This window comes from Mesoplodon mirus, assembly GCF_964341445.2.
Source record: "Mesoplodon mirus genome assembly, chromosome: 12".
Taxonomy (NCBI): domain Eukaryota; kingdom Metazoa; phylum Chordata; class Mammalia; order Artiodactyla; family Ziphiidae; genus Mesoplodon; species Mesoplodon mirus.
Genome location: NC_138988.1, coordinates 40,087,107 through 40,294,579, shown reverse-complemented (window position 1 = coordinate 40,294,579; position 207,473 = coordinate 40,087,107). Strand labels below are relative to the sequence as shown.

General features: G+C 43.7%; 3 protein-coding genes across 18 annotated transcripts; 1 reads left to right on the top strand and 2 right to left on the bottom strand.

The window, feature by feature from the left end:
* The first annotated feature begins 5,490 nt into the window (after positions 1–5,490).
* On the top strand, positions 5,491–35,844 carry DHX30 (DExH-box helicase 30). 5 transcript variants are annotated; one of them, XM_082637958.1, is made up of 25 exons: positions 5,515–5,581; positions 5,944–6,090; positions 7,442–7,536; positions 8,210–8,316; positions 9,380–9,434; positions 14,062–14,157; positions 15,273–15,301; positions 21,216–21,346; positions 21,977–22,087; positions 27,645–27,946; positions 28,417–28,537; positions 29,283–29,432; positions 31,434–31,586; positions 31,893–32,729; positions 32,912–32,987; positions 33,073–33,177; positions 33,438–33,613; positions 33,811–34,017; positions 34,101–34,182; positions 34,253–34,446; positions 34,568–34,727; positions 34,842–34,999; positions 35,092–35,195; positions 35,273–35,412; positions 35,518–35,844. In XM_082637958.1, exons 4-25 carry the CDS (start codon positions 8,292–8,294, stop codon positions 35,769–35,771), a joined length of 3,666 nt encoding a protein of 1,221 aa, XP_082494084.1. In that variant the 5' UTR covers positions 5,515–5,581; positions 5,944–6,090; positions 7,442–7,536; positions 8,210–8,291; the 3' UTR covers positions 35,772–35,844. The 5 variants fall into 5 exon arrangements, with proteins under 5 accessions (XP_082494083.1, XP_082494086.1, XP_082494085.1 ...); XM_082637957.1 differs by lacking the exon at positions 5,944–6,090 and having other exon boundaries at positions 5,491–5,581; XM_082637960.1 differs by lacking the exons at positions 5,944–6,090; positions 15,273–15,301 and having other exon boundaries at positions 5,491–5,581.
* Positions 35,845–36,303: 459 nt separating this feature from the next.
* MAP4 (microtubule associated protein 4) lies at positions 36,304–206,971 on the bottom strand. Of its 12 annotated transcripts, none has more exons than XM_082637950.1 (20): positions 206,741–206,960; positions 145,605–145,846; positions 128,659–128,727; positions 94,898–95,020; positions 87,548–87,661; positions 84,397–84,531; positions 82,577–83,608; positions 81,755–81,874; positions 76,772–80,134; positions 55,285–55,391; positions 54,268–54,483; positions 50,810–51,014; positions 50,176–50,235; positions 49,763–50,055; positions 48,194–48,307; positions 46,302–46,394; positions 42,391–42,472; positions 40,792–40,904; positions 38,719–38,908; positions 36,304–38,594 (listed from the first exon to the last, which is right to left on the bottom strand). In XM_082637950.1, the coding sequence occupies exons 2-20, from the start codon at positions 145,825–145,827 to the stop codon at positions 38,587–38,589; spliced, it is 6,660 nt and encodes a 2,219-aa protein (XP_082494076.1). In that variant the 5' UTR covers positions 145,828–145,846; positions 206,741–206,960; the 3' UTR covers positions 36,304–38,586. The 12 variants fall into 12 exon arrangements, with proteins under 12 accessions (XP_082494076.1, XP_082494074.1, XP_082494075.1 ...); XM_082637948.1 differs by having other exon boundaries at positions 50,810–51,011; positions 81,755–81,877; positions 206,741–206,958; XM_082637949.1 differs by having other exon boundaries at positions 36,304–38,494; positions 81,755–81,877; positions 206,741–206,955.
* LOC309813271 (uncharacterized protein) lies at positions 62,460–65,879 on the bottom strand. Its single transcript, XM_082637980.1, has one exon. The coding sequence runs from the start codon at positions 65,520–65,522 to the stop codon at positions 63,891–63,893; it is 1,632 nt and encodes a 543-aa protein (XP_082494106.1). The 5' UTR covers positions 65,523–65,879; the 3' UTR covers positions 62,460–63,890.
* Positions 206,972–207,473: the final 502 nt, after the last annotated feature.

The window sequence follows — 207,473 nt, the reverse complement described above, 5'->3', positions numbered from 1 at the left end:
ACTGGTAGCTACCCTATTACTATTCCACTGATGATGGCAGAAGACACAAGCCCCCGGGTCAGACACAAAGGATGTTAATCACAGCAAAAGCAGTTGCCAGACATTCATATTGGTTTGCAACAGTTCTCCTGCCGCAAGTTTCCTGGGTGCGACACAAAGGGCTGACCACCTTTGTCTGCTCACATAATGGATTTCATTACCAGAGAGGAACACTGAGCTTGGTAGATTCAGTTTTTATAGCAAGTGGAAGCTAAGTCTGCCCTTTGTCATGGGGGAGATAATACTTCTTCCCTCAAGGTTGCTTGCTGAAAACACAATCCTGAGAAATAGCCCAGGTAAAGAGCAGTCAGGGCCTTGCACTCTTGATATACCCAACAAGAACTTGCAGGGGTGCTCAGGGTCCATGGCAGATTGCCTCACCTAACACACACTATCTCTTTACTTGTGTATGTTTGAAATTATTCATAATAGAAAGTAAATTTTAAAAAAGAAATGTACAGGGCTTCCCTGGTGGCGCAGTGGTTGAGAGTCCGCCTGCCGATGCAGGGAACACGGGTTCGTGCCCCGGTCCGGGAAGATCCCACATGCCGCGGAGCGGCTGGGCCCGTGAGCCATGGCCGCTGAGCCTGCGCGTCCGGAGCCTGTGCTCTGCAACGGGAGAGGCCACAACAGTGAGAGGCCTGCGTACCGCAAAAAAAATAAAAAAAAAAAAAAAAAAAAAAGAAATGTACATCTGAGTTGAATATATGTGAAAAGGTATGCACAGCTGCCAGCATAGGTGTGTTAACAGCTACCATTGTAACCACATTTCTTTCTCAGAAGCCCTACATATTCCAAATACTTCATTTCTACTTTTTATTATCATGAAAGGAATGCATACTTTTGGCTCCCCAAAAGCAAACCACATAGAAGAGTATTAACTGAAAACTGAGAGAATCTGACCTAGCTGTACAGTTAAGAATTCTGATATATCCTTTCAGAAATGTCCTGTGCTTACATAAGCATACATATAAACATGTTTTTTTTTTTAAAAATGCCACTTGGTGGAATCTAAAGAAATGGTACAAATCAACTTATTTGCAAAACGGAAACAGAGTCACAGATGTAGAGAGCAGACTTACGGTTGCCAAGGGGGAAAGTGGCGGGGAGGGATGAATTGGGATATTGACATATACAAACTACTATATAATATAAAATAGATAACTAATAAGAACCTACTGTATAGCACAGGGAACTCAACATTCTGTAATGACCTATAATGGGAAAATAATCTAAAAAGGAGTAGATATGTGTATGTGTATAGCTGATTCACTGTGCTGCACAGCAGAAACTGACACAGCATTGTAAATCAACTATACTCCAATAAAAATTGATAAAAAGATAAAAATTAAAAATGCACTTGAGGACTTCCCTGGTGGTGCAGTGTTAAGAATCCACCTGCCAATGCAGGAGACACGGGTTTGAGCCCTGGTCTGGGAAGATCCCACATGCCGCGGAGCAACTAAGTCCATGCGCCACAACTACTAAGCCTACGCTCTAGAGCCCGCGCGCCTAGAGCCCATGCTCCACCACAAGAGAAGCCACTGCGATGAGAAGCCCGAGCACTGCATCGAAGAGTAGTCCTCACTCACTGCAACTAGAGAAAGCCCAAGCACAGCAACAAAGACCCAACGCAGCCAAAAAAAAAAAAAAAAAAGTACTTGGAATCGTAAACGTACTGGTTATAGCAGTTGCTTTTTTTACTTGACATTTCCTGTATATTTTCCATGTCTGTACACTAGATCTAACTCATCCTTTTAAACTGTTGCTTCCTCCTTCATTTAATTAATTTTATTATGGACTGAATTGTGTCCATATGTTGAAATTTATATGTTGAATACCTAACCTTCAATGTGACTGTGTTTGGAGATGGGGCCTTTAGGGAGGTAACTGAGGTTAAATGAGGTCCTCAGATTGGGGCCCTAATATGATAGGACTGGTGTCCTTACATGAGGAAGCAACACCGGAGACCTCTCTCTCTCCAAGCAACCACAGAAGAAAAGCCATGTGAGGACACTGTCTACAGGTTGTGAGTAGAGGTCTCACCAGAAACCAACTCTGATGGCACATTGATCTTGGACTCATAGCCTCCAGAACTATGAGAAAACAAATTTCTGTTGTTTAAGTCACCCAGTCTTTGGTACTTTGCTCCGAAAGCCCAAGCAGACTAATACAGATGTATTTTTTTTGGGGGGGGTCGTGCCGCACAGCATGTGGGATCTTAGTTCCCCAACCAAGGATTGAACCTGCTCCCCCTGCATTGGAAGTGTGGAGTCTTAACCACTGTACCACCAGGGAAGTCCCAGATATATTCTATTTCGTTCAATTAGTCTCCTAATAAGAGATGTGTAGGGTTTTTTTAAACATTAAGTATAAGGCACCAATGATTTTCTCACACATTCATGATGATGGTTAGATACACTCTTGGAACTGAAATGGGTCAAAGGGCATGCACATCTTAAATCTGATACTGCCAAACCACCCTTTAAAAAAGTACTACCAATTTCTGTCCCCCCAATAGGAGTGCTTGTTTCCCTAAACTGGAACCAGCCTCCCAGGTGAAAGTGCTCACTCATTCAACACTTATTCAGTACTTATTTCTGAATAGGACCAGGCACTGTGCAATGTGCTTAGGACACAGTAGTGAACAAAGCATTAAGTTCTTGCTCTCAAGGATCTGTATTCTAGGGAGAAACAGTTGGTAAGTAAGAATACACACATAAATCCATAGGCGGTCTGGGAAGCTGTCTCTGAGATAACATCTGAGCAGAGACCCAGATGGAGACAGAAAACAAATCTTACCAATACTTGAAGAAAGAATGCTAAGAGTGTTTCATGGTTTTAATTGTCTTTTAAAAATAAGCAAAGTTGGGGGACTTCCCTGGTGGTTCGGTGGTTAAGACTCCACGCTTCCAGTGCAGGAGCGTGTTCTATCCCTGTTCGGGGAACTATGATCCCACACGCCACGCAGAGTGGACCAAAAAAAAAAAAAAAAAAAAAAAAAACCGCAAAGTTGGGAGTTCCCTGGTGGGCTAGTGCTTAGGATTTGGCGCTTTCACTGCCATGGCCCAGGTTCAGTCCACGGTCGGGAAACTGAGATCCTGCAAGCATGAGAGGTGCGGCCAAAAAGAAAAAAAAGCAAAGTTGCAATTCTATTCCTCCGTATACACCAAACGAATTGAAAACAAACAGGTATTCAAATACTTGTACGCCAATGTTCACAGCAGCACTATTCTCAATAGGGCTACCACACACGGAAGAATAAACTGCTAATAGAAGCTCAAAGTAGCGCCTTGAAGAATGAGTAGGAAACATCAGAAGAAGTGGAGGTTTCTAGACAGAGATGTTAGCAAAGAATGAAATCTAGGGACTGGACAGGGATGAGAAAAATAAGGCAGTGTTAAAGTAATGACTAGAAAATAAGAGATAAAATATATGGGAGGGAAGGGAAAAGATAGACACTAACTGGCACTCACTTTGATATAAAATGGATCATTCTATCAGCCTCACCAGATACAGCCATTCATTAAGAGTCCAAGGTTCAAGAATAAGAAAAGACCTTCAGGGACAAAACTAAAAACATAAAATGTGCAAGAAGGAAAAAGTTTAGAATGTTCTACTTGTGCCTCTTGCAGTGCCGCCTCTAGCTTTTGATTTAAGACTTATTTGCACGCTTTTCTCATCCTCTCTTGCAGATTAGAATTTCCTTTGGAGCAGAGACCACGTCTTTATCATTTAACATTCACAACAGCACTTCAAACACAATCTGAATAAAGCTGAATCTATTATCTCCAACTTAATCATATTAACAGTGCATAATCCCTCCAGTCACTCGGGTACAAAGTCAGGTCTCCACACACCCGTGGCCAGGGACCAGCCTGGAGCTCTACAATCACCCTCTCCTTATCTTTCTTGTCTTTTTCTCTGCTGAGCACAGTTCAAGCCCTCATTACACTCATCTAATTAGTATCCTAGCTAACATTTTCCCAGCCAACTCTACCCTCACACTTCCAGAATAACGTCCCTAAAATACTGTATTTTACTCTCATACTTAGAACAATGAAAATGTCTTACAACAAATAATTGATTAAAAATAAAGTCAAAATCCTAGCGTAGCATTCCTGACTCTGCTTTTTCTGCTCTATCTCCTCTAAAGAACATTCACATACCTAGCCCTCTCTTCACACTGAACTACCGAATAGTTTTAGGATTTGCCCTTTGTTCCACCTGCATGCCTTTGCTCACATGGTTCTCTCTGCCCCTGGAATACTTTATACTTCCTCCCCAGCATTTATAACTTTCTTTTTGCTTTACGCAGGTTTTCATCTTCTCTACTAGGCCCTAAGCCCCTTGGGGGCAGGGTCTTTGCATTCTCCACACCTGCCTATCAACTGCTATATATCAATATTCTTGCAGGGATCATCCCCACATGTCATAGCACCACGCCCTGCTCAAAATAGAGAATAATTATTTAAATGAATGATGGTCCATGCTCACCTCCCTCACCCTTCTGTCCAACGCAGAGAGAAAGTAAATAACAAATACTTGTTGAATTTAATTGTTTGGACAAAAATGAAGGGATATGGCCACATCTTAAAAGCATATTCTAGGTCTTTCCAGCTGTAAAATCCTGACCCAGCTTCCGAGGTATCCCCCACCGAGATGTCTCCTTTTGAAATTGGATTCCACTGAACGCACACAGGAGCCTCACCTGGAGGACTGCTGCATATAACGGGGATAAGGCCCTTTCTCACTTCTGAGACGTAAGGGCGGAGGGGGAGGGGGCGGGACCTTCAGACCCGCCCAGCAGCACTCCGAGCTGCAAGTGCCACCTTGTCCTTTCCCTAGCGTTGTACCGTTTACAACGCGCCATCACGTAGATTTCATCCTCGTAACAATCTCGTGAGGCAGAAATTCTCATCTCCCTAAAGAAACAAAATCAGAGATGGAGAAGAGAAGAGGCGTGGCAACGAGCCGCGGCGAGGAAGGCGGGTGGAAGCCCGGAGCGCGAGCTGGATTTCGTTCCTGGCTCAGCCCTGATCCGGCCTGCTCACTCGCAGCGGGAGGAGCAGGTCAGGCGCGCAGAGGACCCGAAGGCCCTGCCGCTCTCACACTCCGGATGCTAACCCTCTGCGAGAACCCAGACACTCAGACTCGCTCTCTCGGCACCCCCCAGGGCCCCCCGCGCGCCCGCCCCCTTCGCGACCCTGCCGGAAGTCCCGCCTCGCCCGCCGCGGCCGTCCCCCATTGGGCTACGCGCCGGGGTCTCGCCGCCGGTTGGCTGCTCGGCGGCGTGAGCCCTGGGCGGCCACTGCAGGCCCCAGGCGAGGGACCACATCGAGAGCCGCAGAGACGCGAGGTCCAGCGCGGGAGGCGGGGCTGGGGGCGCGGGGCGGGGAGTGCCGCCGGCCGGCGGGACTTCCGCCACGGGACCCGGAAGGAGCCGCGCTGCCGCTGGTGGGAGTTGTAGTCCGGCCGTGGTTGGGGGGGCCCTTGGCTCATGCGCGGTGCACCGAGGCTTGTTTCACATCTGTAACAACAGGTGAATTGGGCTTTTGATTCTCCCTTTTCGTGCCCCATTGAGGAGCTTACCGCGGCCGTGGGTGGTCAGCGCGAGGAGGGGTCCGGGTCCGACCGCCGGCTTGGCGGAGAGTGGGGCGGAGAAGCGGGCGGGCCGGAGGAGCAGGCCGGGCATCCGAGGCCTGCCCGGGAAGCCGGCCGGGCCGAGCCGTGAGCAACCAGGCCTCGGCCTGCCGTTGCCATGGAGCCGGGGCGGGGGCGGGGGCCAGACCGGTCCGCCAGGGCGGGCCTCGTAGCCAGGGGCACCGCGGGGGCCGCGGGAGAGGCCGCTTCATTGGCGCAACGACGCCTCCGTCTCAGGGGATGCTCTGTTTCCCGAGGCAGGGCCTGGAGGAAGCCCCCGGAGTGCCCTGGGACCTTTGTCTGCCCCCGTGCCGCCTGGACCGTTCTTCCACAAAGAGGCCTGGTGCATTCTGGCCCCCCTGGTTTGCCCCCTTTTGCACCGACCTTGTCACTGGGGGAGGCCAAGGGGTGAGGTGTTCTTTGTTTGCTGGTGGTGACTTGCCCCATTTCGCAGGGGAAGACCTAATGCATGTTGGGTCCTTTGTTTGCAGTGAACTGGAGTCCCAGGGGTCCTCAGAGCCCCTGAGCCAGGAGTATGGCGTTAGCATGCTGTCTAATTAGTCCTCGTGTAGCAACACTGGTCACCTTAATTGTGATTTTGCAAGGCAGAGGTTGTCCACTTTGCAACCCCCATCCACAGGGGCTTGTCATACGCTGTAGCAAGTGGACTGCAGATGGCTACTTGCAGATTCTCAACCTGTTTTTGGTTGCAACTTACTGGCCAGAGCGAAATGAGACTTTGATGGTTTCCCTTGCAGTTTCTTTAAAGGCGGTAATCCCGCCGTCATTGTGGGTCTTGACTACATTTTATAATTTACACTTAACTCTTGAAGTTTCCAGGAGGGAGAATTTTTTTTCTTGATGTAGTATTTGGGATTTATATAGTGGTCTTTATTTATGTAGCTGTTTTAGGTGCAGGAAGTACATCCTTTGCTGCATTTTCTTCCTATGTAGGTTGTCCCTTTACCCAAAAGATACTTACTCTCAAAGTGTTTTAATTTATGGAATCGTGGTCCAGAGTTTATCAAAGTTCTTTCCTCTTTCAGGCTTTGAAGATGTCAGTATGAAATATTCTTTCAAAGAATGAATAGGCAACAGCATGATATCATGGAAACAGCATGATATCATGGAAATAAGTGGTATGGTATAAGCATGGAAAACTCTGGAGCTCAGTACCTTAACTGCAGGTTTGCATTCTGCCCTGAGGCAGTTATAGCATCTTGGGCAAGTTGTGTAAACTTCTCTGGGAAAATCTGCCTCAATTTCCTTCTCTGGGAAGGATATTTCCTACCTCACTGGGTAGTTGCATAGGTTAAGTGAGATAAAGTCTGTGGAAGTACTTTGTAAACTATAAAAATGGTACTTAGCATTTAATTTTGTTATTTTCCCAATCTGGAAGAGCTTCTTTATCTACCTTAGATCGATTCATATGATAGTCAGATGGGAGTAGAACTCAAAACTGAAGTAAGTTTTGCTCTGGGCGTGGAGAAAATGCTTTGGGGACTACACATCCCTCTTTACCATGACATATCTTTCTTGGTATCTTACAGGTGTGGATGTAGGGCAGCTCACAATGTGATGGGTATAGAGTGCGTCATGGCAGGTCCTGAAGTGAGGCCAAAGTGTACTGTGTGTGTTTCATGCCACTAACATAACTTGTCCTTGTTGTCAGAGTTAGTAGATGAATTTCAGTGGTCCGGAGCAACTTTCTTTCCCTGCGGGGGCCATCACTTTAGTGACCCAGCATTGTACTTCCCAGGAGGAGGCCCAGCCTCGTGATGAGGAATAGCAAAGAGAGAATTCAGCTCCAGTTCAAAAGCCCACAAAATCTGAGACTGTCACTGCTCTTGTAAGGTAAGTTGATCTAGCCATGCACACAAAGCAGTGGTGGGTCTCATGCCCAGCCACACTGTAAAGCAAAAGGCATGTATTGAATCCATTTGTGACTGTCTTGGAAGAAGGGCATTTTAAATTATACCCTCTCTCTGTCCTTGAATCATCTCATAGTGATTCTGTCTGGAGTTAGGTTTCATTATGCAAGAAATCTTGACATAATATTATTTAACTTATCTCTAGATTATTTTAGAGAAACTCTAAACCATAAAGGTTTCTAACATAATACTGTATAACCAGGAAGGCGGTTTTCTTTTAGATCTCTATGAAATTTTCTAGAGCTCTGTAAAATATCTCTAAAAGATCCTATCTTGAATCTCATAGTATATTTTTTAAGACTGATCCATGAAAAGATAGTGCTATATGAGCCTTGGTTGGCATGGAGAGGATCAGGGGCTTTTTAAAAAAGCAAAACCAAGAGTCTGTTTACGAGCAAATGAACTTAAAACTTCTTAGGAAGAAAGTATTGTTTCTTAAAAAATAATCGCTTAGATGTTTTAGATTTTATAATATTCAGAGTTTCTTTAAAATTAGAATCTCAAATTACACTCCTTTTCTTTTAATTTGGATAGAAGGAGTCTATAGAATGTAACTTATTAAAGTAAATTGTATTATTGTTGATATTGTATTGAAGTTTTCTCTCTGAGCTACCATATCCTATCGGCTGAAATTTCCGGCATCCCTGGGGGAGAGGAGGCCATCAGGGCAGACCTGCTATGGACCTGAAAGATTCGTCCCCAGGTCAGCCCTCCACCCCCACCTCCCCATGATTTGAGAATGAGAGGGAATAGCAGTCAGGAACAGGAGTTTAGGCCCCATTAGACTCGTAGTAATGTTGGACATCATCATGATTTGCTAAAATGTTGTGTAGATGTTTTTAAACTAATGCCACATAAGATTACTGCACCAACCCAAGAGTACTACAGTATTAGAAACATCTGTAGGGACTTCCCTGGTGGTCCAGTGGTTAAGACTCCGTGCTTCCACTGCAGGGAGCATGGGTTCAATCCTTGGTCGGGTAACTAAGATCCTGCATGCCGCATGGGGCAGCCAAAACAAAACAAAACATACAGACGAACAAAAAAATCTGTAAGTGTGAGTTGGAGTGTTTTTTAAAACAAAATTGTTAAACCAGAGGTGTTACTTATTTGTGTGTGTGTGTGTGTGTGTGTGTGTGTGTTTAAGTCTCAAGGTATATTCCTCAGTTAAATGTACTAATGAGCAAAATGCAGCAAAATTTTTGGCCAGCAGTTGAACCTTAACTTAATATTTGTTATTTCATAGAGACTCCGCCATGAAAAGCTTTTTATTTTGAATCACTCTACAGTTACTCTTTGATACTCTCAGTCAAGTCCCATTCCTAGGGGCTTGACTAGGTTTTATGAAAGCCCAGTACACCAGTTTGTTCATAAGGCAATCATCAGTCCCATTTCCTGACGCCACATGAAAAAAGGGGTCCATGTAGGATTTCATTTCTTCCTACACGTCCCAGGATAACTGCAAGTATTGTGATGAGGTGGAAATATATGTCTCTCACGATGGAATGCATCCCTTTCTGTTTAGCAGGGATCAGGGAGTTTAGGACAGAGAAAAGAAGAAAGCTCTCAATTAGAAACAGAGACGTAATTACTTTGTAGTGGAGATGGCCCTTCCATCCTTAAGACTGGGAGCAGTTGGGGCTCATTAGTGAAGAGCTTCATTTTTCTTGTCTTCTGGACAGTGCTGTCTGTGTTATTGAAATCTTCTCTGTGGGTTCCTGGACCATGAATATTAACCATTGTCTCTCGGCCCTCCTTCTTCTTAGGATTCCAGCTTTCCCTCCTGGCCAGAAATGTTCAGCCTGGACTCATTCAGAAAAGGTAAGAATGTAATTGTGCTTGTGGCCTCAGGCCCTTCCTCCCTGTGACAGGCAGCTATGAAGGCTGTGGAAGTCCCTCACCGGTGTGTAGTCCTTGGACGCCCCTCTTTGGATGACTTTCCAAAGTCCTTTCTTAGCCTTCCTCTTGCGTGGTGTTTATAACCCTTGCCACCCCTTGTCTAGGCCTTTGTGTACATTAGCCACCCCTCTCCCTGAATACCCTCTCCTGCATATTCGCTGCTTATTGAAATCCTACTATTTTTCTGGGCCAGTGTTTTACACCATTTCCTCCGTGAGCCATTCTTGATTCTGTCAACCAAAGACCATTTCTCTTCTCTCTGATTTCCTCAGCACCACATCTGTACTTTCTCGTGCTTAGTCTATCTGAATTACTCATTGCATCACTATATTAGAAGCTCCCCACAGCCGGGGCCTGTTGTGCTCTTCTATCATCCATGGTACCTGGCATAGCATTTTGCACACGATAGAGCTCAGTAAAAGCTGGTGGAAATGGATTGAGTCATTGTTTTATATTAGTGGTTAGAGAAATTGTGGCAAGTCTTGAAATCAGTACCCTCCAGCAGCTGAGGTGAGAGGATTGCGTAAGCAGTAGCAGAATTGAGACATGGCAGGGCGAGAGGGTAGCATTCAAGGGCTGCTTACAGGAAGAGATATAGGTGGTGAAGACTTGAAGGGGCCAGATCCCAAGGGCATTGTATATCTTAGATAGGAGCAGGACTTTTCTTCTTTAAGGGAATAAAGAGTAAAAGGCCTGTGTCACCTGTATTGAAGCTGACTGTGAGCCTCCTAAGCTGGGCACATTTTACAAATAAATGAGGACCATAACAGGCCATCCTGTTATGGTTCTGACGGATGGTCATATGGCCACAGTTATGGTCATAACTGCTGATGAAAAAGATCCTCCCAGTTGTGTCTCCTCTCCAACTTATGTTCGTAGAGGCCTGGAAAACCTTGGCCAGATGGTGCCCTGTGTAACCCACTGAATGGGGCCAGAAGGAGGCTGGATGTTCCAGGTCTCAGAGCAGCCTCTTCCTGTCTCCTTGTTTGTCTTCAGCCCCTCGATCTGTTTACATATTGCATGAAAAAATTAATCTGTCATCCTCGTTGTATTGGTTAACTGTGTCTGAAAAGGGAAACATTGAACTTGAGTTTAGTGTGGATAGCACATTTTGAGCTGAAAATTAAGTACATTTAATTGCTCTGTGTTTATCTCCTCCTCAGTGGGCTTTGTTGTCCACCCAGTTGTAAAAGGATGAAGACAGGTTCTCTCCTGGTGGGAGAGTCTGAATTAACAGTACTGATTTCATAAAGAGATGGAGAGCCCAATAAAATCACAGTCCTCCTCTTCCCTGTGATAGGGAAATGGTATCAGATGAGAGAGTTTTCGGGGCAAAGTTCCTTTCTAGCATTTGTGATTTTGCTTTCTAGGCTGGAAATTGATTTCTTCAAGAGGTTTTCCTTCAGGGGTGACACTGTCAGCACTCAGCTTAGTGGGAGGCAGCAGGACCTCCCTGAGCCAAAGACGCCTGGTTCACATCTCACTTCTGCCTCTCGCTGGCCGAGGAGGCTTGGGTGGTGCCTGAGCCTCGCTGTGCATCCTTCCTTACTATTTAAGTGGGCATAGGGTTGTTCCAAGGATCAGATGAGTTACTATGTGTAAAGAGCTTATAACAGGGCCTGACACCTGGTAAATTCACAAATCCATGGTATTAAGTAGCTTCAGGACATAATAATCGGACAGAGTCTGATTTGGGACCTCACTTTCCACACAGGTAAATGTTTTGTGTTTCTACCAAGAACCGTTTTATGCTTGAAGGTCTCCGGGAAAACCATTAATCAGAAAGGGTTGCTGATTTGAATATTTTCCTTCAGGCAAACCTGTCTTTTCATGGCTGTAAGGCTGAATGCCTTCTCCTGTCTTATGAATGCTGGTCTCATTTGTGGTTTGCATCATGACCTTGGCAATTGGTCATGGGTGGCCTTGTGACACTTTATTGTTGTATAGGACTTCTTTATCTCTTATGGAGTTTTTATGTATTTCTTTGTTCCTCATGGTGAAATTATGAGCTCCCTAGGGCATTGTGAATCTTGAGAGAAAATTTAACATGGTATAAAGCTTGATTCAGACTGGCTAGGGTTCGAATCTGGTCCCCACTAACACTAACAAGGTGTTAACTTACCTGTTTCCCAGCCCCTGTCTTCAGGGGTATAGTGAAGTTTAGAGATGATATAGGAAAAGCACTTGGCTGTAGTCTGTCCCCAGCCCTTAGCCATGGGTTGGCAGGCCTTTAATAAATGATAGGAGGTTGATCTGTTTGGGGTACAGCCCTGTAGCCCATGTTTTTCTGGAGAGTGACAGCCTGGCCTCAACATGCACTGTGCTGTGTGGCTGCAAAATTGAGCACCTGCCGTGTACAAGCTACTAGGGTAGAGATAGTTGTGTTTCAGAGATGCTTTCTGGCACTCAGGGCTTTACGGTCTTAATGGAATGGGCCATTTGATGGTTCTGAAGGTAATGGCCCTAGCAATTCCCTGCAGCGTTGTGGACGGTGGCCCACTGGGTCTTGGGGCTACCATCTTTCCTATTATGTAGTTAAACAGAGCTGCCAACGCCTCCCAACTAGAACACTTGGGTGCCTGGTAAGTTACCTGTTATTGCCTTCGCCAGCATCTTAACACAGGTTTCTTGTCTCTCAGCTGTAATGCCATCAGAATCAGGCCACAAAGAGCGAGCTGAGTCTTTTACAGTCAGCACAAAACTTTGAAAAATACTGTATCAACCACAAGAATGTGCAGTTTTTCTCCAGCTCCAGTGGTCAGAAGCGGGCTCAGTGATGTTGTTGTGGAATTGTAACAACCTTCCCCCAGTTACTGAAAATGCTTAATGAAATAAAATAATCATCAAATCATTTATTCTCTCATTTTTCAAGCCAGCATCCTTGGATATGACTGAAGACCTTCCTCAAACAGGAAAGGAGAGGTTGAGCTGGTCCTTTACAACCTTAGCTTCAAGGCAAAGCTGGAATTAGTTCCAAGATAACCTTGATCTTAGGCACTTTGTTCCAGAAGTAGCAACATTTCTGCTGTAACGGTACATACGTTTTCTGCAGAATCACACACCTGCAATGTTTTAAGAGGGCTTATGAGAAAAGTAGAGTTGAGGCTGTACACCTGCAACTTTATGACCAGAAGATGACAAAAACAGTCATTGGTACCTGGGAAGGAGCTTTGGACCACCAAAGCAGGCAGCTCAGTGTGATGCTACAAATGTACATTGAGCCTTCTAATGAGAATGGAGCTGGCAGTTGCTGAGACACGCAGGTGGAGGTGGAGCTCTGAGCCCGTGGGGCAGCCATTAATGAGTGTGTGCCGCTGGGAATGTGGGGGAAGGGGACCTGAGTGCAAGTACCTGCTTTCCCCTAACATTTTATTATGAAAAAATTTCAGAAATACTGAAATGTTGAAGAAGTTGTATAGTGACCACCCATGTATCTACCACCTCGATTCCCTACAGGCACTTGATTTTAATTTTTACAAAACACAGCTGAAGGGGCTTTTTCTTTTCCTGCTGAAAATTTTCATTCCACTCCTGCTTTTTAGTTCCCTTGCCTTAGAAAAATCAGATTTGAACCAAGGGTTCTTATGTTTACTGATATTGTTCCCCCATTTACCAATTGTACATGAGCTAATTTGCATTATAGAAAAGGGCATCATTTTAGCACTACAGGCTGTTGCTCAAGTGTGTAGAGTGTGTATGACTGTCTCTCCCTGCTCCTCTCCTGCCCCATTTATTATACCAAAACGTGGGGCAGAGAGAGCAGAGAGCTCTTGCACCTTTTCCCCCAGACCAGTGATTATCTGATGTTTTCACCATTTCAGTGCTTTTAAAGACTTTAAACCTTCCTTAGTCATACATTTCCACCTTCCCATGGAACACTCAGTGAGTGTCTTAATTTTAGTTCATGTATATCAAAATTTTGGAACTCCTTAAAAATGTACTTTATGTACCCACTGATGGGTAGTATTTAGTCTCCAAATGAATGGAAATATTTGGAATAGTAAATCATTAACTTTTAGAAAGAAGGAGAAGGCTGGTAAGGGTGGATCTGATACTGGCTCTTGGGGAGGACACCAGCAGTCAATTAGTCCCTCTCTCACCAGTTCTTAGAGGGAGAGAATAATTTGAGATCTGATGGCTTATCTGGGGAACCCATAGCAGATACAGGGGTAGCTTACGTAAGTGGAGGAAAGATAAGTGGAAGAACCCCAGTGATGTGCATGGCACCATGAGACTGTAGAGAAGCACATGGGATGGGCGTTACACTCATGGAGGGTGGCTAAAAGAACAGGGAGAGTTTGAGGGCTTTTTTGAGAGCCAAGAAGGGATCTGTACGAGGCTGTCACGTATCATGTCTGTATAAGACAATGCCTTCTTTCTGTGTGGCATTGGTGGCACTGTTTCTCAGAACCTGTGACTGGCTCCAGATATGGTCCAGCAGCTCTGCTGCCCAGAGCTCCTCACGAGTGCTCTGGGATGAGTCAATCCAGGTGTTTGTAACTGTGAGGGGTGAGAACATGTCGCCCTGATGCCCTTTCTCTTTCCCCAGATCGGGCCCAGCACAGGCAGCGTCAGTGCAAACTTCCCCCACCACGTCTTCCACCCATGTGTGTCAACCCTGCCCCTGGAGGGACCATTTCTCGAGGTAAGGGAGGAGCCATGCCTCCATCACCAGGTTGGTCCAGGGACTCTGGGGAGGCGGGTGGCAGCAGGACCCCGGGTGCCAGGGCCATAGGCCTCTGGAAAGTGGATGAGGAGTAGTGGGGTTAGCAGAGCTCTCGGAGCCCTCAGGGAGACATCATTTGGAAAGGTCTGGGTTAGTTCATGATGCTTGGCCACTTGGCTTAGACCCTTCAGTCTTGTCGGGCCTCCTGGTGTGACCAGGAATAAAGCCTAGGCTCAGTCTGGGTGTCTGGCACCAGTGTGGAGAATCAGAGGGCTTGGACCTTCTAGGCAGTCTCTGGCTCAGGTGCCTCAGAAAGTTCAGGGCGCTTGCAGCAGGGCCAGAACAGAGAGCCCGACTCGGCCTAGTGCCCTCCATCTTGGAGGCTTTGGGGATGCCCGACAAATCACTTCCCTATCTCCCCCAGCACCTCAAAGCACTTTACTGACATTAGAATCTGTCTCTCAGTCCATTTGGCAAGGTAGGCTCTCCTTTTGATTGGGGAGAATGTCAGAGCTCCCCGACAGGTGACAGCTGACCTCAGATCCCACTGGTACCCAGGGATGGGGCCAGTAATAGGACCCAGGGAAGCATCTCTGCTCGTGAGTGTCTCTTCTCTTCCCTCAAACTTAGATCTTTTCCAGGTCTGCTAAGACCAGTGCTCCTGGCGGCCTCTTGTCCTGACAGCTGCTCTTCCCAACTCCATTGGCCACCTGTTCACACGCCTCCCTCAGTTTTTTAGTGGAAGAACACTATTATAGTTCATAGAGTCTTTCCCTTATTTGGAGACAGCATGTCCACTTTAGGCTCTGTCTGTAAAGTGCTTTGAAGGTCACGAGCTCAGGAAGGGTGCGGGGAACACACAGCACCTCAGTTTCTGCAGCACACACTGCTGCCGTGTTCCCATGTGCTTTCTACATGCACTGCCCTCCTGCCGCAGTGGCCCTGACTGTAGACAGCAGTATAGAAATAAGTACTTCTGGCCCCTGTGACCATTTGACTTAGGTATTAAAGAAATGCCAGCCCCTACCGTTGCCAAAACAAGAGTTGATTGCCCTTTTTTCTTTCTTTCTTAAAATGCCCTGTAACTCGAAAAGGCTGAACGTTAACATTTCCAACATGGCAGGTGAGTGGCTCTGAGAGTGTCAGATGTGCTTTGGCTAAGCTTAAAGATGGTTAGTTGGGATTAACCAGGCAGCATGGCTAGGCAGTGCCTCCTTGAGCACATGCAGAGGAGAAGGCCGCTGCTCTTGGAAGGGGCAGCTGCTCCCTGTGGGGCAGCCCAACAGGCCTGCACTGTCTTCCCCAGAGGAAGACAGACACCCGTCTCCCCCTGCCCCCCAGCCTGATTGTCTCCTTACAGCTCCACCTCCAGAAGGTATCTGGGTATATGCATCTTTGCCTTCTCTTTCTTTTTTAAGCTATAAAGCGTTCTTGCCTCTGTTCCTTTATCACAGAAGCAACAATCTCTTAGTCCACGTGACTCTTGGACCTTTCTGCCATGCTTTCTGATTCCCTGCAGGCTTTGCTGGTACCTCTGTCCAGAAGAAGGAAATGCAGGGCAGAAACAATGTCTCCGGTGTTCAAATAGGAAAACAATGCTCAGAAAATAGTGGCCACTTAAATAGGTTACAGTGCCCATCAGAGTCAGATTTGGAATTGGAAAAAAATATCACCTCCTTTCCCAATCTACCCTTCCCTCTACGGCCAACCTCTTACCAAGGCCACATTCCAAAGTAAAGGGTGAATAAATTAAGAAACTTGCCCCCAACCGTCCCCTGCGAATCTTCCCCACCCATGCAGATCTGAGATGTAGAGCAGCTAGAAAGCAACATGGGATAACACGCCTTCTGGCAGGATTCTGGGGACCACAGGACTGGTCCTGTCCATTCCCTGATATAGACGTATCACCTCCTGGTGTGGTGGTTTACCTCAAGGGACCTTGGGGCTATACATACATGGATGGGAGAGCCGTGAGAATGTGTCGGGTGGTCAGGGTGGCCACCCAGCCCCTGCAGGTCCCCTTACCTTTCTTTTTCTTTTTTCTTTCTTTTTTTTTGTTCCCCTTACCTTTCTCGTTGCCAACCAGGTGGACCATTTCTTGCCATTTTGACCATCCATAAAATATCTAACTATGATTAAGTTGACAGAACTTTGGCTGAGACGTCTGGTTTTTTCAGCTGTCAGTGGTCCCTCTCACTTTCCCTCCAGAAGTTCTCTGGTCTGCCCAAAGTCCATACTGTCTTGGGCTTCCTCCTGTTGCTTTTTCCTGGGGCCTCCAAAGTTTAGAATACTATAACATCCTCCTGTGTATTCAGAAGATCCTTTAACCTTAATTCCGTGCTTCTAGATGTCATTGTTTAGCACTTTGAGTACCAGACATTGTTCTTGATCCAGAAGTGATGGTGAGATCTCTGAGCCAGTAAACCCTTCCTTTTTTCAGAACTTCCCTTCTTTTTCACAGGCAGAGGAGTCAACTTTCTCTCCCCAAAGAATGGAGAGTGGAAGAGAAAGCTTAATGTTGGTGGAAAGGAACCAGGGGCATGCCTGAGCCTCTTTAACTTTCTTCAAGGTCCTCTAAAGCAGGAGTCAGCAAGCTTTCTTTAAGGATCGGAGAGTACACATTCCAGGCTATGCAGGCCATATGGTTTCCCTTGCAGCTACTTAACTCTGCCATTATAGCATGAAAGCAGTAATAGATAATACAGAAACAAGTGAGCAGGGCTATGTTCCAATAAAACTTTATTTTTAAAAACAGGCAGTGGGTGGGTTTGGTCTTCAGGCTACACTTTGGCCACCCCTGCTCTAGACCAATGGGGAGATCACAGAACCAGAATGGTTTCAAGAGCTGGTCTAAGAGTTGCCCTCATTTTACAAAAGGCAATGAGGTTTGCGGAGGTGAAATATATGCTCAAGGTGACACCAGCTGTTAGAACCCAGATGAAGTAAATGAAATAGGAAAAGGGGACAAAGAGCGCCCAGAGAACCAACTAGTTGGTTGGCATCACCTGACCTTTTTTTTTATACATAAAATCTCAAATATCTGTTTGAAATATGTTTTCTAAAATAGAGAAAATAGTATAGTAAATCCCTATGTACCTATCACCTGGCTTGAACAATGAACAGCTCATGGACAATCTTACTTTGTGTGTATCTTTCCACTTTGGCCCCTTTGGAAGCAAATCCATGAAATCATAGCATTTCAGGCTTAGCCTAAGTGGCTGTCAGAGCAGAGTGATATTCTGAGGGCTTCCTGAAACACCAAGAGAGACCCAGGCCCTGCTTTCCAGATGAGGTTTCGGCTGTTGCCTCCTTCAGCTTTCAGACGCCATAATTTTCCAAATTTGGCCTCAGCTACTGCTGCCACTCCCAAGCTTGCTAAGTTTCTGGATTCTTTTGAGGGAATTTGGGCTGCTAACAATCCTTGAAAAGTACTCCTGAAGCTGGGTGGATGCCTTAGGTTTTGGCAAATTAAAGTGCCACTTGGCCAAATTCAAAGCCTTTGTAAATCATGTTCTGCCCCAAGGGTTTTGCCATCCCTATATGGATGATCTGGGTAGGGGTGTTTGACATGGATGGTGATGTCCCTTTGTGACGTCAGACCATTGCTGCCAGGGCCACCTTCCCTTTTTTGCCCTTTCCTGGTTAAAAACCCACTGAGGAGGGAATGGAGGAGCAGGAGTTGAAGCTGCCCCATTTTGCTCTGGGTCTGCTTCTAAGGGACCTGTCCCCTGTTGTCTCAGATCTCAGAGGCGTCTCTGTCAGAGCACTCTGCAAAGCCCCCGTCCAAACATTCCGATTTTATATTAACCACAGCCATACCAAATGAGTAGAGCAAGTTTGTCCTAATTTCCCCCAGTGATAAAATGGCCCAAGGTTCACAGCTGGCACGTGGTAGACTTGGGTCTAAGCCCAAGTGTTATGACTCAAATCCCATGTTCTTGCCATAGGCCAGCAGTTCTGTGTGTGATCCCAGACCAGCAACCTCAGTATTATCTGGAAACTTGTTAAAAATGCAGATCTTGGGCCCTATTCCAGACCTAATGAGTAAGAAACTCTGGGGGGGCGGGGGGGCTCCCAGTAATGTTTTAATAAGCTCTTCAGGGGATCATCGGAATCACATCTAGAATTATAAAACAAACAACAAACAGCCCCCCACTGCCAGCTGCACCCCAACTGCACTGCCAACCTCTGACCAAGGCCTCCTTCCAAGGGATTGAGACCTTGAGGCCCTTGCTGTCACCGCCGCTGCCCCAACATGCAGATCCAGTCTGATTCCCACCTGACCCAAAACCCTGCTCCTCAGTGCCAGAAGAGGAAGAGGAATGAGCCTGGCCAGAACCCAGGTGTAGTAGTTTGGAAGCAGAATCCCATCTGGCTTTCAAACAAGCATGGAACAGCAGCTTCAGACTTTCACTGCAGGAACAGCTCAATTCTTGGGCACAGTGTCCAAGTTGGGTACGTTACATCTTTGACTCCAGCTCTGGAGAGTAAACCTGGTTTGTTTATGTTCAAGAGGTCTTCCCTGTCCTGGCTCCAGATTCTTCACCAGGTTTACTTTGTAAGCCATTAAATGAGGTGGCTGTGCCCCAGCTTAGCAATGATCGTACGCTCTGCTGGCTGGGAGTGCAGACCAATTTGCAAAGGCATGTGGGAGGTATTTATCCGCAATGGGTAGGACCTAGAGGGAACTTCAAGTTCATTTCCTTGGATGGACATTAAGCTAAGGCCTGTACTATTTCCCAAGAAACCCCACTCTCTCTTCCTGCCTCAGCTTCAGATGACGAGTCTGTGGTTTGGATTTACTGGGGGAGTGATTTCGGCAGGGTTCCAGCCCTGGTCTGGTCGGCCCACCGGTTGACTGGAGCGTGCAGCGCTGGAGGCCCTGGGCTGCGTGGGGCGGGAGCCATCTCGGCTCGGTCCCGGGTCCGCCCGTCCGGCAGGGGGAGCGCGGCGCCCGGGCCGCTCGCTCCTGTCCTTCTATCCTGTCCCTGCCGGGCTCCGGAGTCGCGGGGGCGGGCGGGAGCGAGATGGCGGCCGCCAGGAGACTCATGGCGCTGGCCGCCGGCGTCTCTCCGCGCCTGCGGCCGCTGGCTCCCTACACCCCCGGGCGACAGGGACGCCCGCGCGGCCTCTCGACAGGCTGCATCCACCCCGACCGCACGAAGGCGGCCGCTGAGGCTGAGGCGGGGGCGGCCCCCGACGGGCCTGGGGAAGGCGACGGAAGCATGGTGAACGGTGAGGGCAGAGGCAGCCAGGCTGCGACGCCCTTGACCTCGGGGGATAACAGAGCTAGGGGCGCGGGCTGGGGTCGGGCCCTCTCTTGTATGGCTGAGACCGCCATTCAGTGGCGGGCTGGAGCCCTGCTGTTGTAAAGCTCAGTGTGGCTCAGGCCCAAATGGTCCCCAAGCGCGGAGGTTCTGGGACTGGAGCGCTTGCACTTTGCAACAATAGGTGATAGGTGCGTACCACAAGGGAGTTGGGGAAAACAGGTAAACGTCCAGTTCCTGCCAGGTCGGTGGCAAGGGTTAGAGCATCAAGGTTAAGCACATCCTCGCTGTTGTGAGAAAGGCAAAGAGCTCAAAATACACCTGAGACTTCAGAATCTCGAATAGAGACAGAATGATTGCTCTAGTGGACCCCAGCGCGGTGCCTTCTGAAGGGTGCAGGAAATGAAACTGGTAAGAGCATCCCTGCCCATCAAGGATGGACAGAGAGAGCCAGCCTCTGCCCTATAGAGCTGGAGGGGGTACCAGGGCACGTCTGCTGTTATATGTGTGTCTAGTGGGCTACTTAAAGTTGGGTCGTCCTGTGGGATGGAACCCCTTTGAGGCTACTTACATACTGTTTCTCGACTACTCGATTCTCAGTTGCTTTACAAGTTAACATTTAGAGGGAGACAGGGCCAGGCAGACTCCTCCCTCTTGGCCAGTTGACACAGGAGTCTGCTCCAAGGAAGTAGCCTCAACCCAGGCAGCAGAGCTACAGCAGAACTCCTGGAGGAGCTTTTTCAAAAAACAGACTTGCCTAACATCATTGCCATTCTCAAGTGCCCTGTGGGGATCAGGGTGGGCAGTGCTGTGAAGAAGCTCCCCAGGTGACTTACGATTGATGCATGCAGGTGCACAGGTGCATATATGTACCCCCTACAAAATTACTTTTTGGAGCTGAATTATAATGCTAGAGACTGGGGGTGGAGAATGAAAAGGCTTCCCATCCCTTCTGCTGGTCTCTGACTCTGCATCTCTTGAAGGTCCACTCTGGTGCTTTGGGCCTCTTCCTTTAGTTTTCAGCCACTCTCAGCAGGCTTCTTCATGGTCTAAGTCCTGTGTTTGGCACAAGCTGCTTCTAGGTGGACACCTCACCCATTTGTGCTCTGGGATTAATCCAAAGTGCAATCAACTTCTCACGGTGTTTGATGCATCCTGCCTCCACTTGGTTCACTGCAGTGAACTCCCGGGAGGAATAGCTCATGCCCATGTCTAAGCTAAGGAGGTCTCTAATCAGTGTCCCTACACATAATCTGGCTCTTGGGTGGCCTTTTGCATGGTGTTGAGGTAGAGTTGAGGACTGGGGCCTGGTATTCAGACTCTGCAGCCAATCCTCCCTGTTGTGTGTCTGTTATTTTAGGAGGGCCCTTGCATTGTCTTGATCTCCACTGTGTGTGTGTGGTTGATTTTGTTTTTTGTTTAGTGCGTTCTTTCAGACATCAGATTGGGGGGGGTTGTTGCCATGTAGGCTTCTGTAGCTGATGTGTTAAGTCTGGAGCTTGGGTGGGGAAGAGGATCCTGGCTGGTTCCCCTCTGTGGTGTGGGGGGCGTTGGCCCTTCTCTTTCAGGAGATGATCGTGCATTGGCTCTAGCCCCACTGTCCCCTGTAAACCCTGAAGTCATTCTCCCTCCTTTTTAAGATGCTCCTGGGTGGTTTGGGATCATGAGCCAACATCCTCAGTATCCAGTCCAGGGTTGTCCTGATACACACCCCATGGAGTTTTTAGAAGAAAAAGCACAACTATAATGCTTTTGTTCTTATTCTCTTAGCTTCTAGGGACCTATTAAAAGAGTTTCCACAGCCCAAAAATCTTCTCAACAGTGTGATTGGAAGAGCCCTTGGCATCTCACATGCAAAAGACAAATTGGTCTACGTGCACACAAATGGACCAAAGAAAAAGGTAACTCTGCTGGTGGCAAGGAGACATGTTGGTCTGATTCTCTGGAAGGAGACTGGCTGCTCCTTTCTCAGATTTCTTGTCAGGGAGGCCATAGAGTGGGTTTTCTGAATTGAGAATGGTCAGCAGAGAATCTCAGAGCAAAGCTAAGTCTGGAGAAGAGCCTGGTTTAGGGAAGGGGAACACGGGCAAGTGAAGTGAGATGTTCTTATCTTGTGTAAGATAGGCCTCTATACTGGGCCCTGGATTTGGTCCCTTCCAACTAACTGGAACTGTAGAGGGTTAGAGTTGATGATAATTCCTGCTCCTAGAGCCGTGTAGGTCCTGGGACCCACAGGAAGCATGCAGGCAAACCATTCTGAATGAAAAATTTTAAGGATAAAGATGGGTCCCACCTTGCCCTCTGGCTAGAACATGGCACTTTGAAGAAGCAAAACAGCTTGAGGTGGGACAGTGGCTTGAGGGTGGGGGAGTCTGAGCCTTCCAAGGAGTTAATGATGGGATTGGGGTTCTGTCTTGCACTCAGGCCTGCTGCCGTGAGGTCTCCAGCTTTGCTGTTGATTCTCCATGTGGTTTGTTATACCTCTGTAGTCTAGAGATGCAGCGGTCCTGATTCTCTCTTCTCTTCCTCAGAAAGTCACCCTCCACATAAAGTGGCCCAAGAGCGTGGAGGTAGAAGGCTATGGCAGCAAGAAGATCGACGCTGAGAGGCAGGCTGCGGCTGCGGCCTGCCAGCTGTTCAAGGTGACCCTCCCCTAGTGAAAACCATGCAAACCTCCCTCCTGAGAGCTTCCTGAAGTGAGGTCTTTCTGGTGTCAGCTGCACCTAGGTTTAGGTTGGCAGGGTGTTCAACCACTCACCTGTCCTAAGCCCTTCCCACCTTGTGGTTCCTTTTTTGCTTCAGCCAGTGATGGAATAGATTAATATTATTTTCTTGCCACTGTAGTTATCTACTTTCTGTGGTTTCAAAAACCACAGAGAAGAACCCCTTTATGGAGAACACTCCCTCTGTACAGCACCATGGTGAGACTTCTATTTTGGTTTCTGTTTTTCTTTCCCTGTTATTTCATGTATTTAGGTTTTTCCTTGTAGCCACATAGTCCTCTCTTACTTACAACGGAAGAATAATAGTCACTTCTCTCACTTCCCAGTGGTTGGACGTGGGTTGCTTTCAGTTCTTGATTGCGCAGCATTTCCTAGACCTTCATTGTTGTTCCCAGCCTTTCTTTCCATCCCTAATTGGCTCCCTTCATGGCTGTGCCAACCTTGAATCTTCCTCACATTCCTAGGTCTTTGCTCTTGACAAGGACAAAGCTGTATTCCTTCAGCTTCTCTCCCGCTCATGGTCTGCAGACCTTCATTGTCACTGCTCCTCCTGGGTCTGAGGAGGCAAGGTTCCTCTTCCTGTCCTGGTCTCCCACACGACCCTTCTCTTTTCTCTGTCCTCTCTGTCTCCTCCATCTTGTCTCCCACGCTTTTATTTAATTTTCAGATCTTTCCTCATCTGATTCTTTTCTGTAAGCATCAAAAATTCTTCAGTGTTGGGGAATTCCCTGGCGGTGCAGTGGTTAGGATGCCACACTTTCACTGCCGAGGGCACAGGTTCGATCCTTGGTTGGGGGAACTAGGATCCCGCAAGCGGTGTGGCACAGCCAAAAAAAATTCTTCAGTGTTCTAACCCCTTCCACAGGCCCTGCTTCCCTGCACACAGCTCTCCGTGCTTGTGGTTTGCATTCTTTCCACTCCAGCATCATAGCCCATGCCATGGTTGCTGGTTCCCTTCACATCCTCATAGTGCCTGGTGATTGTTGGCTGACTGGGGCAGCTTTGCCAGGCTCACCAGCCTCTCCTCAGTCCTTGCTCTGCTTGAATGGTCTGTGGCTTTGGCACTGCGGGGCATCTTTTCCTCAGCCCCTGGGTTATACCTGCTTTCCTTGTCTCTGGGTCACTCCAGGCTTCTCTTCCTCTCCCACTCTCTATAAACATCTCCTTTTTCTGTACTCCTTCTGCCTGGGGAAATCTTCTCTCTCAGAAATTCAACCATCCTTTCTGTGTTGAATGTCTTGGAAACCGCCATCTCCCTTAGAGCACCTCTACCTCAGGGGTTCTCAATTTCAGGGGGATTTTGCCCTCCAGGGGACATTTGGTAACGTCTAGAGACATTTTTGGCGGCCACAAGGAGAAGAATGCTACCTGGTGTGACGCAAGGGATGCTGCTAAACGTCCCACGATGCACAGGCCAGCCCCTCACAACAAAGAATTACCTGGTCCAAAATGTCTCTAGTGCCGAGGGTGAGGATGCTTTTCTGCCTGGATGTAGAAGGCACTTTAAATCAAGACCATGTGCAGCAAGTTGTGATCACATTCCTCCCCAGCCCGTTCTCTGTTCTCTATCTATGCTCATAGCCTTTTTTGTTTGTATGTTTGTTTAATTGTGGTAAAATACACAAAATATAAAATTTAACATCTTAGCCACTTTTAAGTGTACAGTTCAGTAGTATTAAGTGCAGCCACGTTGTTGAGCACCCAGTCTCTAGAACTTCTTCATCTTGGAAAACTGAATCTCTATACCCAGTAAACAACTCCCCATCCTCCCTTCCCCCCCAGCCCCTGGCAACCACCATTCTACTTTCTATTTCTGCGAATTTGACTACTTGTCAAATAAGTGAAATCACACAGTGTCCTTTTGTGACTGGTTTGTCACTTAGCATAACGTCCTCAAGGTTCATTCATGTTGTAGCAAGTGTCAAGAGTTTCTCTCTTTGTAAAGGCCGATAATATTCAATTGTATGTATATATCACATTTTGTTTATCCATTCATCCATTGATGGACTCTTGGGTCCACTTTTTGGCCATTGTGAAATAAGGCTGCAGTGAAAAAATAACTCTTCAAGACCCTGCTTTTAATCCCCAGAATTGGAATTACTAGATCATATGGTAATTCTATTCTTAATTTTTTGAGGAATTGCCACACTGTTTCCATAGTGTACTATTATACATTCCCACCAACAGTGCACAAGTGTTCTAATTTCTCCACAGCCTCACTAACACTTGTTATTTTCTTTCATTTTATTTATTTATTTTATAGTAGTCATCCTAATGGGTATGAGGTGGTATCTCATTGTGGTTTTGATTTGCATTTCCCTAATGATTAGTGATGTTGAGCATCTTTTCTTGTGCTTATTGGCCATTTATGTATCTTCTTTGTAGAAATGTCTTTTTAAGTCCTTTGCCCATTTTTTAGTCAAATCTTTTTGTTGTTGAGTTATGGGAGTTCTTTATATATTCTGGAGTGTGTAGCCCATTCATTGCTCAATATTTGTACTCAAATTTGTTCAGCTTTTTTCCTCCCAAACTAGATGTGTTTCTTAAGCATTGCCCTCAGGCTTGTTGTGAGGTGCTGGCAGCACAGAGGTGACTGAAGGTGCTCTTGGGGCAGCCACAGCCCAGAGAGGAAGCACCCACATGAGGGGAGAGGTGCACCTCAGCCTCCTGAATAAAGCAGGCTATTCTTGAAGAGTGAGTAGAAGTTTTCCAGGGACAGGGGTGGAGAGGGCACTCCAGATAGAGGGCACAGAGGCATGGAACCAGGGTGCACGCGAGCAACTAGAGCATTGTGAACGTGGGTCTGAGTGCTTGGCGATGGTGCGAACAGGTGGGCAGGAGCCAGAACATCAAGCCCTTAGGGGTGTCAGGTAGGAGTCTTGATTGATCCTGTGGATGCTATGTCTGCTGACTGGTGGTAATTGGTGGAATGACACAGCTGAGTTTGCCTTTAGGAATAGTCCCCAAAAGCAGTGGGGTCAGGCAAGACCAGAGATGGGGGCACAGGATAGGTGAGAATGCCAGCAGCAGCGGTGCAGGAGCTTTCTTCTGGGGATATTAAAGAGCTGGAAAAGACAGTGACTGGTCAGATGGAGGAGGAAGGAAGAGTGGGTTGGTGGGGAAGCATGAGCCAGCACGGGGAGCCCTGGAAGGGAAGCGGGTTGGGTGGGTGTTCATCATCAGGAACACCTCATGGCCTTGGGGGGCGGGTGTGAGTGGGAGGCAGGGAGGTAAAGCATGCTGGCGTCCTGGGGAAGGCCAAGGGGGAGGGTGCTGTATGTGTTTTCTGTATAATCAGATCGTCCTTGTAAGCAGGCGGTGACATGACGCAGAAGCGTGGAGGCTGAGCCTTGGGCCAGGCACCCGTACTGCCCTGCCCTGAGTGACTGTGCTTTCATGCGTGTGGATGTGTGTGGCGTGCCCTTTTCACATTCTCTGTCACAGAATCCTACTGTTCTCATGCATCTGTGCTTCCACACAGATTTGACAATTTGTCAAGTGCCCAAAAAGTCTGTCCAGACTTTGATTGGAGTTATGTTACATGGGTTAATTTAGGAGGCTTTTGTCTCTTTACGCAAAAAAGTTTCATCATCAGGAATTCCCATACTTTGTGTCCTTTTACCAAGTTTTATACTTTTAAAGAATATGTAAATCTATTCCTTTAAGTTCATTTTAGGTAGGCTATGGTTATTGTTGCTGTTGTGAATAGAATTTTCCTGATTACATTTTTTTTTTTTTTTAGATTTTTTTGATGTGGACCATTTTTAATGTCTTTATTGAATTTGTTACAATATTGCTTCTGTTTTATGTTTTGGTTTTTTGGCTGTGAGGCATGTGGGATCTTAGCTCCCCGACCAGGGATCAAACCCACATCCCCTGCATTGGAAGGCGAAGTCTTAACCACTGGACCTCCAGGGAAGTCCCTTCCTGATTACTTTTTTTTTTTTTTTAACATCTTTATTGGAGTATAATTGCTTTACAACGTTGTGTTAGTTTCTGCTGTATAACAAAGTGAATCAGCTATATGTATACATATATCCCCGTATCTCCTCCCTCTTGTGTTTCCCTTCCACCCTCCCTATCCCACCACTCTAGGTGGACACAAAGCGCTGAGCTGATCTCCCTGTGCTATGTGGCTGCTTCCCACTAGCTACCTGATTACATTTTAAATTTTAGTTGGTTCAAAAAAAAAAAATTACAGTTGGTTCTTTCAGAAATCTGAGGAGAGAGTTGTTGTTGTTTTTTAAAGATTTAATTTTATTTATTTTTGGCTGTGTTGTGTCTTCGTTGCTGCACACGGGCTTTCTCTAGTTGTGATGAGCAGGGGCTACTCTTTGTTGCAGTGCATGGGCTTCTTGTGGTGGGTTCTCTTGTTGCGGAGCACGGGCTCTAGGTGTGCGGGCTTCAGTAGTTGTAGCACATGGGCTCAGTAGTTGTGGGTCTTGGGCTCTAGAGCGCCGGCTCAGTAGTTGTGGCTCATGGGCTTATTTGCTCCGCGGCATGTAGGATCTTCCCAGACCAGGGATCGAACCCGTGTCCCCTGCATTGGCAGGCGGATTCTTAACCACTGAGCCACCAGGGAAGTCCCTGAGGACAGAGTTTTAAGAAGCGAGTGGTCACTCCTCAGCTTGTTACAAGTCAGGTGTGGCTGAAGCCGCACTGTGGAGCGGTGCCTGGATTCTGGCACCTGCCGTCCACTGTCACATGGCTGTAATGTCTGAAACCCTCTTGATGCGCCTGGCTTACCCATGTTGTCTTTACCACTCCCAACTTGAATTTCTTGACCTTGTGCTCTATTCACGTGCTACTCCTGTTCTAGCTTCTTGCTTATTTTTTTGTTCTTTAGACTCTGTTTTTCTGCATTTTTCTCCTGCCTCTTAGATTCTAAGCTTCTTGAGGGCAGAGACCAGGTCTCATCCCTCCTGATGGTGCCCGGGGTGGCAAACATGTTGCTTTGTACATGCTAGAGACTCGGCAAATGTCTTATTTGATTTTCTCTAGAAAAGAATGAAACTGTAATATATTTTAAAATAATATTTTTGTATAATTGGCTTTAAAAACGTTTGGTGTGATTTCTAGAGTATGTTCCCAGCATAGGATTCTTGTGTCAGAGGTATATCTGTTTTATGGTGTAGACGACATATTTCCTAATTGCTACACTCACTGAAGCTTTCTAGATCACTTTGTGAATGCATCTGCTTCTTGTTGCCCTGTGGGGTTTTTCTTTGTTTTGTTTTGTTTCTTTGGTCTTTTGTCTTAATAGCTGTAAGAATTTACCTTGTCATTTTCATCTGTTGAAGCTAGACATGTTAAGTGCTCTCTCTGTGCCCAGTTCTGGACTAGGGCCTGAGGTGAGTAGACAGGTGAAAAAGCATGGCTCCCACACATGAGGGACTTATGGTGTAACTGGGCAGGTTCCGAGCAGCCTGAGGTGTGAGGGTGGTATGGGCCCTCACGACGCCCCTTTTCTCCCCAGGGCTGGGGTCTGCTGGGTCCCCGGAATGAGCTGTTTGATGCAGCCAAATACCGCGTGCTAGCTGAGCGCTTTGGCTCTCCGGCTGACAGCTGGTGGCGCCCAGAACCCACCATGCCACCTACTTCCTGGCGGCAGCTGAATCCTGAGAGCATCCGGCCAGGGGGACCTGGGGGCCTATCCCGCTCCTTGGGCCGGGAGGAAGAGGAGGATGAGGAGGAAGAGCTAGAAGAGGGGACCATTGATGTCACTGAATTTCTGTCTATGGCCCAGCAGGACTCCCACACCCCACTCAGGGATTCGAGGTACAGCCAGGGGCAGGGAATACAGGGGAAGCTGGCTGCACCTTGACATGGGGTGGGGCGTGTTCCCAGGGAGTCTTCTCTGAGATGGGAGGGCCCCTGCCCCACATCTCAGTCCGTGTCTCTGTTATTCATTGGTACATCTACCTGTTCTTGGGGAAAGCCACTTGTGGCCATGTACTGTATGGCTGGGCTTTTGTGAAGCAGCAGCACGGACCCTCTCTCCAGCTCACACTTGGGTCCTTCAGAGGCCCAGTAACTACTCTGCCTGCCCCCTGCCCCTACCCTCCTATCTGTTTGGGGGAACTGAGGGAGTGCCAGGTGTGCTTTGTGTCTGTGAGAGGATCACAGGCCAAGTGGAAATGCCCCAGCTTCCTGCAACTATGCAGCATCCTAGCCCCTGGGTCTCAGAGCAGGTGAAATTGGCCCAGGAAGAGAGAGTGTTTTTTCACCTAAACTTTCGGTCCTCCCAGGGGGGGTTCCTTTGAAATGACAGATGACGACAGTGCTATTAGGGCTCTGACCCAGTTTCCGCTTCCCAAGAACCTTCTGGCCAAGGTGATTCAGATAGCGACATCGTCCTCCACAGCCAAGGTGAGCTGGGTCTCCTATAAGTATGTGTGACTGGGGAGCTGGCTTGGTCAAGTCTGGTTTTCCTCCAGACCAGGTGGGAGGGAGACTACAGGTGTATGGGAGGGCCGAAGATGCCCATTTTCCAAGCCCAGCCTGGGCCAGCTGGGGGAACTCCGGGTCCTTGGAGGGTTGAAGCAGCAGGGACAGATTGGAAGTCAGAACACTGGAGCACAGGGAGGGGGCTGGGGACTGTAGGAGTGGAAGACCTATATCTGTTCAAGGGTTGCAGGCAGGAAAGGAGGGTTTGGCGAGGGGGTGGCTGACTTGCTGAGGTTTTCATCTTTGTTGTCAGGCTGAGGGGCTTTGGTTAAGCACAGCTTCTCTCCAGGTACAAGGCCTTTTTGATCCCCCGGATGTGCTTGGTTCTTAGCTTGTGTTGACAGCTTCAACCCGCAGCTACCATCACACCTGTTTGCTTTGAAAGTGCTGAGAGGACAGTGGGCTAGGAGGGCAGGTAGTGGCATTGCCCAGATGCCGTTTCCTGCAGTGAAATCGTGGTACCACAAGAGAAGCAAGGCCAGGATCTGGGAGCTGCAGCCCCACAGAGCTGGCTTCTGCCTGTCCAGTGGCACTTCTTTTGTGGCTGATGCTTGGTACCTGCTCAGATGGGGGTTAAATCCATCTCTGTATCCCTTGGCATTCTGAGAACTCCTGGATGTTTTCATTCCCTGCCTTTTTGTAACCATCTCTCTTGCCCTTTGTGTAGAACCTCATGCAGTTCCATACTGTGGGCACCAAGACCAAGCTGTCCACCCTCACCCTACTCTGGCCCTGTCCCATGACCTTTGTCGCCAAAGGGCGTCGCAAAGCAGAGGCAGAGAATAAGGCGGCAGCCCTGGCTTGTAAGAAACTGAAGGTGAGTGCAAGGTCCTTAGTGTGATGCATGAGATGCCTTGGAGCTCACTGCTACCCTTGGCAAATGGTCCACTTTTCCAGGAAATGAAATCTACCACTGCCAGGCTTTTGGCCTGGGCACATAAGTATCTGGTGTCCCAGCCTTGCTTGTCAGGCTGTGGGGTGCTGTTTCCAGGGCTTCTCGACAGTCCCTGTGGAGGTGCTTTGCCCATGAGCTCAGCCGTTTCAGCACTGTTGGCTGGAACCTGGGTGAAGCCAGGAGGAGACATGCTCATCATTCTGAATGGTATGGAGCTGGAGAAATGATGTCTCTGTTGAGGGACAGACTTGGTATCTAGAAAGATCTTGATAACTTGGGCTTTGTGGCCAAAACAAACCATGCGACGTTCATCTAGGATGAATATTGAAGGGATCAACATCCAGGTGAAGGCAGTGGGGCTTACAGCTAGCAGTCATTTTGAAGTGGCTTTGGAGGTCAGCTGATAGCCCAGTTGTGGGAGTTACCTGAACCCGTGGGGGTCTGGTTTGCAGAATAAGAGAGGAAGGAGCCCCTGTTTACTCTGAATGGTCGGATATACCTTTGGTGTACATTTGGCTCTGGGAACTGAATTTTAGATAGAGCTGATAGTGAGGGGTAACAAGATCCTGGAGAACTGAAGAGGGATGGGCTCAGGTAAGTGGTGAGAGGGAATGGATGTGTCATTACCTGTGGCTCAAGAGGACAGAACTAGGGCTAACTGGGAGAACTTTGAGGAAGCCTGAATTTTAATTTGATAGACAAAAACAGTGATGAACTTGTTCCCAAGAACTCTTGTTTTAGGAGGGTATTTCCACTGTCCTGGGAGCATTTAATTCAAATTTGTGAAAACTAACGCTGGAATAAGATTGCACCTGTCACCATTGTTCAATCTGCTAAAGTCTGCATTTGCCCCCAAAAAATCACTTTTCGTTGACTGATTTTATGAAGCCACCGTTACAGCTTGAAACTGAAAAATAAATGCATTGACAAAAAACAAAAACAAACAGACAAAAAAGTGATGAGAAGAAGACCCTCAGCATGTTAGAGGCCTGTCTCAGGAAGGAGCAAGCTTCTAGGTGGCGGCAGTGTTCTGAGAGCAGCTGACTGCCCCCGGTCAGAGAGGCTGTAGGTAAATTCTCACAGTCCCAGGAAAGGACAGAGGCCTCCCCTGCAGCAAGGTGGCCCTGTTGGCACCTCTTCTGTTCTGGCACGAGGAGGCGGGGGAGGGGGATTGGTCCCCTGTGCAGGTAGACTTCTTAAAGGAGGGAGTGTTTGCTCTGGGTTTTGGAGGGTGTGCGGAATCCGGACATGACAGACTATAGGGGAAAATGACTGGTTTTCCACATTTGCCCAATGTGTTGGAATGCTTTGTCTTATTTCTGGTGGGGTGGCTTTGGGCATATAGGGAAATAAAACAGAGTTTCCCTTCCAGTGGTTTATTTTATCAAGTTGCATAAGTAGGTATTTCTGGGAACTTCCACGTACGTTTGTACGGTGGACTGGGTGTCATGCAGAGACAGGTGGAGGTGTGGCAGCTGGACGTGAAATGTGTCAGGGATGGCTGGGGTGGGCGGGCAGTGAAGGCACAGGAGCCTGCGACTGGGTTCCGGGGTGGCTCAGGGCCTGGCCTGCCTGTCTCAGGTGGGGATTCATGGAGGTGAGCCTGGGCTGCTGTGGGGACTCCGGCTGCTCGGGAGAGGATTCTTTGTGGCGCCCGTCTGCATGGGTTGGGGCTGTAACACTCAGACACGCCAGGTCTGGTTTTGCTTGAATCATTTTTAACATTTTTTTTTTTTTTTTTTTTTTGGTGGAGACCTAACATTTTCCTGGTTCCTAATTTCTCCCTCTTGCACCATATCGGCCCAAACCCAAAAATGTCTTAGAAAAGAGGTTGCCCTGCACGACTTCTCTCAAGCTTCTGAGCAGGTCTGGGTCAGTTCTGGAGAGATAGGCATAGACCAGCCGCCCGTGTCCCCTCTGCAGAGCCTGGGCCTGGTGGACCGGAACAACGAGCCGCTCACCCACGCCATGTATAACCTGGCCTCCTTGCGCGAGCTGGGTGAGACCCAGCGCCGGCCGTGTACCATCCAGGTGCCTGAACCCATCCTCCGCAAGATAGAGACCTTCCTGAACCACGTAAGAGAATCCCCACATTCCTCCTCACCTGCCCGCCTTCATCTACCCAGACCAAAAGCTTTCATCTGCAGCAGGTGGTAGTGACTCCCCGCTTTCCCCACTGGGGATGGAGCCTGGGCGCACCCTTGCCCTGAGCAGTCCTGTCTTGCCCACGAGGGTCCCAGGGCAGTTGAGGACTGAGTCCGGCCCAGCGGGTGGGCCATAGCTTCTGGCCAAGGTGAATTATGTGGAGGGGCTGGCTGGCTGTGGGTAAATGAGAAGAAGGTATTTCTCTTCACCATTTTGTTTGCCTCTCCCGTTCCCCAGTACCCCATGGACAGTTCATGGATCTCCCCAGAGCTCCGGCTGCAGAGTGATGACATCTTGCCCTTGGGCAAGGACTCGGGGCCGCTGGGTGACCCTATCACAGGCAAGCCCTACGTGCCCCTGTCAGAAACAGAGGAGCTGCGTCTGAGCCAGAGCCTGCTGGAGCTGTGGCGGCGGCGAGGGCCGGTCTGGCAGGAGGCCCCCCAGCTCCCTGTGGACCCTCATCGGGACACCATCCTCAGTGCCATTGAGCAGCACCCGGTGGTGGTCATCGCCGGGGACACGGGCTGTGGGAAGACCACGCGCATCCCCCAGCTGCTGCTGGAGCGCTACGTGACCGAGGGCCGAGGTGCTCGCTGCAACGTGATCATCACTCAGCCGCGCCGCATCTCGGCTGTGTCCGTGGCACAGCGGGTCAGCCATGAACTGGGCCCCTCCCTGCGCCGGAACGTGGGCTTCCAGGTGCGGTTGGAAAGCAAGCCTCCAGCCCGAGGCGGGGCTCTGCTCTTCTGTACAGTGGGCATCCTGCTACGGAAGCTGCAGAGCAACCCCAGCCTGGAGGGTGTGAGCCACGTCATCGTGGACGAGGTGCATGAGCGGGACGTGAACACGGACTTCCTGCTGATTCTGCTCAAGGGCCTGCAGCGGCTCAACCCGGCCCTGCGGCTGGTGCTCATGAGTGCCACAGGCGATAATGAGCGTTTCTCCCGCTACTTTGGTGGCTGCCCTGTCATCAAGGTGCCCGGCTTCATGTACCCTGTCAAGGAGCACTACCTGGAGGATATCCTGGCCAAGCTGGGCAAGCACCAGTACCCACACCGGCATCGGCACCACGAGGTGAGGGGATACGCCCGCCCCGTCCTGCCCACAGCTCCTGGGCTTTTCTCCATGGATTCCCCTCCTCCTTCCCAAGCCTTGGTTTCCTTGCTAGAAATGGGAATGATCAGGCCTGCTTGACAAGGGTGTGGTGAGGGTTGGAGGTCCCGGGGCTGTGACTGGCCTCTCTTCCCCCACCCCAGTCTGAGGATGAATGCGCTCTCGATTTGGACCTCGTGACTGATCTGGTGCTGCACATCGATGCCCGCGGGGAACCAGGTGGGTGCTTTCTCCTCTGCCCCGTGCCCACCCTGCTCTCCATCTGCCGGGAACCACCAGCTCATGCCTGCGGGGCCTTTCGCAGGTGGGATCCTCTGCTTCCTGCCTGGGTGGCAGGAGATCAAAGGAGTGCAGCAACGCCTCCAGGAGGCCCTGGGCATGCATGAGAGCAAGTACCTCATCCTGCCAGGTGAGAGCATGTGTGCAAGGATGGTGGCCCCTGACACCAGGCTTGCCCTCTGTCCTGGGGAGTGACTCACCTGGGCTCAGGGCCTTGGGTTTCTTAATAGGCTGCACTACTTTTTTGCTGGCTCTGTGACCTCTACTGGGCATATTACTGATCTGGACTTCAGTTTCATCAAAATAGGGTCAAAATCCTTGCCTGCCCTCATACGGGGAGGTTTTGGCCGGAGCAGTGCCCGTAACCAGTGTGTTCTTGCTGCCTGCCAGTGCACTCCAACATCCCCATGATGGACCAGAAGGCCATATTCCAGCAGCCTCCCGTTGGGGTGCGCAAGATTGTCTTGGCCACCAACATTGCTGAGACCTCCATCACAATCAATGACATTGTGCACGTGGTGGACAGCGGTCTGCACAAGGAGGAACGCTACGACCTGAAGACCAAGGTGGCACCCATCTCCTGGCCCCGCCCCAGCCCAGATCTACCCTGGGCCTGTGTGTCTGGAGAAGGCCACACCTGTGGGATCTCAGTGTCCCTGCTGTGGGGGGCAGTTGAGGAGCTGAGTGAGGTGAAGGCCAGGCGCAGGGGAGCATGAAGGAAGGCGTGTGGTCTGTGTGGCTGCTCACCTGCCCCCTCCCCCAGGTGTCCTGCCTGGAGACCGTGTGGGTGTCACGAGCCAACGTGATCCAGCGCCGGGGCCGGGCGGGCCGCTGCCAGTCAGGCTTTGCCTATCACCTTTTCCCACGGAGCCGGCTGGAGAAGATGGCCCCTTTCCAGGTGCCGGAGATCCTGCGCACGCCCCTTGAGAACCTGGTGCTGCAAGCCAAGATCCACATGCCAGAGAAAACGGTGCGGCGGCGGTGGGCGGGGTGGGCCCTGGGAACGTGCAGGTGGGGTGCGGGCTAACAGGCTCTGCCTCGTTGGTGCTGTAGGCAGTGGAGTTCCTCTCCAAGGCCGTGGACAGCCCAAACATCAAGGCGGTGGACGAGGCCGTGATCTTGCTCCAGGAGATCGGTGAGTGGTGCCGGGCTGGGCCGGGCTGCGGACTGGCTGTCAGGGGCGGGACTGACAGCTGAGCTTGCAGGGGTGCTGGACCAGCGGGAGTACCTGACCACTCTGGGGCAGCGCCTGGCCCACATCTCCACTGACCCACGGCTGGCCAAGGCCATAGTGTTGGCTGCCATCTTCCGTTGCCTGCACCCGCTGCTAGTGGTCGTTTCCTGCCTCACCCGGGACCCCTTCAGCAGCAGCCTGCAGAACCGGGCGGAGGTGGACAAGGTCAGACCCAGTGCCTTTGCGTGGTCCTCTGCTCTCCCTTCCGGCCCTCCGCTCCCTTCGGTCCCGAGGTGGCTTCCTCTGGTCCCTGCCCCCTGACCCTGGCACCCTCCTCCCCTCCCAGGTGAAGGCACTGTTGAGCCACGACAGTGGCAGTGACCACCTGGCGTTCGTGCGGGCTGTGTCCGGCTGGGAGGAGGTGCTGCGCTGGCAGGACCGCAGCTCTCGTGAGAACTACCTGGAGGAAAACCTGCTCTATGCGCCCAGCCTGCGCTTCATCCACGGTCAGCGGGTTCCGAGCTGCCCTGAGCCCCTCCACCCTTCCCATTCGCACTGGGCCGGTGCACCGTGAGCTGTGAACCAGGGGCTCTAGGTTCACCCTGACTTTGCCTCCCCAGGACTCATCAAGCAGTTCTCAGAGAACATTTATGAGGCTTTCCTGGTGGGGAAGCCCTCGGACTGCACCCTGGCCTCTGCCCAGTGCAACCAGTACAGTGAGGAGGAGGAGCTGGTGAAGGGTGTGCTGATGGCGGGTCTCTACCCCAACCTCATCCAGGTGCTGCCCCGGGGAGGGGGCCCCAGGCCACGACCTCTCCTTCCATCCCAGCTCCTTGCTCATCCCACCCACTTTCTCCTTCATCGTTGCAGGTGAGGCAGGGCAAGGTGACCCGGCAGGGCAAGTTCAAGCCCAACAGTGTCACGTATAGGACCAAATCCGGCAACATCTTGCTGCACAAGTCGACCATTAACAGGTGGAGGAACCGTCAGGCTGGGGCGGGGCAGCTCGGGTGGTTCAGCAGGGGGCCTCACCCAGCTCTTCGTTCCCTAGGGAGGCCACACGGCTACGGAGCCGATGGCTGACGTATTTCATGGCTGTCAAGTCCAACGGCAGCGTCTTTGTCCGGGACTCCTCCCAGGTGCACCCACTAGCTGTGCTGCTACTGACCGACGGGGACGTCCACATCCGTGGTGGGTACCTGCACACCTCCCGCCCCACCGCTCCTCCTGCTGCTCTGTCTCCTCAGGGGTCCGGCCTCACTCACCCGGGCTCCCCGCGTCTCTCCCTTCCTCCAGATGATGGGCGCCGGGCCACCATCTCCCTTAGTGACAGCGACCTGCTGCGGCTGGAGGGCGACTCACGCACCGTGCGGCTGCTGCGGGAGCTGCGCCGGGCCCTGGGCCGCATGGTGGAGCGGAGCCTGCGCAGCGAGCTGGCTGCACTGCCGCCCTGCGTGCAGGAGGAGCACGGGCAGCTGCTTGCGCTGCTGGCGGAGCTGCTGCGCGGGCCCTGTGGCAGCTTTGACGTGCGCAAGACAGCTGACGACTAAGCCCTGTCTCCGCTGGGGCCATGTACAGAGTGCAAATGTTTATTTAAAATAAAGTTCTATTTATCCCTTGTGAGCATCGCTATCCGCTGGGGCTCCCCAAACCAAGAGGAAGAGTGAAGGCTCAGAAGGGAGGGCCCCAAAGTCTTAGGAGAGCAAGGGGCTTAGAACCCAGCCCTCAGGAGCTTGAACCACTCATGCGGGTTCTTGGCTTGTGCTGCTTGGCCCAGTCTGGTTGTCTTTGTCATAGCCGCGGTGGGAGGCAGTGTCCTTGTGTGTGCGGCAGGGCCCGCAGCGTGGATCCTCTCTGGCTGGCTGCCACCTGCTAACCCAGGCAAACGGGGGAGGGAGAAGTTCCACAAGCAGCCTTAACCTTTGGTCACAGCCACAGATTCACAGACGAGGGGCTGAGGTCAAGACTGCACGCTGCACCCCAGTCCCTCGATGCGAGGGGACAAGCTGGGGGCTGTGGGGGCCTCGGATGCTGAAGACGTAGACAACCAGGATGTATACAGAAGACAGGGCCTGCGTGGTGGGGACATACGAGCTTTATTTGTTCTGGAAATCGTAACAACAATCACAGATCAACATGGTTAACGGCTGAACCATAAGCAAATGGGGAAGTACAGAAACGTTCCAGCCCCAACGGCTGCAGAATAGAACACAGCACACACGGCCTCCGGTCCCACCTGTCAGGGCGGCCTTCTCAGCTTCTCTGGCTTGTGGGACCCTTCAAGGGAGCTGTGACCAAACCACCTTTCAGAACACCGACCACTCCAGCGCCCCCTAGAGTGCTCTCCGCCGGGGTCACCTCTCCCACCCCCACCTTTTGGCCAACGGAGTAAAAGGACCGAGAGCTTGTTGTCCACCCCAGCATCAACACAGGTGCAGGTACCTTTAGGCCCAGCACTGTCACCCCACTGCATCTGGCACCCCACCTCCCACTGCTCCTCCCAGTTTCATCTCACCCTTTCTTGCAGACAAAACACGGATGCCCTGATGTCCCTGGCACCGTTGAAGCACTGTGTGGACAGTCTCTGGCCCTGGGAGCGCTTTTTCCACAAGACCCCTGCAATTTCTCGGTATGTGCTTGGGGAGCTGGTGTCGAACCTCCCTGGAGAAAATGCTACCTCAGAAAGGGAGAGCACCTGCCCAGCCCAGACACCCTCCCTCTACATGGACTTCGAATCTGATCCTAGGTCAACAGCTCCCACCTTCTCAGTGCCAAGGGATGCCAGAGGAGGAGGTGGGGAGTGTGAGGGGCCAAGTCTGCACTGCAGAAAATGCTCTTCCAGAGGAGAAGCCTTGGAGACTCCCAGGCCATTTCACTACAAACTGTTACGTTTTAATCCTTTATTAGAAACCATGCAAACTTTAATACAAAAAATACAAGTGCAATAAGAATCTTCGTGTCAATACAATTCCCGGGACTTATCATTGCAGCCATCCCAAGACCAGGCCTAACCAGGACACACCCCTTAGGCTGGCCTCGCCTCTCCTCTCTCCCCTCTCCAGTCAGGCCGTAAGGGAGCCTGGATGGCCCATCTCATGTACTTATTTTTAAATTTCCAGACTTGATTCCCCACTATCCACATGAGTTCTGAACACATCGGGCTCCCTGGCAACTGAGGGCTCGAGTGTCCTAGGTTGGAGGCTAGGACGAATTTGACCTCCATGGCCCTTTCCAGCCCGACCTTGTCTCCCACCAGATCCCAGGGAATGAGACAGACATAGATGCCAAAACCAGCCTCTTGGTTAGAAAAGGAAAGCAGCATACACACAAAATGCCAGAACCACCAGTCCACACTCTGACCAGCCCCTAGCGGTCCCTGCCTGCCCTCTAGCCCACAGCCCCCCACTGCGCCTGCCCTGCCCACACCACCTCCGGGGCCGGGGGCCCCCGAGCTGCCCAAGCCAGGGCAGCCTCCAATGCCTCACCTCCCGGTTGGAGGCGTCAGGATCTCCCCTCCCTGTTTCCTTTAACACCTACCAACGACTTTCATTCAGACATGGCTTCAACCTGCAAAACTACTCCACCGGTTTTCAGGTTATTAAAAAAAAAAAAGAAAAAGATACAGTGTGACAGCAGCTAGGTAGGTGTGGGGAGCAGCGGGGACAGGCAGCACCGCCCCTGACCGACGTGGGGGAGGGCAGCAAGAGGTGCCTGGCGCCACCTGCGAGGTGGGCACCACTGGGGTCAAAGGAAGAGGCAGTGGCTTAGCAGGCTCTAGGGTACGCAGTCAGCACCCAGCCATCACGTGGACATCCACTTCCACTCCTCCCTCCAGATGGACCAGCGAAGAGGGAGGGTATGTCAGTTTCTCTTGGGTTTGGTCCAAAAAACCCAAACAAACGAAGAGGAGGTTGGACTCCGGCTCCCCCCACCCAGATCCCGGGAGGTCCTGAACTAGCCTCCCCACCCCACTTTCCACCCAACCTTCTCCGCGGAGCAGCGGCGCAACGGTGAGGACAGGGAGCCAAGCAGGGAGCCGGGCCTGGGGCTGGGAGTGGAGGGAGCGTGGGGACGGGGCTGCTGCCACCCCGGGCAAGTGAGGCCGGAGGGAGGGGGGGGAGGGGCCTAGAGGGCAGCCCCGGAGAGGGAGCTAGGGGCCCAGGTGCCTGAGCTGGGGCCACCAGGGAAGTGGAGGGGGGCGGGAGACAATGTCGGCCCCGTGGTCGGTGCGGGCCCTGGCGTTTGCCCGGAACGTCAGCCTGTAGGTCTCAATCTGCAGTGACACAGGAGGAGGGAAGGGAGAGGGTGACGGAGGAGACAAGAGGGGGAACACGGGGGACGGAAGACGAGACCAGAATGTCATCATTAGATGCCTGGAAAATAAAAGGTTGCTTCGTTAAAATTCAGGCCACACTCCGGTCAGAAAACAAAGGAGTTTCAATCTGTAGCCAGTGGCAGGGCCCCTGGCTGGCCCTGAGGCCGAGCCCAGCCACTTACTTGTCTCCTGGATCTGGCTGTCCAAGGTCTGGGCCTCCCTTTGGTCACCACCCCCTGCCAGGGTGGTGTGGCCACTGAGGCCAGTGGCTGAAGTGGGGGCGCCAGCTTCGGGCGCTGCCTCAGGGACGGCCAGCTCCTCCCCAGCTGGGGGGCCCGGACACGGAGGGGCCTCGCTGCCACCGCCCTCAGTCTACAAATGAAACAGTGGGGGAGACAGTGCAGGGTCAGTCGGGGAGGGCGTGGGATGGTGATGGTGGTGGGTTTCACACACAGTCCCCACCCCCACTGCTGCGGCTCCCCATTGGCTCAAGGTACAGTCACCTGGGAGTCTAGACCAGGTGCCCCCCCACCCCCCGCCACCGCCAGACCAACTTCTGGCCTGGGTGGCAGGGTGCTGGGTAAGAACTCAGGCTCTGGGGCAGTACAGCAGTGCAGCCTGGCTAGTGACACGCTCTGAGAGCCTCCTCTGGGAGACGAAAGGCTTCGTGAAGCCTCTGACATGAGAGGTGAAAGGTGCCTGGCTTCTCAACAAGGCTGATGCCAGATCAAAACACTTATGACAGCAGATGGTTAGCAAAAAAACTAAGGAATGATCTCAAATTGTGGGTCTGGAGCCACTAGGGCTAGGGAGCTCCGGGAGCCTGAACCAGTTCCTGAGGGGTGCAGGCCGCCACCTCAGACCTAACGGATCCCAGGGCACTCCCTGCACGTGCGAGTGTTCGGAGAGGTTTTCTCGGCCATTCCTGGGGCAGCGCTGCCCGTGTATCCATCATTCATGCGCCCCTGACACAGGCCTCCTCTGTGCTGGGCACCTTTCTGGGGCCTGGGGACACAGGAGGGAAGAAGGTGTCCAAGGAGGTGTGAGGGAGACTGTGGGGGCCTGGCGAGGAAGACCTTGTGGTGGCCGTGGACACCCAGTGTGAGTCCAGAGCACAAGAGGGAGGGCTGCTGGGAGGCACTGGCGAGCTGGCACACCCGTACCGGGAACGCCCAAAGGCGACAACAGGAGAAATCAGAGCAGTGAAAGAAATGGGCCTCTGTGTTAGAAAAATAGTTCCAGAAGTGATAAGAAAGGGAGGTGATGTGAGTAAAGAAAAGACTTGCGGTCAGAAAGGCCCAGGCGTGAGCCCTGGTCTGCGTGCGCCCGTGTGTGGCCGACGGGCCGGGGACAAGTGACTATACCCAAGTTAATGCCCCGGGGGTGCTGACCAGAGAACGGCCCCCCACAAGGTGTGGAGCATGTCCTGAGAGGCTGCGACAGAGGGAGCTAGTCCGGGCTAGAATGGAGCACTGAGGGGGGCGGGACAAAGTGCGGGCTGGGATGGAGCCACGCTGCGGTCAGATGCAGGGGGAAGGCCCGGAGCACTGCCCACGTCCCCTCTCCCTCGCCCACCCCTCCCTGAGCAGCTGCAGCCACCCTCAGGCTTGGAAGCCGGCAAGGCGCTGCCCCCACGGCCCCCGCTACCCGATGACACTGAACAAAGGACAGACAGCATCTTGGCAGACAAAAGGTCTCACGGTACTGTGGAAGGAGCTCGGAGGGAAGAGGGGGAGGGGAGGGAGGAGAGGCCCAACCAGGATGGGAAGCCCGCCGCCCAAGTGCGCACAGGCCTCCAGAGGGGGTGGATGCCGGGCCTGCCTTCACAGGCAGCTAAAAATGCGCCATCCCGCTCCCAGGCCTGGAACAGAGCCTGACACAGAGCAGGTACCGAACACTCCCGTCTCAGGAGGTGCTGCGAGAACCGTACCATACAGAACCCGGCCTTGTGGGGACCTGAACTCCAGCCCTGTCCCTCTGAACATGGCTGAGATGGGCTCAAAAAGGCAGGCCACGGCTCTCAGGAGAACATTCCGTCTCCAGCTGGACAGGTGAGAGGTGACCGGGCTGGGGCCTCTTCACCTCTCCTGCCTTGCTCAGGACTGATGACAGACGATGGAAACAGCAATGGTGTGGGTGAAACATGACCCCTGAAGAGACTGAGGGGCGGTGACAGGTGCCCACCTGCTGGGACCCAGACTCCAGCCGCACAACCCCACCCCCCAGCTGTGTCCCCACCAGGACCCACTCACTACCTTCACGGCACCTCCTGCAGGCAGGTGGCCCACGTTATCAAGGGACCCCACCTTCGCCTGGGCCTTCTCCTTGAAGTTCAGCTTCTGACTTTCAATCTTGACATCTCCTCCACCTGGAATGAAACAGAAATGGGTCACTGTGGGTGGCAGAGAAATACCCCTACAGGCAAAGCCAGGAGGCTGGCCAAGGACTGGGATGTGCCCAGTATAGAAATAGGGAAAAAGTGACCTGCTCTGAGGACAAAGGAAGAGGCACAGTGAACACATGCTTTCAGCCTCATAAACACCCTGTTGGTCAGGGTCAGGATCCTGGAATCCTGGTGTTCCAGCTGCCAGCACTGATACTGGAGGAGAGGAGTGACTTGCCCAAAGTCACCAGTGAGCCAGTGACTCACAGGATGGAGTATGGTCTAGGTGAGCAGTTTAACTGAATCTCACTGTCATGAAAAGAAGGGAAGGCAAGAGACGGGAGCAGAGGGGAGGCAGTCTGTACACAGGCAACATTCAGAGCTCAGCCAGAGTGAAGCCACGGGATCAAGGACAAAAGCACTGTCACTGGCCAACCGGGCCCTCAGCTTGGCTTTCCCTTGAGCCCTTCTTCATTCTCCCATCTCCTCTTGGCTCATATCACCGACCTCAACACCTAGCTTCCTGCCAAATTCTCCAGGTATCCTACCGACTGGATTTCTGGCCCCTTGCAAAAACTGGACCTCAAGTCACTCAGTGTCACTAGGGAAGGAGGTATCTCACAAGAGTGGATTTTCCAGATAGAAGGAAAAATGAAGGGTAGTTAAGGGCCAAAGTGTTTTGATCCTTTTAAACAGAACACCTTCTAAAATGGATGACACTTTTTGCTGAGAGGGAAGGGAGTTTCCTTTGCCTTCGCCTTAACTGGCCCGTGGCGTGGAGACTGATCTCTGAGACACCAGACCTGTCAGCCAGTGTGCCTGCCGCTACAGATACGGCCCTGCCCCAAATCTGCTGCTGACCCAGGGTCCAGGACACACGAGGCCCTTAGGGTACAGCCGAGGCAAGAACGCAGGCCCTGCTCAGACAACGTTGCCAGCGGCTCACAGGCCTCCGCGGGGGTGCCAGGCCACCTGTGCTGCTGGCAGGAGAGTCTTCATTGCTGTAGTGGCAAGATCCACATGTGCAGGCCAAGGCGGCATTACTGAATGGCTCCCTATCTCCTGCTGGAGCTGGTGGTGGATGCTTCACTGCTCGGGAATACCCTTTGCTCCTGAGGCTGACAGGCAAGGCCCGGCCACCACTCTCCAGAGCTCCTTCAGCACCAGCTCCTGAACGCTTGCCTGGGAGGCCGAGAAGAGTTCTTAGCCCATAGCGCACCTTTCCCCTAGGCCTAGGTCAACAGTGCCATATGCACACGGCAGGTCCTCAAGATGCTGCTGGTGCAAATGGCAAACCTTACACACTGTTCCTCCTCCAACTAAAAGGTTAGTGCCCAGAATACCCCCTCCCTGACAGGGACTGAGGACTACGTTGTTTCTACTGCTGTGCCCTGGGTGTGTGGCTCCAGGAATCTTCATGGAAGGACAGAGACATAGGGGTGAAACCTGGGACAAGGGAGGCACCACTCACCAGGCTTGTGCTTAATGTTAGCCTTGGACCCACACTTGGAGGAGACCTTAGAGATGTCCACCTTCTTGTTCTGAATCTGAACCTGAGGAGAAAAACACATAAAAAAATGACTGCCTCAGAGAGAGAGGGTGTACTGCCAGGTCCAAACCCATGCTCTCTTTATAGTCTCCAAACCCGAGGTCAGAGGCCACCTTCTCCAAAGCCTTCCCTGGCTCTAACCTCACTCCATCTCTTCTTCATACCACCTCTTGGAGGGACCTCACCATCAGCTGTACACTAATCACTTCATGTGCTCAATCATCATCTATAGCGTACCTACTACCATCAAAACAGCAGCCTCTACTCTGGCTCATCTTTCCAACAAGGCTGCAATTCTCCCTAAACAGGAGCTTGGGGAAATGCACTTTTCCCAGCCACAGATCTGGCAGCTGCTAAAGCAAGCCACCACGTGTCCTCGGCAACGGTGACAGGCTCATCTTGCGCCATCCCTGAGATGACCTGTGAGGAGTCAACAGAGGTCCCTCTCCACGGCTGGGCTCTCGCCAGGGTGTGTAGCCCACACACCTGCTGACAGTGTGCCCCAGATGAACGTAGTCCTCAAAAAAAGAATAGTTGATGAGGGGAAGTTCCGCTTTATAGATGTATTCCAGCCAATAAATGAAGAAGGGACAGCAGAATTAGAGTCTCACCACAGTGCACCTTCACTGAACTCATGGTTTTGGGCATCAACAGCTGCCAGCATCACGAGGAGCGAGGCGACGAGAAGAGTGAGACATTATGTTTCCTGACAGAAACACCACCACTGCTTATGAACGTCTTGCAAAAATGTGGGGGAAAAAATCAAGTCTGAATCAATCTAAAGAAAACTGTGGGACTAACGAACATGTTAAGTGAAACCATGGGGACATCCTCAGCAGAATCCAAATTCTAGGACAAACCACTCGGTTTACTCTTGAAAAATATTACCGTGAAAAAAGAAAAAATGAACAGGGAACTTGTAGAGTAAGAGAAACCTAAGATCATAAGATGCAAATCAACAAATCACAACTTACGGACCTTACTTGTTTCCTGATTAAGCAAACCTGTTTAACATGCTATGGGATTTTATATTATATACATATGTATATTAGAGTTCTTATCTTTTAAAGTTACATATTAGAATATTTGCAGATAAAAGATATAGCTAGAACTGGCTTCAAAATAACTGGGGTGGGCATTTATAGATAAGACTGGCCACAGAGATAATAAATGAAGCTGGGTAAAAAAGTACATCCAGTTCATGTTACCATTTTTTCTACTTTTGTATATGTTTGAAAATTTCTATAATTAAAAGTTTTAGGGACTTCCCTGGTGGCACAGTGGTTAAGAATCCGCCTGTCAATGCAGGGGACACGGGTTTGAGCCCTGGGCCGGAAGATCCCACATGCCGTGGAGCAACTAAGCCCATGCACCACAACTACTGAGCCTGCGCTCTAGAGCCCGTGAGCCACAACTACTGAAGCCTGCGTGGCCTAGAGCCCACGCACCACAACGAAGAGTAGCCCCCGCTCGCCGCAACTAGAGAAAGCCCGCGTGCAGCAACGAAGACCCAAGTCAGCCATAAATAAATAAATAGATAAATATATATATATACATATATATATATATATATATAGTTTTAAAAAACTTAATTGCATCTCACTAAGTTAACAAAGCCTCTGAGACAAGCTCTGCCTTCCCAGGCTGGTACATAGAAGAGCCACAATCCGCTTCCAAAAGCCAAAAGATACCCCCAACCCGCTCCCCTAGCCACCGGCCTCCACTGACGGCTTCGGCTTTAGGGAGCCACGTGCTGCTGCTGTGGCCTAGGACGTGTGTTTCTCGTGCTAGCCCCAAAGTCGCCCGCAGTGACGCCTGGCAGCCAGCACCAGCCTGTTCACCACTAACCAGGCATTCCCGCACCTCGCTCCAGCCGTGTGCTCACGTGATCTGCCCCTGGCCTGCAGGCCACTGCAGGTGTCAATACTGCTACTGAAGTGACACTGCCAACAGGTCTCAGAATCCATTAACATACACACCCCTCCTTGCAAGGGTGAAATGGAACTAAAACTGCTGCAACATTTAAACTGGGATCAGCCACAGAAGTAGCTGCTATGTTCTCACCCGATGTCCTCTCAGTTCTCAACAAGAGGCATGTTTATGTGTACGTGGGAACATGTGGGGAGTACTGACCAGTATCCTGTTCCAAGCCACGAATCCCTGTGGTAACCCCAGAATTTCTCTCTGGGGGGAAGGGGGGCCCTGTGGGGGAATGGGGTTAGACACGTACGGCTGGTGGCCACCCTTCTTATACACAGGTATATTTATGGTGGCTTTATGGAGGGGCTGATGGAAGGCACGACAGCGCCTTAGTCCAGGCTGTTTACCCTCATCTTCCCACTGGAAACACTGTCACAGGCATTTTCCTAATGCTCTGCTGTTTAAGGAAACCTCCTAAAATGAAAACTCTTTTAAAAAGTATATTCCCTCACCAAAAAAATCTTGTTTGAAGTCATGTGTAGGCAGTGTGGGAAGACCATACTAGGTGACGGATAAACGAGGACTATTTTCAGAGCTCTGACATACACCACACAACATATAGAAATGCATTTGTGTCACACACACACACACACGCACGCAACCCAATTCCCTCAGAATCCCTGTTCACCTTCTGTTTACATCTAGGCCAAAGCCTGAGAGGAAAAGGTAGGGCCAGTGCCTACCTGTGCCCTTCACGGGTTAGATCTTTCTCACCTTAACCAGACACTGCCTTTAAAAGCTTCACCCACCTCTGCCTTTCCACACTGGGATGGCTGATCTCTGGCCAACTTCCAAGTTGGCCAAGAACCGGCCACCCAAGTGCCAAGGATGCAGTTTCTGCCCACGCCAGGAAGAGCCAGTGGTGGGGAGATGACCAGGAAGGATGTGCAGTAGGGGAGTTGTGCGGGGGGAAGAAAGAGGGGTTCTATGTTTGCACCCTCACAGCAGAACTGCAGGGTCAGGCCCTCTGTAAGCCATGGGCAGGACGACATGACCACCGAGGGGGCGGGGGGACAGAGCCTAAAAATGAAGAGGGTAAGCAGAGCGGGACTTAATCCAGGTCAGGAAAGAGAGAAGGAACCGAATGAACCCAAGGGAGACCAGGACAGGGCAGCTCTCTCCCTCTTGGGGTGGGAGAGAAGCGAGGGGAGAGGCGGTGAGGGCAGGGCTCTGTCACAGGGACGTGGCAAATGCAAGTGTGTTCTCCACATGCCAGATGACAGTGGTGACCTACCCCATCTCTCCCTAGACCAGGACCTCCCTATGAGCTCCAGTCACCCGTGTCCCTAGCGCAGATCTTAAGGGTGGCACAGAGTAGCAGCATGATAAACAGGATGTCTGGATGGGAGAGGGAAAGAGCCAAAAAGAAAAGGAAATAGGAGGGAGGGGTTGGAAAAGGGAAAGAGTGGGGGAAGGAGAGCAGAAAGAAAAGAGGGGGGAAGGAAGCAGGGAGAGGAGAGGAGAAAGAGCAGAGTCACAGAGATGAAGGGAGGGCACAGGATGGGTGGGAGCACGTGGAACACAAACTCCCTGCTCTACAACAGCAAGGACTCAAGGATGGGCTCCGGACAAGTCCAGACACCTGTCTCCAGGTGAGGACCACTGCATCCCCAACAGCGGACTCGAGACAGACCGCGTCCCTCAGACCAGGTCTCTGAACTCCTAAGGCCTCCCACCCACAGGGGCAAAAGATGCCAAGTGGGTGTCACCCAGCTGTCGCTTAGGGCTCACCAGAAACACTCAGTCTGAACACATTTGAGCATCGGGTCCCCCCGACTCCGCTCGCCCGCCAGCGCGGGGCGGCCCTCTTTCCAGGGTGCCTCAGACGCCAGCGGCCCCGAGCGCATACTTACATTACCACCTCCAGGGACATGCTTAATATTGTCCTTGGAACCACACTTGGACTGAATATGGCTGTAGCTCACTTTTTTGGAGACTATCTGGACCTGGAGTGTTAGAGAACAGAAAAAACAACACAAAGGGAGAGGGCTGGTTAGAACCGACACGGGGCAGGCAGTGAGTACACACGTGACCACGATGAGCGGCAGGGAGTGCTGTTAAAACCCCACCTTCAGCAGAACAGCTGTGGAAAAGCACAGGCCAAGGAACTGGAAGGAGCAGGAAAGAGTGAAAACACGAACAAACAACACAAGGACAGAAGATGTCGCCAGAGCGCTACATGGGCATCCTCACTGCTCCTGGGGGCCGGCTGCAGTTCGCAGGGTGCAGACAGCAGTGGCCCCAATGCCCACTCAGCCACGGCCCACCCCCAGCCTGCTCTCTCCCCGAAGCTCCTCTCTGCAAGGGTCCTGCTCATCCGGACCTGTCCTCACCCAAGGACGGCACTTCCCTTAAATCTGGGGCCTGGAATCCCTGCAGCCAGACCTGCTCTAGGAAGCAAAGGCTGTGTGGAGAAGCCCGGGGCTGCTGGCTCACGGCCCAGATCTGACCCTGATGGGAAGGAAGGGACCAGAGGCTGCTGGACCTGCTATGCAGAAGCCTGGGCACCAGGGGGCACAGGCCGAAGCCACACTTCCACGCAGAGCCCACTTGTCTCAGGACTCAAGAAAGCACAGTGCAATTGAGGTTTAAGTCTAGTCTTCTTTTTGATTCCAGGGTAAAACCCCTTCCACAATCCTCCAGATGTCCAATCCTGTGCCCTGTTTCATATGTGAAGAGACTAGGCTCTGGGCAGGGCTGCAGTGAGGCACAATCTGGGGGGAGGGGCACCTGCACACTGTGTTGCATATAAACGGATCCCCCTGGAACGGAGCAACACAAAGGCTCAGGATCCAAGATCTGGGACAAAGAATTCTTTTTGAGCCTTCTCAAGAAGGAATAGTTGCCAGCATCCTTCCTTCCTTTTCTTAGAGCACTTCACAAATGATGTTGCCCCCAAACTGAAGGGTTCTCCCCAGAGTAATCTACCCTGAGAAACTCCAACTGTTCTTGCCCTCTTTACAATATCAATGATGAACAACTGGTGAGCAAACCACTTTCCTAATGAACCAGAGACCTACAGGACCTCTAGAAGCTCTCAGGAACCATGGTGCAGCCTTCCCCACCTGCCAACCATACAAAGTCCTTGCCCTGGCCACCTACCTGCCACAGATAAGGGCAGAAGGTTCCCAGGGCAAGAGGAGGGCCCTGGCTCCAGGGTGTGGAGACAAGGGGAAAGAACCTAGCGTTTCCCTGCTGCATCCAGGTGACGGAGCAATCCCTATGCTGAGTGGGTTTTCGCTGGGAATCAGCATCCTAACTTTCAGTACAGAGGTCCTTGGAGAACCAGGACAAATGAAGCTATCTCCACACCCAGAGGTGTTGAGAGGGGCCTTCAGTTGAACTTGAAGCACAGGGGCTCCAGGGTTCCTATTGCTGGAAGGTTACCAGTGCCATGTCTTACCGAGGAAGAAGCTGGGTACTCTGTGTGTGTTTGTGTACATAATGGGTGTGTTTCAGATCAAGATCAGAGTGAAGGAAGTGACTGAAAGTGTTTGGATCCATTTTATCCAGCTAAATAAATATTCCCTAAAGGGCTAGTGGGCTCCTAGCTCTGTTAACTCTCAGGTTAATAGAGAATATTTTGTGATGCCTGAGTCATCAAACACAGAGGAAGGAACACAGGGAGAAGTAGAAACTAGTTAAGGATAGGAAAAAAGTGCAATAGAAGGGAAAGTGACTGAGGCTGGAAGAAACAGTTGACCAGCTTTTACCTTCAAGAGGTAAAAGTCTAAATAAAACTCACTTTCCCAGCAGGCGGTTTCTGTGCACTGCCAATTGGGCCGGCTGCTTTAGTGACTGCGTTAGGTTCAGGCTTTCGAGCTGGAGCAGCTGCCTCTGTTTTTTTCTCTACTTTGGCCTAGATGGAGATAAAGGGAGGGCAAATTTCAAACCAAGAGGACAAGAGCCCAGATACTAAGAAGGGAAGAAGGCTGAAGGGGGCTCGCATCCAGGCCAGGCCACCATGCAGAAGCAGGTCACCCTTGCTCCTAGAAAAAAACCACCGATTTGCCAGGGCAGACCAGGCTGGAGGGAGAGGGGCTACAGACCAGACTTGAGACACGAGGAAGAGTTCAAGACACCATTCGTGGAGAAGAGGCAAGAAGGAGGCTAAGTGAGCGATTCTCTTCTGAGTGTGTACTGGGGTTTTCAAATCACAATGTCCCACCCCCCTGCCCCATGTTCTGATAATGCCCCAAGCAAGCTGCCATGGTCACAGGGAGCCACTACTCATGATGGGAAGTGCCACACCCTCAGGTACGTTGGAACAGAAAATACTTTCATCACCAGACTGAGTTACTCAACTCTTCACCAAGACCTGCTGCAACTTTTGCACCATGAAAACATAAGAAGAGCATATGGGCTGGGTGGGGAACGGGCAGGCCATCAGCACCACAGCCCCAGATGCCTGGCTGGGTATGTTAGAGCCTAATCTCTTGTCAAAAGCAACTCTTGGGCCCTTATCCCAGTTTTCCATCAGTGTCTTTCAACAGCACCAGGATTCTGCTTCGTTTTGGACCCTCTTCAATTTTTTAGCAGCTCTGGATTGACGTATCCTATCCTGGGGGGCGGGGGGAGGCGCACGCTGGTGGTGGTGGTTTAAGTGCTAGAGAATGAGGCAGGAGGTGAGAAGGTTGCTGCTCCCGGGACTTCGAACTTGGACTTTTGCCACCACCTTTTCACACATAAAATCCCCGTGGTTGCTAATAGTTAACAAATAATTCTGGGGTGGATGCACCCAGAAAGTCCTTAAAGTGAAGCGCTGTGGCCAGCCATGCTTCTCCATCTCAACACTCTATCAAGGTCCTTTGTTTAGGAAAGCCAGGGGCTTGCAGCAAGTCACCCTGGCCACAAGAGGACACTAGTCCTCGTTCAGACAGACTCTCCACCCAAGACACAGCTTAGAGAACAAAGAGGCGGTCCATCTTCTTTCTGCCTATCCTGCTGTTCACAGTGCAGGGGTAAGAAACAGAACAAACCAGGTTCCCGCCCAGTGTCTCTCACCTGTTCAAGGCTCAGAGGCCTCCTCTGTTTGTTTTGTAAAGCAGAACACTTTTTCCTCCAAAAATGTAAGCCTAAACCCCAAAATGCAGAACAGGAGAGGAGAAGAGAAAGCTCAGAGCCACCTGCTTGCTGCTGCTGGGAGGCGGAGCCCAGGATGAAATTCCCTGACACTGAATGCAACGTCCTGACTGCTCCCTGCATGGTGGGCCCCTTGAGCCGATGCAAGGACATGCCTGGGAACGGTGCTTAGATGTGGCAGGGGAAGAAGCAGGGGCCAGCCTGCCGAGGACCCCAAGCTCCCTGGACTCACCCGGCCTCCTCCAGGCTGATGCTTGATGTTTTCCGTGGAGCCAACCTTGGAACGGACATTCTTCAGATCAGGGGCAGAAGCATTGGTAGCCACGCGGCCCAGCCTTGGGGCAGAGGAGCTGGGCTTGGCTGACGTGGGCTTCTTGTCCACGGAAGGAGTCCCAGAGGGCCGGGGAGGCGTGGCTGTGGGCTTGACGCGGCTGGGAGTCACCCCTGCTGGGGGTGCCACCCCAGGGACGGTGGCGCTTTTCTTCATGGAACTGGTGGAGGTGCTCTTTGGGCGACTCACGTCAGCTGCAAAGGTGGGAGTGAGAGATAACAGATGTGCAGGGGAGACAGCAAAGGGAGCCTTAAAGCCATGGAAGAGGTGGGGGTTTAAATATGGGATCCATGAAGCGGCGGATGGGGTCTTACCTGGTGCAGACTTCGTAGCTATCTTCTTGATGTCTGCAGGTTTCCCCTCAGTCTTGACCGCTGCACAAATGTATACTTTTTAACATCACGATTAACAAAATAACCTACTGAATGGCTCATCCAAAACTGAGGTTCATGCATTCATTCAACGATTACTAAACTGTCTGAGCCAGGGGCTGTGCTAGTATCTGAGAACAAACTAATAAATCAGACAGCCAAGTAAAGACCACGCCCTGATGGAGCGTCCATGGTCAAGCACTGTGTCGTACTTTTTTCTGCAGTCTTGACAATGCCTTCCCTTCTACGTGGCCTTTCTCTGAATGGCCTATTTCTTATCATGAAAGTCCACGAACACAACGTGCTGGGTGCTGTGGCGTTACTAAGAAAGGAATAGTAAATTCTACCTTGGAATTCATGAGTATCCCCTTCACTCAGGATTTTTCTGGATACACATACTTACTAACCTCACATGGAGATCGAGGCTATCACTTTTCAACAGACCTCATTAAGGACTGGTGCACAAGCAGGTCTGCACAGCTGTCTGTGATGCCGGCTGGCGCTATGGCTGGAGCAAAAAGCCAAGGCCCCACCCTCCTCCCCACTGGTTCCCGTGGGAGGGAAGCGCAGTACTCACCAGTGGGCCTCTTGGGCAGGGGTGTAGAGGGGCTCCTACTGCTTGGCCCAGCTGAGGCAAGAGTGGCAGCTGCTGTGGCTTTTGGAACAGTCTGGGTGCTCTTGGAGCCAGGCCTACTGGCCAGGGCAGAAGACAACTTGGATGGCGAGGCTGGCTTGGATGGTGAGGCCCGCTTCTCAGGAATCTTTGCCTCTGCAACAGGCTGCTAATAGGAAAGTGGGAATAAGAGCTGCAGGTCAGCAATAGGCCGAGGAAGTCACGCCAAAGGATGGTTCCATATAAGCTTATGCCAGAAAGCAGGGGTACTGTGGGTTTGGCAGCCACTGATAGGAAATATATGTGGCTATATGATCAAAGTCCTCCACACAACATGAGAAATGGCCATGTAGGGTGCCGTGTGATTGGGGATCAGGAAACAGGGAGTCAAACCACCTGAATCCAACCTGAACCAGTGAGAATGAACAGCCCTGAAAATACCCCACACCACAAAGTATGTCTGCCTCAGGATCCACTGCATTAAATACCTATGTATTTAAGGTATTAATATTTGACCAGAGATCAAACAAATACATAAAACAAAAAATTTAAAATGTTCCGTCAAATTCAGCCATTCTTTTGGCTAAGATGCACCCAGTGAATTCCGAACAGGATGGAGCTGCAGCTGGAAACTGCGTTGGCCAAATCAGTCAGGTCTAAGCTCCAGCCCCAGGCAGGCCCCCAACTCACAGTGTGATCTTGGGCAAATCACTGAGCCTCTCTGGGTTTTATTTCCTCATCTGGACAAAGGAGGCTGGAACAAAGGATCGCTACGGACCAGCCTTGATAATAAGTGATGTTAGGGATGGGAGGATGAGGATTCTGTAAGAGCACAGGGACAGTGAGAAGCGGCAGTGGAGGGTGCAGGCCTGACCAACAGGGGGAATGAGGAGGCCAATGCCACAGTTCTGACTGAAAGCAAAAGGGAAAAGCCTCTCAAGTGCAGACACAGGCCATCTGGGTCACTCTAGCTCCTCTTCCATGGAGGCTGGGCATGTAGTCACTATCAAGGAAGGGAAGGAATCAATACAGCCTGGTTTCTACAGGAATAGGCAATGAACAGACTGTTTTGATAAGCAAATATACCATGTTACTCAAGAGAGTAAGCCAAACAACAGACAAAGGGGATCCAGCTCTTATACTCCAAGAGAAATGGCCACACAGAGGGTAGTATGTTGGTGGCGACAAGCAAGATACTGCTTAAACGGAAAATCAGCTAAGGAGGTTCTCAGAAATTAAGGGCTGGCAGCCATTTAAATAAAATCTAACCCTGCAAATGCAGGGTAGTGACCATTCCTACAAACGAAGGGCCCAAGCATGGTGTTAAAGAGCCCTAAGGTTGGAATCAGGGGAAGTGGTCCAGCTACCAGCTCTGTCTTGAGCATGTCGTGGGATTCCGTGCAGAGGGACTCCTGCTCTGTTTACTCTAAAATGTAAAGACTAAACCAGATGCTCTCTGGGGTCTCCTTCAAATTTTCAATACTATGAGTCAGAATAATCAGGTGGGGTCTTATATTTTGCTAGTAAGAGTAATAATAATAAAATAAGTTAGAAAAAAGTTGCTCGAGATAGAAATCTCTAAAGGATGTGATGTTCTTTAGACATCAGGCTTTTGGCCTCAGCAGGTTGCAGAACCAGCCTGTTCTCAGAGTTGGAGTCACTCTCCTGTTTTCTCAATTATATTTTCTCCTCTGCCAGAATCACAGATCTTGTTTTTTCTGAATAGTTTTTTCCCCTTTGTTTGCTCCTATAAATCTTTCTACCAAATAAGGAAAAAAACAAATTTCATTAGGCTTTAGTTTTATCCATCTCTCAAAATGTTTCCATCTGTTTCTTATCTAAAAGATAAACAACGGTAATCATTATGAGGCACATCACCTCTTCAGGTCAGCAGTATCTCAAAATGCTGTCTAAAAGCTGCATGGCAAAAAGACAGGAAACAAGAGTGTGGATAGAGGCCTTGCGCACCAGTGTTGGAGTTAGACCCAAGTTCAAATACGGGCTCTGCCGCTTATTAGCACTGGACTACAGAAATGTTATTTAACTGAGCTCTGAAATGAGGATACTAAAATCCACATTATGGGTTGTTGAGAGAGAGAATTAAAAGAGTTAATGTCTATAAAGAAACCACTACAGTATGCTTCATTTTTGTTATTATTACAGAGTGAACTTCACTAGACAGTACCCCCTCCTTCCCATGGCCTCCTCTGTCTCCCCCAGGATTTGTGTCAGGGAGGAGCTGCTGCCACGGCTCCAGCCACCTTCCCTCTGCCCTCTTATTCAAATAAGTTGTTTTCTAAACATCAAGAAAAGCAGTGTCAACTGGGTAAATGAGGATCAGAAAGCTTTATGAGATTTTATAATTCCTAGTCTATACTAGGATTTCTCAGTTTCTTGGCCAGGGTTTCAACCTAGTCTATAATTCCTAGGTTCCACCAGTTTGCTTTACAAGATTAAATGAAAACACTGACATTTCAACATGGTAAACTATTCCTCATCATGATTTTAAAGAGTAATATCGGGGGCTTCCCTGGTGGCGCAGTGGTTGAGGGTCCGCCTGCCAATGCAGGGGACGCGGGTTTGTGCCCCGGTCCAGGAGGATCCCACGTGCCGCAGAGCGGCTGGGCCCGTGAGCCATGGCCGCTGAGCCTGCGCTTCGCAGCGGGAGAGGCCGCAGCGGTGAGAGGCCCGTGTACCGCAAAAAAAAAAAAAAAAAAGAGTAATATCAGGCTGACCTAAAAGGCCCTTCTCAAAGAAAACAAGATGTTAGAAAAGGAAGTCACAGATTCCACCCACCCTCTCCTCCAAGAACAAACCTGTGAAGCTACTGCTGTTCCAAACTGACCCGTTTCTAAGCAATAACGTGTGGGTGACCCGGAAAACTGAAAAACTGCAGAAGGAGCCCAGTGAGAGGTAGCCTAATGCCAAAAGCAAAGTAAGTTACCACCTGATGCTGGAATCTGCTGGAAGATAAGCTGGGAGAGCTAATCACGAATCAACTAATGGAGGAAATTCACTTCTGCGGGATGATTAAGAAGAAAGACAAAGAATTGAATTTGACTGGGAATTTGACGGCGGAATTACACCAAAAATGAGTATATGATTGGCATGTGGAGTGGGGAAACTGGTTAATCAGTATGTAAACAGACGAAGAGTGAGGAGGAGCTGGGAGAAAGGAGGAGCCAGAGCAGAGGCAAGAGTGCCTCCAGCCAGGGCAGAAAAGGCACAAAGGAAAACAGGCCACCGAATTTCATGTCGGCATCAAGAGCTCCCAAAATGATCTGAGTTACCCTTCCCCCTTTGCCCTCTCCTTTCCCCTAGTTCCACCAGCCTGCTTCCATGTCTGGAAGCAACAGAGCCTGACTACCTGACACTCGGAGGGGAAAACTTTTCCCTGGCACGGTGCTCAGGTGACTACTTACCTTGGGCTTCCCGTCTTTTGAAGGTAAGGTGGAAGGCCTGGCAGTGGCAGCAGCTGGGCGTTTGGGTGGGGCAGCCGGTGCTGAGCCTGAAGCAAGGCTCATGGGTTTTTTATTCGACCCACCAAAGGTGGTGGGAGCTGGCTGCTTAGGGAGAGAAGTGGGCTGTGTTTTGGCTTTCGATGTTGAAGTCTTTGCAGGTTGAGTGGTGGCCAAAGGCTTTAAGTTGATTTGTTGGTTTTTTTTTAAAGGCCAACATCAAACACACAGACAAGAATAAAAACAAATTTAAAAAAAAGTATAAATTGCACAATTCAAAGTAAAATTATAAGCAATGAGGATAGATGCAACTGAAAATTAGCACTCCTTTCTTCTGAGCTCAGTAAATAGTGGAAAGATGCCAGGATGCAGATAAAGAAAACTGGGAATTGTTTCTTAATGACAGTGTCACAAATTCCAGCAGTTTGGCACCTGAAGATTTAAATTCAGTCATAACTTTAAACAATTAACTAACTTTTGAAGCCTGCAATAATTCTGTGAAGAAAGTCACCAGCAGGTGATTAGGCTATTTAGTATCTGCACCTCTATGAGGCAATATCAACGTCCTGTTTTAAGCCCACACTAAAATGTGGTATTTGTACTTTGCAATAAGTACCAATAAATGTCTGGAGCTATGATCCACCTTAAAAATCTGTGCTCCTTTTTCATTAACAGAGACTTCAGAATGGATTTCTGAATAATTCTGTAATTCCCTTTTTTATTGTTGTTAAGGGAAGCAGAAACAACATCTACAGAACAGATATTCAAGATAATACGGTCAAAAGCAAAGATTTAAAGGTTTGAGTTAGGCCACCATGGTAAAATGGGAATATAAAATATTTTCTAAGCATGTCCAAACTTGAGGAAGGACTCATAATAGCTCAGAAAAAAGAAATTTCATTTGCATGACTCAAGCAATAATAAGCAGAAGATAGTTTTTAAAAATCACAGTGGAAGACAACCCACCATTCTGGCACCTACCTTTGTTTTCTTCTCTGGGCTTGGTGGGAGCTCCTTGTTTGGAGGGGCGGTGATGTCATTTCCGGTCACACTCCCAGTAAGCCGTCCTTCTTCTAGTTTGGCTATTCCTAAAGGGGGAAAAGTTATGCTAAGCAAATGTTTTTCACACCCATTGCGAAAACACAAGTCTTTGCAGAGACACACCACTAACTAGCACTTCATTCTGAGAAAATCCAGAGCTATGCTGCTGAAAGTGGACAAGACTCCCAAGTCCCCCTCACTGTGACAAAGGACAGTTTTAGACTCCAGGGATTCAAGCAGCCTGTCCCTGTGGAAAAGCAACTTAACTAGGATTTGCACAAATGCTCAGTGGAAGGAAATGGCCCTTGAAGTTTCATTTCCCTTCCCTGGAGACTGGCAAAGGGGTTCTGTCACCCAACCACTAACTCCCAGAGCACATAGGGGACAAAAACCACTTCTACTAGAGTTTATCTCTTGGAATAAAGGTTGCTGAGAGATGGGATAAGAGCCAGAAGATCATCCAATGTCCTCCCCTTCCTTCCTTTCCCTGTAAAGCACCACTTTATGGAGGATGTGAGAGGAACTTGATCTGGTTCTAGCAGTGACCCAGATTTCCAACAAGGCCGAGGAGACCCATGAAATCAGATCCAGGGCCAGAAATAAAGTCTACAGCCTAAGGCTACGCCCAGCAGCACCACTGTGGGGAGGTGACTCCAGATTTCAATAGGGCTATATCAGAAAGCATTAAAATACCATGAAATTTATAACCTGGGTGTGGAGAACACCTTTCTAACTGGCACAAAATCTAGAAGCCACAAAAGATAAGTTGGACTACAGAAAAGTAAAAAGCTTCCACGTGCCCCAGAAAACAATACGAAAAGTCAAAAGGCAAATGATAAACAGGAAAAAAGTATTGAACCTCACATCAAAGACACAGAGCTTATTACATAAACTACTCCTACAAATCAACCAACTCCTATAAAGGCCAAAAAGAAAATGAACAGGAAAAATGGCTGAAAGAATATGAACACTGTTTACAGAAAAAGAAATACAAATCACTTTTGAAAATATGAAAAGATACCATTTCTAACCTAACATATTGTCAAAAAGTCCTAAAATCTCAAAGTAGCTGCTGGGGATAATGTGAGGACATACGCTGCTGGAAGTGTGTGAAATGGTACAAATCAGATGCAGGGCAGTCTAGCAGTATCTCCGAAAATTACAAGTACAAATAAATTCTAATCCAGAATTACAACTTCTGGAAATTTATCTTAGAGATATATTCACATACCTGCAAAATAGCAAATGTGTATGGTCTTTCACCAGAGCATTGTTCCTAAAAGCAAAGGACTGAACCCAGAAGTCTGTTAACTGAAAACTGGTTAAAGCATATGGCAGAAGTATCAATGTTATCTCTGAATTTGAAAAAATAAACCATGACTGATAGGGAACGATCTCTACTCAGTGAAAAGAAAAGGCACAGAACAGTAGGTATAACATGAAACCATTGTCTAGAAGACAATACACTTCTATTGCAAATATACTTGTACGTGCATTTTTAAAAAGTCTTTGGAAGAACGATGATGAAACAAAACAATGGTGACTTAATTTTGGGATGGGGTGGAGGACCAGGCACAAAACTAGGGAGCGTTAGGAGGCTTTATTTTAAAACTTTTTGTTTTGAAGTAAAGATTCACAGGAAGTTACAAAGAAATGTACTGGGAGGTTCTGTGTACCCTTTACCCAGTCTCCCCCAATGACACCCTGCATAAAACTATAGTACACCGGGAAACTGATATTGGTACAATCTAGAGAGCTTATCAGACTTTTCCAGTTTTACATACATTCGTGTGTGTGTGTGTGTGCGTATGTAAGCAGTTCTATGCCATTTTATCACGTGTAGCTTTATGTAACCACTACTAAGAATCAAAACACATTAATTGTTCCATCACCACAGAGCTCCCTCATGTTACCCTTTTTTTTTTTTATAGCCACCCCACTCCCTCTGCCTTTCCAATCCCTTAATCTCTGGCAGCTATTAATCTGCTTGCCATCTCTAAAATATTATTTCAAGAATATTATATAAGTGGAATCACACAGCGTCCTACTTTTTGTAGCTGGCCTCTTTCACCCAGCAACACGCTTCTGAGGTGCATCTGTGTTGTACATGAGAAGTCCATGGCGTGGCTGTACCACAGGTTAACCGTTCACCTACTGTAGGACATTTTGGTTGTTTCTGGCTGTTTGCTATTATAAGTAAAGCTGCTACGAATATTTATTACAGGATTTTGAATAAAATAGGTTCATTGTTACTAAATGGAAATGCAATTAATTGTTTCTTACATGTTGATAGTGTATCCTGTGACACTGATAAACTCACTAATTAGTTCTAGGGGTTGTGAGGGTAGATTCCTTGGAATTTTCTCCATAAACAATCATATCATCTACAAACACAGCCAGATTTTTTTCTTCCTTTCCAATCTATATGCCTTGTATTTCCTTCTCTTGCTTTACTGTGCTAACCAGGACCTCCAGTACTATGTTAAATAAGAGTGATGACAGCAAGTATCCTTACCTTGTTCCCAACTTTAGGGTGAAAACATGTAGTCTTTCATTATTAACTATGATGTCAGCTGTAGGTTTTTTGTAGATGCTCCTTCTCAAGTTGAAGAGGTTCTCCCTCTATTCTTTGATGACAGTTTATCATAAATGGGTGTTGGATTTTGTTGAATGAATTTTATGTGTTTATGATTTTTCTTCTTTAGACTTTTGATATGGATTACACTGACTGGTTTTTGATTATTGAACCAGCCTTGCATACCTGGAATAAACTCCACTTGGCTGTTGTGTATAATCATCTTAATATACTGCTGGGTGTGATTTGTTAGTACTTTGTTAAAAATTGTTGCATCTAAGTTCATGGGAGATATCAGTCTGTAGTTTGTTCGGTACTGTCTTTGCCTGATTTTGGTTATCAGGATAATACAGACATCATATAATGAGTTAGGAAGTGCTCCTTCCTCTTATATTTTCTGGCAAAGAACGTGTAAAATTGGTGTTAATTATTCTTTAAATGTATGGTAAAATTCTCCACTGAAACCATCAGAAGCTTTTTAATTAAAAATTCAATTTCCTGGGCTTCCCTGGTGGCGCAGTGGTTGAGAGTCCGCCTGCCGATGCAGGGGACACGGGTTCGTGCCCCAGTCCGGGAAGATCCCACGTGCCGTGGAACGGCTGGGTCCGTGAGCCATGGTCACTGAGCCTGCACGTCCGGAGCCTGTGCTCCACAATGGGAGAGGCCACAACGAGAGGCCCGCGTACCGAAAAACAAACAAAAAAAAAAGAAAAAAGAAAAAAAAGACACATGTACCCAAATGTTCACTGCAGCTCTATTCACAACAGCCAGGACATGGAAGCATCCTAAATGTCCACTGACAGATGAACGGATAAAGAAGATGTGGTACATACATCACACACTGTGGTACATATATACCACATCCATATATGGCTGGAATATTACTCAGCCATAAAAAGGAATGAAACTGGCTCATTTGTAGAGATGTGGATGGACCTAGAGTCTGTCATACAGAGTGAAGTAAGTCCGAAAGAGAAAAACAAATATTGTATATTAACGCATATACGTGGTATCTAGAAAAATGGTACAGATGAACGTATTTGTGGGGCAGGAATAGAGAACGGGAGGGTGGGATGAACTGGGAGATTAGGATGGACATATATACACTACCATGTGTAAAACAGATAGCTAGTGGGAACCTGCTGTATAGCACAGGGAGCTCAGCTCGGTGCCCTGTAATGACCTGGATGGGTAGGAAGGGTGGGGCGGGGGGTGTTGGGAGGGAGGTCCAAAAGGGAGGGGATATATGTATACATATAGCTGATTCACTTTGTTGTACAGCAGAAACTAACACAACATTGTAAAGCAATTATACTCTAATTAAAAAAAAAAGAATATTCTGCTGTTGTTAGGTGGAATTTCTATAAATGTCAATTGGATGCTGTTGTTTGATGTTACTGTTAAATTCTTCTTTACCTTTACCAATATTCTGTCCAGTAGTTCTATCAATTGCTTAGAGTGGGATGTAGAAGCCCCCAACTACAACTGTGGATTTGTCTATTTCTCCTTTCAGCTCTACCAGTTTTTATTCATTGTATTTTGTGTGTGTGTGTGTGTGTGTGTGTGTGTGTGTATGTGCTGCGTTGGGTCTTCGTTGTGGTGCGCAGGCTTCTCATTGCAGTGGCTTCTCTTGTTGTGGGGCATGGGCTCTAGGGTGCACGGGCTTCAGTAGTTGCAGTAGGCGGGCTCAGTAGTTGTGGCTCACAGACTCTAGAGCACAGGCTCAGTAGTTGTGGCACATGGGCTTAGTTGCTCCACGGCATGTGGGATCTTCCGGGACCAGGGCTCGAACCCATGTCCCCTGCATTGGCAGACAGATTCTTAACCACTGCACCACCAGGGAAGCCCATAACTTCTATTTCTTTGCTGAAATTTTCTAGTTCCATTTATTTCAAGAGAATTCATAACTTCTTGAAATAATTTTATGATGGATTTTAAGAAGGGATTTTAAAATCCTTTTTGTATATTAGCAGGTAATCACTGTTTAAATTTAGTGTGCAGGTAGTTTCAATAACAATTTAGTTCCCAGGGCCCTTGTAGTGCAATACAGGCCTGCTGTGTTTTTCTGCTTCCATGAGGCTGTCACTCAATCCCTGTTGGTATTGCCTGCAAGGGCTCAAGGCACTTCCGTGGGACAGATGGTTTCACTGGGTGGGGGATGAGTGATGCTGGACCCATGGAATGCAGACTTTCTCCTGGCCTGATTTCTGGCTGCCTGATGCTGGTGGACTTCCTGTTTTGAAGCCACTGGGAGCAGGAAGCACCTAACTGGCCTGATGATGGAGGAAAGAGTGTAGCAGGAAACCTACCCACCTTTCCTTCTGCTACTGGGTAGAAGGCTGGTGCCGCTGGTGCTGCCACCTAGTGGGGACGGGATGAGCTTCCCTGCCACTGTGGGTGGATCAGGCCTGCAACTGCTGCCAGGTGTGAAGTGCACAACAGGTAGGCCCTGATGACCTCTGCTGACACTGTACGTGCAAGAAGATTGAGTCCACCAACACTGCTGGATATGGGGAGGGAAATAGGGCTTCCCCGTTCCTGGTCTTTGGTCAAAAGAGAGCAGGTTTTTCTTTCTTTCTTTTTGCCTTTTCTTCTTCTTTTTATCTATGCTTGTTGGTGATTCCAGGTTGTAGACACTCTGCAGTGCCCAGACCAGGACACATGGAAGATTAAAAAGAAAAGCCAGGGAACTCACTGCCCTGTCCTTCCTCAAGGCCTGAGCCCTATCCAGCCTGCCCTCTCCCTTCTACCTTTCAGATTCCTTTTCTGATTATCTGGCGCATTCTTTCCAGAGTATCTAGCTGTATTTAGAAGAGAGGAACAGGAAACAGTGAATCAATGTCACCTTCCCTTGGAAGGAGATTTTCTAATGTATAGCATCTTGTACTTTTTGATGCTTGAAACCATATGCATTTCTAGTTGAAAACGGAATTTTTTTAGTTCTAAAAATATGAAGAAAGAAAACCACCCCCACCTTGCAAGGTATTGGTAACGCCTCTGTTCTACAGCAAGCTGAAAGAATATCTCACCAAATGTCTGACTTGCTGCCACTGGCCACTGGCCTCAGACCACCATGAACATTTTTCAATAAGCACAGGATTTTTCAGCAAACAACATGAACACTTCATGAAGTCTCACTGCTTATGATATAAACATGCAACATCTCAACCTGCACAAGTTAAGTGTCACCCAGTGAAAAACGCCTGACCACCACATAAGAAGAAACCACAGTCTTCCTCCCAGATAGTGCTTCTCACCATGACCCTCCTCCTTTGCTTCCGGGGTATATACCAGCCAACTGCTAGAGACCACCACCCAAATATCCCTACAGTTGCACAGAAGAATGTTCAAAAAGAACACAAAACTGCTCCCTTCTGTTGCATCTTTCCATTATTTGTACTACTACTCGCTGGAAAACCCAGGCTCAAAATCACAGCATCATTTTCAACTCCCCCCCCCGCCCCCCACCCCCTCTCACCTTCCACACCCAGTTTTCAAGTCCAGTTGATTTCGCTTCTGGTATACTTCCCCTATCATGTCCTCAGTAGTTCACCTTTTACTACTACATGAATCCAACTGTCATCATGGGATTTTTTTGCCTTCAATCCTCTGTCTTCCAGTTTATCTTTTCTACTGAGAACAGGTGAATCTTCTCAAGGCCAAATTTGGGCCACTTTATTTATTGTCATAGGCAGTCAGGACAGTTTTTTGAACATGGGAGTAAGGTTTAAACAACTCAGGGAACAACTAAGCTTGGGTTCCAAACAACTTTCTAGATTTGTTATCCCATTATTTCTTGCCACAGATGTACAGATGGCTTTGGCATATTTGCTCAACCCATATCCTTCTCCAGAGGAGCCCCAGATGAAGTGGGCAGCTCAAAATGGCCAAGACTGGTGAAGAAGGCTTTGGTTCCTGGCACACAGGTGACTTGACCAAGCTGAGACAATAAGATATATTTACTCATTCTTTCCCTAAAAGAAAGAAAATATGAAAACTATAGCCAAGCAACCTTGGGTTCCTGAGATATAAAGTAGGGCACAGAACCCAAAACCATGGCAACCAATGTCCTGTACAGACCAGAGACACAAAAGAAGCAAAAAGTAGGAGACGGCAGAGAACAGTTTCCAGAAGGGAAGAGAATGGAACACATGTTCAGGGCAAAGCAGAGGTCCTAAGTGAGACACACAATGGCTGTAGCTGGGCTACACTTCCTGCAATAGGATTCCCTGAGATTGTCAACAAATAGCTTTTTATAAATTTGAGTTCCTATGAGCGTGTTTCTGTTCTTTGAAACTAAATAATAATTAAGAGAAGCCCCACAAATACTCGTCATTGTTCTTTTACCTAATATGAGCTGTCTGAGCTTCATACCTTTGCCTGGAAGGCTTTCCCTCCACGTTGTTAGGCTTCCAAGGCCACCTCCTCCCAAAAGTTTTCATGATTCACAATCCTCTCATACAACCCCCACCCCCGACCCCTGCCACCCCAACTAGATCACAAGTCGCTCGAGGGTAAGGACAATATCCAGGGCCTAGGTAGTGGCATATGATAGGTATGGTGAACAACGAATCCTTATATTGCTTTATCTACATAGAGTTTAGCAGTCAGCATTCAAACATTTATTAGGTGAACAGATCAGTGAGGTTTGTCAGTCATCTGACATTTTTTTCCTACCGGCGTGAACTTCTCTTAGTGTGAACTAGGACAAACTTGTTCTGAAATAAACAAAAATCTTCACTCATTACCACCTAGAAGGTATACGGCACTGAACTGGGCACCTGGGGATCAAGCAAAAAAAGATGAGACAGTCCTATCCAGGAGGCCCTTACAGTTCCGCTACAGTTAGAAGGAAGCGACAGCATAGAACACCTGAGTCTTACCATCTTGGAGTCATAAGAAATCATGGAGGAAATATGATGCTTTATTGCCCACCTCTATTTAAAAAAACAAACAAACAAACAAAACCACGTCACACACCTGCCAGTCTTCAAGGGTCCTTTCTACTTACCCTTACCCCTAGAAAATACCACTTCTAATATTAAGAAAAAATGAGTAAAACATTTTTGTAAATATGTACTGAGAGGTATAAATACTAGAGGAAACGGTTCCTAGGAAGAGAGGCTATTTTTATAACAAACAAAACACATATTGTAAATCTCCATTAACTAGCTTGTGAATCACGGTCCTTTGTGCACAAACTGGACTCAGGAAAACAAGCTTTTGTAAGACCACCAACAATAGGACCCGTGGAGGGCTGGGGGTGGGGAAGAGAAGAAAGGGCCAGGAAAAAAGACAAAGCGGCAGCCGCAAGGACCGCAACATTTAGCTGTTTATTAACCACAAGTCTCTCCACTGTCCACTTTCCCCTTCTCCCCACAAATCCTCCTAACACACATACACAGAGAGAAAACTAGAAGCAAGACCGGGTCAAACATGAAGAACAGGAAAAGAATATTAAATAGCCAGCTTTAAAAGGCTCTTTTTCAGCTTGAACAAAAGCAAAACGTTCTCAAAAGCAAAACGGAAAACAGAGCTTGCACCCAGACTGCGCTACTTAATGAGAGGAGGTTAGTGCTGATAAAGCCATTGTGAATCCACAGTGACAGATTTTCAAGCAAGGAAATCAATCAGTTGTGATTGGATGATTTAGGGCTCGGGAATCATCTGGTTCAAACCAACAGGGAGCTGAGGGGTGGGAGGATGGGGGGAGGGATGGGCAGGGTGACATGAGGTCAAGTAAGGGGCTCTATGTCTTATGCCCACCCCTCTCTGACGGGATTCGGCCCACGCCCTCAGTCCACACCATCTGTCACACCAAGAGACGTGCAGGTTGACCCAGCTAGAGTCACTTTGTGCACTCTCTCGCTTCACTCTCCCCAACCTTCCGATGCAAGGGAATTCAGCTTTCCCTGGGTAGTCAGAGGCTCCAAGCAGGAACGAGCCGCCTAACGCTCCTGCCGGTAATCTGTCACTTTGGTTCCTTCCTTGCTGTCTGCTTGTTCCCCATGGAGGCAAAATTTAGAAACATACCATCACGTGGGGTCTCTTCACACAGGAACGATGGAGTGCTCTGGGTTGTGGTGACCTCAATTTCCTTCTTCCCTGCCAGAACTGTCTGTCCTGGCCGTTTCTCACCTCCCCGGCAGACTTGGAAGCATGAATCCGCTCTAGTTTCACTAGTATCTTCTTGTCCTTTTTCCTTGCTGCTTACTTCAGGAATCTGCTCCAGCTTACCATGGAGATAGAACCCAGCAGTGCCCAGTTCCCTCTTCCCAGAGCTGCCGCTGCTGTTGTTGAAGTGGGTCAGTTCTTCTCTCCTCTTGGCCACTGGTTCCTCGCAGTTGAGAGGAGGTATCTCTTCAGTAGACAGAATGGGCAGTTCTCCAGGGTTCAGTTTGTGGCTGGCTGTCTGTTCCTCAGCCACCGTCATGGAGCGCCTGATGGCAGGAGCCCCCAGTTTTTTGGGTGTGGGACTCAGCACTGGGCTACTGGTGAGGGGTAGCAGGCCAGAAGAAAGCTCTTCTTGGGCGGGAAGTTCAGGATACTTATCTGCAAGGTTGACAGCTGGGGGGACTGAGAGATGAGAGCACTCAGACAGGGCCCGGCGCATTGCCTTTTTCTGCTGGGGGTCTTGGTCAAGCAAAGCGGCCCTCTCAGTAGAACTCAATTTCTCCAACTCCTTATCATGGTCTTTGATATGAGAGCTGGCATTCACATAGTCCGGGGTGTACTCGACCCTAGTGATTGGTGGAATGGCAGCGGGTGAGTGCGCAACAGTGGGGGCTGGGTGGGCTACAGCCACCGCTAGGGAGGACTCATATTCGAGCTGCCCAGAGCTATCACTCACCACCCCAATCACCCGGCAGCCAGCAGGGATGTCATTCTCCTTTCCTGGAGTTCCGTCCCTTGAGTGCTGAGGGTCTTGAGCCACTGACACTGGATGGAAGTTGGGGTTCGCAACACTGGTTTCCTGCTCCTTAACACACTGGGTGGGCATGTCAGCAGCCCCAGGGAAATCCAGATCTGGCTGGCTCTCTGTCTCCGGCACATTCTTCCCTGCCACCGTCCCCGGAACTATAGTGGCTTTGTTTTTGTCTGGCCCCTCTCTGGGTCCCAGATGTAACTCGGCCGTCTTCTGGTGCACCGAGTTCCCCTCCAAGGGATGGCAGCTGTCTGCAATCACATACCTGCTCGCAAGGTGACCCGAGGTGGCTTGATACTCCTTGTCCTGTGCTTCAATGCCGAGCTCTTTGTCTAGCTTCCCCTCAAAGAAGCAGTGCTTATTCTGCTCCAGGAAGCTGGCATTCTTCACAAGCCCGTCTTTCAGCTGCCCGTCCATGCTGACATTCAGCCCGATCTCATTCAGCTTGCCCTCTGTCCTCTGCCACTCAAACCCAGCTTGGCTCATTTCTTTTGTGGAATCCACCCAGCACTGTGTAGGCTGGCCCTGACAGAGCTGGCCGGGAGTGGCAGTGCGTGAGGCTGGCTGCCTGTGTGAGAGCGACATCGCCTCTTCCACGGCTCTCCCCGCCGCTCCTGGAGCTCTAACACCACCTATGATCACAGAGCTGGCAGTGACATCACACCAAGTCCCCAGCATTCATGACTAAACCTGTCTATCACCCAACACTCCTCTCTCCTCAAGCAGTTGGATGATAAATATATTTACTAGTGTGAAAGGAACGAAGGAAGAAGGAAGGAATGAATGAAAAAGAAAGAGAAAGCAAGGAACCTGCTCCTTTCTGCACAATCGAATGCCACTGTTAAACTGAAAATGTAATTTCCTGTTAACTGGCACTCTGTTTAGATCTGCAATTTAAAACACGGGATGGTGCTAATCTGGGTACTGAGGATAGTAATGATGCCGGCTTTCACCGTGTGTACCCACACACTCGCTTATGTGACACTATGCCCACACTTCCACTGTCACCTACTCAAAAAACTGTTTTAAAAATAAGACTCATTTGCCAATCCTAAGCCATAACCCTTAAAGAACAAAGACTCCAAAAAATTGCTCAAAATTTCACTTAAAAAAAGGAAACTTAGGGGCTTCCCTGGTGGCGCAGTGGTTGAGAGTCCGCCTGCTGATGCAGGGGACGTGGGTTCGTGCCCCGGTCCGGGAAGATCCCACATGCCGCGGAGCGGCTGGGCCCGTGAGCCATGGCCACTGAGCCTGCGTGTCCGGAGCCTGTGCTCCGCAACGGGAGAGGCCACAACAGTGAGAGGCCCGCGTACTGCAAAAAAAAAAAAAAAAAAAAAAAAAAAAAAGGAAACTTAATGTAATGTCAAAATTGGAGGCATTCATTTCTCAGAGGAAGAGTAGTTTTGCTGTCATAACAACTTATCAAATTCACTTGAAAACTGACATGAGTGAGTCCCCAAAGCCCAGTGAGAGCTCCATCTTGTAGCTCTGCATTGTGCAAGCATCTAATAAGCGGTTCATTTAAAGGTTTCAGTGATCAGCACTTTGGGGACATGTATCCAAGTTGTAAGACACTTGTGTGACAATACATGCTCGTACTTTTACTCCTGCCCCGATCCCTCTTAGTTTCTTGGACAAGATGTGTCTCTCCCTCCTGCACCAGCCCTGCCTGCTCTTTCCAGCCTGCTGATCACTTAGTTGCCACGGGAACACACTGCAGCAGTTCATCTTCCTCCGAACTCTAGGACTTAGGGACCTTGGCTATCTGTGGCTTAGGGTTTTAGCCGCCCACCAGAGCCCACTGCCCCCATTTAATTCAGCATAGTCCTTTGCTGCCCTGAGCTTTGAGTTTACAAACTGTACTTTCAGGATTGAGGGACCCACGAGAGAAAATTCTTGAAAAAAAAGTTACACTGAAAGGATAGGAAAAACTCTGCCTTGGACAAAGCTGATTTTTGTTGCCTAGCCTGTAAGTCACTAATTGAAGTAACATAGGATATTGTGAAATAGTCTATCAAGAATACAAGAGGTGGACTTCCCTGGTGGCACAGTGGTTAAGAATCCGCCTGCCAATGCAGGGGACACAGGTTCGAGCCCTGGTCCAGGAAGATCCCACATGCCGCGGAGCAACTAAGCCCATGTGCCACAATTACTGAGCCCGCGAGCCACAACTACTGAAGCCCACGTGCCTAGAGCCCGTGCTCCGCAACAAGAGAAGCCATTGGAATGAGAAGCCCACACACCTTGCCACAACTAGAGAAAGTCTGCGTGCAGCAATGAAGACCCAATGCAGCCAAAAAAAAAAAAAAAAAAGTGAAGAGATTACCAAGGCCCAGCCCAAGACAGCTTCCTTAACTGGAGCCTCTGTCCCCATTACTCAACTTCTCTACTTGCTATTCATACCCTTCACATAATTTTCTCAATTCCCAACTAGAGCGCAAGAACCAACCCTAATATGTTTCCTGCATTAGCATCAGTACCTAACACAGAGCTATGTTCATGGTCAGGAGTGGCAGTGTTGCAATGATGGAAAAAATGTGAACTTAACCTCTGTCCTGAACATTAAATGAACTCGTATACACCTCTCCTTCCCCTTGACCTTAAGTAGCTTAGCAGCAATACATGCGAAAGCACAATAAAGGTTCATTAGCAAGAAACTAGGGTCACCTTACTCTACAGCAAAGCTCTCACCAAGGAAAAGCAAGGAAGGATGTATAATAAAATGAAAAATGAAGGTGGTGCCAGGAGGGTCATGATTCTAATTAGTAACGGGAAAAAATAAGAGATGAGTCTTGGGTATATAAAGGCTTGGTGATAAAACATGGTCAAATTCTGGCTTTCAAAGAATGAGGAAGATGTGTCTTATTCCTTAGCAATTGTCTGCTACTATTTTCCATTCTCAAGTGGACTTACATTTATGTTGGTGTCCTGTTACAGTGCTCAGTGCTGTGAGCATCCCTTCACTGCTGCTTCTGAGTGGGCAAGCAGGTCCCCCAGCTTCACTAAGAAAACGTGGAGATCCAGAGGCTTTTACAGAGGGGAGGGGACAGAGTGGCTTATAGTTTGATTACACTATTGTTTTGCAACACGTACCAAGGAAGAGATCACACGGAACAAGAATTAATGTGTTTATTTCTCTCCCAATGAGGTGACTGCTACCTGGATGGCAAACAATGAGAAAAATCTAGTACAGCATAATTAGTAAAACCTGAGGATGACCCTGTCAGTGCCCTAGTCCAATTCAGAATTACAAACACAATCTCACTCAGGAATGCACATTCACCCATGGGAGAGAGCTGCATCAAGGAACTCAATCCCCCCCCCCCCAGTCACTGTGATATTTTATCAAGTTGGCGGATGAGGAACTTACATGAAGTCTTAGAAAGCTGAGCGTGCCCAGGTAAAAAGAAATGTACTTAAGAACCTGAAGACTTAAATTCTAGGCTCAGCTGCCACTAGAATTCCTTGCCTCTGGGTTCTGCTTCTACTCATTCAGAACTCACAGAAATGTCACCTCCTCTGTAAAGTCTCCTAGACCCCCAACTCCTGAACTGAATCCTTAATGTTTACACAGAACTGTACTTGTTCTCCTTCTTCTTAGGATTTGGAAACTACACCATAATCTTTTCTGTATGTGCCTTTCCTGGAAGCTTCTAGAAGGCAGGAATAAGACCTGTCCACCTCTGCTATGCAGGTGCCCAGCACAGTGCTTGATACAGTGCTTAAGTAGGCTCTCAAAAAAGTTCTGCTCAAGGAGGAATGGACGGATTCCTTTCACGGACTTCTATCATTTGACCTGATCTCTCCCATCGTTAAACTCATGTAGACAGGTGCCAATTTGGAATGTCCTTTGGGCTGAAGGTTTTTAAGTTCCATTCTGTCTGAGTCTGAGGAAAGTGTATGGACTCCCATGTGTCCGGTCAGAAGGCGACCTCTCTTTTATCAGACTGTATAACAACTTGTCAAGCTTCCAAGGGCTCTGGCACAGCTTGCAGGTCTCTGATCTCAGCATATGCACTGGCAGATGTTTCTGTTTTTGCCTTGTGCCTTGAGCTAGTACTCAACCTGTTCAGGGCCTTGGTTTTGATACCTCCACAACTGGTTTCTCTGCATTCTTTCACTTACCAAGGCAACAAAACTACTTTCCAGATTGACCAAATGTTCCCTGTTACTGTCTCCAGGAAACAATTTCTAATAAATTATCATTACAATGAAAGTCGGTAAGTCTACTGATTACAATGATGGATGACACTCTACTAATAAAAGCTGAAGACTGTGAAGCTGCAATCTAGTTTCTTACCTGGAAGAAAATGATGTTTGTTTATATATAAATATACATGTATGCAAAAACATTTCAAAACCGTATTCTACTAAATCTTAGAAAAATTTTTAAGTACATGTTTAACTCAAGAAAATCGTGATTCTTCCTGATTAACTTTCAAAAGTTGGGAGGCAGACAGAATGAAAAAACTGAAGCTAGTAATCTGATTTACGTGACCCTTGATAAAGGTAATTCATTTACCAGGACCCACAAAATGGAGGCCGCCCCAGTGGCTTGGCCCACAAATCTAAATCTAAGTCAGCCTGTACTTCACTGTCAAGGAAAGCACCTCACTGTCAAGGAAACCTAAAACACACCAAACAATCCTACGACTCAGCTTCAGTTAGCTCACCTTACCCTAAAAAATTGGACCTGTTAGCCTTATAAGGAAACCCCAGGCCTCCTAGCCAGTCATGCCCTATTTCTCCCAGTTGCCGCTTATAACGCTCTATAAAACTCGCTCTTGGGCCTCCCTGGTGGCGCAGTGGTTGAGAGTCCGCCTGCCGATGCAGGGGATACGGGTTCGTGCCCCGGTCTGGGAGGATCCCATATGCCGCGGAGCGGCTGGGCCCGTGAGCCATGGCCGCTGGGCCTGCGCATCCGGAGCCTGTGCTCCGCAACGGGAGAGGCCACAACAGTGAGAGGCCCGCATATCGCAAAAAGAAAAAAAAAAAAAAAAAAAAAAAAAAACTCGCTCTTGCCCAGAATCCCTCGGTAAGAGCGGTCCACTGTTGTCTGCTGTACTCCCCTAATCCATGGATTGTTCTCCCTTAAGTAAAGGACATCACACTCATTACTAAATTGCATTATTTTTGTCATTTAACAGGCAAAAGCATTAAAATGCTTACAGATGAAAAGTCCCCCAAGAAGTACAACTTGGAAATTCCAGGCCTTTTGAGCACTGAACCTAGCATAGCCTCCCTGAAAAAGATAAGAGATTCATGCAAGGAAACTAGGTAAAAGCCCAACTCCCTCCACCAATTACCTCCAGTGTAAAGTTTAAGATCCTCTGCTCATGGAGGTACACACGACTCTCAGGACCCTTGAAGAGCTTACCTTCTTTTCTCCCCAATCTTGTCTCAGAATGTTTCTCCCTGCTCCCCACATGATGTATATACCAGTCACACCCAAATGTTTGCTAGTCCTCAAATATTCCATGCACTTGCACTTCACTATGCCTCTATGCAGTCTATCCCCTAGAATGCCTTACCCTGCTTATCAGCTCTTCAAACTTCCAGACCCATCAAATGTCACCTCCTCCAGTAAGCTTTCTTTTGCTCTCCTAAGAGGACTTACTTTCTGCTCTGTATTCCCATGGCATATAGCTCATCCTTCTATTATAGAACTTCTCTCACTAGAGTAAAATAATCTGTTTATGTGTTTATCTCCCCACTTTGGAATCCTTGAGGAGTAAAAGCTGTGGCTTCTTGATTGACCCTTAGAATGTGGGAATAATGTTACCTGGTGTTTGCTGAATGAATTAATGAACTAAATATTAAAAAATCCAAATCATGTTGAGTGTTCACTATCTGCAGAGCAATAGAAAATGTTTATATGACAATCAGCTTTTTGTCTAAACTTATACAAATTACATCATTGTTGAACAGTTTAAAAACTAGCAATTTCAATCTGCTTATAGCTGAGATGACCTACTCAATGTCACAGGTGAAAATAAGCATGGACGTCCCCTCTACTGTCCACTTCATATTTTAAAGGAGTAAAAATTTCTGCAACACCAAAAGTAAGAAGCAAGTTGCTTTTGCTTTTCATTTGCTTTCTTTTTTTTTTTTTTTTTTTTTTGTGGTACGCGGGCCTCTCACTGTTGTGGCCTCTCTCGTTGCAGAGCACAGGCTCCGGACGCACAGGCCCAGCGGCCATGGCTCACGGGCCCAGCCGCTCCGCGGCACGTGGGATCTTCCCGGACCGGGGCACGAACCCGTGTCCCCTGCATCGGCAGGGGGACTCTCAACCACTGCACCACCAGGCAAGCCCCATTTGCTTTCTTAATCTTCCAGTGCTGTCAGCCAGAAGGTAAAAGTGAGGGAGTGTGAGGGGAAGAAATTCCTTTTAAAGCAGAACAACCAATATTTGCTGGACTTGTTTCACAGAACATTTAGATGCTCTGGCTCAAATAAGGTGAACAGTAGCACAGAACTGTTTGAGGGTTAAGAGTTTAAGAGAGTGCTGAGCATATAGTAAGTTTCAATAAACAATAACTGTTTTTAGTTATTGAACATATAGAATCTCCCAATAAATTTCATTAATATACAGCTAGTAAGAAGAAAACAAGCCAGAGAATGAGAGGGTAAGTGGGAAGAAAGCGATTAGGAAACTTCACAAATGGCACTACATTTAAGATGTGGCGCAGTGGGTAAGAATCCGCCTGCCAATGCAGAGGACACGGGTTTGAGCCCTGGTCCGGGAAGATCCCACATGCCACGGAACAACTAAGCCCAAACACCATAGCTACGGAGCCTGCGCTCTAGTGCCCACGCGCCTAGAGCCCGAGCTCCACAACAAGAGAAGCCACCGCAATGAGAAGCCCACACACCGCAACGAAGAGTAGCCCCTGCCCGCGTGCAGCAACGAAGACCCAACGCAGCCAAAAATAAATAAATAAATAAATAAATTAAAAAAAAAAAAAGATATTACCAAATGGGCACTTCTCCAGTTGTAAGACTGTAGTGAGCTCTAAGATTACAAATGATTTTTTCATCTGCTGAGCATATTTTATTTATGTACAAGGGCCTTGAAACTGTTAGGATTTGAGGTTTATAAATTACTCCAAGTTTCACACCAAAAGAATTTCCCACCATAAACTGACATTCCCAGCTGCTGGAAGACTGTTGATGGGCTCAAGAAAACTGAAGAAAAAGAAATGAAGCCAGATAAAAGGGAGAAATGGCTCTCACTATGGCAAAGGGAAGGGCCTATCTATGGAGACCCATGATAACTGTCCCTCTCACAGAACAACATGCCAAGTGCACTGCCACTCACAGCTCTCCTTGGCTTCCTTCCATGGGAGCGACTACTGTGGAGCCATCGCATATACCAGAGTCCAGTAAGGATCGCCCTTTCAACCTTGCTCTTCCCTGCACAAAACACACGGTCCCAAAAGAAGTCCTTTTCGGACAAGTTGAGCTCAGATTTCCTGAAGTATCTCAATGTTCCCTACTTAGAACAATATGCATAATATGTGAAGAAACCTTCTGCTAAAGTTTCCCTAAACTTTAGACATGAAAAAATAACAGGAGAGGAATCATTAAGCTGGAAGAGACTTTAGCAGTATATTCACTTTCCCTACTTCCAAAGAAGATAAGCGTAGCAAAAGGTAACTCAATTATAATTTAAAAACTGTCATTAGACATCATATACAGTAAAGCTCTATGCTGGGTGGTAGGGAGAACACAGGAATAAATCAAACACAGTCTCTGCCTAGAGAATAAAATGCTAGACAGACTTAAAAGACCTAGATTCTAATCCTAAATTAGCCTCTGATTAGCTTTCTTTTCTTTTTTTTTTTTTTTTTTTGGCGGTACGCGGGCCTCTCACTGTTGTGGCCTCTCCCATTGCGGGGCACAGGCTCTGGACGCGCAGGCTCAGCGGCCATGGCTCACAGGCCCATCCGCTCCGCAGCATGTGGGATCTTCCCAGACCGGGGCACGAACCCATGTCCCCTGCACCGGTAGGCGGACTCTCAACCACTGCGCCACCAGGGAAGCCCCATCTTTTTTTTTTTTTTTTTTCTTTTTGCGGTATGCGGGCCTCTCACTGTTGTGGCCTCCCCCGTTGCGGAGCACAGGCTCCGGATGCGCAGGCCCAGCGGCCATGGCTCACGGGCCCAGCCGCTCCGCGGCATATGGGATCCTCCCAGACCGGGGCACGAACCCGTATCCCCTGCATCGGCAGGCGGACTCTCAACCACTGCGCCACCAGGGAGGCCCCCATCTTTTTATTTTTAAGAACCTAAAACTTCTGGAAGGTTCCTCTGAGGCAAGAATGAGGAAAGCATGGGCCTTAGAGTCAGAAAGACTTGGGTTTAAATTCTATTTCTGCCACTTCACTATCAGTGTGACCTCAACATGGAGAGCCTCCATTTCCTCACATGTAAAATGGAGAGAATCCTTCAAAGTACTGGTGTGTGTGTGTGTGTGTGTGCATGTGCGTGTGTGTGTACACGACTATCCACCTACCTATCTACAGACAACTAGACACTTAGTATTCACTCAATAGGTGGCAGATGCTATTATTTTTATGGACACCACTAATAATATCTTTACTGTCCAAACACTGAAAACCATGGGTAACACCATCCGACCACAGGAGAGTTAACATGAATGATTCGAAGTGAGGGACAAAAATAAAGTTTACCAAGGCCAGGTCTATTACCAGTCATGCATGAAACATCAGAGCCCATATGAACCCATAAGGGGTTACCCTGCCTAGTTCCCTATCACAAATCCAGGCACTCCCCACTGCACTCAGTCCCCTGCCTCAGAGCCCAGGCTTGCCTAAAGCTCTGCATCTGCACATTCGCCTGCTTTCTGAACATCTCTGAATAAGCATTATTAGAAACATACAAGATCTTGGGAATTCCCTGGCAGTCCAGTGGTTATGACTCCGCACTTTCACTCCCGAGGGTGGGGGTTCAATCCCTAGTCAGGGAACTAAGACCCCACAAGCCGTGAGGCCAAAGAAAAGAGAAGAAACATACAAGATCTGCACAAAGAAAACACCAGCGAGGGACTAAGACACGTAAGCCTGAACACGTGATGTTACTGAATATGGCATGTATTACATGTTGGACAGAAAAACTCAACATACGCAACAACTCTCCCTAGGGTAATCTATACATTTAATGTGATTTCAAGAACAAGACTGACTGGATTTTCCCCCCACAAACCTATGAGCCAATTGTCAAGTTCATATGAAATAATAAACAAGCAAGAATAGTCAGGAAAACTCTGAAAAATAGGGTGACATGTGGGGCTAGACCTATTAGATATTAAAATATATTATTAAGTCACACTGTGTTACTTAGAGCATGACAAAGGCGGCATTTCAGAGGGAGACAGAATATACAAATATAGTGAGACAACCAAGTAATCGTATCTCATATTTCATAAACAAAATATACACACACACACACACAGAAACAAATTAGCAAATTCTAGACTGATCAAAGATTAAAAATGTGAAAATTTTAAAATATTTTTATAAACTCAGAGCAGGGATGGCTTTTATAAACTGGATAATAAAGGAAGTCATTTAAGAAGTAAAACACAAAATACATTTATACCAAGTAATAATTTTTTACCTATTAGATTGGCACACCTTAACAAAAAAGAAAAACCACACTAGTAGGAGAAAGTACAGGGGAACAGGTACTGGTCTACGCTCAGGGTGGGAGTATAGTTCTGGTGCATCTCTGTGCCCTTATGAGGAACAATTTGGCAACACCTACCAAAAAGATAAACATATATTCTTCAAATCAGAGGTTCTAACCCAGAGCCCCATTTTATTATACAGATGTATTTGTATAAGTATGTACGTACGTAAGTATGACATTCTGTATATACAAGATTAGTTTACGCACCTTGTTTCTAATAGAAAAAAAAGGAAAACACCTCCACATCCATCAATAAAGAAGTGGTAAAATACATTAGGGTATCTCCATACAATGAAATACTATACAGCTATTTAAAAAGACTGAGGCCCCTTTCTTTGTACTGATTTGTAAAGAGCTCTAAAATAATTAGGCTTACAAATCAAGGTACACATCAGTATGCATGATATGTCTCACTTTTATAAAATCAGGAAATATATGTATCATTGATTCTTTATGCGTAAATTGTCTGGAAGGACTGTAAGACATTGTTAACACTGGTTGCTTGTGGAGAGGGAAACTTGGATGGGGGTTAACAGAGGGAGGCAGACTTACATTTTACTGCATATCCTGTTCTACCATGTGAATGTATTAACCTATTCAAAAGTTAATTTTTGAAAATCTTAATTTTACCTACCAAAATAAAAAAAGTATAGATTGTTTTTAGGGAAGGGGTGTGATAGAATTTAGAGAAGATATTTTGTCCAAGATACATCACTCCCTCCTCAGCCACTCTACAAGGTTACTCCTAACACATGTTGCTGAGGGTGGCCTGGTCAAGGTAGGAGCCCAAAAGTTCTACAGCACCTGGCTTGCCTCCTCAAGAATCAGAATAAATCCTCTTCCTACATTTTTCAGTAATACTGAGCTAAAAGAGATGCCTAAGTTTCAGAAAACTTACATGTTATCCTTTAATTACCACTGAAACCAAAGAACTGGTCTAGAACCTAAAACTAATGAACTGGAGAGAGGGCTGGGAATCTCTAATGAAAGCTGGAAAGCACCTTACATACAACATCATTTTCTGCCTTGGCAACAGGGTAGCTAATGGAAGATAAAAACCGAAAAGATCAGAATGTCTTATGCAAATAATAGCTTCTAGCATTCTCTATTCACACGACACACGTTCCTTACTGGGTACATATTCATGCATAGCACAAGCTTTACCCAAAACAAGTCCATACCATGCAGAACACCATCTCATGATGAAGCCTCTCCAAAAGCCTAACTGGCTACACCAAGGCCAACCAGTGTTTTTTCATTTCTGGAGTTAGTAGCTGCATCATGCAAGCTGGGAAACAGTGATTAAGTAATAGCATCATTTTTAGGCTGTGAACAACCTCAAAGGCCATGATTAGATGTATACTTTTCAGGGGAAAAAAAAACCTTAACATTTCTAAATCTTAAAGGAATCATCATCTTCTCAGTCTCCTCTCAATTACTTCACTGATTAGAGGCAAAAAGGGCAAAATTATGAGGAATCCTATATGGGCAAGTTTTACAGACTTGCCCATGGATATGGACTATGTTCCATGGACACAGGCTATGCCCAAACTCTAACCCCTGTGAAACCGTGGGCCAATGGCTGTAAGCAACAAACTGGTAAAAGATAGAGCTGCATCACTGAGAGATCATTTCCCACTTCTAGAAACACAAATAAAGTCTGTGCCTACCAATCTGGGTGGAGGCTACCATAAGGGCTTCATTTTCATTCAATCCAAAAGCAATTTGGATATTTAGTCCCACCAGCACAAGTTACCTATGTATACTGGAAAAGAAAAATCCCCCCCCACACACAGCTGGACATGAAATGTTTTCTTTCCTCTTGTGAATCCTTATACAAAATAATGATATGATTAAAATTTGGCTGTAAACTTTACACATAGGAGGCACACTTTTTTTTTTTTAATTTAAGAATATTGTGGATGGTGATAGGCTTTCTGCTAAACAATTTATTGTTTGAAATTCAACTTCCCCTGAAAGTCAAGGTTCAGTGCTGGGTAAAAAGGCATGCAACCAAGTCACCAGCCTCCCAAGCTGGACACAAGGCATGCCTTTGCTGCAGAAAACACATAATTAGCAGTTACAGGTCTTCATGCCAACAAACCAATGGTTAACAAGAATGATTAGAGTCTGGATGGAACCAAGCACAAGCTCTTTGCCTTTCTGATGCTGACCAAAAGCCACAAGCACACACATTTCCCCACGGCAGGTTCATACCACTGGACTTGAGTTGCTTGGATCGCTCTCGTTCCTGGACTGTAGATTTTGGTAAAAGTGGAGTGAGTCCTCGGGACTTGGTGGGTCTCATGTAGCCTTTCATGGGTTCTGCTGCTCTGCTTTTATCTTCCTTCTTCCCTTGTCCCAGTGCCTTTGGTTCAGATTTTTCTGTCATTTTCTCAGGTGTCTCCAAGATCTTGTCTTTGGGTTCTGGGAGTTGAAGAGCCCTGGAAGCAGTCACTACTAACTCATCTACCACCCTTGAAGGAGTCACTTCAACTTTGCCATCTAAGACACCTGACTGGAGTTCTGGTGGTGCCAAGGAAACACATGCCATTTCTCTGATTTCAGAATCCAGACTGATTTCTTCCAATTTATCCTTTTCACTTTCTGGAGGCAAAAGAGTCGTATCTACCTCCTTATTCAAACTATCTGGGCCCTGGGAATCTCTATTTTCAGCACGTTGGTCCTCACAGAAACTGGGCTTTTGTGCTTTGTCTCCCATTAGGTCAAGAATTGGAACTGGAGCAGAACCTTCCTCAGACTCTTTCTGTTTGTTTACTGGACATGTTGGAAAATTACTGCTATCTGCACATGCTTCTAGGACTCTGACCCCACCTGCCAGGCTTTGATCTTCTATGAGCACGCCAGAAAGAAGGTGCCCCTCTGCTGGCTCTGTGGTTTCCTCTACTGAGTGCTTTGATGCACCACTGGGCACTGACTCAGATTCTCCTATCACATGCCCTTTGTCTACCCCTGCTTCATTTTTCATGGGACCAGCAAGCTCACCTTTATTCTGAAGACAGCTAACTCCATGGTTGTTAAGTGTTTCTATGGCTGCTGTCAGAGTTAGGGCAACTCCTCCTGTGCTCATAGAGGGCACAACAGCACAGGGAGCCTTGGGTCTTTCTTCATCTGGGACTCCAACTTTGCTGCAATTATCTACCTCTAATAATTTGGAAATCTGGGCTGGAGCTGTCTCTTGCCCACTTTCTGCCAAGGTGTCTGGAAATGAATCACTTTCCTTTACTACTTGAAAAGTAGAAGGGGGCAGTTTTTCACAGGCTGCTGACTCCTGAGCCTCTAGGGGGACTGTCTTATTCATCAACCCTGGTGGTGTTCTAGGGCAGGTAAATGTAATATTTCTATTTTCATCCACATAGCCCATTCCTTCAATTCTGTGGTCCCCTATGGTTTCCATGGGAACATGTATTTTTGTTGCATCTATCTTATTCTCCAGAATGTGCTTCTCAGGGAAACTATTTTTAATCTTTTTGCTTTTTCCATCATTACTCCTTTTATTTGGTTTGTCAGCAACTGCAGTATGTCCCTTGGCCACACCTGTCTTATTCTCCTCAGATGGTACTGAAGGAACAAATCCTGCCCCCTGGATTTGGTCTTGGCAGCTCACATCTGTCACCTTGGTAGCTGGTTCAGTAACAGCAAAATCCTTGCCTGTGTTTGTTTTGTTCCTGCCAAGAGCCCCAAGCTTAGAAGAATTAACCTCAACATTTCTACCCTTTTGGTCAACTCCTTCCACTGTGGGTGTATCTGATATACGTGAGAACAAAGGGTCATGATTTATGGGGAAAGTAAGTTCTAATTCTCTGTTTTGATGGGGAGTACTACCAATACCCCCACCCTTCCCTACAAAAGGTGGGTTGAGGATTTCTTCCTTTCTCTCCATTCTAGCAGGCTGTGTGGAATAACTATTTTTAAACTTTTTGTTTTTGTCTTCCCTGCCTCTTTTTGTAGGCTTTTCAGAAATCCAAGGAGCTGCCTCATGATCCATCCAAGGACATTTTTCCTCCTCGCTCTGGTTGCCGACACGCATGTCTATGGCTACAGTTCCTCTTTCTGTTCTAGCACCGGAAGTCTGAATCATGCCTGACCCATCTCCCAAAGGAATCAACGCCTGCAAGGTGCCTGCCACCCTCAGGTCAGTCATCTCCTTAGGGTCCCGCATCACCACTGCCTCAGTGAGCTCAGCCACGGTCCCTGGTTGCTCTGAAGAACCCAGCCCCAGCTCCTCGCTTTTATCCATTCTTTCCGTTTTAGGCGCTGGCTCACTTGGCACAAGAACAGCTCTGCTGTCCTTCTGGCTGTCCGCAAGCAACAGCAGCTCAGACCTTGCTCTCACCTTCCCAGAACTTGCTCTCATCTTCCCAGAACTTCCCTTTCCCTTCCTGCTTTTGCCATCACCTGCCATTCTCTTAAATGGTTCATTCCCTAGTCCAGGAACCTGAGCTAACACCATGTCCTGCGGCTGCTCAGAAGCAAAGATGCTGTTCTCCTGTCTTTCCTTGGGAATACTTTCCTTTTTTAGTTCTTTAACCTCTTCAGCTCCCTCAGAAAACTCTTTCTGTTTGTCATTCTGCAGTTTAGTCATTTTACTTTCATCATTCCCTTCTTTTAGACTACTTACTAATGGATTACCTGCTGTCAAAGTGGGTATGGAATTAGGCAGTTCTTTTGCTGCTTTGGGTTTTGAAACTCCACCCACAGCCTCTTGGTCCAAGACAGGAGAGGAACCCTCTTTGGGTCTGATCTCCAAAGGAATTTCTACTTTGTGTGAAAAAACTTCTGTCAGGGGTCCTTTCAGATTGAGGGAGCCTACTGTCTGGTTTTTATCCACAGGAGTCTTGAGGTGGGGTGCGGGCTGTGGTTTGCACTCATCTTGCTGCAGCAATTTCTTGTCTTGGCTCTGTGGTGCTGACTTGTTACCTCTCACCTCTGCCTCTACTCTCAGTTTGGGCTGAGAATTTACTGCAGTTTTCGGGGGTTCTTCCAAAGGACACAAAGGAATGCTGAGACCCTGTGAAACAAAGTTCTCAGCTACCAGTTTGGCTGCTCTGGAGTCAATTTCACATCCCTTTTTCAAGTTTTCTCTGGATACCAGTCCATGTTCTGTGCCCACAGTGGTAGGTTGGCTGGGGGGAACACCTGACTTTTGTGGGTCAGTGGCAAAGGGATGACCTTTAGGCTCATCTGCATTGTCATCATCCCAAGGTCCCCCAGCCCGGGGCTGAGAGTATCTCTTTTGCTTTGGTTTCTTCTTTTTTTTCTTCATCATCATTGGTGTTCTTTCTATATCCCAGGACTCCCTGCCAAGATCCCTCTGGGGTTCAAGGAAGTCACCATGAATAGTTTTCCTCTGGTTCCCAGGCTCACCACAGGAAGACGAACCAGAAACCCAACCCAACTCAGACAAAGGGCAGGGGCCCAGCCCAGGATCAAGAGTCTTCCGTGGAGAAGAGCCTCCCAGCAGCTCAGGAGGGACCCTGGTAAGCCTGGGCCGGGCGGGCCGGGCGGACCTGCGATCACTGGGTCTGCACGCTTTTTTGGCTTGTGTGGGAAGGGTACCTGCAATACATGAAGTTGGCCAAAATTCCAAACAGAAAACCCCTTGTTATTGTTTCTTTAAGAAAGTGTCCATTTAGTGACTCATTTAAGTAGTCTATTTTCACCAACCCACATACCAATTCATTTAGGAAAACAGTTTTTTTCCAAAACATTTCTCACTCTTAACTGGGATTAGTAAATATTTAACAAAAATCAAAGATCATCATCTTGGGTAAAGACTTTTTTTTTACAAAATGTATTTACAAAATATTCGAAACTTGATAAAAGAAATTCAAACAGAGATCTTCTAATCTGTATAATAAGCACCTACTGCCTATAAATCTCCTCTGATACTTATTTATATTTGTTATTATTTTTAATAAGTACATAATTCCCAGGATAGTAACAAGATGGTAAGCTCCTCTTTTTGGTGACATTGATTAATTGATTGAGTATGATTTTACAATTCTAAGAGTCTGTCACCAATATTATACTAATTACTTATCAGTATTATACCGATTGCTTGTTAAACAGACCAGAAGGACAGAATTATACTTCTTTTAAAAAAAAAAGAAAGAAAAAAAGAAAAGATACTGAATTAGTATTTTGTCCAGAGAAAAAGTCACATTATTTCAGAACCAGAGCCTCCTACTTTGAAACACAAATGTACTAGATTTCAATGTTCTGTTGCTAAAGGTACTTCCCAAAAGACAGAGATATATACATAATGCCAAGTATAGGATAATGAATTAAAACAATTAGGATGAGCACCCTTGGAAAAGTTTCAGGAAGTCAATTAGTCCAACCTCCTGCCTCTAAGTCAATGAATGCAGTATGGATCCAAGATCCTGGAAAGAGACCCGGTGAGAGCAGGTCTAGGACAACCCTTGTCAAGTTTGATGCAATAAATGACCTCACAGAATATTAAAATACTTAAATAGTGACTTCTGTCCTTATCTTTATCCCTCCAATGTCCTCCAAATCCTACCCTTTACTTAATACCTCAGGCCAATTATTTTTTTTCCTGAAAAATTGCTAGGCTTTAGCAACCCACAGCATTTATAACATTTAACTTGGCAATTAATCAGCAGCTATTTGGTGCCATTTCTAATACTATTTAATTCAATTATTATATAAATCTTTGGTTTCAGAGTTCACGCCTGGGAACTTCTCTCACTATGCAGGCTAGAAAAGGACCAGGACCCAGGCCTAAGTACCTGTGTGCCTTAGCATGGTGTATACACAATAAGGACTTGAGAAATCTTTAATGATATGTTGAGTCACTAAAACAATATTTTAAAAATCATACATTTATTTAGCTCCCACTTGGTTCTAGACAGTGTTCAAAGCAGTAGAGATTCCAAGTGTAGTAAATCTTGGTCCCTGCCCTCAAGTTCACGATCTCACCACAATCACAGAAAAGGAGGCAGAGAATCACTAGGTTGATAATCACATGCACGTGCTTCTGGCTTACCATCAAAAATGTATAAAGCTCACTGAAATCTGTTTAAGAAAGACAGCTGACTTCGTAAACGGTCCTGCTGATCACCACCTTATAACCAGGAACAATGTCTTCCACCACCTCCCCATCTTTCCCAGTTTAAGCGTTTTCAAACAGGCCACCTGGTTTTCCTGACATACCTGAGGTCTCTGAAGGAAGTTCAGAAGGTTGACTACTGAACGGTTTCTTTTGCTCTAGTTCCTCTGGCACAGAATCCTCATCTGTTGGCAAGTTGTGCTTTTGGCCCATGGCTGTGACTGCTTCTAAAGGTAAAAGCAAAAACCACACAGGTTTCAGAGAAGCACCATTTCAGCTACTTCTCCACCTTCCAGAAATTGGAAACGGACACAGTTTTTGAGGAATGAGGGATGCTCCTATGAGGGCAGGAGAGAAATGGAGTGGCATTTGGAAGGGGGAGTTGGGAGGGTTGGGTTTTTTTTTTTAAAAGAAGGGAAAAATAACAAATGTTTTTATGGTGGTGGGAATGATCCAATGTAAAGGGGGAAAAACATGGTGAGAGGCAAGAAAAGAGAATGGCCAGGGCAATGTGTGTAAGCAGACAAGAGAAGACGGGATCTAGTGCAAGACAAAGATGCTGCCCCTCATGACTAGGAGCAGGGACTGTTTGCTGATGGCAACAGGAGGGAAGGCAGAGTCTATGGATAAAGATACAAGTAGTTAGGTAGATGAGAGAGTGGAAGTTTGTGAATGTTCTCTTTTATTGCTTCAATCATCTATAAGAAAAACAGGAAGATGAGCACAGAACAAGGATGGAGAAGGTGTTGGCGGTTGGAGGAGGGTAAAGGTGAGAAAGAACTGTTTAGGGGAGCAGTAATGTGTATAGACTTGCGAAGTACAGTGTGACTGACTGTCTTTATTTTACCTGGCATGACGTTTGTCCCTTACCCTTCTGGAGATTACACCCTTGTAGACAAATACTGCAAGTAAGTGTAAGCCCATACCTGCTGAAATCATGAGAGGAGGTACAGCTGACTGTCCTTCATCCTGGAGAGATTTTAACTGGGAATCTTCACTTGTTTCTTCCTGTGTCCGTGCAGTTTCCACGTCCTTAACAGGAACTGGTGCCACCTCTGCTTCTGAGGATGCTGCAACATCCTTGGCTGGAGCCACATTGTTGGCCAGGGTCACCTCCGTTTGTAGGGGTAGAGCCACATTCTTGCCCAGGGCCATCTCTGTTTCTGGAGATGAAACCACGTCCTTGCCCAGGGCCACCTCTGTTTCTTGAGGTGGAGCCACGTCCTTGCTCAGGGCCATCTCTACTTCTGGGGGTGGAGCCATGTCCTTGACTGGGGTGACTTCTGTTTCTGGAGGTGCAGCCATGTCCTTGACTAGGGCCACCTCTGTTTCTGGGGATAGTACCATATCCCCAGTCAGGGCCACCTCTGTTTCTGAGGACAGGGCTACCTCCTTGGCTGAGGATATTTCTGTGGATGACACAACGTCCTCATCCAGTGGCGCCTCTATTTCTGAAAGTGATTCTACACCCTTGGGTGGGGCCACCTCTCGGTCTGTAGGTGGTATCATGCCCTCAGCTGGGGCCAAATCCATTTTTACAGGTGGTGTCCTCTCTGTTTCTTTGAACAGTAGTATGTCCTTGGCTGGGGTTACCTCTGTTTCTGTGGGCAGTATCATGTCCTTGGCCAAAGACACATTTGTTTCTGTGGGCAATACATCGTCCTTAACTGGGGTTGCCTCTGTTTCTAGGGGTAGTACCACGTCCTTTACTAAGGCCATATCTGGTTCGATGGATGATTCCATGTCCTTGGCCAGGGCCACATCTGGTTCGGTAGGTGGTTCCGTGTCTTTAGCCAATGCCACCTCTGTTTCTGTGGCTGGCGCCACATCCTTGGCCAGGACCATCTCTGACTCTCGAGATGGTGCCATGTTAGCAGGCTTCAGTCCCATCATCATTTCCAATGCTTTTGCTGGTGCTCTCTCTTCTGCTGATGCCATTTCTACCTCCTCAGCAGGCTCTAAGGGAAATAAATTGGACATTTAGGATCCATCATTGTCTGCTCATAGCTCTTCATTCAAAACTTACTTTCTTAGGGCATGAGAGTATCTGGCTTTTGTGACCATAACATCCTAAACATAACTAAAAAGCTGTCCACTTAATGCATTTGTGCCTACTCTTCGACAGTCCTGATACTTAGAAGAATAGAATACTGGCAGAACAAAGAGTGGAGGAGGAAAGGCAAAGGAGAGAAAAAAACACAGGTCCAAAAAACCAACACAGGTACACAATTAGTGTCAGGAAGGGAACCTGTGGGATATCAAGAAAACTCCCCAGGGCCTCCCTGGTGGCGCAGTGGTTGAGAGTCCGCCTGCCGATGCAGGGGATACGGGTTCGTGCCCCGGTCTGGGAGGATCCCATATGCCGCGGAGCGGCTGGGCCCGTGAGCCGTGGCCGCTGAGCCTGTGCGTCCGGAGCCTGTGCTCTGCAGCGGGAGAGGCCACAACAGTGAGAGGCCCGCGTACAGCAAAAAAAAAAAAAAAAAAAAAAAGAAAACTCCCCAGAGTTCTAAATCTGCCCTGAATTACAGAGGGATTGTCTTTGCCCATTGGCCCTAAGTGTTATATTTCAACTACAACTTAATTCCTCCAGCTTTGAAATCAGTAATTTAAGTTTAGAAACATCTGTGACAGTTGTGAAAATTTTACCTACCTATACTGCTGCACAAGGCTCAAAAATGTCTGATGCTTTATATTGATTATTGATACTGTAACTATTAAGTGATAAACAGGGATCCTAATAATGTACCTGCTGTAGGCTGCAGAGGCTGTGTAATGGCCTCAGGGGAAATGAAGGATTCTGAACGTGGAGGGTTTGGAGCTTCCACAGACCACCCCTGAGGAACAACAGCTGCAGGAGCAAATGTGTCACAGGGAAACACACCTAATATTGAAACACAAATACATTTTTCAGACTCAGTCAACATTGGGGAAAAAAGACATTTGATATTTAAAACCAGCTTTATATATTGCCATAAAGACATAGGCCAGGGCTTCCCTGGTGGCGCAGTGGTTGAGGGTCCGCCTGCCGATGCGGGGGACACAGATTCGTGCCCCATTCCGGGAGGATCCCACATGCCGCGGAGTGGCTGGGCCCGTGAGCCATGGCCGCTGAGCCTGCGCATCTGGAGCCTGTGCTCCGCAGCGGGAGAGGCCACGGCAGTGAGAGGCCCGCGTACTGCAAAAAAAAAAAAAAAAAAAAAAAAAGACATAGGCCAAAAGGACCAACGAGAAACAAAGCAAGAAAGTTTTGAAGTAAAAACCGCTGACATTCTCCAGGTTTTGGCTAATTGTTAGGCTGTTGCGCTGCTGATTGACATTGACTGGCCACCTTCTACAATGTTTTACAAAGATTCAGAAACACCAAAGAATAGGGAGGGTGGGAGGGAGACGCAAGAGGGAGGAGATATGGGGATATATGTATTTGTATAGCTGATTCACTTTGTTATAAAGCAGAAATTAACACACCATTGTAAAGCAATTATACTCCAATAAAGATATTTTAAAAATAAATAAATAAAAAATAGCAAAGGATGAGCTCTTGCTCCTACATCACAACTGATAGAATGTAACATACAGTAAGGGACAGTGAATCAGTTTCCTCATCTGTACAGTGAGATTAACATACAACCCTTTCCAACATTAGAAGACACTTTTGTGAAAATGCTTTGTAAATTATTAAGAACTAGACAGATGTAAAAGCATTATTATTATGCTGTCCTCTGCCAGACCTAATATCACATGGGATTTAGTATCGCCTGGTCCTTGCCATCAAGATTATTACAATTTAGTAGAGAGGCAAGACAGACATATATCAAATAAGGTAAACTGTGTAGTATGGACTAAATGCTATAAGAATTTCAAAAGAACCATGAGACCAGCACAGTCACAGAAGGCTTCAGAGAAGAAGCAAGAGCAGGAAGAGAGGAGAGAGTAGTCAATTTCAAGGATGGAGAGCTCACTGAGCAAAGAAAAGAACGAGGATGCCAACAGGACAAGAATGTTTCTGGGACTATGAGATTAGTCTGATTCAAACAGATCTTGTATACCAGAGAGGGAAAATGGGATTAGAACAAACAGTAGAAGAAAGAATCCAGAAAACCAGAGAATTTAAAGAAAAAAAAGTGTGGGGGGGGTACTGTCTTAAGGTCTTAAACATAAAAATGAGACAATGAATACAAAACAGGGAGTCAGATGATCAGGTATATTCAGATTTAATTTTAAAGGGGAGCAGGAAGTCTGATAGGTGACTACTGAGGTGGTCTAGGTATGAAGTGATAGGGGCTTGCACTGGGGTAAAGCAGAGGGAGCACAAAGGAAGAGAAGAAAGATGCTGTAAAGAAAGAAGTCAATGCAACTAAGTGACTGCCTAGGTAGTGAGCTGAAAAAACAGGAGTCAAAACCAAAATCAAATCAGGAGACTAGATGGATAGCATCAAAGTCAACTCATTTAACATCCCTCTTGCAAGAGATCATCAGGCCAAAGAAAAGCATAAGTGAAACATATAACTACTAGCCAGGATCTTTACAAATACAAAATTATACGCATTATTTGAAGTGGGACTTACTGATGATGGGTACTGAAGGAAACCAGAACATGTTACCCCAAAATATGCCCCTTTGACATAAAAATTTTGAGCTGAAGGCAATTAAGCAAACAGCAAATTGAGAAAAAGCTCCTCCCTTTTTGCCTAAAGGCAGGACATAAATTTTCCTTTCACTGGCAAGAGACACTTATCAGGCCAGACATGGCACCAAAGGAATATGCAAACAAACCTGACTCCATTAGTTCCCTCCCATATACTTACCTTCCCGAAGTATGACTCTTGGAAGTATAAAATTGCTTTCCTTTATCCTGTCATTTCTCTACAAATTTAATATTCTTTGTTGAGGATGCTACACAAACTGAATTTCTTTCTTTTATTAAATAAATTTATTTATTTTGTTTTTTTATTTATATATTTTTGACTGTGTTGGGTCTTCGTTGCTGCACACGGACTTTCTCTAGTTGCAGCGAGCAGGGGCTACTCTTCGTTGAGGTGCGCCGGCTTTTCCTTGTGAAGCATGAGCTTCTAGGCCCGTGGGCTTCAGTAGTTGTGGCACACGGGCTCAGTAGTTGTGGCTCGCAGGCTCTAGAGCGCAGGGCAGTGATTCTGGCGCAAGGGCTTAGCTCCTCTGCAGCATGTGGGATCTTCCCAGACCAGGGCTCGAACCCATGTCCCCTGCATTGGCAGGCGGATTCTCAACCACTGTGCCACCAGGGAAGTCCCAAACTGAATTTCTAAGCTACACCTTTGAGTTACTTTCCTCCCATGTGATGTATGTTGCATGCGTTAATAAACTATTTGTTTTTTTTCTTATTAACCTGTCTATAGAGTCTCAACTGAAAACCAAAGATGGGTAGAAGTAAAGTTTTGCCTGCCCTACAGTACCTTGGCCATATTCATGTCAAGTTATACAAAACCAGGAATGAGGAAACTACTAATTGATAACTAAGATCTGTTTAACGTTTAGTTTACCATGTATCAGAAACTATGCGAAGTACTTTTACATAAATTTTATCTCATCAACACCACATCTTTAAGGTAAGAACAAGTGGTGGCCCCATTTTATAAAGAAACCAAAGTTTAGGGAGGACATAACTTGCGGAAGGCCATGAACTAATAAAAATGTGGAGACAGAACCTGGCCCTAGGATATAGGATTCAAGATCCCATGAGAGGAGGTGAGCTGACCCTGAGCAGCCCAACTGTGAATTCTCTGTGACTAATCTAGAAGGAGCCTTGTCAGAGCCAGAGCCCCTAAACATGACTTTGCCTAGTGATTCACTTCAAAGGTGATGGGTGAAAAGCCAAATTAATTGATGGAGTTAAGAAATAAATCCAGCTGGAGAAGTCATACCATAACTGTCTTTCAGGGGATCATTTTGTTCTGCAGATGCTGAAGCACTGGTTGTTCCACTGGGGAGAAAGAGCAAATCTTCCAGGCTGTCATCATGGTGCATCTTAAAGGGATCTGGAATAAAGAAGGAATTTAAAACTCATTCCCAATGAACACAACTAGAAAGATTATCATTCCTTATTATCCTCTGATGAATACTGATTAGCTACATGTGTGTCATCAACAGTGAGTTAAATATGTTGAGATAATATGTGATTGAATGTGGTGGGGAATCAAATATTCATTAATTCATTTGTGACAGGTTAAAAATACATAATCTCATATTCTCTAAGATTTAATTATCTAAATCAGACAGCCAACAAATACATAAAACTAAAACTACAACTAATGCTCGAGTCTATAATATATTAGGAGATGAGAGTACAAATATAATTAAACTTTCAATATGTATTTACAGAGCAGACATTCATTTTAGGTTATTAAAAAAAAAAAAAACACAGAACAAGTAAAAGAGACATTTTCACCTCCTGTGGAGAGCATGAAGAAAACTGCATTTCAAAAGCTGTCTGAGGGCTTCCCTGGTGGCGCAGTGGTTGAGAGTCCGCCTGCCGATGCAGGGGACGCGGGTTCATACCCCGGTCCGGGAAGATCCCACATGCCGCGGAGCGGCTGGGCCCGTGAGCCATGGCCGCTGAGCCTGTGCGTCCGGAGCCTGCGCTCCGCAACGGGAGAGGCCACAACAGTGAGAGGCCCGCGTACCGCAAAAAAAGAAAACAAAAAAAAACACCTGTCTGAATGAGACAAGGTGAACTGCTGGCACCTGGAAAGAATGAACTCTAGACTCAGGAGTTGGCATGAGTAAAGGCACTGAAAACATCAGGTAAACTCTGTACCTTCTTACATGAAAAAAGAGCAAAGCCATTCAGGCCAAGCAAGAATTCTGCTCTCCAAGGAGGCCATCTTGAAATGCAACACACATCTGAATTAGCCTGAAAGCTTATAAAAACCCGCTGCTGGGCCCTAAGGATCTGCATTTCTAACTAGTTCCTCAGGGAATGCTAATTCCCTTTAGGCACTTCCATTGTCAGAGGCAGCTGCACTGAAGTCCAGGCTTTAAGTGAATGTTCATTCCTGTGGCTCTGAGGCAGCTGCCCCTCCCTCTTCTAGTAAGGGATTTCAGGCTTAGGGGAGAGCGTGGCACTGCAGAATATGAACGAGCAGAAAGGAAACTGAGAAACTGCTGGGGCTGGAGGAGGCCCCAGTGCTGCTGCTTCAGAACAGCAGAGGAGCTAGAATCTAGACAGATTAGAAAGCTTCATTCTCCCCAGTCTTAACTTGGTTTGGGGTACCTGCTGCTTGCTCTGCCTCTCACACTTCCGCTGAAGGAAAACAGGACACTTAAACCAGCAATGAGAACAACTGTGGTATGGTTCGCACATTAGGAGGGGAAGAATGCTACATCACATGTAAAAATCAAAGATTTCTACAAAGTTCTGTGATTTATTCATTACTATTTTACTAGGTGCATATGATATGGCAGACCCTGTGTGCTCTAAAAACCCAAAGATGTACAAGATCAGGGTTGAAAACATTTAGGAGATGGATATACTTTAGTTCAAGTCAAGGAAGGTCTTCACTTGACAAATACTTAATCTGAGCACTAAAGAACTGAGTGGTTGCGGGACAGAGGAAGACCTTTTCTTTCTCTACCTACATACATTCCCTCTCTTAGTGATCTCATCCATCTCACAGTTTAAGATTCCATCTATAAGATGATGACACTCAAATTTGTATCTCCAGTCATCTCTACCTCCCCCTTTATTTCCTGACTTCTGTATCAAACTGCCAACACTTAATGTATAAAATAAAGCCAAAATGTAACCTGTTTCCCAAATCACTCCTCCTACAGTCTTCCCATCTCTGATGGCATTCTATCTTTTTGGTCCAAAACCCTGGAGTCATCCTTGATTTCTCTCTTTCATACACCACATCCAAGTCGTCAGGAAATCCAGCTGACTTGACCTTCAAAATGTCCCCCAGGGGGCTTCCCTGGTGGCGCAGTGGATAAGAATCTGCCTGCCAATGCAGGGGACACAGGTTCGAGCCCTGGTCCAGGAAGATCCTACATGCCACGGAGCAACTAAGCCCGTGAGCCACAACTACTGAGCCTGCGCTCTAGAGCCCACGAGCCACAACTACTGAGCCCGCATGCCACAACTACTGAAGCCTGAGCTCCGCAACGAGAAGCCACCGCAATGAGAAGCCCACACACCGCAACAAAGAGTAGCCCCCGCTCGCCGCAACTAGAGAAAGCCCGTGTGCGGCAACGAAGACCCAACACAGCCAAAAAATAAATAAATAAAATGAAAAAAAAAAGTCTCCCAGAATCTGTTTCTTCCCCACCTCCACTACAGTTTCTCACAAGGCTGCAGTGAAGGCACTGTCCAGGGCTGCGATCATCTGGAGACTTGACTGGGGCTGGAGAACCTGCCTACATGATGATGGCTTACTTACATGGCTGTTAACTGGAGGCTTCTGTTCCTCCCCACGTGTGACTCTCCACGTGTGCCTCTCCACAGCAGCAGCTATCGCCAGGGTGAGTAAACCCAGTGTGACCAAGACAGAAACTGTAGTGTCTTTTGTAATCTAATCTTAGAAATGGCATACCATTATTTCTGCCATCTATTCTATTGGTCACATAGCCCAAGCATGGTACAATGTGGAAGGTGACTACACAAGGGTGTGAATACTAGGAGGTGGGGATCACTGGAGCCATCGCCCTGAATTAGTAATTAAAAACTACTCACAAAGAAACGCCCTGGCTGAGATGGCTTCCCTGATGAAATCTACCAAACATTTAAAGAAGCATGAAAATCAGTTCTTCACAAACACTTCCAAAAATATGAGAGGAGGATACTTCCCAACTCATTGTATGAGACCAATATAAAACTAGACAAAGACATCTCAAGAAAGTAAAACTACTGACCAGTATCTTTTCTGAACATGGATGGAAAAAATCCTCAACAAATGTTTACATATGTGCCAGCATATAAAACTCATTATATACCATGACCAAATGGGATCCATCTCAGGAATGCAACATTGGTTTAACATCCAAAAATCAATTAATGGAATACATACATAACAACAGAATTAAAAAATAAAACCACATGATCATCAATAGATGCAGAAAAATCACTTGGCAAAATCCAACACCCTTTCACGATAAATCAAACACTCAACAAATTAGGAATAGAAGGCATTTTCCTTAATCTCATGAACGACATCAACAAGAACCGCACAGCTAAGACCATGCTTAATGGTAAAAGACTGGATGTTTTTCCCTAACTAAGACCAGGAACAAACAAGGAAGTCTGCTCTTGACACTTTATTTAACATTGTACTGAAGGTTCTAGTCAGGACAATTAAGCAAGGACAAGAAAAAAAAGGCAGCCTGATTAGAAAGGAAGAAGTAAAACTTTATTGTAGAGGACATGATCTTATATGCAGAAAATCCTATGGAATCAACTAAAATACCATTAGAATTAATGAGTTCAGCAAGGTTGGAAGATACAAGATCAATATACAAAAACCAATTCAGATTCAGAACAATCTGAAAATGAAATTAAGAAAACAATTTCATTCATAAGAATAAAGAAGAATAAAATATTAGGAATAAATTTTACAAAAGGGAGTATAAAACTTACACTCTGAAAACTACAAAAATATTGCTGAGGGCCTCCCTGGTGGCGCAGTGGTTGAGAGTCCGCCTGCCGATGCAGGGGATACGGGTTCGTGCCCTGGTCTGGGAGGATCCCATATGCCGCGGAGCGGCTGGGCCCGTGAGCCATGGCCGCTGGGCCTGCGCGTCTGGAGCCTGTGCTCCGCAGCGGGAGAGGCCACAGCAGTGAGAGGCCCGCGTACGGAAAAAAAAAAAAAAAAAAAAAAAATATTGCTGAAAGGAGTAAGATATAAACACATGGAAAAACATTCTAAGTTTAAGGATTAGAAGACTTAATATTGTTGAGATGGCAAAACTCCCCAGATTGATCTACAGATTTAACACAATTCCTATCAAAAATCCCAGCTGATTTATTTTTCTTTTAATTAATTAATGTTTATTTATTTTTGGCTGCATTGGGTCTTCGTTGCTGCATACGGGTTTTCTCTAGTTGCGGCGAGCGGGGTCTACTCTTTGCAGTGGTGCACAGGCTTCTCATTGTGGTGGCTTCTCTTTTGCAGAGCACAGGCTCTAGGTGTGTGGGATTCAGTAGTTGTGGCACAACGGCTCAGTAGTTGTGGCTCACGGGCTCCAGAGCGCAGGCTCAATAATTGTGGTGCACAGGCTTAGTCCTCCATGGCATGTGGGATCTTCCCAGACCAGGTATCGAACCCATGTCCCCTGAATTGCCAGACAGATTCTTAACCACTGCACCACAGAGAAGTCCCCCAGCTGATTTCTTTACAGAAATTCACAAGCTGACTCTAAAATTAATATGGAATTGCAAAGGATACAAAATAGCCAAAACAATCATCAAAAAGAAGACCAAAGTAGGTAGACTCGGGCTTCCCTGGTGGCGCAGTGGTTGAGAGTTCGCCTGCCAGTGCAGGGGATGCGGGTTCGTGCCCCGGTCTGGGAGGATCCCACATGCCACGGAGCGGCTGGGCCCATGAGCCATGGCCACTGAGCCTGTGTGTCTGGAGCCTGTGCTTCACAACGGGAGAGGCCACAACAGTGAGAAGCCCGTGTACCGCAAAAAAAAAAAAAAAGTAGGTAGACTCATACTACCCAATTGCAAAACTTACCACAAAGCCAACAGTAACCCTGACAGTGTAGTACTGGCATAAGGACAGACATACAGAACAATGGAACAAAACTAAGAGCTGAGAAACAAAACTGTATATCTATGGTCAACAAATTTTCAACAAGGATGCCAAGACAATTCAATGAGGAAAGAATAGACTTTTCAAAAAATGGAGCTGGGACAACTGGATATCCACATGAAGAACAATGAATCTGGACCCCTACACCTTTCACCATACACAAAAATTAACCCACAGTGGATCAAAGACCTCAATATAAGAGCTAAAACTATATAAAATTTTTAGAAGAAAACATAAGGATAAATCTTCATGACATCAGATTTGGCGATGGAATCTTAGATATGACACCAAAGCTTGAGCAACAAAAGAAAAACTAGATAAACTGGACATCATCAAAATTAAAAACTGGGCTTCCCTGCTGGCTCAGTGGTTGAGAATCCGCCTGCCGATGCAGGGGACATGGGTTGGAGCCCTGGTCCGGGAGAATCCCATGTCCCGCGGAGCAGCTGAGCCCATGCGCCACAACTACTGAGCCCACGTGCCACACCTACTGAGGCCCGTGTGCCTGGAGCCCGTGCTCCGCAATGGGAGAAGCCACCGCAATGAGAGGCCTCCGCACCGCAGCGAGGAGCAGCCCCCGCTTGCCGCAGCTGGAGAAGGCCCATGTGCAGCAACAAAGACCCAACGCAGCCAAAAATAAATGAATTTAATTAATTATTTAAAACTTTTGTGCTCCAAGGACACTACCAAGAAAATCAGAAGACAACCCACAAAATGGGAGAAAATATTTGCAAATCATAAATCTGATAAGCATCTAGTATGTGGAATATATAAAGAATTCTTACAGCACAACAAAAAGATCAACCAATTAGAAAATGGTCAAAGGATCTGAATACACATTTCTCCAAGGAAGATATACAAATAGCCAATAAGCACATGAAAAGATAAAAAGATAATCAACATCATCAGCCATTAGGAAAATGCAAATCAAAATCACCACAAGATACCATTTCACACCCATTAGGTTAGCTACAGTTGTTTAAAAAGGGAAAACAAGTGTTGTCAAGGATGTAGTGATTACAAACCTCATACGTTACTGGTGGGAATATAAAATGTTGCAGTTGCTTTGGAAAACAGCTTGGCAATTCCTTAAATGATTAAACAGAGTTACCATATGATCAGCAATTCCAATCCAGGTTACATTCCTTCATCTACACAAAATCTTGTACACAAATGCTTTAGAAAGCATTATTTACAATAGTTTGAAAAAAAAGGGGGAGACCAACCCAAATGTCCGTCAACTGATGAATAAACAAAATGCAGTGTATCCATACAAAATATTACATGCCCATTTAAAGAATGAAGTTCTAATCCATGCCAAAAAAAGCATGTACCTTGAAAACACTGGGCCAAATGAAAAAAGCCAGTCACAAAAGACCACATATTAACATGATGATTCCATTCATACAAAATGTCCTGAATAGGTAAATTTATAGAGACAGAAAGTAGATTTAGTGGTTGCTTAGGGCTGGGGTGGATAAGGAGATGGGGGTGAAATCTAAGGAGTACTGAGTTTCTTTATGAGGTGACAAAAAATATTCTAAAATGGACTCTGGTGATGGGTGTACATATATGTAAATATACTAAAATCCACTCAATTGTACATTTTAAATAGGTGAATTGTATGGTATGTGGATTACATCTCATTAAAGCTTGCTTCAAAAATTACGTATATCTGGGACAGCCAATGACTGGAGAGTGGTACAGAACATCAAGCACTAGATCATCTGGAACCAGTTATGGGCACCTTGTAAGTTAGATAGCAAAAAAGAAACCATATATAAGTGGAAACAAATAACTTGAGCTCTCAATCTGATTAACTCTGGCGTGGAGGTATCGACTACTGCTTTGAGGTGCTTCTGCAGTCCATCCCTCCCACCACTTCCAGCTCTAGGCAACTACAGGTAGGCTTTTTTTGTCTCTATAAATTAGTTTGAACTTTATACAAATTGGGTGTAAGTTTTAGTTTTCTTTTTTTTTGTCAAATGGGGATAATATATACTTGGCAGAGTTCGGTAGGAAACGCAGATAACGTGTATATTGAGGCTCTAGTACTGTGCCTGGCACAGAACAGGCATTTGACAAATGGTGGCATTAGTGCTATAATAATTCCTTTTGGAAGAACTAAGGTGCTGAGGTACTGTTGATCGTTTAGTCCTCAATGAATATGAATTTCAGCTTTTTACTCAAAACAGGTTTTGAAGGGGAGAAAACAAAGGGGTACCTGCCTCAGAAGAAGGGATAAATAGAGAGGAGAAAGGGTCAACTAAATGTTCAGGGGAAATAATTATACCTTGGTTGTGCTTTACAAGCTATATTTAGGCTGAAATGTTTTATCTCATTTACTGGTGGGAATATAAAATGTTGCAGTTGCTTTGGAAAACAGCTTGAACAGTGGTGATTGTGGCTTTTCCATGTTTATGTCATAGTTCACATTCAGCAGTCACAAGCAAGCCTTGCACTTACCAGTCTGGATAGGATTCACCACTTGCTCGGGTTCAAAGCAAAAGTTTGTATTTTCTGGCCAGTTCTGGCTGTTCTGATATCCCTGGTAGGCCATTTTCTCTTCAAGGAATTCAGTTGGAGACCCTTCAAATAGAAACAGGAAACAAAAGTTATAAGGTACCACTGTTGACATCTGATTATTTTTGGCTTTTGTAAATAATGCTGCTATGAACATTCAAGTACAGGTTTTTGTGTGGACATACGTTTTCAATTCTATTGGGTATATATGCTCAGCAGTTGAACTGCTAGGTGATACAGCAATTCTATGTTTAACATTTTGAGGATCTGCCAAACTTTTCCATAAATGTATATAAATGGCTGTACCAGTTTATAATCTCACCAGTAATGTCTGAGGGCTTCAATTTCTCCACATCTTCACTAACACCTACTATTATCTTTTTTTATTTTAGCCATTCTAGATATGGGTGTGAAGTGGTATCTCATCATGGTTTTGATTTGCATTTCCCGGATGACTAATGATGTTATGTATTATTTCATGTGCTTATCTAAGGTCACTTTTATGTTTTTCTTTCCCCAAAGAAAGGTTTATTCAAATAATTTACCCAATTTTAAATTAAGCTACTTGGTTTTTTTATTATTGAAATGTAAGATTCACTTTCTTGATGATGTCCTTGGAACACAAAAGTTTTTAATTTCAACGAAGTCCAGTTTATCTACTTTTTCGGTCATCTGTGCTTTCGGTGTCGTATCTAAGAAACCATTGACTAATCTAAGGTTACAAAGATTTATGCCCATGTTTTCTTGTAAGAGGTCTTATAGTTTTACCTCTTACATATACGTATATGATCCATTTTGGGTTAATTTTTTATATGGTGTTAGGTAGGGGTCTTAACTTCACTCCTTTGCATGCAGCTATCCAGTTTTCCCAGCACCATTTCTTGAAAAGACTGTGCTTCCCCCATTAACTTATCTTGGCACCCTTGCTGAAAAATGTAAGAGTTTACATCTAGACTTTGCCAGTTTCTTAAACTGTTAAACTTAGACTTATCACATGACCCAGCAATTCCACTCCTAGGTGTCTACCCGAGAGAAATGAAAACAAATATCTATACAAAGACAATATATGAATGTTCACAGCCATGTTATTCATAATAGCTAAAGACTGGAAACAAACACAAAATTCATCGGCTGATGAATGGATCAACAAAATATGGTACATATATTGGAATATTATTCAGCTGTAAATGGGAATGAAATACTGATAAACACCTCAACATGGATGGATAAACTTCACAAGCATTAATAAGCTAAGTGAGAAAAGCACGACATGAAAGACTATATGCTGTATGATTCTGTTTATATGAGTTTTCTAGAAAAGATGACTATAAAGATAAGAAGCAAATCAGTGGTTGCCTAGACTGTAAATAGAGATGGGGACTGAGTGTAAATGGACTCAAGATAACTTTAAGGGTGGTAAAAAAAATTTTTGAAAAATGGGATTGTGGTGATGAATGCATAGCTCTGTAAATTTACAATGGGTGAATTTTATAGTATGTAAATTATATCTCAATAAAGTGGTTAAAAAAAAATCTAGGACTCCCAGGTATGTGCCTTTAGCATATACTTCCCTTGTTGGGGGCTATGAATTTTTGTGGAGAAGGGTATGGAAGTGAGTGAGGAAAGAACTTTTGAAAGGCTGAATAGCTACAGTACGAACACGGTTGAAGCTTCCCTACTGCTCTGCTTCTGGAAAAAAGACTAGGACTTTAAAAAGATGTACCTGGGAGAAGGAGAAGGCTCAGCCACAGGGTACTTCAAAAAGATCCACATACCTGCTGCTAGTCTCAAGACAAACTTCGAGGGTAAGTGGCAGAACTGTCCCTCCTTTATTACTAGCTAACTCATCAGGTTGCCTTGAAGTGCAAATTTTCCCCTTCATGATTGTCCTTTATTTTCATGTTTCATAGAATCACCTAAATCTGATTTCAACTACATGAAGCGTTTGAGGAAAGAGGAGGAAGAGGAATGAAAAAAATTTTTTATCCTAGATTACATTCCCTGAAATGTTCCTTCAGGAACACATCCCAAGAGAATGTTAGATATCTGAGGCTATTTTTTTTTCTCTAAACATTTTTACTTAAGCATAATAAATCTGTGGACTTTAAGTTATCTTCCATGCCTGCAAGAATGGAAGGGGGATAATATACTGTATTTTTACTTAAGATATTTCAATTATAATTTTATAATTAAAACTCTTATGTAAGTGAAATGCCTAATCTCTGAGAAACTTATCTGCTGAAGGTAGACTGTACATGACAAAGCCTCCCAAGTTCCACCTGGCAAAGAGAGCTTCTGGCAGTTGTTCTTCCCTGAAGGTTCCAGGCCTCCAGACCTGCATACAACTAAGAAACTTCTGCTATAAGTTATAAGAGAAGGAAGCAAATCAATTCTTCAGGAGAGACTTTTTCTAAAATTTAGGCAGTATCTGTCATGAATATCTTTTTAAGATGGAAACTGATCATCATAATCATCTTTCATCAATAACAGTTTACAATGGATGTAGAGGATGTTCCACACATAGCTATTCCCTAGGTCAACTATCAATAAATGACAAAGGTACAGAAGTAAATACACCATTAGTTATGGTACAACCTGGGGACAGGGATTAGAGAAAAGCTCAGCAATACAGCTCAGCTATGGCATCTACCAGAAGGGACTTAAAACATCCTGCAATGTGGCCCTGGCAAACTCATGTCTAAGACCTCCAGAGGTTGAAATGCAACCTCTCCATCCCCTCAAAGCACTCCCTCCCTCCCCTTTTTGGTCTCTCCCCAGGATTCTTTCTCTTTTCTGTCCCTCCTTTGGCTTTAAGAGAGCCAAATTTAAATGGCATTTCAACACAAGGAAGTTCTCCATAGCTGACTATAGTCCAACTGGGTTAACTGTGTGATTTAATATTCGTAGTAGCTTATATGTACTCATCATTATTTCAGCAGATATATATATAGGTCCAGTTTGATATCTGCCACATTCTGATTTTTAGATGGTGCTGGAGAAAAAGTCGCAAGGCTGATGGAAACAAAAGACGTAAAATCCTCAGGAGAGCAATAAGACAGCAAGAACCAATCAACTGGTAATTACGCAGCTCTGAATTAACAGCACCAAGAAATATGAAATATTAAAAAAAAACAGAGATTGAGGTTCTTCACTTCAGTTTTCCCCAGGCAAACTTCCCACCTTTTCAATACTTTTTGATCTCTTTCCCTATCTGCTGTACACTGCTGGTGTACATGATTTGGGTTATTTACAGGGAGTTCAAAAAAAGAAATAGAAAAACAAGAAGCACCAATAAGAATTATTTTACTCTGAATTATTAATTGACAGATAGATTTCTTATGAACAGTATTAGTGGTCATAATTTGCATATTACTAACAAAAAAACAAATCTGTGACTGCTTCTATTTCATGTCCTTGGCTCTTTCCTTATCCGTCCCCCCTCCCCTGCCCTAGCGGCAACCTTAGAATTTTAGAGAAGAAGGCACCTAGGAGATCACCTAGTCCAAGCCCCTGAAGTTTAAACCATATCTCATTCAATTATCTATTTAAGCACCTGCTATATGCCAGTCACTGTTCTAGGTATTAGTGATACAGCAGCAAACCAAACGGTGAAAGGTCCTGCTCTCACAGACACTGATCACTATCATCACCATTACACCATGACTTGGGCACTATGGAAACCGAGCAGCAAGTATTAGTCTAGCTGAGGGTTTAAGATTACCCAACAATGCAAACCTCTGCAAGCCTCAGTTTTCACATCTGGTACCTGCCTTACTTACTTCATAAGGCTGAGGGAGGATATGTGAAAGTGCTTAGAAAACTATGAAGAACATGATAGTCCCACAACTATAATGGGTCATATAGGATAAGTGTCTACAATAACATGTATTAAGTGTTGCTACTGGAGTTTAAAGGTCACATAATATGGTCATGGGATGATCTGGAATATTTTCCACAGGAGATTAGAATTTAACTGGACCTGGAAGGATAGTTAGGAGGTTATAATTAAATGGAGCTGGGAGACTGAGAAAGAGACAAAGTGGAGAAGATATCCAGCAGAGGAAAATATGAGTTAAGACCACGGGCAAGAATGGGAAAGTAAGGAGCACACTAATTTGGCTGGAACACACTTACTGGGGGCAGCAGTTCTCCATAGAGGGCAGCTAGAGAATAGCTAGGGTGTCAAATGCCAAACAGAGTGGCATCCAAGAGTTGTCTGCCTATATCCCATCTAAAGGGAACCACCTCAGTCCCTTCCAGGTGATCCTGGTATGGCTGTCCATCGTGGTACTTTGCTTTCCTGGCCAAACGAGTATACTTGTGATTCAGGCAGTCCCAAAGTCCTTTGGGGAAATCTGATATACAGACATTTTAGAACTTGAGCCATAAGGCTACACTACACCTGGGCTGCCAGTAATCATTCTTCCCACCTTGAAAGAATCTGCCTGAGAATGAAGCCAAAGAGGGGGCAGGGACGACAGAGGGAGAGAAGGAAGAATGGAAAAGAGGGAGGAAGAGAGGTAGAGGAAGAGAGAAAAAAAGGGGGAGGTGAGAAAAGCACGAGAGAAGAAAGAGACTTTTGAGCCAAATATGTTATTCTAAAAACTTTACATGTTTAAAAAAACCAAAAAACTAGCTGTAGGCAGCCAACAAAGATGAAAATGCAATGCCCAGTTCCTTTAATTGAGGAAAAGTCTAAAAAGTAAAAAATATGTATTTTGCCTAGAGCTGTCTAAAGGTTTCTTCACATGCTAGAAATCTAAATCAGAAAGAAATATGATATTAAAGAAAGAAAACTGGACTGCAAATCAGGAGATCTAGATTCCAGTCCTGGCTCTCCCACTTAACTTTGGGTGTGACCTTGAGACTTTTAGAACCACAAACCATTCATCTATAGTAAAACACCAAACCAAACCAAACCAAATCCACAAAAAAAACATGAAACACAATAGGGTTGTGCTATATATATAATTTTCTTTTTCTTTTTTTTTTTTTTTGCTGTACGCAGGCCTCTCACTGTTGTGGCCTCTCCCATTGTGGAGCACAGGCTCCAGATGCGCAGGCTCAGCGGGCATGGCTCACGGGCCCAGCCGCTCCACGGCATGTGGGATCTTCCCGGACCGGGGCACGAACCTGTGAAGCCCTATAATTTTTAAAATGCATTTTAATTCTAAAATTAAATTTTAAGACCTTTGATTTATCTATTCATTTTTATATCCCCCCAAAACCTGGCAAGATACAATTTGCGCAAAAGTACTCAGCAGGAAGTACTGGTCATTTGCTTAAGCCAGAAAAATTACAATGAATCAAAGAACAAACCACAGTGTCACTGGGAAGGTTCACAAGCATATGGAGGAGGGAAGAAGAAAAAGTGGTAAAAACTTGGATAAATAAAGGGGAAGGGGGGGAGGGATAAATTAGGAGGTTGGGATTAACATATACACACTACTGTATAGCACAGGGAGCTATACTTAGTATTTTGTAATAAACTATAAGGGAAAAGAATCTGAAAAAGAATATATATCCGTGTGTGTGTGTGTGTGTGTGTGTGTGTATATATATATATATATATATACACACACACACACATATATATATACATACACACAGACACACATATATACACATATGTATAAACTGAATCACTGTGCTGTACACTGGAAAGTAACACAACACTGTAAATCAACTATACTTCAATTAAAAAAAAGAAAAGAAGATTGTCGGTTGGATTTCTACCAGGTCCCTGGTGTTCTAATAGAATATGCGCTTAATAATTCTCTTTGGAAACAAAAACGTGGAGAAATAAATAGCTCTTAAAATTAGTAAAAGTGGGACTTCCCTGGTGGCACAGTGGTTGGGAGTCTGCCTGCCGGTGCGGGGGACGTGGGTTCGAGCCCTGGTCCGGGAGGATCCCACATGCCGTGGAGCAACTGGGCCCATGCGCCACAGCGGCTGAGCCTGTGCTCTAGAGCCTGAGAGCCACAACTGCTGAGCCCACGTGCCACGACTGCTGAAGCCCGTGCACATGGAGCCCAGTGTTCCGCAGCGGGAGAGGCCACTGCAATGAGAGGCCCGTGCACCGCAACGAGAGGCCTGCACACCTCAACAAAGAGTAGTGCCGCGGCTGGAGTGAGCCCGTGCGCAGCAACGGGGGCCCAGTGCAGCCATAAATAAATAAATAAATTTATTTTTAAAAAATTGGTAAAAGTGCTGTGGATAAGAATCCACATGCCAACGCAGGGGACACGGGTTCGATCCCTGGTCCGAGAAGATCCCACATGCCGCGGAGCAACTAAGCCCGTGCGCCACAGCTACTGAGTCTGCGCTCTACTGCCTGCGAGCCACAACTACTGAGCCCACGTGCCACAACTACTGAAGCCCACATGCCTAGAGCTCATGCTCCGCAACAAGAGACGCCAATGCAATGAGAAGCCCACGTGCCACAACAAAGAGTAGCCCTCGCTCACCACAACTAGAGAAAGTCTGTGCGCAGCAGTGAAGACCCAACGCAGCCACAAATAAATAAAAAAATATATTTATTTTTAAAACTTTAAAAAAATTAGTAAAAATATTTAAAAAACAGTAATATTTCATAGGATTAATTTATCTCAGTTCTAAAATAAACTTTAAAAGGCTGTGATTCTCCTTACATTTCTTAACCTTTTGGAGAAAAGTAGTTTTTAATCAGAGAAGTGGGTACATTTTGCCCGCACATTCTGGAGAAGGAACATGCAACTCTGGTTATCTCCCCTCCACATTGGTGCCGCAGCACAGCTTAGAGAGGCTCTCCTGGGAGCAGCATTCAGAACAGCCCCTGGCCAACAGTGTTATTAAACAGCATGTTTGACAGAGGCTCACTCCCACATCTTCATTCAGTGTTACTGACCTAGATTTCCCTCTTAAAACTCAAGCAAAAGCAGGAAAACTCCCTTGCAGGAACAACAGCCTTCAGAATAAATGTGGTGGTTTTTTTTTTTAGCATAATTGCAATCTACTCAGAGAGTCTATTTCAGTAAAAGAATGAAAAATGAAATTCAAAAAAGAAGCAATTTACTTAATGCACTGGAAACAACCCTAGATACCCTGGTTCTCCTATAAATGTAGAATGGGAAAAAATAGTGGCCAGTTTCTATTTCTGTGAATTGGAAGCATTTAACAGAACGGGCAAATGGCTAAATATTTAAGAAGTATCAATTAATCAAGTAGTAATATCTGTATATATATCAAAGCCAGAATAATTCTATCAGGTAACACCCATGCCAAGTCTAAGACAGACCAAGAGATCTTAATATTTAAGAGAATATAAAAAGTTCATTGATATGGTTTCAGATTCTACATTGCAAATAACCTTTAAGAAACTACCACTTGTCCAGTTTTGATGTCAAATCAAAGAATATCCACAGTTATCGGAAAAAAAACTATCAAAATACCCTTTCTCTTAGCTTACATATATAAGTGAAATGGATTTTCTTCATATACTTCAACTCAAACAACATATTGTGACAGATTGAATGCAGCTGTCTTCTATTAAACCAGACAGTTCACCAGAACTAAACTTTTTAAAAGAAGTATACTTACTAAACTTTTTAAAAGAAGTATACTTATTGAACTTACTAAACTTTTACTAAAGTTTTACTTACTAACTTTAAGTTAGTAAACTTTTACTAAACTTTTTTTTAAGAAGTATACTTATTAAAAACATTGGGGGGGAATGTTAACATTACGTATAATGAATTTATTGTTATTTTAACGAATACTTTTTTAAAGTCTCTCAGTTGTAATATCTAATTTGAAAAATATTGATAGATATAACCCATATAAACAAAAGCTCTTTGGGGTCCTTAAAAATTCTGTAAATAGCTTTACTGAGGTACAATTAACATACAATAAGCTCCACATATTTAAACTGTATATTTTGATTAATCTTGACTATGTATGCCATCACCACAAGAGAGAGAACCTATTCGTCACCCTCCAAAGTTTCCCAATTTTTAAGAGTGAAAAGTGGTCTTGATAACAAAAAGTTTGAGAGCTGATGCCTTAAGAGTATTTAGAGACATTGTCCCTCTGGAGAATTCTGCTATTTACTTGGAGAGTCAAGTAAAAAGATAAAGAAGCAAAAAAGAGCATAGATTGGGGCAGCAGATTAAGGTTCTAGTCCAGCTCTTTGGAGAGACCTTAGTTATTAACTCATTTAATTACTTCAAACCTCAATGTTCTCACCCACATCATCAAAACATTGCACCAATATCTGGTATCTAAGCTCCCTTCCACTTATAAAAGTCTATTATATTAGTCCACACCTCTCCATACTACACTGTAGGCTTATGTATTACCACTATCATTCTTCTAGCCCCCTCCCCCAACACCTCCCCTCTCTCCCCCTGGAGTCAAGAAGTCAAAGACAAAGTTCAGGCTTCACTATGTTCTGTGATAGAAATTTAGCCATCTTAGAAATGAGAAAATAATACAATATCTCACTAAGGGCTAAACTGTACGATGGAGATGTTTAAAGTACACACGTAAAGAGAAGTAAGAAAATTAATGCTGGCAAGAGGGCTTCACAGATAAGACAGGAGGCAATCTTTGAACGTGATATTTTCAATTATTGTTGACACTATAATACATGTGAGAATGCCTTAGATTATTATTACAAATATAAAACAAAATTGGCCAGGGAAATAACGTGTATATCCATACACACATTGATTGTAGAAAGACAAAGCAGTTGTGGCAAAATGCTATTGATTGGTGAATCTGGAAAAACACACAAAAGTTCTTTGTTTTATTTGTTCTTTTCTTTCGTTTGTCTGTATATTTGCAGTTATTTCAAAATAAAAATTTAAGTACTTCTATTTTCTAAAAATAGAAAAAAAAGTGACAGAAGAAAGCTAACTCCTTTCTCAGATTTTCCACCAACTCTACTTTCTTTAATAGATTTAAATGCTCATATCCAACTATATTAGGATGTCTTTCTCCTTTGTACTAAACAGGCAAAAAGCTCACCAACCTTCCTGATTTGAATAATATTTGACCATCCCTAAAATGGCCGGAGACTTTTTTTAAAGACTTCCAGAGCTCTAACAATATTTGAAAACAATGAAGCATTGAAGGTCTCAAGCAGGAAAGAGATGATGACTTTGAGTTAACAGTTTCTTTTCGGTTTGCTGTAAAACAAACCAGCATGCTTGTCTTGGAAATGTCATAAAAAAAAAAAAAAACCACAGTATGCTCGTTTTGCTTAAACAAGAAATCCTGCAGGATGCTCCCCAGAGTGGGCTCAGGTGAAGGATGCCACCATGAGGCCACAATACACCTTAAGTTAGCAATAGTTTAGCTATAAACACTACATTGTTTTCAGCTGTTCCTTTTACCTCCCATGACACTCGACTATCATACTGAATGTACACTGTTCCTATAAAAACATGTATCTCTACACAACTTCCTTTCTTGTTCTCCAAAGAGGTTGTTACATATACTCTCTTCTCCAGCATTTTCCATCCCAACATATAAACTCTTACTTTATAGAAAATAATATTCTTCCACTGCCCTGTCCTCTATTGAAAACTTACCTACATGAGTCCACCATTACTCCTTTCCTTCCTATTTATGAGAGGTATAATCTTCCACCTTTTTTTTAATAATAAAAAAAACCCCTGCCCAACTAGAGAATATAAGAAATGCATTCTTATATTCTCCTTTCCAAGGACAGCATTTATGCAAGTATGCCCTTCATACTGTCCCTTGCCATTCAGTCCTCCAGCCCCCTAGACTTGCTTTTTAATCTCTATTCTCCTCCTCTGGTTATAAGCACAATTAAATCTCAAGCATCTTTAAAACATAAACAAAATCCAAACTGTGTTAAAGAAAAAAAATCCCTATAGAAGAATCTATGGATTAAAAGAACTTTAGATTCTAATTCTAACAAACCAGTTATTAAAAAACAAACAAGTGAGATAACTGGGGGAAATACTGGTGAATTGAATACTGACTGGACATCTGATATTATGAATTGGGGTGTGTGTGTGAATGGGTAATTATGTTTTAAAAAGGAATCAATTTTGAGAGATACAGACAGGTATAAAGATAGGATAATATGATGCCTGGAATTTGCTTCCAAAAAACATCTAGGGTTGGGTGAGGGACAGATTGCCCATCTGTTTGAAAAGTTGAACAACCAACTAAAGAGTCTCTGCCTCTAGTCTGACGCTCCTCTTCTTAGCATAAAACATGTTCATATTAGTCCCTGGTTTAAAACCCTTTAATGTTTCCCCATAACCTAGAGATTACAGAGAAAATTTATCACATAAGATCCTATATAAGCCAGTCTTAATGTTTCAGTGTCGTTCCCAGCTAACCATACTATTCCTTACCCACATTCCTCTACTCTTTCACATGAGCTGCTCTATCCATCTAGAATACTTTACTTTGCTCCCCCATACTGTCTGCCTGCCCTAAGCTTACTCATCCTCCCAGGGTCACCCTCTAGGAAACATCTGCGTGTACCACTCCTCTTAAACACAGGGACTTCTTTCCTCAGTGTTTGCATGGCAGCCTGTGCTTACACGTAAACACGTGATATAAGACATTGCTCAATGGCTCTCTGGCTGGCCAACTGAGAGCAAGGAGTGTGTCTTCCCATTCAGTATTCCCAGCCCCATATGCTGTGCCTGACACCTAGATGGTGCCCAATAAATGGTTGTTGAATGAACAAATGACTGCAATTTGGAGGGGAAAAGATTAATCTGGACATAAAAATACTGGTAACTCTGGTGGGCTTTTCTTAGAGATACAACCTGCAAATTAAGATTCTACTTTTTGCAATACCTTTGTTCCATTTAATTTTATTCACATTATATTTTTTGCTGAATACTAAAATATAATCAGTATATAATTTACTTTTTCTAAATGTTCAGGGCTATTAAACAATAGAAATTTATGTTAAACTAAATCAGCCTATTCAAAGACTTAAGTCTGCCTGGTCAGAGCAGATTAATACACTTGAGAGTAAAAACAGTACAATTAATAATTATGTCAGGGCAACAGACATCATAAACCATGACTGTTGTGTACCTGTGACATGATAGACAGCTATCCTAAGTAGAGAGAGATAAAAACTAGGCTCTTTCTTCAGACAAAATAGGAATTAAAATATTCCCTCAAAATAGCAATAACTCATAATAAGCCCCATTTCTATTTCCACATTCTGCTAAACAGGGTATATAAATGGAAGTATTTAAATTATTTTGGTTTAAAGCCAGAAAACATTTTACAAGTAGCCATAATCAAAATTCAACTGTGGTAGAAATCACATGTGAACATTAAACTGCATTCATGTCCACAGTCCATATTTCACTGACTTCTACTCATCCTGCCAATTTGTTCCAGACAATTATGGATACTTGACATTCCAGCTCTAAACTGAGAATGAAAAAACACTTTCCCAAGTAGGGCAAATTATTCATGGATATTTAACATTCTCATTATAGAATATGATCTGGAACACTACAACACACACGAATCAAGAAGGAAATTATCTTTTTTTTTTTTCCTGTACGCGGGCCTCTCACTGTTGTGGCCTCTCCCGTTGCAGAGCACAGGCTCCGGACGCACAGGCTCAGCGGCCATGGCTCACGGGCCCAGCCGCTCCGCGGCATGTGGGATCTTCCCGGACCGGGGCACGAACCCGTGTCCCCTGCATGGGCAGGCGGACTCTCAACCACTGCGCCACCAGGGAAGCCCAAGAAGGAAATTAATGTCCAAACAATTTACTCTCACTGTTTCTGGTTCCCTCAGATTCAAAAAGATTTCTTCACACTCGGATAACAAGTCTGTCAGCAGTGTGGGGTCTTGGAAGGGTTTGGTTTCCCACGACTTTTGTACCCCTTCCTCCTCCGGACATAGAGCTAACATGTAGTGAGACCTTCTATTGGGGCAGCACAGAGAGGCAGCCAGCTAGGTGCAGGATGAGGTGTCAATCCCCCTCCTCTCCACACACAACCGGAGGCACGTTTCTTTCCTACTCTGCCTAACTACCATACGATGAGGTGTCAATCCCCCTCCTCTCCACACACAACCGGAGGCACGTTTCTTTCCTACTCTGCCTAACTACCATACAACGACAAAGACAAGGGAGGCAAGGCCAAATAATCTGCCAGAATCCTCCTAGACCCAACACACCTCTGTTTCTTTGGTTTACTAATGCCTGATAAAAGGATTATCACGGCAGGCACCTGATGCGGTAGCTTCCTCTCTGCTCTGAAAAAAAATGCAACGAAAACTCACTTCTGTGCCCTCAGGTTGTAACTGTGGCCCATTCTTCTAAAGAAGGGTGTGTTAACAGTGCATGCAAACACACACCAAATCTTCAGAAGAGGGGTCCATCAGTGCCCTAGCAGGTGATCAATTTTCTTTAAGCCAAATGAAGGTATCCTTTAACTCAGCCATTCAGAATTTCACATTTAACAATTTCAATTGGTGGACCAGGTCAAATTACAGTTTTTCTTTAAGTGGAATGACTCAAACGTAACAAAGATACCAACAATCTAATGTTATCTTGAGCTGTACTCGTTTATTCCTTCAACAACCATTTAAGTATCCATACTATGTTCCATGTTCCAGGGATAAAGCAATGAATAAAATGTGCCTGGTTCCAATGTGTTTTCTTCTCTTTTTGTTCCCGCGGTGCTCTGCTGCTGTGTGGGACACCGAATGGTGCTCACCCCCACGAGTTTCAGTGTCACCCCACAGGTGACCTTGCGTTAGTTCAGCTGTCACCCTGGCCAACTCCTAGTGAGTTTCCTAGAGAGTTTTGTTGGTACCCCAGCAAGGGGTAGTCCTCAGCCTGTGGCATCTCAGGAACTTCTCCACACTCCAGTGGACTTCAAAGATGTCTGAATCTCAGCCTTGGGTGGGCTCTCTTTTACATATATCCCTTTCTTATATACCCTGCCTCAGTTCCCATATCTGCTATTCCTCTATTCTTCAGAGTTCTCTTTACCCTTTAGTGGGTAATCTCTATGTGTTAGTAATTCTTCATATTAACTTTCCCTTGTTCAAATTACTATGTTTCTGTTTCCTGACTGGACCCAACACAGAATTGGTACCAAAAGCAGGGTGATTCCAGAAGACAGACTTACAGACATGGGATGTGGGGACTGATTTTTGTCACACCTTTGGGTTTAAATGCAATGCTAACAAGCACCTTACCAATGGGAAACAGGATGCTAAGTAATCCATGGCACACAGTGGCAATACAATTAGTTGAGCTATCAACTGTGATTGTGTTGAAGTGTAAACTAAAGCAAGTACCTGGGGAGCCCGCCCAACCAGCTGTTGTACTTGAACGTTATGGTGGTAACAATGACTACAATAACTGTCGTATGGCTAGATCCTACTGCACACACTGAGTGCTCACAGAAAGAAAATGACAAACTCAGGTCTCTCAAGCCCTGAGAGTTAGCCTGAAAACCAGACAGTGTATATCACAGCCCCAAAGAATCTCTTATTTCCTGTAGCCACAGGTCTAAAATTGTTAACAATAATTTTTTTTTTCATTACAAAATTTGTTGAACTCACAGTCTCACCAAGTTTCTCATGTGAAATTAGGACACTGACTGGAAAAGAATGGAATAATGACACTTGGAATGGAGACAACTAGTTATAGCTAGATGAAATTTATCACCTTGATGCCCCAAGTCACTCTGGGCCACACCAGAGAAGGAGCTGGCCCTTTGGTGCCTCGGATACTAGCCTTCCTGATTAAAATCCCTGAGAAAACTTCACCCGGGGCAGATACTTTCAAAGAGGACGCTCATTTCCCTCCTCGCCCACCACTACCACCCTCTGTTGCCGGAGACCCATAACCAGGTCAAATCTCAGCATGCTCTAGGGCAGGGTTTGGTAAGCTACAGTCCATGGGCCAAATCCACCCAGCCACCTGTTTTTGTACAGCCCACAACCCAAGACTTTAAACTAGTTTTAGGTTCACAGCAAAACTGAACAGAAGGTACACAGATTTCCCAAATACCCCCTGTACCACCATCCACCCCCCTGCATCAACATCCACACCACTGTGGTACACTTTGTTGCAATCAATGAACCTACACTAACATCATTATCACCCGAAGTCCATAGGGTTATTACATTTTTTAATGGTTTAAAAAATTAAAAGAGGAAAGAAAATTTGTGAAATTCACATTTCAGTGTCCACAAACAAATGGACACAGACACACTCGTTTGCTTACGTACTGTCTAGGGCCGCTTTGGTGCTACAGCAGCAGAGTTGAGTATTTGTGACAGAGAACAAATGCCAACCCAGGTCTAGGGAAACAGGTACACACTATGATCCTGAAGGAAATAGCTTGCACAGCAAAAAAAGACTCTGGTAATAATATATTGGCAGAAACCTGGGGAACATGTGTAGAAATAGATTCTAAGGACATTTGACCAAGGAGGGTAGAATATAATTCTATATTGGGCCTACTTTATTGATACAGGTTCACCTACTAGATATTCCAAATTTAATTAACTTATGCAGCTAGAAGTGGCTCTAACAGCTCACTCAGTTGGCTGACTAAAATTTGGACTCAACAGTGACCTACGTTTAATGAGAGAGATGCCAAAGTTTCCACGGCAGAGAATCCAAAGGCTTAGGAAGATGGAAATGTTCAATAGATTTTTCATCTGTGATCTAAGTTGCACAAGAATTCCCAGAAGGCACTGAGAAATACATTAGTCAGGGGGACCATCTGCATCCTTGAAAAGCTCTGTGGGTGTTCTCCTGTGTAGTATGTACCTGGTTCCCCTAGACCTGGGTTGGCAAACTTTATCTGTAAAGGGCCAGATGTAAGTATTTATGCTTTGCAGGCCATACAGGCGCTGTCACAACCCCCAGGTATGACCATGGGGGATGTCATCACTGAAGTGGATTCTCTGATTCCAATAGGGATCATGGGATCCTAGAATAGCAGAGGCCAAGTGGCAGCACTTACTTGCCAAAGACAAGGTGGGTACATCTGCCATAAAAGGCAGCAGGGCTGTATTAGTAATCAGAATGCCTTGGCCCACCAGGAGCTTTAGTGGTAGTTAATTGATTTCAGTGTTCCATAGGGAGCCTGCTAAAAAGTTTTTTCCTGTTGTATATAGATCGATCTGTATAACAGGAAAAAACTTTACCCCTGGTAGTAAAAACTGTTCTTGATAAGTCAGGATCAAGATCTCTCATCCAGTTTCCAGACCCAAGTCAATTCACAAACCCAGGACCCCTTAAGGAAGGATCCTGCATTGTTCCCACAAGTGCATACTGTGAATCCTGCCTCTACGCTTCCCCAAAGGCCACTTATAAGAGTGACTATTGATTAGGGAAAAGGAAATACCCGGACCTTTTAGGGATAACTAATTCCTGAGGTTCCAAAGTGCCACTGTGGCCAACCAGTCAAAGTGAGGGCTTATGGTAGTCAGGTAACAGATGGAGTGCTTAACTCAAGTCCAACTCACAGTGGACCCAATTGTTCCATGGACCCATTTTACGGTTATTTCCTTAGTTCCTAGATGAATAATTGAGAACAGACATAATTGACAAGGGTCTTTAAAATAGGGAGAGCTGAGTGGGAATCCCCCAGAACATCCCCTCCCTACTAAGATATTAAACCAGAAGCAATACTCTGTACCTAGGAGATTTAACGAGATTAATGTCACTATCACAGACCTGAAAGAAACAAAGGTGGGTGATATCTACCACATTCCCATTTAACTCATCAGTTTGGCCAGTGCAGGAGTTGGATGGATCTTGGAGAATGACTATGGATAATCCTAAACTAATCAGATTTTTCCATCTGGCAGCTGATACACCAGCACCTTTACTGGAGTAAATTAACATGGTCCCGGCACTTGGCACACTGCTACTGACCCGGCTAGTGTCTTTTGTTTCTATACTCATTTGCAAGGACCACCAGAAGCACTTTGCTTTTACCTGCCCTTTATATGCCTCTGAGTCTTGCCTCGGGCCTACCTCAGTTCTCCTATAATATAGCCCACAGTGATGCTGAACAAAAAATATCACACAGGCCCACTATATATTGGCACTATGCTAATTGGGTCTGATTAGTAGGACACAGCAAATATATGATCCAGTAGGTCCAATGACAGTTGAAGTGTCCACGGCAAATAGGGATGCTGAATGGGGCGTCTAGCAAGCAAAAATAACAGAATTCGAGAGCCCAAACCTCTACATTTTGGGAGAAAATCTATATTCTGCAGACAACTATTCACCTTAAAAAAAAAAAAAAGCTTCATGCTTGCTATTGGGCCTTGCTAGAGACTAAATGCCTAACCATGGGGCATAATGTGATCACACGACCATGAGCTACTCATCATGAACTAGATGTTGTCTAACTCATGCAACCATAATGGTGGGCATGTGCAGTACCAACCCATCATCAGGAGGAAACATGTAAGAGACCAAATTCAAGCAGGTCCAAAGATATGAGTAAGTTACCTAAGCAGGTGGCTCAGCCTCCCTCAACTCTGACTCCTGTTGCAAAGCCCCCTCTCCCTTAACCCATGCCAAGAGCCTCCTAAGAGTTCCATATGACCAGCTGAATGGGGAAGTCTGGTTTACACATGGATCTGCACAATATGCTGGTACAGATGCAGCACTACAGCCCCACTTAAAGGTAACCCTGAAGGACAGTGTAGAGAGAAAACCCTCCAAGCGGGTGGAACTTTGAGCAGCACATCTGGTTGCCCCTCTGCCTGCAGTGAGAGATGGTCAGAGCACAGATTTACATTGTTTATACTAACGTATTTGTGCCCCAAGTGACTAATCATTAAAGGGCACTCATTGTAAAGGAAGCCCTTAATAACCAGGTTGACAGAATGACATGCTCTATGGATATCAGTCAGCCTCTTGCCCCAGCCACCAGTGCTTCCTCAATGGTAGGGAGAGAGGCTATGTATTGGATCAACAACATGGACTTCCCCTAAACCAGGCTGACCTGGCTAAAGTTACTGCCAGGTGTGTCTAATCTGCCAATAGCACAGACCCGAACTCAGCCTCCTATAGGGTACCATTCCCAGGGAGACCAGCTAGTTGATTACACTAAACTTATATCATGGGGGGGGACTGTGGGAGCAGTTAGGGAGGGGCAGAGATTTGTCCTCAGTGGACTAGACATGTATTCTGGATATAGATTTGCCTTCTCTGCCTACCTTGCTTCTGCCAATGCTCATAAAATGCCTGATCCACCATCATAACATTTCACACAGCACTGCTTTCAATCAATAAAGTCATTTCACAACAAATTGAAAAAAAAAAAAAGGACTCAAGCCCATGGAATTAACTGGTATTGTCACACCCCATCACCCAGGACGGCTGGCCTAACTAAAAGATAGAATAATCACCTACTGAAGACTCAGTTACAGTTTCAGCTGGGAGACAACACCCTAAAAGAATGGGGTAATGCTTTGCATCAGAGACCCTTATAGAGTGCTGTCTCCCCAACAGCCATAATATGTGGGTCTGAGAATCAAGAGGAATAGTACTATATCCAATAACCCACTCATCGAATTTTCACTTCAACTCCTGGCAACTTTGAGTTCTGTTAGTTTGAAGGTCTTAGTCCCCAAGGAGGAAATATACCTACCAGCATATATAACGGTTCAACCAAATTAGAAAATGAGACTCCTACATGGCCATTTGGGACTCCTTATTCCACTGAACCAACAGGCAGAAAAAAGAGGGTTACTTTACTGGCTGGAATGATTGAGCCTCATTATCAAGGGAAAACTGGGTTGCTGCAACACAATAAAAGCAAGGAGGACTATGTCTGGAACCCAAGGGATTCTCTGAGGTACCTCTTAATACTTCCATGCCAATAATAAAGGTTCATGGAAAACTAGGGCAACTAAAAAAAGGGCCAGACTACTGAAGAAATGAAAATTTGAAATTCTGGATCATTTCACCAGGTAAAGAATTTCTACCAGCTGAGGTTCTGGCTGAGGGCAAAGGGAAACATAAAATGGGTAGCTGAAGAAAGAACTCACAGATATCAATTCTGGTCTCGTGACTAATTACAGAAATGAGAACTCTGATGGCTTTGTATATTTTCTCTTTGTTATATTCTGTTTATTTGTACATTCTAACCATTTTCTTCTTTTCTTCCTTCTTCCCATTATTATAAGTTGTCAAAGGTTAACTTTTCAATCAGTCTCTTGACAAAAGAATATTCAGTGGAACTGTGATTTGAGGAGTGATTAATATATCCAGCAATGAATACCATGACTACTGGTACTGAGCATCTCATTTTGGGGAAAGGATGAAAGCTGCTTCATCATATGAGAGACAGCTATATCTTGTTAGATGCAAACAAAAGAGTTGTTCTGTTGATATGTGAAAGCTCAAACATATGTAGACAAGTACATATGGATGCTAAGTAGCCAAAGGGGTAGATTGTGCCAGTTATCAATTTATTGCTTCTCAGCTCCAAATTGCCCCTTCACTACCCTGCTTGTGATAATGGAGCTGGACCCTGTAAACATCTCTCCTTTGCCAGTTGGCATGATACTAAGGTTACTACAAGGTGATGGAGGCAGGGGCTTCTCTTCCTGCTTCCAGCGTGCTTTTCCATCTTCTTGCTCCTGTGGTGCTCTGCTGGTATGCAGAACACCCAGTGGTACTCATCCCAACATGTTTTAGTGGGCACTCCTGTGAGCATCTTCTCAGGCAAGTTCTGCCAGTGCCCCAAGCTGGCTTCCTGGTGATTCAGCAGCACCTCCATGTACGGTTTCCTGTTTGCCAACCTTGGTCTACATCTCCTCAGCAAACATCCAGTGAAGATATCCAAGATAAGAAGCTGGCTTTGGAGGAGGAGGGTATTCTTCCAAATTTTTCTTTCCTTTGTACTCTGCCTCAGTCCTGGGGTAGTAACTGCTCCCCTAGGTAGTAACTGCTCCCCTGCCATTCTTGGATTCTTTAGAGTTCTCTCTACCCCTCAGTAGTTAATTCCCTGTTCAAACTACTGTGTGGTTTCTGTCTCCTGACTAGGCCCTGATTGATACAGATACTGAGAATTAAATCAGCAAGAGGGCTAAAAGAGTAAAAAGTTCTCATCACAAGGGGAAAAAAAAAAAACTTTGTAACTAAGTGTGGTGATGGATATTAACTAGACTTTTTGTGGCGATCATTTCACAACATGTACAAATACCAAATCATTATGTTGGACACCTGAAACTAACAGTGTTTTATGTCAATTATACCTCAATAATAAATAAATAAATAAATAACCAACCCGTGAGATGACTTAAATCCACATTATAGGAAAAAATGGGGAAAAGAATGAGCGACGTTTAATGCAAAGAAAAGAAATCATAGGGCACATGCTAAGCTCTAGTTAAAAGGCTGTCGTGTGCGTGAGAGAACACACTGCATCTTTGCTGCTCACGACCAACAACTACAGCAGCTGCAACGGCAGACTAGCTCTTTATTTTACACGGAAAAGCAAAGACCAGAAATATCAACGTTTACTGAACAGAGAGCAGAACTCTTCAGTGAAGACCTCTAAGAAGTCTAATGTCAATACCTAAATTTGTAATTTACACATCTTTGCATCTTCTCGGCTCATTTCAAGTTGTTGTAATCCCCACTGGAGGATCAGCTGTCCCAGGTTTTTGCAGTAACAAAGTCCTAAATTAATTTTCTCACAAGGAACAAAACAAAGGCTCTTCCTTCAGTTTGCCTGGAATCCTTTAAAGTTTCACCTTCAATTCTGTCCTCTAGAAATAGAGAATCTCCAAAGACAAAGGACACCAAACGCGCTCTAGTTACATCCAAGTAAAATACTGTTATACACTCATTTAAATAGGAAAAGGGGCTGACGGCCGAAGAATGATTTACTGGCAGAACTATATACTAGGTTGAACGCGTAAGAACTTTCTATGTGGACATTAATCATTATCCCAATATCATTTTACATTTATTAACCCCTTCAACCAGGTTACAAAGCACTGAAAATATTTTCTGTCCCTTAACACAAACAATTCTTTTATTACTCGTTCTCATTTTATAGAGGAAGAACTTTGGGCTTAAAGAGGGCAAATAACTTGCCTAAGAGACCAAAGCTAGCAGGTGGTAGATCTAGGCCTGTTCTTTACACAGCTTTCTCAAATTTAAACAAACCACTAAGGGGATTTATTTCCAGAAAGACATGTACCAATAACCTGTCAAAAATTATTGCAATTATATCTGACCTTGCTCTCAACGTTCTTTGCCTACATGAGGCCTGAAACAAACAGAAAGAACCACCTACTCAGAGAAAAATGCTGGTGAAGAGAAAGGAAGAAAACATAATCAAACTGCTCAGGCAACTTCACAATATACAAAAATGTAAGCTAGATAACCTGTTTATACACAAGACAGCAAGGTGGCCCACTCCTCTTCAACGTTAAACAAAACAGCTGTTATGGTCTAGGACAAAAGTTTGTAATTTTCTCAATAGCGCAGAAAGATCATAGCGCAAGTCTTTATTACTTTAAAAAGTTGTTTTGTTTTGTTTTTTTTTTACCTCAGTGACAATGTTATAGCCATGAAAATGTATTAGGTAAAGAGGGAGATGGAAAACCATAACAGACTTAACATTGTCAGGGACACGAGAGTAACATCAGAGCAAATGGGCTGAATGGCACATGCTCAGGCTCTGCCACGGGAGAGGGGAAAGGATATGTCTGTTTCAAGGACAAATGTAAAATTCCCTGCCACGTCTCTTAAATGCTACAGAAACACAGCAAGGGATCTATGGGCCAAAGTCTTTTTTTTTTTTTAAATAAATTTATTTACTTATTTATTTGTTTGTTTTATTTTTGGCTGCATTGGGTCTTTGTTGCTGTGCGCGGGCTTTCTCTAGTTGTGGCGAGCGGGGGCTACTCTTCGTTGCGGTGCGCGGGCTTCTCATTGTGGAGGCTTCTCTTGTTGCAGAGCACAGGCTCTAGGCGCACGGGCTTCAGTAGTTGTGGCACACAGGCTCAGTAGTTGTGGCTCGCGGGCTCTAGAGCACAAGCTCAGTAGTTGTGGTGCACGGGCTTAGTTGCTCCACGGCATGTGGGATCTTCCCGGACCAGGGATCGAACTCGTGTCCCCTGCATTGGCAGGCGGATTCTCAACCACTGAGCCACCAGGGAAGCCCTGGGCCAAAGTCTTGATATGCTTTAGAATGACCCAGAAATCCCCTCCTTCACTGCTAGAGGGGCTCTGCCGTGGCTCCTCCCCCAGAGCTCCCCTCTCTGCTCCCATCAGTGCCTCCTCCCAGCCTTTCGCCTACCTAACTTCCATCTTAGGAGACATAACACTGCCAGTTTAGAACAGACTCCTTCCTTAGAACCACATTTCTTTCCTCCACTTATTTTTTTTTAAAAACACATTCAACAAGATTATTCATTCAATAGCTACTGTGCACCTACTCTATGCCAGACACTGGTCTAGGTGCTGGGCCACAGCAGTGACCAAAACAAAAGCCCCACCGTCTCATAACATTTATCTTCTAGTGGGGAAAGTCAGACAATAAACAATATAAATAATTAATGTGTACAAATAATAAAGCGACAGGTGCCATGGAGAAAAATTAAAGCAGAGAAGTAGGGGAGAAAACTGGAAGGGGTACAATTTTAGGTAAGATAGAAAAGACCTCGCTGAGAAGGTGGAGAGCGAACTACGAGTATATATGAGGGAAGAGTATTCCAGACAGAGAAAACAGCTAGTGCTCAGAGCCCAAGGCAGGGGCCCACCTGGCTTGTCCAGGAACCGTGGTGAGAACACCAGTGAAGCAAAGTTAGCAAAGGGGAAAATCAGGAGACGGGGTCAGAGAGGTGACAGGGGTCACCTGTCCCATGGCCTTATGGTATCTGGTAAGGACTTTGGCTTTTACTCTGAAATAGGAAACTACTGGAAGACTCTGAGCAAAAGAATAACATGATCTATGTGCAGGACCACTCTGGGTGCTTTTGAGAATATACTATAAGGAGCAAATGAATGCAAGGAGGGAGACTAATTTGGGAGGTTACTGCAATAGTCACAGTGAGAGCTGGTGGTTCAAATCAGAGAAGAGCAGGAGGTTGGTGAGGAGTGGTCAGGTTCCAGATCTATTTTTCTGACAAAATAGATGCGGGATGCAAGATAGGGGAAGGCAAACATTCAGCCTGAGCAACTAGAAGAACATTCTGTTTCTATTTAAAGAGCTGGAGAAGGTTTTAGTCTTTTTGTTTGTTTTAGTTGCAGGGGTGGGATCAGAAGTACAGTTTAGGACACCTCAAATTTGAGATGCCAACTCTACATCTAAATGGAGATTTCAAGCTCTAATTTCAAATTTTCTTAGTTCTCATCCAACCTCCTCACGGAATTTAGCTAATATTACATATGTTCTTACAAAATGTTCCTTTAAACTCTGGTTAGCATTTAAATAATGTTTATAAATTTGTGCATTTCTCCCTGCAACTGGAAAAATTAGAACAAACCCACAAGGCAGCTAACATATAAAGCAACACTTTAATTCTAAAGAGGTCTGTACGTACACGATGGTTAATTTGAAAGTCACCTTTTATTTTAAATGAGCTAGCTTTATTTATTTATGTCTACCATTTTAAACGTGCAGTTCAGTGGCATTAGGTACATTCACACTGTTAGGCAAACATCACGGCCATCCATCTCCAGAACTTTTTTTTCATCTTGCAAAACTGAAACTCTGTACCCATTGAAAAATAACTTCCCATTCCCCCCCTCCAATTCCTATCAACCACCATTCTACTTTCTGTCTCTATGAATTTGATTACTTATAGGCAGTACCTCATATAAATGGAATCATATTAAGTGGCATCAGCATTTGTCCTTTTGTGACTGGCTTATTTCACTTAGCATAATGTCTTCAAGGCTCATCCAGGTTGGAGCACATGTTGGAATTTCCTTCCTTTTTAAGGCTGAATAACACTCCATTGTATGTATATATAACTTAGGTTGCTTCCACCTTTTGACTATTGTGAATAATGCTGCTATAAACAAGGTTGTACAAAGCCCCTGCTTTCATTTGGGTACATATCCAAAAGTGGGACTGCTGGATCATACAGTAATTCTATTTTTAATTTTTTGAGGACCTCCCATACTGTTTCCTATAATGGTTGCACCATTTTACATTCCTACCAGCAGTGCGCAAGAGTTCCAACTTTTCCACATCCTCACCAATACTTGTTATTTTCTGTTTGTTTGCTTTAAAATAATAGCCTAGATCCTAATGGGTGTGAAGTAGTATCTCATTGTGCTTTTGATTTGCATTTTCCTAATGATTAGTGATGTTAAGCATCTTTTCATATGCTTATTGGCTTATATATCTTCTTTGGAGAAGTATCTATTGAAGTCCCTTGCTCTTTTTAAATCAAGTTGTTTTCATGTGGTTGAAATGTAGGAGTGCTTTATATATTCTGGATATTAACCCCTTGTTAGATGTATGTTTTGTAAATATCTTTTCCCATTCCATGAGATGCCTTTTTACTCTATTGATAGTGTCTTTTGATGCACAAAAGTTTTTAACTTTGGTGGAGTCCAATTTATCTATTTTTACTTTTCTTGCCTGTGCTTTTGGTGTCACATCCAACAAATCATTGCCGAATCTAATTTCATGAAGATTTTGCCCTATGTTGTCTTCTAAGAGTTTTACAGTTTTAGCACTTACATTTAGGTCCTTGATCCATTTTGAGTTAATTTTTGTATACGGTGTAAAGTAAGGATCCACCTTCATCCCAACACCAAGACTATCTTTTCCCCACTGGACGGTCTTAGCGCCTTTGTCTAAAATCATTTGACCATATATACAAGGGTTTATTTCTGGGCTCCCTGTTCTATTCCTTAGACTATATGTCTGTCGTTATGCCAGTATCACCACGGTTTTAATTACTGTAGCATTTTGTAAATTCTGAAATCAGGAAGACTGAGAGCTCTAACTTTATCTTTTTCAAGATTGCTATTGCTTTGACTATTCAGGATCCTTTGAGATTCCATGAGTTTTAGGACAGATTTTTCTATTTCTACAAAAAAAGGTAGTTGATATTTTAAGGGAAAAAATCCTTTGAAAAAGCACTTTTTTTCTTTTCCATAATGGTTCATTATAGGATATTGAATATAGTTCCCTGTGCTATACAGTAGGACCTTGTTGTTTATCCATTCTATATATAATAGTTTGCATCTGCTAATCCCAAACTCCCAATCCATCCCTTCCCCCGCCTCCCCCCTTGGCAACCATAGTCTGTTCATATATAATAGTTTGCATCTGCTAATCCCAAACTCCCAATCCATCCCTTCCTCTGCCCCCACCTTGGCAACCATAGTCTGTTCTCTATGTCTGTGAGTCTGTTTCTATTTCATAGGTAAGTTCATTTGTGTGATATTTTAGATTCCACATATAAATGAGATCATATGGTATTTGTCTTTCTCTTTCTGCCTTACTTCACTTACTATGATCATCTCTAGGTCCATCCATGTTGCTGCAAATGGCATGATTTCGTTCTTTTTTATGGCTCAGTAATATTCCATTGTATATATGTACCACATCTTTATCCATTCATCTGTCAATGGACATTTAGGTTGTTTCCATGTCTTGGCTATTGTAAACAGTGCTGCTATAAACACAGGGGTGCATGTACCTTTTTGGATTACAGTTTTGTCTGGATACATGCCCAGGAGTGGGACTGCTGGATCATATGGCAACTCTATTTTTAGTTTTTTAAGGAACCTCCATACTGTTTTCCATAGTGGCTGCAACTTACATTCCCACCAACAGTGTAGGAAGGTTCCCTTTTCCCCCATACCCTCCCTCTCCGGCATTTGTTATTTTTTGACTTTTCATCGATGGCCATTCTGACCAATGGGAGGTGGTAACCTCACTGTAGTTTTGATTTGTGATAATTAGCAATGGTGAGCATCCTGAAAAAGCACTTTGAATCTTCTACCAGTGACTGATATTTCCCTACTGTTGCTGGAAGCTCATAGTTGGAATAATCATTTGTATACATCCTCTTATCCACACCCCAGAGTTTTTCACAAGGCATTAATCCTTGAACAATGTAAAAAGCATATAAAAATTAGTATTATTCAAATTTCTCCTTAAAACATTACGATGGGAGCCCTAAAATATATGAAGCAAAAACTAACAAAATTGAGAAATAGGTAATTCATCAATGATTGTTGTTGAAGACTTCAGTGCACCACTTTTAATACTGGATAGAACAACTAGGAAGAATACCAACAAGAGACAGAAGACCTGAACAATATTATAAACCAAGCAGACCTACCAGACATTTATAGAACACTCCACCCAACAACAGAAGAACATACATACACATGGAACATTCTCTAGGACAGACCATATGTTAGGCAATAAAACAAGCCTGAATATATTCAAAAGGATTGAAATTACACAAAGTTCTCCAACCCCATGAAATGAAATTAGGAAATGACAACAGTAAGTAATTTGGGAAATTCCTAAATATGTGGAAATTAACAACACCCTCCTAAATCACCAATAGGTCAAAGAAATCACAAAGGATATTAGAAAATACTTTGAGATGAATGAAAGTGAAAACACAACACTTAGGAAAACCAAAACTTATGAGATGCAGCTAAAGCACTGCTCAGAGGGAAATTTATACCTGTAAATACCTACAATAACAGGGAAGGAAAAAAAAAAAATCTCAAGTCAACAACATAACCTCCCACCTTAAAGAATTAGAAAAAGAAGAGCAAACCAAACCCAAAGCAAGCAGAAGGAAAGAAATAACACAGATTGGAGAGGAAATAAATGAAATAGAGAAATGAAATAAAAAAGAGAAAAACAGAGAAAACCAAAGTTGACTCTTTGAAAAGCTCAATGAAACTGACAAATCTTTAGCTAGACCAATCAAGAAAAAGAGAGATGACTCAAATTACTCAATTCAGGAATAAAAGAGAAGACATCAACGCCAATGTTACAGAAATAAAAAGGTTTCTAAAGGAACACCAAGAACTATGGTATGTCAACAAAATACATAACCTAATTGAAATGGACATTCTAGAAAGATAGAAATTACTGAAACTGATTCATAAAGAAAACATTAGGATGGAAAATTCCAAAACTAAAATTGTGGTTAGTTACACAGTTTCTAACAATTAGGCTTGGAAATTAGTTCCATGATAGATGGAGTTGAGTCAAATTTCCCAGTATAGAAATCAAAGATCTCATATTCCATGATAAAGTACAGGCAGACAAATCTTTTGTTGAATTAACCTCTTGGTTAATTGGACACCACTTGTGCCCCCCGCCTCTCACCCTTTAAATCCCATCCAACAGGACTAAGCTGTCTTTGTCCACAGCAGTGACTAAGTTAGTAATACTTTACTGTATTGGTTTTTCATCTTTCCGTTTTCACTTTTTGCAGTCTCCCACTCTTGTTTCCTGAGATCACTTCTCAAAATAAACTACCTACATGCAAAACCCTTGCCTCAGCCTAGATTTTCTCCCAGAAAATAGTGCCTAAGAAAGGCTTTAAATAGGCCTTCAAACTTCCGTTCCTTCCAACTACCTTTCTGATGATTAGTTAGCACTTAAGAAGATCCACTGAGACATGACACTGTGGTAGAAAGAGCACAGCACTTCTTCCCAGACTGGGTACAGCCTGGAGCTCTCTTATTAACCTAAGTTCAACCTCTTCAAATGAAAAATGGATACTGTTATCCATTCAAAGGCACTTTACAAACTCTAATGTGTTATACAAATGACAGTTACCCTTATTACTAATGAGATGTATCAGACAGAAGAATCTGTTCATGTCTAGATTCAGGTAAAAATACAAGATCAACTTATAGTAGCTGTGTGTGAATGTTAGTTCTATGAGTAAAAATCTTCTGGACTCTGATAGAGTGTGGCTCTATCTACAATGCTTTAGTTTTTCTGAGAAAGGAGAATGTATTCATATATTACTTACCGAATTACAAATAAAGTATTTTACAAATGCCTTTTACATACTTACAAATGCCTTTTGACATAGGGTAGAGTATCATTCCACAAAGAGAAGCAAATTATATAAACGAGGTAACAGTTTAAAAAGTATTTCAGAATTATGGACTCACTCAAAGCTCAGGAAGAAGCTATTTTGTTTCATTTAACACAAAACTCCAACAGAAATAGAAATCGAATGGCTCACAGTATAATTAAATGCTTTGCTTAAATGAAGGTTCTTAAGCTCAGTCCCTGAGCTGGTTTCAAGGGAGTGCTAAACGCCCTAGAAGTAAATATAACATGTGTGTTAATGGGTACATGTGGATTTTTCTGAGAAGTTTTATATTTTTACCAGAAAACAATAAACCAAAAAAGAAAAACTTTAAGAAACATTAGATGTTGGTATTTTACTGGTGTGTTTCCAAAATGCAACGCATATCTGAAAAAAGAAAGGAAAAAAAAAAACTAAAGCTTTGTTTTCAGGATTTGAGGAGGGGCAGTGGGAATGGCTGCCTTGCTGTGTCTACATCTAGGAACACAGTGTGCAGCTTTATGTTCAGGCTTCATTTATGAGCGATAATGCCAGCATATGGGTTGGTTACAATAGCTGTTCAGAAACTCTAACATCACAGATTTTTCTGTTAAGATTTCACATTTTTGATGACTTAAATTTTATCTAATACAAAATCCTTTGCATTCCATCTGATGATACAAGTGACAGGGATGAAACACCTAGGATACTTTCTGTGTCATGACATTCTAACAAAGCAGTTTTACTGTTTCACTGCTGTGCTGACCCGAGGGAATGATAACACATCCCATTCAGAAGAGTTATCACAATAAAAAGCCATGACTCTGATCACAATGGAAACCACCAGTAACACTGCCATTTGTGGAGCACTTAGTGTACTGCATCTAGCCCCAGTGTAAATAACAGTAATTTGGCTCCATGGCAGCAGAGATGTTTATTTGTGGTTAAGTCTTGTTAAGCCTTCATTGTAATGAAAACAGCATCAAAATAAAATGGAGGATAATCCAGTTTTACGCATGACTTAGAAATAAAACTAACACTCTGTTCCTGCCCCACCAGTCCTGTGTCTTTGTCCAGAACCCTCTCTAGTCTCCCAGCCCCACCATATTACCAGGCCAACAAGGAGGAAGAATCCACCTGAAGCCGGGTTTCATCTCACTTTCATCAAAATGAATACACTAATAAAACCCAACAGTTGTTCCCATCACCAAAAGTTTAATCCTAGGGTACCTATAAGGTTAGTCAAGATTGAGAATTATTCTTTACAGTGCTTATATTATTGTGCTTCAAACCTAAGAACAGATTATTGAGCTCTCTTAATGCAAAGAAACCTAAGAACATTAAATTGAGCTTTCTTAATAAAAAGAAATGTTTGCCAAGCTAAAAAAGTTCTTTATGCCATGCAAATTACCTTAGGTATTCAGTCTTTTAACGTCTTAATTCAGTCAACATACTGCGTTTGCAAATCTATCTACTGTAAAGACACACTAACCCACAATGGCTAGGAAATTGGGCATTCCATTGAATTCTTCCCAGATACAGCCTACTAGATTATCAAACAATAAGGTTACAAAATTAAAATGTTATTGAATGTAACACGTTTTATATATTAATTCAAAAGGCATTTTAGGAAGACTGTGAATGTGAATTTTAATTGGACTAAACAAAACATAAGTATAGTGTTAGAAAGTATCTAACAGTAATTGATACACCATGGAAACTGTCTTTTGGAATAACTTCTTATTGCTACTCTGCCAACTGTCTTTCTCATCAGATGCTATAAAATATCAAATAGTCATTTGGGCTTCTTAACTCTTATAGATTCCGGATAAAAGGGAGTTCACTCTGATAATCCAAAATGACAACGTAAGTGAAGGTGCCTGGCAAAAAAGTAAAAAGCCCATATAATTATGGAATTACTATGAATCGGATTAGAAGCTTTGTCAGACCAAGAGCTCATGTCTCAAGGGTCTTTAATTACAAAACTCATGTTCTGGCCACATTATACTTCAATAATTAAGACCCCAACCAAAATCCAGTCCATACGGTGTTGGTGTAAGATGTTTATTAGTGTAATTTATTTAGCACAATGATCACATTAAAATGTCCCAATATACAGAACTGTTGAAATCTAAAGTCACAAAAAATACAAACTTAGGTGAGTGAATAAAGTTATAAAAATATTGTTTAAAAACAAAGTTCTACATCTTCAACACTGGGCCAAAGAAGGAAAAAAACACGAGAGAGAGAGAGAGAAAGAGAGAGAGAGAGATTGCACATAAGAAACAACACATTTCAATAGAGCAACCCTGACAGGTCTTGGCTACCTCACCAGTGAGATCCTGGGCCACTGGGTGTGACCATGATGGCAATACAGCATTTCATTGCAGGACTGGCTACTTCATATGAAGCTATATGTGAAACGTTACATTTATTTCCTTCAAAATGAAACATCCAAGTGAAACAGAGCTAACAATATACACTAAATTTTAGCTGGCTGATAGTAGAAATGTTCAACAATTCCATAAATTCAAAGAGAAACATTTGGAAAAAAACAAATTTCAAAGAGAAATAAACATGACAAAATGGAAATTAAAGTGGAATAAATCAATGTCAATAATGAAGTGTGAGTGTATGTTTCTGACCACAGCTATACCACAGGGGTCACACCCAGGCTTTTCTACCCACCTGTCACCTAGACAAACTGCAGAGATTAGTTAGAAGTGATGGAAGGACGTCAAGCATGATTTTTTAAAGTTAGCACTAACAGTTGTGAAAAGTTCCTTGGCTGGGAAAAAAAGTCACAAAAAAATATGAAACAACTACATGCCAAATGAAAAGAGCTATGTTTTATTTGATGGTGCGCTCTCCTATGGTATTTTTCATATTTTTCTCCTTTGCTAAGAGTTTTCATATTTACCAACTGCTTAGAATGTTAGCATAAGCACTTCCCTCTAAAATGTGCCTCCCTTAGCGTCTTCTCTCCAGAACCCACAGAAGGAATTCCTGGCAGACGAAGAAGCCACAGGACCACAGGAGGGAATGCTTCCTAAATTCCAGAAGTCACTGCAGGGTCTTGGTTTAAACTTTCATAATATTCTAACTTTCCCATCCCCAAAGTAGTTTTGTATCAGGGGACCTAAAACAATGTACATCTCAAATCTTCCTCAGAACATGGTGCCAAATATTTAATCTGAAATAATCAGTAGCTTAGTGATTATACAAACCTGCATAGTCAGTAAGAGGATAGAAAATTTTAAAGAGTATCTCACATTCCAGATCTTAAACCAGAACTCCTCTACAATTTCAAAACATGGCCCATGTTTTATATTCTATTTCTAAAAATCCGATCAAAGCTTATCATTTGAAAAGTTCCACAGTATTTGTCCCAGATGGTTTCAGATTTTTTTAGCTTTAGTTTGGGAAAATGAGGAATGAGAAAAAGGAAGTCCTATTGGGACAATCCTCAGAATGTGTGAAAGTAAATCCTAAGGTTCGTGGCAAAGGACTTGACACACAGGTATTTATATGTGACCCACCAATCCCACCTCAGGGTGTACAAAGGCACCTCCACAGTTCATAGGGAGGCTAACACTGAACAGAGCTGGAGTCCAGTCAGATAATCATTTCATTAGAAACCTAATAATTGGTTGTAGTTCTTCAATGTGTTGCAATTTAACTTCATTCTCAGGTTGCTACAGAAAAAGTTATTTTCTATCTGTATCAACATCCCAGTATTCTAACAATACAGGATTCCATTTTCCTTAACTTCCCAATTATTATCTTGATAGTTCATGATCATGTTAAGAAAGTTGGGATATGAAATTCCACACACAATAATAAGGCTGTCAAATTTTCAGGAGAATCTAAGCCTGGACAAATAGATCATAATTTCGTAATAGAAACAATTTCAGCCTAACTTGCAAATAACAAAGGATGATTTCATTTCAGGAAATATTTTTCAAAGTTTAATCAGAACTACTCTAAATTAGAGAACTTTAAATTAAAATAGCTATAATTATTCAGATGTTAGTAAGGTAGAGAGAAACATAGGTAGCCTGAAAGATGAATCTACCCTAAAAGCGAGCTCACAGAGGGAGGGAGGAGGGAGAGAAGAAGGGAGGTTCACGGCAGTGCTGGTGGCCTCGATCCCTTTATGAAAGCACACCTTCTCATTTGCTGCTACATTACCCTGATTCAGGTTGAAGATCTGAAAACCAAATGAAAAAGGCCAACTAAAAATGTTTAAAGAAAAGAAAAATGTGAGACTGAATTAAATTAAAAAATGAGTTTTAAAAGAGAACAAGAAATAAAAGACATTAGATGACCTTCATAAAAATACTAAAATTAAAAAGAATTCATCTGGTACTTTGTGCTCACAAAGGGAAACGAGGTTCCATCAAGCCCTGTGGAGCACAAAAGGAAGCAGGTGGTTTGCTCAGGCATCAGCAGAAATGGGCCCCGAAGAACTACCCTCAGCTTCTTCTATATCGTGTCCAGGAAGGAAAGCAAAGCTCTGCAAAATGCTGAAGGTTTTACAAGTGTAACGGTGCTTAGGAAAGATCACTGGTCTGGTGTTGCAGCAGCCCCAGTGTTGAGAGACACGCTAGGCTTCTAGGAGGAGAAAAATAGAAAGAGAGGAAGAAGTAGGAAAGGGAAGGAAAGGGTGGAAAAGCACAGATCATTAGTAAACAGCAAGTTCAACATTGCAAGATGCTCATAAACCCTTTATACACTGTCAGCAGAGCGGGTCTGCTCTTAGGACTACAGATTAACACTCTGAAGGAAGCAGAAGTAGGAATTTCCAAAAGAGCATGGAGCTACATGCTCCAGTTAGTGATGGCCAAATTAGAATGATGTCACAACATGCTCTGAAAACATGCACTCTTGGCCCCCTCCCTACTCCTTTCCACCCCCAATGAAACATGCATATTTTCAGTAAAGCACCTTCTTTAATATAGTCAAGAGGTCAGGTTGAGAACACAACATCTCCCCAGGTGTGCAAACTATATTCTACACAATGGTGGAGAGGTGTCCAAGAGCAGAAAGACCTGCTCTCATAATGGCACTGGGCAGTTCATAAACAGCTGGGTTCTTTTTTGCAGCTAGAGAACTGAAGTCTTCAAACAGTAAGGGCCAGGCTGCATGTTCTTCCTGTTCTTTTTTCCTGCACAATTAAGCTGTGGCAGTGGGAAACAATTGCTACATAAAGTCTGAGTCTCCTCTGGTCAGACCTGACATCCTGATGGAGAAGAAACCTATTCTAGTGTGGTAGTCATTTCCTTCCCGGATGAAAATGGCATTCATTCTTCCAAATGGCTAACCAAATCAATCCCTTCAAGCCATTCCTTCCCCTAGCACTGCCTCCTCATTAAAGAAAGCTGAATTTATTCATTTTTTAAAAGTTTGTGTTCAAGCTTCTTCTCCTTTCATCATGGGGATATTTCTACAAACATTTTCTTAAAACCAAAATTATATAGACCTTTGCTTTCAAAGCAGACACAGAAACAGTCAACACTACATACGAACTAAGATTATCAAAAAAACAAAAAAAATTCAGTTCACAAAACTGGAAGATAAATAAGGTCGCACTTCAGGTTGTTTCTAACTTTTGAAGTAAAGAGTTCCTAATTAATGAGTTGCTAATAAGGATTTATTGTCACTGGGTAAAACTATCATTCACAACTAATAGAACCTAGTCATCAGTAAACCTAACATACAAAGATGTATACAACATTTCTAAAGGTCACAGAATAAAGAGTAAATCCTGGAATAACCGCTAGTGATAACAGAAGGCTTTTTGGAAGCCTTAGAAACCGAGAAATCCTATGGTGGCTCAAGGAAAGGCTTCTCAAGGCTAAGGTATGCGTGCAAGAAGAGGAACACAGACATGGCTAGCACTTGCCTCCCTGCAGTAATGTGAAGCAAACGTTATGCCCAGTTAAAAGTCTTTTCAGTTGGGTCAACAGTGTCAGCCTGATTGTGCACTTAAGCTAATTAAGTGCAGTTATTTTTTAAAATTCAACATGGCTCTCATATCAGCTACCTAAACAAAGATTTACATAGTATTGTACATCCCTATGGACGCTGCTACTGCTTCAAGAATTTTCCTCACTTCAGATACACTGGGGGAACCCACAGGAACTCAGTGCTAGTCCTGGTAATGGGCTAGGCATCAGAGACAGATTTCAAAAGTAACAGTTAAGGGGAAAATAAAGGAAAAACAGACTGAGGGCACAACAGAAAGGAAAGAACTTTTAATTTCCAGCTCACAAGTTTCCTAACATTGAGCCATGGAAAGCAAACTGAGTACAGTGTGCATTCAGGGATGAGACCTGCCCAAAGAACTGTAGCAGCCAAAGGACTCCATTATAATAACAATTTTTTGGTCATTCTGCAACAAAAGCATATTGTTAAGACTGATCCAGTGCCTATGTGGTACAACTACAAAAGATATTCAAGGAATATCAAATGAAATTCTCTCTTTCCATTGTTGGAAATGTTATGGGGCAGATGCCCTGGGTTTAAATACAACCACCAAGAACAAGAGTACCCTTAGAAATAATCCATACGCTTCCACTAACAATCCTCCTCAAAGGAGCTGATCAAGGTGTTTACTGTGACTGTTTCACCCACACATTTGGGGACTCCTGGAAATCACTTACCAGTGGCATCATTCCCTTCTATTCCGTGGTCACCGTTGGCAAGCACTGTTGCTTGAGAAGATGAAGTACCTGCAATGACCACAAAGAATAATTACCCACTGTGATAGATAGAAAAATGAAAAACAGACGCAACTACTGTCTAACTAGTAGAATTTTTGTCACTCTTCATAGCATTAGCTTAAAGCAGATAAAATCTGTCCAAAATTTAAAGATCCAATAAAAGGAAATCTAGAAACACAGAATAGAACTGAGTCATTGATTTCTATGGCATCCAAACTCTGATAAGCACCACGACTACAGGAGAAGCTTTCCTAATAACAAGTCTAAGTCTTTCCTGCTCTGTACATTGTCAAAGGTTACTATTATACTCAATAAAACCATCATGAAGCACCATAGGTTTAGAACCGGTGATTCAAACCAAATGGTCCAAGGACACAGAGCCGTTTAAAACAACCCCCACGTGGGACTTCCCTGGTGGTCCAGTGGTAAAGAATCCACCTTCCAATGCAGGGGATGCGAGTTCAATCCCTGGTCCGGGAACCAGGACCCCACAGGCCATGGGACAACTAAGCCTACGCGCCACAACTAGAGAGCCCATGAGCTCTGGAGCCTGAGTGCCACAACTAGAGAGAAGCCCGCACGCTGCAGTGAAAGATCCCGCATGCTGCAACACAGCCAAATAAATAAATATTAAAACAACAACAACCCATGTAGAAAGTCCAGGGCACCATCACTGCTCCTGTACATGAGGATTACCTGGAAGTCACCAGCAGCTCTGGAAGCAGAGGGCTTTTTTTTTTTTTTTTTTTAAAGGTATCCTTATAGACTATAGTTGTATCTTATTTCCTAATAACTAAGGATGTTGAGCAACTTTTCACCTGTTTACGTGTCATTCTTTTATTTTCTTTGGTGAATTGAACAGTCAAATTTTTTGGACTATTTTTTTAATTGGGTTGTGTATTTTCTTATTATTGAATTTTGAAGATTGTTTGTTGTTCTGAATACCAACCGTTATCAGATGAGTTTTGCAAATATTTTCTCCCATAAACGTATTTTCCAAGAAAATACATCCAAGAAATGTATTTTTGTTTTCTTAACTGTGTCTTTTGAACAGCAAAAGCTTTCGATTTTGATAAAGTCTAATTTATCATTTTTTCCTTCATGCTTCCATGCTTTTGGTGGGATATCTAAGAAATTTCTGCCTAACCCAAGGTCACAGGATTTTCTCCTATGCTTTCCTCTAGAAGTTTTATAGTTTTCATTTAGGTTTCCCACTGAGGTCTATGATACATTTGGAGTTAAATTTTTTACGTGGTATAAGATATGGGTCTATGTTCATATTTTTGTACGTTGACATCTAATTGTTCCTTTACTCCACTGATTCCTTTGCACCTTTCTTGAAAATCAACTGACCATATTACGTGTAGGTCTGTTTCTGGACTCTCCTGTTCCACTGACCTATAAATCTATACATTTTGTCAGTACCACAATGTCTGGATTACTGTATTTGTATAAAGTCTTGAAATGATGTCACACAAGTCCTGCAAATTAGGTCTTTTCCAAAATTGTCTTGGTTATATTTTAGTGTCTTTGCTTTTCCATGTAAGTTTTAGAATCAGTTGTTGATTTATACAAAAAAATCCTGATGGGATCTTGACTGCACTGATTGTATAGATCAATTTGAGGACATACAACCTTTTCTGAAAGGCTCTGACGATATCTAACATTTCAGCAACCTGCTTAGTCTGCAGTCAGCCTGCCAACCCAAGAGGTTCCTACAAATCACTCTTACTTAACAACCTCACAGGGATTTCCCTGGTGGCATGGTGGTTAAGAATCCGCCTGCCAATGCAGGGGACACGGGTTCGAGCTCTGGTAAGGGAAGATCCCACATGCCGCGGAGCAACTAAGCCTGTGCGCCACAACTGCTGAGCCTGCGCTTCTAGAGCCCGCGAGCCACAACTACTGAAGCCCGCGTGCCTAGAGCCCATGCTCTGCAACAAGAGAAGCCACCACAATGAGAAGCCTGTGCACTGCAACGAAGAGTAGCCCCCACTCTCTGCAACTAGAGAAAGCCCGCACACAGCAACAAAGACCCAATGCTGCCAAAAATTAATTAATTAATTAATTAATTAATTTTAAAAAAGATTAGGGAACTAAGTCAAATAATGCTTAGTTCCCTAAGATTAGGAGAAAAAAAAAACCTCACAGACATATTTTTCATAAGACAAGTAAAAATCTAGAACATATGCTATTAAAATATAAAATGCAAGATTTTACTTTGGAAGACAGCAAACTACAATGTCCAAGCTTCTGGGTCCCACAAATCCAAAGCAGAAATCTTTCATATAAACTCACTGAAAAGATCATTCATTCTGTAATCTCGGGTAACAGAGGAACAACTAAAGAGAACAAACTAAAAGAACAAGGCAGACTGAAAGAAAATATCAACTAACTGGAAGAAGAAGAGGAAAATAAACGAATGAAAGATAACAGACTTTTATTAAATACCCAGTATGCACCATGCTAGGGCTTCACATATTGTTTTACTTATCCAGAGAGATAGAACAAATATGAGCTAGAACACATTTGGCCTAAATAAATTCCCTTTTACCCTCAGACAGTAAGCTTATAAAATTTATTCTTCCTAGCTCAAGAAAAAATGCATATTTTCAAAACTCTGCCTCAGATGAAAATGCAAATTGCAAAAAAAATAAATAAAATGCAGACTATAGGAAAATGCGAATTACAAAAATGATACCATCTTCTGGCCATGAGAGTGATAAAATCTTTTTTTTAATTTGATAATAGCCTGTGTTGGCAAAGGTGTAGGAAAATGGGTAATCTCATACTCCACTGGAGGAATATAAATTGAAACAACTTTTTTATGAGAAAATCTGGCAGTCTATCAAATTCTGAAATACCAGTTTAACTCAAGAATCCATTTTAGGTGCTGGAGAGGGTGTGGAGAAAAGGTAACCCTCTTGCACTGTTGGTGGGAATGATACAGCCACTATGGAGAACAGTATGGAGATTCCTTAAAAAACTAAAAATAGAACTACCATATGACCCAGCAATCCCACTACTGGGCATATACCCTTGAGAAAACCATAATTCAAAGAGTCATGTACCACAATGTTCATTGCAGCACTATTTACAATAGCCAGGACATGGAAGCAACCTAAGTATCCATCAACAGATGAATGGATAAAGAAGATGTGGCACATATATACAATGGGATATTACTCAGCCATAAAAAGAAATGAAACTGAGTTATTTGTAGTGAGGTGGATGGACCTAGAGTCTGTCATACAGAGTGAAGTAAGTCAAAAAGAGAAAAGCACATACCATATGCTAACACATATATATGGAATCTAAAAAAAAAAAAATGGTTCTGATGAACCTAGAGGCAGGACAGGAATAAAGACGCAGAGGTAGAGAATGGACTTGAGGACACGGGGAGGGGGAAGGGTAAGCTGGGGTAAAGTGATAGAGTAACAATGACATATATACACTACCAAATGTAAGACAGATAGCTAGTGGGAAGCAGCTGCACAGCACAGGGAGATGAGCCCCGTGTGTTGCAACCACCTAGAGGGGTGGGATAAGGAGGGTAGGAGGGAGACGCAAGAGGGAGGGGTTATGGGGATATACGTATGCATATAGCTGATTCACTTTGTTATACAGCAGAAGCTAACACAATATTGTAAAGCAATTATACTCCAATAAAGATGTTTTTTAAAAAAAGGAATCCATTTTAGGTATGTAGCTCACAAAAAGACATACAACACACATAAATAATCAGAAAAGGTGTGGGGAAAAAAATATACCAAACACCACTGGTAACTGCTAAGGAATGTAGTGCAGGGAAACAGAGATGGGGATAAAAAGGAAGACTTTCACAGATGTAAAGTCCTGTTTTAACTGAGCACCTTAAATAGTGGATAGATAGCCAACTGAAGCACACAGGCCAGCTTCAACACAGTATCACAAGCAGTTAGAAGCAGCAGGAAAGATTGCTTAAAAAATTAAGTAATAAAAGATCTAGAAATCAAGAAGGGTACCCCCCCAGTGGAGCAGAAATTACAAGGAATATCCAAGAAAATGAAGCAGATAGACCACACTAAGGAGAAACCCCAGCCCAAAGAAGGCACAGGAAAACAGGACTCCAAGGTACTCTAGGCTTAGAGACAGCAGCGATGATGGGACTCAGTTAAAAGCTGTCAGGTCAGTCCCCACTTCCCCCATGCTTTCCTTCCCTCACCCCACAATAGTCACCTTTGTGCCAAACCCAAGATGGGAACAGAGACTGAATGCTTTGGCACAAGAGGAAGCCAACGGGTGAATGGTGATACCCAGAGGAGTTGGGGGGGAGCCCCACACCACACCTGGCAGCACTGTCACACCCCTGCCAGAGGCATGTGGTAGAAAAGTCATGTTATCACAGGGGATCTCAAGTATTGCCAAATAACTGAGGAAAACTACTACCAAAAAAGAAAGGCATCATGTTCAAAGAGAATAAATGTCACCCAGCGAAACAATGTTGATACGGCAAATAGGAGACTTTTAAAAAGAAATATGTCATTTTCCTCTATGGATGAAAGCAACTATCACACATCTGTGAAACAAAAGCAAACCCCTAAACAAAGTGAATTATCTAATGACTAACAAATCCTTTCCAGGTTAGGTAGTTCTCAATTCTTTGCTTTTCCAGAATTCAAAGGGGTCATAATATTTAATAATACTGAGTTATGGAATGCTTAGCATGTAACTCAAAGATTTAAAGATATTACCACAATAAAGCTTCCATTCCCACATACTTAGCTGAGTGAATAAGGTTTTTCGGCTATTATTATCTATAAAAACAATAGGACTAAATATTGTTAAAACCTTTCCATCCTAACAAAAAATAGTTATCCAGATTTATGGTCTAATCAAGGAAATTAATAGTCCCCATAATCTCATCAGAAAAACATTTCCAATCAGATTCAACTTTTATGGTTGTTAATAATTTGTCAAAAAAAACCTGTGATCAACTGGGTACTACTATTATTGATAATTGTGATGATAAATCTCCTCTGGACCAAGTTAATGCTTAGGAGCCTTTGGTTACAGAAACTTTTTAAATTAAAATTTAAGGGTTTTTTTTTTTATGTGGACCATTTTTTATTTATTTTTTATCTACCTATCTATCTTTGGCTGCATTGGGTCTTCGTTGCTGTGCACGGCTTTCTCTAGCTGCAGCGAGTGGGTGCTACTCTTTGTTGTGGTGCGCAGGCTTCTCATTGCAGTGGATTCTCTTGTTGTGGAGCACAGGCTCTAGGCACGCGGGCTTCAGTAGTTGTGGCTCGCGGGCTCTAGAGCGCAGGCTCAGTAGTTGTGGTGCACGGGCTTAGTTGCTTCGTGGCATGTGGGATCTTCCCAGACCAGGGATCATACCCATGTCCCCTGCATTGGCAGGCGGATTTTTTTTTTTTAACATCTGTATTAGAGTATAACTGCTTTACAATGTTGTGTTAGTTTCTGTGGTATTACAAAGTGTATCAGCTATATATCCCCATATCCCCTCCCTCCTGCATTTCCCTCCCACCCTTCCTATGTCACCCCTTTAGGTGATCACAAAGCTCCAAGCTGATCTCCCTGTGCTATGCAGCTGCCTCCTACTAGCTATCTATCTTACATTTGGTAATGTATATATGTCAATGCCACTATCTCACTACATCCCAGCTTACCCTTACCCTTTCGTGTCCCCAGGTCCATTCTCTACATCTGCGTCTTTATTCCCATCCTGCCCCTAGGTTCATCAGAACCTTTTTTTTTTTTTTTAGATTCCATATATATGTATTAGCATACGGTATTTGTTTTTCTCTTTCTGACTTATTCACTCTGTATGACAGACTCTAGGTCCATCCTCACTACAAATAACTCAATTTCATTTCTTTTTATGGCTAATATTCCATTGTCTGTATGTGCCATATGTTCTTTATCCATTCATCTGTCATTGGGCACTTAGGTCACTTCCATGTCCTGGCTATTGTAAATAGAGCTGCAGTGAACATTGTGGTAACATGACTCATTTTGAATTATGGTTTTCTCAGGGTATATGCCCAGTAGTGGGATTGCTGGGTCATATGGTAGTTCTATTTATACTTTTTTAAGGAATCTCCATACTGATCTCCATAGTGGCTGTATCAATTTATATTCCCACCAACAGTGCAAAAGGGTTCCCTTTTCTCCACACCCTCTCCAGCATTTATTATTTGTAGATTTTTTGATGATGCCCATTCTGACTGGTGTGAGGTGGAACCTCATTGTAGTTTTGATTTGCATTTCTCTAATGATTAGTGATGTTGAGCATTGGCAGGCGGATTCTTAACCACTGCGCCACCATGGAAGTCCCAAGACCTACCACTTTAGTTTGCAGACATTCATTACTTGCTAGTCTGCACATTAACATAACCCAAACCTGAACAAAATGATTCTAGTTCAATAACAGATAAAATGACTTCAATTCAGTTTAACGAGCAATGACTGTATATCTACCATGTGCCAAGAGCAGTGATCTCTCTTTAACGCATATCTGACCATGTTTCCCAATCCCACCTTATCTCCCCACAGACTGTGAGACTCTGCATGATGTCACTGGATGTGCTTTCCATGTTCCACCCTGTCACTTGTCTCACTTGTCATTTTGACCTCTGTTTTCTTATCACTGTGCAACTTGGGGTTGCTGGTAAACTCTGAACTATTCTGTGCCTCTTTTCTTTTCCTAAATGTGTCATTCTGCAGGAATATAAAAATAAACAAAACACTATCCCTACTCTAGAGTAGCTTAAGTGTGAGACAACAAATAGCTTAACTATGACCTTACAAGTGCCATGAGAAAGGAAGGTTCAGGGAAGAAAGGCACTTACCAAGGGGAAGACGAAAAGATAAAGGGGGTTGTGGGAGAAGATGGGAGAGGGAAGTCAGGGAATGTTCTTGGAAGATTACATCTAAACCCATTCGTAAAGGATTTTTTGTAGAAGACCACCTTTAGCCAATGCTTTATCATCAACCTCCCGATATGTATCTTTAGCCCAGAACTCTCCTCTCAATTCCAGACTCTCTTATCTAGCTGCCTACTGCTCTCGACTAGGTATCTTCTCCACTATCAGATAAGCTGAAATTCTTACCTTTCCCTCAAAATCTACTCCTTCTACAGCCTTCCCAATCTTACAAGATGACAATTCCTTCCTTTTGGTTGCTCAGGCCAAAACCTTGAGTCATCCTGGATTCATCCTTGGCAATGTATACCTTTAAAGGAGCAGCTGGGTGACATGGTGTGGGTTAAAGTCAGATGGGAGTGGGTTCAAGAGAGAATGAAAGGGGGGCTTCCTTGGTGGTGCAGTGGTTAAGACTCCGCGTTCCCAATGCAGGCGACCCAGGTTCAATCCCTGGTCAGGGAACTAGATCCCACATGCATGCCACAACTAAGAGTTTGCATGCCACAACTAAGAGTTCGCGTGCCACAACTAAGGAGCTGGTGAGCCTCAACTAACACCCAGAAAAACCAAATAAATAAATAAATATTTTTGTAAAAAGAAGAAAGAATGAGAGGAAAGGAATTGGGATTAGGGAGTAGATACACCTTTTTCAAAGAAGGAACAGAATAAAACAAAGTAAATGAGATAGACATAGATTGAGATAGGATTTTTTATGAAGGAAAAAATTATGGTATGTTTGATGCTGATGAATGGCCCAGCTGAAGAGAGGAACTGATGATGCAGGAGACAGAAGAGACAACAGCTATAGCAGTACCCTTGAGTGAGAGCATGAGCAGTTCACTCATGACAATAAAAGTAATAGCAGAGTAAAGGGCACAGATAAAAGTAGTTTAGGAGATGGGGGGTGCATAAACTCTCTTTTGATTGAGTTTACTGATTATCTGTTCTAAAAGTCATCAACTGAGAATATGAACAGGAAAGCAAGTGCTGGAGGTCTGAACAGAGAGAAGATGTGAAATAGCTGTCTAGGAAAGCGGAAGATTTTATAAATTCATATGAATTAGTAGCAGAGTCCTCAAGTACATGCTCTTTATGCAAATAAGACTCCCATTTACATTTCCTGAACATAATGTTTATAGGTCTAATAATTCTGCCTTTTGATCTAAATAAGTGAACATTTAGTTTTGAAAAATAGTTATCTATGAGACATTAAATCAATCAGAAAGTATGCATTCAGGAAGATGGTAAGGGTTCACAGAAAGAACATGGGGTTTAAAAATCATAAGATCTGGGTTCAGGGCTTCCCTGGTGGCACAGTGGTTGAGAGTCCGCCTGCCGATGCAGGGGACACGGGTTCGCGCCCCAGTCTGGGAAGATCCCACATGACGCAGAGCGGCTGGGCCCGTGAGCCATGGCCACTGGGCCTGCGCATCCGGAGCCTGTGCTCCGCAACGGGAGAGGCCACAACGGTAAGAGGCCCGTGTACCGCAAAAAAAAAAAAAAAAAAAAAGATCTGGGTTCAGGTTGTGGTTCTGTCACTATAAACTAAATGATCAAATGCAATTCCCTTGTGCTCCCTAAGCCTGAATAGCCTCACCTGAAAGACGGGATAATATCTACTTCCCATGGTCACCAAGAGGACTAAACACAATAACACTGGAGGCAGCACCGTGGCAATTGCACAGTGTTCATTGTTGTTTAACTGTAGATTGATCAACTATATTGACCTACCTATAGAACAATTATAGATTGTTGACTGTAGATTGATCACTAAACTACAAAGTAACCTCAAGAGAACACTGAAATTAATTTACTTTTGCCTTATATAAAACCCATTTAAATGACATTACCAGACTAGGTAATAACTGCAAGACTAAGAAATAAGCAATTTACCAGAATAAAATAAAAGCAACACAAGGAGGTTAGAAGAAAATAAAAGGGAGATAGAGATTCTACCATACACCTAACACCTAACGATCTCAAAATCTACGCTCAGAAGAGAAGAATAAAAACATTACAACATAAAAACAATTAGGTTTTAGAGTAGGAAAAAGCTTTGCATACTTCTCTGGAGATAAGGCTTGGGCTCTAATAATTGGAAATGATTAGACGTACCCAACTGGACATACGCAGTAGGGTATGTCCTCATTCGAAAGGTGCTATACTGTCTTCTTTCTGATATCCCAGAGGGACAGACTCCTATTTCATGAAGTGAAAACTTTCTCAGCTAAATACATACAGCACTGAAAACAACACAAGTTTTTTAAACTAATCACTTGCTCTGAGATATAAGGATATTGAAATTCACTTTTTTTTTTTTAATCTCTTCTCCTGCAATCTCTTCTCTTTCCCAGCAGTGGGATTTCAGAGTCCCACCACTGGCAAATCAATTTGGCAGAGAAGGGAAGTAGGAAGAAGGTGAGAGGGCACGTGTGCTGTGAAGAAGAGACAGACAGTGAGTGCGCTTTGGGTAAAATGGGGAGGCTTCAGCATGGTCTCAATGCATGGCCTCCTTCTTGTGTAAAAGTCAGGCTTGTACCAACATCGCCCTCTGGTGGCCAATGAAGGTAGTTACAAAGCTCCACAACAGAAAGCCCCAGTCAGTTGAACAAGGAAAAGTTCTGTAGTATCTAGTTATAATCCTTCCCAGGACTTACTTAGGACCTTTCTCCAGGATCAAAGTTTCTCAGTCATGGACATGCATCCAAGTCACTTGCAAGGGCTTGTTTAAAAAACAGATTGCTGGGACTTCCTGGATGGCTCAGTGGTTAAGAATCCGCTTGCCAACGCAGGGGACACCGGTTCGAGCCCTGGTCCGGGAAGATCCCACATACCGCAGAGCAACTAAGCCCGAGCACCATAACTAGGGAGCCTGCGCTCTAGAGCCCGCGCGCCACAACTACTGAGCCCACGTGCCACAACTACTGAAGCCCACGCGCCTAGAGCCCAAGCTCCGCAACAAGAGAAGCCACCGCGATGAGAAGCCTGCGCACAGCAACAAAGAATAGCCCCCTGCTCTCCCCAATTAGAGAAAGCCCGCGTGCAGCAATGAAGAACCAACACAGCCATAAATAAATATAAATTTTAAAAAAAGCCAATTGCTAAGTCCTATCCCCAGCGTTTGCCTAAGAATTGCATTTTGAACAAGGTCCCAAGTGATACTGCTGGTCCAAGAACCACACTTTGAGAACCACTGTCCTAAGATTAAAACATTCTATAGAAATAAGTTCTTAGCCTCAAAAACCTCCTGGAATGTTGGGGAGTAAGTATCCTCTCAATATCATAAGTGCTCTATCTAAGCACATGGAGTACAGAAAAATTAAGTGGCTTACCCACAAATTTGCCAACTATTTGTGTTTAAGGGTCAACAATGTATTAGATGTTCATTCAAACATCTGTGACAATGTTTTGAATGAACAAGAGTGACAGAAGTTATACTGTTACAGCTGAGAGAAAGCTTCTGTCTTTTGTCTTCCTAGCCTTGAAAACAGAGCCATACAGAGCTGATAATGAACAAGTATTAGGAAGATAACATTTCTGAAGGAAAAAAAAAGTAATACATATGTTCTGAAAAAGTATCTTGAGAATTGTTTCCCAAGGAGACAGGCATTTTTAGAAGAAGTTTAAAAACAGTTTCATTTCTAGGTATTTGGCTATTTAGGTTGGTTTTTTTTTTTGCGGTATGCGGGCCTCTCACCACCGTAGCCTCTCCCGTCGCGGAGCACAGGCTCTGGACGTGCAGGCTCAGCGGCCGTGGCTCGTGGGCCTAGCTGCTCTGCGGCATGTGGGATCTTCCCGGACCGGGGCATGAACCCGCGTCCCCTGCATTGGCAGGCGGACTCTCAACCACTGCGCCACCAGAGAAGCCCTATTTAGGTATTTTATGGCGGCAATGCTACGGGAAAATACTTGTAGACTCACAACTAAATGGGGGTAAAATGGGAAAGAATATAGTACAGAAAAGGTATCCCTAGCACCCACACTGTAAACTTGAAATATCATAGTTTCTTGGAGAAATCATTTTTTCCAGGTTTGGGGCAAGAACTATACCTGGGGGAAAAAAAAGCAACATTTCCTACTTTGTGCTAAGTGCCATAAAGGCAGTCTCACTTTCCTTCTCTCTCATTTTAAAGCTAAGGGCAATTACAGTAGGTGTATAATAATTAAAAGAAATAAAAACACCACTGCCCAGAGAGTTCCATTATGTGTAACCCACTTAACTAACCTTTCTATATCTAGATGCAGGAAGCTGGTTGATAAATTTCCAGTAGTTGGCCTAAGTTAGCCTGTTGTAAAATCATATCAAGAGCACCAGTGATGGGGCTTCCCTGGTGGCGCAGTGGTTAAGAACGTTAATTACAGGTTATTCAAATATTAAAAATATCAGCAGGAAAAATTTAATAATTTTTATAAGCAAAACAGTTTCTTAAAAATTCTCCTCCGGGGCTTCCCTGGTGGTGCAGTGGTTGGGAGTCTGCCTGCTAATGCAGGGGACACGGGTTCGAGCCCTGGTCCGGGAAGATCCCACATGCCGTGGAGCGACTAGGCCCGTGAGCCACAACTATTGAGCCTGCGCGTCTGGAGCCTGTGCTCCTCAACAAGAGAGGCCGCGATAGTGAGAGGCCCGCACACCATGATGAAGAGTGGCCCCCGCTTGCCACAACTAGAGAAAGCCCTCACACAGGAGCGAAGACCCAACACAGCAAAAATAAATTAATTAATTAATAAACTCCTAAAAAAAAAAATTCTCCTCCTCTTGGGTCAAGTTCAGGGTACATAGATCAAGTCACCCAAGATGAACCACGAGAAAATCTACTGCTACCATCTATCTCATTATCCTCACCCACCTAAGCTGAGTCCCAGGTGGTAGGAGCCACACACAGCTAAAGGAAGATTTTAAATGAAAAGGAGCAAGCTTCCTCCACCTATGACTGATGAGGGTAAGTTAATGCGGATGGGAAGAGTATCTTAGCCATGACTCAAGTTATTAAAATATTTACTCTGTACCATTTCCTTTCTTCCAACTAAAGTGTTCCTTTTAGGTTAATCAAAGGACAAATAACTCCACTGACCGTTACGGATTAAAAGAGAACAGACATTTCCATTTTCCATTAACGAATCCAATTTTTTTCTCAGAGTAAATATTTATACGGATATAATTTGATTTTAAACTCTCAATAATATTTCTTCTGATCACTTGTGGTTACCCTTCCACCCCCCAAATAAAGCACATATAAAAGAAGCAGGAGTTCCTCTTCCACTCAGGCTACAGAAAGCCAGAAGAAATGTCACTCCCACCCTATCAACAACAAAAAACCCAGATCAACTACAAAATCGAACTCAACTACAACTCAACTACAAAAACGAACTCACCAGAGAGCTGAGGTTTTAGGGCAACCAAGTAGTGTGGAATCCAAAGAAAGACATTCCCCTCAAGGAGATATGGGAGGTAAGCAATGGTTCTCCTGTGTCTCATGTGCCATGCAAGCAGGTGAGAAGAATTCAACTAAAGAGTTTAACGATTTGCTAAAGGCTAAGTGAAGGCTAGCATGAGAGTAAAGGGTCCCTGGGATCCACAGACACAAAAGGAGTTCATACCCACTTGCAGGTTAGAAAGACTGGAGGCAGAGAGGGGACCAGAGAGCTGCTCTAGGTGGTGCAGACCTGGAAAAAGCTGCCACTAAAAGCAAAGGCAAGAAGCCCTGGGCCCTAGGACTCCTCTCTCCTAGGCAGAAGCTTTAAGCTGCTGGGGGAGGAGTATCAAACCCTGTCAGCCCCAGGGCCCGGGTGAAGACCCACTGCAGCTGGGGAAGAAGTTAACAAGAAAACCCCCTCTTACCCTAGGGGAGGAGCCAGAAAGAGCCCTAGCCCAGGATCCTATGCCAATACCTTTTGAAAACACCATCCATGTAAGAGGGATAATATGATTGAGAAAAAGACTCAACTACAAGATGCATGCACACAGGCCTGAGCCTAAACCAAGACCAAAAAACAAAAATAAAAAAACTCCTGCCCACTACCAGGGTATCCCTCTTCTGATAAGGGAGGGGAGAGCATGGAGAGAAATCCTCCTGAGGCACAGGTGCACAGCAGGGCCAAAAGCTAGGAGTGGAACAAGAACTTTGAGAAAATAACTTTTTTTTTTTTTGCAGTACGCGGGCCTCTCACTGTTGTGGCCTCTCCCGTTGCAGAGCACAGGCTCCGGACGCGCAGGCTCAGCGGCCATGGCTCACGGTCCCAGCCACTCCGTGGCATGTGGGATCTTCCCGGACCAGGGCACGAACCCATGTCCCCTGCATCGGCAGGTGGACTCTCAACCACTGCGCCACCAGGGAAGCCCCAGAAAAGAACTTTTGAGAAAAGCTTTCCAGCATCCCAATCCCTACTCTACGCACCAGAAATGGAAGAATTTGAAGCCAGTAGTGCACTGAAGACCATCATAGCAACAACAAAGCCCAACCCTAGCTCAGCCCTGCCCTAAATTGACTTAACCCTTTGAAAGTATTAATTAACTAGTAAAAGAAAAGAGTTGCCCATTGTTGGGTTGTACCTCGCAGGCCTACAAGGTCTGTGCTTGCCCAGCTCTAAAATCAAAGAAAAAGCCCAGAGTCAGCAACAGAGACATCAACGGTGTAATGGATGGGGGACCTTACACAGCTGAAGCAAGGTCCTGGAGCAACACCCCACCATGTGTGGCAGACAGCAGGCAGGACATGGTAGCAGTCTTCACTGCCGGCAGGGGTTAGGGAGTCATAGGATTACCAGTTATAAGAGAATTATGTCAGGTGGGTTCATTAGTTACCAGGGAAACCAGCAGAGGGGCACGCCCCTCATTACGCCTTTGATAAAAACAATCACCAGCTGGAGCAGGGGCAAGAGTGTAGGAACTTTGGGCATGTGAGTAGGGTACAGGTGAAGCAGGCACTGGTCGAGAAGGGAATGTACAGAGAGCAAGAGAACAGCCATCTTGAGTGGCCTGACCATACACTCATTTCCAGGCATAAATATTTTATTTCAGTCTCTACTGTTTTACATGTGAGGTCCAGCATTCACTCAAAAATTAAGATACACATAAAAAGTACCAGAAAAAAACAATAAAGAGACAAAATAATCAGACTGAGAGATGACCCAGATGTTCAAATTACCGGACAGACATTTAAAATAATTATGATTAATGTGTTAAAGTCTATAGTGGAAGAGATAGAAATATGCATTAACAGATGGATAATTTCAGCAGAGAGATGGAAACTCTAAAAGTCAAACAGAAATGCTAGAAGTTAAAAACAGTAAAGATATTAAAGATAAAGAATGCCACTGAGTGCTCATCATTAGACTCAACGCAACCAGGAAAAAAATCAGGGAATTTGAAGATAGATGAAAAGAAAGTACCCAAAATAGAGCATCCAAGAACTGTGGGACAACACTCAAAAATCTAACAAAAATGTAACTGGAATCCCAGAAGGAGAAGAGAGAAAGAAAGAGGCAAAGCACAGATCAAGCTCAGAGAAGCCAAGAAGGACAAATAACAAAATATCACCTAAACACAACACATTCAAACTGCTAAAAACCCAAGATAAAGATAGCCTTGAAGGTGGCGGGGGTGAGGGGAGAACAATGATCAAGATTGTAACAGATTTCTCATAGGAAACTATGCAAGTAGGACAACTAATTTTCCTTTAAATTACTGAAAGAAAAAACTAACACAGAATAGGACACCTAGCAAAAAGTACCTTCCAAAACTTAAGGTTTGTTTTTCAAATAAAACAAAGCTGAGATAATTCACTGCTAAGCAGGTTTGTACTATAAGAGAAGAAGTGTTACAAGTTTTTCAGGCAGAAGGACTATGGTGCTAGACAGAAATTTAGGTCTATACAAAGAAATGAAGAATGCCCAAAATGGTAAAAATTAGAGTAAAGGTATATTTTCCCCATATTTTTATTCATTCTAAAAGATAATTGACAAGCTAAAGCAAAAATAGTAACAAGGTAAGTAACTAACATAAGTCAAATTATATGTATGACAATAACACAAAAAATGACAGAGGAACTGGACATTTACTATTTTGCATGGAATTTTACACTATACATGAAATGGTAGAATATTACTGGAAGGCAAACTGGAAGAAATTGACATACACAGTAAACTCTAGGTCAAATATAAAACAATTTTTAAAAGAAATATATATAATAAGCCAATGTTGGAGTTAAAACAGTATTTTAAAAAATATTCAGGGACTTCCCTGGCAGCACAGTGATTAGGAATCCACCTGCCAATGCAGGGGACATGGGTTCGAGCCCTGGTCCAGGAAGATACCACGTGCCGCAGAGCAACTAAGCCCGTGTGCCACAACTACTGAGCCTGAGCTCTAGAGCCCACGAGCCACAACTACTGAACCCACATGCTGCAGCTACTGAAGCCCGCGCGCCTAGAGTCCGTGCTCTGCAACAAGAGAAGCCACCACAATGAGAAGCCCGTGCACTGCAATGAAGAGTTGCCCCTGCTCACCGCAACTAGAGAAAGCCCATGCACCGCGACAAACCCCCAACACAGACAAAAATAAAATAAGTAAATTTTTTTTTAAAAAAGCCTATTTTAGGTGGTTGCCAGAGGTGGGGGGTCGGCAAATGGGTGAAAGGAGTCAAAATAAATAAAATAAAAAAGTTATAAAACAAATAAGTCCTGAGGATACAATGTATGGCGTGGTGTCTATAGTTAATAATAACACTGTACTATATTTGAAAGTTGCTAAGAGAGTAGATATTAGAAATCCTCATCACAATTGGAAAAACATTCATAACTATATGTGGTGATGGATGTTAACTAGACTTGTGGTCATCATTTCACAATAAAAACAAATATTGAATCATTATGTTGTATACCTGAAACTAATATGTTTTGTGTCAATTATATCTCAATTTTAAAAAAATGCTTATTTTAGAAAAGAAATGTTTCAAATCAATTATCTAAGCTGCCACCTTAAAAAACTAGAAAAAGAGCAAATCAACTAAAAGTAAGCAGAAGGAAGGAAATATTAAAAGATACAAGCAGGAATTGAAAACAGAGAGGATATGACAAAAGATCCCACAGACATTAAAAGAATAAGGTAATAATATAATTTTATCTCCATTAATTCGATGACTTAAAGGAAACAGACCAATTCCTTGAAAGATACAAAACACCAAAGCTCACTTGAAAAGAAAGAAAACTTGAACAGTTCTGTATCTCTTAAACAAACTGAATTCCTAGTTAAAAACTTGACATAGAAAACTCCAGATCCAGATTTCACTGACAGTCTGTCAAACATTAAAGAAAAAAACATCAATTCAACACAAACTGTTCTAGAAAACAGAATAGGAGGGAACACTTCCCAACTCATTCTATGATGTCAGCATGACCTCAGTTCTAAAACCGGACAAAGGCCTCACAAGAAAACAACAGACCAATAGCCCACATGCACATAGATGCAAAAATCCTCATTCAAATGTTAGCAAATCTGACCCAGCAATATATAAAGACAGCAAATCTCTTTTAAAGGGTTTAACCCATTTTTTAATCCTGACCTAGGATTACTCTCAAAGACAGGTGGCATCTAACTCTGTTCCAAATTGTCGTGGTATAAATACAGAATTTAAAGTATCTAACTTTACAAAGCTACTTTCAAAGAAAAGGCACAGCAGACAGTTTAATTTAGGAAATTAAGAGGCAAATTATATAGCCATTGAGACATTATAGAAGAAACTTTAGGGTTAAGAGTAATCTACAGCTTCAAGAACACATACTCTACTGAAGGGTAATGAACCTACCTCCTTGGTTTCCAAGAAATTTAGATAAAGAGAAAGTTACTAGCCTATACTAAAAAACTCAGTTCAGTTTCCTCAAAGGTTTCTAAGATTATGACCCAAAGCGTAATCCCTTATCTACTTTCTGAACCTATCTATCCAGTCTGGCTTAATTACTTACCTTCAGCCTGGCTAGTGTCTGAGCATGGTTTCTTCTTTGACTCCGAATTCCCGGTTTTCTCATCAACGTCCAGTAGAGGAATATAGTCTGTTTTTCCAACAGTTTCTCCCACAACATCATCAAAGGCCTCTGCCTCCAGTGTGGCAATAAAGTCCCGTTTTATCTCTTCCTCAATTTCTGGAGGTGGCTCTGTTAATGCATCTGCAAGACTGAGGTCTGCCATTCTGCACCACTGCAACTGCCTGGTTAAGGGGGAAAAAATGTTTCATATGATGAGAACTGCAAAGGGAAAAACATTCCTAGAAACTCTTGTCATCATTTTAAACAAAAAAGGAATTAAAATCTAAAATTTTAGAGCTAAGAGAGCCACCCCCATTTTACAGATTAGAAAATCACAGCTCCGTAACAGACAGTCTTACCCAAGGTAAACACTTTTTCTTGCATCTCTGGGAGGTAAATAGAGCAAGTGCCATTTTGTCTTTTTCATTAATAAGAAAAATGAAGTGCAAAAAAACCCCTCTATTTATCCAAGGTTACAGCCAGTAAGATTCAAATCAGGTCTTTTGATTTCAAGTCTTAAAACCCTTTCAACTATTCCATTTATCTTAATTTCCAAATCATGTCACAGAATAATTCTTAAAAATATATACAAAAGGAGGTCAGATTAGGTTATATTCCCATTTTTTTAAAAAAAATGGTTCATTACTATCAGGCAAATGAAGTCACTTTTCTTTACCAGGGACTAGGAATATGGACCTTATCTTGTAGGGGTAAGCAGTGCTTCATGAATCACTTGGACATGGTTCTGTCAACTGAACTACTCTTACTAGTTCCCTACTGGCATGAAAAATACAGACAATGTTCTCTGAATTACCTAGGGGAGGCAGTCCCTCTCTGTGGTCACGTACATTAGCATCTTTGCAGAACACCAGGCTTTCAATTTTTAAACATAACCTGAAATTAAGAAGTATATGGGGGGGCTTCCCTGGTGGCGCAGTGGTTGGGAGTCCGCCTGCCTTTGCAGGGGACACGGGTTCGTGCCCTGGTCCGCGAGGATCCCACATGCCACGGAGCCGCTAGGCCCGTGAGCCATGGCCGCTGAGCCTGTGCATCCGGAGCCTGTGCTCCGCAACGGGAGAGGCCACAACAGTGAGAGGCCCCCGTACGGCAAAAAAAAAAAAAAAAAAAAAGTATATAGGGGACTTCCCTGGTGGAGCAGTGGTTAAGAATCTGCCTGTCAATGCAGGGGACGCGGGTTCGAGCCCTGCTCCGGGAAGATCCCACATGTCGCGGAGCAACTAAGCCTGGTGCGGGAAGATCCCACATGCTGCGGAGCAACTAAGCCACAACTACTGAACCTGTGCTCTAGAGCCCGCAAGCCACAACTACTGAGCCCGCACGCCTAGAGCCTGTGCTCCACGACAGAGGAAGCCACCACAATGAGAAGCCCGCGCACCACAAGGAAGAGTAGCTCCCACTCGCCGCAACCAGAGAAGAGCCCGCACGCAGCAACGAAGACCCAACGCAGCCAAGACTAAAATAAATAAAATAAAAATAAAGAACTTTGCAAAGGCCTGACATATGTCAAAGGGTTCCATAAAGAGGAACTGCTTTTCCCTTTTCTATCTATGATAGCTATTATTACCAATTAGCCTTTGAAAGCTGTTATGAACAAAAAACAATAAAGAATGTCTATAATTAAGCAGTTTCATTGTCAAAGAGAACTTGTAAGGAACACCTGTACCATCTTTAACAACATACAATAAGAGCCCAACAGATTTATTTGTCCTAGAAATATGTAATTATGACACTTACTTCATGCAATCTTCTCAGACTTTTCCTAATTTATGACACTGGTGAAAATACAGACAAAACCAGCAATTCTTTTTTTTTTTTTTTTTTTTTTTTTTGCAGTACGCCGGCCCCTCACTGTTGTGGCCTCTCCCATTGCGGAGCACAGGCTCCGGACGCGCAGGCTCAGCGGCCATGGCTCATGGGCCCAGCCGCTCCGCGGCATGTGGGATACTCCCAGACCGGGGCACGAACCTGTGTCCCCTGCATCGGCAGGCGGACTCTCAACCACTGCACCACCAGGGAAGCCCTCAAAGGGCAACTTTTTAGTCACTGTAATCTTTCCCCTCCTCCCCACCTCCCAACCTCCCAAACCATTTTCTGGGCTGACATGTGGTTCATGGAATATGAACAGCAGCTTAAATTCAGCCTAAGAGGGTAAAATTGATAGAAAATTAGACAGCTGGAAGTGGGAAGGTCACTTGGCTCCCAGTACGTGCATCCAACCACCAAGTATCTGTATCTCAAAACAGTTTAGCTATTCTTTTCATGTCATCACATATAAATAGAAGTATGATTTAAGCACACACACACACACACACACACAATCTACTTATGGAAAATGACCCTGTAAAAGCAATACTAGCTAGTGGAAGTGAAAATACTGGCTTTTAGCCAAAAAGCCCCAGTTTTCAATAAATTAAAGAGAAGCCTACTCAATTTTATAGTTATTCTATTCTAAAATATGTGTAAGTATAATAAATTCCTTAGGTGCTCTACAGATATGTTAAGCTGGTTCTGCAAGTGCTCCAGAATTGATCTTAATAACTTCATGACTGAATGTCATCCCACATTTAACAGAATCATTTAAGGTCACAATATTTATTCATGCCTTAAAATGTTTAGTTATGTATTTTATGGACAAACGGATTTGACACAGTGTTCTTCTCAAATCTGGATATACAGGAAAATTCAAAAACATACCCTTGTTAATGAGAAGTATCTACTTTAAAAAAAATTCTCTCATTGACTATTTATGCTTTTCCTCCTCTATTTGTATAGATAATAGAGAAAATTAACTGAGTTTGGATTTTTTTAAATTTAAGTACAGTTGATTTGCAATGTTTCAGGTGTACAGCAAAGTGATTCAGTTATATACATATTCTTTTTCAGATTCTTTTCCGTTATAGGTTATTACAAGATACTGAATATAGTTCCCTGTTCTGTTAACTTTAAATGGATTTGTTGATAGGAGGCAAGAAACGAAAGCCGGTTAAAGAAGTTTCCATGCTTCACTAGTTCAGTCTGATTCTCACTATCGTTTTGAGTGAGTCACCTTCCGGGGCTGAGTTCCCTAGGCTGTAAAATGAGAGTGGTATGTTAAACGATTCTTGAGGTTGACTATTCTATAAGCTACTTATAATTCAGTTTCATCACTTAAATTAGAAATAAACAAACAAAATTCATATAGATCCTCTGTGTGACTATTATTTTATACATCAAGTACTCTCAGTTATAACTGGGTTCAGGTTTATTAAAAGGTAAAAAGCCTTTCGGCAAAGGGAGAGACTAAAAACCAACTACACAGTGCACAGTGCCTGCTTGAGCAAATCTGACTGGAGCTTAAGAAACTCCACCCAGTTCTGGCTAACATCAAAGGAGACTTGACACCACTCTGCCAGAAAATAAGCCCCATATTATTTAACCAGGCACCAAGAGCGTACCGTTTTCAAGCATAGCACTCTGGACATCTGATCTTTCATTCTGACTTCATGCCTGATGTGAGACTATCTGGTGAGAACGTTTTGAAAATACCTAGGTAAACCAAGGCAAGAGGAAATGACAGGACATGATGATGAAGCACAGAAGAGAATTTTGGCCTCTTGACTATTCTTTTACTATTAATAGCTATGTGCTCATAAAGAATAAATAAGAATACATAATGAGATCACAAGTGCCTTCTCTGTTGTATGGTTTTCTTCAGATCACAAACTCCGGAATTAATTACTGAACTAAAAATATTTTCTAGGTCTATACAGATTAAATAGTGTTCATATCTAACTTAAATGCACAGAAGTATGGGCAAGTTTTCAAACTCCCAGAAGTCCTTGTGAAAATTTTAGGTCAGTCATATCTATAGTCACTCAGTTGGGATCTGTGCTCATTCTGGCTGATGAGAAATTAGCATTCTAGTTTGCAAATGGCCTGTTGTTGCCTCTGTCCTCCCTTACTAACCTCCCCACATCCCCGCCCCTGACCAAAGGTGCTGCCTTGAAACTAAACTGGAGGAAGAAAACTCATGAAAAGGAAGAAGAGAAGCCTAATTCCCACCAACATACTCACACACTTTTCATAACCACTGTAATATTTTCATTTCACTCGGTCACATTAGCCAAACTTCTACCAAGATTCATTCAATGCAGCAGCCAGCATTCTCTTTTAAAGTACAGAATCCTATTTCACAATTTAAAGGGGGCAATAAAGGGACATACACCCCTTGAAGGACCATCATTCCACCTTATGTGAGTTTAGTTATCAAGTAGCTTTCCTCCTAACCCCAGAGATAAATTCCATTGGAAGTGTCTGAGTTTCTGGTTTTAGGATAAAAAGGAAGAGACATAATTTAGCAACATGGAATATTTCAGGGAAAAAAGCAGACCTGGATAAGGTACCAAAGTAGGGAGAAGGTATGTGGGCCCAGAGACCCTAGGAGGTAAGAGAAAGGGAGGTGACAATGCCAAAGGCAAGCTCAACACCTTTCAAAACACTGCCTGTCAGTTTTAGAAAAAAGAAAGAAACTTTCTTCTCAGTAATTGGGACTAGTTTAGAACCAAAATTATCATTTATAACATTGTTTATCTAAGGAAAATGTATTCTGAGTTCCAAATAACCAATTTAAAAAAGAAACATTTAATAATAATTCTTAAAGGTAGGAGACTGTTCATAATACTCACTTAAATTGTACCCATGATGGATATTCTGTTTTGTTCGGGGGGTGGGGGTGGGGTGGAGGGGTGAGTTATGGACAAGACACAGAACTGTAAAGATATGTGGGCTAATATTTTCTTCTACACTTTTTTTTCCATGACAGAGAATTCTGAAGCCAGCACTAAGCTGTTATCCCAGGACAGTGCTGTGGCCAAAAATGCAGGGCTTGTTCCTCAAGCTTGGAAGAAACCCAGCATCCCAAACAGTCCCAGAGACCATTTATAATCTGACATGCTTAAAGGTATAGTCTGCATCATAAAGATTTCACATTCAACATGAGATTTTTTTAGTTTGCCTAGCAAGCTTTCAGTTACTAAATGGGGACTTTATTCCTCAGATTTGTTTTAATGAATTTCTTTCAGAGGCCTATTCCATATCAAGCTGAACCTTATTTGTCTGGAGGCTGTGTTCTGTTTTTAATTTATTTAACTAGAACACCTTGATTTATACTTTCAAATGAAACAGTATTTCATTCGAAGTAAAACCAAATATTTATTAAGGACCTCTAGGGGTCCTTATACAGCTCACAGGCACTTATAATCCCTGAAGCTGAGCTAAATTTCTGCTGCTCCTCCCCAGAACCAGACTGGAAACAGCAACAGACAGCTCAGCAACATCTTGACTGTCCTAAGCAATAAACTCCAAACCCCCTGTCGAATATATTAACTTTCCACCCCCAGGTGCCTCCCTACCCACTACAAGGACAACAGCTGTACTATGACCAAGTGATGGAATTTCCAGGCTCAGCGGGGTTCTGTTCATCACCACCATTTGTCCTGCTCATCACAGGATTAGCAACAGGAGAGAGCCCTTGATTACTAGAATAGCTGAGGCCATCAACCAGTGACATTCCTATATGAAAGAACACACTGATACACATTACTTCCATGTAGTCCCCAAAACAAAGTGTTCCTTTTCCCACTGCTAGTTTAGGAAGCCCTGTCCTGTAAGTATAAAAACACTGCACACACACACAAAAAAAAAACAAAAAAAACCCCACTGCACACACATGCACACACATATTCACATACCCAAGACCTTTGCAGCACAAGGCTTAAAGCCTAGCTTACTTACTTACAGGGACTATCCAGGCAGCTTAGATTCGGTCCTGACTGAATGCATTTTGGATCTCTAAACAAGCACCTGCCACATTTCTATCCAAGTGAATTTGAATCTATTTCCCCAAGAAGAAGAATCTACACTAGATACCTCCCACTGTTAGCCACGTGATACAGATGGCATGATGTCTGCTGAAGTCCAGTTATATGCGCCAAAACAAGAGATGACAATGACACAGCACTTACATTTCTGTTATAACTGTCCTCAAGACCAAATCTTCAATTTTATCTCCATTTTTTTAAAAGAAGAGCGAAACTTAAGATGATTCTCAATACCTAATGCCCCCAAATTTTGAAAAAAGAGAAAGTATTTTTTAACACTTTCATCCCAGTTAGTCTAACCTCAGTCTAACAGATAAAAAGTTATTCAGGGCCTCCCTGGTGGCGCAGTGGTTGAGAGTCCGCCTGCCGATGCAGGGGATACGGGTTCGTGCCCCGGTCTGGGAGGATCCCATATGCCGCGGAGCGGCTGGGCCCGTGAGCCATGGCCGCTGAGCCTGCGCATCCAGAGCCTGTGCTCCGCAACGGGAGAGGCCACAACAGTGAGAGGCCCGCGTACGGAAAAAAAATAAAAAATAAAAAAAATAAAAATAAAAAAAAAATAAATAAAAAGTTATTCAGAGTTTGCTTACTCTTACCCATAAATTATTTCTAAACACTTAAGATTTCTAAAGGCTTTTTAAAAAACACCAGTTCAAATAATCTAGGATCCAATTCCCTCACTTTAACAGATGACAAAAAAAGAATCAGAGAAAATGAATCACTTATAAATGAAACCGGGATTGAGGATCAGGCTAAGAGGAGACCCAGTGAACACCAGACACAGATGCAGGGTGTGATGAAACTGGCAAAATCTTGGAATTTTACAGTCTCTGCTTTAACTTGACACAATGATATCACTATACTTCAAAATCAATTTTTTTTGCTCTACCTTTTCTTCTTAAAGGATGAAGGCAGTTGGGAAGACTCCTAATATCAGGAAAACATATCAGTTGATTTAAAAGGACCCCAATGCCTATTTAAAAACAAAACAAAACTCCTTAGTGTGATATCAAGGCCAAACAATCCTAGAAGACCCAGTCCTACCACCTACTACAATCATCAGCAGTTTTCCACTTGGGGCTCCCTAAATTTTAGTCACATGGGACCAGCTGCCATTTTACAAGCAGACCACTGACTTTATCACTGTATACTCTTGCTCATATTGCTCTCTACACTTCAAATTCTCTTTACTTCCTCCTTGTTAGTCTTGAAATTGAGGTCCGCATCCTATCACCTTTCCTCTGATTCCTTTTTCGAATCTGTTCTCCCAGTACCATTCAGAACTAATACATCGTCTAGACTTCTATTGTAACAAACGGTACAGTCAGATCTATACTGTAGTGAGCTGAATATACTAGCAGCTCCTGTAACCTACTAGGTCCCAAAGGGGAAAGACCATGTCTAAGTGATGTGTGTATCTTCTCTTAGTGGATTACTTTATACAGAACAGGGGCCAAAACAGCAAAAGTCAACAAAATGAAGGGGATAACTAAACAGACAGTTCTAAAATGGTAAATGGAAGTTAATAAAAACCATGTCTAATCTGAAATTAATCAGAGATGCCAAAGCTACAAAAAGTCAGAACTGGAAAAAGAATCAACAGCAACTTCCCTGGTGGCGCAGTGGTTAAGAATCCGCCTGCCAATGCAGGGGACGCGTGTTCGAGCCCTGGTCCGGGAAGATCCCACATGCCGCAGAGCAACTAAGCCTGTGCGCCACAACGACTGAGCCTGTGCTCTAGAGCCTGTGAGCCACCACTACTGAGCCCGCGTGCCGCAACTACTGAAGCCCACATGCCTAGAGCCCATGCTCCGCAACAAGAGAAGCACACGCAGCACAAGGAAGGGTAGCCCCCGCTCGCCGCAACCAGAGAAAGCCCACGTGCAGCAACAAAGACCCAACGCAGCCAAAAATAAATAAATAAAAATTAATTTAAAAAAAAAACCTCAAAGAAAAAAAAGAATAAACAGATTAAAGGTGGAAGGTCATCAGTAATTAAGAATATTCACCTCATTTCTCCTACTTTCTAAACATGTCCCGTGCCAGAGCAATCATGAAAAAAAAGCCAACCAGGAGTAACCAGACAAGCCAGCTCTCCATGCTGGTCATCTTATCATTATTAGGCAGGGCAACAAAAATAGCTCTCTGCTTTTAGAAAAGCACAACATGATGCAATGTGACAAAAACAAATCGTTTTTTGTTCAAGAGATCAGCTACCACCATCATGTTACTATCACTTTTATAATTAAATAGCTTAAATCTCTATAGTATCAGCTCACATGTCTCTGTCAAGGAGTAACAAATATATTATAGAATTTTAAGCTACTTAGGCTTGGGGAAATTGGATGAAGTAATCACACTTGATCAGCTCTTAGCTTTTGAGAACTATTTTATTTAAGAAAAACCTCTCGGGACTTCCCTGGTGGCGCAATGGTTAAGAATCCGCCTGCCGGGCTTCCCTGGTGGCGCAGTGGTTGAGAGTCCGCCTGCCGATGAAGGGGATGCGGGTTCATGCCCCGGTCTGGGAAGATCCCACATGCCGCAGAGCGGCTGGGCCCGTGAGCCATGGCCGCTGAGCCTGTGCATCCGGAGCCTGTGCTCCGCAACGGGAGAGGCCACAACAGTGAGAGGCCGGTGTACCGGGAAAAAAAAAAAAAAGAATCCGCCTGCCAATGCAGGGGACACAGGTTCAGTTCAAGCCCTGGTCCAGGAAGATCCCACATGCAGAGGAGCAACTAAGCCCGTGTGCCACAACTACTGAGCCTGTGCTATAGAGCCCGCGAGCCACAATTACTGAGCCCACGTGCCACAGCTACTGAAGCTCGCAAGCTCTAGGGCCTGTGTGCCGCAACAAGAGAAGCCACCGCAATGAGAAGCCCACGCACCACAACGAAGAGTAGCCCGCGCTCACCAGAACTAGAGAAAGCCCGCGTGCAGCAATGAAGACCCAATGTAGCCAAAAATAAATTTAAAAAAGAAAGAAAAAAAAAAAAACCTCTCCATCAAGTGAAGTTTCTCTCTGAAGTTCAGAGCCACAGTATGCCACGCTTCATTGTAGAAAATGTCAGTGAAAGTGAGGGGAAATGGAAGATAGAACTAAGAGGAGATAGGGATTTGTGCTGATACTTCTGTAATTATTTATCTACAATGTGTCTCTTTCAGAGCCCACCTTGGACTCTGAAATAATACTGGACTCTGAAACAATACTTTTAAGTGAAAACTGAACAAGCAAAGTAAAAAGTCAAAGGAATCTTTCAAGTTATTATTTACCATAACTTTGAACGTTTTACCTGAAATAGAGGAAAAGATCTGAGTTAAAAGTGAAAAGCCACTGGAACAGAATCAATCAGAGACAGAGTTGAGCAATTTCAGTTTTTAAGAGTTAATTCTGAAGGACACCCACAATTGAGAGCTACTGAATTAAGCAATAATCTACCTAATACACTAAAGATAAAGTTCATCAAAATGAAACATAAAACAGGGTTTGTAAAACTTAACACTAGAAAGAGATAAAGTTCTCCCTTGTCAGGAGGGTAGGTGCTTTAGATCCAGTTTACTAGAAGCAGAGCCTGAAACAGGGATTTTTATAGAAGTGGTTTATTGAGGGAGTGCCCTCAGGAGAAAGGTGTAGAAGGAAGGGAGCCAGCACTGGTTTCAGCCGAGTCCCCCTCTCTGCCTCTTCCCTGGGAAGCTGTGGAGCACAACAGCAGCACTGAGTCAGTGCCACCATGAGGGAAGGGGGCCGGGTTTCTGTAACCCTTGTCAAGGCACTCATTGGCTGAGGGACACACTGGCTGGTTAAGTGGATCCAAACAGGGTACCAGTAGCATCTACTGCAGAACATTCAACTGTGTAACAAAAAGGCATACCAGATTGGTGTATGTAAATATCAAGCAAAATCAACTCTAAGCAAAAAAACACTAGTAGAAATAAAATGACAAAAAGTTTAATTCACTAAGAGTTATCAATATTAAATATCAAACTTGTACATACCTAACAACACAGATGTGCAAAAATACATAAAACTGATAGTAATGAGGAGAAACAGGTGAATCCTCCTTCAGAGGGGGATACTGTAATATACCTCTCCCAGCAACTGACACATCAAGTAGACAAAAATCAGCAAATACAATATAAGCTTTGAGCAACTCAGTATACAGGTTTCAACTACTGGACTACAGAGTACACTGGAGAAGACACTTTCTCTTCTAGCACACATGAAACTTTCTTTTTAAAATAAATGTATACTAGGAAATAAAGTCTCATATTTTAAAAATTATTATACAATCCACATTTATGAAACATATAAATAAGTTAGAAATAAAAACCTGAATTTTTTAATGTATTAGGAAATTTTAAAACACTACAAATAACCCATGAGTTAAACCATAATAGAAATGAAAAAATACTAGAACTGAATAATACCAAAAATATTATATAGCAAAGTTTGTGGAATACACCTAAAGAGGGAATTCAAGAATGTCTCCAGCCTTAAGTGCTTATATTAGAGAAGGAAGAAAAACATTAATTAGTTAACATACATCTTAAGAGTTAGATAAAAATAAATCTGAATAAAATCAAAGGAAGGAAATAAAATCATGAACAAAAATAAAGCACAAAGAAACAGAAGAGGATGGACTTCCCTGGTGGTGCAGTGGTTGAGAATCCGCCTGCCAATGCAGCGGACATGGGTTCGAGCCCTGGTCCGGGGAGATCCCACATGCCGCGGAGCAACTAAGCCCGTGTGCCACAACTACTGAGCCTGTGCTCTAGAGCCTGCAAGCCACAACTACTGAGCCTGCGTGCCACAACTACTGAAGCCCGCATGCCAAGAACTAGTGCTATGCAGCAAGAACCTACCTCAATGAGAGGCCTGTGCACCACAATGAAGATTAGCCCACGCTTGCTGCAACTAGAAAAAGCCCGCGTGCAGCAACGCAGACCCAATGCAGCCAAATAAATAAATAAATATATTTTTTAAAAAAAGATTGATCCTTTAAAAAAAAAAAAAAGAAACAGAAGAGATCAGCAAAGCAAAACTCCTCTTTGAGGACTGATGAAGTTAACAAACCACTGGGAAGACTGACAAAAAAAGAAGAGAAGGCACAAATGAACAATTTTAGGAAGGAAAAAGAATAATGCCACAAATGCAGGAGAGAGAAAAAAAGATAATATAAAACTATGCCAACAAATTTGAAGATCAGATAAAAAACATCAATTCCTAAGAGTATATATCACAAAAACTGATCCAAAATATAATAAATAGAAAACCTAAACAGTACAAAATCAATTAAAGAAATTGAAACAGTATTTTTAAATCTTCCAAATACACACACACACACAAACACACACACATATCCTACAAAGGGTTATATAGAAGTTCTACTAAATATTTAAGGTGCTGATCTAACACAAACTCTAGAAATTAGAAAAAGAATGCTCCCCAACTCATTTTATGAAACTAATATCAATATAAGTATAATGTAGTAGAGGCCGGGGTCCACACTGGACCACCAGAGGTTCAAATTTGGGTTCTACCATTTAGTATCTATGTGACCTTGGGCAATTTTCTTAACTTCTTTACTTCAGCTTCCTCAAATATAAGTTGGGGATAACAGAATTAACTACTTCTGGATCTGTTAATATTTAAAATGTTAGAACAGTGCCTGGAACACTGTATGTGCTTTAGGTATTTGCTAGTGATTACTATATGATTATTGGTAATATACCCCAATATCAAAACCAGACAAGAATACAGTAATGGAAAATTATAAGCAAAAGTAAACTTATGAACTTAGATCGCAGGTCAGCAAATATTTTCTGTAAAGAGCCAGATAATAAATTGTTTAAACTCTGAGGCCCATATAATCTCTGTCACAAATACAGGCAGTCCTTGCTTTGCAAGGTTCTAACATCCACAAATTTCAATTACCATAGTTTAGCTAAGTAACACCAGTCCTTCAACAACCTGTTTCAAGTTCCAGTTACCATGGTATATTAACTGTAAGTAATTGCATAAAGCACAAAATTTGCTGCTAGCTCTTCAGTCCACAAATCACTACATAAATAACAGGTGTGCATCAAGATCAGTGACCTATCACATCATAAAGTATGTTAGTGACTGGTCACTGAGCATCTGTTTTTCAGTTCATACACAAACAGTTGTGTTGCCTCGTCTCCCAGTGATAAACTCATGTGACATTTTGTAAAAAGGATAGTTGTAAGAGGGAACTGGTCAACAAAAACGAAAAGTGCAGCAAAGAACTAAAAGGAGCAACATTGGAAGTGAAATCCAAATCGAATGTGAATGGAGTTACAGAAGTAACAGCTACGCTGTGGGATGTTGACTCTACCGTCATTCAAAAGACTCTGGATATGGTTAAGAATCCACCTGCCAATGCAGGGGACACGAGTTCGATCCCTGGTCCAGGAAGATCCCACATGCCATGGAGCCACTAAGCCCATGTGCCACAACTACTGAAGCCCGCACACCTATAGCCCGTGCTCCACAACAAGAGAAGCCACCGCAATGAGAAGGCTGCGCTCTGCAACGAAGAGTAGCCCCAGCTCACCACAACTAGAGAAAGCCCGTGCACAGCAACAAAGACCCAACGCAGCCAAAAATAAATAAATTAAATAAATTAAAAAAAAAAAAAGACTCTGGATATGCAGCCGGAGGAATTTAGTGAAGGTGAGCTTATCTATGTGTGTTTGGTGAAAAAGATGAGGATGTCCCGGAGGAAGTGACTTGGGCAAGAAACTTCACATTAAAAGAATTCTCAAATATACTTTGTGACACTGAAAACCCAAACGATAAAATCCTGGAAGCAGATCCAAACTTAGAAAGGAGTATGACAACATGCCAAGGCAGAGAAAAGATGCCCACTCCACATGATAAGTCACAAGAAGAGAAGAAACTACTCTTGATAAGTTTTTTACTAAGAAATAAAACATCTTAATTCTCAAAGTTTCTAATGTTTTAAATTACAGTGTACTAAATATTAATCTTCCTATTTTTTTCATTTCCCTATGCATTTATAACAGGCAACAAGAGAACTTTTAAAGTTTCTGGGGACTTCCCTAGTGGCACAGTGGTTAAGAATCCGCCTGCCCATACAGGGCACACAGGTTCGAGCCCCGGTCCAAGAAGAACACACATACCGCAGAGCAAGTAAGCCCATGTGCCGCAACTACTGAGCCTGAGCTCTAGAGCCCACGAGCTACAACTACTGAGTCCACGGGCCACAATTACTGAAGCCTGCGTGACTAGAGCCCAAGCTCTGCAACAAGAGAAGCCACCGCAATGAGAAGGCCGCGCACCGCAACGAAGAGTAGCCCCCGCTCGCGGCAACTAGAGAAAGCCTGCACGCAGCAACGAAGACCCAACACAGCCAAAAAAAAAACAAAAACAAAACACTGGCATTATTTGCAGGAAACATAACTATAAAAATATAGAGAAAATCAAATAAACTGTTAGAATTAGTAAATGAATTTATTTAGCAAGGTTGTTGAACTCCAGGTAAATTGCTAAAACTCCAACTGCATTTCCACATACAGCAAAAATAACTGGAAAACAAATTTTTCAAAAATACCACTGACAATGGTATTTTTGAAAAAAAACTAAGAATAACTTTAATGAAAGATACCCATGACCACTAGAAAACATATTAAAAAAAGAGAGAGAAATTAAAGACCTAAATAAATGGCAGGAGCTTCCCTGGTGGCGCAGTGGTTGAGAGTCCGCCTGCCGATGCAGGCGACACGGGTTTGTGCCCCGGTCTGGGAAGATCCCACATGCCGTGGGGCGGCTGGGCCCGTGAGCCATGGCCGCTGAGCCTGCACATCCGGAGCCTGTGCTCCACAATGGGAGAGGCCACAACAGTGAGAGGCCCACATACCGCAAAAAATAAAAAAATAAAAAAAAGAATGGCAAGATATATCACGATTATGTACTATATACTGGAAGACTCAGTATTTTTTAAAATGTCAACTATTTCCAAACTTATCTACAGAATGAACATTTCCAAGCAAAATTCCAATAGTTTTTTCTTTTTAATTCAAACTCAAAAGCCAATTCTAAATTTTATATAAAAATGCAAAAAGCCAAGAATAGCCAAGAAAATATTAGAGAACAAACTTAGAAGAACTTAAGTTACTGTATATCAAAACTTACTACTGGATTGAATCATATGAAATTGCTAAAAACTGATGAACTAAAAATGTGCCCATTTCATATGCTTCAACCTACTACATATAAATACAATAATGAAGACACTGTGGTACTGGCACAACCACCAAGAAAGAGCCCAATACAAGAGAACAGTTTCAAAACAGAACCACTACATATGGACACTTAACTTATGACAAATGTGACAATGCAGAGCAGTAGGGAAAGAACTGTCTTTTCAATAAGTGGTGTTGAGTCAACTGGATATCCAACTATTGGGGAAAATATATCTTGAGTTCTACCTCACACCATACACAAAAATCAATTCCAGATGGATAGCAGGTCTAAATGTGAAAGATGAAACAATAAGGCTACCAGTCAGAATGGTCATCATCAAAAAATCTACAAACAATAAATGCTGGAGAGGGTGTGGAGAAAAGGGAACCCTCTTGCACTGTTGGTGGGAATGATACAGCCACTATGGAAAACAGTATGGAGATTCCTTAAAAAACTAAAAATAGAACTACCATATGACCCAGCAATCCCACTACTGGGCATATACCCTAAGAAAACCATAATTCAAAGAGTCATGTACCACAATGTTCATTGCAGCACTATTTACAATAGCCAGGACATGGAAGCAACGTAAGTGCCCAATGACAGATGAATGGATAAAGAACATATGGCACATATAGACAATGGAATATTACTCAGCCATAAAAAGGAACGAAATTGAGTTATTTGTAGTGAGGTGGATGGACCTAGAGACTGTCATACAGAGTGAAGTAAGTCAGAAAGAAAAAAACAGGGCTTCCCTGGTGGCACAGTGGTTGAGAGTCCGCCTGCCAATGCAGGGGACACGGGTTCGTGCCCCAGTCCGGGAAGATCCCACATGCTGCGGAGCAGCTGGGCCCGTGAGCCATGGCCGTTGAGCCTGCGCGTCCGGAGCCTGTGCTCCGCAATGGGAGAGGCCACAACAGTGAGAGGCCCACATACCGCAAAAAAAAAAAAGAAAGAAAGAAAAAAACAAATACCGTATGCTAATACATATATATGGAATTAAAAAAAAAAAAAGGTCCTGAAGAACCTAGAGGCAGGACAGGAATAAAGACGCAGACATAGAGAATGGACTTGAGGACACGGGGAGGGGGAACGGTAAGCTGGGACGAGAGAGTGGTATGGACATATATACACTACCAAATGTAAAACAGATAGCTAGTGGGAAGCAGCCACATAGCAGAGGGAGATCAGCTCCCTGCTTTGTGTCCACCCAGAGGGCTGGGATAGGGAGGGTAGGAGGGAGATGCAAGAGGGAGGAGATATGGGATATATGTATATGTATAGCTGATTCACTTTGTTATACAGCAGAAACTAACACAACATTGTAAAGCAATTATACTCCAATAAAGATGTTAAAAAAAAATAAGGCTTCTAGAAGATAATATGAAGAGTATCTTCTTCATGCTCATGTGGTAATAAGCAAAGATTTCTTAAACAGGTCACACAATTCACTAACCATAAAGGGCTAGAAATGATAAATTGGACAACATTTAAGTAAGAATTTATATCCATCCAAATATACCATTAAGAGAGTGAAAGCCACAGAGTTGAAGATGATATCTGCAATATGCAAAAAGAAAGAACTCATATATGGGACATATAAAGAACTTCTACAAATAAAAAGCACAATAAAACATAACAGTCACCTCTTATAGGAGCCTATCCAAAAATCCAATAAACATAAAAGGTGCTTACTTTCACTAATCACCAGGGGATAGGTAAATTAAAACTAGTCTGAGATCCAATAAATACTTGCCAGAATTGCTAAAATGAAACAGTCAGACAATATCAAGCGTCAGGAAGGATGACCAGCAACTAGGCCTCTCCTGCACTGCTGTAAATTGATACAATCATTTACACAACAGTATATCATTGTTTATAAGAATTTGTATATAAACTCTTGCATTCATGTACAAGAATGTGAAAGCAGTATTATTCATAATAACAAGAACCTGATAACAACCCAAATGTACATCAACAGAGAACAGATTAAATTTTACATTAATACATATAATAAAATCAATACAGCATTGAAAATAAATTTACAGATATACATATTAACATGATTGAATTTCAACACATAGTGTTAATGGAATCATACATTTGTACTCTGTATTAAAATAAACACAAAGATTAATTCCTAGTGATATGTATATTGTAAGATATGAATTCAGCGTGAAAGGAGTCATAAAGTGTGACACACTACTAGACCCATTCTTATAATCTTCTATGCATTTTATTTTGAATCTACTGTATTTAGCACAGAGTCTGGATGTGGCAGGAACATAATAAAACATTTATTAAATAAACAATAAAATAAACACAAACAGAGGCACAAATTCAGAATAGCAATACTCTCTGGCGTGGAGAAAATCAAAAAGGAAGAGACAATAAGGGGTTTAGAAAGTCCAATTTCATAAGTTGGGTGGTAGATTCATAGATATTTATCTTTTTATTATCTTTAAATTTTGCACATATTTTACACACAAAAAGGTACATATAACATATCACAGCAAAAAGGGGGATGGGGGAGACAGGGATGATGGAGGGAGCAGAGAGACAGGGACAGAAGGGAGAAAGGAGAAAAAAAGAAAATTTCCCCAAGCACTGTCTACCAAGTTATGAGAAACAGATTTGCTTCTGACTTCTAATAGCAACACTGGATGCTAGAAAGCAATGGAGTGACGCCTTGAGAACTGAGAGAAATTATTTTGAACCTAGAGTTTTATACCTGACCCATCTATGCAGTCAGGACCAAAGCAGGAAATTCAAACATGCAGTAAATCCAAAAAGTTTACTTTCCAGACACCCTTTCTAAAAATGAACTTTCAGCACAGACTCCAGGAAAATGACAAATGAACACAGCATCCTAGGAAAGCCACAGTATCAAAGTAATAGTACAATTAACCTATATGAGAAACAAAAAGAAATCCCAGGATGATGGTTATGCACTAGGATCTAGAAACAACTCTGTACAAAACTAATCTTTCCAAAAACAGCATAATTTTTGTCTTTTTTTTTTTTTTTGGCCGCACCCTTGAGAATGCGAGATCTTAGTTCCTGGACCAGGGATCAAACCCATGCCTGCTGCAGTGGAAGCGCAGAGTCTTAACCACTGGACCACCAGGGAAGTCCCCAAAAGCAGTATAATTTTTAAAAGCTACAGACTTAGACATTTGGTACAGATAGCATATTTTTCTGCCAACAACAAAAAAAGGCAACTAGGATTTCCCTGGTGGTCCAGTGGTTAGGACTCCGCACTTTCACTGCCAAGGGCCCGGGTTCAATCCCTGGTCCGGGAACTAAAAAAAAAAAAAAAAAAAAGGCAACTTCAGGGAGGGGGCGGGTTTGATTTACCAGAGGGGTAACTACACAAGAAAGTATTGATTCATATACAGTGCAAACTGAACTGTGGCATTATTTTGAGATAATTATATATTTTAAGAAAAAAATGAATTTAATACTTAGGCTTACAACATTCTCATCAGATTTACTAACATAGGATGGATGCATGAGGAATGATATGTTTTGGTCTTAAGTACAAAATGGTATATATAATGGATCACAGAAAGGGGGTTGGGGGGGATAACTAAAACAGCAGCTGAAATCAAAGCTGAAAGGCTTTTGCTGACTCTAAGTTTAATCTTAAGTGGGCAGAAGGCAAAGAGAACTTTGCCTCCTCACTGGAATGTGCTTCTTTATTGGTCTGCAAGTCTGCATGTGCTGACCTTTAAAAGACAGTGTAAGGTTTCTCTGTTCTCCCTTCTGCTAGTGGGCTGACAGACTGAACATGGGTGGACAATGACTTGGTGGCTCTGGTGTTGGCTGTGTTCAATATTCTAGTGTATTTCTTGTATAAGCAATGGGGGATTTTTGCCATTGATGCATTTTTAATCCTTCAAAAATAAGCAAGGCATAATGAGGTTTAAAAAAAGTTTAAGCAGAAATGAAATTACAGAAGAAAATAACATGATATAACCATCTTGGGGTAAAACAACAACAAAAAACTTTCCTAAATATAGCAAAAGCACCAAAGAGTTTACAAACCAAAATAACAGAGTCCCAAACTAAATTTCTTCTAAGAAAATTTGGAAGTAAATTCTGAGTAATCAAAGGAACAAAAAGTAGCACGCAATAGGAGATTTTTGTGGTGAATACAGAATCTAAGAATGTATTATACAAACTGAATGGGAGTACAGCATAGATGCTCAATGCTCAACCAATCCCCTTTCTTCTTCCTAGGCACTCAGAAAAACATCTCCCACCCACCTCCCTTGCAGTTGAGACCATACTAGGTTCTAGACAGCAGGATTCCAGCTGAAGTAATATGCTTCCCCACAAAACATTCAACGAGATCTTTGTTGCTGGTGCTCTTTGTTGTCAACCAAATGAATGCAAAGGAGCTGGAATTCTTCAATCACCACATGAAGCAAGAAATAAACTTTGTGTTAAAGCACTGAAATGCTAGATATATTAGACAGCATTAGTTACACTAATACAGGGATCTTACATATCTAACATACTCATTTTACAAATAAAATGAGAAAGAGACTTTCCAAAAATTACTCTAGTTGTTGAAAGAACCAGGTTCTTCTTTTGTTACAAGACCACAGAAAAGGCAGTAATATAAACAGTTGCTCACATAAACATGAGGGGTCTTAAACTTCTTTTTAAAAATGCTTGTGAAAATCTCAGAGGCATCCATCCCAAACAGTATGATTGACACTGGCTCTCATATCTGACTTGTATCTTAAAATATGGCTGAAATTATTAAAAACTTTGTACACCACAACAGACTAATAAATTACATAAAACATTGTATAATTTGTTACTCTATTACCTCCTTATTTTTTTTTTTTTTTTTTTGTAGTACACGGGCCTCTCACTGTTGTGGCCTCTCCCGTTGCGGAGCACAGGCTCTGGATGCGCAGGCTCAGCGGCCATGGCTCACAGGCCCAGCCGCTCCACGGCATGTGGGACCTTCCCGGACCGGGCCATGAACCCGTGTCCCCTGCTTCGGCAGGAGGACTCTCAACCACTGCGCCACCAGGGAAGCCCCTTATTTTCTTTTTTTTAAATAAATTTATTTATTTTACTTATTTATTTTGGCTGTGTTGGGTCTTCGTTGCTGCACGGGCTTTCTCTAGTTGCGGTGAGCAGGGGCTACTCTTTGTTGAGGCATGCGGGCTTATTGCGGTGGCCTCTCGTTGCAGAGCATGGGCTCTAGGCGCGTGGGCTTCAGCAGGTGTGACTCGTGGGCTCTAGAGCACAGGCTCAGTAGTTGTGGCACACGGGCTTAGCTGCTCCACAGCATGTGGGATCCTCCCGGACCAGGGCTCGAACCCGTGTCCCCTACATTGGCAAGCATATTCTTAACCACTGCGCCACCAGGGAAACCCCTTATTTTCTAAGAAGTAATTTTAATGTATACTATGTAAGTATACATTAATGTATACACTATACTATACTATGTAAGTAGACATCATGTGCAAACAGTATTTGTGATCATTTCTATGAAGAGTACCGTGGGCACTAGGTCTACGGTCAAATACACAGCTTCAGGTTATGTCTTTATTTCTACAGGAGAAAGAAAAAATCCAAGCTTTTAACAGTATCTCAAGTCAAATTTAAAATAATTTGCCATTGGCAGATCATCTGGCCTCTCTTTACCTCAGCCATAAACTGGATAAAAGGTCTCAGGCAAATCACCTCCCTTTATTTGTAAAAAGAATTATCCAGGACTTCTCTGGTGGCGCAGTGGTTAAGAATCCACCTGCCAATTCAGAGGACACGGGTTCAAGCCCTGGTCCATGAAGATCCCACATGCTGTGGAGCAACTAAGCCCATGTGCCACAACTACTGAGCCTGCGCTCTAGAGCCCACAAGCCACAACAACTACTGAAGCCCACGTGCTAGATCTTGTGCTCCGCAACAAAGAGAAGCCACCACAATGAGATGCCCACGCACCACAATGAAGAGTAGCCCCTAATCACCGCAACTAGAGAAAGCCCACGCGCAGCAACGAAGACCCAACGCAGCCAAAAAATAAATAAATTAATTAATTAAAAAAAAAAAGAATTATACAGAAGCCCTTTTTAAGCCTACCATTTTGACTATGATCTCACTCTGTTCAGGTCAACAAAATGTATTGAAGGGCTTCCCTGGTGGCGCAGTGGTTGATAGTCCGCCTGCCGAAGCAGGGGACACGGGTTCATGCCCCGGTCCGGGAGGATCCCAAATGCCGCGGAGCAGCTGGGCCCGTGAGCCACGGCCGCTGAGCCTGCGCGTCTGGAGCCTGTGCTCCGCAACGGGAGAGGCCACGACAGTGAGAGGCCCGCGTACAGCAAAAAAAAAAAAAAAAAAAAAAACACTAATTTTTTTAGGTGTGTATACAAATGTACATTTTTTTAGAAAAAAACTAGTATGTTGATTTAGGGGCTCCTGACTGCTGTCATTAGATCTAAAGAGCAAAGTCTATACATCTGACCAGAAAAACCTTTCACATACTCTCTTCTCCTGAGTACTTATAGCTATGTGCTATTTACAAAGAAGCGACACAATTTCTGTTAATTAGTATACTGTATCAGAATACTAATTCAAATGTTTTGGCCAAAATTGCTGCAGTAACTGGGTAAACATAAATCCCACCTGTCTATTATTCCATCAGTTGAGACTGCTACTTGAAGATTTAGGATTAAGTTTGCCTTGTGAGGCTCACAGAGGATTAAATTACTCGTAAATAGCCATTCCCATGAAAGACTAAGTCATGAATGCTCATGTTACAACCTAATCAAATACAAAAACTTTGGCAATCCATACAAAACAGGAATTTAGACTGGTCCTTAGGATAGAGATATGTTTATTAACCAAATCGCCTAACATCAAGATACTTTATTCCAAAGACAACACTTAGAGCCAAATGAACATATTTTTACAAAAATCCTACATCTGGGGACTTCCCTGGTGGTGCAGCGGTTAAGAATCCACCTGCCAATGCAGGGGACACAGGTTCGAGCCCTGCTCCGGAAAGATCCAACATGCCGCGGAGCAGATAAGCCCATGAGCCACAACTACTGAGCCCACGTGCCACAACTACTGAAGCCCACGCGCCTAGAGCCCGTGCTCTGCAACAAGAGAAGCTATCGCAATGAGAAGTCTGCGCACCACAACGAGGAGTAGCCCCTGCTTGCCGAAACTAGAGACAGCCTGCGTGCAGCAACGAAGACCCAACGCAGCCAATAATAAATAAAATAAATTAATTTTTTTAAAAACGTCTTACTTTTCTGGAAGTAACAACCACTAACTCCTTTGAAGAGTTTTAATCAATGACATGAAAAGCTCTGTCCTGATACCTCTGCTTTAAGGAAAGAGCAAGAATGCATACTCCTATTTCCTAAGGCAATAATCTAATGGTTTAAAACTCTATATATTACAGCTACAGACCACTAGTTTAATGGTATTTTACATAATACATATTTTAAGATTTAGTACTATATTGCAATAAAACCACAGCAAAAGGAGAGACAGAAAAGAGAAAAGAATGGGAGAAAGAAGTCTAAATTAGGAACAAGCCAAAATATTTTCCCATAAATATGACATTTCCACTCTGTTCAAACATAGACAGGGACTTCCCTGGTGGCGCAGTGGTTAAGAATCCACCTGCCAATTCAGGGGACACAGGTTTGAGCCCTCGTCCGGAAAGATTCCACATGCCACAGAGCAACTAAGCCTGTGTGCCACAACTACTGAGCCTGCACTCTAGAACCCGCGAGCCACAACTACTGAGCCCGTCTGCCACAACTACTGAAGCCCACACACCCTAGAGCCCACGCACCACAACTACTGAAGCCCATGCACCTAGAGCCCGTGCTCCACAGCAAGAGAAGCCACTACAGTGAGAAGCCCCCACTTGCCACAACTAGAGAAAAAGCCCATGTGCAGCAGTGAAGACACAACACAGCCAAAAATAAATAAATTAATTAATTTTTTAAAAACACAGATAAAGTTTAATTAAAATCTTCAGGGGCATTCCAGTAAGCAACAAGCACACCTGGTGTCCAGGGCTTGGTTTCTAATACCATCTCTTACACAGGAAACAGGGCTCCCTGGAGAAACGACTAATTCTAGGACTGGGACAGAAAATATACAAGCAAAGCCTCAAACATTTTGTAATGCCAGAAAGTTAGGAAATGCTATAAAAATAATAATTAATTAATTAATGAGGGAATGTGAAAGGCACACAGGGGTCAAATGAAAGAGCTTCCAATGACCAAAGCTGGAAAAATTTGAGCAAGAAAATACAGTATTGGATTGTAACCCAAAATACAAAATAAGTATTCATGAATCCATACTGGTATAAATAATGATTGAATAAATTAGTGATGGAGAATAAATAAATCTACCATGAAGAAGAATTGCAAAGAATTAGTCTAGACATTCCAGCTTCTAGGTAGTAGAACTTAACCCTGATTGCTTAAGTGTGGGTGGTCACATAGTGACCTCCTTCCAAAGAGTACAATATGAAAAGGGAGACAAAAGAGAAACCTGACAAACACTACCTAAACCAGGTGATCAAGATTAACGTTAACAGTGATGAGTTATGTTGATAGTATGCGCCCTTGATATGTAATAAGAATGGCATTTTACCTCTATAATCTTCCTCTCAAAAACTGTAACCCTGGTCTAGTCATAAGAAAAAGATCAGATAAATCCCAGTTGAAGGCATTCTACAAAATATCAGACTAGTACTCCTCAAAACTGTCAAGATCATGAAAAAAAAGATCATCAAAAACCAAGTCTGAGAAACTGTCCTAGCCAAGAGAAGCCTAAGCATAACAACTAAATGTAATACGGTATCCTGGATGAGACCCAGAACAGAAAAGGGTTGTTAGGTAAAAACTAAATCCAAACAAAGTATGAACTTTAATTAATAATAATGTATCAAAATTGGTTCATTAATTGTAACAAATATACCATACTAATGTAAGATGTTAATAATAGGAGGAGATCCTAACAACTTTTCTGTAAATCTATTTTCCATAAGCTACAAAATTAATTTTAAAAATATTTAGATGGGCTTATTTACATAAAAATATTGATGCAATCATTATAAGTTGTCTTTACTTCTGAACATGGTCAAAATGTACACTTCCAAAGTGATCAGGGAGTTTGCTCTATGGCTGTAGGTAAGCACTTGAATGGCTAGTGCCGTTTCAGTATTTAACATTGTTTAAGCATCAAAAATCATGAACCTGGGCCTTATTTACAGAAATTTCTGAAATACAGAAAAATATAAATTGCCTACAATATATCCCCTATTTTCCCTAGGACAGGTATTCAGAAACAGATCTAAAGAAAAGAACAGCACAGTACTTATACAATCCACGGTCAGCTGAATCCATGGACATTGAACCATGGATACAGAGGGCTGGCTATGGAACTTAAGCACCAGGGGATTTTGGTATCTGAAGTGGGTCCTAGAACAAATCTCCTATGACTACCGAGGGACAACTGTATACAAAGTCTGTCTTTAACATTCTAGTAACAAACTGTATTCACTTCCAACTTAGATCTGACCCATGACCAAAAACTGCACTCTCACACAATCTACAATTCCATGGAGAAACTTACTATGGAAGAAAGTCTGTATAAGTAACGTCCAAGTCTCTAATCACTGAAAACTAGCTGGCCCTCCATTAAAGCTTCAAATCTGAAGTTCTACCACTGGTACTATTGAAACAGGAGAGAAGGGAGCAGGGCATAACCTCTGAAAGAATGACATAGCCTGAGGACATGACATAAACGGATTAGAACCAAATGGGTCTAAGATGGTGGACAAGTCGACTCCCACTAGACCTTGAACCTCAGTATATGCTCGCTGTAACACATCAGCAAGCTAAATGACACACCCACAGGCGCCATGACAGTTCTAAGGTGACCATAAGGATGAAAAAGTGGGCAGTGGCCCAATTCCTGGGAATCCCCACCCCTTCCCAAAATAGCTGGAATACTCCTCCCACTCACTAGCCTATGAAATTACCCACCACTATAAAAACTGACAACCCCATATCCTGGTTCCTTTCTCACCTTCTGAGATGGCCCACTCTCTCTGTCTGTGGAGTGTGTTTCTCTCTAAATAAATCCACTTATTACTTATCACTTTGTCTCTCACTGAATTCTTTCTGTGATGAGACATCAAGAACCTGAGCTTCATTAAGTCCTGAAACCAGGTGTGATCTCAGTTGGAAGACTGTGGGTTTTGGCCACGTTCAAGTCCCAGCCGCGTGGGTTCAAGTCCCAATCTGGGTTTTGGCTGGGTTCGAGTGCCAACTGTGTGCGTTCAAGTCCCAATCTGAGGTGCACGGTTTCACTATTAATTCTAACTTAATTTGTAGATTCACAGTGACCAACTCTAATAAAGACTTATTTATTACACTCAGAGAAACAAAACAAAATAACTTAGCAATGTGTGTCTGATATTTCCAACCAAATCACAAAAAAAGGGGCATTTGAATCCAAACTCCTTATTTCATAAGCGAGAAAAGAGCCAAGGGGATTAACAAAGATACTTATTCAAGGTCATCTTGAATCTCAACTAGAACCAGGATTTCCTCTCAGCCGTATACTATTCCAAAGAAGGAAACAAGGGCAAGATAAAGGGTATTATAATTCTGACCACTTCCTATGCTAGGTTAGAAAGCTTTAGTTTTCTCAGAGGTCAACAAAATAAGCCAGCCTACCTATTGGAAATAGCACCAAATAGCTATCCTTTTTTTAAGTGACATGCCCTCCTGACACAGATTCTTGTCTCCTATTTAATTATCAATTCTTGAATTGTGCCACTATTCAATATCCATGATGTGAAAGTTGAAGCCTTGGTTAAAGCTTGTAAGTGTTCAACTTAATTTGGTACAAACAGAAGAGTGAGTGTATTAGTTTTCCTCCCAGTTATCCGTAACAATTTTTCTTTTTCTTTTGTTATTGAGATGAAATTTACAGAACATACACTTGAGCATTTTATTTTTTTTTAATTTTTTAAAAACATTTTGAAGTATACAATTCCATGGCATCAACCTTTCTTTAGTTTCAAAATGCCAAATATTTTTCATTAGAGATGCACTAATCCAAATGTAGAAGGACTACTGTTTTCAATTAATTCATCACATCTCAGAGAAGGCCTAAACCCAGGTTCCAACCTTAAGTGTGGCCTGAGCCCCTTTATCATTCTAATCTCTTTCCACACGTGGCCAGCCACAGTGCAGAGGTATTGTGCCAAGCACCTTTCACCTTCTTCCACATATCAGTAGTATTCTATCACACTCTCCTGCCCTGAACATACCCACAAAGTCAGGCTTATTGTGTGGTTAGCCAACCCGGCAGGCTTTTGTTTCAGCAAATACTTCAAACTTTGCAAACTAGTTAGGAAGGAATGATCTCATCCCACTGACCCAACAGCCAACTTTATCAAAAAAGCTTTTTGTTACAAGCTGTGATAACCTAGGAAACCAGATCTATTTGTACTGTACAGGCACGGAAAAGGAAAAGAAGAAATCATAAGGAAAAAAACAGCTCACATGTTGACCATTTTAAAAAATTACTTATCCTCCAGAACTTCCCCCATTCTTTGATATCTGGCTGCAAGTGAACAAAAAGACTTTTAGAATTTTTCAATGCCCCCCAAAAAATCATTATTGTGACAATTAAAAAGCAAACTTCATATTCTAGACCAAATATTGAACGTACCCTGGGTCAGATTTGTAAGAAAAAATAAGGATTCCTCTCCAACATTACCTCAACATTTACTGAGTGCTTACGTTCCAGGTACTATTCTAATCACTTTACATACAACAATTCAATGAATATGTTGAGGACTTCCCTGATGGCGCAGTGGTTAAGAATCCGCCTGCCAATGCAGGGGACACGGGTTCAAGCCCTGGTCTGGGAAGACCCCACATGCCGCGAAGCAACTAAGCCCGTGCGCCACAACTACTGAGCCTGCGCTCGAGAGCCCGTTCTCCACAACTACTGAGCCCCCGTGCCACAACTACTGAAGCCTGCATGCCTAGAGCCCGTTCTCCACAACAAGAGAAGCTACCGCAACGAGAAGCCTGTGCACTACAACAAAGAGTAACCCCCGCTTGCCACAACTAGAGAAAGACCACACACAGCAACGAAGACCCAACACAGCCAAAAATAAATAAATTAAATTCATTTTAAAAAAAGAATATGTTGAACAATTCTAGTATGTAGGTACATTATTATCCCCATTTAAAATAGGGACACTATGGCACTTCGAGGTTAAGTAACTTGCCTGAGGTCACTTGCCTAGTAAATAGTGGACCCCCACTCTTAACTGTTACCCCACACTGTCTCTCGCAGCAACTTTTTAAAAAATAAATTTATTTATTTATTTATGGCTGCGTTGGGTCTTCGTTGCTGCACACAGGCTTTCTCTAGTTGCAGCGAGTGGGGCCTACTCTTTCATTGTAGTGCATGGGCTCCTCAGTGCGGTGGCTTCTCTTGTTGCAGAGCACGGGCTCTAGGCGCAGGGGCTTCAGTAGTTGTGGCCCACGGGCTTAGTTGCTCTGTAGCATGTGGGATCTTCCCGGACCAGGGCTCGAACCCGGTTCCCTGCATTGGCAGGTGGATTCTTAACCACTGCGCCACCAGGGAAGTCCCTATTTTTTTAATTCTTAAAAAAAGTTGTGATTCATCATCTATTATACACCTGGGTATTCAAAGCACATGGATGTGCCCTTTCTCTGCTTGGCCTCCAAGCAGCATACTGTCACAGATGGAGCTATGGCCAAATGCTGTGACACAGGGTGCGGACCTCCACAGCCTTGCCCAGACAGTTCCTTCTGCTTAGGTGGTAGGTGATCAGCCTCTACTCTAAAACATTCAGGAAAAACAAATTAGATCAAGAGCACTATTTAGAGTGAATCGTCCTAAATCTGTATATGTCAGTATGCATGTGAGAATCAGGTGACTAAAGGCAGCTGATGTAAACAAAGGATTCTACAGCAGACAACTATAAGGAACAAAAGCTAACAATCTCTGATAGTTTGTGGAGCAGCTGTGGGACATTCTAAAGGTGAATGTTAGCCTACCTTAAGATAAAACCAAAAAAATGGTTACAAAGTCTAATGAGAGATAAAGGCTAAAGTTAGATTACTGGCCTAGAGCCTGAAAAGAATTCTAAAGACAGAAGTACACACAGTTTACCCTTCTGAAATGCATAAAGCTTTCCCCAGATCTCAACTAGACCTCCCCCACTGTCCTGGACTCTTAGTGGGTCCAAGTACATCTAATGAGGACAGTAATACAAGCACTAACATGAAATAAAATTTGAAAAGGAAACAAGTAAACTCCAGTAAAGAAAGTTCCAAGAGCAGGAAAGAAAGAGTGCCTCCAGAAAGAGGAAAGCTGTGATAAGAGCTATAGAACCTCCCTTAAGCTCCTCCCTTAAGCTCCCTTAAGATCCCCATGCACTCGGGTGCTACACCAGAATGAGTGTAGGCAGTATATGAATAAGAGTGGATAAGTACATCACTACACTGAATTAGGAATAACTTACACAGATATATAGATATAGATATCAATTCTTCTTCTTCAGTCCTACAGTCATTCTCTCTCACTTAATCACTAAAATGCCATTTTTCTTTTCCACCTTTTCACGGCCTACCTCTACTCTCTCAGTCTGGCTCTATGAAAGCCTCCATGGCTTCCAGAGCACTCTAGCTACATGACGTGTGCTACTGGTACACCACCAACCAACTTTGTTATTTATATGCCTATTACCCACTATAAACTGTGAGCTCAAGAGCAATAATGTTCAGTAATCTCTGGTTATTCTCTAGCACCTATCTCAGTTCCATGAACATGGCAGATACAGAATAATGCAAAATATGTTACACATTCTTCTAATTCAGAGGCCTTTAATCTTTTTCTCTTTATATCACAACCCATGGGGGAAAAATCATTTCATAAAATGATCCATATTCACACACATACAGTTACACACATACACATAAATGAAACAGAAGTATGTAAAATGTACTAATATCTTCTGTTCCTGCTTTTTAAGGGCTTCCTGTGAAAATTTCAATTTCTGGTAAAAATAATCTCTTAAGAGAAGCAGGTACACAATTAAAAGCAGTTTTCAAACTTTAATGTGGACATCCCTTGGGAAGGTGGTTTAAAATAGATTACAGAGAACTATGCCCAGAATCTGATTTAGTAAGTCTGGGTAGAAGCCCAGGAATCTGCCTTTCAAATTACCCCAAATCATTCTGATGTAGATGATAAAACTATACTTATCAGACACATGCCCATATAATTTAAGATTTAATCTCAAAAGATATAGTTTCAACTCTTCCTACACTAGCTACAGGTTAACCAAACTATCTGCAAGAGGTTCCTGCCTTGCTAAGAGACTGGTTTTTCATCTGAAAGCTGTCTGGCTCAACAATCCTTTTATAGACTTTCTCTAATGCAATTGGTAAACCACTAAAATCTAACTGTTCTCTTAACTACAGCTCTTCGCACCAAGAAAAACAAAAGAATGATATGAATGAAAGGCATTTTTGTTGCCAAGTCATTTGCTTTATAACTGAAAGGGCTTTTGAAAACCAGTCACATTGGCCATACAAGTGGCATATGTAGTCATCAGTTTGGAACTCCTAAGTACAAGTGGCCTATAGCTCAAAAGTGATCACTAAATAACTCAAAGTCTGACCACAAACTGCTTGAAAGCTACTATACAAGCCTCCATGTCTTGTAATTATAAGCCAATAAGAAGACCCTTGATTCCTGAAAGTTTTAAATTCAACAAAGTCAATATTAAAATAGCACCAAACACTTGCAATGAACAATTCAAAAATGAAATTAAGAAAACAATTCCATTTACAACAGCATCAAAAAGAACATTTAACAATAAATTTAACAAAAGAAGCACAAAACTTATAGTACTCTGAAAAATACAAAAAATGGAGAAAGAAGATCTTCCAAATTCATGGATGGGAAGACTTAACATTGTTAAGAAGAGGGAATTCCCCATCGGTACAATGGAAGAAGGCAATACTTCTCCCAAACTCATCTACAGATTCGATGCAATCCCCATCAAAATCCCAATTAGCTTCTTTGCAGAATCTGACAAGCTAAATCTAAAAGTCATATGGAGGGACTTCCCTGGTGGTGCAGTTCTTAAGAATCTGCCTGCCAATGCAGGTAACACGGGTTCAATCCCTGGTCTGGAAAGATCCCACATGCCATGGAGCAACTAAGCCCGTGTGCCACAACTACTGAGCCTGCGCTCTAGAACCCACGAGCCACAACTACTGAGCCCACGTGCCACAACTACTGAAGCCCGCGTGCCTAGAGCCCGTGCTCCACAACAAGAGAAGCCACAGCAATGAGACCCCAGCACACCCCAACGAAGAGTAGCCCCCGCTCACCACAACTAGAGAAAGCCTGCACACATCAATGAAGACCCAATGCAGCCAAAAATAAATAAATGAATGAATAAATAAATTTATTAAAAATTAAAAAATAAAAGTCATAGGGAAATTCAAAGGACCCAGAACAGCCACAACAATCTTGAAAGAACAATGAAGTTGGAAGACTCACACTTCCTCATTTCAAAACATACTACAAAGTCATAGCAATCAAGACAATGTGGTACTAGTACAAGCACAGACATAAAGATCAATGGGACAGAACAGAAAGTTCAAAAACAAATCTTCACATTTACAGTCAATGTTCAAGAAAGGTGCCAATACAATTCAATAGGGAAAGAACAGTCTTTTTGACAAACGGTGCTGGGACAACTGGATATCCAGAAGCAAAAGAGTGAAGTCGGACCCCCTACTCACACCATATACAAAAATTAACTCAAGATGGAACAAAGTGGGCTTCCCTGGTGGCACAGTGGTTAAGAATCCACCTGCCGGTGCAGAGGACACGTGTTCGAGCCCTGGTCCAGGAAGATCCCACATGCCGCGGGGCAACTAAGCCTGTGTGCCACAACTACTGAGCCTGCGCTCTAGAGCCCACGAGCCACAACTACTGAGCCCATGTGCCACAACTACTGAAGCCCGCGCATCTAGAGCCCATGCTCCACAACAAGAGAAGCCATCTTAATGAGAGGCCTGCTCACCGCAACTAGAGAAAGTCTGTGCGCAGCAATAAAGACCAAACACAGCCAAAATTAAATAAATTAATTAAAACAAAAAAAGATGGAACAAAGACCTAATTCAACTGCTAAAACTATAAATCCCTTAGAGGAAAACATGGGATAAATCTTCATGACCCTGGATTTGGCAATAATTTCTTAAATTTAGCATCAAAAGTGCAAGCAACAAGGGAAGAAGATTAAACTGGACTTCATCAAAATTTTAATTTTTTTGGCTTCAAAGGACACCATCAAGAAAGTGAAAAGACAGGGCTTCCCTGGTGGCGCAGTGGTTGAGATTCCGCCTGCCAATGCAGGGGATACGGGTTTGTGCCCCGGTCCGGGAAGATCCCACATGCTGCGGAGCGGCTGGGCCCGTGAGCCATGGCCGCTGAGCCTGCGTGTCCGGAGCCTGTGCTCCACAACGGGAGAGGCCACAACAGTGAAAGGCCCGCGTACCGCCAAAAAAAAAAAAAAAAAAAAAAAGCTGAGAAGAAAGTGAAAAGACAGACACAACCCAACACAAAGACTAGGAGAAAATATTTACAAATCATATATCTATGATAAGGAACTTATATCTAGAATATATTTTTTAAAAAACTCTTACAAAGCAGTCATAAGAAGACAAAATAACCTAATTTTTAAATGGGCAGGGACTTCCCTGGCGGTCCAGTGGTTAAGACTCCGCACTTCCAATGCAGGGGGTGTGGGTTTGATCCCTGGTCAGAGAATTAAGTTCCCACATGCTGCAGGGTGCAACCAAAAAAAGAAAAAAATGGGCAAATAATCTGAACAGACATTTCTCCAAAGATGATACACAAATAGCCAGTAAGCACATCAATCATCAGGAAAATGAAAGTCAATACCACAATGAGATACCGCTTCATACCCACTAGGATGATGATAATCACAAGGACAGAAATTGGAACCCTCATATAGTGCTAATGGAAATGTAAAATGGTGTGGCCATTTTATTAATAGAAAATAGTATGGCAGTTCCTCAACAGGTTAAACATACGACCCAGCAATTCCACTCCTAGGTATAAGCCCAAGAGAAGTGAAACCCTATGTCTACACAAAAACTTGAACACAAATGTTCACAGCGGCATTATTCATAATAGCGAAAAAGTGGAAACATAAATGTCCATCTACAGATGAATGAATAAACAAAATGTGGTATATCCAAACTGTAGAATGTTATATGTCCATAAAAAGGAATGAAGTAGTAATACAAGCTACAAGACAGATGAACCTTGAAAATATTACGCTAAGTGAAAGAAGCCAGTCACAAAAGACTACATACTGTATCACTCCATTTATATGAAATGTCCAGAACAGGCAAATCTAGAGGGACAGAAAGTTTAGTGGTTCTCAAGGGCTTGGGAAGAGGGGGTGCTGAAAAGATTAGGGAGTGATGGCTACAGAGTATTGGGTTTCTTTTGGGAGTGATGAAAATGTTCTAAAACTGTGGTAATAGTCACACATATCTGTAAATATACTAAAAACCATTGATTTCTATACTTTAAATGGGTGAACTGTATGGTATGTGAATAATACCTCAATAAAACTGTTACCCCCTAAAAAAGAGACACAGAGCACCAAACACATGAAACTAACATCTTCTTTCCTGAGACTGCCCTTAATACCAACTTAAAGGATATTTCCTTTCTTGTTATCAGAAGATAGATATGTTATTTCTTTTCCAGTAAGTAAAATTTTTTTTTAAAAAAAGCAAAGCTTGCTTAAAGAAACATGCTTTGTTGTTAGATGCATATAAAAACTTATGCAAGAAAAGGCTAGAGGGAACCACTAGAAGATGAAGAGAAAAACTAAACTTTCAACAGTTATGTATAGGCAGTCTTCATTTTGCATAGTGTTGTGAGACCAAAAAAGTGACAATGCAAGTTGAAACCATGCAAAATGATAGTAATAATAAATGGGGAAAATTACAATTGTTCTCTTATCTTTAAAAATTTTTGTTGAAATATTAAAGATTCTGTCATTTATAATTGTATAAGAATAAAAAACAGGAAAACTAACATTTATTTAGTATGCTGTAAAAGATTGGAAACATTGAAAATTATTTATCATTTCTTTGAAAAAACTTATCAAGAGTAGTTAACTTATGATGTGGAATGGATCAGCTTCCAGCATTTTATCCTTTGTGTTTTCAATGTCACAAAGTATCTTTGAGAATTCTTTTAATAAAAGTGAAATTTCGGGCTTCCCTGGTGGAGCAGTGGTTGAGAGTCCGCCTGCCGATCCAGGGGACGTGGGTTCGTGCCCTGGTCCGGGAGAATCCCACATGCCGCGGAGCGGCTGGGCCCGTGAGCCATGGCCGCTGAGCCTGTGCGTCCGGAGCCTGTGCTCCGCAACGGGAGAGGCCACAACAGTGAGAGGCCCGCGTACAGGAAAAAAAAAAAAAAGTGAAATTTCTTGCCCATGTCACTTTCTCCTCTGGGATATCTTCATCTTTTTCACCAAACCATTTTCCTCATTTACATAGATAAGCTCACCTTCACTGAGCTTCTCTAGCTGCATATCCAGAGTCTTTTGAATGACAGTAGTGTCAACATTCCCACAGTGAAGTTATTTCTTCTGTAACTCCATTCACATATGATTTGCATTTCACTTCCAACCCTGGAAGTGAACTTTTTGGTTCTTTGCTGCACCTTCTTTTTTTTTTTTTTTTGCCGTACGCGGGCCTCTCACTGCTGTGGACTCTCCCGTTGTGGAGCACAGGCTCCGGACGCACAGGCTCAGCGGCCATGGCTCAGGGGCCCAGCCGCTCCGCAGCATGTGGGATCCTCCCGGACCAGGGCACGAACCCACGTCCCCTGGATCGGCAGGCGGACTCTCAACCACTGCGCCACCAGGGAAGCCCGCTACACCTTCTTCTTTGTTCTTTCTTTATTTCAATAATCCATTTTTGTAAAATGTCACATGGATTTATCACTGGGTGACATGGAGGCAACGGAACTGCATGCTTTGCTATTTGTGCATGAACTGAATAACACATGTGCAGTGAACAGTCACCAACAGGCTTTGAAAGAAGTGAGATGACAGATCACTGATACTGATGTACACCTGTTATTTACATAGTAATCTGTAGAGAGAAGAGCTAGTGGCAATTCTGTAGTTTATGCAATTACAGGTAGTATATGTTATTAGGGAATGGGTGTTATTTAACTGAATCATGGTAAGTAAAATTTGTGCATATCAGAACCATGCAAACCAAGGAGTCCCTGTATATCAAATCACAGAATCTTGGCATTTCTAGAAAGCTCCCTCAGGGTAATCTAACCAAACCACCCTTGATGTAGATGATTGATGACCATCACGTGACACACATTATGTCAAAGGGTAGCTCTTCCACCAATGAACAGCTCTAATGATTAGAAAAATAAACCCCCAAGCAGTCAAGAGCACAGGTTCTAGAATCAGACTGCCTGACTTCCCATCCTGGCTTTTCCTTTTGTAGAGCTAGGTAAACTTGGGCAAGTTATGTAATCGCTCCGTGACTCAGTTTCCTCATTTGTAAAATAAAAATGTTATGACCTGCAATCATGGGACTGTTATGAGAGTTAAATTCATAGACAGTACTTATTAATTCTAGCACATAATAAGTGTTCAATAAGTGGTAGCCTCTATAATTAATCATATCACCATCATGAACTGTACAGTGCTTGACCTTCCTCATTCAAACCCTTTCCGTCACCTGGACTCTATACCAGCCTCTTAACAGAGCCCTCAGACACAGTCTCTCACCCGACTCTCCATATGGTCATCAGAATTATACCCCTCAAAATCGAATCTGACCCTCTTCCCCTTGCCAACAATTCAGCCTAAAGTATCAGGTAGGGCAGAGCAAAGTCAGAGTCCTTGTTTTGGGGTGGGGAGGGAGCCATAGTGGCCCAGAGCAGGGTGTCAAAGACCAAGTTAGGGTAAGGCAGGAATTCACATGGTAAGGTGGCCTGGCCCAATTTATTTAACTTATACGGGGTCAGAAGATAGCTACCATTTTAAAAGATCAAATGAATCTCAAAACTGAAGAAACATAAATAATAGTCCAAGGGGGAATAATTAAGCTTAACTTTAAAAAGAAAACAACTTATCGCAAGTAGACAAAATGACAATACACAACTGGTAACCCTGATTCCTTGGAAGTAGGTTGGCATTTCAATGTTTGTTCATTATTTTCTCAGTGCCAGTGTTCACTGCATTCATTTTCAAAATAAAATTTCATTTGGAATGGTGGTCTCTCTTGAACTTGTTAACAAAAGGAAACTCCTGGTGAAGCCTAATCATCAACTACATAAATATTAGGTATTTGAAAAAATGCTAGGTCTTCAACAACACATCCCTGGTTTCCTGTCTCTTAAAAGCAAAGAGAGAGAAAGGAAAAAGTTAAAAGAAAAGGATGAAGGAGAAAAGAAAAAAACAAGGACAAAGAACAAGGCAGACAATAATAACTCTGAAACTAAAATAGGCTGTAGAGTTGCTCCTGAGCTGTAAACTGATCATGATGCACTGATCCTCTCCCATTACACCAACACACGAAAGCCACAGGATAACAGAGCAAGCCATCACCTCCTTGTATTACAATCTCATACACTTGCTTTGGATGCTGTGCCTCCTAATCACACCTAGTTTAAGTAGCATCATATACCTGGCAACATCTAGTATTTAAGAACCAAGTAAAAACCTGAAAGGAATTACTAAGCAAGGCTGCATGGTACTATGCAAGTACATACACTTTATCGTCAAAAGATTGAGATTTGAATCTGTCTTTTTACTGGCTGTGCAACCTTGGGCCTTATCTTCTCTAACGTCTATCATTCCCAACTTTATAGATGAGGAAAGTGTCTACACAGAAATATTATAAGGACTGAATGAAACAATACATGAAACACCCAGTACAAGCCTGCCTTGGACCAGACAAAAGTATGTCATAAAACCCCTCAAACTCAATTCTAAAATCTGGTTTCCTAAACCACAGCAGCTTATAAGAAAAAAATTAGAAAAGAAAAATAAAGATTTTTTTTCCCCCACAAAATAAAGTACAGAGACAGAAGCACTACAAAGCAAGCACTCAAAATCATAGCCATGTGAGGCGCTTAGGGGTAAAACCTACACGATTCAACAAGTGTGAAGGATATGATTCTACATTATGAGCCATCATATTTGTTGTACGAAATGATGACTAACAAATCACTGGAAAATATTATATTTAGGTTATAATAATCACTTCCTATATATGAATTCCTTTTTTTTTTTTTTTTTTTTGCGGTACGCAGGCCTCTCACCATTGTGGCCTCTCCCATTGCAGAGCACAGGCTCTGGACGTGCAGGCTCAGTGGCCACGGCTCACAGGCCCAGCCGCTCCACAGCATGTGGGATCTTCCCGGACCGGGGCACGAACCCGTGTCCCCTGCATTGGCAGGCAGACTCTCAACCACTGCGCCACCAGGGAAGCCCCTGAATTCCTTTTATGCAAAGTTCAAAATACATAGATTACATTTTACTTGATAAAACAGATTCAATTTAAGCATAAGAAATTCCCAAGTCACTCCTACTAGGATATATAAAAATAGGGAACTGGGCAATTGGGTAAAGAAAATGGACATAAATGGACAACACAGCTAAAGACATATTTGTAATGCAGTCTTAGAAGAGATGGAGACAGCTGGCTGTGGAACTGCAGTTATACAGGAAGAAGAGGTGAATAAATAGGGTAAACAATGCCAGATCAGTGTTATTACCTTCTTGCAAACATGAAATTAGCATGGGTCATAATCCTTATGTAATATATTAAGTGGGGGTACTTCCCTGGTGGTCCAGCAGTAAAGAATCCACCTTGCAATGCAGGGGACGCGGGTGCAATCCCTGGTCGGGGAACTAAGATCCCACATGTCGCAGAGCAACTAAGTCCGCATGCCACAACTACTGAGCCCGTGTGCCACAACTACTGAGCCTGCATGCCTCAACTAGAGACCCTGTGTGCCACAAACCACAGAGCCCATGTGCTCTGGAACCCACTCGCCACAACTAGAGCCCACACGCCCAAGCCTGCGCACCATGACTAGAGAAGAGAAAACCTGCACGCCGCAACTAGAGAGAAACCCACCTGTCACAACGAAAGATCCCACACACCGCAACTAAGACCTGATGCAGCACTCCCCCCACCAAAATAATAAATAAATGAATGAATGAAGTGGGGAAAGTTGAGAAATTATCCCAGAATACATGTGGATTTGCTCAGTAATGGGTTTAACTTATGCTTTACCCATATCAAGAACCCAGGTCACTTTGCATCTCCCTATCAATTTGATCCAGGATAGAACGTAGTAGTTAAGAAACAACAAAATTTAGGGGGATTTCCATGGTGGCACAGTGGTTAAGAATCCGCCTGCCAATGCAGGGGACATGGGTTCAAGCCCTGGTCCGGGAAGATCCCACATGCCGCGGAGCAACTAAGCCCGTGCACCACAACTACTGAGCCTCTGCTCTAGAGCCCATGTACCACAACTACTGAAGCCCACGCGCCTAGAGCCCGTGCTCCACACAAGAGAAGCCACCGCAATGAGAAGCTCATGCACCGCAAAGAAGAGTAGCCCCCACTTGCTGCAACTAAAGAAAGCCCGCACGCGACGAAGACCCAATGCAGCCAAAAATTAATTAATTAATTAATTAAAGAAACAACAAATTTTAAAAGTAATTAAATATAATTAAATGTAAGACCATACAGAAAATAGTCTTTGTATGCACACATGCAATAAAACATTGAAATTTTAAATGCAAATACAGAAAGTACAAACTTAACTGAAAGTAAAAAATTATGAATTTAAGGTATTTGAAGTTGTTTTATTATGAGCTGTCTGCTCTTTTTTTTTTGAAGAAACTATAAAAAATAAAGGCACATCTATTAAAGGAGTTAAAATAAAAATACTGACTGTACCAAATGCCCGTGAAGATGCAGAAAAACTGGACTTCTCCTACACTGCTGGTTGGAATGCAATGGAACTGCCAATCCAGAAAACAGTTAGACAGTTTCTTCAAAAATCAAACATACCCTTACCATACAACCCAGCAATCACACTCTTGGGTATTTATTCCAAAGAAAAGATAACGTGTGTTCACTCAAAAACCTATACACAAATGTGCATAGCAGCTTTATTCACAACAAAACATGAGCCAACCCAAATAACTGTCAACAGTGTAAAGCTAAACACATGACATCCATACCATCTAATATTACTTAGCTATAAAAGGGAACAAATTATTGATACATACAATGGGCCACAAGGGCATTATGCTTAGTAAAAAAAGCTAATCTCCAAAGATCACATACTGTATGATTCCAATTTGATGTCATTCTCAAAATGACAGAGAGAGAACAAATTAGTGGTTGCCAGAGGACCAAGACAGGTTGAAGAAAGGGGTTCACAAAAACTACACACACACACACACACAAATGCAGGTTAAAAAAATTAGGGAAAACTGAAAGAGGTCTGCAGTGTAGTTAACAGTAATGTACCAATCAATGTCAGTTTCCTGGTTTTGATATTATACTGCAGCTATTTAAGATGTCACTATTGGGGGAAGCTGGGTGAAGGGTACACAAGACTCTACTATTTTCAACTTCCTGTGAGTTCAAAATATTTACAAATAAAAAGTTAAAAAATAAAATAAGGGCCTTTATGGATTCACTTTTTCATGGATTTACTTTCAAGTTCCACTGAAAAGCATTACACAGTGGCTAAAAGCATGAAGTGACCACCATTTACTGTTTGGTGATCTCTTGATACCTCAGTTTCCTCATCTATATAAAGAAGATAATTATTAAAATCTTACTAAATTTCTCACATGCAAACTTCCCTATCAAGAAGGCTCTCCAGAACTTATTACCTTTGTGTATATGGAAGAAATACTTTATTACTAAAGTTCAAAAGCCCAGAAATCAAAGTAAAATATTGAAATCTCATTTTAAAAACTAACAAGTCAAAAAGCAAACAACACACAAGGGGAAAAATATTTGTATTACAAGTAATACATAAAGGGCTAATTTTTATTATATACTAAGAGCTCTCACAAATAAATAAGAAAAATATCAACAACCCAATAGAAAAATAAGCCCAGGATACAAACTCTTCACAGAAATTCAAATGATTAATAAATTTATGAAAAGATATTCAGACTCTCTCACATTACAAAAAATACAAATTAAACAATGAGAAACCAATTTTCACTTGCCAGGAAGAAAGTTTCAGTTTTCATTTAATACTCCTGTACTAAATTTTCTTAGTATTGTTTGTCTTAATTTATTATAAACTTTTTAAAAAACACTCAACATGTACCACATTCTAGAAAAAATTTTTTTTAATTTGGAAAACTTCACATTTGTGAAGACTTTAAAAAGAGTTTAACTGAAAAATTCACTTCAATTAATCACTGTATTTTCTCTACAAGAAAAAAAGTTGTTATAATATCCACAAAATACATGTCTGACTTTTCTCAAAAATATTATATTACACGTCTGATTTTTCTCAAAAATATTATATTACATGTCTGATTTTTCTCAAAAATATAATACATTTAAGGGGCTTCCCTGGTGGCACAGTGGTTAAGAATATGCCTGCCAATGCAGGAGACAGGGGTTTAAACCCTGGTCTGGGAAGATCCCACATGCCACAAAGCCACTAAGCCCATGCGCCACAACTACTGAGCCTGCGCTCTAGAGCCCACGAGCCACAACTGCTGAAGCCCATGAACCTAGAACCCGTGCACCGGAACAAGAGAAGCCCCCACTCACTGCAACTAGAGAAAGCCCATGCGCAGCAATGAAGACCCAAAGCAGCCAATAAATAAATTAATTAATAATTTTAAAAATAATAATAATATAATACATTTAAGAGAGGGATTACCTTTCTTTAATCCTTCCTCTCACCAAACATAATACAGGACAAAAACTGACAAACATGGAGAAAAAAAATGAAGACATAAGGGGAGAGAAGACAAACAGATCTTGGATTCACGTTTAGTCTCATTAAATAGCACCACCTCTGGAAAGCACAAGATTTCAAAATACACACACATATCCTCTGCCAGTAAGCTATACCACAGCCAGTCTCTAATTCCATTTATAGGGCTGTTGAGACTTTTTAAATGACTTCCATTAAAATATTTTCTTTGAAACAAACTATAAAATCAGACCTTATGTACACTCTTTTATGCAATTATTGATTTTGGTAGGGTAGAGGAATTTAAGAGAGGAAACACAATCAATATAGCTACGTGGAGGCTACCAATCTAGACATTCATTATAAAATAACTAAGAATCACTTTAGTTCAAACTACCACCACATATCTTTTCATTCAACAAATACGTACCAAATCAGGCTCTGGGCTAGGACCCACTGCTCTCAGTGAGCACATATTATACACTAAACTAGACTGAGGCTCTTAGGTCCCTAAGGTTCCCTTTTCTAGATTTGATATATAGATCTTGCATGGAAAATAATGTCCTACTGCCAATGTGTGAGCTAAAAATTTGACCTGTAATTGTTTAATTCTCTTCTGGACCAGTTTCTCAACCCCTGTCCTATTCACATTTTGTACCGGATCATTCTTTGTAGTGGGGTGTTATCCTGTGCATAGCAGCATCCCTGGCCTCTACCCACTAGATGCCAAAAGTACCCTCCCAGTTGTGACAATGAAAAACATCTCCAGACATTGTCAAATGTCCCCTAGGGGGCAAAACCACATCTCTACCCCAACCCCCACTGAGAACTACTATTCTATAGACCACCAAAACCATTTGAGAAACTTTTGTTTTTAAATTCAGATTCTGCAACTTCACACCCTCTAGGATAGATATAACCAAAAGACAGATTAAGTGTTGACAAGAATATGGAGAAACACGAAGCCTCATATGTTGTTAAAGGGACTGAAAAATGGTACAGACACTTTGGAAAACCAATATAGCAGCTCCCCAGAAGGTTACACCTAGAGTTACCATTTGATCCAGCAATTCCACCCCTAAGTACATACCCAAGAAAAATTAAAACAAATGTCCACACAAAAATGTGTACTCAAATGTTCACAGTAGCATAATTCATAACAGCCAAAAAGTACAAACAACCCTAATGTCCATCAACTTATGAATGTATAAACAAAATGCAGTATATTCATACAATATTATGTGTCCATAAAAAGGAATGAAGTACTGATACACGCTATAATACAGATGAACCTTAAAAACATTATGCTAAATGAAAGAGGCCAGTCACAAAAGATTACATGTTGTATGATTCTATTTATATGAAACATCCAGAATAGGCAAATCTATAGAGATAGAAAGTAGATTAGTGGTTGCCTAGGGCTGGGGCCCAGGGGTTGGGGGGTAGATAGAGGAATTAAGGGGGTAATGGCTAAGAGGGGCAGGGGTTTTGTACGGTCTAACAAAACCTTCTAAAATCAATTGTGGTGATAAATACACAACTCTGAAAATACTAAAAACCACTGAAAGGTACACTTTCAATGGGTGAATTGTAAGGTATGTGAATTATATCTCAATAAAGCTATTTTTAAGAATTCAGATCCTATACTCCACCTCAGATCTAATAAATGAGAATAAAAGGCAGAAAGCCAAAACTATTTTAAAAGACCCTCCAGGTGATCCCAATGAAGCTGGTGTGGGACATTTGGGGTTCACTACCAGATAGTGATGAACATCCCAAACCACAAGCTGCAGAGACTGGCAAAGAGGAAACAGCTTGCTGAGCACTTCTCAATGGTAAACTGCTTGTAAAAGAATATGAAAACTAGTAACTTGGTAATTTTTTTTCCTTTTTCTAAATTTAATTTTTTTTTCATAGCATTACTTATCCCTTTTGGAAAGGAAAAAGTAAATAAATATGATTATTAAGTTTTAAAAATATGATCAATAACATCTCAATTTCATGTCTAATTAATGACTCCATGCTAAGTTGAAAGATTGCTTGTTAAACAAATTATGACATATGCACCTTCATATTTCAAGAAATAGAAACTAAAACAACTCTATATATTACAAACTTCTACATCTATGCTCATTTGTAAAGTGATTTTATAATTATTAGTTTCAGTTTGACATACAGTGCAACTATTCACATGATACTAAGAAAAAGATTATACAGAGTGGAAAAAAATGAAAGAGTAATAATTTTTAATTAGATCTGCTACATGAACCCAGACATCTAATACTAAAAGTTCCAATCTATGAAATTTAAACTTCCCAATAAATCTGAACATCTGGAATTATACTACACAGCAATTAGAAAAAGTTGCACTATGGAAAATGATTTAAATCATTCTGGCTTATGTTTTGCAAACTCCAGCAGAAAACTAATGCTAGGGTTCACTGAAACAAACACTGCTGGTATCTCCTATTTCCTCCAAGAAAAAACAAGAAAGCCATTATTATCTCTGATTTTCTCCTGAAGAGTATAATGACCCCTCTTATGACATAATGGAAAATATGAACAAGAATTTTAATCAAAATAGCATTTATAAAGACATGTGGATACTTTTAAACTTTAAAATCTAAATACCTACCCATACACCCAGAGTTTCTGAAACTAATGGCTAAATCTGGTTTACTTCAGACTCCCTTTTGTAAAAAAGCAATGTCTAAACACTGAGATTCATGTGAAACAGTACATCCTTTATTTGTACAGGAACTCTCTCTCAGGTACTTAACCTAGCAGAGTAATACATACACGGATCACCTCCTGAATGTGATTACATTACAACTTAATTGATACCACAAAAAATGGCATTATATGTAAGTATTTATTGACAAAGAATGATGCTTATAATAGTTAAGTGGAAAGTTCTTAAATAGTATAAACAATTCATATTTTAGCAAGAAAAATATGTATGCATATTCACAGAAAATAGCTGAAAGAATATATGTCAAAATTTGTTATTCTTTTATAATTTTTGTATGTTCTAAATTTTCTACATTAAATATATATTCTCATAAACAGAAAAATAAATATCATTTTAAAAACAATATAAAAACTTTTCTGCTTTTATGAAAACAGAGAAGATCTACCTTTTCCTCTTCCTTCCACTAGGTACAACTAAAAACCCTGGACATTATACATACATAAAACAAACGTTAACACTCTGAAAGGTGGAGAGAATAAGTTAGAATGGCAAGGGACCTTGGGAACCTGAGGAACAAAAAAGTGATGAGTTCCCTGGGTTTCCTTTTTGCCTTGCAGATCTCAATATTGGAAATGACGAGCCTGGCAACCTAGAAACACCTAAGAGTACAGACAAGAAAAACTCCAACAAAAGCCTGCTCACTTCAGCCAAAGGACCAGGAAAGGGGCAGCTTAGCAAGATAGAAAACTTTTAGACAATAAACATTTTACTCCAGCCAAACACCACAGAAAACACAGTGGGCCCAACACCACCCATACAGTAAAGGCTAAGCCCTCTCCAGGCTGGAATGAGGCACCCAACACCCTCTCCAGGGTGAAGTCAGAGGCCAAGGAGGGGAGCCAGGACTTCACCCCTGCAGTCGGCAAAGGCACCACAGTGTCAGTGAAGACCACTTACAGAGCCTGGACTACCACCATATTATATCAATGTAAATGGCGTTTCTCTAAAAACTAAACATGCAACTACCATATGACCCAGCAATTACACTCTCAGGCAAACTGCCAAACTGTTTTCCAGAGGAGCTGTACCATTTACTGTTAACTGTTTCTATGTCAATACCCTGGTTGTTATACGGTTTTGCAAAATACTACCACAGAAGGGAAACTGGACAAAGGGTACAAGGGATCTCTCTGTATTGTTTTCTTACAACTGCATATGTATCTACAATTATCTCCAAGTTAAAAGTTTAATTAAAAAACAGAGTTTAAAAATTATATTAAAAACTACTATTGATAACTATGTATAAAGTAGATAACTAATGAGAACCTACCGTATAGCACAGGGAACTCTACTCAATGCTCTGTGGTGACCTAAATGGGAAGTAAGTCCAAAAAAGAAAGGATATATGTATATGTATAGCTGATTCATTTTGCTGTACAGTACAAACTAACACAACATTGTAAAGCAACTATACTCCAATAAAAATTAATTTTTTAAAAAAACTGACAAATATACTAAATATTTGGACTTCTTAAGGCAGGACTTACATAGTCTTATAGCCATAGCACCTAAACTGAACCTAGAACATATCAGACACTCAAGAAACACTTATTGGGGAGTTCCCTGGTGGCCTAGTGGATTAGGATTCTGAGCCTTCACCACCGTGGCCTAGGTTCAATCCCTGGTCATGGAACTGAGATCCCACAAGCTGCACGGCACGGCCAAAAGAAAAAGGAAAGAAAAAAAAAGAAAAGAAACACTTATTGAATTAGATTGAACAATATAAGCAACATTTCAAAAATAAGATGCTTAAAAAACCAAACAGTTCCATTTCATTGGCTTTAAACAAAACAACCTTAAAACAAGTGTCAAAAAAAAGTCTCTTTCAAGAAAATAAAGTATCCTGGAATTTTTCCACAAAGAGAACAGTGACTCAGACTTAGACTACAATGAGCTAGAAAGATATTACCTCATCATTTTAGTCAATTTATTGCTGGCTTGTTAGGGAAAATAAAAACAAGAAGAAAGAGAAAGAAAGCTTGCAGGGCTTAAAAGTACCATGTATGTCCACCCCAATGCTCATAGCAACACTATTTACAATAGCCAAAGGACTTCCCTGGTGGTCCAGTGGGTAACACGCCATGCTCCCAATGCAGGGGGCCTGGGTTCGATCCCTGGTCGGGGAACTAGATCCCACATGCATGCTGCAACTAAGAAGCCTGCTGCCACTACTAAGACCTGGAGCAGCCAAATTAAAAAAAAAAAAAAACAGCCAAGACATGGAAGCAACCTAAACGTCCATCGACAGATGAATGGATAAAGTAGATGCAGTACATATATACAATGGAATATTACTCAGCCATAAGAAAAAGAATGAAATAATGTTATTTGCAGCAACATGGATGGACCTAGAGATTATCATACTAAGTGAAGTAAGTCAGAAAGACAAATACCATATGATATCACTTATATGTGGAATCTAAAATATGATGCAGGGCTTCCCTGGTGGTGCAGTGGTTAAGAATCTGCCTGCCAGGGCTTCCCTGGTGGTGCAGTGGTTGAGAGTCCGCCTGCCGATGCAGGGGACACGGGTTCGTGCCCTGGTCCGGGAAGATCCCACATGCCGTGGAGCGGCTGGGCCTGTGAGCCATGGCCGCTGAGCCTGCACGTCCGCCCTGTGCTCCGCAATGGGAGAGGCCACAACAGTGAGAGGCCCGCGTACCGCAAAAAAAAAAAAAAGAATCTGCCTGCCAATGCAGGGGACACGGGTTCGAACCCTGGTCCAGGAAGATCCCACATGCTGCGGAGCAACTAAGTCCATGTGTCACAACTACTAACAGTCTTTGTTTTTTTTGTGGTTTTTTTTTTGCGTTACACGGGCCTCTCACTGCTGTGGCCTCTCCCGTTGCAGAGCACAGGCTCCGGATGCGCAGGCTCAGCAGCCATGGCTCGCGGGCCCAGCCGCTCCACGGCATGTGGGATCTTCCCGGACCGGGGCACGAACCCGCGTCCCCTGCATCGGCAGGCGGACTCTCAACCATTGCACCACCAGGGAAGCCCACGTCACGACTACTGAGCCTGCGCTCTAGAGCCTGCGAGCCACAACTACTGAGCCTGCGTGCTGCAACTACTGAAGCCCGCACACCTAGAGCCCGTGCTCTGAAACAATAGAAGCCACCACAATGAGAAGCCTGCGCACCGCAAGGAAGAGTAGCCCCCACTCATCACAACTAGAGAAAGCCCGCGTGCAGCAACGAAGATCCAACACTGCCAAAAATAAATAAAATAAATAAAATTTTAAAATAATATATGATACAAATGAACTTATTTACGAAACAGAAACAGACTCACAGACATAGAAAACAAACTTATGGTTACCAAAGGGGAAAGGGGGTAGGGGAGAGAACAATTAGGAGTTTGGGATTAGCAGATACAAAGAACTATATATAAAACATATCAACAACAAGATCCTACTATGTAGCACAGGGGAACTATATTCAATATCCTGTTTAAACCATAATGGAAAAGAATATGAAAAAGAATATATATATATATATGTATAACTAAAATCACTCTGCTATACACTAGAGACTAACATAACATTGTAAATCAACTATAGTTCAATAAAAATAACAAAATATAAACCTAAATTGAAAAAAAGAGTACCACATATGAAATTTGAAATTACCATATAGCAGAGATTCTTTAGAAACCAAGAAGCACACATAAATACTATGTATACCCACCCACTTTCAAATGTCCTTAGGCCAAAAACCTCATTCTACTCGCCTGACTCTTCGTCAGTATGTCTGATTTTACCTGGTCTGGCTAAATGGGATGTATCTTGAACAGAATGTCTTTAAGATTAACTGTCACAATTGGTGACCATCTCCTTTTACCTGACAAAACCGTCATTTAATAACAAAACAGTCTCTGATTCTACCAGAAAGACCCAATCAATTCATTAATGAAAGGAAAAAAATGTATACAGGGACCTGTGTTGTCACTTCACTTAAAACCAATAAAACAGCCATCTTTTCTGACATAAGTTCCCCTGCATGGACACCTGATCTGAAAATAAAGGTGCAGCATCAGCAGCCTTCATGATTAGTAATGAAAGTGAAAGTAGAGTTAACAGCCAATTAACAGACTTCATGACTGAATAATGCAAGTAAAAGTACAGGGTTACAGCCAAAACTACATAAACTAAGTTGATAAAGATAAAAACTACCCAGGATATCAACTTTAGAATAATGGCCAACTATCCTTACTTTGATTCTTTATGGTCCACTAAATCTATGGACATATGAAGCCTTAATTATTTCAGAATTAAACTACTCTTGAATGTCTCTCTCAAACCTCTGGTCTTTAAAATCCCAATCATACAGCTTTTTTTCTTTCCCCCCAATCATATAGTTTTTAATATACACAGGTTCAGGAAGTGTCAGTTTGCAGCAGAACTCTGCAGTAAACAATAAACAGTTCCATCACCAAAAGATACCTGGGTCACATCCCAACTAGTACAAACTCAGGCATTCATAACATTACTAATCCATTTCCTTTGGAATGTTATACAACACAAGGCAAGTCATTATGTTGACCTTCCTTGCCTACTAAAAAGTCTTAACAGTTATGCTCCTGAATGCTGCAGAAACTGCAACAGAACAAAGTCCCAGAGAACCCATCAAAACTAAGGAAGGTTAGGGAATTCTCTGGAAGTCCAGTGGTTAGGACTTTGCGCTTTCACTGCCACGGGCCCAGGTTCAATCCCTGGTTGGGGAACTAAGATCCCACAAGCCGTGCAGCACAGCCAAAGAAATTTTAAAAATAAATAAAAATAAAATTAAAACTTCTGATTTGCAAAATGGGCTGTTAAGAAAATGAAAAGATAAGCTACAGACTGGGAGAAAATTTTTGCAAAACACAAATCTGATAAAGGACTGATACCCAAAATATACAAAAAACTCTTAAGACTCAACAATGAGAAATGAACAGGGCTTCCCTGGTGGCACAATGGTTAAGAATCCACCTGCCGGGCTTCCCTGGTGGCGCAGTGGTTGAGAGTCCGCCTGCCGATGCAGGGAACACGGGTTCGTACCCCGGTCTGGGAGGATCCCACATGCCGCGGAGTGGCTGGGCCCGTGAGCCATGGCCGCTGAGCCTGCGCATCCGGAGCCTGTGCTCCGCAACGGGAGAGGCCACAACAATGAGAGGCCCACGCACCGCAAAAAGAAAAAAAAAAAAAAAGAATCCACCTGCCAATGCAGGGGACACAGGTTCGATAACTGCTCCGGGAAGATCCCACATGCCACAGAGCAACCAGCCCGTGCGCCACAACTACTGAGCGTGTGCTTTAGAGCCTGCGAGCCACAACTACTGAAGCCCATGTGCCACAACTACTGAAGCCCAGGCACCTAAAGCCCGTGCTCCACAAAAGAGAAGCCGCCTCAATGAGAAGCCTGTGCACTGCAATGAGGAGTAGCCCCTGCTCGGCGCAACTAGAGAAAGCCCATGTGCAGCAACGAAGACCCAATGCAGCCAAAAATAAATCTATAAATAAATAAATTTATATATATATATATATATAATTTTTTTTTTTTTTTTTTTCCAGTACGCGGGCCTCTCACTGTTGTGGCCTCTCCCATTGCGGAGCACAGGCTCCGGACGCGCAGGCTCAGCAGCGGCCATGGCTCACGGGCCCAGCCGCTCCACGGCATGTGGGATCTTCCTGGACCGGGGCACGAACCTGCGTCCCCTGCATCGACAGGCAGACTCTCAACCACTGTGCCACCAGGGAAGCCCTATAAAAATTTTTTGAACAAATAGATTTTTTTAAATGGGCAAAAGATCTGAACAGACACCTCACAAGAGAAGAAACATAATGGCAAATAAGAGCATGAAAAGATGCTCAACATCATGTCATTAGGGAATTGCAAATTAAAACAACAAGATAGCACCAAATATCTATTAGAAAGGCCAAAATCCAAAACACTGACAACATCAAATGCCGACTAGGATGTGAAGCAACAGGAACTTTCATTCATTGCTAATGAGAATATTAAATGGTACAGCCACTTAGGAAGACAATTTGGCAGCTTCTTACAAAACATAGTCTTACCATCCAATTCAGCAATCGTGGTCTCTGGTATTTACCCAAATGAGCTGAAAACTTACGTCCATGCAGAAACCTGCCCGTTAGTGTTTATAGCAGCTTTATTCATAATTGTCAAAACTTGGAAGCAACCAAGATATTCTTCAATAGGTGAATTTGGTTCCTCAGAATTAGAATCTCCATTATAACCATATCCTCTATATACACACTAAAATCTGAGAAGCCCTCATCTAGAGCTTCAGTTCAAGGACCAAGCAGAGCAAGGGAGACAGAAATCAGGGCCCTCCCAAGGTTAAGTCTTATAAAGAGACATCCCACTTTACCTCTCAAGGTGAACCAGATTTAAACCAAGACCCAATTTTCCACAACCCCAGGGGACACAGAGAAGCCTGCGGTAGTGGCAAAAGAACAAAAAATTCCTGAGAAATTATTGCCACAGAATATCCCTTATATGCACTGGCACCCAAGGTTCTCATAATCTGGATAAGCCAAGTACCCTCAAATTGTACACTTTTAGGTAATCAACTACTAGGACTGCCATAGAATACTTGACAGAAAAGAACACCAAGAGTAACTTCCCAACAGTAATAGTGTAAGCCAAAAGATAATGGAATGACAAATTCAATATGAAAGAAAATATAAGCAAACATACAATTCTATTCCCAGAAAAAGTACTTTTCAAGGATGAGAGCAAAACAGACATATGCATACATAGAAGGTGTTAGATTCTCAAAGGGATCTGTACTCAATAATATTAAAAACCACTTACAGGGCTTCCCTGGTGGCGCAGTGGTTGGGAGTCCGCCTGCCGATGCAGGGGACACGGGTTCGTCCTTGTATTTTTAATCCTAAGAATCTATAATCTTTATGCTTCTGATTGCCTGAATAATACCATCTCTTAATTACCACCCCAAGGCCAAGAAAGAAGCATTTGAAGAACTGTTTTAAAGAATAGCATATTTAACTGTATGATATCACTTACATGTAGAATCTAAAAAATACAACAGACTAGTGAATATAACAAAAAAGCAGACTCACAGATATAGAGAACAAACTAGTGGTTACCAGTAGGGAGAGGGAAGGGGGGAGGGGCAAGATAGGGGTAGTGGATTAAGTGGTACAAACTATTACATATGAAATAAGCTACGGGACTTCCCTGGTGGCACAGTGGTTAAGAATCCACCTGCCAGTGCAGGGAACACAGGTTCAAGCCCTGGTCCGGGAAGATCCCACATGCCGCAGAGCAACTAAGCCTGTGTGCCACAACTGCTGAGCCTGTGCTCTAGAGCCCGTGAGCCACAACTACTGAGCCCATGGGCCACAACTACTGAAGCCCGTGCACCTAGAGCCCGTGCTCCGCAACAAGAGAAGCCACCGCAATGAGAAGCCCGTGCACCGCAACGAGGAGTAGCCCCCGCTCGCCGCAACTACAGAAAGCCCACGTGCAGCAACGAAGACCCAACGTGCCAAAAATAAATAAATAAATTGAGAAAATAAGCTACAAGGATATATTGTACAACACAGGGAATACAGCCAATATCTTATAGTAACTATAAATGGACTATAAGCTTTAAAAATTGTGGGGAAAAAAAGTTTAACAACATAGCAAAAAAAAAAAAAAAAAAAAAAAAGGAAATTCTCTGGCAGTCCAGTAGGTGCTTTCACTGCTGTGGCCGGGGGATTCAGTCCCTGGTCGGGAACTAAGAGCCCTCAAGCCACAAGCTGTGGCCAAAAACAAACAAACAAACAAAACAAAACAAACAAAGAATTAAAATAAAAAAATCACCTGCTGCACGTATCACAGTGCTATGCACAAAGAAGATAACAGAAGTACCTGTGGTATTAAGCTGAACATAGTAAAAAGAATGCTAGAGATTAAACTTCAAGTCCTGACTCAGCTACAAATGTCGCATGTGACCTTAAAGAAGACAATTATTCTGGGCCTCAAAGTGGTTTCATGAGTCCATGAATTTCATGTTTCACAGCCAATTTACTATATATATGATAAAAACGAAACTTAGAGACAATGTAATTTCCATTGAAAACACCAATACACCACCAATTCCATATCCACCAAGACTATACTTTGATATGAATCACTAGGCAATATCTCACTAGCATTTTAAAGGGTACTTTCCCATTCACATATCTCTTAATTCTCACAACAACCCTGTAAGGTAGACTAGTTGAAAGGCACCCCTATTCCTGACTGATGAACTGGCTTGTTTGCCCCTGAGGCATTTCAGCAAGCCTCAGCTACACTATGCATATAAAATTGTTCAGAATATCCTTCAAACATTTCTTTGTCTCCATTATTAATGTTACCCCCATTTTAGTTTGCTAAAGAAGAGCTGTCTGGGTAGCCTGCTGACATTCACCTTAAATTATACCCAACCCAAGAGAATCACACTAAAATGGACAGTGATTGAGTACTAGGCAACCAGCTATTTCAGAGAACCTCATTCTTAGTGATCCAATCTTACCCTTGATTATTAGGTATATGACTATGCAATACTTTTTCTGTCACCGTTTAAAAAAAGACAGATGTGATTAAAACAGTGAGATTTTTCCTATTTAACCTATTAAATTAGCAATTTTTAATGTATAATTTTTTTAATGATAAAATTTTCTTAATGATAATTCTCAATGCTACCAAGGGTATGATGAAATGAGCGTTGGTAAGAATGTATAATTTTCCAGAAAGCAATTTTGCAAAATGTATCAAAAGCCTTAAATTTACACACTGTCTGACTCAGTAATTAAATATATATTTAAGAATCTAGGGCTTCCCTGGTGGCGCAATGGTTAAGAATCCGCCTGCCAATGCAGGGGACATGGGCTCGAGCCTTGGTCCGGGAAGATCCCACATGCCGCGGAGCAACTAAAGCCCATGTGCCACAACTACTGACCCTGCGCTCTAGGGCCCGCAAGTCACAACTACTGAAGCCCGCGTGCCTAGAGCCCGTGCTCCACAAGAGAAGCCACTGCAATGAGAAGCCCACACACCACAAGGAAGAGTAGCCCCCGCTCACTGCAACTAGAGAAAGCCCGCACACAACAACGAAGACCCAACGCAGCCAAAAATAATAAATAAAATAAATGAATTTAAAAAAAAAAAGAAGAATCTATCATAATTTTTTTTTTTTGACCATACTGTGCAGCTTACAGGATTCTGAGTTCCCGGACCAGGGATTGAACCAGGGCCCTCTGCAGTGACAGTGTGGAGTCTTAACCACTGGACCACCAGGGAATTCCCCCAAGGATGCTTTTTTTAAAAGAATTTCTTGGGAGTTCCCTGGTGATACAGTGGTTAAGACTCTGAGATCCCACTAACGGGGGTTTGGGTTCAATCCCTGGTCAGGGAACTAAGATTCCACATGCCAGGCAGCACGGCCAAAAAAAAAAAAATTTCTTCATGTCTGGTAATGAAAGGTAGACAAAACAATAACAAAAGAACAGGGGACTTCCCTGGTGGTCCAGTGGCTAAGACTCCCAATATTGGAGGCCCAGGTTTGATCCCTGGTCAGGGAACTAGATCCCACATGCATGCCACAACTAAGAGTTTGCATGACACAACTAAGGAGCCCATGGACCACAACTGAGAAGCCCACCTGCCGCAATTAATGAGCTCACATGCCACAACTAAGGAGCCTGCCTGCCACAACTAAGACCCAGTGGAACCAAATAAGTAAATAATTTTTTAATTAAAAAAATAAAGTGATAAAGTCAGAAGTAAGGAGAAAATAAAGCATAAAGTTTTATTTCTAATTACCTACTACTAGGATCTGATCTTGGCATTCTCTAGGTGAATATTTTCTTAATCTATTCAAGGAAAAATAAAGAAAGAACATATCAAAGTTATAGACATAGAAAGGATAACAAAGGCAAAGGATAACAGAATCAGGATTCCCCTTTGGAACAATGGACAGAAATCAGGAGTTACAGAAGGAATATAGGAGTGTAAAAAAGTCCAACACATAGATTCAAAAAACCAACCAGGGGCTTCCCTGGTGGGACAGTGGTTAAGAATCCGCCTGCCAGTGCAGGGGACACGGGTTTGAGCCCTGGGCCAGAAGATCCCACATGCCGTGGAGCAACTAAGCCCGTGTGCCACAACTACTGAGCTTGCGCTCTAGAGCCCGCGAGCCACAACTACTGAGCCCATATGCCACAACTACTGAAGCCCACACGCCTAGAGCCTGTGCTCCACAACAAGAGAAGCCACCGCAACGAGAAGCCTGCGCACTGCAACGAGTAGCCCCCCCTCACCACAACTAGAGAAAGCCCACGCGCAGCAACGAAGACCCAACGCAGCCCAAAATAAATGAATTAATTAATTTTAAAAAACCAAACAAACAACCAACTGAGGACAAAGACTTGGGTTAATAGCAGTTCTAGAGAAAAAAAGACTTACAGGTGACCTTACTACCAGACAAGTATAAACTAACACTGAAAAGTGGATATTGAAAGAAAAAAGAACCTAATTTATTCTAAAGCAATATTGATGGAAACTAAGCTCCCCAAGGGCAGGGATCATTTTAAATTCCTTAATCACTTTACTTTCAGGGCCTAATACAGTAGTATCTGGATCAGAACATATGTGACAAACTGACAAACTGTAGCATGTCCAGAGGATGATGCCCAACATGGTAAAAAGTTTAGAAAGCACATTTCAGAAGAGGTGGCTAGAAGGAAAAAACTGTTTAGTCTGGAAAATAAAAAATTTAAGTGGGACAAAATAACTGTCACTGAATAGCTGTAAAGTGGAGATTGGAGCTACAAGGAATAATTGTAGACAGCAAAATTAGAACCAGTGAATAAAAACTGCAGGGACGCAGCTCTGAGATAATTATCAAGGAAGTCTTTCTAAATGACAAATTTGCAAACCTGGAATTGATAGCCACCAGCTGTGAAGTCCCTGTCTAGGGGAATACTTCCTAAAAGAGAGGACTGGATGAATCACTTATACTGTGTGAAAAACTGCACTAGATTATCTCTAAGATCTCTACCAAGTCTATGATTCTACAAGTAGGAAGAAGTCCAGTAAAGGAATTATTTTTGCTCTCAACACTGCCAAAGTTTAAAAAAAAACCCTAAAACCCAGAAATTTCTTTAATTTAAAGGAACAATCCCACCAAGAAGGGATAAAGGTTGACCTATTGGTCAAGATACTTGATATGAAGAGACCGCTTTGCTTGGGATTAAGCTTTTCATTGGGAGTGAGAATAGGTCACCAATTCCAGCTACAGTCACTCACTTCCTGTTTGGCCAGGGGCAAATGACTTCACCTCTCCACTGGAACTGAAATATAGTAATTTAAAATACCAATATTACAGGAATATAATTTAAATTAGTTAACTGCAAAATACTTTAGAATTTACCTTATGTGACAATTAAAACTGTATTTTCCACCTGAAACTAACATAATATTGTAAATCAGTTACACTCCAATATAAAATAAAATTTAAACTAAAAAAAAAGAAATACTAAAAAAAAAAACCCTGCATTTTCCTACTTTACACATACACTACGGTTGAACTATTAAGTAAATCTATTATAAATAATAAGAGCCAAGTTTCTCACTGACAGAGAAAGAAATTACAAATAAGCAAGGAGGTGAATGCTAGAATGAACTCTGTGGTGCTGGATTAGAGTCAGAAGAGACCAGTATGAACCCATGTTTATATTTATATACAGACAGATACAGAAACAGATCTGTGTAGGGACTTCCCTGGTGGTCCAGTGGTTAGGACTCTCTGCCCTTTCACTGTTGAGGGCGCAGGTTCAAACCCTGGTCGGAGAACTAAGATCCTGCAAGCTGCGAGGCATGGCCAAAACAAAACAAAACAGGTATGTGTATACCTGGGTCAGTATACATACATATATTTCCCAGCTCTGTTCCCTAAGAGTGCCAGGAAGCAGTGATATCCCAATAGCAATGAGTACACCCAGTTCATTTAGAAACCAAACCTTGGTTTCTAAATATTCTTCTACAATAAAAGAAACCAGAGCTCCTTGAAGAAATGGTTGGTTCTAGGGCCAGGGCAGGGGAAATAAAGATGAGACTGGAGCATCTTGCAGCACCAGAAAGTAAAAATGTGATCCAAAAAAAAAAAAGGGGGGGGGGCCTCATGTCAAAAGAACATAGGTGGCAAATGGCCAAAGCTATAAGAATTTATGCAACAAAATATAGTACTGGATTACAATCCAAAGGGAGAAAAATATTCATGAATCCATACTGATATAAATGATTAAATAAATAAATGGGGGACAGGCACAAATCTTCCTTACAGAAGAATTCCAAATAATAAATGTAGGAGGAATGAGGGAAACAGAAAATCACCACTAGAATAACACAATAATTGCTGCTGCAGGCAAGTTTCACTGCCGAATGCTAAAATTAGTGGATGAAACTTTAAGAATATCACATCTTTGTTTAGCCTCACAGAGATATTTACTAATTACTGTGGGTGGTTTTAACTTATGCTCACAAATTCTTTGATACTCATCCCTTCAGGAGGTGGAGCTTAAATTCCCTTGCCCTAGAGTGTGGGCTTGACTTGGTGACTCATTTCTAGCTTCTAACAAATGAAGTAAGGAAACGGGAAAAGAGTCACTTTATTGAAAGCAGGCAGCCACACGACCTTCAATCAAGCTACCAAAGTTAACATCAGTAATAAATCGTGTTGATATCAGATATCCTCTGATACAAAATATGATGGGACAAGAAGGGCATACGATCTCTCTGGTAATCTTCCCTAAAATGCCTAACCTCAGGCTAATCAAGAGAAAACAGAAAATGCAAATTCAGGAACACTTTATGAATGACCACTATTCTTCAAAAGTGTCAAGCGTCCATATATATGGAATTTAAGAAAAAAAAATGTCATGAAGAACATAGGGGTAAGACAGGAATAAAGACACAGACCTACTAGAGAACGGACTTGAGGATATGGGGAGGGGGAAGGGTAAGCTGTGACAAAGCGAAAGAGTGGCATGGACATATATACACTACCAAACGTAAGGTAGATAGCTAGTGGGAAGCAGCTGCATAGCACAGGGAGATCAGCTCGGTGCTTTGTGACCGCCTGGAGGGGTGGGATCGGGAGGGTGGGAGGGAGACGCAAGAGGGAGGGGATATGGGAACATATGTATATGCATAACTGATTCATTTTGTTATAAAGCAGAAACTAACAACAACAACAACAAAAAGATCCTTGCTTGTGACCGCACAACTGATAAATGACAGAGATGGATCAGAACCTGGAGCTCCTGAGCCCTAACCCCTAGTCCTGCTGTCAGATCCTTTCCCCTTCCTACTGGACTCAGAGTGTGCCCATAAAGTAATTAAACTTCTTCCATCGGAAAAAAAATAAAAATAAAAAATAAATTAAAAAAAATAAAAAATAAATAAAGTGTCAAGCATCAAAAGCAAGGAGAAACCAAGAAACTGTCACTGGTTGGGAGAAACTAAGAAACCATGACATCTAAAGTGCAATGTGGTATCCTGGATTGAATCCTGTAACACAAAAAGAGTACCAGTGTGGAAAAACTGGGGAAATCAGAGGAAAGTCTGTAAGTTAGTTGATACCATTAAACTAATGTTGATTTCTTGGGGCTTCTCTGGTGGCGCAGTGGTTAAGAATCTGCCTGCCAACGCAGGTGACACGGGTTCGAGCCCTGGTCCGGGAAGATCCCACACGCCGCGGAACAACTAGGCCCATGCGCCACAACTACTGAGCCTGCACTCTGGAGCCCACAAGCCACAACTACTGAGCCCGTGTGCCACAACTACTTAAGCCCGCGTGCCTAGAGCCCATGCTCCGCAACAGGAGAGGCCACCGCGATGAGAAGCCCGCGCACCGCAATGAAGAGTAGCCCCCGCTCGCCACAACTAGAGAAAGCCTGCGCGCAGTAACAAAGACCCAACACAGCCAAAAATAAATAAATACATTACTGGGAGCTTCCCTGGTGGCGCAGTGGTTGGGAGTCTGCCTGCCGATGCAGGGGGCGTGGGTTCATGCCCCGGGTCCGGGAGGATCCCACGTGCCGCGGAGCGGCTGGGCCTGTAAACCATGCCTCTGGGCCTGCGCGTCCGGAGCCTGTGCTCCACGGCGGGAGAGGCCACAGGAGTGAGAGGCCCAAGTACCGCAAAAAAAAAAAAAAAAAAAAAAACTAATGTTGATTTCTTAATTTTGATAAATGTATGATGATTATATAAGATGTTAACATGAAGGGAAGCTGAATAAAGAGTATACAGAAATTGTGTACTATCTTTACAACTCTAATCTAAAATTATCTCAAAATAAAAGGTTTTTTAAAATTGCATTTACCTTGTAAAATTAGGGAGAGTGAGGAAAGGTTATAAATACATTTCAGGGCTTCCCTGGTGGCACAGTGATTGAGGGTCCACCTGCCAATGCAGGGGACACGGGTTCGTGCCCCGGTCTGGGAAGATCCCACATGCCACGGAGCGGCTACGCCCGTGACCCATGCTCACTGAGCCTGCGTGTCCGGAGCCTATGCTCCGCAACGGGAGAGGCCACAACAGTGAGAGGCCCGCGTACCGCGCAAAAAAAAAAAAAAACATTTCAAACGATACTTAAATGCAAACTAACAAAATGGATTTTACGGGGCTTCTCTGGTGGCGTAGTGGTTAAGAATCTACCTGCCAATGCAGGAGACATAGGTTCGAGCCCTGGTCCGGGAAGATCCCACATGCCGCAGAGCAACTAAGCCCGTGCACCACAACTACTGAGCCTACGCTCTAGAGCCCACGAGCCACAACTACTGAAAGCCCACGTGCCACAACTACTGAAGGCTGCGTGCCTAGAGCCTGTGCTCTGCAACAAGAGAAGCCACCGCAATGAGAGGCTGACGCACCGCAACGAAGAGTAGCCTCTGCCCTCCGCAACTAGAGGAAGCCCACACACAGCACCAGACGCAGCCAAAAATTATTTATTATTATTTTTAATGGGTTTTACGGTGAGAAGATTAACTTTTCAACCTGTAAAGAATCACAAAAGTACATTCGGCTGACTTTCAAGCTTAAAATTTTAATGACATACAAATTAGTTCCCCTAAGGTCTGCGTTGAGAAATTAGCCTACAATGCTCTAAGAAGGTAGTGTGTACAAACCCCTCATATATATCAGTTTGCTCTATCCCCTTTCTTGACCCTCACTGTCCTCAACATACTCACTCCTAGCAATAAGGCCACAGTAACCTGGTTCTAAGAGTGCCATTTAGAAGGACAAAGTGAAATCAGTTGATATCTACTCGGTTTCCTTTTCACACTGAGCAAGTCAAATGAACTACACCAAGATGACTTCAAAATGTTCCTCTCAGATTTCTCGCTTTTTAAAGAAAAATAAAACCTACATATCAACGACTGATGCTTAATATTTAAAAAGGAGGAGGAGAAGGAGGAGGAGGAAAATAGCCATGTCAAAAATTTGAAGTATCAACAGCAAAAGTTTACACAGCCAAAGGATGGACCATCAAATTCAGAAACAAGATTAGGAAAAAGAACAAGACCCTAAGATCAATAGGAACCATATCTCTAAAACTAAGCAACCTATCTTGATGTAGGTGGGAGGTTCAAACCACACAAGGGAACACTCATTCCCACCCCCACCCTACAACCAAAATTAAAACTGCAAGCAAGGGCTTCCCTGGTGGCGCAGTGGTTGAGAATCCACCTGCTAATGCAGGGGACATGGGTTCGAGCCCTGGTCCAGGAAGATCCCACATGCCACGGAGCAACTAGGCCCGTGAGCCACAACCACTGAGCCTGCGAGTCTGGAGCCTGTCTGCAACAAGAGAGGCCGTGACAGTGAGAGGCCCGTGCACTGCGATGAAGAGTGGCCTCCACTCGTTGCAACTAGAGAAAGCCCTCGCACAGAAACGAAGACCCAACACAGCTAAAAATAAAAAAATAAAAACTGCAAGCAAGTATCTTTCCTTGTTCTCAAGCCATTTTGAAAAAGTATGACAAACTTGTCCTACTCTCCCCTGAAAGCCAATTAATTAATAAAAGTTTTCATACCCTCTAAAAAAATAAAGTTAAGCCACTAGTCATAAGAAAGACAGGTGTTTCCTTCACTGTCAGCAAACAATGGAAAATGCCTTTTTTAATATGTAATATAAACTTATTTATAAATTTGGGAATTTTAACTCAAGTAAGTATATGCTGGTATGACAAATATATGAAGAGACGACTTAAAAAACTGAGACAGTGGGGAAATGTGTGAGAACCTCCCCAGCACTGTCCAACATAAATATTCCATAAGTTACGGAAAAAAACCCAAAGGAACTTTTTGGCCAACCCAATAGGAGTTTGCATAGTGGAGAAAGAAAGCAGACCCACTAGGTTTCTGTGACTTGATTAAAACATCCCCTAAGAACCTACAGTGCCCTTAGTTTCAATTCTATAATCAACTGCATCCTTATTACTGATTTGGCTGCCCAGAAACAAAGGAGGTGCCCTGGCCAGTGGATAATTAATTCCCATGTGCATACGGCACTTAAAACTTTGGACATAAATAAGTTTTTTAAATTTTTAAATATTTATTTATTTTGGCTGCACTGGGTCTTCGCTGCGGCACGCGGGATCTTCATTGCAGCATGTGGACTCTTAGTTGTGGCATGCATGCATGAATGCAGGATCTAGTTCCCCAACCAGGGATTGAACCCAGGCCCCCTGCATTGGGAGCACAGTCTTACCCATGGACCACCAGGGAAGTCCCTGACGTAAATAAACTGATATCTGGCTTATCAGTCTCCAGTGAGATTACTCTGCATGAATAAATTCTTAAGTGCTTGAATCACCCCTGTGTGAACCAAAAATGTCCAGTTTCTGAACTACTGTGGGAGTCAGAGGGACCTTGGTGTGGATGCCACTTTATCTGTGTGACCTTGATTCCTGTCAGTCTCAATTTCTTCATCTGTAAATAAACACCAACAACTAGTGCCTGGAAGATGGCAAGTGCTCAAAAAATGATAGCTTTATTATATTTAGGCAAATTTGAAAGGAAGTGTATAATTGAGGTAAAAACATTTCATTTAAAAAGCAGCGGTATGGGACTTCCCTGGTGGCCCAGTGGTTAAGAATCCGCCTGCCAATGCCGGGGACACGGGTTCGAGCCCTGGTCCAGGAAGATCTCACATGTTGCGGAGCAACTAAGCCCGTGCGCCACAACTACTGAGCCTGCGCTCTAGAGCCCATGCTCCACAAGAGAAGCCACCGCAACGAGAAGCCTGCGCACTGCCACGAAGAGTAGTTCCCGCTCACTGCAACTAGAGAAAGCCCGTACGCAGCAACAAAGACCCAACGCAGCCAAAAATAAATAAATAAATTCATTTTTTAAAAAAAAGCAGCGGTATGGACCATCAAACCACATCAATTTAAAAGACATCCCCTGACAAGAGATGTCCCATGCAAGAGAGTTGAGAAGCGCAGTTAAAATGCTACAAGTAAAGTACCCCCCTGCACTGTACAGATGGAGTCTCTTGCTTAGCAACTCTAGTGTTGTCTACCAAACACCCAGCCCATAATAGTTAGAGCATGACAACTGTTCACTCTAAATCCATGTGCTCAACTTGGATTCAGAACTGATTTATAAAAATAGCTGCTGCTGCCGCTCTTTGAATCTCTTTGAGCTGATGACTGGGCAGTGTTACCCTATAGGTCTAGAGCAGCTGTATTCCCTCACCACACCCATTTCTCTGTCTGCCCAGCCGAGCTGACGGCACCCCCACCCCACCCCACCCCCATCTCTGCAGCATACTATTCTCCCTCTTCCCGGGCTGAGTGAGCAAATTACAAGCACAAATATCCCCTGATGCAATGCCACAACCATCCCTGGGAAAGAGCAGAGGCAGTTGCCAAAAGCGCAGCAGCAGGAAAATGGGCGGGAGACACACACACGCAGAGCAAGAAACACTGCAATCCTAGGGAGCCAGGGAGAGGGAATCGAGAGGCCCTGGGGAGCAATACTGTAACTGGACCGAAGAGGGTGAGGAGAAAAGGGGGTTCCCAGGAGAAAGCTGGGTAACACTAACCATTCCGAGAAGCACGTTTCACTCTAGGTCTGGGTCCTAAAACACAGACCTAAGCGTAATCACTGTCTCCTCCCCAAAGCAGCAAATGCATTTAATTTACCCATTCCTGGATGGAAGCAAAACCCTAACATCGCCCCCACCCACCCCCCAACGGGGTAATTTCACCGAAGAGCTCAAGCAACATACCAGCGGAGAACCTGGCCCATGTGCTAAATCACAATCTCTGTTCTGGGTAACATTTCCAACTGACCCCCAGGTGCCTGTCCTATCCTCGCATCCCCACCCTTTACAGCGAGCGACCCCTGCGCACTCCCGCAGCCAGAAACTTGCTTAGTCCCAAACAGTGCTAGGGCCACGCACGCAGGGAGAGCCCTGCCTGGGGCCCCGTTCTCCCGACCACCCTCCAGCCCCTCCCGTAACCCTTGACCCTGTACCCTCTCTAAGGCTCGCCTCAGCCCCACCTCAACTGACCCCCAAAGCCTCACGGAACAACCTTTGAGTTCTCCTACGTCCCCGAGCCCCACCCAGGGCCTGACCCTGCACCCTCTCTAAGGCTCGCCTCAGCCCCACTTCAACTGACCCCCCCAAACCTCACGGGACAACCTTTGAGTTTTCCTACGTCCCCGAGCCCCACCCAGGGCCCCAGGCTGCAGCCGACCCTCGCTCCCCAGGCTCAGCCCCATCCCGCGCCCCAGGCGTGGCTGTCGGCCCCACCGCTCCAGACCCCAGCAGCTGGAACTCTCAGCCCGCCCCGCCCGGCGGGTCCCCGGATAGCGCCTCGAAGACTTGGAAGATCACGCCCGCAGGCCCCGCGCCCGGCCGCCCCCGCGTCCCGAAGCCGGCGGCCACCGCCCTTCCCCGCCTCGGGCGGGCCTCGTGGGGTCCCGGGCGGCCGCGGGGCGAGGCTCGGGCAGTCCCGAGGGCAGTGGGGAAGCCAGCCCTCTGATCGGGCCCCGCCTGCCGCTGCACCTACCTGCCGCCGCCGCCGCGCCGGAGCCTGAGCCGGAGCCGGAGGGAGCCGGGAGAGGGCCGAGAGCAGCCGGGAGGAGCCGGGAGCCAGCGAGCGAGCCCGAGGGGCGGGACGCAGGGAGAGGCCGCTTCCTCGTCGCCCTCTTGAGGGCCGGCGCGAGGGAGGGACGCCGCCACCGCCTATCCCGCGGGCGCCGCGGCTCCGGCCAATAAGCGCGGTGAGGGGGCGGGCGGACGACAGAGGCGGACCAATAGGCGCCGGCCCCGCCGCCTCGACCCCGCCGGGGTAGCGGCCAAGTGGAGGGCCGTTGGGGGCGAGGTACACACGGGGGTCTTCAGACGCCCGCCTCCCGCCCGCCTGCTGCCGCCAGAGTGGCGGGAGGACAGACCGGCCTAGTCCGCTGCTCTGTGCATTGATCGTCGCTTCCTTTTAGAACTTGGTGCCTGGAGCGGGGAGGATGTGAGCGGCGGGACACACGCGGCCGGGCCTGTGGCTCCATGACGTAACCTGGGAGGGGCGCGGGGCGGGGCCTGGGGCGCTGGCCAGCTGGTCGCTGGAAAGAACCCTAGCGGGATGAGGACGCAGCTGGGGGGCCTCTCCTGGGCTGCTCTGCCACCAGCCACAAGTGACGTGGCTGTTCCAAGTTGAGATACTTTATAAGTGTAGAATACACACCGAATTTCCGAGACTTAAAAAATATATAAAATAGCTCATTCATAATCATTGATTACAATTT

Coding starts and splice junctions, on each gene's coding strand:
- DHX30 (XM_082637956.1), top strand. CDS start 19,206: ATGGCGGCCGCCAGGAGACTCATGGCGCTGGCCGCCGGCGTCTCTCCG. Junction 19,414..21,215: donor CGACGGAAGCATGGTGAACG/GTGAGGGCAGAG, acceptor TTATTCTCTTAG/CTTCTAGGGACCTATTAAAA. Junction 31,587..31,892: donor TAGAGACCTTCCTGAACCAC/GTAAGAGAATCC, acceptor CCCGTTCCCCAG/TACCCCATGGACAGTTCATG.
- LOC309813271 (XM_082637980.1), bottom strand. CDS start 65,522: ATGCTGGGGACTTGGTGTGATGTCACTGCCAGCTCTGTGATCATAGGT.
- MAP4 (XM_082637944.1), bottom strand. CDS start 145,827: ATGGCAGACCTCAGTCTTGCAGATGCATTAACAGAGCCACCTCCAGAA. Junction 80,135..81,754: donor ACTTCCTTCAGAGACCTCAG/GTATGTCAGGAA, acceptor CATGTATTGCAG/GTACCCTTCCCACACAAGCC. Junction 54,484..55,284: donor GCCCAGAGAAGAAAACAAAG/GTAGGTGCCAGA, acceptor ATCAACTTAAAG/CCTTTGGCCACCACTCAACC.